This window comes from Pelodiscus sinensis, chromosome 1, assembly GCF_049634645.1.
Source record: "Pelodiscus sinensis isolate JC-2024 chromosome 1, ASM4963464v1, whole genome shotgun sequence".
NCBI lineage: Eukaryota > Metazoa > Chordata > Testudines > Trionychidae > Pelodiscus > Pelodiscus sinensis.
Window position 1 is genome coordinate 51,323,842 of NC_134711.1, and position 243,793 is coordinate 51,567,634.

The following is a 243,793-nucleotide window of genomic DNA, read 5'->3' on the forward strand; positions in this document are numbered from 1 at the left end:
GCCAGATGGAGTCCAACTTGGTCCCAGAGCCCAAGCCATGTCCATCACCATTCAGCTGGTGAGCCACCATTTTCCCCCCCATGGCCAGCTGCTTAACAGCTGCAGAAACCCAGTTAGCCACTACAATGGGGATCTGGTGTCACTGCTGAAGATACTGCTTTTATACCCAGTTTAGCAAAGCAATTAAACATATATTTAAGTTTATCCCTATTCAGCGAAGTGCTTAAAAATATGTCCGAAGTTCATCATGTGTTTATCCTCTTTGCTGTTGAGTAATGGTTTTCAGAATCAGGGCTTCACATGACCACACATGATGGAACTATCAGTTTTAGACTTTATGTGAGAAATACAGAATGGGGCTTACTCTAACTGTATAAATAATTTTATTTCAAGCCAAGACACATTTCATTCAGCATGGATGGATCTGTGAGTGTTCTGCAGAGCATTTCTCCACAGAAAACCACTTTGTTGTTTTGGTACAGAAATCTATGTGCTATATCCCCCTGTTGAGAATCAACCAGTCAGTGTGGGACCTGGAGCTGTGTCAAATATTCAATTTGGAAGCTGAAACACTTGAAATCTGCTCCATTTTTAATACTTCAGTGCTTCTGTGAATATGCAGCATTTCGTTCAACATTTATCATGACAGTGAACATTTTTCTGAAGAGCTGAATGAAATATTTTTTGGTACTATCTAGGAGTAAACATTCCAAAGCAACTAAGTGACTTAGGAGCCAAATTCCATTAGTTTTTCCATCAAGACTTAGGCTCCTAAGTCACTTTGAAAAGTCTGCCTCTTGATAGCAGCAGCAATTTAAATGAAGCTATACTTGGTTCACTTTCAAGGTGAGCTGAGTGTTGCATTGTATTTCTTTGAGTTTCCTTGCTAAATGAATCTAAAACATGTTTTAGAAGAGTCAGCAGAAGCCATTTTGATTCATTTTCTCAACTGCAAAACATGCTATCACTGAATCAGTCAGATAAAAGCCTTAGTGGCTGTTGCTTCCCCAGCACTAACTGTTGTAAATACTTTTATAACCATTCTGTGAATCATTCCGCCCCCCCCCCCCCCCCCAGTATTTAACATTTGAATCTCATCTTGCTATAATATTACTCTAGTTTGTAAGGATGCAGTCCCAAGAGAATCTGTTCCATTGTGCTGTATAATTAGAGGCCTAAGTACAAAATCACTGCTGGCATAAGTAGGTTGAGCTCCATCCAAACTTTAGTGTCCACTGAGCCATGACAGCACTTGTTTTATATCAAATGAATGTCAAATCATCCCAAGATACACTAATTTGATGCTCTCAGTAAATTTCTGACTGACTTTTAATCTTGAATGGGTCACTCATATTATCACTTAAGACAGCACTGAATTGGGCTAAGAAGTTTCCATAAGAGCTTCACCAGCTCTGGATTTAATGCAGTCAATACCCTTGTCATATATAAAGGTCTGAAGTACTGGCAGATAAAGACCTCATTGAGAGGAAAAAACTAGTAGCATGCGAGTCTAGTTATACCCCTATTTGCACACTCCATTCAAAAAACCAAGAGAGCTGAATTTTTCTCCTAAAATGGTCAGCAGTAAAATTGTTACCAGTATTGTTACTTCTTAGGCTCCATAGCAATGAGGACTAGTGGAGAGGACACTGGACTGGCACTTTTTCCAGTGCTGTCACTCACCTAGTATGTTATGCTTTTCCTGTCTCATTAGACAGTGAGCAATGTGGACCAGAGGCACGCTGTTACTATGGCCTGCTCTATACTAGAAAATTAAGTTGAATTGACCATGTCATTCAGAGGTGAAAAAAATCTGTATCCTGGATGGTGTAGTTAAGCAAACCTAATTCAGTGCAAGTAGCACTGCAGCTATGCCACTGTAAAATATCAAATACAGACAAGCTTGAGGGGGGCCAATAAATCCAGTACAGATACTACCCATCCTGATCGGATATTTTCTCCTGCCCATAATTCACCTCCCCAAGAGGCAGTGGCTAGGTTGTTGGAAGAATTCTTCTGCTGACCTAATACTGTCTACACTGCGAGTTAGGTTTCATTAATTATGCTGCTCAGAGGTGTATATTTTTGCAGACCCCTGAGTAATCTCGCTGGGTTGACCCAATTTTTTTGGTGTAGACCTGGTACTAAACTGCTATAATACAGGTTTAAAAAGTTGTAAGGGTTTCCTCAGCCTTTTGCACTGCTGTGTGTTTAGAGCAAGCTTTAACCTACAAAAGACACAGAGGAAGTTATTGCACATGGGCCTTACATATACCTATTACAATATGTGGTGTGTCTCATCCCAGGCATCAAATGCCCCAACCACAGCTATGTCTTATCTCACCCTATTCCTATCCTCTTCAATGAGCTCACGCAGAAATGATAAAAGACAAAAACACCCTATCACTCATGGGCGAACACTCTTCACAAAATGACCTCTCTGTCCTCATCCTCAAAGGAAATCTGCACAGGACCTTCAAACAAGGAGTCTGAGAGCTGAAATTCACAACTTTACTATACACTAAAAATCATAGACTCAGTGGAATCAGTGGCTTTATGTCTCTTTACAACAATCTGTAACCCACTAACCCTCCTTTTTCCTATGACTGCAAAGGTGCTAATGGCCCACATCATTGTGAATGGTCCCCTTGCAGCATGTTTTAATGCCTGCGCTTAACCATCTGTTCCACCTTTTGTTTAGGTCTGATACTCTGATTACCCATCAGGCTCTGGAAAGCCAGTTCACAGTGTTTTTTCCATACAAATTTCCACTCAGGGACCTGCTAAATTTTGCCAGAACAGAAGCTGAACTCAGACAGAGGACCCCAGTCCTGGAAGCTGATTGACAGAACAATAATCCACAGCTCCTATTTAAATCCAGCATAGCACCAGGAAGTTGTTCCTACAACTAGAATCCACCTGGCTCTGGCTCCTTTGCTTCTTGGTATCCTGACCCAGCATAACGCTGGTTAGTGATCTGTGGTTTTGCTCTTAAGGCTTCTGATCTTTTACAAACTGATCCTTCCTGTCTTCTAACACCCAACTCTCAGTTTGCCCTCCGGTCTGTCACCAGCTGTTACCTTCAGGTACTTGACTCCTGCTTTGACCACTAGTTCAGACCACCCACCTTTCCCAGGCCTTAAGAGGAGCTCTGTGGATATGTCTACACTGCAGTGTAATCCTGTTCTTGAGTCCATGCTCCTGGCTAACCCCTCTTTCATCTACACTGCAATTGTGCAGACTCAGGACTTAGATTCAGGGTCCCATGACCCTGCAGAGCTAGAGGGTATGAGCTCAAGTCATGCCAGAACACAGAGTCTGAACCCTCCTACTTCATTCAAGTACCAGAAGTCATCCAGAAGAAACTGACAATTTTATGGGGCAATTTCCTTACTCCACTCTATCCCAACAATTTGCAATACACTTTTTTGAAAATGAAGATCACAACTCCCCTGTAAATGAGGTTTACCTGGGTGGTCGACAAATACCTTTGATGTCGACACCCGCACGTCCCGACTATCGCGCTGAGCCGACAAACAGCTGATCAGCTGTTTGTTGGCTCAGCGCGGCAGCCATGTAAATTTAAATGAAGCGGCGATTATTTAAATTGCCGCTTCATTTTACTATGCCGGGTAGCCTAATCTACATGCTTCTGGCGACAGAGGCATGTAGTCTAGACGTACCCAAAATGTGCATCAGTAAGCACATTGTCAAAAAGCATCCTGGGTTTGCAAGGGAGAGTGAACCTTTTGCAAAGCAAGCTGCTTCCTGATAAAGTGCAAGGCAGGCAGTTGAGTTTTCCTACAATAAGCCATGGGGCTAGAGTGGCCACATTGGGGGAGGAGGGGCAGATGGGTGCTAGGGACTCTGGGGTATGGTAACATTGACTTGAGTCTGTGCACTGAACTACCCCTCATCCACAACAGGCCCTGACCCCATAGACTCCAAAGTACTCCGTTAGCAATCATCAGTGGGAGCTGCAGGAGCAATGTCTGCAGGCAAGGATAGGCACATGGAGAGAGCTTCACCTGTTGACATAGACACTGCTGGGGCAACAGGTTTGCAGAAAATGTGGTAATGCACAGAATGCACAGAGCCTGCAACCCTCTCCCATTCAAACTCCCTACTCCCAGCCCCAGCTGCTTAAGTCTCTGGGAGGAAGTTTGGGTGGGGATGGAAGCAGACTCTGGGAGAAAGTTTGCATGTTGGATGCAGGCTCCACACTGGGCACGGGATTGGAGTGCAGGAGGGGAACAGGTTCTACAAGGAAGTTTGAGTGCAGGATGGGGTGAAGGGTCAAACCCTGGTAGGGAATGGGGCTTGGGGCTGAAAAGAGGGTAGGGAATATTATAGGCTTTGGGAGGGATGCAGTATGTGATGGGATTTGGAAGAAGGAGTTGGGGGTGCCATGCTTACCTGGGGCACCCTCCAATGTTTAACATACAACAATCCTGCTAAATTAAATTAACCTTTTTCACAATTGTGTCACATTGTCAACACATGTTCAACTTGTGATCCACTATGATTCCCAGAGCCTTTTCAGAAGCAATCCCAGCCAATGATTGTCAGGAATCAGGGTTTTCAGCAGAGTCTGTCTCTGGGCAATCTAACCAGTGCAACCCACCTAAAGAAGTATCCCTAATTGGCCTCCTTTACGTGACTGGTGGGAAGAGTCAGCAGGCTAGCTTGTAAGCCTAGTAGCAGCAGTTTGGTAGCTACTGAAAGAATTTGCCGACAGCTGTGATAGCTCTTGTCCATGCTTGTTCCCAGGTCTTGCTCCTGCCTTGGCCTTTTCCTTACCCTTGCCTTGCCTCAGTCCCAGTAACCCAGCTCTGACTTTCAGCTCCAGTTTGTGACTTTGGCCATGACCCGTGGCTCTGGCATTTGGCTTCTAACTCTGCTTTTGACCCTTGACTCCATCTCCTGGCTACTGACTCCTGCTCTAACCATGGGGCATCACTGCCCACATCCCAGTTTCTGATCGTTATTCCCCATTTTGTTGTTGCATGTTTGATTTTTCCTTCCTATGTGATGTACATTGCACTTGTCTTTATTGAATTTTATCTTGGGGATTTCAGACCAACTCTCCAATTTGCCAAGGTCATTTTGAATTCTAATCCTATATTCCAATGTGCTTGCAACCCCTCCCAGCCCAGTGTCATCTGTACATTTTACATGCACAGTCACTAATGAAAATATCAACTAGTACCAGACATAGGACTTGCCCCTGTGTGAACACTAAATATGTTCCCCTAGTTTGACAGTGAACCATTGGTAACTATTTTTAATTTTGTTCTTCAACCAGTTGTACACTCCCTCTATAGTAATTTCATCTATAGATTTATCTAGTTTGCTTATAAGGATCAGAATTATGATCTTCAACTCTGCCCTACCTCAAGATTCTCACATCCATGTTGTTTATAAATCTTGTTGATTCTTTCTATGTAACAATCTCCGGAACACACAGTCATCCAGAGTCTCATCATCTTGCCTCTCAATTTCAACAGAATCCCCTTCTCTGTGATCTTTTCCCACTCAGGCCTGTTTAAAATGCTGCTGTCATGATGATTTTCTTGGCTTGTTGCTTTGACAATGTCACTCCTCTCTTTGCATTCCCTCCACTGGCTCCCCTTTTTCCAATGCATCAAAGAAATGTTACTTGTCTTCACTTTCACTTCCCTTTGCCACCTACTGTCATCCAACCCATCATCTCTCATAGGTTGCTGTTGACTTTGACCTCTAAATTGGCCAATACTGCCAGCCATTGTTACCCCACTTGTTACATTTTCAAATAACCACATTTGTGCTTTCTCACACGGTGCTCCTTATGCTTGGTAGGAGCTCACCATAAACATTCTCAAAGCCACCTCCTTGTCCTGCTTAAAACTCTCCTTTCTTGTAATGCCCACAATAAACCTTTATTAGGTTGGAGTGCTGTGATCACTTATCATATTGAAAGACAGTGTCTGGTTGTGCTCCCTAATTTGTTGCACTGTAATATTCTTGTTACCCCTTTTCTTGAATCTGGATTGTAAGCTCTTTGGGAGCAGGGACTCTTTTTTGCTCCACATTTGTATAGTACCTAGCACAGTGAGGTCCAGACCTGTAATTGAGACTGCAATGCACCACTGCAACACAAATCAATAATAATAACAAAGCAACACACTATTTGTGGATAGAGACCTTAGACATTGGTTGAATAGTTTCATTTCTTATCAAATTCTACAAATTTTAGTTCAGACCAATCGACCCAATCCTACACTAGTTCCTCTCATAACTAGATCTACAATTTACTTAACTAACAGAATTACATTTCTTGTAAGCTGTTATATACTGTCGGTGAAAGCTACTCATACTCCTTGTCACAGCTGCAATCATTGTAATTATGTTGTTAGTGCATTAGTTGGCTTCATTCTGGAGCACAGTGTTTGTTCTCAATAGATGTCTTTTGGTTGAAAGGCACCATTTAAGTATGAGTCACCCTTTATTGATGTAATCATTCTTTCTTTATGAACTTAGATAATTAATATAAAGCTTGTTTGTGTGCTGCATGGGCAATCTCACTTTGGCAGGGTATTATTTCCAGCAGAAACCTATTTTCCAAACACTAATTTCATAGGGTTTTTTTTCCCTGCATCTCTCTGCTATGGGTCTTGTTTGTATTTCACTGACATAAAAACATAAGCAGCTCCTTACACTTACACCTGTTTATCTGTCTTTTAGGGACTAGCAAGCAATCTTTGGAATGACCCAAGACAGCCATCATCTCCTCCCTTAACTGCTAAATGTCCATCATGTGCTTTATCTTTGGCCTCATACTTGGCACCTCTTTTTTTATTAATATTTGTTTACCAGTTACTATTGACTGGCCGTATATATTCTGGGTTGATTCAGAGTGGTTATAAATGGCAGCAGTTGTACTGAAGCCTGGAGACTAAGTTTAGAGTCTAAATCATAAACGACCTGAAACTACCTGCCTGAGCCCTGGTCTAGATTAGGGCTTTATTTTGAAATAACTCCCCTTAGATCATATTAATAAATGTAGCATTCTCCCTACCAAACCCATTATTTTCAAATAACAGGCCGCTTATTTTGAAATCTGTATTCCTGCTTTCCTCAGGGAATAACGCTGGTCAGTTTCAGCAGAGGCTGAATCGGGGACATCTGTGGCAGAGCAGGTGGGATGCTGCCAGATTGGTCCGGTAGCGCCGCCCCTCAGCGCTGCGAGACCAACCTGGCAGCACCCCAGCTGCTCTGTCCCAGGCATCCCTGAGTCAGCCACTGCTGAAACTGATCAGCGGCTGACTCCGAGAAGCCCGGGTCAGTTTCAGCAGCAGCTGAATAGGGGTGCCTGGGGCAGAGCAGCTGGGGTGCTGCTGGTTTGGTCCCATAGCACCGCCCCTCGGCGCTGCGGGACCAACCCGGCAGCACTCCATCTGCTCTGCTCCAGACGTCCCCAAGAGCAGCTGGGGTGCTGCCAGGTTGGTCCCACAGCCCCGAGGGGCAGCGCTACGGAACCAACCCGGCAGCACCCCATCTGCTCTGCCCCCAGCTTCCCCGATTCACATGCTGGTCTGTTTCAGCAGCAGCTGAATCAGGAAAGCTGGGCGCAGAGCAGCTCCAATTGTCCAGGCACTTCTGGGTTCCTGATGGTGCTGGACCATCAAGAGTGCCGGAGCATTGGATGCCGGACTAATGGAGTTTTACTGTAGTTATTCTGAAATAGCCTTAGTGTGGGTGCTTCAGTGCTGCTTTTTCAAAATAACTACTCCTCAGAGTAATTTGAATTAATTACTCTCCAGTGCTTCCTGGACTCCCCAGTGTTTCCTTAAGGAAGCACATCCACATTAATGGAGCCTGCGTCACACTAATTTCGAGGCTTCCCCATAGTGGGGAACACTATTTCGATTTTGTTATTTCGCGAGTTATTACATCAATTTTAGTTATTTTGAAAGTTTCCTAGTGAAGACATACCCTAAGAGACACCTCTCCCTGGGCCATACTCCACAGTTGTAATCAGAAGAGATACTCAAGCTAAAATATCTTCATTCATAAAAGAGTTCTCGGGGAGTCTCCAAGAGTCTAGAACTTGTTCCATACTTTGCCCCCAAAATAGCCTGAATTTGATGATATTCCAGGAATGCTACAAAAGTTACTTCTTTGACAGCATTCTGTGAGAAGAATGAAAATACGCACATGCGGTGAGGGGCTTTTCAATTTGTTGGGTTTGTTTTAGTTTAATAATTCATTGGCTGGCTGAGGTAAATAGGTCTTGCCCTGTGATTACTTAATGCTATTGGGGGCAAAGATAACTTGTGTGTATATTAGGGTATGTCTACACTACCCTCCTAGTTCGAACTAGGAGGGTAATGTAGGCATACCGCACTTGCAAATGAAGCCCGGGATTTGAATTTCCCGGGCTTCATTTGCATAAGCGGGGAGCCGCCATTTTTAAAACCCCGCTGGTTCGAACCCCGTGCAGGGCGGCTACATGGGGCTCGAACTAGGTAGTTCGAACTAGGCTTCCTATTCCGAACTACCGGTACACCTCGTTCGGAATAGGAAGCCTAGTTCGAACTACCTAGTTCGAGCCCCGTGTAGCCGCGCTGCACGGGGTTCGAACCAGCGGGGTTTTAAAAATGGCGGCTCCCTGCTTATGCAAATGAAGCCCGGGAAATTCAAATCCCGGGCTTCATTTGCAAGTGTGGTATGCCTACATTACCCCGCTAGTTCGAACTAGCGGGGTAGTGTAGACATACCCTTAGTGTTTAATGCTTCTGGGTAATTAACCCTGTTTGGTAAGTTTAATTAATGCAGGGTACTCAGAGCTTCTGTAGGGGCATTTTTAACTGTGAAATCCATGGATACATACATATATACATCCTGTTGTGATGTCATTGAAATCAATGGAGTTACAGTAGGAAATAAGCTCTGAGACTTGAGGCTATTACACCAGGTGCGCATTTGGTCCAGTGACCTTAGTGATGAAAATACAATTGAACATCTGTATGAATTTATCACTGTACCTCTTCCTTCTTCTCACTCTCCTCTCCTTGTCTGTCTCTCTCGTTGCATCATGTCTGAAATTAGACTGCACTCCCTTAGGGCAATGACCTTGTTTTCATTTGTTCTGTAATGCCTTTAGCATACTTTTGCCAACTGTATATATACCACTCATAAAAAGGGATAAAATGTAGTAGAAAATTGCCTTAAAGTGTGCAGGGAATCTTAATATTGATCTACTGATTTCATTTTTAGGCTGGCATCTGGGTTCAAGCCCTCTAATGCAATTGACATAAGAAAGAAAATAAGCATTGAATGAGTTTCTATGACTTCTCTACTTGGGAAGCAATTGTACATAAGTTACTATTGCCACAGAAGAAGAAAAGAGAGGAAAAGGAATATGGCAGTGTTTGAAAATAATTATTAATAATTCAAATACCAAAATTAACCATTATCAATAAAAGGTATGTTTATCTCTTTTTTGTCTATATCTATGCTAAGAAATAACAAAACTGACACTCCCCATTTCTTTAAGATACTTGAAGCAAATTTTAAAGTTACCCTGATTATCTAGCTGATCTTACAGCCTGATGTCTCACTGCTTTTTCAAACTAAGCAAACCAGGTGATTACACGAGTGATGAATTTATCAAAATGCGGCTCCTCATATAATTTCATTGACAATTCCCACCAGGCTCCTTCTTTTCCATCCATAGAGTTAATGCTCCAATCTGTCCTCTTTCCCTAAGCTTCCACTAAATCTTGTGTGTCTTCCTCTATACCAATACCTTCCTCTATACTCATTCAATGCTTATTTTCTTTCTAAAATCCATCTCTTCCTCTGCCCCTACAGCTAAACCCCCTGGATTTTTCATCTTGTCTCCAATTGATGCAAAATGCTGCTGCTGAAAACTACTACCCTATCCTACAACTTCAGCCATGACATCCAGCTCCTTGGGTAACTCAGTTCACTTTCAAATTCAGACCCTTTGTCCTCACTTTCATGTTTTTATAAAGCTCTTTCCATGATCACATCTCAGATGTCAGACCCTCTGTTTCCTTTTCAGAACCTACTCTTTACTTGCTCCTCTTTCCTTATTGCTAGGGCAGAGTACAAGAGGAGCAAGATAAGTCACTCAGCTGCCGGGTTGAAAACTGAAGAGAGTTCCTGTTGGCTCAGCATAAGTCAGAGTGATGGTGAATGGTGAGTCACTGAAGGGGACAGAGCAGGGGTGCTAATTGGAAGAGCTGAGTAAATCAGCTGGATGAAGGTCAAAGAGCCACAATGCTAATCCATGGTGAATTCAGAAGAGCAATTTTAACTGCAATTTACACATGTATAGGAAGCCGGCGAAGATGACAGGAATGAGGTGGAGAAGTTATGTGTTGCTGCTTTCTAGAGCAAGAGAGTAATCCAGCCATGTGTTAAGGGACTCCAGAAAATGACAGTGCAGGGCTTTACAATAGGAAAGGATGGAATTAGAAAAGGTAGAGCAGAAACTGAAGTAAGGCTTGAGCACTAATTTATGCACAGGCACGCCCAAGAAGGTCATAACTGAACAGGATGGCTATTTCAATATTCACTCCCCTTTTCATTTCATCATTCTATTCTGAAACTGTCTAGATTTTACATTTCAACAGCTCTTTTTTTCTCCTTTTTTCACTAGTGTCCCATGTTTGACAGTTTCTGTAAAGAATTCAAGGAAGAACTATTGGGTCAAATTCTTCTCCTAGTTATATCCATAAAGGGTAACTGAAACCAGAACTTGCCTCATGCTGAGTATCTTCAGAGAACATTGAAGAAAACGCATGTGTTCCAGAGTACTGATGTTTTTTAAAAGAATTAACACATTCCTAACATCTGTCTTGCCATATGTGATTACAAAGCAGTTCAGTCTCTATGTCTGTTTTGCATGGATTGATTTCTAGAGAGATCTTCTGATGAGTCAATTACAATGAAATAATTTCAAGCAATTAATTAATATGGTTAAAAAAATGTTGCCTGCTAATGTAATAAAAATTCTGAGAGGAAGCATTAATTAATAGAGTTAATGTGTGGGTAAACAGAAAATGAAAATATCTCAAGTTCAGCTAATATTCCCTGTTGTATTATTGTGCAAATAAATGGCCTAATAACTATTACAGACAATGAAAGGAGAAATATAAATTAGCTTCAACAGCCTTAAGATCTTGTCAAAGGGAAAAAAAGTAAGGTTAAAAAATTACAGTTTTAGACACCCTGGGTATGTCTACACTACAAGATAAAGTCAAATTAAGATACGCAACTTCAGCTACATTAATTACATAGCTGAAGTTCAAGTACCTTAACTCGACTTTTGACGCTGTCCACACTGCAGGAAGTCAAAGGGCGCTCACTCTCCCTTTGGCTTTCCTTACTCCTCATGGAAGCAGGAATACAGGTGCCTCTCAGTGTGTGTCTTCACTAGACCCATTCATTTGAACCCTGGAAGATCAACAGCAGCAGCTTCAATCTTCTCTGTATTATAGAAATATGCTATGATGAAGACTGAAAGGATGGTTAGTTTTAAATGAAAGCAATACTTGCCAGAAAACCTATGGCCCAGAGGAAAATCGTGACACAATTTAAGAGGAAAGTAAAGTTCAGAATGTTAGAAGTTGGAAAAGATCATTTTGCTATGGGAAATTGATGACAGGGTAAAATGAAAGCCATTTAAGAAATGTGTAATTAATAACAATCATGAGTTTCCATTAATTATACAGCACTTAGTTTCAAGAATAATGTACCTCCATCTAATGAAAGCTATAAATTATCCTTAATCGCACATTTTGGTCTGCATACATTCTTAACATTATCAAATCATGGTACTGTTATAAACTGAAGGCCTATTACATACCACTAGAACTACCGTCCATTTCTTGTGTGATATTGAAATCCCGAAAACTCTACAGAATGCAAATCCAAAACACACACAGATGCTATTCCCACAAATAGAGACAGAGATCCATAGATTTTTATTAAGTAGGGGGCCTCTTTATTTCCCCTCACTGTTCTTTTAGGTGGCCCTCCCTTCATCCTCTCCCTCCACAGGCACCAGTCACCTAACTGTAAGCCACATCTAGGTTTGGGAATGATCATGTAACCAAGAGTATTTAAAACTTGTATTTTTTTCCAAGATGGAGACAGACCATTTTTTGACCTAGGATATAATAAATAGGGTGAAGCTTTGTTTACCTATTATGCATTTTCCCTATTCTGTCCATTTCCCATCACAGTTTAGGAAACACATACACAAACCTTCATTCCCCTCCCTCTCCCCCCCAAATGTTCACTTTTAAAACTTTTAAAACTGCCTTTTAAAAACTGTATTGTCAAATAGACAATAGAAGATCTTGAAGAACAGATGGATCATTTAATAGTTGAGTTCTTTAAAGTCCTTAAGACAAAGAAACAGCCTATTTGAATGCTGTTTGGCCAGGCAGAGGATATTTGCTTTAAGGAACTATCTGTTAATGTATGAGTAATGTCTCTTTAGCTACATTTTTACACTATTTATGCAAACTTTCAAGAAATTGAGAGTGCAATAAAGATTAGTGCATGTTGTAGGTGCTGAAAATAATACATATTTTAATATTTCTTATGATACCTTTTGCACCACAAAAATAGAAGCAGAGGACAAGATATATCCCTGCAGCAACACCAGGACTGTTTTTCTATGCAGGCACCAAGAGCTGTCATGTTTAGTTCCCTGCATCAACTGAGAAACAAAAGTACAGCACTGCATCTAAAGAAGTCCGAAGGAGGGTGTAACTTGTGAAAGGCTTTCATCTGTGTCAAGGGCATAAATTAGGCCAGGAGCAGACCTGGCTCAAGTCATGATGGGGAATACTAGATTTCTGTACCATGCTCACAAAGCATTGCTTTCTCCAGGGACTGGAACCAACAAGTGGTTAGACTTTGAGCTTAATTTTTTTCTCTACTGTGCACTAAGGAAAAACAGAACAAAAATAGGGTTGCACCTACCCTTTATCATTGTTTTATATTGTTGGTGACTTAGGTTTTTTTTGGGGGGGGATAGGTAAATGTGTATTGGAGTCCTCCATCTATGGGGCTATCTTAGTGGAATATCCTTTTTATAGAAAAGTCAAAATGATACCAATGTCTTGGTAGTGCCATATCCGGGTATACAATTCAGCAGTCAGCAGAATTTAGAACATGTGGCTAAGTTAGGATGAGCCATGTAATTACAAATAAGTTAACTAGTTTGTTCTACTCTGTAGCCAATTGCTCATCTCTTTTCCTCACTCCATGCCACAGCATTGCAAGACCCAAGAAAGCACAAGTTTCAATAATTTTTGTTTTATTTTTGCATGAAATATTTCCCAGATTCAATTTATTTGAAAATCTTCTGAGCAGTTCTACCGATAAAGCACCCTTCTCAAAGACTGAAGTATATATCCACATAAGACCTTTTAATTACCTATACATTACAGTACCTATTGATGGAGTTGCCACAAGGACCCCAAATCAATGCTTAGGAGAATGATATTATGACAACTGAAAAAGCCTTATTGGTTCCTAAGGAAGGAGAACATGCCAATCTAAAGAAAATGGCATAAAGGCCACACAACTACTGAAATTGCTCAGATTACACAGCCAGTGAATAGGGATAGTCCTTGCAACAAAACATCACAAAACAGCTGTGATCATGTCATTACCCAGTAGCAATCTCTTAAGCCAAATTAAGCAGCAACCCAGGGCCCTTAGAATTCTCTGTATGGTCCCAGGTGTGCTGAACAATCTCACCCAAGTAATGTCTTGAATAATACTCCCACACTGAGTGTTGGAGTTGCCAGCCATCATCAGCACCTGCCAGTGGGCTTTGCTAACATTCTTTGTTAAAAAAAATCTTTTTCCCAGAGAGCAAGACTGAGAATGGTCCCCTCCCCCACACCCATTCCCAATATTCAACATAAAATCAGTGTAACAATTTAACCTGCCTACATGGATTACACACCTGAAAGCACATTGTGACATAAGGTTTGTACTGTCATAGATAATTTACCTGCCACCAACTGATAATACAGCATTCCCATATACAAAAAAGAAGAGACAGTGACTAGTAGAACATGAGAGAAACTGTAGGTACACAGTGTAAGTCCATTCATGAAACATACAACATTCTTGACCAAACAGTACTTCCTACCAGAGGACAGTGAGGCTGGGTGGAAAAGTTCTTAGCTGGTTGGAGGCATGATTCCCACAGCCATGTTCAGCTCCCCAGACTTAAAGGAGACCGCTCCTTGGCAACCTTTCTTAGATTCTCTGGGAGAGCCAATAGGGAGAGTCAAAAATTGTAGGCCATAATGTGCTGACCCACTAGGAACCCAGCAATGCAGCCTCAGCCACCCCCTTTAAGTGCAAAGAGGAAGGCTGAAACAGCTAATCAATTGCTGAAATCATGTGAAAGTGAAGCAGCAAAGTGGGATCATTAGAGTGACCATATTTCCTTATGCTGAATATGGGACATCTGGTAAAATTACATGTATTCAAGCAAGTTCAGTGACAATCAATCAGACCAATGCAACACAAACATTCAAATTAACATCAGCGGGACTGAGCTAGTGTTAAAAAGAAATACATTGTTGGATTCTTTTTATTTACCTTCTTCTCTTTCAGACTTTAAGGTTTTGAAAGAGGTAGAGATGACACACACTCCTACCCTCACACATCCACAGACACTCCTGTGTACCCTTCTCACATTGGATGGGGTTCGAGTGACAGGCCCAATTGTCCCTGCTTCGGCACTCTCCATCCTCTATGCCTGGCTGGGTCCCTGGGATGAACCCATCCCTCCTGGCATCTGGCCTTATGTCTTTCTGAGGCAACACATGGGGGCACATAGGGTCCCATGCCCATGCCCCCTCCTCTCCAGATTTCTGACAAGGTTCACAAAAGAATGTGGCCAGCAGCAACCTTTCAACGTTGTGTGGAAGGAAAGGGATGGAAGCTGCTTCCAGCCACAGGAGAGGAGGGGGAGGAAAAGATGACCTGGCCCATGCCTTTACAGAGCTCATCATGCCTTTACACCCTCATTCTCCTCGCTCCCATCCCCATGTGGCTGGAAGCAGCTTGTCCCTTCCTGCCCATACAGTGTGGAAAGGCAACTAACATCTCCAAACTGCTGCTAGACACCAACATAACCCAGCCACCTTCCATTCCCCAGCTATAGCATGGGCAGGAAAGAATCAAGTCTTAAGGATTCATTGTACACCAGGGCCTAGGCAGGCTGACTGCAGGGGCTACAGCAAACCTGGCCAGAAAAGAAGAGGAATGTGCCTAGGGGATGGAGAAATCTCACACAGCCTAAGAGTAAGGCTCAAGACAAGGCTGCTATAGACCCTGTAGGTTTGAGGTGGGAACAAGATGGAATCACTCCTCCCCACCCTCCCCATCCTCCCACCCAGAGCTCAGCTGAGGGGCAGAGAGGCTTCCCCATGTCAGTGCTGTGCAGAGCTTTAGCACATGCAGAGCTCAGCTCTTTCTAGCCAGGAACATGAGACAGAGTATCTTGGGCTTTCCCAGGGTTCCAGCCCAGCCAAAGGCAATGGGTGAAGGAAAAAGCCTGCCAGCCAGCTATTGATGGGCTTAGCACTCTGACCAGAGGCTGGTTCTCTGCATAGCACTGGGAGTGGGATGTGTCCTGCCAGGTGGAAATATGGAGGAGCAGTGGGGCTGAAGAGGCAAAGCCGGGAGAAGACAAGGAGAGAAGGCGCATGTCAAGAGTCACAGGGTAGTCAGCAGAGGCAACATGTCACTGGCCACTGCAGCTTGCAGCATTGTAGTCAGTGCTCGCTGTAAATGGGATGGTGGGGGCTAGGCTCTCATGCCCAAGAGCCCACACACAGCATGGGCTGCACTGGTGGACCAGCAGGGGGAGTGGCCAGTCCTACATGCTGCATCTTTGCCCCACCACCAGCCTTGAACTCCCAACCCTATCACTAGCCACTGAACACACTCACTGCAGGTGGGAGGGCAGTTGGAGAGCAGGGATCCAGTCAATAGCAGGACCAGCCAGTTCTGATTGGGGAGGGGCAGAAAATATGTGACAATTCGCCTGTTTTTCAGAAAAAATCAGAACACCTGCAGGAGGGTTTAAATATGGGACAGTCCCTTTAAAAATGAGACATGTGGTCACCCTAGGAATCATGAATGCTGCAGCAATGCACGCAGGTATACACCATACCTGAGTCTCTCTGCCTGGAATTGCTGGCTTGCATAAGACTAAAGTAATGTTTCAATGAGGAAGAATTAAATATCCTAAAGGCAGCATATCAGTTTTACATTGATTCTGCTGAGAGCACAGGCTTCAAGACACATGCCTATGGCAAATTTAAATACACATGACAGAAAAAAAAGGAAGTAATATCTTGTAGAAGCAATTCTAAATTAAATGGCTGTTTTAATTTATTTGTGTGGAATGGCAGAAAAGATTTCCCATTAGAAATCACTGATTTCCACTTCTGAAAATAGGCAAAAGAAAATTATTACCCATGAAGCTGGAGTGAATTATTCAAAAACAAAAGCCATCTCCACAGCCTCATGAGCTTGTGTAATAGCTTAGAATACAAGTGCATTACCCCTGCTGTACACAGTGGTTGAATGGCTGAATTTCTGCCAAAAAATATCTGTCAATTCCCTCAAGGCTTCAGAGTAAGCAAAGAGCTGTTAAGAAATGAACAGGAAAAAAATCTCTCATCCTGTATCATTTCTTAGCATTCTGAACAGTAACAATGAAACATGCTACAGAATGAGATGTTCAGATGAGCTGAAATTGATTCCAACTATCACCATCCACAGCAATTCCTCTCTCTTCACGACAATTCTTTCTTACAGCACCTCCTGCTTTGGCAGGTCTCTTCATGCCTCCATTGCATTTTTTTTCATGTGTGTTATTAGCTACTCTTGTGCATTTTATAGACTTTGCCATTCAGTTTTCAGCTATTTTTTGTTCTACCTAGAATTTTGCGGGTCTCTCTCTCCTTGTCCTTTTAACAAAAAACAGGACTATGTAGCACTTTAAAGACTAACAAGATGGTTTATTAGATGATGAGCTTTCGTGGGCCAGACCCACTTCCTCAGATCAAATAGTGGAAGAAAATTGTCACAGCCATATATACCAAAGGATACAATTAAAAAAATGAACACATATGAAAAGGACAAATCAAATTTCAGAACAGAAGGGGAATGGGGGGGGAGGTAAATGTCTGTGAGCTAATGATATTAGATATTAGATATCATTAATATCTAATGATATTAGAGGTCCTTTTCATATGTGTTCATTTTTTTAATTGTATCCTTTGGTCTATATGGTTGTGACAATTTTCTTCCACTATTTGATCTGAGGAAGTTGGTCTGGCCCACGATAGCTCATCACCTAATAAACCATCTTGTTAGTCTTTAAAGTGCTATATAGTCCTGTTTTTTGTTTCAGCTACATCAGACTAACACAGCTACATTTCTATCATTTGTCCTTTTAGTATCTTTTGTAACAACTGCCATGTTTCTTTTTAATCTTTTCAATGATATGTGCTTCTGTTGTTATAAAGCTCTTTTATTTTGTAATGTATTTTCTAGCATAGCATATCTGTGCTTCCTGGGAAGTGTTTCTGTGAGTCTTATTCAGTGATAAACAATGTTTCTAAGCCATTTGTCGCCACTAGAAATATTCTTCAAGCTTTACAAAATACCCTCACCATGATATCTTTTGTCAAAACAGCTACAGCCCAACCTGATAACTCCTTGTCAATTTTCTCTAGTTTCTACTTCATCTAAACAGGGATCATAAATATAGATATTGACAGGATAATACTGTTCATATAATAGACCCAACTTATACAACTCAAATTTCCTAGTTTTTCCCTTTGCAAAATCTCCAAGCCATTAAATGGCAAAAACCATGGCAAAGTGTTCCTTCATCCTCCTTAGAAAGAAAAAGCTTGTAATATATCTGGGTAAAATCCTGCACTCCTTACTCAAGCAAAACTCTCACTGATTTCAATGGGGCTTTGACTGAATAAGGACAGCAGGATTGGCTATGTTGTTAGATATATAATATAGCACATAGTCAAGTTTTCATGTCAAAAATTCCTATCTGATAGAGAAATGAAAAATGTTGTGCTGCTGCAAGCAATAATTCCATACTATATTAGTTTGCATAACTCATTTGTGCTGCAGGGAACAATGACTGAATGCTGAACGATTCAAACATGGGAATTATTATAGTTACATGTTGAGATCTCTCAGACAATGATATAAGAAGATGGAAAGGGAGAATAGAATATTCTAGCACAATTTGGCACTGAATCCAAGAGATAAAAAGGATTCGATATTATTATGTATTATAGGAATATCTACTGTCAGATTATATTGTATACGATATATAGAATTTCAAACATAGGGATACAACCCTCATGCCTCTGGGCATGCCACTGACTTCATGAGTTAGAAACAAATGTCCTCTATAAGGAGATGATATATAACTGTCTACTAGGATTTCTTCCTCTTCCCTCTGAAGTATCTGGTACTGACATTGATAGAAACAAGATATAGCACTAGATCAGCAGTAGGCAATACATTGGCCCACAGACTGGATGTGGTTTAACAGGGTTAGCCCTGGTGGGTCACCAGACATTTTATTAACAATAGCAACCATAAATACAGACGCCTGCAGATCCCATTGGCTTCGGTTCACCATTCCCAGCCAATAGGAACTGCAAGAAGTTATGTGGGCGGGGCTCTTCCAGATCCCATTGGCCAGGAATGGAGAATCAGGGTTAACGGGAGCTGCGAGTAGCCCGACCTGAAGACCTCAGCATCTGGTCAAACTGCATCTGGCCTGCAGGCCACTTTTACCCACCCCTGCATTAGAGGTACCACTCATGTGATCTAGCAGTTTCTCTGTTTCCATGGAAATAATTTAAATGAGAGAGCAAAGGATAACTTTCTCTACAGAGGAAGGAGGGGAAAAATTCAGGGTTCAGCTAGTCAGACCATGTGGGCAATGTAAACAACTTCACAATGGTGGGAAGGGTAGAGTCCTTCAAAAATGGGGTGGGATACGGGACGTGTGAAGAGAAGAGGAGAAAGGAAGAGTAAAGATAAAATATATCTGAGCCCAAAGGAGCAGGAAGATATTGTCATTTGGGGATGAACTTCAAGCAGACTGTTATGCTGGCAGCTTGCAAAAGACTGATAGGAAAATAGGCTGGGTGGTTCTGAAAGTAAAGCCAAGAGTTGTAAGCATCTTCTTGTGAAATGTAATTGCATAGTCTGTGACCATCCCCATTTCTCCTTGCCAGGTTTGACTAAATAGAATTTCCTCTCATATTCTCTAATAAACCATGCTTCAATTTCAGGAGGTCTTAGACTACTCTTTGAATTTCTTTTAGCCTATTTAGATTTACAGTTTAACCCTCTATGCTTGGCTCTAAAGCAGGGACCTCAAACTCCCAGCCTGCAGGCCATCCCCCAGAGGGACCAGTTGCACCATCTAAACCAGGACTCCCATTGGGCTGAGGGGATCCTGTCCTTTACCGGTCCCCAAGCCCTACCCCTTTCTGCCATCACTCACCCCACATGGCACCCCAGCCTGAGAACACAGCTTTGAGGATCACTGGAGAGGGGTTGGGCTGGCACAGCATGGAGGCAGCAGTCACACCCTCCCCCACACATCACACTCTCTGCAATGGCAAGAGCCATGGGGAAGTGGAGAGAGTGCACCTGCCCAGTTGAGGCTCCTGCTGCCACAGGGAGTGTGGGAGGACAGGCCTGCTGTAACCATGCTGTACCAGCCCCTTTCCACCCCCCCCCCCCCCCCATGATCCCTAAAGCCACATCCCTGGGGACGGGATGCCATGGGGGAGAGGACAGAGTGATGGTGGGTAGGGGCAAGACTTGGGACACACACACCTGGCCTGTTGGGAGTCCTGGCCCAGATTGAGCAATTGCTCCAGGTGGGGATGGTCCACAGGCCAGGAGTTTGAGACCCCCTGTTGAAAGAAAAGTAATGCACAAAGGGATTAGGAATTTCTGTCCCATAAGATGTTTAGAGCCTGGGTCCTAGAACACTAAGCCCTACTTATGGTTTGAACTTGACTTGTGTTTGACAGGAAGTAAGCAAAAGAAACAGCATATTTGTGCATAGTGAAAGTCTAATACAGATTATGTGGCAAGCTACAGTGATTCAGATAAAGGATAACCCAAAATTGGATCTTCATTTGGCCCTTTAGAATTATTGTGCAGTTTTATATTAAATGGGCCAATAGTATGAGTCAAACTGACTTCTCCATTTTATGAACACTGTACACATTAAAACAAGAAAGAAGGCTTGATATGGCAATATGCAAGCTAGACACCCTTCATGTGTTATCTTGGTCTCCTTTACAATCAGATTCTTTTAGGCCTATTTACCACAACTTTACCAAAGTACAGTGGACTCTAAATTTGTGTGATTTATATGTCCAGCAGCCAGAAGAAGGTGTTAATTTAAAGTAGCCCCTGGCCAACTTTAAAGATAAAAAACGCTATATTAGGAACAATGCCAGATCCTATTTATTGGCAGGTAGCCATTCTAGTTATATAATATTTTATAGCCTTATTCTTGGATACACACCTCAAAAAGAATAAATGTTTTCACAGAAGTGAAATTGATCATCTTGCTGTTGTAGTCACAAGATTTCAAATACTGCTTATTGCCAGGATATGATAATTTGAGACTCTTCAGAAATCATGGGTGATGTGAAAGTTTAATGGGAAACCAATGGCTGTAGCTAATTTTGGGTGAGACTGTGGAAATGTCTACACTGGAAGCTAGGAGTGTGGTTACTAGTTCAAATAGACTCATCCACACTAGCTCTGCTCATGTTAGCACCTAAAAAGAGCAGTGTCTGCAGTCGCACAGAGAGTAGCTTGGTCTTGCAGCCTGCGTAAGTTCCAGTAATGGTTATGCAGGACTATATTCAAAGCAGTTTGCCGATGCCATTGTCCATGCTGCTATGGACACATGGAGCAGAACTAGTTTGGTATGTCTACACGTGCTGGGAAACACACCCTGTTACATTCTAGTTACATAATACGTAGGCTGAAGGGAAGCAACCAGACGGCTGAAAATGATATCCTCATCTCTTGCTGAGGGCCAGACCACTCCATGGAGTATCACCTTCCTCCATAAATAATACAATGGATTTGAATGAAACAAAGGCATTGATTTTATTTGTATTTCAAGGTATTTCATTATTCCACTTGAATTCGTGTAACAACAAAGAAATACAAAGTTCAAAATAATGTTAAATATTAAAATAAATCTATGAACAAAATATATTTAATTACCTTAAGGCCAACTGTGAAAGATTTTGGTTTTTGTTTTGTCTTTCACATGCTATTCATTTTCCAGTTATAATCCATCATAGGATTCAAATATCAGAATTTCTAACAGAATTTCTAACTCAACAAAGTGATCCACACCCCCTTTTCAAAATAATAATATTAGTGTTTTCTATATTGTAATAGTTTTACTTTTGTGTAACATTGTGGCATCCTCTGTGCAAATGCTCCTACCCACCACTAGTTTCTTCATAGATTTCAAGGCATTAGTACCTCCCTAACTCTACTCTCAAGGTAGACAAAGGGAGTTTTCCCACTGCCGTTCATTGGAGCAAAGTTAGACTTCATGCTGAGTGCTTTTGAAAATCCCAGGCTAGATGTATTGTTTCCACACATACATCTTTATTTTGCATACACACAAACTCAGGTGTGGAAAATGTCTCTGCAAAAAGGATAAATGAGAGGAAGTCTGCCAGGGCAGGAATAAAAAATCCAGACTTTAACCATTCTAATGAAGGACCATGCTCACAAGATCACATTGAGTCAGAATTTCAGGGTATAGTATTGTCAAAGCAGGTATCCAGGTTCATTCAGAAAGGTGTGTTTTAATGGCTTTATGCTTTCCTCTGAAGCATATAGCAGCAGCAACTTTTCAGGCCTAGAGTATTGGACTAGATAGCCCCTGTTAGTATTGTGTGATGAGGACAATTTATTGTGGATATGCATTGATAGCATTTATGAACACAAACAATTTTATCCCTTTACAAAAGGGACAATTTACAAAAAACAATGTGGTTTTGTACATTTCAGTAATTGACAAACTCAGATTCCTGATTGCTATATCTTATTTCACTAACTGACTGTAGGAGGGAAAAGAGGGAAGGGAGGTCTGCTTGACACATCTGAGCTACTGTTTGACTTTAGAAGCTCATACAAAGCTAAAACTGATCAAAATATTCTCAGCATTTGCAAGTGACTTTGCACTCTGCTTCTGACACAGGGAAACCAGACAAATATTACTATTTTATTAAGGCCAGGTCTAGGGTTCTCCATTAGTGCAGAATACAGCACCAAATACACCCTACTAGAATGCTCACTGTACAAGGTTTATTCCTTGTTAAAACCTTTTCATGTGGCTTGCCCTTCATTGAAAGCAGCTTTTCCATATTCCTCCTGACAAATCAAACATCTCATGTGCTCTCTTTTCTGGAGACCAAATCATCATCCTAACTAGCTGAGCTTCTGCAACTAAGATTTTAAAGCATGAAGCTGGGGAATCCTATTCAATTAGTGATAACGATACAATACAAGCACTGTATATGATGCTTAGAGTAAGGAACTGATACAGGGTCCATGGTCATTGCTTCACTCTGCTACACAAAGGTTTAACTCCATCTCCCCTTCTTCCTCAGCTTGTACAGATTTGCCAGGGAAGGTTGCTAGAGATACAGAAGGAAGAGATTGCTTGGGGGAAGACAGAGCTTGGTTCATTCCCAAGCTGGGGAATTTGTGTCTGTTACTGTTTGGCTTTTGGTAGCACGTCTTCACTAGTATTGATAAGGATTCTCTCCTGCTTAATAGACTTACTGACTGTTGCTGCACTTTGCAGCTGATCAGTCAGTCTAGAAGCACACAGGAACCTTAAAAACACACCATTAACTGAACTATATTTGGGCCAGTTAACAAGGAAACTCCAGTGTTTTATCCCTCTTTAACTAAATGCTACTGTTTCGTCTCAAGGGCCCATGTATTGAAAGTACAGTCATTATTACCATTCAGTTTTTGCTCATTAAACACAAAGGATGGAAATAAATATTGACTGACTCTTAAACAAAACTGAAACTAAACAAAAAGAAGTTCATGCTGTATTCCCATGGCATCTCCAGAGGATAGAGAGGAATAATTTGTTCATATTTAAACACTCAGGAGTGTCAGCATGAATATACTGCACATATGAAGATCTTTGTAGTATAACTCCAGCAGCCTGGTATAAGAAAGTTTACAAATTTTCCTTTCTTTAAGGAAATCTGCCTTATTTCTCAACAGTAATCTGCATTCCTGTCACCATGGGTTTTCATCCTGAAAGCTAAACACAGTCCAACCTAATAATTATTACATTTGCAGACAGCAAGTATTATAATTAAGAGTGAGATACAATTTCCATACATACTGTTGAGGCTGATCACAAGCTTTCAAAACAGATTCCCATAGGACTATGATCTAAGAGTAATAAGGATTTTGTTTGTTTGCTTGTTTCATGAAAATATTGAGCAAATAGATTCAGATCTTTTGGAGTTAATGGAAATGTAGGGATCAAGGAGAAAATGGCATTTCTTTTAGAACTAGCCAATTAGCCCGTCATAAGATGGGATTTTCAGGTCTCTCCTCCACGTCGGTCTTCTCTCCTGAGCCTCTGGTCTCTCGCTCCATCTCTCTCTCTCCTCCTCTCCTACTGCCTCCCCCATCCTCTCATCTCTCCTTCACCTCCTGCCTCTCTCTCCATCGCTCTCTTTCTCTTTTTCCCGTCCTGCCTCTCACTCTCCCTTTCTCTTCTCCTCCTCCTCCTGCCTCTCATTCTCTCTCCTCTCCATCTCTCTCCTTCTCTTCTCCCCTTCCTGCCTCTCACTCTCTCTCTGCTCTCCTCTGTCTCCGTCGAGGATGTACGCTCATGCAGGACCTGCCCCTGGGCGTGCACGTCACCGCCCTGCTCCCCTTCACCTCCTGCCATGAAGGGGGATGGGGTGGTGACATTCACAGCCAGGGGGAAGGGCCTGGAGCCACTGTCACACCGCACATCACCTCTCCACCCCTCTTTGCTTTCCGCTATGGCGCTCAGCTGACTTCTGCGCCGCTCTTCCGGGCCGCCCAGTGGCGCAGAAGTCAGCTGAGTGCCATGGCGGGAGACAAAAGGGGGTGTGAAGTGGCGTGGGGTGGTGACATACATGGCCGGGCCCTGCCCCCTGACTGTGTAGGTCACTGCCCCACCTCCCTTCCCCTCCCACCATGGCACTCGGCTGCCTTCTGCGCCACTCAGCCGGGCCGCCGCGGGGGAGCAAGGGTGCTGCGTGGGGACCACGGTGCCCAAATGGCTGCTTGCGCTGTTTGCTCCCCCACAGCGGCCCAGCTGAGCAGCACAGAAGTCAGCAGAATGCCATGGCAGGAGGCAACAGTGCCCCCCAGAGGCAAGACGTAATGCTACAGTGTTACAGAGTCACAGACATTGGGCTATTTTTCTTTTAGAATGCTGTGCTCATCTAATTCAAATGCCTGACAAAAAGTTAAAACTGGGCTAGTTTCATAGCATCCATCAAAGAAAGAGACATAGTCAAAGCCAGAAGGAAACATCAGCCTAGAATTTAAGTTTAAATATATGTAACCTTTCTGCTGTTATCAGTCCACAAATAGAAGGGCTGGGTTGAGAATCTAGAGGGGTTATTTCAACAATGTGACCAAACTGGCTCGAGACCCAACCCAGTAAACTGGGGAAATTCCAACCTACCCATTAGCTACATCCAGACTGCATCCCTCTGTCGACAGAGGGATGTAAATCAAGCACATCGAAATTGCTAATGAAACCAGGATTTAACTATCCCACACTTCATTAGCATAAACATAGCCACTGCTTTTTTTTAACTGAGTTTTTTTCGAAAAAAAAACCAACCCAGCAGTCTAGTCTGGATCTGTTGACAATAAACCCTTTTTCGATAGATTCTGTAAACCTCATTTTTTGAGGAATACAGGAGCTGTCGAAAAAGGGTTTATTTTTGACAAATCCACATTTAGACTGCCATTTTTTCTAACAAAACTCCATTTAAAAAAAAGCGACAGCCACGTTTATGCTAATGAAGCACAGGATATTTAAATCCCAGCTTCATTAGCAATTTTGACATTCCTAATCTACATCTCTCTGTCGACAGAGAGGTGTAGTCTAGACACACCCACTGGGAACCTTCAGAGGCAATTCTTCCCCTCTTGTAAGCACCGAGCTGGAGATAGTAACACTCTTTTTAGTAACAGTAATCTATCAGGGTATGTCTACACTACCCTCCTAGTTCGAACTAGGAGGGTAATGTAGGCATACCACACTTGCAAATGAAGCCCGGGATTTGAATTTCCCGGGCTTCATTTGCATAAGCGGGGCGCCGCCATTTTTAAAACCCCGCTGGTTTGAACCCCGTGCAGCGCGGCTACACGGGGCACAAACTAGGTAGTTCGAACTAGGCTTCCTAGTTCGAACTACCTAGTTCGTGCCCTGTGTAGCCGCGCTGCACGGGGTTCAAACCAGCGGGGTTTTAAAAATGGTGACTCCCCGCTTATGCAAATGAAGCCCAGGAAATTCAAATCCCGGGCTTCATTTGCAAGTGTGGTATGCCTACATTACCCTCCTAGTTCGAACTAGCGGGGTAGTGTAGACATACCCTCATAAATCTACAGAAACACACATAAACAAAGAAAACCCATAAGCAAGATACCACCTCTAGAGTCTGAGAACTTTATTCCAACTCCCAACTCATATAGTGTGCTTTCCCCCCAATGCGATCACACTACTCACAGCTCTTTACCATCAGTGCTGACCCAGAGTTCTTAGGTACATCATCATGATGTCTCCACACATTGAGCATGTGGCAACGTCACCTACATGCTGCTCCTGACAGCCACCCTGCTGGCCGCTCCTGCCGGCCACTCCCACTGGCCACCTGCCAGCTGCTCCTGCCAGCTAGCTGCTGCTGTTTCTACCAGGCACCCTGCCAGCCACTGCCACTGCTGCTGGCCTTTTTCTGGATTTGGCTCTGGGCCAAACCTGGTGATTTCAGCTCTCAGTGACTCCAGCTCTTGGCCCAAAGCTCAGTCCAGCCAAAAGATTCCAGTATCCACTGAAATAAAAACTTAAAATAATAAAGAGATTCCTTATGGAGTCTGTTTTATTTCAATCATTAGAACAGGTGTGGGGGAGAGAAACAGGTTGAACCAGTCTTACAGCTCACAACTGGAGGGCATGTAACCTGCTGGTTCAGAGCTCTACCCTTCTCCCCAGTTGACTTCACACAGTTTGGCAGAAGAAGCCTTGCCATCCGAGATTCTTTACACTGACAGGCTCTGTCCTTTGAACTGAATTAAACACAGTCTGACTTTTCTGCACTGGGCTTCCACCTCTTTGTCAGCATCTTGCAGCTGGGCTTTTTTCCAGCCAGCAGCACTGAGCCTGGGCAGCAGAGATTGGTCCAACACAATGTAAATCATGGAGGCAGATGACATGCTTTCATGCGGTAGACCCAATGTTTCTGCAATACAGCCATGTAGACTCTCACGGGCCTCTGACACTTGATAACTTCTACTGCAAATAGCTCTCACCCATCCATAGGAATCTCAGCAATTTCCAAGAACTGTGGACACTGTGACAATGCATCCGCATCTACATTGCTTCTCCCCAAGTGGTACTGTGTTCTGAACTCATAGCTGACCAAGGTGGCCACCATGTTAGCATCCAGCTTAGCATGGGTTAACACATACGTCATTTGGTATTGTGCTCCCCTCACAATTTGAGCCTCTCTGGTCTGATCCATCTGCTTTGCAGTAACTGCCCCCCTCGTGATGGCTCTCTGTAATAGTTTTTCCAACCTATTGGAAGGTATGTAGGCTAAAACCTTCCTACCCTTTTGTTGTCTGGTAGGAAGTTACAGTAAATATCCTCTGAGCTTTCTGTGCTCCCAAAGGCATGACTGAAAGCTTCTAGGCAATTGTTCACACTGACCCCCAGGTTACCAAGCTTCAGAGTGCAAATAACATGTAGTGCTGCTGTCTGGATACTCTCTGCTACTCACCTTCTCTTTCATCCTCAGGTACTGCCCACTGCTGTAACATTTCAGTGGTATGTTCCAACCACTGTTCAAACCCCTCTTCTCCTGGTATTGGGAGTGCACCCCAAGAAAATAAACTTAATTTATGGTAGGAACTTGATTCAGATTGTGGTTGAATAACATTTTCCGGTGCTTACCTGAAAGCCTTTGCCCATACATCAGGAGAGGCTGCAGGGGCCGCTGGTTCAAGGAACAGTAATCCGGTCATGTCAGCCACAGTCCTTCCTTCTTTTGCCAAGAAGGCTGTAATCTTCTTTAAAAATTCAACATCTGAACCAGGGGGCATTGGGGATGGGGCCCCGACAACTACTATTTCCCACATGCCCTCAGAAAAAGTCTCTATCTCACTTGAAACTTGCAAAGATTCCATTGGTGCTGGCAGTTCACATAGCACTGTGAAAACCATCTCCTCTTCTCTAGGTCTGCACCCACACACACAGCCCTCCCTCAGAGATGCATTGGCTTTTCTTAATGTGGGTTCAACTGAGCCCTCCTCATAGGCCTCTGGTATTCCTAACACCAGTAAGCAATGTCGAGGGTCAATATTCAGTCCCTTGCACCAATCCTCTAATACACAGGCAGTCATTATGCACACCCTCACTGGTTCACCAATAACAAGACTGTTCTCCGTAAATATACTACTTAAGATATGCTTGCAAGAGGTCCTGGGTTCAAAACCCCAAAGGATCCCCCACTTGTAACTGCCTGGAGGTGAATTTAAACCTGGGATCTCTGGAGCTTAGTGTAGGAGCTTGAGCTATAAAACTATCTGGCTCTCAACTTAGACTGTAGAGCTCACTCATTCTTATCTCTCGCTGTAAGTGGTCTAAGTGCCACTACATGGGACAGTGAACCACACCCACTGGGTGTGTGGATTACACATATAAAGGCATAATATTCATACATATTAAAACAATATCCATTTGTTTTCCCTGTGCTGTCTTAATGCTAGAGTGGCTTACAATATTGAGGGTTCAGTTGTGGCATTATCACAAGCCCATAGTTGCACTAACCCAGTTCACTCCTTGCTCCTTTGGAAAAGTGATCTCTGACAACCCTGTACCCAGAGCAGATTATTTTGTCCTCCAGGCCAGCTCATTCGCACTAGCCAGCACATTAATGTAGGTACAGAATTAAGCCTCCACCCATTTCCTGCCTACTCATCTGTGAGGGAGTGGGATTAGCGAGTGACTTGTAACCTATATTGCAGACAGCACATGAAAGGAAGAAAAGGAGCATCCCACATCCTTTTGGTCACTATGCCAACAAAGCAAAATGGGCCTACCCCTGCTGACAAATTGTGAGTTTCAGCTGGCATTGTTTTTGTTTTAGGGAGGAAAAGAGCATAGAAACATTTGCTTCTAAAATAATGCTAGTCTATAGAAATGTTTGCAACCAAAAGGGAGAATAAGTAGGACTGTGAAGGCTGATTCCCCACTCTGGCACGATGAATGCAGAAGTGCGGGCCCGCAAAAGTACTCCAAAATCTTATCATTCCAGGGTTTGGTATAAAGCCTCCTTCCAAAATCTTAAAAAAACTAGATTTTGGGGATAAAAATCTGTTGCCACCACCCAAGTAATGGTAAGAAAAACCAGGGAAGAGATCACTTGGGAAATCTCAGCCCTAAAGTAAAAACAGGACCCAAAAATTAACCAATACCAGGTTAATAAAAAGGAAAGAACTTTTATTATCACCACAATACTCCTGTTACAAGCATAATGACTAGATTGAAAAGTCACCAATTAATATACTCATGGGGGACTCCCATGGGCCAAAAGCTTAGTTACAAAGGAGAGGAAAATCCATTTTTAAATGCACAGACGTCAGATTCCCATTCCCAAACCATAAAACAATAACACCTAATGAATTTATCTAGACTTTGCCCTACTTACAGATGGTGAAGAGTCTTTTCTTAGAGAGAGACATGTTGTCTGTCCCCCTCAGTATCTGGAGAGTCAACTGCCCAGAGACAAAGGAGGGAAAACCCCAAAATTCCTTTGTCTCAGTTTGAAATCCCTATCTGCATTTCTATTGGCTGACCTGGCTAGGTACAATTAACACCTTAGTTCCCAGGCTGCTGGCCATCCTTCATGACCATGACAAGGACAAATGGTGTGCATGCCAGTTCTGGCAGAATTTCTTGAAGATGTGTAAATACTGGTAGTGATAGATTAAGTTTTGCCTTGATTTACAATATTGTCCTGTATATTAATAGCGTAAATCAAAATTTTATCAGTCTCAAAACTTCATCTCTCAGTGTTTGAAACCCCAATACGTGATGTAGAAATTTTGAACAAAACTTAAAAGTGAGCTTTCCTTTGTAATTATAATCTAAAGATTATGAAGCACTGAAAATCAGAATATAAGTGAGTATTCACTGATGAACTGACTCTATATGAGAAAAAAGATAACATGGATAACTGAAGGAGATAATAATAATTAAGTGGCAAGGAGGAAAGTAGAAATTAAGCAGATTTTTTTAAATGGAGCTGAGATAAGACTTTCAGTCCTTTCTGTCTTCAGTCCAGTCTCACAAACATGGTCTCTTCAGAGTTCCTTCTCAGTAATGAGAAAAGAAATCCCATTCATGTTGATAGCTGTCAGAAAAATTCTACCAAACATCTAAATGGTATATTTGAATTTCTATCTGATCTGTCTTTTCAGTGAGTATCTTGTTTTATATTTACCTGTATGCAGACTTAGGGCATTTGAGGAATTTTATGTGGCACGCCAGATGACTAGATATACTTAAACTACCAAGTGACTCTGAAAATTTTGTTTCTGCTTAATATGAGGAGAACATCAGGCAAAGTATATCTCCAAGTTTTCTGCAGAATAAGAACATAAGACTGGCCATATTGGGTGAGACCAATGATCCATATAGTCTAGCCTTCTGCCTTCTGGCAGTGGCTAGTGACAGGTGATTCAGAGAGAATTAATAGGACAATTATCCAATGATCCATCCCCTGTCATTCAGTTCCAGTTTCTGGCAGTTAAAGGCTTAGGGATACCCAGATCATAGGGTGGCATCCGTCACCATCTGAGCTAATACCCATTGATGAACCTATCCTCCCTGAATTTATCTCATTCTTTTTTTAATCCAGTTATATCTTTGGCCCTCAGATCATCTCCCAGCAAGAATTTCCAGAGGTTGGCTGTACAATGTGTGAAAAAGTACTTCCTTACATTTTTTTTAAACCTATTGTCCATTAATTTAATTGGGTGACCTCTGGCTATTGTGGTTATATGAAGGGGCAAATAACACTACCTTATTTGCTTTCTGTACACGAGTCACAATTGTATAGAGCTCTATCATATCCTCCTTAGTCATCTCATTTCTAAACAGAACAATCCCAGTCTTTTTAATCTCTCCTCATGGAGAAGCTTCCATATCTCTAAACATTTTTGTTGCCCTTCTCTGTACCTCTTCCAACTCTACTGTACCTGTTTTTGAGATGGGATGACCAGAACTGCATGTAATATTCAAGGCATGAGTATGCTATAGATTTAGACAGTGGGATTAAGGTATCTTTCTGTTTTTTTCCCTTTCCAAAGAGTTTCTAACATTCTATTATGTTTTTTCTCTGCTGCTACTGCACACTGAGCAGATGTTTTCAGAGAACTATCCACAATGACTCCAAGATCTCTTTCTTGAGTAGTAACAGCTACTTTAGACTCCATAATTGTGTATATATAGTCAGGATTATGTCTTCAAATGTGCAATACTTTGCATTTATTAGCAGTGAATTTCATCTGCCATTTTGTTGCCCAGTCACCAAGTCCTGTGAGATCCCTATGTAACTCTTCACAGTCAGCTTGGGACTTAATTAATTTTGTATCACCTACAAACTTTTCCATCTCACTATTTACTTTTTTTTTCCAGATCACTTATGAGTATGCTGAACAGCACAGGTCTCAGTACAGATCCTTAGGGGACTCTGCTATTTACTTCTCTTCATTGTGAAAACGTTTCATTTATTCATAGGCTTTGTTTTCTATCTTTTTACCAGTTACTGATCCATGAGAGGATCTTCCCTCTTATCCCAGGACTGCTTACTTTGTTTAAGGATCTTTGCTATGGGATCATGTCAAAGGCCTTCTGAAAGTCCAAGTACACTGTTATCAATTGAACCACTTTTGTCCACTTGCTTGTTGACACCTTACAGAATGCTAATAGATTGATAAAGCATGATTTCCTTTTACAAAATCCTGGTTGACACATAGATGAACATATAGTGTTCATCTATGTGTCTGATAATTCTGATCTTCACTATAGTTTCAACCATTTTGCCTGATACTGAAGCATTACTGGCTTATTATTGACTGGATCACTTTGGGAGCTTTTGTAAAAAATCTGCATTTTATTAGCTAGACTCCTGTCATCTGCCATAGATGCTGTTCAAAGCAATAGGTTAAATAACACAATATCCCATTTGAGTTCCTTCAGAACTCTTGGCTGAATACTACCTGCTTCTACTTTACTATTCATGTTCCTTTTTGTCTCAATGAGCTCTTGTGCAAGTTACACATTTTAAGTACATCACATGTTAAATAAGGTGCTTTTCTCCCACCAAGAAATCAGTCCACTATCTCAAATATGGACTGAATTTATATCTTAAACCTGGGATATATAGAGTACCACCTCCTCCTCTTTACCCAGGGAACATCAGCCCCAAACCCTGGCATTCCTTCTGTCCTTTGGTCACCTCTCTCACCACCCCACCCCACCCGCATCTCTGGACCTCTCATATCACCATTCATAACTTCATACATCCCTTTCCTTCCCTCTTCCTTTGTCCCCTTCTCTTGCTGTCTTTAAGAAATCTAATAAAATCACAATCCTCTTCTTTGTGTCTTTCTTCCTCCATCTCTTGGCTCTCATAGAGGCCTGGATTCATCCAACACTGCCTCTGCAACTGCCTTCTCTTAGGGTGCATCTACACTACACCCTTTCCTCAAAATGCATAGCTTGTTTTGAAGTAATTTCGAAATAGCTCATTTAAATTTGGCGTTGTCTATACAGCATCAAATTCAAAATAAAGTGCAATTCCAAAAAGTCCCTTAGCCCTTGTGGAATGAGGTATACAGGGATGTTGGAATAGCAAGCCCGTTATATTTCGAAATAACGGGAATGCTCAAAAGACATAGAATAGCTATTTTGGGATAGAAATAGCTCAGCAGTATAGACATAGCCATAGGCGTGCGCAGCACATTTCATTAGGGTGTGCACCCAAAGAATTATTTTAAAATGCACTTTGACCCCCCCCCATTAGCCACACCCCTGATCCCTGTTAACCACACCCTCCTGAGCCCCCATTAGCCACGCCCCTGGAGGCAACCCTTTCCGGGAAAGATGGACACATGACCAAAAGTAAAAAGTGTTACATGACCCCCAACCCAAGGACTTTTCCCACCATCCTCCTACCAATAGGGATTAGTTTGGCCCCCCCAATCCTCCCTCATGCAACTATCCTGCAATTGCATTAATCCAATGTGTGTGACATTAATGCAGGGGTGGAGAGGCTGGGGGGGGGGGGAGTGTTCCCTCTAAGAGTTTCCTCCCATGCGCAGAATGAATTTTGTGTTGTGCACCAGTACCGAATTCATACGGCTTGTTTGGATGTGCCATTGTGGCACCCAAGTTATTAATAAATATCTACCTTTCCCCTCTGCTGCCATGTCTCCTCCCCTTGCTTCATCAACTCCCCTGGTGCCTGCTGCCCCCCAACCCCTTACCCTCCTCTGCTGTCCTGACTCCTGCCGTTCTCACTGCCCTCAGCCTTCCTGAGACCTGCCCCCCTCCACCAGCCCTTCTCTCCCCCCTGTGCCTACTCCTCCAGTAGCCCCACTCTGATCATGTGAGGTACCCGTTCTCATCCCTTCATCTAACACCTCCCTCTCCTCTCTCCTCTGGTGCTGGTCCCTCCCTTGCAGGTGTCTGCCCTTCTGCTTCACCCCCAGAATCCCCTGGCACCTACACCTTCCCTTAGCCCTACACCCTCCTGGTGCCTCACTGCCCCTACCCCTACTCCTGCCCCCTTTGCCCTTTTTTACCTGATGCCCATTCCCTCACCACCCTTTGTCCCCATTCCCCTCATGCCCCTGTGCCCTCACACATGACTTGCTCCAACCCCACCTTCCTCATGCCCACCCCTTCTGTCAAGCTTCTCCCAGCACCTCCCACCTCCAATCCCCCTCTCCTTTTCCAGCATCACCCTGTCCCCCCTTCCACTGACACCTCCCTTCCTGCCCTTTTCCTCATTGTCTCCACTTCCCCCCTAGCATTTGTGTCTCCTCTACCCTGTCCCTTTGGTGCCTTCCCCTTTCTTACCCCTCACCCCTCCCCCTCCATACAAGCCCCGTCCACCCCTTCCCCTTTCTTCCTCCTCCACCCTCCCCCACTGCAAAAGCCCCTTCCTCTCCCACCCCTTCCTCTCATTCCCTGCCCCCCTTACCTTCAGCCTTACAGCTTGCCGGGCTGGAGTCAGAGCCAGCCCAAGCTGCAGGGCTGGGGAGGGGCACCCCCGGGGTGCCATGTGGTGCTGTAGGGTGGGGTGGGGATGCCCCCGGGGCACCGCACAGTGCTGCTGGGACAGGCGGAGGCGCTCCCAGGCGCCTCAAGGGTGCTGCGCCATGCTGCTGGGCCGGGTGGGGCCCAGGGTGCAAAAATGGCTCAGGCTAGCTGGCCAGAGACATTAGGGTATGCCTGGGCACACCCGACACACCCCGTGCGCACACCTATGGACATAGTCTTAGAGGTCTCTCCTTCTCTCACACTGTCTACCCTAGGTCCAGCTGTGTTGGCCTTCTCCTCTTCCATTCCTGCCACTTCCTATGTTTTCTCCTCTTTTGAACAGTGCTGCATCTGACCTCTTTCATGTCACTCTCCATGTTTACTGGCATATTCTGATCACAAAACTCTGTCCCATCAGACTTCCTCTCTATTACCGGCTGCTGAATCTCTCTTCACACACTCCCACATTCATTCTCAGAGATTTCAGCCTCACGTTGATGACTCATCCACAGGACCATACCTAGATGTTCTGTGCCCTCCTGCAGGGGAGAGACTGCATTCAGAGCTGAGAGGCCACAGGGAACAGGGCTAGAGCTGAGGGGGGCATGGCAAGGAGGCAGAAGGGCTCAGGGTCATTCCTGTACTCACTGGCACTGGTGGGAAGCGGAGTGATCCAGACCCAGCCTGCTCCACTCTCCTGTCTCCCAGCCACAATGCTCCCCCAACTGTCTGTTGATGCCCTGCTCAAGGTGTCAGTTAATACAAATAATTGTTCTTGTCTCTTCCTGATAGAGTGCTGAAGGTACATCGATATGTACTGCAATCTCATTGGAGCAGACATGATGCAGCAAGCATTCCACCCTTGCCCTCTCCATGTGGTCATGTAGTCAGGAAATGGAAGGGGCAGGCCAGAGCCTTTTCCAGCCATGCTGTTTTGTGCAGTGCAGCAGGGGCCAAGGAGAGCGCCTGGCTGTAGCATCAGAAGGCCCCTTGTGCCTGCTCAGCAGCTTCCAGGGACAGTGGCCGAGTGAGCCAAAGCCCTCCATTCTCCTTCTATGGCATGTTCCAAATCATTCCCCTGTCCTCAGAAGCCAAGCCTGGGTAGAGAGTGAGCTGTTGTTGCTCCCACTCCCCAGCTAGGCTCCGTTCCGCATCCTGCCTGGGCCTAGCTGCCAAGCATGGCAGCCAAATGGTCTGGAAGCAAGGGAGTCAAACCAGCAGGAGGGCCACTGACCAGCAGGAGGGTCAGGGCAGGGAGGAGATATGTGGGGCAGTCACATGTCCTCCCCTTTAGCTAATATTCCCCCAGTAGGGGAAAGCACCAGTTGTCTACACATTGGAGCACTAAGAAGGAACATTGCCACATTTATTTTTAGGGATTTGTGGTCAGATTGTAGTGCAACTGAGTGGACGTAGGGGTACCAATGGAATAGGTGCACTCCAAACACTACTGACAGAAGCTCTTTTTCTATTTGGGCTTACTCCTGTTCAGTCTCACTGGGCTTTGCTGGCATAAACAAGTGGCTGCCCCTGCAAAACAGCGCCACTTAATACTTTATCCAATGGATCACACTGCAGTATCAGTGGCCCTCTTTGCTGGCCCTACAGGACGGGGCAACCGTTATTTATTTCAGTGTGACAAATACTTGCCAGTCTCCCTCAATGTCCTGCCTTCTGAGCTGGCATAGGGGTTCCACTATGCCAGCCAGGTGTGGACAGAAATTAGAAAATGTATCATTCCTATGAAGCACTGTAACTCTTTTGGAAGGGCATGTCTGACTGCCTTGGTCTTCTTGGGATCTGCTTTCAGTCCCTCTGTTGTAAGCAGATGTCCAATGTCTGTTACCTCCAACTGTTGCCTTTTTTTCTGGGTTGAGTTATATATTGTTATCCCAGCATCACTATAGGAAATCTTATCGTTTTCTATCATGGTCTTGTTCTTGTTTCTGTATCATTGCTCCCTTTACCCACAATGAAGGTATCATCTGCAGTTATCTTTATGCACGCTGTCCTTCCAGCACTTGGACAAGTCTTCTCTGGAGTACTTCTGGTGCTGTGTGTATGCTTATGAGTACACATACCCATCTGTAGAGACAAAATGGTGTAGCAGCAGGTATCAGTATGCTGGACTTTTTTTCCAAACCAAAAACTCTTTGTTATATTACATCACCTTCTGACTTTTAACAGTTCTGGCAAAATGCCATACATATTAGGCAGTGGATAGTGGAATCTTTTGAATGCTCAGTGCAGTGACCTTGGGTCTGTGCAAAAGCATAATTTGCTGCTTACCCAGCACTGTATTGACCTCTACACTTGCTAGCATGCCCTGCTGTACAGACCTTTGAGCCCAGATTATATAGCACTGCTGGAATTTTTCTTCCTGGTAAGCACACAGGTTCCACAGGTTGGTCCACACAGGTTGTGTGGGGTTGGCTTCCAGTTGCAGTTGTTCTATGAGGCACCTTTGACAACATGCCCGTATGCTTTTAAAATTGTCTCCATTGTCCAATAGGCTCTCCCTTTATCTTCTTGAACTTCTGATGCTGCACCATGATCAAATCCAGGGCTTGTAAGGCTGCATTCCCCAAGAAGGGACTGTGGTTCTTCATCACCAGAAACTTCAGCTGGTACAGTCTGTTATTTTTGTATTAGTTACTATGGGTCACTTTTTCCTATGAGCTGCATTGTTCTCTCATTCTACATTATTAGATTGTTCCTGCTCTTTGTAAAGGGTTATTCAATTCTAGTTCTTTCTGAGGAATCACATTGCAGGAGGACATACTAATCACTTGAACCACTCAGGCCCTGTCTACACTAGGCAACTATTTCATATTTACTAAGTTTGACTTCTGGGCACCCAATTTTACAAAATCGAAGTTCCGTGTGCTCACTACGGGAAAGAACTGAATGTAGTCCAAGGTCTTGTGCCCACATTAATGGAGCCTGCCTCGGACTCAGAGCCCCAGGAAGCACTCTGGGGAGCTGCAGGAGGCCTACTGGAGGCCAATTAGTTCAAATTAGCAGCACCAGAGCATTGACACTAACGTGATTTCAGACTTATAAGTTCAGGAATAGCGTTACTCCTCAGAAGAAGCAGGACTACAGAGTTCAAATTCTGTGGCCCCTTAATCCAGACTAACAGGCTTGATAATGATGAAGCACCGCTTAGAAAATTGACCTTGGGGGGCTAATTTCGGACTAAGATCCTATTGTAGACCAGGCCTCAGAACATTTCCTTATTAACTTTTTTGCATGCACTGAGTTTGATATTGTACCTTGTTGCTTTCCTATCCTGACAGCGTAAACCCGATGCGCTCCTGGACTTTAGGAGAGGAGCAATCATAACATCACTACCTGACGTTTGACTGAATTTTTCAAGCCCTCAAAATAGTGTGTAGCAGCCAGGGTGTGCGAGGTTGTAATATAGGGGTTGATCCCCTTTTCTTCAGGTTGGTCTTTAGTGAAAAATCTGTGTCACTCTACAGTCATGTTCTGCTGGGCGGAGCAATAGGTGCCCAGGACTGGCGTGAGACTTGAGGTAGAGGTAAGCCTTAGAGTGCTGCATGCCTCTCTAAGGGTATGTCTACACTACAGCGCTAATTCGAACTAACTTAGTTCAAATTAGTTAATTCGAACTAAGCTAATTCGAACTAACGCGTCTAGAACTAAAAACTGGTTCGAATTAGCTTTTTGCTAATTCGAACTAGCAAGTCCACATTGAGTGGATCCTGAACAGGGCTTAAGGATGGCCGGAAGCAGTGCCGGCAGGGCATCAGAGGAGGACTTAGAGCGTGGAGATGCTGTCTCAGGCTAGCCGAGGGCTGCGCTTAAAGGGTCCCAACCCCCACCCCGGACAGCTAAGGGGTGCCCCGCTTGCAAAGCAGTCCTGGCTTGGATTGCCCGGACTACCCACACTGGGCACATCACACCACTCGGCCATCAGCCCGGCTGCACTTGCCGCAGGCTGCCATCTGGGGAGAGGGGGCAATCGGGGGCTACAGGAGAGCTTCCACCCCCAGAAGCCCGCAGAGCCAGCCCAGTCCTCCCCATCGGGGGCTCGTACCCCATTCCTCCCTCACCTCCTTCCACTTACCCTTCCCTAGCCCCCCTTCTTATTGATGTACAAAATAAAGATAACGTTTCTTCCAACATTGACTCTGTCTTTATTGAACAAAACTGGGGGAGACTGGGAAAAGGAGGTGGGAGAGGGGAAGAGAAAGGCTGGGATAGGGGAGGGCAACTAACATGATCAGGGGTTGGGAACAGGTCCCATATGAAGAGAGGCTACAGAGACTGGGACTGTTCAGCTTAGAAAAGAGGAGATGGAGCGGGGACAGGATAGAGGTCTCTAAAAGCAGGGGTTGGGTGGAGAGGGTGCATTCATAAAAGTTCTTCATGAGTTCCCATAAAGAAGGACTAGAGGACACCAAAGGAAAGGAATGGGTAGCAGGCTTCAAACTAGTAAGCGAAAGTTGTTGTTCTTGACAAAGCAAATAGTTAACCTGTGGAACTCCTTGCTGCAGGAGGCTGTGAAGGCTACAACTAGAACAGAGTTGAAAGGGAAGTGAGATCAAGTCATGGAGGTTGAGTCCATGGAGTAGTCTTAGCCAGGGGGTAGGAGTGGTGTCCCTGCCCAAAGTTTGTGGAAGGCTGGAGAGGGATGTCACGAGACAAATGGCTTGGTCACTGTCTTCGGTCCATCCCCTCCAGGGTCCCTAGGGTTGGCCGCTGTCGGCAGACAGGCTATTGGGCTAGATGGACCTTTGGTCTGACCCAGTACGGCCATTGTAAGCTCAGGGCTCAGGGTCGGGGGTCTCAGTTGACCCCCCTGATTTTCATGCACACCTGCTCCTGGGTGGCCAGGCTGGCAGCTCTCCTGCCCTAGATGGCCACTTTCCTGTGCCTAGTGCAGAGGTCGTGGACGAGGTCCACGATGTCCGCACTAGCTCAGGAAGGTGCCCGCCTCTTGCAGTCCAGGGCAAGCTCCCGGGAGCCGCCAGCCTGGTCCCGGGAAGAGGGGGTGGGCTGGGGGACATCGGGTGGGTGGCTCTGTGCCGTGCCAGGTGCAGGGTCTGCTGGCTGGGTGCTGGCAGGCTTGCACCTGGCACGGGCACCGTAGCCAGCCTGTGCCCCTTTAAGGGGTCCGGGGCCGGGAGGGGGGCATAGAGTTTCCCTGGTGTTGGCCAGAGTGGCCACCAGGGAAACCTGGGGAGGGCTAGCCTCCCACTAGTTCGAATTAAGGGGCTACACACCTCTTAATTCGAACTAGCTAGTTCGAACTAGGCTTAATCCTCGTAAAATGAGGTTTTCCTAGTTCGAACTAAGCGCTCTGCTAGTTCGATTCAAATTCGAACTAGCGGAGCGCTAGTGTAGCGGCTATGAATGTTAGTTCGAACTAACGTCTGTTAGTTCGAACTAACATTGTAGTGTAGACATACCCTAAGGTAAAATAATGGTTTTACTTTCCTGTTGTCTCCATGCATGGCTAGCTCTGTACACAGCTTGAATTCTTCCTTCTACCAGGTCTTTCACTGGGGTAGGATTGCATGTGCAAAATCCAGATCTTTTGTAAGGGGGGGAGGAGAATTTCAGACTGAGTTCCATGTCCACACTTCCAGCTGCTGCATTGCAAAGAGCTCACAACTCAGATGGTGCCATCATGTTCTGTTTGCTATGAGTGAAGCTAAATGCAAGTTACATAAAACAAGTGGAACTTTATAAAAGTATGAGGACTGATTTGTCTATGTGGTTGAGTTGCTTCCAGTCTACCTTTCTGTATTCCCTGCTCCCCTGATGTTTCTTGATTTCCAAAAGGGAACATGGGTCCTCTGACTCTAACCCCACCGATCATGATACACAATGGGGGTATGTTTCAGAAGGTGAAGCCACTTTTTTGGAACACTAGTAAATTGTTCAGCAAAGCTGATGGTGGCTAAGCTGCTGCTACTGTAAAAGAGCCACTGAACCGAACATGCCTAATGAAGGTCACACACTGAGGTCAGAGAACTCTCCTGCTGACGATCATGCGTCGTGTTGAGTCCCATTCCAAAATCTAACATTCATTTAGCACAGAGGGATATTTCACATTTGAGTTTGAAATATTTTCCCTTTATTTAACTAGATTTACCAAAAAGACTAATTAATTCTGTATTTTGTCCAAAGCAGTTGATGAAATGCAGGAGAAAATACATTCTCAAGTGTCAAATCATTTTTAGCAAATTCACAATAGCACCCTCCAGATTGCTTAACTAGCTAGTCAGATGGATGGGTTGTCTGGTAATTGGTAAATTATTACTGTGTTTCATGTAATATTGCCTTTATCTGTAAAAACGGACAACATTATTAGAGAGTACGCATTTTCTTCACCACCCTATCTGACTTGACTTCAAGAACTGTAGACCTGCTGTGACTATCCCTTTCAAACAGAAGGTCAATGCAAAGGGAGCTATTTTAATGGAAGGAAATGCTGTATAAACACTTTAAAATTTTGTATCTGCTTAATTAAAAGTTTAGCACAGGCACACAGACTTATTAAACTCATCAGGGGACTAAAAGAAAATCCAGCAGTGATTTTAAGTGCCTGCCTCATTCTGTAGTTTCCAAAAGTGAAAGAAAACCTAGCTATTGAGATATGACTCAGTGGCTATCATGAGACCCTGGGGATCTAATTAGTTCAATATGCACTCCTAGGTCTAATGTTCTCTATGAAAAGAAGCAGAGATGGTTTGTCTGTGAATATAAGGGGTTGCCTACTTGTATTTACACTTCTTTACAGTCAGTAATACCTCTAGGAAAGCCTGATATTACATAAGCAAATTAAATATTTGGTAGAATATTATTATGCAAGTAATAATCATAAGAGTTCATAATATTCCCCAAAATCAAAATAACCATGAAAAACAGCACTTTCATGCTCAAGAGGGAAAAAAAGATCTCTGCAATCTTTAGATAGCTTTGTTATTCATTATACACTTCTTCTATTGCTGTCTTTAGTAATTTACCTACAAAATGAAAGTACATAATATAGTGTATCTAAGCAGTTTCTCTCTCTGGTAAACAATTCTAGTTTGGTTTTACAACTAACATCTAGGAACTTTGTGTCCTTATAATCAATTCATGGAACTAAAATTGCCAGGCTACAGACAGGCATTATGGAATCTGACAGATTGCAGAGTGTTTCGCTCCATCAAAACTAGTTATCAGTCAAACATTTGTTAATAGTAGTGCTGATAGAAATAAAATGTAACGTTTAGAGTATAGGATGTTCTATGTTGCCATTCTGTTCTCTTGTCCCTCCCAATTGCCAGCATAAATAAGGGGAACTATTAGGGTATGTCTACACTACAGAGTTTTGTCAGAAAAACTGTTTTTCCGACAAAACTTGAGGAATATTCACACTGCAATTGCGTTCTTCTGCAAGAAAATCGAAAGAACAGAGGGGGGTTTCCAGCAGTGGTAATCCTCATTCTATGGAGAAGAATCCTTTTTGTGAAAGAGCTCTTTCACAAAAAGGCGTGTGGACAGAGAAGAGAGAGTTCTTTCAGAAGAAGATGGAAGAGGAAAAAGCACAGATGCCCTGGTGGCCATTCCGTCCATTGCAGTCACAGCTTACATGCGAGAGAGCGTCCATTCAGTCTGGATGCTCTCTTTCAAAAAAGCAGATCGCTTTTTCGATGCACTTTTGCCGTGTGGACGCTCTCTTTTAGAAAAAGTTTTTTTGGAAGCTCTCTTCCAAAAAAAGCCTCTTATAAAAGAAGCCTGTAGTCTAGACATAGCCTTAGACTCCAGACTTATAACGTGCTTGCTTGTTATTAACATAAAGCAGACAAGACATACGCATTAAAGTGATCAATACACATGTTTCTATTGACTTGGAAAGAACTGATGAAAATATATATTTATTTAAACTGACGAATGTTTGTGCTTGATAAGAATATTATAAAATGGCCTCATTCTGAGCTGACATCTTCAGATTATACATGGTCTAGGTTCAGTGTAAGTAGCTGCAATGCATAATTCAGTACATTACCCAGCCATTGACCTTTGTTCAACAAATCATCCTGTTAGTGATGATGGATCATTCAGTTTCTGCAGTTCCCATGCTCCATAGCCTCTGTGGCAAAAGTTATTCTTTATTTTCTGAAAAAGCTAATTCTTGCTTGTTGTTCAATTCTGTTAGCTCCTGTACTCAGTTATGAGTTTCTCAAAGAACTCAAAGAAATTTTTAAAATAACCATTATATTTGATAACTTGCTCTATTTGACCCCCTTTGTCATGACTTTCATACGGAGGCAAACATTGCACTTTAGATCTCATTCAGGAGAATAGCCATACTATCCAATTCCTGCTGAAGAAGTACATTGAGTCGCCAATTCTGCTATGTAGGTATAACAATGTTTAAATCCATCTCTATTCAGCAAAACATGTGATGAATTTTCACCATTTAAGCAATAATGGTTATAAATGAGAAACAAACAACATATAAATGACAACCACAAAGATATTTAAAATGATATGCCGATAGAGCCATCCATTGACTAAAGGTTTATTAGAATAAATTCTACACGTTACCTAAAAAGTGAAAATTAATAAAATCCATGTCTCCTCTTCTGGTCCAATGCAAATTAACATTTTTTTCTTAGAGGAAGGGAATGAGGTGGACAGAAACTCTCTCAGAAGAAGTTTGTTTCCATGTTGATTAGGTCTTTCAAATAGGAAGTTGTATAGGTATTATGCTTATACACAGGTGGTTTTCATGCCTGGTTTTTCTGCCTGAAGTGAAACATAAAGGCTTTTTTTTTTAATTCAGTCTCCATGGAGTACAATTTCCAGCAAAAAAATTACCTCCTGCTTGAAAAAAGGATTTCTCACTCAATTTTTATCAAATTCCACCAACACAGATTCCTGTGAGTCAGAGTCTGAAAGCATCACTGAGTCAGAAAGCCAAACTAAGGCCGTGTCCACACTCAGGGGTTCTTTCGAAAAAAGTAGCCTTTTTTCGAAAGAACTTCCCCTGCATCCAGACTCAAGCCGCGTTCTTTCGAAATTATTTCGAAAGAACGCGGCTTTTCTTTCGATGGCGGTAAACCTCGTTTCACGAGGAAGAACGCCTTCCTTCGAAAGTTTTTCTTTCGAAGGAAGGCGTTCTTCAATGTAAAGAGGCTGTCTTCGAAAGAGAGCATCCAGACTCGCTGGGTGCTCTCTTTCGAAAAAGCGGATTTCCGCTATCGAAAGATCCGCCTGCAGTCTAGACGCGCTCTTTCGAAAGAGCCTCTTTCGAAAGATGCTTTCGAAAGAGGCTCTTTCGAAAGAAGCCTGCAGTCTAGACACAGCCTAAAAGAATTTGTTGCTACAGAAAATACTCCCAAAATCCTTATGCTAGGGAATCTCAGGGCTTTCTCATGACATAGCCCAAAAGAGTGATTCTAGATTGGAAGGGGATCCTATTGAGTCAATGGTAGTTCTGATGCCACCACTACATCCCACTCAGAAGAAACCCAGAAAAGGCGGTCAGCTTCAACTATTCTTACACTCCTCCTGAGTGAATCCTTCCTCTAGGGCCTGACCAGTCACTCATGAGGCTTTCAGGGGCCCCTCTCGCTGTTCCCCACCCCCAAAATGAACGCCATGCTGATGCTACCTCCTAGGACAATGGAGGTAGCGTGGGTTTCCAGCGGGCTGGTGGGGAGTTCTGAGAGCTGCTCTTCCTACCCCCGCCAATAGCCAGTGCAGTACCTAAAATGCCAGTCCATCGCATGCTGGGGACTTTGTTCCCCTGCTGCCTTTCTGCACGTGGGGAAGGGGGTGGAGGCCTGGGAATGCACCAGCTTCAGCTGCTCAGGTGGCGTGCGCCGCTGTGGAATGAAGGAGCAATGAGTACGCTGCCCAAGTGGTTTTGTGCTGGTGCGGTCTGGGACTTTCCCTTTCCCCCTCCCCTCCCGCACAGGAAGGCAGCAGGGGAATAAAGTCTCCAGCATGCCGGCTCCAGCTGGTTCGGTCTGGGACCCAGCCTGTTCCCCCTGTTCCCACCCTGTGCAGGAAAGCAGCAGATGCATGATGGACCAGGATTTCAGGTACTGTGCCACTGTTTGGGGGATGGAAGAGCTGCCTGCACACTTCCTGAGCTTTGACACGCAGCTGCAGGATTCCCAGGTACTGGTCCCTGTCCCCTTCCCTCACCCAGACCCCCACAAGTATAGAATCATAGAATCATAGAGCTGGAAGAGACCTCAGGACGTCATCAAGTCCAGCCCCCTACCCAAGGCAGGACCAATACCAATTAAATCAACCCAGCCAGGGCTTTGTCAAGCCAAGACTTAAAAACCTATAAGGATGGAGATTCCACCACCTCCCTAGGTAACCCACTCCAGTACTTCACCATCCTCCTAGTGAAATAGGGTTTCCTAATATCCAACCTAGACCTCTCCCACTGTAACTTGAGACCATTTCTCTTTGTTCTGCCATCCGTCCCTACTCTGAACAGCCTTTCTCCATCCTCTTTGGAACCTCCCTTCAGGAAGTTGAAGGCTGCTCCCACCTCACTCTTCTCTTTTGCCAACAAAATAAGCCCAAATCGCTCAACCTCTCCTCTTAGGTCATGTGTTCCAGCCCCCTAATCATTTTGGTTGCCCTCCACTGGACTCTCGTCAATGTGTTCACATCCTCTCTATAGTGGGGAGTCCAGAACTGGACACAATACTCCAGATGTGAACTCACCAGAACCGAAAAAAGGGGAATAATCACTTATCTGGATCTGCTGGCAATGCTCCTCCTAATGCACCCTATTATGCCATTAGCCCTCTTGGCTACAAGGGCACACTGTTGACTCATATCCAGCTTCTCATCCACTGTAATCCCCAGGTCCTTTCTGCCAAACTGCTACTTAGCCAGTTGGTCCCCAGCCTGTAACAATGCTTGGGATTCTTCCGTCCCAAGTGCAGGACTCTGCACTTGTCCTTGTTGAACCTCATCAGATTTCTTTTGGCCCAATCCTCTAATCTGTCCTGGTCACTCTGGACCCTATCCCTGCCCTCCAGCGTATCTACCTCTTCCCCTAGCTTAGTGTCATCTGCGAACTTGCTGAGGGTGCAATCCATCCCCTCATCCAGGTCACTAATAAAGATGTTGAACAAATCCTTGGGGCACTCCGCTAGAAACTGACCGCCATCCTGACATCAAACCGTTGATCACTACCTGTTGGGCCCAACAGTCTAGCCAGCTTTCTATTCCTCTTACAGTCCATGTATCCAATCCATATTCCCTTAACTTGCTCACAAGAATATTGGGGGAGACCATATCAAAAGCTTTGCTAAAGTCAGGGTATATCACATCCATTGATTTTCCCATATTCACAGAGCCAGTTACCTCATCATAAAGCTAATCAGATTGGTCAGGCATGACTTGCCCTTCGTGAATCCATGTTGACTATTTCTGATCACTTTCCTCTCTTCCAAGTACTCTGCCCCAGCACCCTATCTCCTGCCCCAGCACCCTGTCCTCTGCCCCAGGCCCCTGCTCCTGCACTGACCAGCACCCTGTCCTCTGCCCCATACCCCTACCCCAGAACCCACTGGCACCCTGTTCCCTGCCCCAGCACTCTGTCCTCTGCCCCAGGCCTCTGCCCTTGCACTGACTGGCACTCTGTCCCCTGCCCCAGCAGGCCCCCTATCCCTTCCCCCAGCACCCACAAGCCCCCTGTCCCTTCCCCCAGTACCCTGTCCCCTGCCCCCACCAGCACAGCTGCGGCTAAATTCGTAAGGCTTGAAGGGTTTGGAGGGGTTGTGTTTTTGTATCTCACTTGTGTGGCCCCGACTGACTTTTCTTTGGGTCAGTGACCTCTGACTCAAAACAGGTTCCCTGGCCCTCTCATAAATAAAGACAATATTGAAACCGTTTGTGTTTGACATAATATTTTATTTCAAAATGAATCCTGGCCAACAAGCCCCCAGTTGGGGCCAAGCCCTCATCTGGCCACAGCATCGTAACAATCCTGTACCTACCGCCCGACCCCAAATCTGAGCCTATCATACTGGAACCCCCTGTCCTGAGCCTCTCACATCCCCAAATTCCTGCACCCCCACATCCTCAGTCTTCTGCTACAACACTCTAGCACCATTGCAAATCTGTGCCCTAAGCCCCTCAGACATCACAACCCAAAATCCTGCACTCTCACATCCAAAAGCCTGTGGCTTGCTAAGCACCCCAACCCTCCACCTGAGCCCAGCACTCCCCAGCCTGGAGCCTCTTCCCTGAATCAGCATCCCCTTCTCCACCTCCTCCTGCATCCAAATTCTCTCCCAGAGGTTGCACCTCTCACCTTTTCCCACACCTAAATCCCTCTTTCCCATCCCAGAGCCCGCACCTCCTATCTCAACCCAGTGAAGCTAGACTGCAGGAGTTTTTCCGGCAAACACACTCTTTTGGCAGCCCCTGTATTCCTTATTCCATGAGGAATGTGGGGGCTTCCAAAAGAAGATTTTTTTTCCGACATTTGGCCCAGTCTAGATGTGTAGTGTAGCCATAGCCTGAGAGTGTATAAGGGCCGGGGACAGCAAGTGATAGAAGGGGAACAGAGAGTGCGGGGACTCAAGGAAGGGGTGGGATCTTGGGGAAGGGGTGGGGTAGATCTTGGCTTGTCCTGACATTTAAAAAGTGATCTTGGGTGTAAAAAGGTTTGAGGCCACTGTTTTAGGGCAATGGCCAGGCTGATACAGGGAGGTGTCAAATTTCCTATCTTGCACCAGTTCCAATTAATTTGGCCCTACATCTATTATAGTTGACAGGACATCTAATGTATTATTGAAGACAGAAGGCCAGATTTAAAGGAGTATATGAAAATGGAGGTTTCATGTTGGAAATGTGATAAGAATATAAGAAATCATACAGTATATAAATAAAATATGTTTAATTGGCTTCACTTACAGCATAACTGGCTTAACTCCTGAATAACTTTGGGACCCAGAATTTGTTGAATTTGACAATTATCCTAAATGAGTTTTGAACCTGCTTAATGAAGGCAGTTGTGGCATTCTTTAATGGTTTATGATTGCAATTTAAAGTATCCATTATCTGCTCCAGAACTCAGTTTTTCTTCCCTTACAAGCTAACAGAAATTAATTAGATTGTTTTTGCTCAGTTCTTTTTCACTGAAGTTCCTGCCCATTGCAATTAGTGATAATTTAAAAAGGGAATTAACAAAGGAATATGTCAGAGAGTGAATCTAAAAGGTTTAGGTCATTGATATAGCTAAGCTACCAAAAGTTCTGATACTTGTGTTGACCTTATCTGCGTTTCTTGTCATTCTTTGCCTGTCATCCTTTGCCCCAAAGAGACTTCACCTTTCTACCTCCCCAATGACAGGCTTAAGCACCATTAGCTTGGCAGGCTGTTAGTCAATCACGCCCACACTAAGTGATATTTGATTTATTTCCTCTCTAGTTTACTACAGGACAGGAAAACCACAGAATGCATGAAATTAGATCATAGGAACCAAAAGAAAAAAAATGAATATTCAGGAAGCCCAGGCTGTGTCCAGACTCCATGCCTCCGTCGACGGAGGCATGTAGATTAGCCAGATCGGAAGAGGGAAATGAAGCCGCGATTAAAATAATCGCGGCTTCATTTAAATTTAAATGGCTGCCCCGATCTGCCGATCAGCTGTTTGTCGGCAGATCGGGAGAGTCTGGACGCGATTCCCCGACAAAGAAGCCTTTCTTCATCGACACAGGTAAGCCTCGTGAAACCAGGTTTACCTGTGTCGATGAAGAAAGGCTTCTTTGTCGGGGCATCGCGTCCAGACTCTCCCGATCTGCCGACAAACAGCTGATCGGCAGATCGGGGCAGCCATTTAAATTTAAATGAAGCCGCGATTATTTTAATCGCGGCTTCATTTCCCTCTTCCGATCTGGCTAATCTACATGCCTCCGTCGACGGAGGCATGGAGTCTGGACACAGCCCCAATGAAGATAGGAGTGGTAACGGATCTGTTAGTATATGGTCAGACTCCTGAAAGGCTTTCCTGCGAGTGAAAGATATTTGATTTCCAAAAGTTGTCACTGAAAGTTCGTCATGGGCCTTTTATGTGCTTTTCAGGTTGGTCTACCAGAGCTGAGTCTAATGAATGATAAAGAACCCAGAGGACACCTGATCAATATGCCTTCTATTTATAATACAACTCTTTTAAGATAATTTAAAATTATTATTTAAAATGATTTTTCTCCCCAACATTAATAATATAATAAGTTTATGTCCTTTATTACACAAGTCAACACCTTTTATTTTAAAAGATGGCTCTGGAAGGTTGAGCTAAGTGAGCAATCTGATTGTTCTTAGCATCTGCAGCTGCTTTTAAATATGCACCGAAATGGCACTTAATGAGTGGTTACATATCCTATATAACTGTGACTCTTTACGATGTAGTCACTGTGGATGCAAGCATAAATACAAATACATTTTCTGAATTTGCCAAAGTGGCAGTTAAATTTTAAAGTTGAACTCTAACAAACTAGATTTGCCAAGATGACAAGTGTTTAATTAGGATAGCCCCTTTTTTTCCCAAGTCCAGAGAGCCCTAGAGTACTTAGTTTTAATGTTAGGTTCTTTTCAGGTCAACTTTTACCTTGAACAATGTTATCAAATCAGGACATTTGGCACCCTGAGTCAATCAACTGCTTATTAATCCATCCAGATCCTAATAAGTACACAACCAATATTTCACACATCCACAGTTCTAAGCACCTTAGGCATGCAAGATCAGAGTTTGGATTTTTTTTTAATAACAGCATCCATCAGAGACACACATGGGCCTTGTGCCTCCTCATCTTCCTGTCAGGAAGGATGAAGGATAGTCAAAACCTTCCCTGAGTTTCCTCACAAGTCAAAGCTAGGTTTCCTGAGGACTCCACAGGTGGAGAAGAAGGGTGTGTCAAAAGAAAGTGTGGTTACTTACCATATGGTAAGGCGCTCTTTGAAATATTGTAGTCAGTGGATTCCACTGTTGGCATGTAGGAATGCATCTGCATAATAACTTCTGGTAAATAGTTGTGTTTTATATTTTCAAATGATGAGTCTAGCTCAGATACTGTGGAGCTGACCCATCCAGCTCTTTCTTCAGATTGTCTCTGGAAAATCCCAGCCAGACTGCCTTTCAAGTCACTAGCATGAGTGGACGACCCTCTCCCCTCAGCAGCCACTGGTGAGTTGGGCCTTCCAGGTGTACTGAGGCAAGGCTGACTGAGGCCACCAGCTCTCATTAATTCCTTTTTATTCAGTGTGAGGTCTGAATACCCCATCACACCATGCTGCCATTATAAGGATAATATTATATTAGGGGCTTTATTCCACCAAGTAGTTCCTTAGTATCTGAGCTAGACTCATCATTTGGAAATTATAAAACAGAAATATTTACTAGAAGTTATTATGCAAGTGAATTCTTATTTTAGTCATCCCAGTGAATATCATACTATAATTTCTCCCATCCCTTTTATCAGAGACAAATTTAGAGAGGTAAGTATAAAATACATCTGAATTTACATGGGCAAGCAAGTTTCTGTGAATCTTCAGGATGATTACTGAAGACATTGCAATTTGAAGAGTTTCATGGAAGGCAGCTAATAATAAATGAATCCTCATTTCATCACAGCCACCTGAAGAGGAAAGAATGATGGAAACTAAGGGTTAATATGATAGAGGTCTATAAAATCATGACTAGTGTGGAAAAAGTGAATAAGGAAAACTTAATTACCTATTCCCACAATAACAGAACTAGGGGTCACCAAATGAAATTAACAAGAAGCAGGTTTAAAACAAACAAAAGGAAGTTTTTCTTCATTCAGTTCACATCAACCTGTGGAGCTCCTTGCCAGAGGATGCAGTGAAGGCTTTAACAGCGTTCAAAAAAGAGCTAGATAGATTCATGGAGGTTAGGTCCATCAATGGCTGTTAGCCAAGATGGGTAGAAATGTTATCGCTAGCCTCTGTTTCTCTGGAGGTGGGTGACAGGGAAGGGATCACATGAGGATTACCTGTTGTGATCCCTCCCTCTGGGGCATCTGATATTAGCCAGTGTCAGCACACAGGCTACTGGGCTAGATGGACCTTTGGTCTGACCCAATATGGCCGTTCTTATGTTCTTATATTCTTATGGAGCATACTTCCTTTTCAGAGTCTGAACACAAGAAAATCTCCCACTTGATCCTTCCTATTCATGACAAGATTTAACAATATTCATAAGGAAATGTATAATTATATTTTGTGTCTCAGCATTCAGCGTCTGATTCAGAGTCTCTGCACAGAGCACAGATAATTTATTTTATTTGGAGGCACTACCGTCTCTCTTTTTTCAGTTGTTCTATCTATTACCCAAGATCCACAAACCTGGAAATCCCGGACGCCCCATCATCTCGGGCATTGGCACTCTTACTGAAGGACTGTCTGGCTATGTGGACTCTCTGCTCAGACCCTACGCCACCAGCACTCCCAGTTACCTTCGTGACACTACGGATTTCCTGAGAAAACTACAATGCATAGGTGATCTTCCAGAAAACACCATCCTAGCCACCATGGATGTAGAGTCTGTCTACACAAACATCCCACATGCAGATGGAGTACAAGCTGTCAGGAACAGTATTCCTGATGATGCCACAGCACAACTGGTGGCTGAACTCTGTGAATTTATCCTCACACACAACTATTTCAGATTTGGTGACAACATATACCTCCAGACCAGTGGCACTGCTATGGGCACCCGCATGGCCCCACAATACGCCAACATTTTTATGGCTGACCTGGAACAACGCTTCCTCAGCTCTCGTCCACTTACACCCCTTCTCTACCTACGCTACATCGATGACATCTTCATCATCTGGACCCATGGGAAGGAGACTCTGGAAGAATTTCACCATGATTTCAACAGCTTCCACCCCACCATCAACCTCAGCATGGACCAATCTACACGGGAGGTCCATTTCCTGGACACCACGATACAAATAAGTGACGGTCATATCAATACCACCCTATACAGAAAACCTACCGACCGCTATACTTACCTGCATGCCTCCAGTTTCCATCCCGGACACACCACACGATCCATTGTTTACAGCCAAGCACTGAGGTACAACCGCATATGCTCCAACCCCTCAGACAGAGACCTACACCTACAAGACCTTCAACAAGCATTCTGTAAACTGCGATACCCACACGAGGAAGTGAGGAGACAGATTGAGAGAGCCAGACGTGTACCCAGAAGCCTCCTGCTACGGGACAAGCCCAAGAAAGAAACCAACAGAACACCACTGGCCATCACCTATAGTCCCCAGCTAAAACCTCTCCAACGCATCATTAGTGATCTTCAGCCCATCCTGGACAATGATCCCTCGCTCTCACAGGCCTTGGGAGGTAGGCCGGTCCTTGCCCACAGACAACCCGCCAACCTGAAGCATATTCTCACCAGCAACTACACACCGCACCATAATAACTCGAACTCAGGAACCAATCCTTGCAACAAACCTCGGTGCCAACTCTGCCCACATATATACACCAGCAACACCATCACAGGACCTAACCAGATCAGCCATACTGTCACTGGTACATTCTCCTGCACATCCACCAACGTAATATATGCCATCATGTGCCAACAATGCCCCACTGCTATATACATCGGCCAAACAGGACAGTCCCTACGTAAAAGAATCAATGGACACAAATCTGATATTAGGAATGGCAACATACAAAAACCTGTAGGGGAACACTTCAATCTTCCTGGACACACAATTGCAGATCTAAAAGTAGCCATCCTGCAGCAAAAAAACTTCAGGACCAGACTTCAAAGAGAAACTGCTGAGCTACAGTTCATCTTTAAGTTTGACACAATCAACTCTGGATTAAACAAAGACTGTGAATGGCTTGCTAACTACAAAAGCAGCTTCTATTCTCTTGGAATTCACACCTCCAGATCAGCTGCTAGAAGTGGGCCTCATCCTCATTGATTGGATCCACCTGGTCATCTCCAGCCTGATCCTGGCCTGCATATTTATTCCTGCTTCTGGAAATTTCCACTACATGCATCTGACGAAGTGGGTCTTTGCCCACGAAAGCTTATGCTCCTACACTTCAGTTAGTCTATAAGGTGCCACAGGACTCCTCGTCTCTTTTTTCAGTAGAAAGTGAAAGAATTATAACGCAAAAAAGCAGCATTTATAATGCCATGATATAAAAACAAATGAGCTGACAAAAAAGCAAAGGCCAAAAATAACCAACTACTATATCCTAAATGTTCCACTGCCCACCCCCCACCACACACACACACACACACACATGCCCCAACACACAAAACACACCTTCGAGATCATGGGTCTTACACATGCCTATCACAATATGTGGTAAACCTCATCCACTGCACTGAATGCCCAGGAACAACTGAAACCAGATAATCACTATGCTCTCAAATGAACTCATTCAGGAAAATGATGAAAGACGAAAATACCATATCACCTCTGGGTGAATACTTTCACAAAGTGATCACTCTCTATGTGATCTATCAGACCTTATCCTTGAAGGAAACCTGAACAACACTTTCAAAAGATGAGCCTAAGAGCTTAAATCCATAACTTTGCTGGATACCAAAATTCATGGACTAAATTAGAAACATTGGATTTATGGCTTATCACAAGACTCTCTAATCCACTAACAACTTCTCACTCCCATTCCAGCTGCTTTTCCCGTTTATGACGAAAGGAGTATCAATGGATCACTTGACTTTGAATGGCCCCCTAAAATATGTATTAACTACTTATGCTAAACAATCTGTTCCACTGTGTTTTTAGTCGTGACCCTGAATACATCCACACAGCACGGCTTAATAACTGGAAATAAGTTACCGTATTTTCCAGTGTATAAGATGACTTTTGATGTTAAAAAACATCCCCCCAAAATCGGGGGTCGTCTTATACGCCGGTATGCGGCTTTGCAAAGCCTCGGGGGAAGCCGGCGGCGGGTCAGCGCAGGTACGCCTGGGCTGCCCCGCCACTGGCTTCCCCCGAGGCTTTGCAAAGCCGCGGAGGGGCTCCGGCGGCAGGGCAGCCCAGGCGCGCCAGGGCTGTCCTGCTGCCAGGGCTTCCTCAGAGGCTTTGCTCCTGGTGTCCCTGGTCTGCTGGAGACGGTCTCCAGCAGACCAGAGGCACCGGGAGCAAAGCCGAAGCAGCGGCGGGGTGCCGCGCTTCTGAGGCTTTGCTCTGGCAAAGCCTCAGAGTCGGGGGACCCCACCGCTGCTGCGGCTTTGCTCCCGGTGCCTCTGGTCTGCTGGGGACCATCTCCAGCAGACCAGGGACACCGGGAGCAAAGGAGGCGGAGGGGCGCTGGGGTATAAGACGAAACCCTATCTTTTAACTAAAAAATTAGGGGGTCGTCTTATACGCCCAGTCGCCTTATACGCCGGAAAATAAGGTATTCAAATTGAGCGACATCAATTGCGTAGCTTAGTTTAAAATAGCTTATTTCAAAATTGGGAGCGTCTACACAGCACTTATTTCAAAATAGGGCACTCTACCTCTGATATACCTTACTTCTTGTACAATGAGGGTTACAGGAGTCGGAGGAAGAAGTCCTCCAGCTTGATAGTATGTAGATATTATTTTGAAATAACTGACTGCTGTATAGATGTGGACTAAGTTATTTTGAAATAATGCTAGTTATTTCGAAATAATGCTGCTGTGTAGATGTCCCAGAATCCCAACCCTGCAAAAGAGCTCTGTGTAGCTCAGAAGTTTGTCTCTCTTTCTCACCAACAGAAATTGGTCCAATAAAACAATTACTTCCCACACTTTGTCTAAGTTTTTTCTTCTTTTTTTAGCATGCAAGCCTGTGGTCTGTACTGTGAAGACATTTTGTATGTTGCTAGTTTTGCTATACAAAGCTGTATGGAAAGGGAGCTACATGAGTGACAGAAGAGTTTGCCCTCTACTTTGGTCTTTGATTAGAGTCACTACTTGATACAGTATTGCTCCCTTGGAACTTGTCACCGTTGTTAGACTAAGATTCCCAAAAGAAGGAGTTGTTCTGCATGCTGTTGATCCCCTCAGTTCCAAGACTGATATGTGTCTAAATAAAACAAGTGACACTTTGAATATATGAGATTCTGCATCACTGATTGCTCCTCCACTAAGAAACTAACCTACAAGACGCCAGATGTCTCTATTGTTTGTCAGAGATGGACCTCATAGGAGAACTGGCCATTGATGTCAGCAGTAGGTGTCACTTTATGCTAACCGTTTTGAAAAATGTGATTCAATTGTCATTGTTTTCATATTCCACATCACAGCAGCAGCATCCACATATTTCATGTCACCGAATTTTGAAAGAAAAGGGCTTTAAAAGCAACCCTTTATTTCCATAGCTTGAATGGGCAGAAAAGAAGTCTGATTCAGCTACTTCTAAAGATCTGTTATTCTCGAGATAATTTACAAATTCTTCTTGCAGTAGAAGAAGCTATAAGCACATGTACAATAACAGAAATTCAGTAGAGTCCAGATTTTTACCTTCAGTTTTAAACTCCAATTTACCATCCTCCATCGCCACACAAATCTCATCAGACTATTCAAGCCTTTTTGCATAGTTTTACAATGACACATATTCTTTCTCTGCATAGATATAATTTTCCACAAGTTTCCACAGAATCATAACTGCAAGGCATTGCTCTGAAGAACACATTCAAACGTTCTCTTCCTAATTCTTATATTTACATAGATCTCTAAGCTGATAATATAAACAGCTGCAATCATTGTTTTTCTATAAGCTAGCACTTCCTGGGAGCATACTGGTGAATACTAAACTTTGCAAATTAGGAAACTTTTTATCTCGATGTGGCTATTACTGCCATCACTGAAAATGTCCTGGGTCCATCTGATGTGACTGTATCATGAACTGTCCTTCAAAAATATTTTTTTAAACCTTTTAAGTGGGAGTTTATCATTAAGAAAAATATATAGCCATTCTAGATGCTTTTACTCTCGCAAAACATGAAATTCACCATCATTCCTCACTGGGTCAGTAAAGGGCTAACAGGCAATCTTGAAATCTGACAACCACAAATGAAAATTTAGGTATCAGACTTTCATTTCTTTTGACCTGTTTTCATTTAATTTTTTGCTGTCAGCCTCATCCTGCTGTGTTTCCATAGGTGACCTGCCATATATCACTTATTTCAGCGAGGACTGAATAGGCTTTCACTGTTCTGCTGCTGGACGTCCTAGAAAGCAATGTTCTTCATGATAAATTCCAGTCATTTTTGACCCTCAGCTTTCCTTAGAGACCCATATCGACCATATTGATAAGACTTCATATTACCATCTCAGGAGTGTAACAAGGTTAAGATGATTGCTGTCTCAGCAAGATGCTGAGGTTTTTTTGATTCATGCCTTTATAACAACAAGGTTGGATTACTGCAATTTGTTGTTGGCAGCTCTCCCAGACTGTTCACTATGTATGTTTCACCTCATACAAATTCAGCAGCCTAAGTGTTCAACAACTAATACCAAAATGTGTTAGCATAATGTGTCACTACCATGAACTTTACAGTGAAGTCCTAAGTTGGAGTGAAAGTGTGTTTAATTCAGGGACTTTTTTTAACCCTATGAATAAGTTTACACTGTTCCATTTTAGAGATGTAATAGTGTAGTCGATTAACCCATTGTCCAATAAGCAAAAATTTATAGGTTAATGCTATAGACTACACACATTTCCCCCACCCTCCATCCCCACCCCCATCAGTAAATATTGTAGCAGGCTGGCCCATGGCCCGGCTCAGTCCTGGCTTGCGATGGGACTGGGACCTACCCCTGCTGTGGCTCTGCATTTAAAGTGTGGCTATGTCTAGACTATAGGGGTTTTCTGGAATACCGGACATATCTCGGAAAAACTCCGCCATGTCCAGGGAACACATCTGCTCTTCTGCTTTTTTTTGAGGAACAGCAAATGAGCTCTTTTGGAAACCCTGTCTTCCTCCTCCAATGAGGAAGAAGGGCTCTTCCAAAAGAGGGGTTTTTTTACGAAATTTGGCCCAGAAAAACATCTTCCAAAAAAACTATCAGAAAAAGGAATGCAAATTGCGGAGCGCAAGATGCATACCTTTTCCCAATAAAGCACCATAGTGTAGACATAGCCTGTATTAGGCACTGGGTAGGCAGGCAGCACAGCTCAGTTCCGGCTTATGCCAGGTCCGAGAACTCGGAACCCACTAAACAGGGGCTACTGCCATTCTGCACTGCTGCATCTGTATCAGAGGCTGCACCACAGGTCAACAGGCAGCTGGTCCATGCAAGGAGCTGGTTTTTAAACTGGGTCCCATCCGGCACCTCATCTTGTTCCTCAGAAGTGGGTTCAGGAGCATGCTGGCTGCCAGCCCTGCCCCTGGGGACTGTAGAATACAGGCAGTCCCCGACTTACGTGGATCCGACTTATGTCGGATCTGCAGTTACAAACGGGGCTCCCCCGGAGGACACGGACTGCGATACCTCGCGGTCCTGCCGCCCGTGTACTCCGGGGCTTTCTCCGCGTCTCCCTGGTCTGCCTCGGGGAAGCCGGCAGCGGAGCAGCCCAGGCGCGCCTGGGCTGCCTCACTGCCCGAGCCCACCCCCTCCCCCCACGGCTTTGCAAAGCCTCGGGGAAGCTGGCAGCGGGACAGCCCAGACGCCCCGCGGCTGTCCCGTTGCTGGCGTCCTCAGAGGCTTTACTCCCCGTCTCCCTGGCAGACCAGGGAGACGGGAAGCAAAGCCACGGAGGACCCAGGTGGCGGGACCGCGGTGCGTCTCAGTCCGCCGCCCACGTCTTCCTGGTCTGCTGGGGTGGCGGGGGGCGCAGCTAGTACGCCCCCCCCCAGCAGATTAGGCTTTTCTCCAGACGCCTGTGGCAGCGCAGCTGGGGTGCTGCCAGTTGGTCCCGCAGCGCCGCTCTGGGCGCTACTGGACCAACCCGGCAGCACCCCAGCTGCTCTGCCCCAGGCGTCCCCAAGTCAGCTTCTGCTGAAACTGACCAGCGCTGACTACAGGAAGCCCGCGGCAGAGTTGCTCTGCCCCGGGCTTCCTGGAATCAGCTGCTGATCAGTTTCAGCAGCAGCTGACTTGGGGACGCCTGGGGTTCTTAAGTTGATTCTGTATGTAAGTCAGAACTGGCGGTCAGTTTCAGCAGCGGCTGAATCTGGACGCCAGTTCCAACTTACATACAGATTCAACTTAAGAACAAACCTACAGTCCCTATCTTGTACGTAACCCGGGGACTGCCTGTAGTCAACTAACTGATAAGAATTCATGAAGTTACTCAACTATTCAATTAACCAATATTTAACATCCCTATTCCATTTAAGAAATGTTAATTGCTTTCATTGTAGAAATTAGACCACTATTTCTATTGCTAAATATTCGGACAATATTTTTGACTTCTTTCACTCAGTCTCTGGAGAACTTCACACCGTGTTCAGCTTGAAGACAATATCATTTCAGTTTAGCTTTGTGAATGTAAATGGCAACAGCTTTCACAGTTTAGTCATCAGAGGGCATCATAATGTCTCATTACATAGTGCAATTTTAGATAAAAAATTACAGAATAGTTAAGACAAGCAATTACCATTCATATCTAGTTAGGTTCATACCAATTATTAATTACAAAGCACCCAAAAATATTTTTTCATCTAAAGATCTGAAGGAACTTTACAAATATATATACTACTCAGAAAAAAAAAACATGTAAGAAGAATGATGAAAGTACAAATTAAACACTCAAAGAAGTTAGGAAATGCCAGAATTAAATTTGCATTGGTAATTTTAATACAGCCCCCCTAATGCATTATGAAACAATCTTTGAGTATATAATCACATATTATTTTTCCCCACAAAACCTTGCCTCATTCAGTATAGCCAGAAAATTTCAGAGCAAGTGGTAAAGTGTCATAAAGTTATAAGCACCTGAAAACTTATACTTACAATGGGATTTATCAGACAACCTTAACAATACATGGTGCTACTTACCCCACCTAAATAGTGTATATTTCTGTATATATTAGTGCAAAATGGTTAATAAGTAACCCAAATGTGTTATTTTAAATACAAAAGGTCTGATTCCTCGTTACATTATACACTTTACATGGAGTAGATAACACTTTGGAACTCAGAAAAGAACTCATTTCCATCTCCAACACATACTGAAAAGAAATACATACCTCAAGCTATGTCTACACTACAGTGTTTCCAAAATAAAACTTCACTTACATCCACACTGCAATCGCGTTCTTTCAAAAAAAAATAGAAAAAACAGAGAGGTTTTCCTGACATTGGTAAACCTCTTTCTACGAGGAAGAAGCCTTTTTCCTAAAGAATTCTTTTGGAAAAAGGTGTGTGTGGACAGGGAAGAGGGAGTTCTTTCAAAAGAAGAGGAAAGAGGGAAAAGCGCAGATGCATAATAATCCGTTTAAATGCAAAATAGTGTCCAATAAGTGTGTACGCTATCTTTCGGAAAAGCAGATCACTTTTTCAATGCGCTTTGGCAGTGTGGACGCTCTCTTTCGGAAGAAGTTTTTTCAGAAGATCTCTTCCAGAAAAGCTTCTTCTGAGAGAACCTGCAGTCTAGATGTAGCTTTACAGTTCTTTTTCTCTAAAGCAAACCCTTCATACTTATCTCCCCATTCTCTTATATGGCTAGCCAGTACATCTGATGCCCATGCAGTCCTTCAGTTGGAAAGTTATTCTCCCTTAACGTTGCTGGAGTTATTGTTAGAGCTGGACAAGGAATATTTTCCCATCTCACAAAGTTTAACAAGATTTCAATTTTGTTTCCCCTTCTACCTCAAAATGAAACCAAGATCTTTCAGAGTTTTCTATGAAAAAAACAAAGTGACAGATATACTCTACAATAGTCAACTGCCTGGAAAGTGGCAGACCCAGGATCAAGTACCTTCTTCCAAGTCAGGAAAATCAGAGACTTGCACTAGGTCTTCCTTCACCCAGGAGAGTGCCCTAGTCACAAGTCTAAAGGCCAATATCAAAAGGATCACTCCATTTTTTTCTTGTCACAGATGCTTCACTTATGAATAATTAACCTGGGATAGAGGATGCACAGGGACTGACTTGAACCTGGATCTTCCACCTCCTATGTGAGTTATAGAGTCAGCATCTTTTGGTCTTCCATTCTCTCTGGCACAATTAATATTAATTTATCCACACAAAGTGGAACAATTCCAACAGTAGAGACTGAGCAGCCTTGCACCCCACCCCAAGTCAGACTCAAAATGAACTTGTTCTTAGGTCTCTCATTAGAAAGCCCTAAGCACTAAGCTCTTAGCTATTCCCTAGGGTGCAATCTGGACTGTAGAGTATCTATGTCCCATCAACTCTCTAACCAGGGATGCCTTTTACGCTGCTTTGCTCTATAAATAGCCACTTCCGGCCAATTCATATTCAGCCCATAGCATGTAAAATCATCCCTAGCTGAATATACCAATGCTATGGCCAGCCGCTCATGAATTACTCACAGGGCAATGCCAACAAATGCCTACTTCCATTGTTGCCTGGGAAGGAGTTTAGTAAAATTTGGATGGGTAAGGCTTGCCAATCTGATCAGAAAAAGATCTAAGTTTGTCCTCTATCCCAGGTTACAGTTCAGTGGAACCACAAAGCTCCCTGTCTTAAGAGTCAACAGGTGACGGGCAGCAACCACACCTTAACTCAGGGAATGAAATAGAAAACAGCTTTATTGATAATGGAATAATGATTATGATCACCACAACAAAAACAACACTAAGAACACAAATCACTTGAATTCCTTCTCAAGATGTCATTAACACAATCAACTTAAAACTTATCTAAGTGTACAAGGAGTAATAATAATAATAATAACAATAATAATTCCTACACACACAAGGATCCCAAGGCTGGATGGAAAAGGGTGGCTTCCCTTCCCCTGGAAGACCTGGGAGCAAGTGTTAGTAAGATTCCTAAAATCAGACTTAAGCAAGATTAAAGAAAGGGAAAATAAGCCGTTACAAAAGAAAGAAATAGAGATAAGTTCTTTGTTTCTCTGACCTTATAAGCAAACGTTTCAAGGTGGACTGTTTCTTATCTATGCGCTGATTTCGCAGCCCTGATCTCCCAAATCAGTAGGCCTAAATACCCCTTTTGGGTGCCAAAGCATTCTGGATACCATCCCTTTTCCATAACTGGGCCTAACACCCCAATATTTCTGAGGATACCATCTTTGATTGGAAGAAACCTTTGGGTATCTTATGAATATTCATTATGGGTGACATGTCTTTTGGACACTGTCGCTATACCACACAGAAAAGGTGGGAAGCTCCATGGAAACTGAGGTCTAAAAGCCTCCATCTGCTTGTGATTGCATAAAGATATTGAAATGTTCATAACTGTCATGTTAGCAGATTTATGCCATAAATTCCGGGTAAGGTTCAAAAAATAAACTTGCACCGACCGCAAACTCTTGCTTCACCCTTTATGGAAAATTACAGACACAGAGCATATAGTTCCCCACTTATATCTTATTGCCATCAGCCGTCTTACAGAACCTGAATTCTGTAGGCCCCTTGCATTACCAGCATATTTAAAATCTATATAAAGGAAAATAAGGATAACATACAAAAACTATTCTATAACTAAAGTGAATATCATTTTAATAGGCCAAAATAAAGCAGATAACAATTAGTAGGCTACACCATCCTTGTTCCTCAGAAATATGCCAGCCTTGTTATTCCGAATGGACTTTCCCGCATAGTTTAATCTAAACACACACAGGTTGAGATGAAACAATAAGAAAAGTTTACTATCTTCCAAAAGACGGATTTTATGTGATTATTTATGATTATAAAAGTAAGGATTGGGTACAAAAGAAAATAAAAGAGTAAATACAAGCTAATAGTAAAGGGTATGTCTACACTAGCCCCCTAGTTCGAACTAGGGTGGCTAATGTAGGCATTTGAAGTTGCAAATGAAGCCAGGATTTAAATATCCTGGGCTTCATTTGCATCTTGCAGGGCACTGCCATTTTTAAATCCCCGTTAGTGCAGACTCCATGCCCGCGGCTACACGCAGCACGGAGTAGATAGTTTGAATTAGGCTTTCTAATTTGAACTACCGTTACTCCTCGTGGAACGAGGTGTATCGGTAGTTCAAATTAGAGAGCCTAATTCGAACTACCTACTCCGTGCCGTGGGTAGCTGCGGACACGGAGTCCGCACTAACAGGGATTTAAAAAATGGCGGCGCCCAGCAAGATGCAAATGAAGCCCAGGATATTTAAATCCCGGGCTTCATTTGCAACTTCAAATGCCTACATTAGCCACCCTAGTTCGAACTAGGGGGCTAGTGTAGACATACCCTAACTGAGCAATCTAACAGAATTCAAAGCAAAGGTTTTCCTCATCATATGCTGCAGTAAATTTCACAGGATGGATCCCCTTTTACCTTGGGACCGTTCCGTCTTAGTTCAGAATCCTTCAGCTCTTCATTGATGTTGTGGTCAAAGAGACGAGTAGAGGAGAAGTGAGATGGAGGCCACTGTCTCTTATTTTTATGCCCTTCTCCCTGGTGGAAGTGAGAGTGGGGTGGCCAGGCAGCCAGAGAATCTCCAGCAGCAGTGGGCTGGGTGGCCCCGACCAGGCAACTCCCCAGCATCATTGGGGAGCTCTGACTGGAGAACCCACCCCCAGTGGCAGTGGGGCTGGATTGACCAGGCGGCCCTAGCCAGAGAATCCCTGGTGGCAGCGAGGCTAGGCAGCAACAGGGAAGATGGCTTCTGAGAGGGGCTGTCAGCGGCCAGGTGGCTCTGGGAACCCAGGAGAACTCTAAAGTCAGCGGGGCCAGCAACAAGATGGAAGCCCCAGCCTTGGGAGACTGGGAGTAGGGCAGCCAGTAGGGGAGCATTGACCTCCCGTGGTCTGACAAACTCCCTGGTCTGAGACCTCTCAGGTGCTAGACCAGGGAGATCCAACTTATAGTATAGACTTACACAAGGGGGCTGCTCTCATTTTGACCAGAAAATCCATTTTATTCCTGAGAAAGCTGCCCCGGTGAAAGTTTTATTAAAACTGGTATGTTTCAGTTTCTACAAATCTTCATTTTCTGATGAAAAACTACTTTCTCAAAAAGCTCCAAGTCAGCTCTAATCACTCTAGTTAATGAGTTAGAATAATATTAAGTTGCATCAAAGACAGAAAATTGATCCTTTCCAGACTTAGATACAACTCAGAACAAAAAGTCATTGGGGAAGATTCATATCTGAGGATTTAAATATTATGTTCTTTCTTTCTCAGCCCAGATTTCAAAAGGTGCAGATATAAGGTTCCAATCTTAACCCACATGTAGTAAAAATCCAAAGTCAGGAAATAAAATCCATATCTAATCCGTATCAGCCACGCATCTCCATTTTTTCTGCATGTACAGTCACAATCTGTTCACAGTTGCAAGAACTATTGTGAAATCAACGGAATTTTACTATAAATGTTCACAGTATCTGATAATAAGTACATTCTATCAAACAGTGTTGTAATCATGAGGCTATAAATTGCTCTTCCAATAATGTACATGCTAAAAGTAAAAGTATTAAAACATTTTTGTTAAAGGGTACATTAAATAGCCTAAAGAAACTATTGGCATCACTTTTAGAAGTTTTCATGGGCCATTATTAAATCACAGCAGAAGAGCCTTAATGACAAGCTTCAGATGGACAATTTATATTTTACTGGAAAGTATCGAATACCTGAAAAAATGCTGAATAATCATAGAAATGACAATAAAACCCCAACTTTGAGCACATATTTCAACAGCCTCAATTTCTCTCCTAATAACAAGACATTTGCTTTCAAGGAAATCTGCTGCTGCAGTTTCTCCAGTTCCAGACAATTTTGATGACTTGTTCAGATATAGCAGTAAAAAACCCAGTGTTGTCATAATTACACATAAAAAGAAATTAAATGCTAACCAGGCTGCTACAGAAGTGCAAGTATGCTGTGCAAGTATTTTCAATTAGTATAATCTCTGAAACTGTCTGGTCCGTATATACATGACTACCTAATATTATAAGATTTTTTTATCTTGTACATAATGATACTATATACAGACAACATCTTATTTAATAAAATTGGCATTTTTCTTTAATAACAGCATCATTTCAAATGTAGCCAAGCAGGAATGGTTTTTAGGATAAAGTATTTGACTGGGCCAACAGAAATGAAGGGGGCAGAGGGAAGGCTGGTGCCACAGCAGGGCCACAGGAAAAAGCCCTAGAAGTTGTCCCTCGAGCCCTGTAACTCCCAAGCTGAGATGTTGGACTCTGGGGGCTTGCTGGCAGGGATATGATAGTTTTAAAAACATATTTTGAAAAAAGTACTGATAGATAAAAAGGATACTTATCTGTTAAGTACCAAGTGCAGAATATTAAAGTGCTGAAGTACAAGTACACAGAGCACCTCAATATACATAAGTACACTGTTACTTACGTACATAGAACACTGCAAAAACCACATGTGAAGTGCAGCTAAGCTCTTGAGTCATTATTTAGGATACCACATGGCAATCTATCTGGACTATAAGAGACCAGTAAAATTTGCTGGGCTTTGGTTCATACAGCTGTTGTCATTTAGGGCCCTAGGGTCTGTTGTAAATATAGAAAAGCCTTCCTTACTGCTTACACCAAAGTCCATTTATTTTGTTTCATTGTTTAAATCACAGAGCAAATGGGCTATGAGACTTGGTAGGGCTCACCACTAAGCCTAATACTTGTATCACAGAGAACTCAGATATATAACAAAATATAACAAAAGTGAATACATGCTGAATAATAAGTATTACTAGAAAATACATGACTAATATAAGTTTTTTCTCCTTTATTTTAAACCGTATTTTCTAGTTATACTCCCTTTAAATAGTTTTTCACACCCTTTTATGTTGTTTCTTCCCAAGAGTGTATATGGCTGTTCAATAGATAGGATGAAATATGTTCCTGAAAGGGAAACAGCACTTATTTGATTTAGCACAGCAATCAGAAAGTTTATGAGCTGAAAACCAATGTTTATAAATAGTAAAATTATAAAGGGTCCAATTTAACTGATCTTTTGCCAACAAAAATAATAATTACGTTGGCTATGCCATTCCTGGGGAAGAGCAACACATTTAACTGATATTTTGCACACACACAAACATACACAAAATGCTGGCTGTGGCATTCCAGAGGAAAAGCAACACCATTTGTAAAAATGTTTAGACCTTAGTGGCAGCAAGCATAAACTAGTCTTTCTTGTTTTTCTATTGACTCAATAGCTGGAGTCATTCCTTAGTGTTACAAAGCAAACAGTGTACAAAATTATTTTGATAAGGTAATTTCATGCTGAATATAGAGCATTAGACTTGATGTAAAATATCATGTGACTCCAGTGCAAACAGGAGTACAGAAGCTGCTTCCATGAGAAATGCTTAAGGAGTTAGGTATTCACTGTAAGCATTGCAGAATCTGATCCTGAATAATATTTACAAGTCACATTGGGCCTCACCATAGAGGGTTTCTATACCAATGAAAAATATCAAAGCAATGCATAGAAGTAATATTAAAATTGAGCCCATTCTATTGACCCACATTGTTTAACTATGTGTAAGTTATATAGAAACAAAATATAAAAAGCTATATAATTTTGGTGGCCTGCAGGTAAACACACGTGTCCCACTTCTCCATCTTGGACATCGTTTTCTGAATTATCACACAAGAAGGGCTGATGTGTATTGAAAAGTCTTAGAAATGGGCTGGCTGACAGTGTTTATAGGCTTGACGTCACAGCAGAGGTACTACCATAAATGACCCCGAAGCATGGTGCATCCATCCTAGTTCCAAGTCAATACTTTAGATGCATATTTATACAAATTATAAAATATATAATTGCCAAAATAAAAGTGAGTTTTGTGCTAAGAGGTGATATGAACCTCACATTGTAGATTCTTTTGCCCAGGCCACTAGCACCCCAACAGTTGATACCAGCTCACGCCTCCATATTTCACTGTGACAATCAAGAGGTGCTGAAACTAGAAGTGCAGAGGGTGCTGTTAAACCCCTTGGCTTTATGTTGATTCCATTATGTATAGACTTTATAGTTTGGTTCAGTGGCTCTCATCACCCCCATGTAAAAATTGTTCCAGCAAACCTGCAACAATACTGCTGTTTTGTCAGGCTAGTGAGCAAAAAGCACTTGACTTCCCTAGAGGAAAGGTTAGAAACCACAGCAAGTCAAGAGTAAAAAAAAAAAAAAAAAGAATGCTGCTGAAAGATGTGTTGTTTGCACATGTCTCTTTCAAATTGCGTGAATCTCACACCTTTGCTTTTAGAACATCACTGACCAGAAGTCTTTGTTGTCAAGGCTGGCTTTAACAAGCCTTATTTTGTGCTGAGACCAAAAACTCAAAATATTATTTCCTTTGACATGTTATAGAATAACACTGCTCTATTAATTCAGCTATGCATACTTTAAAAATTATCCAAGCAGGCTGCCAGCTGAAGATTCGAGCAATGACTATATTTTACTGAAATTCATAGCAATTGCTGCAACTGAAATACTAGCACTGAGCCTTTCAAGCTGCCTCTCTGTCAGGAAGATTATATCATTTCAGTAGTGAGGATGGGATTAGAAGGAGTTTGAGAAAGTGTGATTGTGAGATAAAGCCTAAATTTTGACACACAAAAGGGTTTTTCTACCTCCTGTTGTTTACCCCTATGGAAAATATACTTATCACAGGATTTTCATAAACATTGCTTGAGGGGATGAAATGATTGACAGATGTGGTAACACTGGAAGAAGTCCAGAATGACAGATTAGAGTGAGGGCATTTAAAGCTTTCCTGTGTTCTAATTAACTGATAGTAATGATAGATGTAAGCTCCAGGCAATGACATTGTCACTGCAGGCAAGGACAAAAGTCATCTAATTTATATTAATGTAGGTAAAGTTTAGATCTGCCAGCTGAACATGGTACAGTTGATGCAAACTTTTATCACCCTAATTTCTTTTGATGAATTAAATGATGCAAAACTCTAAGAGATATATCATTTGTTTTACAAATTAATTTATTTAATAGATATTGAAAACCATCCCATCATAAATCTCCCTTGGAAGGAATCAGTTGAGTAAGAAGGAATGAAATTTGATATAACACTGAAGACATTTGGGTATTCAGATGTATAGCTTTGTTAGCATCCTATTCCTCCTAAAGCTGTCATTTGCAATTAAACATTTCAATTACATCTTTTCTGACCTCATTTTCGGAACTTATTATAGACTTTAGCTTTTATCCATAATTTTTAATACTGAAATAAATATCATTACCCTTAAACTTTTCAAAGCCTATAACTTCTGTGGCAAGATGACCATAACCAAGCTCAATATTTCAACTCGCATCTTACAAGAGAATATTATATTGCTCAGACTTTTATTGTATCCATTGTAGCATACCCATTTTTGAAAGAATACAGAACTGACTGAAAGTTCTCTTACAAATTCTTCATGCTCTTTTCAGTGAATATTCTGATTGCACTTGAGTTTATTATTTTCCTGCTTATAATTAGGGATGTTTAATGTAGTTTAATCAACTAAACAACTAGATAGAATTTCCATCATCTAGTCTATTAGTTGATAAGGGGGAAAGCTGCAGCAGGGTTAGCTCCCAGCCCCGGGAGCTAACCCTGCTGCAGTCTGCCTTTTAATACATTTAAAAGGCTCTTAATACATTTAAAAAGCAGAAGCGCAGTGTCTGAGACTGGGCTCTGCTTCCCGGCTAACACCCGGTTCCTGCTACCCCTCTGCCAGGGGCGGCCCATGGCTATAGGCCAATTCGGCCGTCGTCTAGGGCGCTGCCTTCAACGGCGCCTGATGAGGACGTCACAGGGTACACAGGGTACTCGGTGATGACATCACCCCACTGATAGCCGTGCAGGCGGGAGCACCGATCACGCGTTCCAACTGGGACGCCAGCTGCCACAGCCCGCCTCGGGCCGCTCCTGCCCTCTGCCTTCCCTACTCCCTATGGATATGGAGCTGAGGGGAGCCAGCTTTAAAGCACCAGTTCCTGCTCTCTCCCTATCCCCTCTGCCTCTGATAGAGGCAGAAAGGGTGGGAAGAGAAGCAACTAGTCAAGGCACTAGTCGTTTGCATCCCTACTTATAATGTATTGTTCAATATTAGAGTGCATTGTCTATAAACAACCATGAACAATTTTATCAGTGTTTGCTGTCATTTAGCTCTTCCTCCTATAAATATCAATAGATATTGTAACTATAATGCAGATCAGCCTTTATTAATTTCCCTAACCTAAAAATAGGAAATGTTATTTCAATAATTTCTGGTGGATTTCAACAATTTCCACCCCACCATCAGTCTCGCTTGACCAATCCACACAAGTGATCCACTTCATGGACACTACGGTAAAAATAAATGATGGTTATATAAACACCATCCTATATTAGAAACCTACTGACTGCTATTCTTACCTACGTGCCTCCAACTTCCTTCCAGGACACATCACACAATCTGTTGTCCACAGCCTTAAGATACGGCCATATCTGCTCCAATCCCTCAGGCAGAGACAAACACCTACTAGATCTTCATCAAGCATTCTTAAAGCAAAAATATCCACCTGGGGAAGTGAAAAATAGATTGACAGAGCCGAGTACCTAGAAGTAACCTAGTACAGGACAGGCCCAATAAGGAAAATAACAGAATACCATTGGTTATCACCCACAGCCCACAGCTAAAACCCCTCCTGTGCATCATTGACAATCTACAAGCTATCCTAAAAATGATCCCTCACTCTCACAGGCCTTGGTAGACAGACCAGTCCTTGCCTACTGACAGAACCCCCACCTGAAGCAAATACTTACCAGTTGTACCAGTCCTCTCTGGCGGTACCCTATGCCCCCCCTCCTGGGGGGGGCAGTATTGTCGTTTGGATGCCTTCCCTGGAGGCTGCTTGGATGATCCTCCCGCCTCGTCTGCAGCACCTTCAGTGGCACGGGCAGACTACTTCCTCCACCAAGGCCGTGGGGGTGGGGGTAAGAGGGTCCGGACCCCCCCTCACTCACGGGCCCCAGCCCAGGGCCCTAAGGACACGGATCGGTCTGGATCCAGTCTGGCTGACGGGGCATCCTGCTGTAACGCGTCAGCCCACCAACCCTAATGACTTCTGCCCTGGGCTGCTTCCTTACCCCGCCCATGGCTTCTCGCTGCTCTAAGGCTCACCTTTCCTTTGGCGGACAGACTGCCAACGCACAAAAAGGGATCAGCGGACCGGAATCGCCGGCCTCTTAGCACCCTATCTATCCCCCCAGCCGTTCTCGGAGGTTTCTCCCGGTGCTCCCCAAGCCCGGCTACTCTCTCCAACACCCCCGAGTTTATGGCGGCAGCGCTATTAAACGCCGCACCGCTTCCATCCTACCTGATGTCATGGGGACAGAGCTGTCGCATCTCCATGCTAGCTCTCCTCCCCTTTGCGGGTTGCCAAGGCACTCCGGCTTCCTCATGCTGCACCGGCTCCCCACCGCGCTGAGCTCACGGGGCGGGGGAACGCCTCCGAGTCATCCCCACTCCCGTCTCCACGCTCCCAGCCCGCCGCCCGCGGGTTGGCCGGCTCAGCTAGCTGCAGTGCGGCATGGGAGCACGCCGTGCACCGCCGGGCTTCCTCCACCCTGGTGCCAAGCAAAGCCTGCTCGGTGGGAATTGCCATGCGGGGCGATGGTGTCCCGTCACACCAGTAGTCACACGCCATACCACACTACAGAAGCACTTACCCAAGAACCTATCCCTGCAACAAATCCCATTGCCATTTCAGTCCACATATTTGTACAAGTGATACCATCACAGGGCCTAGCCACTTAAAACACGACATCAGGGACTCGTACATCTGCACATCCGCTAACGTGATTTATGCCATCAATTGCCAGCAATGTCCTTCTCCCATGTATATTGGCCAAACTACACAGTGTCTGAGCGAAAGGATAAATGGACACAAATCAGACATGGAGAAAGGTAACATACATAAATCTGTAGGAGAACACTTTAATCTCTCTAGAGATTCCGTAATGGATTTAAAAGTAACACATCCTTCTACAAACAAAGAAAAACAACCCTTTTAAACCAGATTACAAAAGAGAGACAGGAGAACTGCAATTGATTTGAAAATTTAATACAATCAAATTAGGACCGAATAAGGATTCAGATTAGTTATCTCACTACGAAGGCAATTTCCCCGCTCTTGGTATTCACACCTCCCCATCAGCTGCTGTGAATGAGCCACATGCACCCCGAATGAATTGGCCTCAGAAGCATTGGACTTACACTTGATAAGCAACTTGCTTCTTTTGTTATACTAATGCTTATGTATATACCCCTGACCCTGTAATTTCCACTCCAATTCATCTGATGAAGTGGGTTTTATCCATGAAAGCTTATGCCCTAATACAGGTGGTCCCCAACCTTTTGGGGCTTCTGGGTGCCTGGGGATGGAGCCACTCACATGCCGGGCACCCGGGGGTGGGGCTGCATACACACCCGGGGCGGGGCCGCGCATGCGTCCGGGGGCAGGGCCATGCATACGCCACCGGGGGCCGGTGCCGCTTCTGTGCAGCATGCCCAGGGGTGGGGCTGGCCATATGCCACGCACCCGGGGCTAAAACGGCCCAGGCACTGCATGCCTGGGGCCAGTGCCGCTCCTGTGCCACGTAACCAGAGGCAGGGATGCCCATACGCGACGTGCCCAGGAGCTGGCAGCACCCATGCGCCGCGCACCTGGGACCAGCGCTGCTCCTGTGCTGTGTGCTCAGGGTGGGGACGCCCATGTGCTGTGCACCCAGGGGCCGGCACCACCCATATTCCATGCGCCCGGGGTTGGCACAGCCCTTGCGCCATGCACCCGGGGGCGGGGCCGCCCATAAGGTGCGCGCCCAGGGGCCAGCACTGCCCATGCGCCATGTGCCCAGGGGCAGGGCCGGCCCCGATCACTCAGCGGGTGCACAGAAATGGCCCAGTGGGTGCCATGGCACCTGCGGGCACCACGTTGGGGACTACTGCCCTAATAAATTTGTTAGGCCATGTCTGCAATAGGAAACTATTTCAAAATTACTAAATTCGACTTAAGAACTCCCAATTTAACAAATTCGAACTAGCATGTCCTCTCTACGGGGAAGCATCAGAATTAGTCCAAGGCAGGCTCTGTTAATGTGAACATGCTACCTCTGATTTAGAGCCCCAGAAAGCACTCTGGGGAGCTGCAGGAGGCTTCTGGAAGCCAATAAGTTTAAATTAGTGGCACCAGAGCATCTACACTAAGTTATTTCAAAATTATTCTTTTGGAATTAGTCTTACTCCTTATGAAAAGCAGGAATACAGAGTTCAAATTCCACAGCCCGTTATTTTAAAATAAGAGGCATGGTAGTGTGACACAACACGTATTAATTCAAACTTGGAGCGGTTATTTCAGAAGAAGGTCCTAGTGTAAACCAGGGCTTAGTCTCGGAGGCCATGTCTATGCAAGGAAACAATTTCAAAATTACTAAATTCGACTTAAGAACTTCCAATTTAACAAATTCGAACTAGCATGTTCTCACTACAGGGGGGCTTCGAAGTTACTTTGAATTAGTCCAAAATAGCATATCCACATTGAACGGATGCCAAATTGAATGGAGCTGTTGTAAAACAGTGCCAGGCTCAAGGGCTTCATGCTGCGCCTCATGCTGCAGTACTTCCAAAGTGCTGCCTATTGCTCCAGGAGGCCAGAATGAGGACAAGGATGATGAACCCCAGCATGCCCCGCAGGCCCTGCTCGCCCAGGTCCTGATTCTCCTGCTGATGCATATGCCCGTCAATCCCCTGGACAAACTGCAGACAGGACATCTGACTGGGACCCACCATCTCCCTGCAGAAGCATGTTGCTATCGTTCTTTGGAAGCTTGGCATGCCAGACAGCTACTGCTCAGTCAGGAACCAATTTGGTATGGGGAAATCTACAGTCGGAGCTGTGCTTGTGCAGCCTGTCACCTGACCCTGCTTGTTAATATATTAAGTTAGAGAACTCAGAAGAAGTGTCCTCCCTGGGTTCCTCAGAAACCTGGGAGATGTCCTGGGAGGGGGGCACCGGCTCCAAGGCCAGGAGCAGCTCGTGGCTGGTGGGCATGGTCACCTGGTGGGCCTCCTCCTCCTTCTCGTCCTCCTCCGCCACCCTGCATGTCCTGGCCAGAAACTTGGAGACAACAGTGAGGGTGGTGACAGCCTCTTTCAGGACTGCATCCAGCTGTTTGAAGAAGCAGCAGGTGTGCAGAGCTGCCCCAGAGCATCTGCTCTGCTCCCTGGCGCCACTCTTTTATTTTGAGCTAATGTTGATGGGGAGTCCTGCTGTGCCCTTTCTCGGCCAGGCTGGTGTCGATCCTGCTGTAGATGTCAGTGTTGTGCTTCTTGTTGCAGAGATCCTGGAGGTTGGACTGCTTCCCCCACACCTTGATGAGGTTCAGGGTCTCTACACCTGCCCAGGATGGAGATCTCCCAAGTCCCTGGGCAGTAGAGGCCATGGGAGCATCAGAAGTTCTAGCAGCTATCAAAGGGTCTGAAGGAGCATTAAGGGAGCTCATGTCTGCCTTGGGTCCTGGTCTCTTGCACAGGGTCGTACAGCTGACCACATGCGAAAAGCCCTTCTCTTCCCAGGATTTTGAGCACTCCGCAGATGTAGGAGAGCAGTGGAGATGCCTGGCGTGGTCTCCGGAAGCCAATTATTTCAAATTAGTGTCATCGGAGCATTCACATAAACATTATTTCAAAATTACTATTTTGAAATTAGCATTACTCCATGGCTGCATCTGGACTGGCATGATTTTGCGGAAATACTTTTAACGGAAAAGTTTTTCCATTAAAAGTATTTCCGCAAAAGAGCGTCTAGATTGGCAAGGATGCTTTTGCACAAAAAGTGCTTTTGCGCAAAAGCATCCGTGCCCAGTATAGACGCACTTTTGCGTACGAAAGCTCCGATGGCCATTTTAGCCATCGGGCTTTCTTGCGCAAAAAATTAAGGTGCCTGTCTACATGGCCCTCTTGCACAAGTATTCTTGTGCAAGAGAGCTTATCCCTGAGCGGGAGCGTTAAAGTATTTATGCAAGAAGCACTGATTTTGTACATTACAAAGTTAGTGCTCTTGCGCAAATTCAAGCGGCCGCTTTTGTGCAAAATCTTGCCAGTCTAGACACAGCCCATGTGTAAAGCAGGAGTGCAGATTCAATTCCACGGACCATTATTTCAAAATAACAGGCTTGGTAGTGTGGACACACTCCTTATAAATTTGACCTTGGAGTGGTTATTTTGAAATAAAGTCCTAATGTAGACCAGGGCTAAGGTGCCACAGGACTCCCCACAGTTTTTGCAGATACAGACTAACACAGCTACCCCTCTAAGACTAGTTCTAAAGGAATGTCAGTTTGTCAAATGGCTCTTTCTGTTTTATATTTCAGTTTAAGTATTCTTGGCATATTATTTTCAGAAGCAGCTACATGCAATACAACTATAATTTTTTGTAACATAAAATTATTTTAGATTTACCAACTCACTACAGTTTAAGATCATGATCTAAATTTTATTGTCTTGAACATATATCTGCTTCATCTTATCAAATGTTATATCATATTTTTGAGTTCCATCTCCTGTCATATGATCTCAAGCCTACCTGCTAGCCTTATAATCCTTCTGTTGATTAGACAGATTCACCACATTACCCTGATCCTGCCAATACCAGTCCTGTAATCTCTATTTTCTCAGAGGATTAAACCTCTGCCTCTGGTACTCTCTTCTCTATTTTCTAATGCCTTATTCTGAAGCCTTCTCCATCACTGAGATTACGAACAATCTTCCCCTAATATCTATCTACTACCATCGTTCACACTGTAGTCTCTCAAACCTTCTTATAGTTTTAACATTTTATCCCTATAGTCCTAGTGATGATCCCCAGACATTCACAGTAATAGGTTTCTTCCCCTGCCACTATCTTTCACATTTTGTGATTCCACATTTGAATTCTCAGCATTCAACTTCTCATCCCCTCTTTGTTCCTAGTTTAAAGACTAAGTAATCATACAGTCCTTATCTATTGACTGCCAAAACATAGCTACAAAAGTAAATTTCAATGAACTGACAAAAGCAGCAGCAAAAACATCATACATATTAATAAACCCAAAGCAATGTTCTACTAACAACCTATTGTTATTCCTTACATCAAAAGAAGACACAGGATCTGAGATCCAAAAACTGGAAAGGAAAGAAAACTAAAATTGAGCATAAAATGCCAGCTGACAGAAAAAGGTTCAGAGAAATAAGTCAAAACAACCAAGAGAAAAAGCAAAGAAAGCAGTACTCTAAATCATAGAATCATAGAATACTAGAACTGGAAGGGCCCTCAAGAGGTCATCATGTCAAGTTCCCTGCACTCACGGAAAAAGAAAGCATCATCTACATCACCCCTGACAGATGTTTGTCTAACTTGCTTTTAAAAAGCTCTTATGCTGGAGATTCACAGCTACCCAGGGAATTTATTTCAATGCTTAATCACCCTGATAGGAATTTTTTCCTAATGTCCAATCCCTTGCTGCAATTTAAGCCCATTGCTTCTTGTCCTATCCTCAGAGGTTAAGGAGAATAATTTATCTTGTTCCTCCTTGTAACACCCTTTTAGGCACTTGAAAGCTGTTCTTATGTCCCCTCTCTCAGTCTTCTCTTTTCCTGATTAAACAAATCCCACCCTTTCAATCTTCCTTCGTAGGTCATTTTTTCTAGACCTTTAATAATTTTTGTTGCTCTTCTCTAGACCTTCTTCAATTTCTCCACATCCTTCCTGAAATATGATGCCCAGAACTGGACACAATACTCCAGTTGAGAGCTAATGAGCGCTGAGTAGAGTGGAAGAATTACTTCTCAAGTCTTGCTCACAAGACTCCTGTTAATGCATCCCAGAATCATGCTTTCTTTTTTTTTTTTAACAGATTGTGGTCCATTGTGACCCCCAGATACCTTTCTGCAGTACTCCTTCCTAGACAGTGGCTTCCCATTCTGTATGTATTAAATGGATTGTTCCCTCCTAAGGGGAGTACTTTGCATCTGTCATTATTGAATTTCATTCTAATTACCTCAGACCATTTCTCCAGTTTATCCAGATCATTCTGAATTACAATCCTGTCCTCCAAAGCACTTTCAACCCCTCCCAGCTTGGCATCATCTGAAAACTTTATAAGCATACTCTCTATGCCATTATCTAAATTGTTGATGAAGATATCGAACAAAATTGGTACCAAAACTGATCCCTGAGTAACCCCCCTTCCAGCATGACAGTGAATAGTTCTCTCTGAGAACTGTTATCTAACCAGTTATCTGCCCACCATCTAGTAGCTCCCATCTGCATTGTATTTCCTTGGTTTATTGATAAGAAGGTCATGTGAAACTGTATCAAATGCTTTAATATAGTCTAGGTATACCACATCTACCACTTCCTCCTTATTCACAAATCGTGTTATCATATCAAAGAAAGCTATCAGGTTGGTTTGATATGGTTTGATCATTACGAATCAATGCTGACTGTTATTTATCACCTCATAATTTTCAAGCTGTTCACAGATGGAATCCTTAATTATTTGCTCCGTTATCTTTCCTGGCACAAAAGTTAAGTTGACTTTCCTGTGTTGTCCTTATTGCTTTTTTGCAACCTCTCTCATCTTTCACAGCTTTTCAAAGATGATAGCTAATGACTCAGATACTTCCTCAATCAGGTGCTTGAATATTCATTTCATCAGCCCTTGGTGACTTAAAAACATGTAAAATCTCTCAGTAATTTTATCTTGTTCTTTTCCTATTTTGACTTCTGAAGCTACCTCCTTTTCTTCAGCAATCAGTATTGTAGGCATCCAATCACCACCAACCTTCTTGGTGAAAACCAAAACAAGGAAGTCATTAAGCACCTCTGCCATTTCCACATTTTCTGTTATTAACTTTCCCTCTTCATTGAGTAAGTGGCCTACCCCGTCCTTCGTCTTCCTTTTGCTGCTAATGTATTTGTAGATTGTTTTCTTGTTACCCTTTGTGGCTCTGGCTAGATTGAGTTTGCTTTGTGCTTTTTCCTTTCTAATTTTGCCCTACATACTTGTGTTATTTGTTAATATTTATCTTTTGTACTTTAACCTAATTTCCAGTTTTGATAGGAAACATAAATATTCCATGGAGATAAGTGGTTGGTGTTTTCCTGATAAAGGGTAGCAGGATATATGACTTTTATAGGAGGAGTGCTGAGTTATTCTGATGACCAATTTGTTAGCAAGAGTTAAAACCCAGCATAAAGCTGTTGTGTACATTCTGTCGCCTCATTGTGACAGGATATAAGAGGGGGGAGAAAAAGAAAAGAGGGTCCAGTAGGAAACCTTACACGGGCAATAGTCAAGAAGCTGAAATTTACATATTGTCAGTAACTGAGGGTATGTCTACACTAGCCCCCTAGTTCGAACTAGGGAGGCTAATGTAGGCATTCGAAGTTGCAAATGAAGCCCGGGATTTAAACAGCCAGGGCTTTATTTGCATGTTCCTGTCCAGTCGCCATTTTTAAATTCCACTCCTCCGAAGTAACTGCCCACGGCTACACGTGGCAGTGAAACGGTAATTCGAACTAAGTCCTTAATTCGAATTAACTGTTACACCTCATTCTGTGGGCAGTTACTTCAGACTAGTGGAATTTAAAAATGGTGACCGGATGGGAACATGCAATAAAGCCTGGGATATTTAAATCCCGGCTTAATTTGCAACTTCGAATGCCTACATTAGCCTCCCTAGTTCGAACTAGGGGGCTAATGTAGACATACCCTGAGCGACCAGTAAAACCAAAAGCCAGGAAGAGATGTGCCCTCATATAGGTAGAGAGTGTGATAAACTTTAAGTAACTAAAAATCACTTCACAAGAAGTTCTACTGAGTGGTAAACATTTGCAATCTTTTGTACTATTTAGAGTGAATAAATATATCAGTTTGCCCAAATTCTGTTAGACCATATTAGGGGCAGACTGAGAACACTGCCTGTTCCTGAATTAATACCCATACTAAATTTTATAAGAGTGAACTGTAGTTACAGAGCTGTTCATGTAGGACTAAATTCACAAGGAGAAACTTAGACACTGCAATGCACATGTTGCAACATACAATTTATATGTGCCCTGCTGCCTAGTGGAATTCACAACCTCAGGTTAGGCACACTGGCTCCCTATGAGGTGAATAGGGCTAGATTCACAAGAGGAATTAGGTTCTAAACTGTTACTTTAGATATCTAAATCCTAGAATTAGGTCGCACTGATATTCATAAAACCTTTTTGCAGCTGCTGCCAAATTTAAATAGGCACCTAACTTTTTTGTAGTAAGTTTCCTGGAGGCACCTACATTTCTGCCTCAAGGCATCTACACTGCAACCCCAAGTCAGGGGTCTGGACATCTAAGTTTAAGCAATGCATGAACTGAGAAAAGATAGGAGTTCCTCCATCCAAATTGTCCTATGAATCCCATCCAGTAAGTGTAGTCAGCTTGTCTGAAAGGGAGGACTGCTTTCATACCTTTCAGTCCAATAGACAGGATATTCACTTGGATGCAGGAGATCCCCCAGCTTATGTCCCAATCCACCAGGACACTGGAAGGGATTGGAATGAAGATCTGCTACCTCCAAAGTGAATATTCCAACCACTGGACTATTAAGTATCAATGGGCTGGCACCAGTTTTTGTGTGACATTAGGCATGTTCTTAGCACACCTTCTGAACTGGGTGCTGTGGGCGATATAGTTGGGACAGTGCTTAGTGTGTTAATCTTGTCAGGACTTAGGCGTGAGTTAGTGGGGAAGCAGTTTACATTAGACATGAGGCAGCTGTAGTCATGCCCACCAGCAGAAAGGTAAATGTCTTGGGGACTTTAGTAGTAAAAAAATCTGTGCCAATGGCACCTCCAGGATTAGGCAGCAGCTGAGTGAAGTTATGTGAATACTAGTGGCACCTAAATGTTAGATTTAGGGCAAGTCTACATTTACAGTACTGCAGGAATGCGATTGCACTGGTGCAGCTGCACTACTGTAACAATTAGTAAAGACACTACTTATGCTGACAGAAGAGCTTCTGACACTGGTGTAGATACCCTGCTACTTTGAGAAGTGGGAACTATGTCCCACTAATTAACATAGCTCTATCTAGATCTATCCAAGTTTTTAGATGACAAACTTGTTAGGAGGAGAGGTAGACATGCTGGAGGGTAGGGATAGGGTCCAGAGAGATCTAGACAAATTGGAGGATTGGGCTAAAAGAAATTTGATGCGGTTCAACAAGGACAAGTGCAGAGTCCTGCACTTAAGACAAAAGAATCCTGGGACCGACTGGCTAAGTGGCAGTTCTGCAGAAAAGGACCTGGGGATTACAGTAAACAAGGACCTGGAAATGAGTCAACAGTGGGTATGTCTACACTGCCATTCTAGTTCGAACTAGGGTGGCTAATGTAGGCATTTGAACTTGCAAATGATGCCCGGGATTTAAATATTCCGGGCTTCATTTGCATGTTCCCGGGTGCCGCCATTTTTAAATGCCCCATAGTTCGAACTACCTGCCCGCAGCTACACGCAGCATGGACTAGGTAGTTCAAATTAAAGCTCCTAATTCGAATTACCGTTATTCCTCCTGCAAGGAGGTTTAACGGTAATTTGAATTAGGAGCTTTAATTAGAACTACCTAGTCTGTGCCATGTGTAGCCATAGGCAGGTATTTTGAACTACGGGGCATTTAAAAATGGCGGCCCCCGGGAACATGCAAATGAAGCCCAGGATATTTAAATGAATTATGTAACAAGGTGATGTATTCTCCATTCTTAGAGGTTTTTAAGTTCTGGTTTGACAAAGCTCTGGCTAGAATAATTTAGTTTGGGTTGGTCCTACTTTGAGAGGTGAGTTGGACTCAATGACCTCCTGACTCTCTTCTAACCCTACTCTTCTATGATTCAGGTTCAAGGGCGTGAAATTATTAACTTGACATAAATTAGTAGTGTAGACCAAGGATAGTAACAAGAATTTTAGTTATAAGCTGGGGACACATCAGTTGGAAGTAACGGAGGAGGAGAAGGACCTCGGAGTCCTGGTTGATTATAGAATGACTATGAGCTGCCATTGTGACATGGCCGTGAAAAAGGCTAATATGATCTTGGGATGTATTAGGCGAGGTATTTCCAGTAGGGATAAGGAGGTGTTAGGGCCATTATACAAGGCATTCGTGAGACCCCATTTGAAATACTGTGTGAAGTTCTGGTCTCCCATGTTTAAGAAGGATGAATTCAAACTGGAACAGGTACAAAGAAGGGTCACTAGGATGATCCGAGGAATGGAAAACCTGTCTTATGAAAGGAGACTCAAGGAGCTTGGCTTGTTTACTTTAACCAAAAGAAGGCTGAGGGGGGACATGATTGCACTTTTTAAATATATTAGAGGGATAAATACCAGGGAGGGAGAGGAATTATTTAAGTTTAATACCAATGTGGACACAAGAACAAATGGATATAAGCTGGCTAGTAGGAAGTTTAGACTTTTGATTAGATGAAGGTTTCTAACCATTAGAGGAGTGAAGTTCTGGAACGGCCTTCCAAGGGAAGTAGTGGGGGCAAAAGATCTATCTGGTTTCAAGTTTAAACTAGATGGGTTTATGAAGGGGATGGTTTGATGAGATAACATGATCTTAGTAACTAATTGACCATTCATTATCAGTGGGAAATAGGTCAATGGAGGGATGATAGGAGTTACTATAGAGAACTTTCTGGGTGTCTGGCTGATGAGTCTTGCCCACATGCTCAGGGTTTAGCTGATCGCCATATTTGGGGTCGGGAAGGAATTTTCCTCCAGGGTAGATTGGCAGAGACCCTGGAGGTTTTTCGCCTTCCTCTGTAGCATGGGGTACAGATCACAGCTAGAGGATTCTCTGCATCTTGGGGTCTTCAAAGTATTTGAAGGCTTCAATATCTGAGATATAGGTGAGAGGATTATTCTAGGAGGGGTGGGTGAGATTTTGTGGCCTGCACTGTGCAGGGGGTCAGACTAGATGATCATAATGGTCCCTTCTGACCTTAAAGTCTATGAGTCTATGATAGGTCTAAACTTAAAATGCTGTATCAGCAGAACAGCACCAATGCAGCTATACTCCTGGAGCACTTAAGTGAAAATGCTCCAATACCAAGAGAGCTTACCCATTGGCATAATTCAGGGATGAAGAACTTCTGGGTCATGGGCCACACCCAGTTTGTCAGAGTTAGCCACTGGCAGGCTGCCACACACTTTGTCTACCTGAGTGTCCAGTAGGTGTACTTCACAATTCCTGGCCAATGGGAGCTGCAGGAAACAGTGCAGGCCAGGCCATCACTTCCCATTAACCAGGAATGGCAAACCATGACTACTGGGAGTTGCAAGTGACTGTACCTGCAAACACCTAGGTAAACAAAACATCTGGTGGACCAAAAGTGCCTAAACTTGACAAATGGTCTGTGGCCGGCATGTCAGAGGTCCACCACCTCTGACATAGTTAATCTGCATTCCTGAGCGTTGGTAGCTATGTTGATAGTCTCCCATTAACATAGCGCTGTCTCTATGGAGGATTAAGGTGGGTATGTCAGTCTGAGGTATGGATTTTTCACACCCCAATTGATGTAGTTATACTGACTTAACTGTGTAGCGTAGACCTAGGCTAAGTCTCAGGTGCCCCAACGTGCAATTCACCTGTGATTTCTTTCATGCAGGAATCAGATCAGAAAAGACTACTGAGGCATTCACAAGACGATTTATACCTGTTTAAAACTGTACCCCTCAAATCAAATTGGTCATGTTTTTATTTGCTCTACATCAAATTGTATGCTTCTGTCTTTGCTGATGTAAACCCAGCAAACCTTGTTCAATTATCACAAAAGGAAGCACAATCCTTAACTGGTTGGGGAATGTGGGAGGAGTATGCAGAGTAATATGGCTGTATCATGGATATTCAAAAGATTTGCAAGATCACAGAACAGGAAATATTTGTTTAATAGTGGCGCTCCAAAACTATTCATTCATAAGCCCAGAAAATATATTTTCTTTTTCATGGAGAGTCACTAGAACACTCCTATTGTCTCTATTAAAAGTAAATGCCCCCAGGCACTTTGAAACTAAATATTTTTGTATAACACATTATAGGCGAAGTACTACTGTATGTAAAAACAGGCCTCCAGGCAATGGCACATGTCACCTAATTCCCTCTAGTGAATGTAAGTTGGCATCTTACTTTCTGGCAGACAGATAAAACAGGAAGATGATTGCTTTTCAATTCAGTGCTGAAACTGTATAGTGTTTTCTTTTTTTTAAAATACATCCAGTACGTTTGGGTTGTGCTTACAAATGATGTGCTAATGTCATCCATGCTGACCTTATATCAAAAGACATCTGTCTTGAGCTGATCACTAAAAAGGAAAAATGGATGGAAATACCATGCATTGTGTTGTCTGCAGAATTAGGCAGGATTTTGTTTGTTCCAGTCATAAAGTCAGCTACAAAAGAAAGTTTGAGCAAACTGAACAAGCTCAAAAAGGATGATACATATTGAGTCAATCAACAGTCTTCTATCTTCACTTAATCCAGCTCTCACTGATGGATATGCAATACTCTCAGGGTATGTCTACACTACAGCGTTACTTCAAGTTAACTTAATTCGAAATAGTTAATTTGAATTAAGCTAATTCAAAATAATGCATCTATATACAAAAACTATTTTGAAATAGCATTTTGTTATTTTGAAATAGCGCATCCACACTGAGTGGATCCTGAACCAAAGTTAAGGCTGGCCGGAACCAGTGTCGGCAGGGTATCAGATTAGGACTTAGTGTGTGGGGCTGCTGCCTGAGGCTAACTGAGCTCCGTGCTTAAAGGGACCCTACCTCCACCCTGGACAGACAGTTCTCAGGGTTCCCCACTTGCTTGTCTACCACATGGAGCCAGAGCTGCCCCTGGGCACACTGGTGCGTCTTGTGGGGTCGTTGCCATCAGCCTGGCTGCACTTGCTGCAGGCTGCCATCTAGCGGATCCATCAAGGGGCTGTCAGGATCCAGGAGGCCCTGCAGGAAAGCGTCCACCCAGAGGAGCCCTCAGAGCCTCCCCGGTCCTCCCCACTGGGGGCTCATACCCCATATCTCCCTCACGTCCTTCCACTTACCCCTCCCTAGCCCCTCTTCTTGATGCAGAAAACTTGTTCATCTTGGCCTCTGGGGATAGAACAAGAAGCAATGGGCTTAAACTGCAGCAAGGGAGGTTTAGGTTGGACATTAGGAAAAAGTTCCTAACTGTCAGGGTAGTAAACACTGGAATAAATTGCCCAGGGAGGTTGTAGAATCTCCATCTGTGGAGATATTTAAGAGTAGGTTAGATAAATGTCTATCAGGGATAGTCTAGACAGTATTTGGTCCTGCCATGAGGGCAGGGGACTGGACTCAATGATCTCTCGAGGTCCCTTCCAGTCCTAGTATTCTATGATTCTATGTTAAAAAAAGACATGTATGTTAAAAAATAGAAACTGGGTTTATTGAACAAAACTGGGGGGGTGAACCTCTGGGGAGATGGGAAAAAGGAGGTGGGAGAGAGGAAGAGACAGGCTGGGAGAGAGGAGGGGGAACCTGGGAGGAGAGAGCTGCAGGGGGGAAGCAAAGGGGGGGGGGGGAAGCTCAGGGCCCATGGTTGGGGGACCAACTTGATTTTATGCAAACCTGCTTCTGGGTTCACATGTGGCCTTTGGTGGGGAGGCTGGCAGCTATCCTGCCATAGACAGCTGCATTCCTCCGTCTAGTGTGGAGATCACGGACGTTGGGGGCATCCCCCCCAAACCTGAATAAGGTCCATATTCTCCACCCTGGACCAGGAAGATGCCCGCCTTCTCCAGCCCCTGTCAGGCTCCTGGGAGCTGGCAGACTGCTCCTGAGGAGTGGTGGAGGGCTGGCTTCCAGTGGCTTGCTGGCTCATGTTTTGGGACTACTGGGTCAGGGGCCCTGGTGGCCACTGCTGGCTCTGGGCTGGCAGGCTTGGAGCTGGCACAGCACTGTGGCCAGGGTCTACCCCTTTAATGGCTCCGGGGCTGGGGGAGAGAAGAGTAAGTTTTTCTGGTTGTGCCCAGAGTGGCCACTAGGGCTCCCTGGGAAGGGCTGGAGGCCCCCTATTTCGAATTAAGTGTCTACACAGCACTTAATTCGAAATAGCTATTTCGAATTTTGCATTACTCCTTGTAGAATGAGGTTTACCAAATTCGAATTAAACACTCCGCTATTTCAAATTAATTTCAAAATAGCGGTTTGGATGTATAGACGCTATTACAGTTAATTCGAAATAACGATTGTTATTTTGAATTAACTTTGCAGTGTAGACATACCCTCACTGATTTCAAAGGAGAGAGATCAGGCCCAAAATATTGCTCTAGATACAGCAAAGTGATAAGCCATTCAAAGGAAATAAGATATACCTGATGGTTCTTTTGTTTAAAATGCTTTATATACAAACAAAATATAGAAATGAGCTTATGAAATGTCAACAGGACACAAAAGGAATTTTATATTGCATAATGCATGAACAAATTACACCTCTTTGAAAATCAAAGGGCAGTGTGATTTTGTTTTTTTAAAAGACAGTCAGCTCCTGGGCTCAAGTGGCTTTTACTTTTTTATTGAGCTCAAATCTCCTTGAAATGCATTACCAGTTATTTGTCAATTTTACAGGCAAAACACACCACAGGAGAGAAATGAGTTGATTCCACAGAGAGCATGATTGAGATGCTACATTTTAGTCCATTTTACCTATTTGGAATACAGCTGATTGTGCATCAGAGTTTTGCTGTGTGAAGAATTTTCCCTGCTGGGTCTCAGACTGAACACCTTGGACTCCAAAGCAGCAGTTCTGCTGAATCCTGATGGTCATTGTTTTCTATGGGCTTTGGCTTAGCTTCTTAGTGACCACCAGAACCAGACACCCCTAAGGAGAATGGATTATTGTTATCTAGCCTTCTTCCATTACTGAATCCCTACATTTTAGAAATTTGAGGTAAAAATATACTTTATATTTTATTAATTTTGGCACTAACAATTAGAATCAAATGTATATTACTCTATACATATTTATGGCAAGTAGCAATGTGTACATAAGGCAATCTTTCAAGATTGTTCTATAGTGCTCAAAGGAGAGTCATTTATGTTTTATGCCTTATTCCCTTATTATTAATGTTTGCTATTAACGGCTAATTTCACTATTTTAATTTACAAAAAGCTGTTTCCCAAGATATGTCTACAGAATGAGGCCTTGACTATACTTACTGGGAGACTGGGGATTGATCTCCAGGGAATCAATTTAGCGGGTCTAGTAAAGACATGATAAATTGATTGCTGATTATTCTCCCGTCAACTCCTGTACTCCACCAGATCTAGAAGAGTAAGGGGAGTCGATGGGAGAGTTTCTCCAGTCGACCCCCTGCAGTGAGGATACTGCAGTGATTCAAATTAAGTTATGTCAAACTGGACTGAGATGTGTTAGGCATAGAGCAGCCTGCTACTGCTGAGATTTTAAAGGGAGAATGGAAAAAGAAGAATTGTTGATTCATCCATCAATCCCTATCATTCCACACAAACCCCTCTTCAGTTCCTAATAGGGTTTTATTTTGGCTCCCATTGAAATCAATGTCAAAACTGACACTAACTTAAATGGAACAGGAATGTATCAATACTTTACATTTCTTCAGTTGAAATAAATCACAAAAGAGCAGTTTTTTAAAAGATTTCAGCACCCACAAAGGGCCCGATTTTCAAAGAGCTCTTATTTGAGTTAGCTAGATGAAGGGCCGTTCACAAGTGCTTAGCCCCTCTATTGCAATCTCTATTATTCTTAAAGAAGTCTAAAAGTGTAGGAAGCAGGACTGGAAAGGAAAGGAAATAAACTTTTTTCAGAAAAGAGTTTGAACATTCAGTAATTTTCATTCTGCGGGTTTAGAGAAAGATTGAGTTTGCTCTTAGCTCTTTCAGGAGAATGTATAGTCAAAACTGTAAGGCTTCATTTTTTTTCTAATGTTGTTTTTTTCTTCAGCCTTAGTCTACTTTTCCCTTCTGTTCCCCCACACACCCTTTTCCCTCTGTTTCCTTTTCATCTTTGGAAAGCGGGGACAGGCGGGGAGGGGAGGACAAAAGCAAAAAAATATCACGTGAAAAATATAAACTGAAAAATTAAGAAATGAAAAAAATTACCATTTTTCGGTGTTGACAAAAACCAGAACATTGCAAAAAACGAAAGAAACAAAATGCACAAAAATATAATTCTGAAAAAGGCTATAGTTCAACAAAAAATTGAAAATTTTCATCCAGCTGTAGTTCAAAGGAGGAAAAATGCACAAGAAATACAGGATCACTTGCAATTTATTTGCCATATCAGTCCCTATTATATTTATAACCTTGTGAAAAATCAAAAGGGGAAAAGGGAATGACCCTTTAAATCTTAATGACTGTAACATCTTTTCAGAGCACGACAGTTAATGGAAATTACTGTGTGCACTAAATGGGGCACAGGTTCCATAGTTTACAGAACACTTCCTTCAGATTCAAATATCTGTGCCTAGAAAAACAAATGGAAAGAGGATGAAATAAATAAAAACAGCAGGGAAGCAGTGGGCATTAGGCATCTCCTCATAGGCAACCTATATCATAGACAGTAGTGCAGGAAGATATGCAAAATGGCCAAATCAATTACATCTCCCCTTGAACAGATGGATGGAACAGAATGGGATGGTGAATGGGAGGGACCTTGACTCCGTCTGCTCCAATGCACCACAGCTGCACCAGTGTGTTGGGGAATGCACGAAGACCTATGTGTAGAGCCATCACAGTTTATACCGTTTCTTGGAATACTTGGAGAACCAAGAAAAGGAGTTTGATGCCCTGAAACATGGTCTCCCTCCCAGGCTGCTAGAAAGGCAATGCAGCAATGTGAAACTCCTTACTTTGGGGCTTCTGGCAAAGCCACAGTTCATCCCTACAAACAGTAACAATGAAACTAAACTTTGGTGTGTTAAACATTCTTTAGTTGTATGGCCATATCATGGAGATAATCATTTTATTTTCAAGCCACAAATCTGATACACATCCTGGAATACAGTGATTCTCTTTTGAATGGTTTAGCCCTAAAGGACAAAGGTGCTAAGATTTAAAAAAAAAAAAAAAAAAACTGTCTTTCCTAGCTTTGTATAATAGAGGCAGATTTTAAGCACCACAGTACCTTTGAGTTCTGAATCTAAGCATAACCATCAGAAATGAATTTGTGATAAACATTTTCTTTTGAAGTTATCTCAGATTGCTCAACAGCTCTCAGAGGGCTATGCTGACTCAAAGTACTTCACAACCTGACAAATATTATCTCCACCTAAACACACACCACCACCAAAATACCAATTTATCTCAAACCACATCTTTCAGACTGGTTTCCACCCATTTGCAGTAAAGCACCGAGGAACACACAGAATAGAAATAATCCTAAAATAGAATAATCCTAAAATATTTCGGGAAAATTTTTAACCCACATCAATCAAACATGTGCATGTGCAAACATCCTTTATGTAATCTAATGTTTGTTTATGCTCAATTATTTCAAATTAATACTTCTAGCAAACAATGGGACCTTTACATTTGTGGGTACCAAATATTTGCCCATTTAAATGTTAACATTCTTAAAGTGCCCATGCAGTTGCTTGATTTTAGGATATTATTATTGTTTAGATAATATAAATTATAGACTCACCAATTAATGTGATCACATAATAATAAAATTCTTGTCCCTGAATCAGGCTACACAGAATTTGTGAGGTCTTTTACAATGTATTACAAGGACAGTCACAATAAAAACATAATGCAGCCTTAAATATTTTATTGCGATAAATAGAATAGTAATGAACTAGTAATCATATAGTAATTGAATAATTGATCCCTTACAAAAACTGTAATACAGTTCTACAGATGCATGTAGTATTATATACTATCACAGTTTCTCAGTAAACATTATCAAGCCCTTTCTGGATGACTTGATGATAAGAGACAAGGGCCAGCCTCACTTCTTGCATGGCAAGAGAGTCCGATGGTTTAGGTTTCTCAAGTCTTGAGTGGGAGGTGAAGAACTCAGTAGAAGCTATAGCTGAAGCTATAGAAAGACGATAGAAGCTAACTTAGAATTTACTTAGGAACCAACAATGACAAACTAAACAATAAGCAAACTGAACAATGAACACACTTGGGCTACGTCTACACTGGCCCCTTTTCCGGAAGGGGCATGTAAATTTCACCTATCGTAGTAGGGAAATCCGCGGGGGATTTAAATATCCCCCGCGGCATTTAAATAAAAATGTCTGCCGCTTTTTTCCGGCTTTTAAAAAAGCCGGAAAAGAGCGTCTACACTGGCCCCGATCCTCCGGAAAAAGCGCCCTTTTCCGGAGGCTCTTATTCCTACTTCAAAGTAGGAATAAGAGCCTCCGGAAAAGGGCGCTTTTTACGGAGGATCGGGGCCAGTCTAGACGCTCTTTTCCGGCTTTTTTAAAAGCCGGAAAAAAGCGGCGGACATTTTTATTTAAATGCCGCGGGGGATATTTAAATCCCCCGCGCATTTCCCTACTACGACTCATGAAATTTACATGCCCCTTCCGGAAAAGGGGCCAGTGTAGACAAGCCCACTATGTGCTATAGCTCATCATCACCTATCTAGACTAAAGGTCTTGAACATATGTGTGCTAACTTGCTACAGCTCAGCATGCAGGATGTGGCTTTTTAGGCTCTTTGTGTTACTTCAAGAATACTTTAATACAAATTTATGAATTTTTTATAATATAACAAATGATCAAACCCATAAGAAAACATATATATAGGCTAGCCCTACAAGCTACACATGACTCCCAGGTTTGTTTTTTTTACACATGTCCCCCGCCACGTTCGGTATTTTTTGTGAAACTATCTGGCAACCCTAGACATAGCCCCAGTCATTTTGAAAATTGTACTCCTCATCTCTTGATTACATTGCTATTGGAATTAGAATTCTGTTTTTCAGACAAACAAGGTTGGTGCATGAGGAAGACCCAGAATAGGAATTCTTTTAAAGGAAGGATTTTCTAATGCTATTGTGGAAAAAATATCTGTTCCCACTTGAACCTCTAAAACAGGAAAGGGACTTGATAAGTATACTGTTCCATACTACTTTAATTTAAAAAAATATAATTTCAAGAGTCTTCTCATTTCTGAAACTGCAGAAACTGACATTATATAGTATTTCCCATTGATTACCTAATTTAGGGCTAGATTTTCACTAGCCGTAATGATGCTATGAAGCAAATTAAGGATGAATAAAGCCTTCCTAATCAACACCAGAGGCAGCAATATTAGGTCTAACAAGACTATGTGTAGTCCAGGAAGAGCAGTGGCTTCATGATAGACCTGTTTGAAAAATCCAGTTTTTATTCTATGAATTATTTTGAAAGGAAACATTTCAAATTACCATGTTATATGCCTGATATGTCTTCCTTTGAGCTTCTGGAGAAGGATTAAGAATGGTGTGGCCATGGCATTTATTATCCTTTCTGTGTGTTGATCAGCAGAGTTGGCCAAGTGAAAGGGGAAAGTAAACTCTATTTCCAAATGGGGTGATATAAATTTTTCCCTCTCCAGTGGACTAAATCAAATTTCCAGGATTTCATAAGGGCTCACTCTAGCCCTGATTTAGCAGCTATTTTCCAATTTTTAATCTGACCAATGTTTGGCTTGGAAATACCTCAATATTTTATAGTAGGGAAGCATTTCCTGGTCTTGTGAAGAAAACTTCCTGATTTTCTGAAACAGCCAGTGACAGGTAAGCATCGCTTCTTTACTACCATTATAGATGGTTAAGAAGACGGTATAAACCAGTGGGTGTCTTGTCTTCTGGCTGGATTAGGTAATTAGCTACACCTATATGACATATTTTGGCTTTGGTCAGAGCTAAGGTGATTCTGTCATCCAGATCAGATACTTGTGACATTTACCAACTCTTAAACCACTTTTACTCAGGTGGACCTGTTGTTGTTAAATACCACAGTCCTTTTTATGAAATCCTATGGAATTTATATTTTGAGATCATCAGACACAGTCTTAAAGCAATCAAAAAAGTGTCTAGAATCATGCATGTAAGAGTCTCCCTGCTCCCATAAATGGGTAGAAGATGTGTGCTATGGCCATTACAGAAATATACCCTCTTAGGGTATGTCTACACTACAAAGTTAATTCAAACTAACGGACGTTAGTTCGAATTAACTTTGATAGGCGCTACACAAATGCTCCGCTAGTTCGAACTTAATTCCAACTAGCGGAGCGCTTAGTTCGAACTAGGTAAACCTCATTCTACGAGGACTAAGCCTAGTTCGAACTTACTAGTTCGAATTAAGGGCTGTGTAGCCCCTTAATTTGAACTAGTGGGAGGCTAGCCCTCCCCAGCTTTCCCTGGTGACCACTCTGGCCAACACCAGGGACACTCGTATGCCCCCCTCCTGACCCCGGACCCCTTAAAGGGGCACGGGCTGGTTACGATGCCCGTGCCAGGTGCAAGCCTGCTGTAGGGATAACATATTAATGTATTGAAAATGATTCCCCCAAATGGAAGTGACTCCCCATAATTTGTTCCCCACAACTTAGTGTTTAGATTTATTATTAATTCTTCTTATTATTATTATTATTAGTTAAGATTGTTAAATGTTTAGATTTATTATTATTATTGCCCCTTTAGAATATAATGTATTAGCTCATGTAACTTAGAACTGTTAAGAATATAATCCTATGTAGCCAGAAACAGCCCCCCCCGCGCTCCAGGGCATACTCAAGCTTGTGCAAGGGGCTGCTTGAAATTGACATTGCAGAGATACATTGTAACAATGCATTGTCAAGCCACTAACTCTGCTATGGGAGCCAAGCCCTGTAATTGACTAAGGGCATTGTTACTTAATTGACGCCTGTTCTCTTTAAAACATTGTAACTTTACTCAGCACTCAGAGAATGTTTTAAGCAATACCACCCAGAAACTTTTGTAACTACAACTTTTATTATTATACAAAATACTGTATGAATGTATGAGAGAGTGCTTGGACGATGAATGAATGGTTCTCAGAGGTGCCAGCCTGAGAATACAGCAACAAAGGGCTGAAGAAGGCGTCAGGTGCCAGTGCAACCAAAAGGTGTCAAGTGGAGAAACTGGAGGTCCACCCGATGAGATCACTGATGAGCACCTGGCAGCCACCCTGGAGACATCAGCATGATACAGCAATTTCCATAGACTGGCATAGGAAGAAATTCCTATAAGAACTGGACTAAAAAACTATGGAATCAGAGTCCAAGGTTCTGCTGCCAGCCTACCAGGAGCTTCAGATGCGCATCTGATCAGGACTTCGCTCCCCACTACCATCACTTGTGTACAGAGTACCTGGCCAGTATCCTGTCACAAGCAACTTCCAGGCTGGTAACTATACACAGAACATGAATGAATGGATGTATGAATGAATGGTTTATATATATATAAGTGTATAAGGGTTAAGTAGTGTTAGGAATAAGTAGTTAAACAACGTTGTTTGCTTCTATCTTTTCTTTATTTTTTATTATTATCTTTACAATAAATGTGGCTTTCTGCCTTATCCCCCTCATAAGATCCTGCTTGCTTTTATTTGGTACAACATTTTGGTGGAGAATGCGAAAGGGGGAATATTGGTAAGGAGCCCCAGGTATTGTGAACATTAGTGTGCACACAGCTGACTCTACAAAGAGCAGTTCTATTTTTTTTTTCTTTTTCTTTCTTTTTATTTTGGTTAACCAAAGCCTGCTGACCTCCAGAGGGTAGAGGCTTCACAAAAGAGCTCATAGTAAAAAGAAGCTACAATTATTGAAATAATTTAGGCTGTAAATAGAAGCTATGGTTATTCATTGAAATAATCTAGGCTGTGTAAGAAGCTACGATTATTCATTGGAATAATCTAGGCTGTGTAACTAGAAGCTACAATTATTGAAATAATTTAGGCTGTAAATAGAAGCTACGACTATTGAAATAATCTAGGCTGTGTAAGAAGCTACGATTATTCATTGGAATAATCTAGGCTGTGTAACTAGAAGCTACAATTATTAAAATAATTTAGGCTGTAAAAAGAAGCTACGATTATTAATTGATAGTCTAGGCTGTGTCACTCGCTGCAAGGGTTCAGGGGTGATAAAGGAAACTACACAAGTATTAAAGATGTTTAAGAAAAGTCCAGGGAAAGCAGTCTCAGAGGGAGGAATAGAGTTTGAAGGAGCTCTAACCTCACATTTCATAAAAAAATAACACCCTTTAAACAAATCCTTCAGAGATATGGGTACAAGTCCTTGGACAAGCCCTTGAAGATGTTTGTAATATTTTGGACCTAGAGGATAGATTGGCACAGTATATCCTCATGTACAGACCTTCTAATGCTGCCAAAGGATATGCAGCAGCAATTTAACTATTATGGGAGGCATGTAATAACAGTTACCTCCACTTAGCTACCTGCAAAGAAAAAAAAAATCTCTCTCTGCAGAAAAAGCTAAACCCAAAAGAAAAAGAAAAAGAAAAAACCACAGATTCAGTTTGGCTCCTATGAAACCTGTAATGAGGTGTTCCTCAAATTAACTAATTATAAAAATTCAAATAGGAAACTGCAAAATGTAAAAGCCTCTGCTGCAAAAGCAAAAAGGTGGAAATGTCTGTCCCTCAGTACCCAGACACAGCTAGATTCCCTTAAGGATGGGTACTGAGAGTTAAAGTAGCACTCTCAAAGTTTTCAGGAATATGCTTTTAAAAAAAAAGAACCAGGAGGTGTGGGGTTTAGTGAACAAGGCCACCCTCCTTGCTAACCTGGTAATGGGACAAAGCCTGTGTCCATGGAAAAGGGCCATTCAGCAAGAAAAACAGGATCAGGCCCAAACAAGCAGGCAGGCAGGCAAAAGATAAATTAAAGGCCTCGTGGTAAAACTGGGAAAAAGCAGTAAGTACAGGCACTGAAAATCTAAATTCTTAAAATAATACTTACAAGAAGTAATATCTGAAGCAAGGCCAGTTTTCATTTTAAGAAATAAGAAAGTGTTTTAAGAAAGAAAAAAAAAACACAAAAAAAAGTTAACTCTACAGAGTATGGAAGGAATTGAGCAGTTGTGAAAATGCTAAAATGTTATAGGAAAAGAATTCTTGGTTTCTTTGCAGCCATTCTGAAGGAAAAAGGGGCCCCTTTCCAAAAGAGTGTCTGTAAATAATCCAGGCAAATTTAACTAAAAAACTTCAAGAGGGTACTATTGGAAACTTAACTACCCCCAAATGAATAAAAGTGAATGTAATCTTTGTACAGGTATGTAAAAATAGTGTTAGAAATATTCAGAGAATGTATCTGTGTGTAAATATAGTGTAAATAGTAGGTAAGGTTTTTAAGATCCAGAACTCCTGTTTTGTAGGTTAGTAAACTGTTTTGTATGCTTAAAACAAATTGGTTTGTTTTGTTTTCAGTAAAGCCATTTCATACCAAGTTGTTTAATAAAAGTATAGGAAAACTCAGTGAGCATAAAAGAAATAGTTATACCCGATGCAAAAATTAATATGGCTAAATAACATTATAAACAAAGAATGCACATTTTCCTGTGACATGCAATGTATATTGTAGAAGGAGGTAAAAACTGGAAACAAATCAAAATCCTGTGAAGGCTCCAGGAGCCACAACAGGATGTAATTTCCTTTTCAGGTTGCTGTAAGAGAGAGCAGGACTTAAAAGTAAAAACTCAAAACTGTAAAACTCTGGCAAAAGTTATTGTGTCCCTTTTTAAAACAAAGCTACAAACAGCTTTTAATCTAAAAGCAAGCCAGAAAGTGTCTGTGGTGCAAATGCCCTAGCTGGCAGCACAAAAAAAAAAAAAAAATGTTTGCAGGTAAATAGATAGTTTGATTAGCAAACTACCTGAGATCAGAACAAAAAGGATTGGAAAGCATATGGAAAAATTTCAAAATGGTTTTAAACACACTGGTCTCAAAGCTAAGTTGTCTAAATAAAAGGCATGCTATCACAGAATACTTAAACACCTATTGGTAAGATCCACAGGGCTACTTGTTATTTGATGCTAATGTTCATAAGTAACCCTGTAATATGTACATGATTTTCTTTAAAAAAAAAAAAAAGAAAAACCTCTAAAATGTTAAAATAATCATTGGAAACACATCTCACACTTAAAACCCTCCCAGCATTATAGTAATAATGCTTCTTGGCTACTCTCTATTCATAAACCTAACACAGCAGAAACTTACCAACTTAGTCTGCTGTATAAGAGGAAAACTAAAGTACACCTCCTAAATTTAATAATTACACAGTGGGGTAATTCACCCACAAGAAGGGGTACAAACCATTAAAACCTGTTTTGCCTACAAAACAAAAATATTTACCTATAGGAGTAATTGTAAGCAAAGAGACATGAAAGCATATTTGTAAAATAAAAAGAGAAAGTATGTAAATAATAATGCCACCCCCAAAGGGGTAGAAGTATGTTCTTGTTTTGTCTTTCAGAAAATCAGGACAAGCTGGTACCAGCTAAATACCCTACAACACCATGGATGTATTGTTGCAACAAAGATTGTTTTATGTTTTGTGTTTGTCTCATGTCTGTCTGTCTGACTAGCTAGTATACTGTGTTAAAGATAATCTGCACTAGGCAGGAAAGGTTCAATAAGCATTAAACATTTTAACTGCATTTAGAAAAACCCAGTGTAAATGGCTGTAATCTCAGAGGGACTGAGGGTTGTTTCAGAAGAGGCAGAATCAGCCAGGGAATTGGAGCAGTCTGGCAACCAAGTAACTGGGTATGACCAGCTTGCTGGGCAGTCAGTGTGTTTGGGACAGGAGTGTTCCCAGGGGAGGCACACCCAGCCAGGCCTTTTGTCTTTGGAAGAGGGAGTTTTGCATTTAAAACCACAGGGCAATGGGGCAAGACCTATGTGGCCAAGGAAGGCTGCAGATTTTTCAACCTAAAAACCCAAAATTGTCAGCGTACACTTGGGATGGATTTGTTCCTGCTACTTATGCTAACTTTCATAACCACTGTACTGCAGTTACTAAGAATGTAACAATGTTCAATGTGCAGGATTTTGTACCAAAACCCTGGAAATGGTTAAAAAAATGTACCCAAGAGCACATTGTATGTTCAAAAGCCTTGTAACACTGGTATTTTACTGTTAGTACTTGTAATTAGTGTTGAAGCTTCTCACCTGAGAAAGGGGAATTCCAAAATTGGTGTGTGATGTGAAAAGGGAAACTGAGGCACACCACCAATTTTGTTTTCAGGGCTAAATGCAAAGATGCCTACACTATGTGGGATAAGAGCACATACATTCATGCACTGTTAAGTGGGTTTCAGACTGTTGCCCAAGCTGCCCTGGATAAAAATCACTATTTTCTCTCACTCTGGGCAAAGTCACCTAACCTGAATAAAATATATATATATATATATATATATATATATATATATATATATATATATATATATATATATTTGTTACATTTCAATCACAAACACATGTTGCCTCACAATACCTTCTTTTAAACAAGTTAAATAGAAAGTGACACTACGAGTATACCAGATATCGTAGTGTCAAAAGGGGGAGTATGTAGGGATAACATATTAATGTATTGAAAATGATTCCCCCAAATGGAAGTGACTCCCCATAATTTGTTCCCCACAACTTAGTGTTTAGATTTATTATTAATTCTTATTATTATTATTATTATTATTATTAGTTAAGATTGTTAAATGTTTAGATTTATTATTATTATTGCCCCTTTAGAATATAATGTATTAGCTCATGGAACTTAGAACTGTTAAGAATATAATCCTATGTAGCCAGAAACAGCCCCCCCCCCCCCCCCCCCTGCGCTCCAGGGCATACTCAAGCTTGTGCAAGGGGCTGCTTGAAATTGACATTGCAGAGATACATTGTAACAATGCATTGTCAAGCCACTAACTCTGCTATGGGATCCAAGCCCTGTAATTGACTAAGGGCATTGTTACTTAATTGACGCCTGTTCTCTTTAAAACATTGTAACTTTACTCAGCACTCAGAGAATGTTTTAAGCAATACCACCCAGAAACTTTTGTAACTACAACTTTTATTATTATACAAAATACTGTATGAATGTATGAGAGAGTGCTTGGACGATGAATGAATGGTTCTCAGAGGTGCCAGCCTGAGAATACAGCAACAAAGGGCTGAAGAAGGCGTCAGGTGCCAGTGCAACCAAAAGGTGTCAAGTGGAGAAACTGGAGGTCCACCCGATGAGATCACTGATGAGCACCTGGCAGCCACCCTGGAGACATCAGCATGATACAGCAATTTCCATAGACTGGCATAGGAAGAAATTCCTATAAGAACTGGACTAAAAAAGTATGGAATCAGAGTCCAAGGTTCTGCTGCCAGCCTACCAGGAGCTTCAGATGCGCATCTGATCAGGACTTCGCTCCCCACTACCATCACTTGTGTACAGAGTACCTGGCCAGTATCCTGTCACAAGCAACTTCCAGGCTGGTAACTATACACAGAACATGAATGAATGGATGTATGAATGAATGGTTTATATATATATAAGTGTATAAGGATTAAGTAGTGTTAGGAATAAGTAGTTAAACAACGTTGTTTGCTTCTATCTTTTCTTTATTTTTTATTATTATCTTTACAATAAATGTGGCTTAATGCCTTATCCCCCTCATAAGATCCTGCTTGCTTTTATTTGGTACAACACTGCCAGCACCCAGCCAGCAGACCCTGCACCTGGCACGGCTCGAGCCAGCCACCCTATGCTCCCCAGCCCTCCCCCTCTTCCCGGGACCAGGCTGGCGGCTCCCGGGAGCTTGCCCAGGACCGCAAGAGGCGGGCACCCGCCTGGTCTAGTGCAGACATCGTGGACCTCGTCCACGACCTCCGCACTAGGCACAGGAAAGTGGTCGTCTAAGGCAGGAGAGCTGCCAGCCTGGCCACCCAGGAGCAGGTGTGCATGAAAATCAAGGTGGTCCACTGAGACCTCCGACCCTGAGCTTACAATGGCCGTCCTGGGTCAGACCAAAGGTCCATGTAGCCCAGTAGCCTGTCTGACGACAGCGGCCAACCGTAGGGACCCTGGAGGGGATGGACCGAAGACAGTGACCCAGCCATTTGTCTCGTACCATCTCTCTCCAGCCTTCCACAAACTTTGGGCAGGGCCACCACTCCTACCCCCTGGCTAATACCACTCCATGGACCCAACCTCCATGACTTTATCTCACTTCTCTTTAAACTCTGTTCTAGTTGTAGCCTTCACAGCCTCCTGCAGCAAGGAGTTCCACAGGTTGACTCTTTGCTTTGTGAAGAACAACTTTCTGTTACTAGTTTGAAGCCTGCTACCCATTCCTTTCCTTTGGTGTCCTCTAGTCCTTCTATTATGGGAACTAATGAAGAACTTTTCTGTATGCACCCTCTCCACCCCACTCGTGCTTTTATAGACCTCTATCATATCCCCCCTCCATCTCCTCTTTTCTAAGCTGAAAAGTCCCAGTCTGTTTAGCCTCTCTTCATATGGGAACTGTTCCAAACCCCTCATCATTGTAGTTGCCCTCCCCTCTCCCACCCTCTCTCTTCCCCTCTCCCACCTCCTTTTCCCAGTCTCCCCCAGTTTTGTTCAATGAAGAGAGATTCTATTTTTGAACACAATTGTCCTTTATTTTGTACATCAGGAAGGGGGGCTACGGAGGGGTAAGTGGAAGGAGGTGAGGGAGGAATGGGGTACGAGCCCCCGATGGGGAGGACTGGGCTGGCTCTGCGAGCTTCTGGGGGTAGAAGCTCTCCTGCAGCCCCCCAATTTCCCCCACTCCCCAGAGGGCAGCCTGAGGCACGTGCAGCCAGTCTGATGGCCGAGTGCTGTGATGTGCCCAGTGTGGGTACTCCGGGCAATCCAAGCCAGGACTGCTTTGCAAGCGGGGCACCCCTGAGAATTGTCTGCCCGGGGTGGGGGTTGGGTCCCTTTAAGCACAGCCCTCGGCTAGCCTGAGACAGCAGCTCCATGCTCTAACTCCTCATCTGATGCCCTGCCGGCACTGCTTAACCCCGGTTCAGGGTCCACTCTGTGTGGATGTGGCGGGGTCCCGCCCGCCCCGTCCCCTTCTCCCCAGGAACAAAGCGTTAGCCACCAGCCCGGAGGCCTAGTCCGGCGCTCGCAGCAGGCCCAGAGGCCTAGTCCAACACTCGCAGCAGGCCCAGAGGCCTAGTCCAGCCCTGCGGGGTTGGGGTAGGGGGGTCCGGGCCCTCCCTCTCCACCGGACCCCAACCCAGGGCCCTAATGGTGGTGGGTGGTTCCCACCACTGGCTCAGCGGGGGGGTCCTCCCCGAAACATGCCGAGCCCACTGGGGGGGGATTTTCCCGGCCCCTTGCCCTGGTTTGCTTCCTACCCCAATCTGGCGGCCGACGGAGGTCCCACCTGGCGATGCTGGGTTGTCGGCGGCAGCCCCGTCTGCTGGTCCTGTCCCTGGGGCAGCAGCACCGGGGCGTCTTCTGCAGCGGGGCGGGCAGCCCCCCGGCATCGGTGTTGGGGGCGGGCTCGCCCCGGGGCTGGTGGTAGCAACAGCAGCGTTCCCTCTGGCTCTGGATCTGGATCTGGCAGCAGGTCCGGCGGTGGGCCTGCAGCTTGGGCCGGAGCTCCTTCCTCCCCGGCGGTCTGCCCCAACTGAGCAGCCCAGCAGTCTTTTATAGAGAGGCTGCACTTCAAGCATACCCAGTAGGGCTGTGGGGGAGGGGCGTGCTCTACCCAATAAATGGGCTCCCCTTCCTCCTGGTCAGTGCGGGGCAGGTTAGCCCCATCACACACCTCCCCCCTTAAAAGGTTCCTTTCTGGTGGCTCCCCCTCAGGAGCTATGCGCGAAAAAAAATCTGCATTGCCGTGCGCTTTCCCTGGTCTATGTGCCACTTGAAACGAATATGGCTGCAAGGCTAGGTACCAGCGCATGATACGCGCATTGGTGTCTTTCATTGTTTGCAACCACCTTAAAGGGGCGTGATCTGTCACTACCAAAAAAGTACTCCCCAGCAAATAATACCTTAGTGCGTCCACAGCCCATTTCACGGCCAGTGCCTCCCTCTCTATGGTGGAGTACAGGGTTTCCCTAGGGTATAACTTGCGGCTTAAGTACAGTAGAGGGTGTTCTACTCCCTCTACCTCCTGGGATAGCACGGCCCCGAGGCCTACCTCGGAAGCATCCGTCTGTAGGATGAAGGGCCTGGCAAAATCCGGCTGGGCTAATAACGGTCCCCGGATAAGGTGGTCCCTCAAGGTTTGAAACACCCTCTCGCTCGCTGCTGACCACTCTACCCGCCGTGGGTGTTGGTTTCTGGTCAGGTCCGTCAGGGGGGCTGCTATGGTGGAAAAGTTAGGGACAAAGCACCAGTAATATCCCACCAACCCCAGGAACTGCCTCACCTGTCGTTTCGTGGTGGGAGTGGGGTATTCTCGGAGGGCCTGAATTTTGTCTATTACGGGCTTCACCCGTCCCTTCCCCACCGTATACCCCAAGTAGGTTACCTCTTCTTTCCCTAGGTGACACTTGGCCGGGTTCGCTGTTAACCTGGCTTCCCCTAGGGCCCTCAATACCTCCTCTAAGTGGGTTAGATGTTCCTCCCATCCTTCGCTGTACACAATAATATCATCGATGTATGCCGCTGCATACGCATCATGGGGTGCCAAGACTTGATTCATCAGCCGCTGAAATGTGGCAGCGGCTCCATGTAGTCCGAAAGGCATCATCGTGAATTGGTAGAGCCCAAAAGGGGCTGGGAATGCTGTTTTGGCTTTCGTCATCGGTGTCAACGGGATCTGCCAATATCCTTTAGTGAGATCCAGCGTCGAGATATATCTGGCCCTCCCCAGGCATTCTAGTAGTACATCTACCCGGGGCATGGGGTAGGCATCGAACTGGGAGATGGCGTTCACCTTGCGGAAGTCGATGCAAAACCTCACTGAGCCATTGGGCTTGGGGACCAGCACTATGGGGCTCCTCCACTCACTTCGGGATTCTTCCACCACCCCTAGGGCCAACATTTCTTTTAGTTCTTGGCGCACGGTGTCCCACATCTTCCTGGGTAGGGGACGATAATTATCCCGTACTTTCTACCCTGGTTTTGTGGCAATGTGGTGACTAATTAACGGGGTCCTTCCTGGTTTAGCGGACAACACATGCGGGAATCGCGCTATGAGTTCTTGTAGATGTTGCTGTTGTTCCTCCTTCAGGTCTTGCCCGACATCTACCTGGGGGCTCTCCGTCGCGGCTCCCACTTGCGGTCCCAACTCGTCCTCTGGGGGGAAGGGGGTGATCATCATTGCTTCCCTCTCCTTCCAGGCCTTCAGGAGGTTTACATGGTACACTCGTAAATCTTTCCGCCGCCCTGGTAGCCTCACCTCGTAGTCGACTGGCCCGATCTTCCGCACGACTTCGAATGGTCCTTGCCACTTTGCTAATAGCTTGGACTCCGCAGAGGGCAATAAGAGTAACACCCGCTCCCCGGGTTGAAAGGTCCGCACCTTCGCCTTCTGGTTGTAGTGGCGTGCTTGTGTTTCCTGCGCCGACCGTAGGTCCTCCTGGGCTAGCCAGCCCAATTCTTCTAGCCGCTCCTGTAGTTGTAACACATAGTGGATGGTCCCCTGGGCGCGTCTTTCTTGTCCCTCCCAAGTCTCTCTCAGTAGGTCCAGAATTCCCTGCGGTCGTCGGCCATACAATAATTCAAAAGGGGAAAAACCCGTGGAGGCTTGGGGGACCTCCCTTACAGCGAAGAGAAGAGCTGGCAACCACCTGTCCCACTGTCACGGGTCGTCGTCGACGAATTTCCGCAGCATTGACTTCAACGTCCTGTTGAACCGTTCCACCAGCCCATCCGTCTGGGGGTGGTACACGGAGGTTCTCAGGGACTGAATATTCAGTAGGCGACACAACTCCGTTATCAGCCTGGATGTTACATTAGTTCCCTGGTCTGTTAGGATTGTCTTCGGGAGGCCCACCCTGGCGAACACTTTTAAAAGTTCATCGGCAATGGCGCGGCTGTCGTGACCCGGAGGGGAATCGCCTCCGGGTATTGGGTGGCGTAGTCCACAATGACCAGAATGTATTTGTTCTTATTGGCACTTCGCTCCAGCGGCCCGCCCAAATCCAGCCCTATGCGTTCAAAAGGTGTCCCTACCATGGGCAGAGGGACCAACGGGGCTCGGGAGACCCCACCGGGGTTAACACGCTGGCATTCGGGGCATGATGCACAATAGTCCCTCACCGCATGATGTATTCCCGGCCAGAAGAACCACTGGGCTAGTCTGCACAACGTCTTTTCCCAGCCAAGGTGGCCTGCCCAGGGCACATCGTGTGCCAACCGCAACACCGTCGCCCGAAGCCATTGTGGTACCAGCAGCTGGCAGATCTCGGCTTGGGTTTGCGGGTCTTGGGTCAGGCGGTACAACAGGTCACCCCGTATCTCGAACCTCGGGCCTTGGGGTCCCTCTGGTGGGGGCCGGTCCGTCGACTAGGGTCCTCCCGCCTGCTCCCAGGCCCGGCTGAGGGTTGGGTCATTCCTTTGTTCTTCTAGGAAATCTCCATCCAGGGCGAAGGCTGTTTCTTGGGGATCTATGGGGGGGGCGTCAATTCGAGAGGGTCGTGGGGCTCCCCTCCTGGCCCCCCTTGAGGTCCCTTCCCCAGGGTCTTCTTCCGTCAGCAGTTCTGTTAACGCTGCCTGTGGCTGTTCTGGGCCTCCCTCCTCGGGGTCCCCTCGCCTGTAGCCCTGCAGTAGGGTCCAAAAGTAGGGCCAATCCCGCCCTACCACCACGGGGTAAGCCAGTCGGGGGACTACCCCTACGCTGCACATCTCTTTGTGCGCCCCGATCGCTAGCTTCACCTTAGCTGTGGGGTACGTCCTCACCTCCCCGTGAATACACTGCATTCTCACCGGGGGCCCCCATTGCTCTGGATTGCTGACTAGGTCTTCTTCTATCAGCGTCTGTCCACAGCCCGTATCCACCAAGGCTGTGGCCTCCTCCCCTTGCACCTTAACTGGGATGAGTATCTTTGTCCCACCTTCTTTCTGCGGTTGCACCCCAGCCGCTAGTACTTGCCCATAGCTAGAGGCCCTGGGGGTGCCCCTCTCTTTCCCGGGGTCTCCCTGGAGGCTCCCTGGGCGTCCTGTCCCCCTCAGGGCTACTCCGCCAACCCAGTGCCCTTTCAATAGGGCTACCGCCTGTCCTAAAGTCTTGGGCCCCTGTCGCCGGATCCACTCCCGGTCCTCCTTGGGCAAACTCTTCAGGAGCTGCCCAACAGCCTCTCTATTACCTTTCCGGGGGGCCATCTTCCCCTAGGCCCCCTCGAGCACCTGCCTGACTAAATCCTGCCTTTTTTTTCCTAAGCACCCAAAAAAAGAAAACCCCTCTCTGCACCCCCTTTTACTCGGGGGGGGGATGAATGCCCACATTCTCCACCAGTTGTGGCGGGGTCCCGCCCGCCCCGTCCCCTTCTCTCCGGGAACAAAGCGTTAGCCACCAGCCCGGAGGCCTAGTCCGGCGCTCGCAGCAGGCCCAGAGGCCTAGTCCAACACTCACAGCAGGCCCAGAGGCCTAGTCCAACACTCGCAGCAGGCCCAGAGGCCTAGTCCAGCCCTGCGGGGTTGGGGTAGGGGGGGTCCAGGCCCTCCCTCTCCACCGGACCCCAACCCAGGGCCCTAATGGTGGTGGGTGGTTCCCACCACTGGCTCAGCGGGGGGGTCCTCCCCGAAACATGCCAAGCCCACTGGGGGGGATTTTCCCGGCCCCTTGCCCTGGGTTGCTTCCTACCCCAATCTGGCGGCCGACGGAGGTCCCACCTGGCGATGCTGGGTTGTCGGCGGCAGCCCCGTCTGCTGGTCCTATCCCTGGGGCAGCAGCACCGGGGCGTCTTCTGCAGCGGGGCGAGCGGCCCCCCGGCATCGGCGTTGGGGGCGGGCTCGCCCCAGAGCTGGTGGTAGCAAAAGCAGCGTTCCCTCCGGCTCCGGATCTGGCGGCAGGTCCGGCGGTGGGCCTGCAGCTTGGGCCGGAGCTCCTTCCTCCCCGGCGGTCTGCCCCAACTGAGCAGCCCAGCAGTCTTTTATAGAGAGGCTGCACTTCGAGCATGCCCAGTAGAGCTGTGGGGGAGGGGCGTGCTCTACCCAATAAATGGGCTCCCCTTCCTCCTGGTCAGTGCGGGGCAGGTTAGCCCCGTCACAGTGGACATGCTAGTTCGAATTAGCAAAACGCTAATTTGAACTAGTTTTTTAGTCTGGATGCGTTAGTTCGAATTAGCTTAGTTCGAATTAACTAATTTGAACTAAGTTAGTTTGAATTAGCACTGTAGTGTAGACATACCCTTACTTCCTTGTGGTCCTTATTTAACTTTGCTGGGTCAGTGAAAGCACTTGCTAGACTCCCTTATGAAAGATCAGATACCCATGATAGACTATTATTCATAAGGTTAATGACTGATCCCAATTATCCTCTTCACATAGCTCCTTTTGTAACATTGTTCTGGTTCAGTAGGAATTTACTATTCAGACTTCATTCCTATACTTTGTTATTTTCTTAGTTCCCATATTACCAGGTCATCATAATAACACCGATTAACCATCAGTGATAAATCTGTAATAGGACTCATAAAGGAACAGCATTTAGTCCATCATATTATTCAGATGCACTACATAGTTTTATAATAAAAGACTGAAGAAGTTACAAATCATTTAATACATTTCCACTAGGGTATATTAAGAGACACTACGCTAACTCAGCACATTTTAAACACTTTTTATTGGCTCCTGTCTCTCACGTTACCATTTACAGATTAATCGACCTCTGAGGAAATTTTAATCCTCCATAAATTCCTAAAATCTTACTCCTTTTGTTGCTCTTCTTTCTGTATGTAGAAGACCATGTTCTATACAAGGAGAATGGCATGACTGAAATGAAATTGAGTGCCCTGCCACAAATGATTGCACATATACTCGGATTTAAATATAGTTTTCTAACATCTCCTGGAGACAAGGTGAAAGCTAAACCTTTCAGTTAGTATTACTGATCTATGAACTCGTTATGATTAAACTCCACTTTCATGCTATCTCATAAAAAATCTATTAATTCTCTAGTATTTGTGTTTTGGGGGTGAATGACACTGGCTTTCTATGTAAACATTCCTGACAGCCTGAGCTTATAATCAAACCAATCACAAGTTCTCACTGCAACATTAATGTTAGTTGATGTCTATGTAACCCCCTTTTTCCTCCCCGGGTTACTCGGGAGCAGGTCACACTCACAGGTGTGTCTGGGCGCCTGATGGTTTTAACATAAAAGGAGATCCTGAGTACACCAGTGATGATGTTGTTTAGTTGGGGAAACCCTATCCACCCCCTTGCTGCTGTCCCTTGCTCGTAAACAACATACAATGGCAGTGCCTCCATCTGGCTGGCCCTGTAACACACTTACTGGTGTGCCTTGGGAACCTCCAACTTATTCCAACAATAAATTGAATCTAACTCCAGAACAACAATTACAAATCATAAATCATATACATCTAATAGATTGCGTTAGAAGGAACAACCTTTACTTAACTTAAAGAAACAGGATTTAACAAATTAACAGTGAATAACATCAATTAACAAAGTACACAGAAGTAAAAGGAACTTAGCTAGCTGCCATTTGCACTGCCAATATTTATCCCACCCGAGAGTATGCACACCCCTGGACTCAGAGTCCCAGACTCTTGCTTGCGTGGGCATTCTTGAAGAACTGCAGCTGTAATGGAGATTCTCTGTAGGCTGTGTGTATTTGGGTCCAAGCTATGCCGCATCTCTGGTTCACTGGGTTGGCCTCTCTGCCTCTCTTTGAACCCAGAGTTAGTCTGAATCTCTGAGGCCTGTCCCAGGCAGCATTTTCTCAAAGAAAAAAAATTGAGAAAATTCACAGTCTTCTTCTGTGTGCTGGATGCAGGGTAGCTTCTAGCCACAAGTACAACCAAAGGGCCTCCAGAAGCAGCCTGCTAAATCCCTGTTCCAAAGGCTCACTGTCCCAGTCTGTAACTGCAACATAACAGCTACTGAACTGAATCAAACTCCTCCACAACAGCCTGGCTCCCTTTCTGCTCCAAAAACAGAAGGAAGAGTCCACAGACTGCTGAGTCTTCCTTCACACACGAGGAGAGACTCAGAACTCCCAAACAAAAGTCACTTCCTTCCTGGTTTCCTCCAGGGCTCATGGGAATTGTAGTCTCTGGGGCTAGACTGCAGCACACAGGATCTTCCCAGAGAATAAGTAGAGGCACCGTTAGTAAGGGGACTACAGCTACAAAAAGCTTTTTGTTTTTTGGGTCATCTTTACACTGTGCACTACCAATATTTCTGCAATAGATGAGTGGAAATAGAAAACAATGAAAAACTGCTGCCGTTAAGGCAGACAATGTTTTCTGTCAAATATGGCCTGAGTGAGGGACAGAATAAATACTTTATCATGAACAAAACTACAAGATGAAGAACCATATTTAGTAAATTTTGACATTTTGTAACTTTAAAAGCTGCTTAGTCAAAGAAAGACTCCATATACTGTAGCTGCACAATAACAGTACGTCTATATTGCAACACTATTTTGGGATACCAGAGAATCCTGAAATAGCTATCCTGTGTCTTCACAGCAAGACCGTTATTTCAGGCTCGCTATTCCAACATCCCTGTAAATTCAGTCTACGAGGAGTAAGGGACGTTGCAGAATAGCACTTTATTTCAAAATGTAGCACTGTGTAGATAATGCCAAATGACAACATAAACTATTTGTAAAGAGCATTAAAATAAGATACGCAATTTGTGTAGCTCAGATTGTGTATCTTATTTTGAGTTATGGTGCAGGATAGATGCACTCTTAATGTTCATCATGCAGAAAACAATAGAGGGGGCTATTGCTAACTACTTAGAAAAATAATTACAGGGTCTGATTAAAACTTAACTGTACATCAGATATATGGATTTATCCAAGACTTTTATTTTTAACAGAAGTGAAGGTAGGAGAAAAAAAAAGAAATCATCATTTTCCTTGTTTCCTATTAACAGATAAAGCCCAATCCTGCTCTGACCAAAGTCTGTGGTAGTTCTAGGACTCAGTGGGAACCAGATTCAGACTGTGACCCAAGGCACCTTGGCATTGTCAATGTGGGCTGCTCAAGGCCAGGCCAGGCTAAAAAAAATAGCAGAGTCTCCCAAAACTTATGATTAACACTGTAGTTAGATTTAGCAACCAAGCATACAACTATGGTCCTCATCCCCCATATTCTTTATCAAGAAGCTAGAATAAAAAGAAATCATACAGCATTCCAGTCTCTTGCTTCCAATCTGCAAATAGGTCCAGTAAAGTGAGAAGTTACTTAAAACCCTCTTCACTATTACTAAATGTTCTTCTAATCCCCAAAGAACAGCCATGTTACCAGATCAATATCAGTTTGGATCTTACCCAAAGTAGTACACTGCCAGCTATTCCTTTAGTATCTAAAACTAAATATTTATAAAGAAAAAGAAAAGAATCCATATATCAGGTTCTTAGCAACACAGGTGAGTTTGCTGGCTTAAAAAAATCCCTCTGGAACACATCCATAGCTTGGATGAGTCTATCAATCTCTTATTCAAAGCTTTAGTTTATAGAGAAGGTATTCCAGAGCAGAGAAGCGGTACTGAATACAAAATGGAGATGATGCAATTGCTTTTTTCTACCCCTTGCCATATGGCTTGTAGATCCTTTGTCCTAAGCATAAATTCATAGTACATGAGCATGGAAAAATATTTGGAATCCCTGGTCATAGGCATGTCCTTACATCTCCTGCTGACTCAGGGCACGTCTAGATTAAAGAGTTTTTCTGGGAAACCTCTGGGATCCCAGAAAAGCTTTGCTGTGTCCAAGGAATGTGTCTACTTTTCCAAAAAAAAAAAAATGGAAAAGCAGACGTGTTTTTTCAGCATCCCTGTAAATCTCGTTCTACAAGGAAGAAGGGATGTTCCAAAAGAGGCTTTTTTTCCCCAACATTTGGCCCACTGTAGATGGGCCAATTGTCAGAAAAGACTCTTTGGAAGAAAAGCTGAAAAAGATACGCAAATTGTGATTCACAATTTGCATATCTTTTTCGGATAGAACTTTGTAGTCTAGACACAGCCTCATAGGCATAGCCCTAGCTTCTCTCAATGGGTTGATTATACAGCTGATTGTCCTTGATGGGCCATCAAGTAGGCCAGATAATGTTGATGCAACTCTGAGGTTGTCATCCAGAAACACAGCACTGGTTTGAGTACTAACATACCATAACTCACAATACAAAGATTACACATACATACATATAAACAAATTACATATAAACAAGATTATATATACATATAAACAACTTTATCATATTTAGCAAATCATAACTTTTCCATTGATACCTTATATTGCATATCTTGTATAAGAATCACTGCAATTTTCTTATATGGGTATCAATAATATTATAAAGGGTGACCCGTATTCCATACAGAACCACATAGCCCAAAGCCTCTTCCATTGTAATGGAAGGTTTAGGATTAGACTAGTCCAAAAGAAGTAAAATCAGTGAAGAAATGCTTAGCTCTGCCATTAGCATATTTCTCCAGTTCTGATATAAAATAACCCTTCACTTTTAGTTCTTAACATTTCTTAAGTAGACACTCTTAGTCAAAACCATATGGTAGTTTTAACATATAAATAAACGTAGGAATTAAAAGAAGATCATCCAGTATTTTCACTTGTGATTCAAGTAGTATTTGAACTCACTCCCTGGCAAAGTGATAGGTTGATACAACTTCAGTATTAAAAATGGCTTTTTATTTGAAGGTCTCTTTCCCGTTTATCTTGTCAATAGTCTCCTGCAATCTTAAGTTTTTCTCACATATATATATTGACCATACTGGGAGTTCCATAGAACTTTAAAGTAATTTATTGCCTGGCTAGCTGCACTAATAAGAAAAGTGCTACTGGGCCCTCCCACTTTTCTGGGTCCTGGCCCAGGGCCCTAAAGGTAGGGGCAGACGCCGCTACCTGGCTGACGGGGGCTATACCCCAAAACCCATCAACCTCTTGGGCATCCATACCCGCCCTGGGCCACTTCCTACCCATGCTAGAGCCTACCTCCCTTCACTCCATCCTAGAGAAGACGCTTTCTCAGGCTTGGCGACCTCCGTCTCCCTTGGTGTCTGGTGTCCACCTAGTCGTCCCTCAGGGTGGGGAGGCTCTGAGGGAATGTCAGGTAGCTTCTGGTCCCTCCTGTGTCAAGGCCCTATGGGGCCATCCAACATCGGCGGCCCAAGCAGTGAGGAGGCCGGGAAACTCCCATCCTCTGCCTGGTTGAAAGGCATTTCTCCAACCAGCGCACTGCTGTCTCCATGTCTCCCCTTACACTCTCCGCACTGATGGCATTTAAAGCTCCCAGCACACAGCTGGAGCATGCACAGCAGTGGTGCAGGGGAGGGGCCAGACAGTTGCACTCCTCAGCTGCTGCTCCGGCTCAGGGATGGGGCCGCCGCGCCCCCATTCCACAGACACTTCACTCAAAACACTGATGAAGATAAATCATAAAACAAGTTTATTAACTACAGAAAGATAGATTTTAAGTGATTATAAGTGATAGCAAACAGAGCAAAACAGATTACCTAGCAAATAACCAAAGCCTCCTCTCTCCCTACCCCCTGGCAAACTAAGCCTAATATGCTAGATAGATATGAATCAGCAATTTCTCACCATGACTGATGATACAAGCAGTCACCAAGTTTCCATACACAAGCTAAAAATTCCTTTAGCCTGGGATCAACATTTCCCTCCATTCAATCTTCATTCCTCAGATATTTCTTGAAGTTCTCTGTGTGGGGAGTGAAGACAAAAGATGTGATCACTCCCCACTTTATATAGTGTCTGTAGGGCTGGAACCCTTTGGCTGTGACTAGATTACATCCCTCTTTTGACTGAGGCATGTAAATTAGGCACTTCAAAATTGCAAATGAAGCTGGGATTTGAATTTCCCGTGCTTCGTTTGCATAATCACGTAATGGCATTCTTTCGAAAAACCGCTATTTTGAAAGTAAAATCACGGTCTAGACGTGGTTCTTTCGAAAAGGGAAGCTCATTTCAAAAAATGAGGTTTACAGGATCTTTCGAAAAAGCCTTCCCTTTTTGAAAGAACCGCATCTAGACAGCAGTTTTACTTTCAAAATACCACTTTTTCGAAAGAGCGCCATTACGTGATTATGCAAATGAAGCACAGGAAATTCAAATCTCAGCTTCATTTTCAATTTTGAGGTACATAATTTACATCCGTCTGTCGAAAGAGGGATGTAATCTAGACACAACCTTTGTTCCAAGCCAAGTTCCCAGCCCAGTTTGTGGAAAAATACAGGTACAAAAATTGGAGTTTAGAGTCATGTGGTCTAGTCACATGTCCTTGCATGAGTCATAGCAGCCATTATCCATAGGCTGTCTGAAACATTCTCAGGAAAACTCACAAGGTGGTATACAAATTTCTCCTAATGCCTATTGTTTCCCTGGATTGTCCACAGCATGGTAACCAACTGTCTAGACTACATGCATTCAGGTAATTTCATCTTCAGGTACTCTCACTTTCTCACCACTGTTAGATGTGAGCCACATTCACTCTGATTTAATTAGCACTGATATCACACTCCCAGATCTGTATCCCTGCCTTTTTTCTTTTATCTTCAAGCATCTGAGGAAGTGGCTTGTATCTCAAAAAAGATTATACCCTAATACATCTGTTAATCTTTAAAGTGTCTCTTGACTGTGAACAGGGCAGCAGCCAACAGGGGAGTTTGGCTGGGAAACATCCAAGAGGAGCTTAGTTAAGTGTGGCTTTTAAGGGGATGTGTTGTGAGCTGGTGGGGTTAGTATCAAAAGTGTTTGTCTGTGTGTGAGCATTTGTTTGACTGTGTGGTTAGTGGTTTGAAAAGAGAGGCAGTTTGAAAAGAGCGGCAGTTGGAAAGTTTGAAAAGTGTGAATTGGGAGTGCTTTGTTCCAGGTGGGCCTTCAGGGACTGATTGAATTAGAGACAAGATTTTGAGCTGGGCCTACCCAGCATGCTTATAAAAAGGCAGCCAGAGCAAATGCAGAGAGCAGAGAACAGGGCAGCAGCCAACAGGGTAGTTTTGCCTGGGAGCATGCCCTGGGGGGAGCTCCATAGTGTTTGGTGGTCTTTTCCTTACATTTTTTTTCTCTTTCACCCTTCAAGGGGGCATTTAAAAATATCTGAGAGTATGTCTACACTACAAAGTTAATTCGAACTAACAGCCGTTAGTTTGAATTAACTTTCATAGGCGCTACACAGGCAAACAGCTAGTTTGAGCTTAATTCGAAATAGCAGAGTGCTTAATTCAAACTAGGTAAACCTCATTCTACGAGGACTAACACCTAGTTCGAATTAAGTAGTTCGAATTAAGGGCTGTGTAGCCACTTAATTCGAAATAGTGGAAGGCTAGCCTTTCCCAGCTTGCCCTGGTGGTCACTCTGGGCACGACCAGAGAAACTTTTCTGCCCCCCTCCCAGCCCCAGAGTCCTTAAAGGGGCACAGTCTGGCTATGGTGCCTGTGCCAGGTGCAAGCCTGCCAGCACCCAGCCAGCAGACCCTGCACCTGGCACAGCACGAGCCAGCCACCCGATGCCACCCAGCCCTCCTCCTCTTCCCGGGACCAGGCTGGTGGCTCCCAGGAGCCTGCCCGGGGCTGCAAGAGCCGGGCGCCAGTCTGGTCTAGTGCGGAGATCATGGACCTCATCCAGGTTTGGGGGGAGGCCTCCAACGTCCATGACCACTGCAGTAGGCACAGGAAAGTGGCCATCTAGGGTAGGATAGCTGCCAGCCTGGCTACTAAAGGCCATATGCAAACCCAGGAGCAGGTTTGTATGAAAATCAAGGTGGTCCAGTGAGACCCCCGACCCTGAGCCCTAAGCTTAGAACATAAAAACATAAGAACGGCCGTACTGGGTCAGACCAAAGGTCCATCTAGCCCAGTAGCCTGTCTGCCGACAGCAACCAACACCAGCTACCCTGGAGAGGATGAACCGAAGACAATGAGCAAGCCATTTGTCTCGTAACATCCATCTCCAGCCTTCCACAAACAGAGACCAGGGACACCATTCCTACCCCCTGGCTAATAGCACTCCATGGACCCAACCTCCATCACTTTATCTAACTTCTCTTTAAACTCTGTTATAGCTCTAGCCTTCACAGCCTCCTGCAGCAAGGAGTTCCACAGGTTGACTCTTTGCTTTGTGAAGAACTTTCTTTTATTAGTTTGAAGCCTGCTACCCATTCATTTCATTTGGTGTCCTCTAGTCCTTATATTATGGGAACTAATGAAGAACTTTTCTTTATTCACCCTCTCCACACCACTCATGATTTTATAGACCTCTATCATATCCCCCCTCAGTCTCCTCTTTTCTATGCTGAAAAGTCCCAGTCTCTTTAGCCTCTCTTCATATGGGACCTGTTCCAAACCCCTGATCATTTTAGTTGCCCTTTTCGGAACCCTTTCCAAGGCCAAAATATCTTTTCTGGGGTGAGGAGATCACATCTGTACACAGTACTGAAGATATGGCATACCATAGTTTTATACTTCCCCTCCTCCTTCTTCCCCTGGCTTCCCCCTTCCAGCTCCCTCCTCCCAGGATTCCCCCTCCCCTCTCCCATGCTCTCTCTTCCCCTCTCCTACCTCCTTTTCCCAGTCTCCCCAGAGGTTATCCCCCCCCCCCCCACACCGCAGTTTTGTTAAATAAAGAGAGTTTCTATTTTTGAACACGTGTCCTTTATTTTTTATATCAGGAAGGGGGGCTAGGGAGGGGTAAATGGAAGGAGGTGAGGGAGGAATGGGGTACGAGCCCCCGATGGGGAGGACTGGGGTGGCTCTGCGGGCTCCTCAGGGTGGAAGCTCTCCTGCAGCCCCCCGATTTACCCCCCGGAGGGCAGCCTGCGGCAAGTGCAGCTGGGCTGATGGCCAAGTGCTGTGATTCACCGAGTGTGGGCACTCAGGGCACTCCAAGACAGGACTGCTTTGCTGTCCCTCATCAAGGTAGACAAGCAAGCGGGGAACCCTGAGAACTGTCTGTCCGGGGTGGGGGTCGTGTCCCTTTAAGCACAGCCCTTGGCTAGCCTGAGACAGCAGCTCCATACTCTAAGTCCTAACCTGATGCCCTGCTGGCACTGCTTCTGGCCATCCTTAACTTCGGTTCAGAGTCCACTCAATATGGACATGCTAGTTCAAATTAGCAAAATGCTAATTCGAACTAGTTTTTAGGTCTAGATGCACTAGTTTGAATTAGCTTAGTTCGAATTAGTGCTGTAGTGTAGACATACCCTGAGGAATCTCTCTGAAGGAAGGCAGGTATGGATAGTGATAGGTCTGCTGTTGTTACCAGTATAGCATGTGCCATGTTTGTCTTCCTCCCAGAAGATAGAAGGGATTTCATCTGCAATAAGTGCAAGCTGGTTGCCATTTGGAAGAAAAAATTAGAGGACTTGAGCCCAAGTATCAACCCTATGTTCAATCGGAGAAGATGAAGACTTCCTTGATAGAAGGCAGCATTTAATCCTGCAGGCACTGTAGGCTGAAGAGACAGTGAGGGCAGTACAGGACAAGGAAGAAAACTGGCAGCATGTAACCTCTAGGAGAAGACCAACTCAGGTATGCCCCATTCCTGTGGAGGTAAGTAATTGCTTTCAGGCTCTCTGCACAGGCACTACGGTGGAGAATGCTTTGGCAGGGACCTTTCAGGGAAGAAATCACAAGGAGACACCATCTACCGGAAGGCATGGGATGTGTAATCCTAGGGATGGGGGTTCCAAGACCACCACCCTCAAAAGAAGAAGATGGGTGGTGGTGGTCGGGGAGTCCCTCCTAAGAGGGACTGAGTCATCCATCTGCCATCCAGACCTGGAATCTCAAGAAGTGTGCTGCTTACCAGGAGTTCGGATGTGACCAAGAGTCTTCCAAAACTGATCAAACCTTTGGACCACTACCTCTTCCTGCTTCTCTATGTAGAAACTAAAGACACCGCCAAGAATGACCTCGAGCGGGTCACTGCAGATTATGTAGTGCTGGGAAGAAGGATCAAGAAATCTGAAGCACAAGTGGTGTTCTTGTCCATCCTCCCTGTTGAAGGAAAAGGTCTAGGTAAGGATCGTCGTAAATGCATGGTTGCGCAGATAGTCTCGGAGAGAGGTCTTTGGTTTCTTCAACAATGGGACTCTATTCCAGGCACAAGGATTGCTAGGAAGAGATGGGATCCACCTAACCAAGAGAGGAAAGAGCATCTTTGTGGGCAGGCTTGCAAATCTAGTGAGGAGGGCTTTAAACTAAGTTCGTTGGAGGACCGTGACGAAAGCCGTGAGGTAAGTGGGGAAGTTGGATACTTGGAAGAAACACAAGGAGGAATGAGCAACAAAGGAGGACCCCTGATTCAAATGGAGAAGGTAGGGCAATCAACCGGTTATCTAAAGTGCTTGTACATGATTGCAAGAAGCCTGGGGAACAAACGAGAAGAATTAGAAGCCCTGGCCCAGACAAAGAACTATGATTTGATTGGAATAATGGAGACTTGGTGGGAGGACTCACATAACTGGAGCACTGTCATGGAAGGGTATAAACTGTTTAGGAAGAACAGGCAGGCAAGAAAAGGAGGAGGAGTTGCATTGTATGTAAGAGAGCAGTCTGACTGATCAGACCTCCAGTATATAGAGGGAGAAAAGCCTGTTGAGATTCTATGGGTTAAATTTAAAGGTGGAAGCAACAGGGGTGATGTTGTGGTTGGTGTGTGCTATAGACCACCGGATCAGGTAGATGAAGTAGAGGAGGCTTTCTTAGACAAGTAAGAGAAGTCTCCAGATCACAGGCCCTAGTTCTCATGGGAGCCTTTAATCACCTTGACATCTGTTGGGAAGCCAAAACAGCAGTACACAGAAAATCGAGGAAGTTTTTGGAGAATGTTGGGGATAACTTCTTGGTGCAAGTGCTGAAGGAACCGACGGGGGCCATGCGCAGCTTGACCTGCTGCTCACAAACAGGGAGGAACTAGTAGGGGAAGTAGAGGTGGGTGGCAACCTGGGAAGCAGTGATCACGAGATGGTAGATTTCAGGATCCTGACCAAAGGAAGAAAGGAGAGTAATGAAATACACACCCTGACTTCAGAAAAGCAGACTTTGACTCCCTCAGAGACCTGATGGGCAGGATTCCCTGGGTTGTTAACATGAAGGGGAAAGGAGTCCAGGAGAGCTGGCAGTATTTTAAAGAAACCTTATTAAAGGCACAGGAAGAAACGATCCCGGAGCACAGTAAGAAAAGCAAATATAGTAGGCGACCAGATTGGCTTACCAGGGAAATCCTTGGTGAGCTTAAACACAAAAAGGAAGCTAACAAGAAGTGGAAACTAGAAGAGATGACTAGGGAGGAGTATAAATATATTGCTCAAGAATGCAGGGGAGCTATCAGGAAGGCGAAAGCGCAAATGGAATTGCAGCTAACAAGGGATGTGAAGGGTAACAAGAAAGGTTTCTACGGGCATGTTAGCAATAAGAGGGTGATCAGAAAGGGTGTGGGGCCCTTCCTGGATGAGGGAGGTAACCTAGTGACAGACGATGTGTGAAAAGCTGAAGTGTTCAATGCTTTCTTTGCCTCTTCACAGACAAGGTAAACTCCCAGACTACTGCACTGGGCAATGCAGTATGGGAAGGAGGTGGGCAGCCCTTGGTGGAGAAAGAAAAGGTTAAGGACTATTTAGAAAAGCTAGACATACACAAATCCATGGGTCCGGATTTAATGCATGTGAGGATACTGAGGGAGTTGGCAAATGTCACTGCAGAGCCTTTGGCCACTATCTTTGAAAACTCATGGAGATCAGGAGAGATCCCGGATGATTGGAGAAAGGCAAATGTAGTGCCCATCTTTAAAAAAGGTAAGAAGGATAATCCAGGGAACTATAGACCAGTCAGCCTTACTATAGTCCCTTGAAAGATCATGGAGGGGATCCTTAAGGAATCCATTTTGAAGCACTTGGAAGAGGGGAAAGTGATCAGAAATAGTCAAAATGGATTCACAAAGGGCAAGTCGCGCCTGACCAATCTGGTTAGCTTCTATGATGAGGTAATTGACTCTGTGAATATGGGAAAGTCGGTGGATGTGATATACCTTAACTTTAGCAAAACTTTTGATACAGTCTCCCACAATATTCTTGCCAGCAAGTTAAGGAAGTATGGATCGGATAAATGAACTGTAAAACGGATAGAAAGCTGGCTAGACTGTCGGTAGTGATTAATGGCTCGATGTCAGTCAGTTTCTAGCGGAGTGCCCCAATGATCTGTTCTAGGGCCAGTTTTGTTCAACATCTTTCTTAATGACTTGGATGAGGAGCTGCATTGCATCCTCATCGCGTTTGTGGATGATACTAAAATAGGGGGAGAGGTAGATACTTTGGAGGACAGGGATAGGGTCCAGAGTGACCTAGACAGATTAGAGGATTGGGCAACAAAAAATCTGATGAGGTTCAACAAGGACAAGTGCAGAGTCCTGCACTACATGGAAGAATCCCAACCATTGTTACGGGCTGGGGACCGACTGGCTAAGTAGCAGTTCTGCAGAAAAGGACCTGGGGATTACAATGGATGAGAAGCTGGATATGAGTCAACAGTGTGTGCCCTTGTAGCCAAGAAGGCTAATGGCATATTAGGTTGCATTAGGAGGAGCATTGCCAGCAGATCTAGAGAAGTGATTATTCCCCTTTATTCGGCTTTGGTGAGGCCACGTCTGGAGTATTGCATCCAGTTCTGGGCCCCCCACTATAGAAAGGATGTGGACACATTGAAGAGGGTCCAGTGGAGGGTGACCAAAATGATTAGGGGGCTGGAACACGTGACCTATGAGGAGAGGTTGAGCAATTTGGGCTTATTTTGTTGGCAGAAGAGAAGAGTGAAGGGGGAGTTGATAGCAGCCTTCAACTTCCTGAAGGGAGGTTCCAAAGAGGATGGAGAGAGACTGTTCTCAGTAGTGACAGATGGCAGAACAAGGAGCAATGGTCTCAAGCTACAGTGGGAGAGGTCTAGGTTGAATATCAGGAAAAACTATTTCACTAGGTGGTGAAGGGTGGTGAAGTACTAGAATGGGTAACTGAGGAAGGTGGTGGAATCTCCATCCCTAGAGGTTTTTAAGTCTCTGCTTGATAAAGCCCTGGATGGGTTGATTTTGTTGGGATTGGTCCTGCTTTGGGCACAAGGCTGGACTTGATGACCTCCTGAGGTCTCTTCCAGCCCTATGATTCTATGACTCCTTGTTTTGACAACTATATCCATGTCAAGTTCAGTCACTCACAGACCCTTTTGGGACCTGATCCAAAGCACACTGGAGTGGATTTTAGTGGCTTTGGCTCAGACCCTGTATTATACCTGTGCTATATTCTACTGGAACTAGAGGTATAATAATTTTGTAAAATTTCTCCACACGTGTAGAAAAGTGAAAAGTCGCCTTGAAATACAAAGTTCTAAAATTTCTGTGACAGATAATTTTTGTTCAAATCTTGAATAGGCTGATGGAATGTGAACAATTATACAAACATATTGCAGTATTGACAGTTAACACATAACATACAATAAGCATAAAGTCTGCTAATTTGTTGAAGTTACAATATGATAATTAATATTTTACCAGTTCTAATATATATGTGCTCATGACAGCCAGGAACATTGGAAGCAGTATTTGGTACCCTGAAAGAAATATATCTGTAATACATCTATAAAAGACACAAACACAAATCACAACTATAACATTTCCAAGTCCAGTATTTAGTAAATCTACACATATAATCTCTCTAAAATGGACTGGTTTTAATTCCTTCAATATAATGACTATAAATACTATGTGAAATTGATGACATCTTCATCAATAGCCTACACGCTGAAGATAAAAATGTGCTGATTTAGCTCTCTGCTTAAAAATTCTTCTCTCCTTGCTGTTATCTAAAACTTTGATTTGCTTTAAAAATTGCTAAAATTAACTGCAGTATTTCTTTCACATGCACATATCTTCATAATTTACAGTCTATCTCCCTGCTTGAGAGATTAATTTTATAACAGGTCTAGCTTGCCTCGACGGTAAAAATAATCTCACCCTGTTCTATTAAATAAAACAAGATTACATAAGATATTCAGGTAAAATGAAGTAAAAACGTGGCATATGAAGAGGATAATAATATGTGATATCTACATTTATTGATTGAAAGAAAATCACTGTTCCATTTCAAAACTGCAGATGAATTCATTTTCTTATATCTCAAAACCATATTTTTCATGACTACAGTACTTGGTTAAAGCCAATAGTATTATACTTATTAGGATTTTTATGCTGAATATTTCTAAGAATTTAAATCAATTAATTTAATCCAGTACAGGTAATTACAGCACCACTTTGAAAATTCTGCTAATTATTCAGAAGCTAGATTTAGCTACAGCACATTCAGCATCTTATTTTTCTAAGGATTTTTTTAATAAGTTGAAAAAGGAAGATAGCAAACAACAATAATAATGTTTAGTATTTGTGGTGATCAAAGGTAAAAGCTGTAGGGTAAAAATTTCTGAGGTAGGCTATGATATTCTGTTAAGAACCCTATTCTAAATTTGGAGTCTGGGACTGGCACACAAACACAGTACATGATGGTTACCCTCCCCCCCACACACATACCTAGCCCAGGATGGGAGACAGGACAAGACACATTCAGTGGTGCTAGGAACAAATGTGCCATTGTCAAGTACTCCTAATGTCTCTGCTTTAATCCCCAGATGGACCACATCCGTGCAGAGACACCTTCTTGAAGCTGACAGACATATCACCACTTAATACACAGTTGATAATTGATGTCTGCTTTGTTTAAATACTTGTTTTACTGGACATGCTATGTAACTTTATATTATTACTCTTATTTTGCCTCACAATTAGCACCTATCCAGGGGTCCAGGATCTTACTCTCCCCATCACTTTGATCTGCCCATTGAGCATCCTATATAATAAGTTGTAACCTACTGTTTGGCAGTGTTCACTGAGCCTAGCAAGTGTATGTGACACTCTGACAGCACTGTGTGTGTAATAAACTCTCCTGCTTGCTTCACATATGGTGTCCAGATTCTGTTCCTTCAGACCAGGTTTTTAGTCTGTCTGTAATGAAGCTTCAAATTTATTTACAGGTAGTACCTGAGAAGCTTTACTGCTACAGTGATTTTCTTTAGCACAAGGTGTTTGTCAGTTACCATTCCAACAAGCCTAAACGGCTTTCTCTTTCCGAGGGTATGTCTACACTACAGCACTAATTCGAACTAACTTAATTCGAATTAGTTAATTCAAACTAAGCTAATTCGAACTAGTCATCTAGACCTAAAAACTAATTCGAATTAGCATTTTGCTCATTCAAAATACCATGTCCACATTGAGTGGACCCTGAACTGAAGTTAAGGCTGGCCAGAACCAGGACTTAGAGTGTGGAGCTGCTGCCTCAGGCTAGCTGAGGGCTGTGCTTAAAGGGACCCGACCCCCCATCCCGGACAGACAGTTCTCAGGGTTCCCCGCTTGCTTGTCTACCTCGATGAGGGACAGCAAAGCATTTGTGTCTCAGAGTGCTCTACTTGCCCTCACTCGGAGCACCACGTCACTCTGCAACATGGAACCAGACCTGCCCCTGGGGACTCTGCTGCATCTCGTGGACACATTGCCGGCAACCTGGCTGCACTGTCTGCAGGCTGCCATCTGGGAGGACCATCGAGGGGATGTCAGGATCCAGGGGGCCCTGCGGGAGAGCTTCCACCCTGAGGAGCGCTAACAGTCTCCCTGGTCTGCCCCACTGGGGGCTTGTGCCCCATTCCTCCCTCTCCTCCTTCCTCTTCCCTAGCCCCCCCCCTTCCTGGTGTCAAATAAAATACACGTATTTTCAAAAATAACAATTCTCTTTATTCAACACAATTGGGGAGGGGGAATGAAACTGAAGGGAGACTGGGGAAAGGAGACAGGAGAGGGCAGGAGAGAGGGTGGGAGAAGGGACGGGGAAACCTGGGAGGAGGGAGCTGGAAGGGGGAAGCAAGGGGAAGGAGGGGGAGGGGAAACTCAGGGATCAGGGGTGGGGGTCTTGCCGGGCCAACTGCCTCCCAGCACAGCGAGGGAGGGGGCCTCGGCGTCCCTAGGGGGATGGGGTGGAGGGTGTGGAGGTTGAGGTGGGGGGTGTGGACATTGAGGAGGAGGGTGTAGAGGTTGAGGAGGAAGAGGTGGGAGGGGGGGCAGCAGTGGGAGGAGGGACAGTTGTTGGGGGGGCAGCAGGCACAGGACGGGCACAGGGCACCGTGCTCTGCAGCAGGGCCTGCAGGGTAGCGTTTCTGGCTCACTCCTCAGCCAACTGTTCCTGGCGGAGCTGCAGGTCTGGCAACATCTAGGCCTCCACGGTGCGGTTCAGGGCTCACGAGGACCCCAGGTGCTGGTCCCAGTACTCCTGCTCCATGGTGGTGGTCCGGAGCAGGCCGCGGGTGCAGGAGCATGTCCTGGGCGGGATGGTGCGCCCTGCACGAGCAGCTGGTGCATCTGTAGAGAAAGAAGAGAAGTGGTCAGTTCCCCCAGGTCCCCCTTCCCTCCCGCGATGTGAGGGCAACCGTGCCCTGCACCATCAGAGCTGTTGTGTTTGTACAGAGGCCATGGTCAGGATGTCTGGCTCTCCCCAGGACTGGGAGCTGCCCCAAGATCACACCCATGTCCCTGTGCTGTATATAATGTGGCCGGGGAGGGGGGGAGATGTCCTCTGCCTCTGTGTAGAGGGGGCATGTGAATGGAGAGCATCCTGCTGGGTCCCACCCTGGGGTAGGGAGCATGTCAGGTCTCTTCACACACACATGTGCCTATTGGGCCACGGCCCCTGGGTGTCATGCAGCTGGAGCCACCTGCCCAAAGGTGTCATGGCACGTGCTCGCCCGTGCATAGGTGGCTGCATGATCCGTGGGAGGCATGGCCCACGTGCGCAGTTCCTGGTCTCCCTCCCTGACTCCCCCCGGGCAGGAGACAGTGATGGCACTTACCCAGTATGGCCTCCCCGGACGACCCTGACAACTCCAGTGCTGGAACTGCTTGCAGTGGCACCTCCAGTGCGCCCGGATCAGGGCCCTCCGGTCCCAGCTCGCCACCCCCCAGGAGTCGGTCGAGGGCAAGGAAGTAGGGGCAGGTGGCAGCCCCTGCTGCAGCACCGCCCCTGGTGGCCCTGGCATACGCCTGCCGCAGCTGTTTCACTCCCAGGCGCACCTGCTCCTGGGTGCACCTGTGTCCCTTTTGTGCCATGGCGGCCGCTATGCAACTGTAGACGGCCACGTTCCTCCACTTAGTGCAGAGATCATGTAGGTTGGGGGACTGCCCCCAACCTCAATGAGATCCATGACCTCCGCACTAGTCCAGGAGGTGTGCACCGTCTACGGCCCCTGGATGGCCCCTGGGTGCTGGGGGACTGGGCGGGGTACAGCTGGCTGTCACTGGCTCCCTGGCTCACCATGGGGCCACTGGGTCAGGGGCAGAGACTGCTGGCAGGGCTGGCTCTGGCAAGTGCCGTCTGGCCAGAGTCTACCCCTTTAGGGGCCCTGGGGCTGCGGGAGAGGAGAGTTTTCCTGGTTTGGCCCAGAATGGCCACCAGGGGGAACCTGGGAAGGGCTAGCCTCCAACTAGTTCGAATTAAGTGGCTACACAGCCCTTAATTCGAACTACTTAATTCGAACTAGGCGCTAGTCCTCGTAGAATGAGGTTTACCTAGTTCGAATTAAGCGCTCTGCTAGTTCGAATTAAGTTCGAACTAGCGGTTTGCATGTATAGACACTATGAAAGTTAATTCGAACTAACGGCTGTTAGTTCGAATTAACTTTGTAGTGTAGACGTACCCTGAGAGAGTATCATGTACAGTCTCCCATCCTGGGCTAGGTGTGTGTGTGGAAGGGGGGGTAACCATCATGTACTGTGTTTGTGTGCCAGTCCCAGACTCCAAATTTAGAATAGGGGTTCTTAACAGAATATCATAGCTTGCCTCAGAAATTTTTACCCTACAAAAGATTCAAAAGCAGTTTAAGCCCTTAGGAGACTCATTCTAATTAACTTTCAATGAGATAAACTGCAAAGAGCCTAAATAATTTTTTTAAAATGTGAGCATGTAAATCACTTAGGGTCCGTCTAGACTTTTTTTCACTTTCGAAAGAAGATATGCAAGTTCAGCATGAATTTGCATATCTTCTTCCAATTGCTTTTTCAAGAGAGGTTCTTTCAAAAAAGAAAGTTGTCTAGATGCGGTTCTTTTGAGAAAAAAAAACCCCTTTTTTAAAAGAACCGTGTAAACCTAATTTTTTTAGGAACAACGGTTCTTTCGAAAAAGGGTTTTTTTCTCGAAATAACCGCATCTAGACTACTTTCTTTTTCAAAAAAACCTCTTTCAAAAAAGCAATCGGAAGAAGTTCACACCGAATTTGCATATCTTCTTTCAAAAGTGAAAGCAAGTCTAGACATGCCCTTAGGTCCAGATTATACATAGGAACATAAGAATGACCACATGGGGACAAACCACAGATCCATCTAGCCTAGTATCCTGTCTTCCAACAGCAGTCAATGTCAGGTGCCACAGAGGAAATGAACAGAACAGGTAATCATCACTGATTCCCAGGTTCTGAAAAACAGAGGCTAGGGACACCATCTCTGTCCATCCTGGCTAATAGCCATTGATGGAACTATCCTCCATGAATGTATCCAGTTCTTTTTTAACTCTGTTAGGGTATGTCTACACTTGCACCCTCTTTCAAGAGACATGAACCTATTGTATTTCCATAAGGACAATTTTAAATGCCTTTTCCTATATTTCTTTGCAGGTACTGGATTTAGACTTTTCCAAAATAAGATAAGTTTAATACAAACAAAAAAATATGTATTTGGGGAACCAGGGATCTGGACCAGTCCTTTGCACAATTAGCTATACTATTCTTCCTCAAGAGATGCACTGGGAAGTGTGCTCTCCACATTGTAAGGCCAATGAAAAATAAATTGTTTTAATTGCACCTGTAAAAAGTGGAACATTTCAGGCTACTTTCTGCTCCCATTTTAAGCCAATTGCAAAGTTCCTAAAACAAAATTTAAGTATCAGCAAGTCTGAGCAACTGAGGTCTGACTCTATGAGCTACTAAGTGCCTCTAGGTGATGCCTAGACTAGAAGGGAGGATATTAAACTAACGACAAAACAGGAATGGTATTAAGGTGTCAACATAGTATAGATACTCAAATGTGTAAGTCTGTCTCAAAGCAGCATGAATATAATGAACTTGTGTTAAGGGAGGGAGAGAATAAATTATTTAATTTCATATATATCAGTGTTGAGAGCCTGGACCACAAATGGTATGAACTGCCAATGCTCACATATGAGGAAAAATAAAAATTGTTGGTACTGATGAAACCTGGTGGGAAGAATCACATGACTGAAATCTTAAAATCACTGGCTATGACCTAATTAGGAAGGATGAAGTGTGAAAATAAGGAAGAGTAGGCACTCAACAAAGATTTGATTCTTGTTTCCAAGTTATTGGCGATTTAGAGTGTGGGATTTTGACTGCTTAGAGAACACTGATCATACTGCTACAGCATAAAATGGGGTTCTGGTAGCAGTATGTAACAGACCACCAACACAGACTATAATGCAAAGAAAGAAAAACTGTATTATCATGCGGAATTTCAAAGATATGGGATGGCATATGATGGAGGTTTCATGCTTACAATAGTAAAATGTCCTTGGAATAGAATACAGTCCCAGCACATGGACATGCACATACATGATTGATCCTTCATAAGGTTTTTTCCAAAGTTAAACATTATTATGAACAAAGCTGATTGGGATGATAAAAATAAACAGATGGGTGAACAAAAATTAAGAATTATTAAAAATGCTTATCATGATGCCTAAAAAGCAACATTTTTGTTTTAAATGTTACTTCAGTTTAATAAAAACACTCTGGTAAGAGGACATGTAACAGGAGCAATAAAAATCAATATAAAACAATGGAGAAAAGAGGAGGTTGATGGTAATGACTATACATTGGAAATTAAGAGATATACGCAATTGATAAGGGAAGTTAATGATATTAGTGATAACTCTATCACCGAAAGGGTTATGGAAAACTGGGAGGGATTAATTTATGTTATGTAAAACTAATCAAATAGTTTCTGCTCAAACAGCAACTAAAGAGGATATTAAATAGTATCTACTAAAGCCAAACACCCATAAATCAGCAGATCTAGCTAATCTATCCTACATGACCCTGCAGGCGCCTCTGTATTAGACTACTGCATGTTCTGGGAATCATGATAAGGAAATGGAACCAAGGGAGCAGACACCTACACAATTTGTGACTTGTTGTTTTGAGAGACTAACAAATTTCTGAGCAGTTATCTGCCTAGAGTTAACACTGCTCCCAGCAGAAGGAGGGGGAACATCTTTTGACACTGCAACTCCAGGATTCTCTGGATTCTTACTGTTTTTCCTCACGTTATCTTGTTACTATGGTTTCTCCAATCCACAGACACTCCTCATCATGAGAGTACAAATTCTTCCTCTTTGCAACAAGAACATAGGAAGTTCAGTGATGTGAGCTTAATCACACTTCTCACAGAATTTTTTTCCATGAGACAAGGGATACCGGCTTTCTGTTATTTAAGTTTTCATCATTGTGTATCATGATGGGACTACTTGAAAAAATATTTTCTTTACCATAAAAACGTCCATACTGGGTCAGTCCAAAGGTCCATCTGGCTCAGCATTCTGTCTTTTGACAGTGGCTAATGCCAGGTGCTTCAGAGGGATTGAACAAAAGTAATCATCAAGTGATTCATTCTCTTCAGCCATTCCCAGCTTCTTGCAAACAAAGGCTAGGAATACCCTGCCTATCTTGGCTAATAGCCATTGATGAATCTCCATGAACCCTGTTATAGCCTTGGCCTTCTCAACATCCTCTTGTTCTGGATTTTATACTACAGAACCTGATCAAGGAAAGAAAAGAACATTAGTTATAATTTACAAGTATTGCAGAGATTTACACTGCTCAGAGCACATTTCTAAGGAAAACATAACAGTTTGGCAAAGATTTGAGTGAAGGCAATTTGAGGAAGGGGTCAAAGGATGCTTATTAATATTTGATTTCAACCAAAAGCAAGATATGATCACCAGAGAAAAATAACATCAGTAGTTTACTATTTTAGTCTTTCTGCAGAATGTTAGTACAGTCACTTGATTATAGTTTAAAAGGTATGACATTTGGGAAAATATCTGCTCACATTATCATAAAATTAGTCGTTCTAATCTAAAAAGCATATTATTTTAATAGGCAACTAGACAATTATCATCCCTGCTGTGATCAGACATTACAAAATATACACTATGTGAATTGTTATGCTTCATTGATTACATTTTTATTGCGTTTAATGTTAGTTAAATGGTTGTAGACAAAAGCTTGAAAAATTGGTACTGCTTCTTCGCCCATACTCTTAATGAAGGATTACAACTACAGTGTACCCAGTTATTGGATGCATGAAGATTTGTGTATAATTATTATATAGTACTTTCCTTGTACATTTTTAAATGTAATTGATTAAGTTTTTGTACCACCACTCTGAAGAGCACAAAATACAAATAATGAATAAAGCCTAAAATAAATATTTGTTCTTATCAGTGGGTATACCAAGCATTTGTTGTCCTCCGCCAGAGACCATGCTTCATTGTTACACCAACTTTGGGAAATGACTCTTTTAAGAAAAGAGCATCAGAAAGCACGGACCTCCAGGGACTGCCTAGAAAGTCCTCCTAGGGACAGCTGCTTGCAGAATCAGCAAGACTAAATCCTCCAGTGGCTAGAAGGATTGGGAGCTTCCAGAGACCAATCAGGCTCAGGAGACCGGACAAAAATGGCTGACTGCTTCTATTTGTTGGGTGTTCTGGCTGAAGCCAGGAAAGGGAAGGAAGGAATCTGACAATTTGTTTAGGACCCTCTGGATCCTATCCCTATCCACCAGTGTATCTACCTCTCCCTTCTGCTGAGTATCATCCGCAAACTCGCTAGGAGCGCAATCTATCCCATCATCAATGAAAATGTTGAACAAACCAGCCTCAGCACTGACCCCTGGACCACTCTTTATGATACCAACTAGACATCAAGTGGTGAATCATTGGACCCCTCAAATCGACCCCAACACCTTGGCTGCCAGTGGTGTGGCACATTGTGATAAAGGGATGCCGAGCAATGTCACAACTCCTTAGGAATTCGAGAGGATCATGGAAAATGATCGTCCTGTCCACCAGGACTTTAACAATGTCCCTCACGACACCTGAAGTCACATGAGCCCTTTTGGATCCATGCATTTAATCTTCCACAAGGTAATTTCAACCCTGATGAAGCTGGGAAAGCTGAATACAGTTCATAAGAAGTCACAACTAAAAACCACATGAAAGACCCTGTGCAAAAGATCCTTGCCTTTAATCTCCCATGAAGTTCATGAGCAACCCTAAACTGTAACTGCACCAGTCATGACAAATGCAGATACTAGCTGCATGAAGGGAAAACTGACCACTCACAATGTGAGACTATGGGCCATCTGAAACGGACCATTGAACATATAATAACTCAGGCCCTGTGCACAAATATGACAGAGGCATCACCACAATACTCTGCTTTCCCAAATGAATGTATCCGGCTTAACCATCAAAATGTAAAATTATAATTGTTGCTCTACATTTACCTCAGCCATATGAAGAAGCAGCAGCAAAAAGATTCTTGTATTTTAAAATCAGTGCCCTTTAACAGTTAAGAAATGTGTATGCTGCTGTATTTGTATGAAAAACGAGGGACACCTAGTGGCTGACTAAATTAATTATTAGTTTGTATTCTAGAGGGGACATTGAGTAAGTATTCTATCATCAGATTTGAAAAAAAAAGGCATTGAATAAAATCAGTTAGGGTTGAACCCACAAACACATGCCCACATGATCAACTTTAGCCTTATTAGTAGAATTCCTGAAGTATGACAGACTATTCATATGAGTAAAGTTAGCAGACAACTTGGGAAGGTAAGACACCTTGAGGGATGCATTTTCAAACACAGAGATCTAAATTGTGCTAACAAAATGTGTAATTGGAGGCAAAATCAGGAAATAAACATTCAAAAGTTTCATGTGTATGTGCAAAAACACTCTCTGCATGAGGAAGTACCTATATGTATCTTGGTTTTTGTTCATTTCCTCACATTTATTTAGTGGGTGTAACTTTGGTGTCTATATGTCCCTGCACATGAAGGGCAACTCAGAATGATTTGATGAATTTTGTTAGAAATTTTCAAAAAATTGTAAGGACATGGGGCTTAGAAACCTAGGGTTGCTGCTATTTCCCCAATACCCTATGTGACCCTATGTCTGCACAGCAGCATTATTTCGGAATAATGCCACTGAAACAGTTTATTTCGAAATAGTGCATCTACACAACAAATGCCCATCAAAATAGCACTGAGCTATGTCAAAAGAGATCATCTACACTGATTGGAGCCTCAATCACATTGTAAGACCCACGGCGGCACTTCGGGCAAGGCATCAGGACAGCAGTCACTTCCTGTAGCTGCTTCCTGAAGTTATCCAAGGCTCATGCTTAAAAGGATCCCTCTATATAGTCGTGTCTCACACTCCTCTCCTTTGTCTACCTCCTTGACCTTGTGATTCCTCCAGCCCCTGCCTGGCAACTCCCAGAACTGTTAGGCCAGACTGCCTATGCCCTGGTCCCTTCTAACAACGTAGTGATTTCCTTACAGCGATGTGGGATCACAAGATAGTTGAGCTGAGCAAATTGTTACAATTTTTATATAGGCTTTATTGACATACTATCAGGCTTTTTTTTATTATAGTGCACTAGGAATGACCAAGGAATTTTGTGGCACCCAAAATCATTAGTTACTTTTGAAAACTGAGGTCAATATATTCAGAGTTCATTCTGGCTTCAATAGAATAGGTCATATAGTATTTCTGATGTATGCCTAGATGGCTGAACTTATCCCATGGTATCACATTTCAGCATAAGTCATTTTCAACTACAAGTTGGACCTCCCTGGTCCAGTACCCTTGGGACCTGACTGGTCCAGATGAGGGATTTTGCCAGGTCAGGGACGATCATCTTTGGACCACAGGCCCCCCCTAGTCTGGCTGCTGGCCTCCCAGCCAGCTCCCCACCTCCTGCTAGCCCCTCTGCCTTGTTAATCCACTGGGCAGCTCATGGCCTCACCGGGCAGCCCAGCGCTGGGGCACCTGGCAGCTACATGCACCATGCGCTGGAGTTCCTTGGGCAGCCATGCGCTGGGGCTCCCAACCCCATTGGGCAGCCACACATTAGGTCTCCCAACTGCACTGGACAGCCCCACTGTCAGCTCTCTGCAGGCAGCCCACTGCCCTGCCAGCCCTCAGGGATCGTTTACTGCTTTCCCTCCACCGGGACTCTCTGCCAGACCATGGATGTTGCTGGACCAGAGAATCCCAGTTAAGAGAGTTTCATCCTGTAGTTTGTCTGTGAGAGAGCAGTTTGGTTGCAGCCTCCAACCCAGATGGGGAAAATAAGCATGTTCTCTCGAATCTAATTTTGATTTGGGTGGGTAAATCTGTGGGGATTTTTTTTTCTCCAACTCTGATCTCCTGCATCTGTGTGATTCTGGCAAGCAATGGCCTGGCACATTTATTATCTTTGGTAATTTGTTTGGGGACTGATTTACTTTTACATTTATGTCAGGTCAAATGTATAAAAATATCTGTTTTACAAGAGGTAATGCATTTGTTTCATGGATAGCTGAGCATATATGCCATCAGCCGGAGCTTTATAGTGCATTAGTCCCAGACAGGTGCCAGAAAAAAAGTAAATAAGCTGAGTCTACAGCACATTTTAATAGCTACAGTTCTTGTCATTGTACCAAGTAGGTCAAGTGAGATCAGATGCCACACACACTTAAGTAACTAAACAACCATTGGATTTGGCATGTCACATTGCTGAAAGTGGCTGTATCTTTACTTTTGCTTACCATTACATTAATTTTGCATACTTTTTTTTCCTGTATCAATAGGAAAGAGTGAGGTTTGGGAGAACACCTATATTGGTACAATGGACTTTGTTGATTGCCCTGAAAGTTGTCTTTTTAATCTGTCTCCCTTCAGTGACCTCTTGGTCAAGAGACTGGAGCAATGCTGTCATATGTTGGGAAGATGGAGGTGGGTGATTATAAAGGTTTGGTTCAATTGTGGCTGTGGCAGGAGAAAGAAACTCATAAAAATACATGGTATAACACATAAACCATCTCAGTTTGGGTTTATCACAATTCTGTTGGCTTCACTTTAAGTTATCCTAATGAAAGCTAGGTGTCAATGGATAAAGATTGTGGTTTTCCATTCATGCTGATTAATACATGGTCTGATTAGGGATAAAATTGCATGCATTACCTACTTCAATTACTCTCCCATTCCATAAATTAATCAGTGCCAGATTACTAAGAGAGGGCACACATTCCCAGAAAAAAAAACCTGTTTGCGCATATGAGGAGTAGATCCCTCTGCAACTGACTAGTGTTTGCATGCACAGATCCCCATAAGAATACGCAGCTGCAAGTCTGAATACACCAATAGGGAGATCTGCTAGCACGTTGTCAATGTTCGTGCATTTTCAGTGAATTCTGTCCATTAATCCCCTCCATTTTGGACCTAATGTTTTTCAGTGTTATTTTATAAATTAATGTTAATTTTAAAACATACTTATTTTTAAATTAATCCACTGCTGTTTTTAGGTACAAGACTTTCTGATGCTAGTTTTCCATTTGGCAAGGAATGCTGCTTGCAAGTCTGTTAATTGTAAAAGATGCTTTCAGTCTTGACTTCTGCCTACTGCTGCTATCTTCTGCTGTAATTACAATAGATTCTGCTGATACCAAAAAACACAGGGCCAAAGCTTAAGTAGTTTGTTGTTGAAAACAAAGCCAGCAAATGAAATTCTAGTCTGAAAACCTGTATATTAAAGATCCAGTCTCTTTATTCAGGTTAAACTTTTCCCCTGAATTGCTTTACTTAAAAGCTTTTATCTCTCAGGTTACGTCTACACTGCAGCACTATTTCGGGATACCTCTGGTATCCCAGAATAGTTATTCCGTGTCTTTTGAGTGCGCTGGTTATTTTAAAATATAATGGGCTCACTATTCCAACATCCTTGTATACCTCATGCCATGAGGAGTAAGGGACGTTTCAGAATAGTGATTTATTTTGAAATAAGTGCTGTGTAGTCAGCACCAAATTTAGAAATAAGCTATTTCCAAATTAATTCGAAATAAGCTACACAATTCACATAGCTTAAAATGTGTAGCTTATTTCGAGCTCCAGGTGCAGTGTAGATGCGCCCTCAGACTTCCCACTATCTGCTCTTATTCTCATTTTCCTCAACACATACAGACACACTTCTGGTCTTTCTTACTTATGCTCATCCTGTCAATCTGAATTTTAAAAAACCTCCTGAATGGTACATAAATATTTTAGGTGCTTCTGAAGCAACTTTCTTATAGATCCTATTAATGCAGAATGAGGAGGGCATAACACCCATTTTAGGAAATCTTTACCAGCCCTCCATCTATTCCATTACTAGCAGATGTACCTGGCGTTGCTTGGGTCTGTAAATGAAGGACTTTCTTTTTTGGGGAAAATACATGAAAAATATATGTGCTATTTCAATGGTGGTATTTTTCAGAAAGGAAGGAAAGACAGGCTGGAGTGAGCATTCGGGTGTGAGAAGGGGTGAGGGGTTGATGGCTTAGAGCAGAGAGTTGTGGGGGGGCTTAGGGCAGGCGGAAGGGATGCTGAAGTCGAGGCAGGTGGGAGGGGCAGGACTCAGGGCATGGGGCTCAGGATAGGGGGCTGGGAAGTGGGAGAGGTTACCGGGGCCACCCATAATGGTGAGGGTAGCGCTGCTCTCGTGGCGACTCCCCCAGCAGGGCAGGACAGAGCTTCCCTGATAGCAGCCCCTGCCAATTGCCCTCCCCAATAGCCTGCAAGCTGTTTGGGGAGGACCAGGCTCAGAAGGCTGCAATCCCCTCCAGCAGCCTCCCCGCCCCCCCTCCTCACCCCCCCGCATGGTCTGCAGGCTATCTGGAAGAGGTAGCAAGGCTCCAGGAGCTGCCACATCCTGCAGTGCCTCCCCCTCCTCTCACCCCCGTGGTCTGCAGGCTATCTGTGGTGGGTAGAGGCTCCGTGGGCTGCCCCCCTCAGCATCTCTCCCTGCAGATTCTCTGGGGCAGGGTTTCTAGGCTCCTGGGGCTACCCTATCCTGCAGCCACACGCATACAAACAAACACACACAGAGACACCGCGGCCTGCAGGCTGTCTGGGGAGGGCAGGTGTCCTAGGGCTGCTTCTTCCTGCAACTGGCCCTGCAGCCTGCAGGCTGTCTGGGAGAAAGCCAGGCTCTGGGGACTTCCCCCCTCCAGCATCCCTCCCCCTGTGTGGCCTGCAGGCTATCCGGGGAAGAGGCCAGACTGCCTTCTCTTCCGCACCCCCACTGCAATCTGCAGGCCTCCACAACCCTCCCATAGCCAGCAGGCTCTGCAACGGTGAGGAATAGGCTCCAGGTTTGGGGGAGGGGGCTCCTTACCGGTGGGCTGACAGGCAAGATGGCAGAGCTCCAGCCCTGCTGTCCACACTCTTGGAGCTGCAGCTGCCCCCACTGGCCACTCTCATTATCGTATCCCTCTTCTCTGTATCTCTCCCTTTCGCATTCCTGCTCTCTCTGCCCCCTTCCTTTCCATGTTAAGGGAAATAGTCCCTTTCCAGGCACTTCCCTTTTTCCAGGCATAACCAAACCCTGACTTTGGTTTAAGTTAGGATAGGAGGAAGCTGCATACCAGATTTGGTGTTGCTAGGTCTTACTGTTTAGGAAGAGTTCTTGAACAAACAGACAGACAGATGCACACTAAATTAGAGAGAGAAAATTTGTTCTGATGATTCTTGCATGGCTAAAATGGTTAATTCTAGTAAAAAATATAAAAAAGAGATTCCATTGTTATAAAATATGATGTGCTACATTAGCAGAATATATCCCAAGAGTACAAAAAATATAAATCTGTCTTTTAAAGGGTTTGCCCCTGAACTGCTGACGTTATTGGCAAAAATACACCAGATACAGGATTGGACTTTACATGTTTTTAAAAATATAGATGTGTGAATTAGCGAGCAACAGCTTTTTATTTTTATTTTACTTCTCCCTTTAATTTATTGAATTAATTAGCTGTTTTGCCAGAGCAGATGAATCTTTTGAGAAATGCAGCAGTAAATGTTTGCTTACAGCTTAAGTAAATTTATTGCATTACTGTTTCATTGTACTGCAGTGCTAGATAGACATTTAAAATACTGGCACAGATGCGTTGATCAAATTTAATCCTACACATTTCTTTTATTAAAAAGCTCTCTGCAAGAAGCCTAATTTCATTACAATAAAATCAAACATTCTGCTAACTAAGCCAGAAATGTATGCAGAGTAAGTGGCTTGCATCCCAAAAAGTTGTTGAAAATGTGACCTGTTATTTTCCAAAAATTCCAAATATTATTGCAGTAATGTCTGCCTACACTCAAACAACAGACTGAAGCTTGCTGAATGCCAACCACATTAGAAATATAAAGGATTGTATTATAAATGTCATGGACTTCCAGATGTTAACATTGGCTGCTCGCAGACATTTTTACAAATTTCAAACACTTAAGTTTGTTCCAAGAAAACAGGAAATAGCCAAAAAAAAAACACTTTTTGCATTCATCTGGAGATAAAGGCAATATCTGGAAAACTGCCCCCTTTTCTGTTATTTGTGACTACTGTGGTGATGAGAAACAAACCATTTCCATACTTTTATTTTCTTTGTGCTGCAAAAAGACTTACTTTTGATGATCTAAATAGATATATAGCTTGTGCCCTACAGATAAGAGATGTCCTGGATAAAATAAATCTGAATCTAAAGTAAGAAGTCAGCACTTAGATTTCACAGTAATTGGCATAGGCACAGATAAAAATATTTTGGGAAGTATTTTAGGAGCACTACAATTTTCCCTATTCAGGGCACCCAAGGCAAAAAGAAAAAGTTATAAGAATAGTTTCTCCCTGGGGATCATTTTCGTGTCTAGAATTTTAAGTGATTCTAATGTCTAGATTTTCAAGTGATTAGTGACTTTGAGTCCTTCAACCATTTTGCTCCTAGCTTGTGACATTTGCCTGAGCTTCAATTGCTGAGTGCATCTTCTCAAAATCTGGACCTTCTAAAATGTGCTAACTGGAACACCAAAAAATAAATGCCTTCAAAATCCACTAATCACTTTTGAAAAAATTAGATCCAGGAAGAATAACTAAAACAGCCTTAACAATTTTTGAAAGTTCCTTAGAAAATAAGGTATGCAAAAAATTCTTAGTAGACAGGAGAGCTGGTTGCCAAAATCTGCATTGGTAGTTAGCACAATTTTCACTTTATGTCATATACCAAGTTTTGGAATGTTGATTTTTTTGCAGGGTATTACTACAACACTAATTTAAACATAGATTCCTTTATTAAATCCAAAGGTCAAATTGTATTTATACAACTGCTCTAAATGTGTTTAAATAGCCAAACTAATAAGCAATTTACTACACCCAAATACCTCCAAAACATTTCAACACATTTCATCGAGATACTTAAAGATGAAAAAAATTGCTCACAGCAAAATGGAACAGGGTGGCGTTGACGTGCAGTAATAGAGGGACGGACAAAGAGAAGCTGGACAAATGTGACTTACAGACTAAACCAGGGATGCTTAGACCCACATTGGTCAGCTCCAGTATGGTCAGGTTGGTATTAGCAATGATCCCTTTAAGATTATTTTTTAGATCCTTTCAGAAACATGGTTTGTCATTGTCAATTACAGAGGAAACTTTTTGCGCTCCCCAGGCCATAATTGGCCTGGGGCCAGGGGAGCGGCAGGGCCTCCACGGGACAGATCCACCTGCTCGGTGGGCCAGATTTGGCACCAGATGACCTTTTGCACATCCCTGCCATAGAGTCTCACCATCAGGGAAAAGAGCTGAAACAAATTCAAGACATTCAGGTATCTCTCTCAGGATACATTTTTTTCTCTGCTCAGTCCTTGGGAAGATACCTATTAAGTTACTTTGGTCTACATGTCATATTATTAGGTATGTGAGTTGTTAATTAATTCTGTTACTGAAAGAATGAAATCTAGTATAGCATTATCAAGCCTGATCCATCCTCCATGGAAAGAACTAAGAGCTAAGAGCAAAACTCTTCAGCCCCTGCATTAAAGTTCCAGTGAAAACCAAAATAATCCCATCCAGGCTTGGTTGAAAAGTTTTCTCATTTGCAGTGGAATGCCTGTTCAATTAACAGGCATCTTAAGCCATATTTAGAAAAATAATATTTTGAGAATGAACATAAAGGATGTATATGCATTTTCCAGTTATGCTAATTTACTATACTTGCTGCCTGTGAAATTATTTGCATAACATCTTGTTATCTACTTACAACTATAAATGTTAGATCCCTACATCCACATATATTAAACATTGCATATATTTTACTTTTATACTTTAATTTAAAGATCCCAAATGAAGTCTTGTCTTAGCACTTTTCAGTTCACCAGCAGCTTAAGTAGCACAAGATTTTTCCCTCCAATTAAAAAATATGCAAGATCAGACCCAGATGGCTTTGACAGTTTATACAAGCAGGCATTGCTAAATCTTTACTGCATCCCCAGGGATCTAGCCTCTTCCCTATATGCTCCTGTATCTTGTATTAAGTGAGATTTACTTGTGAGCATCCACAAAAGAACTGAGTATATACACAGAATATAAAAAAGTGTGTTTCAGTGTATTCCATGTGTCACCACCTTTAAGATAAATATATTTTCAAAGGTTTATAATATACTCCATGTCCTTAGGACGTAAAGTACATATATTTTTGCCTCCTTTTGAAATGTTCTGGGGAATTTTAGACTCAAACTGCAAGTGGAGAAGAAATTAATTCATATTAACAAAAAAAATCTGTAGGACAGTGAAATAATGAAGCAAAATGACAAAATAAGAGAGCCCAACTCCATCCTTTTTACTCATAATGAATAATACGTTGATTCACAAGGAATCCTATTAAAATCTATGACATAACTGTAAGAGTAAGGTACAACCAAGCAGCAAAAACGGTGTTAGGAGCTGTCCTTAGTAGAATAGATTATACTTCTCTAGAACCTTATAAACAAGATTCTCGGACATTAATTAATTTCACCTCAGAACAGTCCTCTGAGATAGGTACCATAATCCTTGTTTTACTGACAGACACCAGGAACCAAAAGGGAGCGGAACAGAAAATCCTGACTAGGAACTTCTTGCAGACCTTTCCTTCGGTGGATCTGTTTGAGAAAGGACTGCAATTTCTAGCAATAAAATAAAATAAAATTCTAAGTCTTACCTAGAATTCCCCTGATAATACTAGAAGTAGGAAAAGAATTACTTTACTGTAGGTATTGCAAACCACAAAACAGCACTAGATTTTTCCAAGTTTAGCAAGAAGTATTTTCTTCTGGTATAGTACTTACAAAAAAAGGTACTACCCTATAGTGAAAAGGAGATATTTAAGGGTAGATTCAGGTAGGGTATGTCTACACAGCAAAGTTATTTCAAAATAACTTTACTAGCGTCTACACAGCCAAACTGCTATTTTGAAATAGCAGAGCGCTTATTTCAAATTTGGTAAACCTCATTTTACATGAATAACGCCAATTTTGAAATAGCTATTTCGAAATAAGTGCTGTGTAGACACTTATATCGAAATAAGGGGCCTCCAGCGTTTCCAGGGTGCCCTGGTGGCCACTCCAGCCTCAACCAAGAACACTCCTCTCCCTTCCCCCTCCCTGGAGCCCTTAAAGGGGTTGACTCTGGCCACAGTGCCTGTGCCAGCTCCAAGCCTGCCAGCCCAGAGCCAGTAGTCACTGCCCCTGACCCAGTGGTCTCAAAACATGAGCCAGCAAGCCACTGGCAGCTAGCCATCCACGGCACTAGACGGAGGAATGCAGCTGTCTATGGCAGGATAGCTGCCAGCCTGGCCACCAAAGGCCACATGCAAACCCAGGAGTAGGTTTGCATGAAAATCAAGTTGGTCCAGCGAGACCCCCAGCCCTGAGCTTCCCCTCCCCCTTCTTCCTCTTGCTTCCCCCTTCCAGCTCCCTCCTTCCAGGCTTCCCCCTCCCTTCTCCCACCTTCTCTTCTCCCTTCTCCTGCCTCCTTTCCCCAGTCTCACGAGAGTTTCATTCCTACCACCCCTAGTTTTGTTAAATAAAGAGAGTTTGTGTTCATGAAAATACATGTATTTTATTTGACATCAGGAAGGGTGGTTAGGGAGGAGTAAGTGGAAGAACGTGAGGGAGGAATGAGGCACAAGCCCCCAAATGGGGCAGATCTGGGAGGCTCTTAGTGCTCCTCAGGGTGGAAGCTCTCCCGCAGGGCCTCCTGGATACTGACAGCCCCCCGATAGACCTCCTGGATGGCAGCCTGCAGAAAGTGCAGCCAGGCTCACAGCAATGCATCCACGAGAAGCACCAGAATGCCCGAGGCAGCTCTGGCTTCATGTTGCAGAGTGCTGTAGTGTCCTGAGTGAGGGCAATCAGAGCACGCAGAGACAAAATGCTTTGCTGTCCCTTATCAAGGTAGGCAAGCAAGCAGGGAAACCTGGGAACCGGCTGTCCAGAGGGGGTCCCTTTAAGCACAGGCCTCAGATAGCCTCAGGCAGCAGCCACACAACGTAACTCCTCACCTGATGCCCTGCTGGACCTGGTTCCAGCCGGCCTTAAATGCGATTCAGCATCCTCTCAGTGTGGATGTGCTATTTTGAAATAGCAAAATGTTATTTCGAAATGCATTTTGTGTGTAGTTGTGTTATTTTGAAATAACTTATTTCAAATTAACTATTTTGAAATAAGATATTTTGAAATAATGCTGTAGTGTAGACATACCCGTAGATAATAAAATAACCATTGATCTCAAGTTAAGAATATTTCTTCCTTAAAAACATATGATCCTGTGTCATTAATAAAGTGAAGTCCTTTCTTTCACCTGAATAACCATATTTTTGACACTTGCAGAGCTATGAAAGTATTAAACACAGAAATGTTTAACATAGTCTTATAAGAGTTACTTAAAAGGGAAAAATTATTTTGTAAGCTAAAGAAGCAGAGATTAGAGACAGAATGAGAACTTCCTCTTTCAAGCATTACTGTCTTATTACAATAGCATGACAGCAAGGAGAACTGCACTTTAGATAAAAATAAGTTTAATAAAACAATGGTTACCATTTTTCTAGTGCAACAGAATATATAGGATCCGTATTTCTTTTCTTCTTGATGACAGGTAATGAAAAAAATTTCCAACTGTAAGACTTTGATAGCAAACTAAAGACAATTTGGTGCTCTGAATCATCTTTATTTTTAACAATTACCTCACATCTTTTTTAAAAAATTATTTTTCTGATCTATAGGAAAGTGGGACAGAGTTTTCTGAAGCAAACTTTACTGAAGTTTAGTCTTTAAATAAACATACAGAGGGAAATAGTCAAAAGTGCATAAGTGACTTTGGAGAACACATCTCATAGACTTCCCTTTGAAAATCCCACCCTGAATCACCAGACATATTAATTTTCACTGGCGCGTGTATAGACTATGTATTAGAAGATTTACCCAGCATTGCTTGGGTCTTTAATTCAATTAATCTTTGTTTTTTTAATAAAATGTAAATGCTTCATTTAAATAATTGCTCTGGGGTGGGACTGGGGATGAGGGGTTCAGTATGCAGGCTGGCCAGGGAAGAGAGAACATTGTAGCATCTTGGGGCATGGTGAGAAGCACTTCTCCATGGCTGCAGCAGCTTCAGCAGGCATAGCCAGGGAGGGGTGCATGTCTCCTGGCTGGGGTAGGTCTCGGTTCACTTGCCCCTGTGTTCCCCAGCCAGAGTGGGGAATAGAGCAAATTGTGCACTTTGCTGGTTGTTTCCCTTCATCAGGGAGCAAGGGGAATGTTCCTGGAGGAATGGAGAGGGGAAGCTTCAGCCACTCCCACTTTCCCTAAAGACTGCCTGGGGAATGGGAGGCTCATGGCTAGCTCAGTCCCAGACAAGGAGGGGCATGCCCTGAGCCAACTCCTTGCACCTGTCTGGTGATTCTGTCTCTTTTCGATATGTTTTTATGAGAAGCAATCCCATACCATGCACATCCCATTTTCCTGGCACAACAAAACCCATATCTTGCTTTCTGATTACGATAAGAGGAAACTGAATACCGAATTTTGTGGTCCTAGCTCAGACAGAAACATAGACAGACAAACTCTCAAATATATAGTGGATTACACATATAATTTCTTAAATCAATTTTTGGTCTAAGAAATAGCACAGTGCGAGATTACAAGATTCATTTAAATAGACAACTCTTTTCATTGGGTACTCCATGAACAGGCATTCATACAGGTCTCAATTCAGCAGTGCATCACTATTAATCAATGCTGTTAAGCACATGCGTAACTTGAGGCACATGCCCAAACCCTATTGGCTTCAAGGGATGTTAGTACATTTTTGAGGCTTAAGACAAAGAAATTCTATTGTAACAATGTTCAGTGTTGCAATACCTAATTCATCAGTGCCCCAGTGTCTAGTGAAATCTTCAGTCCCAAGCGAGGGGCCCAGGCTCTTCATAGGACACACGGAGGATTGAGATGCCTAAGGATCCACAGAAGCCAGAAAACTGGATGGGGAGCAATCTAAGCTAGCCAGGAGGGAAATGCAGAGGAAAAAGGTGGAACATAAGATCCAGTTTGGGCCAGAGATAGACACCATCCTCTGCTTAGGATCCTCAGCTGTGAATCCACTCCTGGAGTTAAGCACCAAAGCCAGGTAAACCCTGACTTGTGAATAATCAGAAAGAGACAGAGATAAATAGACCCTGGTTCAGAATACCCAACAGTCCAGTATTTAGGATACACACCTGAAGCAGGAACTTGGCCCCAGGTCTCTGACACCTCAAGTGAGTGCCCTAACTACAAGGAAACACTTATGTCTATTCTTTGTTGAAAAAAATCACAATCTGCTCACCCCCCGGCTGTTCTTTGTGTGGGTGATGTGCTGCCCTCCCACACCATCCACTCCCCCTCCATACACACCCCTATCAAGGACCTGCATCTGCTCCTTTGGTTGTATGGTCTGACAGGCATCAGGTTGTAGGGGTGTTTGCCAGCAGGACCCAGTCATGCAGGTATGCTCAAGGCGTGCCTACACAATCAGGGCCCACTGGTGAGATAGACATTTCCTCCTTTTGGACTGAGAATCCTGCTTTAGGGCTGCCAGGGCTTTGACTTGTGCTAGGGCTCCAAGCAGATTGCTAGCTGTGGGTAGCATCAGGCCTTAGGTGGTGTTGTGAATGCTGACTGGCGGAAGCTTAGAAGCTATGGAATTAGGTGCAGATGAGCAGAAGTTTTGAGATTTCTAGTGGTGCCTAAGTGTTGTACTTGGGAGGTCTAAAGAGACAATTAAGTGTCTAAATACCTTTGTGAACCTGAGCCCTGAGCCTTTGTTGAATTGGGATCAGAATCAGATATCCAGTGGGACTACTTATGATTGAAAATTTGAAACTCTCATTCTGTTAATATTCTGCGATATTTATTTCAAGTTTTCTGTTTCCATGAACATGCCTGCCCGCAAAATTGTTTGCTGCAATATTCAGAATAAATAATAAAGTAGTTCAAATACAATCAAAATTGATTCAGTAAAATATGAAAGACTGCCCGGGCTAAGTTTAAGCTTTTTTTTTTTTTTTTTTTTTTTAAACATTAGCCCTGTTGTAGTTGAGATGTCAGCATGGCAATATAGGAAAATTTGAACTACCACTACTTCACATGTCTATCTCAGCAGTAAGCAGCCTACAGAGGTGTTAATCTGGCAACTTTCATGAAGACTAAATTCATCTTTGTTTTATAAGCTTGAAACAGCATTCATCCATAAACAAAAGAAAACCAGCAGTCACAAATAGAACTGATTAATATGAATTCACTAACATCAAGAAGGGGAAAAGCATAAATCAGCACTGGCTGATGATTCTGACACCGCAGGTGTTACAAACACAACATGCATTCCAACTCTAAATGTATGCAGTGAAAAGAACTCAGTAATACAATGCTAATAAGCCCAATCAAATCATCAAGAAAGGAGAACATTCTCATAGAGTAGTTAAAGCAATTCAACACTGATATAAATTCTCTGAATTCATATAGTTCAGCTTCTAAAATATTGTGTAGGTAAGTATATAATACTGTGATGTTATCGGATTACATATGTTTTAGTACTAGTGCTTCTTAAGTCTGTTTAGAGATTCATTTGTCTGATATATGTTTTGTCCACTGCCACATATATAATTTTGTCATAATTACCACCAGTTGGCATCACTGTTTGCAGTATCAGTAAAATTATTGAAAATTAGATCTGGCTGGAAATCTTCCACCTAAATTACTTTGACAGAAAATATAGTTTCCATAAAATTTAAATTTTCCTATGGAAAATTTCAAATTTGCTAAAAAAACTCACTTATCTATTTGGATAATCTAAATTAAATATTTAGTTTTGCATTGAACTGACTGAAAAGTTTGATTTTTGTCAATCAAAATATATTTTTCTAGACAGCTTTATATTCATTTGTGTCCACATGAGCTGCTGCAGAATCTCATGGGAGTTGTATTTTGCGTGGCTCATACCTTATTCTTCTCTGTGGACCAGGCATCCTACCTGGACTACACTACGCATGATGCATCACTGTGTCCCCTTCTGCTGGAAGCAATGTGGTGCACCATGGGAGTCACATGTCCATAATGGGAGATGTAGTCTTCCTAGGGAGTCCAGCTCATAGAAGAAGAGATATGAGACCCCAACTCCAACAACTATGAAATACTGAGGCCACTGAGAAAGACAGATTAATTTGGAACAAAGTCAATGTTTTAATTCAGTTCAAACAACTTAAATATAACATTTCATTCCAGCAATGCTGAAATGTCCCAGTTTCAATAGACATGAAAAAAGCAAAATGTTTGAAATCAAACTTTTCAGAATTTCAATTTTTTTTTCTCCCAAGTCTGCAAGAAAACAAATTTTGAGGCATTTTGGGAAATTTTCTTCAGGACAGGAATGCACAATCTGCTCTATTAAATGCAAATTAAATTCAGTGTCCAGATAGACATGGATTCAATCCTTTTAGATCAAGGTCAAAACACATTGCTATGGTAATGTGTGAAAACCTGTGCTGCCACTGTCTGTGAAGTATCTACTCTCTGGATAAATAAAAGGTTTTAGACTCCAATTTAGCAGTTCTTCATCAGAAATATTTTAAAACGCAAATTTCCAAATTATAATATAATTGACACAAGAAAAGCTTGTGGCAACTGAATAAACAGGTGAGACCTATATTCTGCACTGAAGTTGATTGTCATTTTGAAGGTTATTCCAACCAGAAATACTATTCTAATGCATTCACAAATGGGGATTTATAGTTATTATTCCAGCTATTAGCGATCCTTCATTAGAGAGAGTAGGGTACATACACAGTGGGCTTTATTGAACATGTGTACACAGCATGGGTATGCATACAGCACTAAAACTCTCAAAGTCCTGACTCAACATGTTTTGAGCTTAGCCTAAAACTTGAGAGAGCTTCTGCGGATGATATTCATTTTTCTTGTTCCAAGACCCTTGTCAGTAATTGGAGAAGGAAGTAGCCAACATATTATAGCATTGATTTGTATCAACCAATATCAGCCTGCAAAAAGAAGTGCTTCCACTAATGAGGCAGGCTTCATATATTGATCTCATTTTAAATGATAATACTGGAGTCATTACACACTCATGTTAGCTAAATATTTCTAGAAGCTCATCCCATGGTTAGAAAGTCTTGCCAGCTATTCCAGCACCTCTCTAATTTTAACTTGCTATTTTCATAAATTAACTGCGATCATCATTTGTGACTACCAAAATATGCTAAATTAATATGAATTCCTGATATTTAAACAGATTAATGAATCTTCTTTATAAACACTTTTTTATTAATTTTTAAAGCTGTCTAGAGAACTTTACTGTCTAGATTCTGTCTATTTTATAGGTCTTTTTCTGAGTATTCCCCGGCTGTACACTTCAGCTAGCCTAGCAACCTTAGCCTCTAAAATCTCACAGGTATTATTTAGTCTAGAAATGTGAAGAGGAAGAGAAGATATGAGAAGATATGTAATAAGGATTGGTTTAAAAACCATTTACCTTTTCCGAGAATACAAGAACAAGAGGTACTCAAAATTAAGAATAAAATAAAAGTCATAAAAATGTAATATAATTTAATACAGACTATTCGGCATAGACAAAACAGAAATGCCAATACTTATGCTATTAATTATTTGCACACTTCTATACTGTATAATGAAAAGTGAAGACCCAACTGCAAACAAGTCTGCTGATTGCTCAATAATATAATAATACCAGCTTGTGTAAAATGACAACCATTTTTTCACACTTTCCAAATACCTCATTTGGATGGATCTAGTCTGTAAAAATGGAGGGACAGTTCCTATGTGAGTGTAAATTGTCATAGATCCTTTGACTTCAGTGGTAATTATCCCTGGTAAGTATGTGTCCCGTATTCTCCCTAAAGTCAAGAACTTTCCATTTGTAACATTAAGCTCAATAAATTACATAGGTATAGCAATTTTGAATGGTATTACATATAAAAGGCTGGCATTTTTTTTTATTCTATAGTAATAGCTCTGCATCTTCTTACAACAGTCAAGGATTTCACCCTTTTAGTGTAAATATTATGATGTTTATGTTAATATTGCAGGAACATCCAGTAGGTGTATTACCATGTACTCAGTGCTATTGTTTACAGGTGCTTCCAATTTTCTCTGGAGTATTTAGTAAACTAACTGAAACCAATCAGGTTTTTTTTTAACAAAACAGATTATTACTATTGATCTTCTAAAATGCCCACAGATTACAAAAAAGAGAAGCCACTAGGAAAGAAAAATAATAATTTCAAAATAACAGGGTAATGCTTTTTATTCAAATTTTATCTTTTGGGTCATGTCTACATAGCAGCATTATTTTGGAATAACTTAATTCTGAAATAACATGGTGTGTGTCTACACTACAAGCCTTTATTTGGAAATAATGTCAAGTTGCAGGACTTCTTACTCTGACTCATGGTAACTTTCATTTCACGAGAAGTAAGGGAAGATGGAGGAAGAGTGTAGACAGCACCAAAAGCCAAATTAAGCTATTTTGACTTATGCTACGCAATTGACGTAGCTGAAGTTACGTAGCCTAATTCAGCTTTAGCCCTGCTATGTAGACGTACCCTTAGGCTACATCTACACTGCACATTGTTGCGCAACAAGATATGCGAATGAGGCATGGCGATATTCATTACCACGCATTATTTGCATATCTTCTTGCACAACAATGTGCAGTGTAGACATAGACTTAGTGGCAAGGTTTCATGTGCCAAAAAGAAGAGAAAAAGGAAAAAGCTCATTTACTGAGTACTATGGGTTTTGATCCAAACTCCTTCAGGGAATAGCATGTAGATAATGAAGCATCAGTAATCTAAGTATTTGTGACTTAGAGAAAGTATTGCAGGAAAGAAAGTGGAGAGCTACAATTAACTAGAACAGTGTAATAGGATTTCTTCATTAATGTAAGTAATAATGTACCTTCCTGGTCCCAATTGTGAAAGATGTTTTTGGTAATGCAGTATTTTGCTTCCTTTACATATTATTTCATATTTCAGTGCTGTAGCCTGATTCAACAGGGCACTACATCTTATGTTGAGGAATGGGCTACACTGGTTACTTTAGGCAGAGAAATGTCATTCCAAAACACCCTCCCTGCTTGTATTCTACAGTACTCATCATTCAAAGAGAGGAGAAGTATATTTTATCATTCCATCCAAAAGAATTTTAATCCATATCAATAATTTGGCTGTTTTTTGAGAGTTTTAGAATCTGAGGGTTGTCTGGGAACAGTAATAAATTGCTAAGTCAGTTGAAGGCAGATTTAACACTGCAAAAGTGCTGGCTGCCTAAAAATTAAAGAAAAATAATTCCCCAAAGTGACTGGTTAAAGTAGTAGAGAGAGGGAGAGAGAGATCAATGAGAGTGCAGAGTTAACTTGTATTAACTGAAAAGGAGGGCTTGAGGTTATCCAAAGCTCAATAAACCTTTAATTTAACTTCAAGTAGTTTTGCAATAGGCTTGAAATCCACAGAATTTTGCCTGGTTTTGTCTGCATCCAGTCTTGACCTCTCAATATTGTTCCCTCTTCCTCCAATGGATCCAAGACTTCCCTCTCAACTTAGTCATAACTGTTTTCCACAAGCAAAGATGCTTGCAATCAACACTGAGTATTGTCAAGGAATTCGTAAATAGTCTGGCCTATCTTATCCCTTCATTAATGCAACATCCTTTTATCACAAATCACTTTGAGAGGCACATTTTGATTAAACTTCACTTGGAGTTTTGCATTTATTTCAGCCCAGATGACTAAAAGGAAACTCATAGGATGTTAGGGTATGTCTACACTACCCTCCTAGTTCGAACTAGGAGGGTAATGTAGGCATACCGCACTTGCAAATGAAGCCCGGGATTTGAATTTCCCGGGCTTCATTTGCATAAGCGGGGAGCCGCCATTTTTAAAACCCCGCTGGTTCGAACCCCATGCACCATGGCTACACGGGGCTCGAACTAGGTAGTTCGGACTAGGCTTCCTATTCCAAACTACCGGTACATCTCGTTCCACGAGGTAGCCGCGCTGCACGGGGTTCGAACCAGCGGGGTTTTAAAAATGGCGGCTCCCCGCTTATGCAAATGAAGCCCGGGAAATTCAAATCCCGGGCTTCATTTGCAAGTGCGGTATGCCTACATTACCTCGCTAGTTTGAACTAGCGGGGTAGTGTAGACATACCCTTACAGTGTTAATTTAAGCTGATGGCGAGATTTAGCCTTTGGCCAACAGGACAGTGAAGCACAATAAGGAGGAATTCTTTAAACAAAATCTTAGCAATCATATAAATCCAAGGTAAAATAAAGATGGTAAAACTGTATATCATGATGTAGAAAAGGCAAAAGAATTCAATGCATATTTCTCTTCTACATTCCTATAACACAGCAATAACGGAATACTTTCTATTCCAATAGTAGCTAGGAAGGATGTTAAACAGCAAGTGAATATTTTGAAAATCTGTAGGAAATAATAACTTGAACCAAAAGTATTAAGATAACTGGACAAATAGCTCTCTGAACTATTAATGCTGATTTTTAACACATTTTCAAACATTAAGAAAGTTCCAGAGGACTGGAAAAGCTAATTTTCTGCTAATTTTTTAAAAGGGTAATTGGAACAACTGAGGAAACTTCAAATCAGTTAGTAACATACTGATCCAGTGCAAAAATTATGGAAAAGCTGATATGGGATGCAATCAGTCAAGAATGGAATCATAATCAATAGAGAGTAATGTAATTTTATAGAAAATAGATCTTGTCAAACAATACATTTTTATTTGCTTGAGACCACAAATGTGGTTGATAAAAGTATATCTCTTGAAGAATATACTTACTTTTCTGTAGAGCATTTGACATACTCCCACATTACATTCTGATAAAAAAGGATTATACAAAATCAATGTATCCCATACTAAACTTAACTTGGGTTACAAACAAGTTTACTGATAGACGCAAAAACTGTGATGTAAATGGGGAATTGTCATTGAGCAGGAGTCTCTTGTTGCAGTGATCTGGTTTTGACCCAATGCTTTTAAATGTTCTGTTAATTTTCTTAGTACAGACACAGATCCAGAAACGGTTTCATTTTCTTTGTGATTCCATTTGTAAAAGTAAGGATAGGTGATTATTTTGAATTTCCACACAAAAAATGTGTAAATGTGGACATTCAGCAAATGTTTTGTATTGAAGTTTAATAGGAGCTAATAAACTAGGCATCAAGTTACAAGTTTTAACACCATTCTACTAAGTAAAACTGCCATCTTTTATTATTAGCAATTATATTCTTGTGATAAGGTTTTCAGTGGCAGGGCAGTCTAGTGACTAGATCATTTTAGGGACTATCGGGGGACCTGACACCTCCTTTTCCCTCCACTCCTAGGTCACTCACTCCTCTAAACAGGGGGAAATGGACCTCAGTCCCAGCTGTGAGGTGGTTCAAGACCTGTTGTCCAGAGCAGCTTCCTATGTACATCCTTTATCTTGGGGCATGTCCCTGCTAGTCCAGATGATAAGATTCCATGCCCAAGGAGGTGGAGAGCAAGGTTCTCTCTCTTGTTATGCTCCCTCTGAATTATTCTGGCAATTTAAAGAAACTGGAAACTGCTGAAGTCCCCAGTGGCCACAGAGTAGGCATATATCACCCCATTTCTTGTGTTATTCCGCATCCTGGTCTTGATGTCAGGTATGGCTGTTGAAACCATCCATCATTAAAAGTTGTATCTTTCTTACCAACTTTCTAACTGTGCAGAAGACACTCAGGGAATGTCTACACTACAAAGTTAATTCGAACTAACAGACGTTAGTTCGAATTAACTTTGATAGGCGCTACACTAGCGCTCCGCTAGTTCGAACTTAATTCGAACTAGCGGAGTGCTTAGTTCGAACTAGGTAAACCTCATTCTACAAGGACTAAGCCACTCTGGCCAATACCAGGGAAACTCATATGCCCCCCTCCCGGCCCCGGACCCCTTAAAGGGGCATGGGCTGGCTACGGTGCCCGTGCCAGGTGCAAGCCTGCCAGCACCCAGCTAGCAGATCCTGCACCTGGCACGGCTCGAGCCAGCCACCCGATGCCCCCCAGCCCTCCCCCTCTTCCCGGGATCAGGCTGGCAGCTCCCGGGAGCTTGCCCGGGACTGCAAGAGGCGGGCACCCGCCTGGTCTAGTGTGGATATCGTGGACCTCGTCCACGACCTCCGCACTAGGCACAGGAAAGTGGCCATCTAGGGCAGTAGAGCTGCCAGCCTGGCCACCCAAGAGCAGTTGTGCATGAAAATCAAGGTGGTCCACTGAGACGCCCGACCCTGAGCCCTGAGCTTACAATGGCCGTACTAGGTCAGACCAAAGGTCCATCTAGCCCAGTAGCCTGTCTGCCGACAGCGGCCAACCCTAGGGACCCTGGAGGGGATGAACCGAAGAAAGTGACCAAGCCATTTGTCTCGTGCCATCCCTCTCCAGCCTTCCACAAACTTTGGGCAGGGACACCACTCTTACCCCCTGGCTAATACCACTCCATGGACCCAACCTCCATCACTTTATCTCACTTCTCTTTAAACTCTGTTCTAGTTCTAGCCTGCACAGCCTCCTGCAGCAAGGAGTTCCACAGGTTGACTCTTTGCTTTGTGAAGAACAACTTTCTGTTACTAGTTTGAAGCCTGCTACCCATTCCTTTCCTTTGGTGTCCTCTAGTCCTTCTATTATGGGAACTAATGAAGAACTTTTCTTGATGCACCCTCTACACCCCACTCATGCTTGTATAGACCTCTATCCTATCCCCCCTCAGTCTCCTCTTTTCTAAACTGAAAAGTCCCAGTCTCTTTAGCCTCTCTTCATATGGGACCTCTTCCAAACCTCTGATCATTGTAGTTGCCCTCCCCTCTCCCACCCTCTCTCTTCCCCTCTCCCACCTCCTTTTCCCAGTCTCCCCGAGTTTTATTCAATAAAGAGAGATTCTATTTTTGACCACACGTTTTCTTTATTTTGTACATCAGGAAGGGGGGCTAGGGAAGGGTAAGTGGAAGGAGGTGATGGAGGAATGGGGTATGAGCCCCTGATGGGGAGGACTGGGCTGGCTCTGTGGGCTTCTGGGGGTGGAAGCTCTCCTGCAACCCCCCAATTGCCCCCTCTCCCCAGATGGCAGCCTGCGGCAAGTGCAGCCGGTCTGATGGCCGAGTGCTGTGATGTGCCCAGTGTGAGCACTCAGGGCACTCCAAGCCAGGACTGCTTTGCAAGCGGGGCACCCCTGAGAACTGTCTGTCCAGGGTGGGGGTCGGGTCCCTTTAAGCACAGCCGTCGGCTAGCCTGAGGCAGCAGCTCCACGCTCTAAGTCCTCCTCTGATGCCCTGCCGGCACTGCTTCCAGCCATCCTTAACCCCAGTTCAGGGTCCACTTAATGTGGACATGCTAGTTCGAATTAGCAAAATGCTAATTCGAACTCGTTTTTTAGTCTGGATGCATTAGTTCGAATTAGCTTAGTTCGAATTAACTAATTCGAACTAAGTTAGTTTGAATTAGCGCTGTAGTGTAGACATACCCTCAGTGTGCTAAGAACACCATTCACAGAACATTTACAGAAAGCTCAACATATATGGCTTATTTGTCCTGCTGCTAGATGTCTGACTAAGAAATTTATGTTCCAGAAAACTTCAGCCTCCTCAGAAACTACAAAACAGGTGTGTGCCTTTCCTGAAAATTATCAAATTTGACAAAAGCATTTAGAGGTGATTTGAAATTATAGACAGATTAGCCCAGAAGACAGGGAAAATGGTGAAAATAATTTTCGCACTATCAGGATAATATCACCGTGCAGCTATAAGAATGTGTTTTATACTGGAAGTGTAAGTGTATGGGATGATATGCCATGATCATTTTTTCAAATCAGAAAAAAAATCTTTATCATTAAAGGTTCTCCTAGGCTTTTTTCCCCAGAAACTTAAAATTATTTCTTGCATGGATTCTCCTTGTGAAAATCTTCCCCGTAAATCCTACTGAAATCTTTGGAGGATTTTGCTTAGAAATTGGTGTCCCACTATATATTTCCTAGCAGCAATTTTCTTTGATCTTTCTCTTAAGAAAATTACTCTGAACTTAATATCAAGCAGCTTGATAAACAACTTAACCTCGCTTTGTATTTGTCATTTTCTTGTTTTCAATGAATTGATCATCTAGACATTTTCATTTGTAATGTCTGGGTTCAAAAGCAGATTCCAATTGTATCTTGCCCATTCTCTTGCCAGAAAAATAAATCTGGGGATTCTGGGTTCTGTTGAGTGTTAACTCTAGGGCCTGGTCTGCACTAAAAGGGAAAGTCGACTCGAGATACACAACTCCAGCTACATTAATTGAATAGATGGAGCTAAGTATCTGAAATCACATTTTGACACCATCCACACATGCTCCCATTGATTTTCCTTACTTCTCGTGAGGAGCTGGACTACTGGCACTGATGTGAACACCCTCTCAGTTCGAATTAATGTATCTTCACTAGACCCTCTCATTCAAACCCCAGAAGATCAACTGCAGCAACTTCAATCTTCTCTGTGGCGTAGACAAGCCCTGAGTGTCTTTGAAATTCAAAACAGCAGCCCTGGCTGATGCAATCAGAGCAGGTAAAATTAATAATACTATCAATCAGTTAAGCTACTTTTTATTAGTAAATAATTTGTGAACAGCTCTTGGAGTGTTGTATTAATCTCCTACATAGTTATCTGATAAATATTTTGGATGGATCTGTCAGTAGGTGGACTACTGATAATTAACTGCATTACCTGTTTGCTATTCATTAATTTGATATGGTTGTTCATTTAAGTGACATGGCGCTCTGCTCCCAATCTGAAATGGAGATGAAAAACATTTAAACAAAGAACAGTAAATAAGGGAAAATGTATTCCTGCTATAGAATGTCCTTCTAAACTTCATGGCAGTTTCAGGATTCACAAGCATTTTCACAGTTACTTGGTTGCTGTCACCAATATTTAAGTCTGGTTTAAAGAGTCATAACAAACCAGACTCTACCCCTTTATTCATGTTTGCTATATTTATGCACACCCCTCTCATTCCAGTAAAATTCCTCTTTGGTTCTTCTATTATTGAACTTAAATCTTGAGAAAGTGTTTGGGGGCATTACCAGGTGCATAGACAAAACTATTAAACCAAGTGATACCCTATTCTTAGAAATTTGGTAGAGGAAATTAATGATTTATGCTAAAAGTCAGTTTATTCTGTGGATTTTTAATTAGCCTGATAGTGAATTATTGGTTAATTTGTCTGCATAGTTCTCTAGCATAGTTTCAACCAGGTATTACATAATCAGACATTTTAAGCTCACTTTCTTTTATACCACCTATACTGTGCCAAATCACCTTTTACTGAAAAAAAGTGGTTATTTCGCCTTGAGAGTAAAGTTGTCTTTCCTTTGCTTAAGAAATGTTCCTTAGATCCTGGGGTCATTTACTGACCTATTTTTAACTTGCCATTGAAGTACAAAGCTTTGAAATGGATAGTGGTTCCATAACTGCAAGGATATTTATTAACATTTTCATTATGTGAGACATTTTAAGTCATATTTTCATTCATGTCATGGCACCAAAACAAATCTCATCAAGATTTTAAATGACCATCTTGAAAATGCCATTCCCATTTCTCCTTCACTGCTCATTTTACATGAACTTAGTGTGGCATTTGACTCTATTGACCATACTGTGGAACTGTATAAAGTAATTTGGACATTTAATATCTCTACTTTATGTGGATGATAGAACATGTTTTTAAATAAGTAACTTCTGCTCTTCCATTAGGGTGGCTGAACCAGGTGTCACATAATTAAATTTTGCATTTAATATTATTCAGTGTTCATTTGCTACCTTTGGTGTAGGTCATTTGTCATTGTGACAGTGCATATTTCCCTTTCCCCATGATAATACTACATGAATGTCAGTTAAATAAATCCAAATCATGTTATGCCATGTTTTCAAAGAAAGGGGTAGATTAATATTCAATTTCACCAGTTAAACTCTCAGAAAACCAAAATGCTCATGATTATTTCTCAATATCAGCTCAACATAAATTTTGTTTTGTGATTGACGTACACCACACATCAGACAGGTTCATTAGCTAAAAATCTTATGACTAGTTTGACTCCAAAACATGATCTGAACAGCATGTTTGGCAGATTATTAAGAACACTTATTGCCTTCTGAAAAACATTGTCAGTCTCTAGAAATGTTTATCCTTGTCTGATTTTTGAGAAGCTCATCCTCCAGACAAGACATGCTCACCAACCAGACTGAATTGTAAGCAGCTATACACCTTGTGAAAAAACACCATGCTGACCAAATAGCTTATTATGTTAAAAAAAAGTGCAAATAGTATTCCTTCATCTTATGGCAGCAGCATTCGTGACCTGTAAACAAAATAATTTACTTAAATTCTGGAATTAAGGTCCAATTTCACTACTTTGCCAGTGCTTGTACTCAGATTTAATGTTATAATACATTTCTTCCAAGTTTCTCTACTAATTCCTTTACTATCATCTCTACTTATATGGATACGCATCTTACCTTTCAGTTAATGTTGCTAGTTAATATCAAAGTTCTAATGTATACCAAAGAATGCAACATTTTAAAAATAAAACCATACTCCTTTAAATGAACAATTAAGGGAAGCCAGATACATGTCCTTACATATTCATGCAATATTTTCAATATGTGTATATGAGATGTCCAAAGACAAACTAAAATCTGCCCTGTCAAGCTTCATTTTATAGATTTGATTGCCCCCAATTTGCTCAATGTCATCCATCCATCTTCTAGGTATACTATTCCAACAAGGACTACACACTCTCAAACCAATACTCACCCATCCATTGTTGGTCCGACACACCAAAATCTTGCCTTTTATTCTTAATATACAGAACAGAGATTCCACTATTTCCATTCTAACTGCATCTATGGACAATAGATTACATACTTTTATTTTCTTCATAAATTACAGGTTAATTTTTTTCAAATATCATCTCTCTGCTAGCTTTCAATTAGATTCAACTATATAGAAAGGAGAAGTATTGACATTGTTTATTTAAAAAGACTCTAAACAAATATTAGACTCTAAAGTAAATTTCAAATCAAACTAACTTTTAACAACCTTTTACACAAAAATTAATTTCAATCATTTTCTTCAAACTTTGCACAAAAATCCTCCTTTCCTTCCTGAATAAAATTGGCCCTTTTCTTAACCATTTCCCCAACTCAAAGCTCAAGGCGGGGAAGAGGGGTGAGGAACAACTTTTAAAAAGTATCTTATTGCAATATTAACAATGGAGCCATGACAACTACTTCATAATAAACCAGTGAAAATGTTTTGCAATTCAGCATGATTCCTCCTTCTCTTCAGGAAGGAAGGAAAACCTCCCATCTGAGCACCTTTTCCTCTATAGCATTTTATTCAATTTTTTCATGTCTTGTTGAGCAGTGTGAATATGATGCAAAGATGCCATGTAAAACAGCTGTCACTGCAAAGTATACTGTGAAGCAGATGTCAGGTTAAGCTTGTCTCTTGATGTATCCTTTGTTTTCTCTTCTTTTAAGAAAATCAAAATGGATACACAACAGGCTATAAAATGTTTCCTGTGTAGAATTAAGAAAGCATGTACTGGTAATCTATTAAAGTATTATGCAAGAATCTGATTATCAAAAGGAGAAGAATTTCAAGTGTAATAACAATGGTGTGAGGAAAGACGACAGAGTTTAATATTTCTCTGGAGCTGAATTCCAATTTCTGGGCCACAGTTTGACCTCACTTTGACCAGTATAACTCCAATGACTTCTACAGAGTCACTCCAAATGTAGAACCTGATTCAGCCAACCATGCTTAAATGTTGAATTAGAGTCTTATGCTCTTGCAAATGTAACGAGAGTTAGCTATAATATAGTTCCACCAGATATAATCTAGGTCCACCAGTGTGAGAAGTAATGCCTACATTTTTCTTATGTTTCCTTTCTAGCAAAAATTAGCATTAAACTTTCCAGAGAAAACAAAAAAATCTTATGTCTCCACCTTTATTTAAGAAGATCAGAGCATTACAAATATGTAATACATTTAGTTTTATACTATCCTCCAACATGTTTAGCTTTTTCACTTGGTCTTTTTTCCTTCTTTTGCATCATGTCCCACTGCAGTGGCTGTGACCATCTCCATTTTTCAACGTTAATTGACTATATAAAGGATGCTGCAGCTTATATTAAACAAGGCTCTCTCATTTATGCTCTTTGCCTGAAAGTTCAGCCAGTGTATGACACTATTATGACATGATTTAATGTTATTCCACTCCAGAATGCACATCATTTTTGCAAATGACATTCTAGATATATGCATGTCAGCAGCTAATTTATGATCCTGTGAGGACTTTACACAAATGACACGTGGACATATTCAACGTTTAAATGTTAAATATTTTGTAAGGTTGTTTTCTTAATAGATGCCCTTTTTTAAGAAGCTGCTTCTTTCCCAACATGTGTTTATAAATCCCAAGTCAACTCACTTCCGAGGTAATGCAAACCGCTGTCACATTCTTCAGTGTTTCCTATGTCATTCTGCTTTTGTCCTCCATCCAGAAGTCATGTATTAAAGGACAATATTCTGCAGAATTAGTGCTTGAACATGCCCATGGCAATTCAGAGAGACAGCTCTGATTCTGTGAAGGAATGCCATTTAAAAAGACAGGTTGAGCCTTGATGCCTTAAGGTACCGTCATGTCTATATAGAACCCCAAACCGAAACAGGCTTTTCAAATTTTTTGGATCTTTTCCAAGCTTTCCTTGCCTCCAGTTAGTCTGTGGGCTCTTTCAGTGTGCTGAAAACAAGGATCAAGTCAGACACTGTGATTGTTTTTTCATGGTATTTGCTTTAAATCACAACTCCTCTTTGGGCTTCTGCCACTGTAACCCAAAATATAACTAACTCAGTCCCTCATATCAAATAGGTTATTCCTGCTCTCAGTAAAAATTAAAAGCACATAGGACTGCTGTCATGTCAGTGTAATCAGAAAGACAGGTCAAAACTACTCATTTGACAAACCATGTAACAACTTGAAACCCATGGCAGAGGCATTAGAAAACCAAATTAGTGGCATTAAAGTACATCTGCTATGTCTGACTGACAAGGAAAAGAGAATGTGTTGTACTATTTCTGGGAATCCTGGATCCCTAAATAAATCAGAATTAAATCTCCAGGATGACCTCGTGCTAACTGGACTACAGAGGATGCCAATCACTGGAAGGAATCAAAGAGGGACAACTTTCTTCAGCCTTCAAGCATTGACATAGCTATTACTCTTTCCATCACCACTGCCAGCCTCATGCTGTTCTTCTCGGGGAATTACAAGGCTGTTAATGATTTGTAGCTTTATAATACATAAAACATACCTGCCAATGTCCTCTTCCCAAAATAAATAAATAAGACTACAAATGTACATATTTGCATATCTTTACATAAATTAAGTGTCAACCCATAAGAGACATCTGTCTTTCCCTTTTAAATTTATGTTGTGCAGAACTGCAGCATGCAGCACAAATAACTACCAGTGTTCGCAGGTAATGATTGATTAGTGCAACATTTACATCCAGCAAGTAATAGCACTTTCATTCCATACTTCCATACTTCCAGTTGTGTCCCTCTTTCCGTTTCCATGAAGAAAATCATTAAGATGATAGAGGATGGCACTACCCTCACTTGAACCCCTTATGTATTACTTATTTCCAAAATTGTTAAATGGAGATGCAGAAAGCTAAGCCTTTTTTACCAATTCTTGTCAATTATTATACACAGGAAAATCAGGGATCTGAAGGAAAGAAAGTATTACCATTTTTTCCCTGAAAAGGTGTTTATACTCTGACCATAGGAAACAACTTGAAAAATTCAAAGGCAGCTCCCAAAATGTTCTCAGAGGATGTTTCCAGCAGAAATAGGATGAAAGGAAAGGTGAACATTTAATTTTTAAAGAAGAGAGAGAGCAAGAAAGATATGCTTGCATTTAATTCTGTTTTGTAAGAAAATCTGGGAGAATCTAGATTATGGAAGAAGCCAAAGAAACAAAAGATGGCTGAAATATTTAGTGCCTGGGCTATTTCTTAGCATACACAAATCAGTCACTGATTCATACCTTGCAATGAATCTAACATCAGTAGACACATTTCCTTATCAAAAAAGTCCAAAAACCTATAGACCAAAGAGAAACTCAGATCTGGGAAGCACAAGAATGCAATCTCTCCCATTCCAATTTTTGAGACAGATTCTGGTTTAAACTAAGACCCCTTAATAGTGCTCTGGCAGTGTAAATTAACCTTAAAATGGTTATAAATGTAATTTATTTCTACTTTAAGATTCCTTTATGTTGCTAGACTAGTGTAAAAGGGCCGTCATGTAAATCAGAATCTAACCTTATATCCCTTTCTAACTGAACCCATCCATTTTTCTGAAAGAACAGTAAAATATTGTTAGGAGTAATAGCAATTTCCCTATCTTTGGCAGCAACCTAGGTCAACCATGACTTTTCCTGTTGTATCTTCCTGCTTTCCTGAGCTGACTATCCTCAGTTAGTCTCTCCAAGAACATATGGAAGAACTAAAGAGGCAGATGCATTATTAAATAGAATATTTAAACTGTCTAAAGATCAGTGACAATGTTAGGTAAGAGATTAGAGAAGGAAAGAACTGCCAGTTGGACCTCCCTGGTCCAGCACACTTGGGACCAGACTGGTCCTGAACAAGGGAGTTTGCTGGACCAGGGAGATCAATTCCAGGCCCTCCTGCTCAGCTCTGCTCCCAGTTCCAGTTGCTGCTCTTGGCCCTGGCCTCCCACACTTGCCACGGCCACCTGCTCCACTCAGGCTGCTGGCCCCAGGTGGGCTTCCAGCCCTGCTGCTGCCGATCCCAGCTGGACTGCCAGCCTCAGGCTACCGTCAGCCCCAACCAGATTGCTGGCCCCACTGCAGCCACCAGCCCTGCTGCCTGGTTGTTGCCAGACCCACTGCCTACCTGCGACTGCTGCTGAACCTCCTGCAGCTGCCACCAGACCTGCTACAACTGCTGTCAGATCCAGCAGGGTTGATGACTCCTGGCCACCAGGGCCCTCTGGCACCTGTGGACGTTGCCAGTCCAGAATGTTCCAGTTTTTAGAGGTTCAACCTTTAATACCAAATTTTGAAAATGCTGCTATATTTGGTAGCTATTGCTAGACCTGAGTATAACATATGCATCCCTGTCCTGTCCATCTCACAGAAAACACACAATTCCACTAGCATCTGCTCAGAGCTGGGTGATCTGAAATCACTGTGTAGTGCTCAATGACAGTGACTTTACCGTATGCAGTGTAGTCAGAGCTGTCAGTCCCAGGATATTACCGAGACAAGGTGTGTGAGGTAGTATCTGTTATTACACTGACTTCTGATGGTGCAAGAGACTAATTTTCCAGCCACACAGAGCTCTTCTTCAGTTTGGGGTAAGGTATTCCCAGCATCACAACAAGATAGAACACCTTGGGTGTGTCTAGACTACATGCCTCCGTCGACGGAGGCATGTAGATTAGCCAGATCGGCAGAGGGAAATGAAGCCACGATTAAAATAATCGCGGCTTCATTTAAATTTAAATGGCTGCCCCGCTCTGCCGATCAGCTGTTTGTCGGCAGATCGGGGCAGTCTGGACGCGACGCGCCGACAAAGAAGCCTTTCTTGATCGGCACAGGTATGCCTCGTGAAACCAGGTTTACCTGTGCCGATCAAGAAAGGCTTCTTTGTCGGTGCGTCGCGTCCAGACTGCCCCGATCTGCCGACAAACAGCTGATCGGCAGAGCGGGGCAGCCATTTCAATTTAAATGAAGCCGCGATTATTTTAATCGCGGCTTCATTTCCCTCTGCCGATCTGGCTAATCTACATGCCTCCGTCGACGGAGGCATGTAGTCTAGACACACCCCTTGTTTACCATAAGTAGTAGTTTGAACCTGGACACAGCCTGTTGAACTGCTCCTTACTGATGCCCAGCTGCCCCGTGTAAGGCTTCATGAGCCACGGCTGTAAGATGTAAGCCAGATCACTTAGGATCACTATGAATATTTCCACATCCCCCACTATAATTTTCTGGTCTGGAAAGAACGTGCCAGCCTGCAGCTTTACAAACAGGCCACTGTTCCTGAAGATGCATGCATCATGCACCTTTCTAGACGACTCTGCATTTATGTCTGTGAAATGCCCATGGTAATCCAAAAGCGCCTGAAGTGCCATTGAGAAGCTTCCACACTGCAATGGCAACATACTTCTCTACTGAGAGAGCATATAATTAATAGGAGGAGTGCTGACCAGCACTCGGTGCCTGCGGGGTTAAAATTCAGGATGTTGGCCAGGGGGCCAGGAGCACCAATCAAGATAGAGGGTTGAAATTTGAATTGGATATAAATACCTTGCCTGCTTTCTGTGTGTGGGAGAGAAAAACCAGGTGGTGTGACACACAAAATGATTTAACCCCAAACAGGACTAGCATGCCTCCAAGGAATTCAGGGCATGGAAGTGGGCTGGACCAGAAAAAGATTGGTAGTAAGTAAAGGGAAAAAAGTGAATCTAGTCATAATCAGGGTATTTTATTTGGTTGTTTGGTTTGAACTGCTCTGTGTGAATCTATGCTTCCCCTCTCCCATTTACTATCTAAGCATTGTTCCCAGAGATTTTCCTCTGTGTTTTAATTTGTTTTCCTTAGTTGGTCTATAACATCTAGCAACCAAGTATGCTTTCTCAAGTATATCTTTTGTTTTGTAATAAAAATTACTTTTATTAGGGTGATGATTTGATTCTTGTGTCCTGGAAGGTACAGGATGCATACCCACATGGCTTTGCTCTTTCTGTTGATAGGGAAGCTAACAATGTGGCCATGATATGTCAACAAAGGCTGGAAGAAAAATAGGTTTGGTGAGTTTCACTTTTAGCGACTTTTGCATGTTGACAGCACTTTCATTGCCAAATCTTTCCAGTGCAGACATAGCCAAAGATTGAATGACCATACAAAATGCCACCTTCATATCCCACTCTGTATGTCGGGATCCTGGCACACCATGCCTGTTTGTAAACAAAGACTATCAGAGGGGAGAGCAATAAATTGCACATGGTTTGCCAGGATCAGCCCTCGTGGGCCGCCAGTGCTTTATTTACCTGTGTGTCCACAGGTACAATCCCTGCAGCTCCCTTTAGCTGTGAATCACTGTTCTCAATCAATGGCAGCTGCGGGAAACAGCACAGACCAGGACACCATTTCCCACAACTCCCATTGACCGGGAACAATGATCTGCAGCCAACAGGAGCTGCAAGCAGCCATAGTTGCCAACACAGAGGTAAATAAAGTACTGGCAGCCCACCAGGAGCTAACCTTGGTGAACCACCTCTGTCCTACGGGCCACTTACTACCACCAACCCCTGGTCTATAACATTGTCAGACTAGGAACTTCCATAAACACTAACTTATTAGAAAAAAATGTATTATATTTACATCCTTTTTGTGCTATAATTATTCCATATGATTGGCACTTAAAATTTTCTTAAGTACATGGAAAAACTCTTTTTTTTTAAGTTGCATTGGTACCTTTCCTTGTATCTGTGTTTTTTAATTCAATGTTATAAACGATCTATTTAACTCTGTGGCTACACTAATGAAGGATATCTATTCCATTCCTTAAGCTATGCATGTTCAGAAAAAGCTTTCCTACACATACAACTAAATCTCCAGCACAGAGATCAACCTCTGTCTTTTTCAGAGACCTCTGAGTTTTCTCTTTAACATGGAAAGTTATGGAGGTGGGCCTGACTGCACTGATTTATGCTCAAACAGCTCTGAAGAGAAGCTCAGTCTCTCCAGATTTGCACAACTTTCTTCAACATTGCAAAACCTGAAGGAAAGATTAGACTAGGTAAGGCTCAATTGTAGACTTTCTTTTCCAGTACCCAGGTGTCCTTACATAATGCATAGTGTACCGCTTATATATTAGTGTAAATCAGAATCTAACCTTATATCCCTTTCTAACGACATACTAGTGCAATTAGATCTATGCACTCATTGAAGAATGTGAACAGTTTCAGGAGAACCTTTATTTACCATATCAGAGAATATGTATGTAATTTAAACTACTAAATTTACACACACAATTCAATGGTGACTCCCATAAATTTCCTGCAGTTATAAAATGCTCCCATAAACTAGCACTATTTCTTCTGGATTTACAATTCGGGGATATAAAATGAATAAAATAAAAGAATCCTAATAACATCCAAGCCAATGTTGTTAATGGAAATTAGCACAGGAATCAAGGGGAACATTTTAAACCCGATAATGCATTCTTTATGGATGGCAGTTTGTGAAGTTACATATTTTATTTGCTCCGATATTTTTTACCATTCCTACAGAGGAGATGAAGTTTTACTCTGTTAGGCCCTGATTGTGCCATTTAAAATGTGTGAGTAGAACTGCCGGTTCACCCAGAGCCCGAGTAAAGTCAGTGGGGCTCTGCATGGGCACAGGAGCTCATCTGCAGACTGTCGGATGCAAGGTCGAGGTGGAGGCTACATGCTGTCACTGAAGACAAGATCTACCTGCAGAGTATGTTCTTTTGGGAGGAAACATGGGGGAGGGAAAGCAAGTGGTTAATTATTGATGAACAAAAAGTGATAAAATGCTGATTTATAATTTGAAATATCCTAAAATGGCTGAAGAGTGTTGTCTCAAACACTCCAACAGGGGGTTAAAATTATATAATTACTACAAATAATCCACTGACAAATCTTAAGGTTCCATTTTTCCCATGTTTAAACTACTGATGTATTATCAAGCCAAAAGCCCATCTGCAATCTCTTAACCTCCATAGAAAGATTGAATACTTTGTTGCAGTTACAGAATCTCCTCTCTTCATCACTGGCTGCCCTGCAAAGCTATCTTTTCACCATTAGCACAGTTACCACATCTGAGGTGTCCAGATGCAAACAACATATACACTTGCATCCTCAGATTGCTAAAGCTCTCTTAGGGTATGTCTACACTACCCTCCTAATTCGAACTAGGAGGGTAATGTAGGCATACCGCACTTGCAAATGAAGCCCGGGATTTGAATTTCCCGGGCTTCATTTGCATAAGCCGGGCGCCGCCATTTTTAAATCCCGGCTAATTCGAACCCCATGCCGCGCGGCTACACGCGGCACGGAGTAGCTAGTTCGGATTAGGAAGCCTAGTTCGGAAGCCTAGTTCGGAAGCCTAATCCTAACTAGCTACTCCGTGCCACGTGTAGCCGCGCGGCACGGGGTTCGAACTAGCCGGGATTTAAAAATGGCGGCGCCCGGCTTATGCAACTGAAGCCCGGGAAATTCAAATCCCGGGCTTCATTTGCAAGTGCGGTATGCCTACATTACCCCGCTAGTTCGAACTAGCGGGGTAGTGTAGACATACCCTTAGGCAGCAAAGCCTGACTACTGACTCCAGATGCCCCCAGTTCTGGTTACCTAACTTGACCTACCTTAAGTCTAATTTTCAAAAGGACTGAGCCCTCAAAACTCCAGTTTAAATCACTGGGAATGTGGGTACTCCAAAAGTCTGGAAAGAAGACCTACATGTCTCTGGTTGGGCACCTAAAAATGGAGTCACCCAAAAGTAATGGGCACAGTTGAACATTCTGGCTACAGTGATAGTGTTCCATCAACTGGTCAGCATGCTCACTGTGAGACAAGCATATACTTCCCCAAGGAAGTGAGAAAGTAAATCTCACAGCCAACTCCACAGTAAGACAAACTACAACAGCCTTACAAGTCAGGCCAAGTCTGCTGTAATATTAAACAACTACTCCTGACACTTAGATAGCACCTCCACCCAAAAATCACAAGCCATTACAAAGTGATTATAGAATATACTATAGCGTCACTCTAACATTCACTGGTACATCAAACAGAAGGTTATAATTCATCAAAATCTTGATCTCTGTCTCTTTCAGTTTGGCCAATTTATTTCTCAATCTTATTCATGTGAACAGTCTTTCCTGACATGAGTGATATTACTAATGTCAACAGTCCTGTGCATGGCTAGGAAATAATATCATGCACATTTGCACATCTCCGTCAACAGCAGTTCCACTGTACTGGTGTTAGCAACAGAGGAGTCTAGTGTAGTTGGAGTTTTGGCTGCTGACAGTTTTCAGCACTGGTGATTAAACTGCTCCAGGAATTAGAAGACACGGTGACAGGGGAAAAAAAGGTCAGCAGCTGAAATCTTTACCACGAAAGGGTTCCCAGCTTCAAACTGTGTGGACATTGCAGGATTGAGGCCTAAATGATTAATAATTTTCCAGCATGGCTGTTCTGAAAGTATAATTTTATAATGTTTGGCTGAACAGTTTTTTTAAATTCAAGATACTTTGTGGAAGATAAAGCATATCCTTTTTCCACTGGGCTACACACATTTACCATAATTATCTTTGATATTCAAGGCACTTAATTAGCCACAGGAGGGCTCACCTATTGTTCTCAGCATGCAACAGAAAAATACTGAGAATTTCAAGGAAAACATTTCTTCTTAAGAGAATAGAAAACTACATAGTTCAAGCAAATGTTCCTGGCCTCCTATCACAATCTTTGTGCATACAATGGTTTATGCAAATCCAGCAGAATCTACTTTAAGTTCTTCTGCTGCTACTCAAAAGGAAAAAAATTGTTACATTCTTATATTTTCATTTCTCCACAAATAGGGCACCTGTTAAAACTATTTCTGTGCAATACTTAGGGGTTTAAAAACAGGGAGAATAGTTCTAATGACTAATATACATCAAGGCTATAATTTCGTTTCCCTTATGAATAATGATGGAAAGAGTGCTTTTTGTTTCCACAAAGTTGGTTTGAATACCTAATATGACTGAGTTAAAGGTGTAGGTGAGACATAGGATGTGCCCCTAATCCAGAGTGCTGCTATCAACATCCAAGAAACTCATGTGGTAAGAAAGCTGGAAAGGGTCTGTGGGTTAAGCATATGAAAGGCCTTAGCCTCATTAAAGCATAACTCCCACATGATCTGGATATATGAGCTGCACTCTCATTGACATCTGCCTGACTAAAGATCACAGAATTATTCCATGAATAAGGGTCACCTGTAAATATGCCACTTCTCTGGACTTAGATTTCCAACATGTTTGAAAAGAGAGGAAGGTAAATGTCACTGCTAATGTAGCCCATGTGCTGTTACTGTAACAGTTAATTTACTTACTTAGTTTATATCCCAAGAGGAGCAGTGGGAAGGAGACAGATTTCTTTACTGAATACTCTAAGAATCTGCACAGAGCAGGACAGTGCACCAAGGCCCAGAACCTCAAATGTCTAGGTACCTATTTGCTTCTTTAGTCACCAAAGTTCACTATTTAGGTGCCAATGACATTTTCAAACCCAATGCCCAGCTGCTGCCTAACTCTGTAAGGGCACAGCTACATGATGTGTTAGAAATTCACTGGTCAGACTTACCACTAGAAGGAAAGAAACTGAGCCAAACGACACCGGCCAATATGCTGTGGAGTTCGGTTTCTTTATGGTCACATGCTTTTGCATGTGATTATGGTGTTTTTCCAGACTAATGATTGATTCCCTTTCCTTTTTAATAAAAGTCTTTAGTTATACACAAACGTGGTGCTTTTGAATAAGGAAGTATTGCCTTTTAGGGGCACTCAGAGGTGGAGGGAGGTTTTCCCAGTTTACTGGGCAAGGTCTCGAGCTGGTTCTGTGCTGTATTGATAAGAGGAATACCTAAAAATTGAACTTGGCCCTTGTTGCTACCCAGGCCACCTGGCAGAAGGGTCACACAAGCTTTGTCCAAATTCCAGTGTTCTGTGTAAGAAATGTATGCATTAACGTACATCAGTCTTTTTATTATTATATAACTAAAATTACTGTATGGAAAGTATTTCTGTCTGAAGAATGGAAAAAAGGTCAAGTTTGGAAATATAAGGCAATCTATTGATCAGCAAAAAAGGATAGCGTTTCTAGTCATGAATGCTTTACATTTAAATCATGAAGTGATAAGTGTGTGTGTCTCCTATCTTTAAGATAAGGCATAAATAAACACACTCTGATAGTTGCAAAAAGAGAGCCTTGAAGTTGCTCCCCACTCCCCCATGACACTGATCATCTGCAAGTAAACAACAACACGGGTGTTTTTCCACATACGAGTACTTACTGCAGAAAGAATTCAGGTTGGGATTTTCAGAGGACCTTAGTCATGCAACTCCTGTCAAATTCCGGTACTTAGGTCCTTAAAATCTTTTGAAAATTCCAGCCTTAAGTATAAAGATTGTAATCTAAGTACTCACACTTTACAGCATGAAAATGAAAAGACAATTGAATCCTTAGTAAACATGATGGCTACGTCTACACTGGCATGATTTTCCGAAAATGCTTTTAACGGAAAACTTTTCCGTTAAAAGCATTTTTGGAAAAGCGTGTCTAGATTGGCAGGATGTTTTTCTGCAAAAGCACTTTTTGCAGAAAAGCGTCAATGGCCAATCTAGACGTGGTTTTCTGCAAAAAAAGCCCCGATCGCCATTTTCGTGATCGGGGCTTTTTTGCAGAAAACAGTACAGTGCTGTCTACACTGGCCCTTTTGCGCAAAAGTCTTTCGGAAAAAGACTTTTGCCCAAACGGGAGCAGCATAGTATTTCCGGAAAAGCACTGACAATCTTACATGAGATCGTCAGTGCTTTTCCGGAAATTCAAGCGGCCAGTGTAGACAGCTGGCAAGTTTTTCTGCAAAAGCAGATGATTTTGCGGAAAAACTTGCCAGTCTAGACACAGCCGACCAGTAATATTATTCCTCTTTCATTCCTCAGCTTACTAATTCTATTGTATATTCTTGTAAAGAAACAAACTATTAATGGATTTAGATAAAATTGTCGTAACCTAGGGAGCCAATCAATTGAACAAAAGAATGAACTGTTTACAAATGCAACATAAAGTTCAGAATACAAGATTCTTTGTGATAAGTTCAATTCCCAGCATTTCATTTTTAAGCAAAAGCAAGTGAAACAGTGCAGGTGAACTGTCAAGATTTAATTGTTCCAAAAGCCCCATCATAGAGAAAGAAGAATGCCAAAAATTCACATGATTTATTATCTTCCTACATTTCAGTTTCCAGCAAATGTGCAATCCCAAAGGAATTCTCCACTATTTCCTGACAGTTGCTCAGTGCTGAATTAATACACAAAGTAAAAAAAAAAATGTCAATGTAGAGTATCAGAACTGCTTAATGGAAGTCATGTCAGTTTGTCAGTCCTCTGCATGCTAATTAGACAACGCACTCAAGAAATCTAGGACTTTGGTGCCATATATTAAAGTTGCCAAAAAGTTTTTAAGTTGTGGTCAGATAACATTGGGGAAATGACTAAGGAAATGTCATTGATGTATAAAGCACACTTATTAAGACCATTGCTGGGCTGAGTACAAATGTGTAGTAAAAAAATAAACAGCAATTTCTTCCCCGTAAATCCTTCCCATGATTTTAGCAAAGTTTGGTGGTTTCAGGCAGAACTTTTTTATCCAAGGTCTTTGTATTTACAATTAATTTTAGTAGTCCCAATGGAGAAGCACCTGTAGAAGCCCAAATCTAGAAAGTTGCTGGTCTCATACAATTCTGAATAAGCTGGGTATCCCTTGGGGTGTTAGAAATAATGCTGTAGGTAGAAATATGAACAGCCCTTCACAAATTTTAGGTTATATTATATTAAAACTCAACTAATTAATTTTTTCTAGATTTTGCCTGTCATGGTGGCTAATTTATAGTAACTAGGTTTAGGGGGAAGCCATCTAAATAAAAAGCCACCAGCACATAGACACATTCCCAAACATACTAATTATTGTATTAATTATTCTAAGTTAACAGCCAAACCACAGCTAACACCCCATCTTCTGATGAACAGTTCTACTTTATTATGATTGTGAACAAAAAAAATGACTTGGAGCTGTGGGAAGTGAATACAGCTCCTACCTCCAATGGTCATGTTTATTTCTGTGCTATCTGATGTACTTATAGTTTCCAAGTCTGTCCTTTGGAACAAAATTGTCAGTTAGGAAACAGCTTGGTAGGAAAGGTCCATGACTATTTAGGCTTCTTTCCTTTTTTTCAATTGATAGACAGGAAGTTTGCTGGAAAAGAACCAGTTACATGCTCAGAACATAGCCCCATACCTTTGCCCTCAAGGATAATTTGAGATGATTAAGCTCTGAGTTTGATCTCTGATATACTAATGTAAATCAGGAGTAACTCCTCTAAAGTCAGTGGGTCCAATCTTCAGCCCTGCCCCAGCTACTATGCACCTTTCTGCAACACAAAGCAGTAAAATCCATCTTAAAGGGCATATCATAATGGAACCCACACATGGCAGAGATACCACAACAGGTTGTCCCTTTCCCATTTTTGCTGGTACTTGGAAGGTGGGTAAGAAAAAATGGGCATGGCCAGACTGTCCCTTGGTCCTGGAACTCCCTGGCAGCCAAAAGAGCCCTTGGAGCCACTGACAATTAATTTAAAGTCAGAGCAGCTCTTAAGTTTCTCCAACCTATGCCAGCAACTGGATGGGTCTATGGTTGGCCCAAGAATTCAGAGAGCATACACCTGGCCTAAGTTACTCTTTCTCTCTCCCCCTCTCTTGCCCTGAGCTGGCCTAGAAGAGCTGGGCCAAGGAACCTAGATCTTCAAGTTTTTTCACTCTGTGAAGAGCAGATGTAAAATGCTACGAACAAGTATCCTTCACTCACACTGGAAGTGATATTTTGCCCTCACTATTCATAGGTGAAAGTGTCTATATAGAGTGGAAAGAAAATAAAGTCTAATGAAGTGATATTACAAAGTAATGGAAGATTTAAAAAAAGAGGGTCCAAGGACAGTTCCTTTGAGAGGAAGCAAAGAAGGAGACTGTACAATCCCACTTACTTTCTGAGGCCACTGAGTCCAGGAGATCAGCAGAGCATCAGCAAGCTGCTAATCAAGACATCAAACTTTTTACCAGATTGGGCCCATGTAATTATTTCACTTGTATTGACTTGATAACAGACTACTGCAATCATAAGCTATCTGCTGATTGCTTCAGTGCCAATTCTTTTGCTTCATTGTACAGCAGTCTGAAAAAAATTGCACTGAAACTTTTTTTTTGTTGGTAAAGAAAGAAAAAATTAGGTGTAGACTAAACAGAAGAATTATCCATCTTCCGTAGACAGTTTTAACTCCTAAAGAAAACTCTCAACATGAAAACTTTGCATACAAAAATTTTACAGTCAAAAATCAAATGTATTTGTTTTTTCATGGGAAAAAATGATATTTTCTGTAGTGGAGGCAGGGACATTTTCCAAACAGCTTCATTTCTTCTTTTCGTAGTTTTTATGTGGTAATGGAATACCTAATAAGATTTGAACCAATGTTAATTGTAAGGTCCTGAAGACATGCCTATGAGTCAATGATTAGTGTAACTCCCTTCTAAGCAGTTGGCCTAGTAGGTGGTCAGACACTAGAATGAGGAGTACAGTATAAGAACCTATAAAGTTGAGTATGGAACAGAACAACATATTTTCCAGCTAATACAAAGTGCTGGTTAGTGCCTTCTAAGAGGTGGTGGTGTTAGAACCTTGCTTCCACAAACCATGTTAACACAATGTTAAACATGACCTTACAGTCATGTGTGGACAGTCAGTGTGGACAGGGACAAACCTATGGTTCATGACCAGCTGATGTGAAGTTAGAACACTTTTGTCTACGAGCCTATCTTCACGAGACTTTTGTCCATTTTATCCATGTTATAGACCATTTTTTATTTATCCTGTACTTATTCCTAGCATAAAGAAGAAACAAATGTAGTCTGAATGAAATGTGTGGCATGTCTACATTAGAATTCACAAATGTATTAACTATCACAAGATAACTGGAAATCAATATGAGACACAAAAGTCTGATTAAGACAAGTCCTAAGTCATATTTAGCATCATAGAATACTAGAACTGGAAGGGAGCTCGAAAGGTTACCAAGTCCAGGCCCCTGCCCTCATGATAGGACCAAGCACCATCTAGATCAGTGTTTCTTAAAGTGCGGTGTGCCGTAAGGCAGTTGGAGGTGCGCCGCGGAGAACAGAGATCAAAATAGCCAGCCTTAAAAGGGCAATGCCTGCTCACTTGATAAAAGGCCAAACTGTTTGGGGTTTTTTGCTTAAAACTTCTTTTCCCCGTCTTTTTTTTTTTCCCTCAACAACCTTTCCCTTGGGAATGACTGCTCTTAAAGGTCCTTAGTGTTCCCCATAAAAAAAAATTGTTTGGCGTTCCACGGTCTTAAAAAGTTTAAGAAACACTGATCTAGATTACCCATGATAGATGGATATATCCCTACTTTTAAATATCTCCAGAGATGGATATTTCACAACCTCCCTAAGCAATTTATTCCAGTGTTTAATCACCCTAACACTTTTTCCTAATCTCCCTTGCTGCAATTTAAGCCCATTGCTTCTTGTCCTATCATCAGAGGCCAAGGATAATACTTTTTCTCCCTCCTCTTAGTAGCACCCTTTTAGATACTGCTGTCATGTCCCCTCTCAGACTTTTCTTTTCTAAACTAAACAAACCCAATTCTTTCAGTCTTCCACCATAGGTCATATTTTCTAGATCTTTAATCATTTTTGTTGCTCTTCTCTGGATCTTCTCCAATTTCTCCACATCTTTCTTGAAATGTGTGCCCAGAACTGGACACAAAACTCCAACTGAGGTCTAATAAGTACTTCTTCATAGACTGTTGCATCCCATTCTGTAGGTGTGAAATGGATTGTTCCTTCCTAAGTGGAGTACTTTACATTTGTCCTTATTAAACTTCATCCTATTTACCTCATACCATTTCTCCAGATCATTTTGAATTATGACCCTATCCTCCAAAGTACTTACAACCCTTCCCAACTTGGTATCATCTGCAAACTTAATAAGTGTATTCTCTATGCCATCATCTAAATGGTTGATGGCAATATTGAATAGAACCAGTCCCTGCGAAACCCCACTTGCTATGCTCTTCCAGCATCACTGAGGACCATTAATAACTACTCTGGGAACAACTATCAAGTTATTTATGCATCTACCTTATAGTAGCCCTTTCTAGATTGTATTTCGCTAGTTTATTGATAAGAAGGTCATGTGAGACCATATCAAATTCTTTACTAAAGTCTAGGTATATAACATCCACAAGACTTGTTAGTCTATCAAAAAACAGATTGGTTAAATCAGCTCCTCGATGTTGGGTTCTAACACAACCTAATTTTCAAGTGGGTATCAGTGTAAGTGAGGGTGATATAGAGTTGCACTATCCCAGGAAGAGCTCTTGGATGCTCCTACCTCTCTTCCACCCCTGAAAGAGACTATTGTAGCAGCACATTACTCTCATGCTGATCTGTTGTTCAGGTGAGTCAAGGACATCAGCTGTGCTTACATTGTGTAATGGGAAGTACTGAAGTAGGTCACAGTCTAGCCCAGAATATTTTCTTGTAAACAAAAGAAGTGAATGAGTAAACCATCTCTTTTTCCATGGCCCTATTTTGAGCCTTTAAGCCATTCAAACTCAGTTCTTCAAAACGAAAGTGAAATTATTCACAATGAAGTCAGTGTGTGCATTCTGATAAAGGACTGAAGCATGATCACTCCATTCTTAGATTCAGTAAACCTTGTTTATGAAAGAGAAATTTGCCAGGGACAAAAAGTCCTACATGATAGGAAATGAAATATAATTTCAATTAAATCTTACTACATCACCTGCAATAGATGGTTGCATGCATTAATGGCCAAGCATAAAAGAGAAAATTACATATAATTTGACAGCATAGCCCAACAAAATGTCCATAATTATTAGTACATTTCTGAATAACTTAATGTTCAAAAAGCCAAAGATCAGATGAATCAAATTGTTCACACTGTGTCAGTAGATGATGACTACAAAATTGGAATCATTATCCCAACTCCTACTTAGAAACAGCTATCAGCCAGGAAAGGTGAGGGACATTATCTCTAAAACTATTCTTTCATTTTGAAATGCACCAGCAAGCCCAGCTGTTAAGAACTACAGAGACCAGATTATTGTTATAAAGTCACCAAACAAATGGTTTAGTACCAATTTTCTTGCAGAAATATTACATATAAACATGGGCAAGCTCTGGGATCAAACTAATTCACAAGATTTCAATGTAGATGTTGAAAAAAATCTCAATATGATTGTCTTGAGCAGGACATTTATATAAAATACAAATTTTGTAAATTACATGTAAATGAGAGTTCAGCAGGAAATAAATTTGGTGTATTTCTATATTCTCTGAAAACACATATTCTAGTATCTTACACCAAGGTCTGCACCAAGCCAAAATAATTGACCTATGGAAAACTAGAAATCACCTCTCAAATCATTTGGGGCAAAATTCTTTTATTGAAGCTGTATGGTAGAACGCAACACTGTGGCAGAAGAGGGTGTTATGTCAAAATCTGCCATGCAGGCCTCAAATAATTTTGTCCCCAATGAAGTTATCCTAAAGTTTTGCTAGTTAATTATTTGTTACTGTTATTTCTATGTTACCAAAAAGGTCAGAAGAGACTAAGTTGTCTAGTGTAACCCACACATTTTACTGAACTTCTCCCTACATCATTTTCACTGATGTCTTATGTAAACTTAAACATCTACAGTCATGGTAGTGTAACCACAGCACTTATGATTTAGAACTCTCTCTTAATGTACTGTTTTAACATTTGCTCCTTTAACTGCCACTGGTGCTGTCAGTCTGGATAGGGAGGATACATTCTTTACAGTGTTGTATCATTCTCCTCGTGTCCCACTGATGAGTGGTCAAAACATCATGAGAAATTCCTCTCTCGCATAGATTTGCAATGTATTGCACTGATCTCATTTCCACATAAATGGTCTATATTCATTTATCATGCACCCATCTCCTAACCCAGGATTTTCCCTAATATTTCAACCCCCAGAGCAGATCCAAACAGCTGACTCCTTTTTCAAATCAACTTAGAGAAATATTTCCTTCTTCACTTTAAATGTGGGATTTCCAATTGAAAAATTGTTGTTTGAGATACAAATCATTTAAGGGTCAGTATCCTGCTATCCTCCAGGCTTAGACGCTGCATTCTATTGGAATGGAAGCTTCCCAGTTAACCAATGTGACACAAACCAAGTTTCCAAGATACAGGTTGAAACTCTCTTAACTGGGATTGTCTGGTCCAGCACATCCATGATCCAGCATAGTCCTGGTGGAGGGCCAGTGCAATGGATACCAGTGGGGCTGGCAGGGCAGTGGGCTGCCCACAGGTAGCTGATAGTGAGATTGGGCATAACCTAATGTATTGGTATAGTGACCAAGAGCAGTAAATTAAGTTTACCTGAGTGGCAAGGCAGGCTGGAGAGCCTAAAGGTGAATATTTGACTCCATGGATTGAGTGTGAGCCAGATTCCCAGCTCCAGTTGGCCACCCAACCCTTTCTCCACCCTCATGGGTGTAGGTCTAGCTTGGCGTAAATCACTTGCCTAATTTTTAGTGGACAAAATTGATGATGAATGGAAAGTAAAATTGTAAATACGGGCTTGGCAAACAGTATTCTGGAGTCAGAATGTCTGTGCTAGCTAAATTAAACAGTAAACCTTGAGGCTACACACTATTGTCAAGAGAAACCTAGAATAATGATCAGATTCCATGTGAACTGCATGCTCTGTCCACACACTGTTCAGGGGCTGGCACCTGCAAAATAACCAAGCTAATACAAAAATGTGGGGTGTAATGTATAGAAAATATAATGGAATGTGTAAATGTATATAAAGGAAGAGATAAGCCATATAATTATGGGTGTGCGACATGCCCCATACTTACCACCTATGGTTGAGTCTGATCAACTAAGGAGTAGCTTTGCTTTGCACCAAATAAAGGAAACCTAAGTGATATAATCTAGAGTAGAATTGAATATTTTGGATCCCAGAGCACTACATGAAGTTTGCTCCCAGAACTGGAGAAGGACTTCTAGATAAGCCAAGTGGAAGAGATCTCAGAAGAAATCCCAACACTGGGCTTCAGCTCTAGCCCATCTTACACCTTCAAAAGTGCTAACTATACAACTATTTTTAGAGTGTTATCATGAGGCCTGCTAAATTCCATCAATCCAGACTAGGAGGTTTCCACCTTCTCAAACCGCAGTGCTGTAAAGGCGTATCCATAATAGTAACAGTCACCTGGCTTCACAGGAGAAAGGATACAAAAGAGTGCTATGCAAGCAATTAAACACTTCTAGATTCCTTTTGCATTCCGTGTTCAAAAATATGAAAAATATGTGATAGCACAGCAGGTATAAAGATTTTACTATCTTCTTGTGATTTGAGCTGCATAAATAATAACACCATCCCAGCCACATGCCAATAAAAATCACACCATCATATCCTTCTTATAGATACAGTAATGTGCATTTCTGCCAATAAAACCCACCATTTAGTATTCCAATAGTACAGGAGCTAAACATTTAGCACTTTTTTGTATCACCTTTGCATGGATACCGTAGTTCTGCATATTACGTATGCTGTTCTGTCTCTTTCCTCTATATATCCATGAATAAGTAAATCCGAATCCTCTTCTGCAATTACATTTTAAATTTAAAAATGTATGTTACTGTATCATTTTAAATAGAGTATTACCACAATAGTGTTTTTTTTTTACTTGTTATGCATAACTGTATAGTGATTCATAAGGACTATCAAGGCTACAGCTGTTCATCTCATATTCACTAAAATTCCCCTTTTAATTCTAGCTCTGTCTTCACCTTTAGTCAATTGAATACTGCAGTTCCTGCGAATGTTACATTCAAATAACTTTCTGATCTGGACAAAAAAGGCTGTTGCAATTGAAAGTTGGAAGGAGGAGGTCAGGTACTCAGCAGACTTCAATAGAGCTACAGCAACTTACACTGCCTCCGAATTTGTAATACGTAACACACATTATTTCTCAGGAGAAAGTCTCATGGGAATTCTTGCTTATCTGGCAGTTTCAACTGAATCAAGAGTGTATGGCAGGATGGGTCCCTCATTATAACTCTATTTTACTTCATTTGTGTAATTTTTGCAAAAGCTTCCTCAACAAAGGTGTAATAAATTTTCAACACATTTTGTCTTTTGATACTAGTGAAATTTTGCATTAGGAGTGAACTACCATTATATCTGGCAAAGTGACATCAGTACTGTACTAGTTATAGGGCTGGTCTATACTGGGGGAAAGTAGATCTAACAATGCAAATTGTGTAGTTTATTAGCATAACAAGACAAGAGTCATGCTGCAGTAGGTGGATGGAAGAAACTTTCCTGCCAACTTCCTTTACTCATCTCGTTCTGGTAGAATGCCAGATTTGACATCCAAGCAGTCAGCAGTTGATTTAGCAGGACTTCACTAGACCCAGTAAATCAACCCCCCAGTGGATTGATTGCCACAGCATTGATCCTGACTGTAGTAGAGCCAAACCCTAAGTAATAGGTCAAGTGCTAAAGGCAGTATATGATACAGAATATACTGCACCAAACTCTGTCACTTCCCCCACTGAAGTCAAACCAGTGCACTACAAAAGATTTACAACCTTGGGATATGAATCAAAGAAGGGTTATTATAATGTCAAATTGAAGAAGCTGAACAGAAAGATGAAGGAGAGTTTTGATGTTTCTGAAACAGCAACTCAAAGTGTTATTGAAGTCAATAGATTGCATGGGTGTGAGAAAGAATAGGGTGTGAGACAAATAGTATTATGTGCATAGTACTAATAATATTTATCCTATGTAACTATGCATTATATTGAGAGTTAATTGTGGTTTTACATATAGGTGGCTACTAGACTATATGTAGTTCTTTGTAATTCAAACTAGTAACCCAGTTTTTTTCCTTGTACTTTGTTCAAATATATTGTGTAATCTATGATAGCCCAAATTTTTCATAGACGCAGCAATACAATCTTCATAGTTGTTTCATACACTATCTCGGGAAATCCTTGTTTAGTCTCTAACCTGGCCTCTTTCTGTTTCTTGACCTCTTTTCCAGATAAAAACAAGAAAGATTGTTTTAACAGGAGAGCAAAAGCAATGTCGATGAAAGAAAAATTCTTTTAAGAAGCATCTGTTACTTATTTCACTTTACAATCTCATCTCATCACAAACCTATACATATTGTGTTACTTATGCACATTAGAGAACTTTCTAAAAGGGACTAATCTGCACACTTCAGTACAATGGGATTTACCTCAACAAATTCTAGCATTGGGAGCAAAAGTATAGTTGGTAAATCATAGTATAGCCAAAGAGATCATTTGATTTTCTTGTTCGTTTTTTAAAATCTGCTCTTTTACAAGAATAGACTTTTAGTATTTTTTACTGTCATTTTAATAATTGATTGTATGCAGTATTTCAAAGGAGAAAAGGATTTGTGCACCCTTTCAAAGTCCCTTATTAATTGCCTACAAAATTGACATAAATTAATGGCAAAGAGAAGGCAAATTCGTATATAAAAATTTATTTCAGACCGAACACATTTCAATCAATTTGTGGCTCTATTTGGAGAATACGCTAAGCTGATTTTGCAACCATCTGCACTGCTCAAATTCAGGCTCATTTTCATTAGAAAACAAACTACCAGCATTAGTGCTTTTTGTTCCATTATCTCTGAAGTATTAAAAATCAGTGCACTAAAAAGAAAAAGAGATTTACAACCTTGGGACATGAATCAAATAAGGGTTATTACAATGTCAAATGGAAGGAGCTTAGCAGATAGATGAAGGTGGGTTTTGATGTTTCTGACACAGCATCTGAAATGTTGTTTATCAGAATAAAAGAAGCAGCCTAAAGAAAAAAAATACAAAGATTTCCAACTTCAAGTCACAGTCATTAGTGGCAATTTTACATTCTTTTTGTTATGTTAGGGCATTGTGTCAGCCAATGGAAAACTGATGAACAAAAAAACTTGTCACCTGGAAGATTGGGAAAATGAGTTCTTCTCACACTGTCCATTCAAAGGTTGAGGTTCACTTCCTGAACTCAATAGAAAGTGACACTTAATTTGGAAGTTTCTGGTTTTAGGAACCCAAGAGAATAAAATTGTCTTGGTAACATCAGACATGCAATTGAGGTTCAGTCAAGGTGGAATTCACTTTGTTGACTGTCATGAGCAGCTTAGGTCTTTGACACTGACTGCAATTTAAATTTTTTGTGTTTTGCAGTTAGTATCCATCTAAGACCTCTGTCTCAAAATAATGTTTAGTGTTAGGCTAATTGACCTGAAAGCATCATTCCAGGGTTTTGGAAAAATAAACAAAAGCACAGCAAATAAATATCTAAAGTTTTATTTGTTGCAACTACATTGTCTATAATAATATTTGGAGTTTCATATGATTCTAGTATAAAACAGGTGGAACCCACAGTATTATTCTAAATGGTTTACAAAATGCATCAGCAACAGTGAATTTATAGTATAATGTGGGTTGCACAAAGTTATAGTTCCATTTGTCAGGCAGTACAGTAGTGATGTAGAAACGAACATGCCCTACAATAATACCACCTTTTAAAGAAAGAAATTATATTGCCTTGCAACATACAACATCAATCCCTTCCTAATCATTTCCAAAGTCTTGTAAACCCGTCGGGTGTGTCTAGACTGGCAAGATTTTGTGCAAAAGTGGCTGCTTTTGAGCAAACACTTGCCAGCTGTCTAAACTGGCCACTTGAATTTGCGCAAGAGCACTGACTTGGTAATGTACAAAATCAGTGCTTCTTGCGCAAATACTTTCACGCTCCCGCTCAGGAAAAGGCCCTCTTGCGCAAGAATACTTGCTCAAGAGGGCCAGTGTAGACAGGGAAGAACTGTTTTGCGCAAAAAAGCCCCGATGGCCAAAATGGCAATCGGGGCTTTCTTGCGCAAAATCGCATCTAGACTGGCCACGGATGCTTTTGCGCAAAAGCACTTTTTGCGCAAAAGCTTCCGTGCCAATCTAGACGCGCTTTTGCGGAAATACTTTTAACAGAAAAACTTTTCCGTTAAAAGTATTTCTGCAAAATCATGCCAGTCTAGACGCAGCCGACGACTTCAGTGGAGTTATAATTGCTTACTCAAAAACTGATTCTGGCCCTATGTATCTTTCATCTTGTACCCTTTTGTTCTGGCTATGGACTGTAGAAAATGAAATATTAACACTTCCAAACAGCATTGCTCTTACTGTGACTTGTAGCCCATTTTCAAAAGATGGCCTTTAAGCTCAACTGTATGTAATGGCATGTGTGGTAGCTTGCATGTGCTAATACCACTTTTGCATATACAAATGGTTATGTGCAGGCACAAAACAAGGTAGTAACGCACCTGAATATTCGCTTTGCCACATACAAATAGATGGTTTGTATATCTGCAATTTGGTGAACACAGGCACAAAGTATGTGGTAGCAAATACTGAAACTGTCTAAAACTTTGACCTCAGATTTCTTCACGCTATACTTACATTACTTTTTTTTCTATAATGATTTTTGGAGTAGAGCTTTAACATTGGAGATATCACAACCATAAATGGAACATGGACACTGATGGCTTTAGAAAGGTGCCACCAATGGATTTTCAGAAGCAATCCAGAGGGAGGGACATACGACGGACTACCAAAATCTATATTACAACAGCACATAAACTTTGCAAATGATTTTTGAAATTCAGAATATAGAAATCATTGTTATTTATCGCTCTGTCAGGAGCCTCATGTTGAACCCAAACCTGCTAGGTTCTCATGCCACATCCTTAGCTGCTGTGCCGCACCACTCCATTACCTCTGACTAACAGCCACAGGGTATGTCTACACTACCACCCTAATGTGGAACGAGGTGTACCGGTAGTTCGAATTAGAAAGCCTAATTCGAACTACCTACTCCGTGCCGTGTGTAGCCGCGGGCACGGAGTCCACACTAACGGGGATTTAAAAATGGCGGAGTCTGGCAAGATGCAAATGAAGCCCGGGATATTTAAATCCCAGGCTTCATTTGCAACTTCGAATGACTACATTAACCACCCTAGTTCAAACTAGGGTGGTAGTGTAGACATACCCTTAGAGCTGAAGGCCTACTAGAGGCCTGATTGGATGGCCGGGCAGCTTTTTCACTGAGTGTTTGGACTGTAAATCCCCAACAGGAAGACGAAGCTATCTGAGCTACAGACCAGCATCTAGACTGACTGGTTGCTTTGCCTTATCCAGCCTTGTGTCCCCACTTCCGCACCTGATAGGATAGTGCAGCTTCACACCACTTCACCTCCTCAACCCACTGACCTGGCCCCTTGGATTGTATCTTCCAGCTACTGACCCATGTGAAATGAGAGTTCCACTATTGCCCTGGTTTGCCACAGAGACAAACTGACCTGCCAGCTATCTGACCACCAGCTTGCACTTGGCTATTGGTCAGGACTGCCCCCTTGCCTGCTTCAGCCACCAGGCATTACAATATCACAGTAGCACCTACAGGCCTCAGTGAGGGATTGGAGCTCCATTGTGTTAGGTACTATACTTACAATGAAAAAAGTAGATGCAGCTTACACTCTTAGCATGTGAGTTGAGACAAGTAAATAAAACCAACCAGAGGATGTAAGGCAAGATAACAGTAAAATCAACTGTGTAATAAATAGCAGGGATTTTTCCCAAACTTTGACCCACAGTTTAGCTAGCTCCTGTAACTAGTGTTGTTACATTCTGTATCTAAACAAGGGCACATAAGCCTGCACGCTAGATCTTCACACAAACTCATCTGCTGTATGTTTTATGGTAACAATTTAGTATCAGATACATTGCCTCTCTCAGGGACTATATCCTCTCCTTGCTGGGAAAATGAACTCAATCTAATTGTTTTTCCTCCCATTTCTAATTATTATTAGATTTTTTTTTTAAATCTGTGACCTATTAAGATGTAACAGCCCTTGAGAGGAAACTGATATATATATTTAGTTATAGTACATACTGCATGATAGGATTGCATTATCAGCCCTACTAAAACAAACTTTATCATTAGATTTAAACTATTTACTATTTTAATTGGCTCTAGCGACCCTGCAGGAACCATTGGTTCCATTTATAGTGCAAGCTTCAACAGGATGCTAACTTCCTCCAAATCAGAGCCAACACCTCCAAATTGGAGGACCAGTCCCTGCTCTATAAGGAAAGGTTACAGAAATGAAATCTGGGTTATTGTAGTCATTTAAGAATCCATTTCACACAAGGATATATGGAAAGCACAATTCAATAAACAGAAGTTTTAGATGAAAGACACATTCCACCATACCTGCATACTCAAACTTGTAATAGGATATGTTGGGAAATCTTTCTTTTAATCATATTTCTTTGCTCTTGTGCAGTTATCAGCTTTCTGGTCCAGGTTAATTTTAACTTTAGCAGAATGCAATGCGTTAATTACGACATGAGGACTACCGAGAATTATACAAAATTAGCTTTTAGCCAGCAAGTCATTTTTCAGTGGGCTTTGTCAAGAGTGGGCACAGCCAAAGGAAGGCAGATGTCCTTTTCTTTGAAGATATCTTAGAACTCACTATGAAGAAGGAGCGTCAAACTTCAGTAGGGGTACAATGAGTCATGGGATTGTTAGCTTAAGTCTTCCCTTAAATTGCAAAAATAAGTAAATAAAATAAGATCCCTTTCTGATTTTGTGCAGCACCCATCCCACTTCAGTGATACCAGAAACAAGATAAGAATGCAGTCATGACTGTATCTAAGCATTTCAGGTGTAGCGAGTGCTATAGTATCTAGAAGCCAGGCACATAAGAATCATATAAACATGATCCAAGGAGTAGGACAACTGTTTCTTATGAAACAACTGCCCTAACTAGTTATTTGAGGATGTCTACCCAAAGAAGGTGGTCTTGAATACTTTTTTGTATTCCCACTTAGTCTGCTGTCTTCTCTTGTGGAATTCCACTGCTCCAACCATTGAACCAACTAGACCCCTCTCAGTTTTTGACAAAGGTCAGTAGTGGGAGGATTTCGACTAGCACCAGTTCTGTTCAACTTGTTCATAACGCATTTGGGAAAAGGGTAAACATTGAGATGACAACATTTATGGATGCCACAAAATTATTCAAGATAGTTAAATTTAAAGCCAACTCCAAAGTTGCAAAGGTATCTCACAAACTGGGTGTCTGGGCAATAAAATAGCAGATGAAATTCCATGCAGACAAATGCAAAGTGATGCTCACTGGAAGGCATAAACTCAACTATACATATAAAAACGATAAGGTCTAAATTAGTTATTACTCCTCAAAAAGACTTGAGTCATTGTGGATAGTTCTCTCAAAATATTTGCTCAATGTGCAATGACAGTCAGAAAAGCTAACAACGTATTAGGAATGGGATAAGACATAAAATATCATACTGCCTCTATCTAAATCCATGGTACACCCACACCTTGAATACTGCATGTAATACTGATTACCCATTTTAAGAAATAAGAAAAAGTACAAAGAAAGGAAACAAATTATTAGGGGTCTGGAACAGCTTTCTTATGGGAGGAGATTAAAGAGAAACAAATAAGGAGATAAAAGTGTATAAAATCATGAATGGTGTAGAGGCAGCAGACTTAAAAGCTAACTTTTTCACACAGTATACAGTCAGGCTATGTCTAGACTGCAAACTTCTTTCAAAAGAAGCTTTTTTGGAAGAGATCTTTCAAAAAAGCTTCTTTCAAAAGAGAGCATCCACACTGCACAAGCACATCGATCTGCTTTTTCAAAAGAGAGCATCCACACTCATTGGACACTCTCTTGCATTAAAAGGCCACCCAAAACTACTTCAGCCAGGGCAGTAGATCAGCAGTTACTTCCTAAGGCTATCTGAGATGTGTGCTTAAAGGGGCCCCCTTGGACAACCGTTTCTCAGGTTCTGCCATGGGTTTGCCTACCTCTCTGACGGACAGCAAAGCTTTAGCAGTGCATACTCTGGTTGCCCATCTTTGTTGGATGCCACAGCATTTTTTTCTCTTTTTGCCATGGAGCTGGAGCTGTCCCTGGGCAGGCGATGGCCCCACACTGCCATGCTGCAGCTTCTGCAGCACTTTCAGCAGACTATCATGATAGTCCTGCCCCCAGCACAAATCCGAGCTCAGCATTGAGAACTTCTGCCTGGATGCAGGAGCAATGCCCTTGCCACCAGACCCCACATCGAGAGGCGATTTTGGAGTCTGCACACCAGTTCCAACCGGTGGGACCACCTCATGATGGAGCGGTGGGACGACCTGCAGTGTCTCAGCAACTTCTGCATATGGAAGGTCACTTTCCTTGAGCTGTGTACCTGACTCACCCCTGCCCTCAAGCGACAAGACACCCACTTGCAGCCTGCCCTCCGCCTCGAGAAGAGGGTTGCAATTGCCGTGTGGAAGCTCGCCATCCCCGACAGCTACCGCTTGGTGGGACACCAGTTTGGCATGGGATAGTCCACCATCAGGGTCATCTTTATGAGGGTAAGGCACTCTCGGGGTACACTCCCTGCAAGGGGGGCTTGAAAAGGGGACCCTTGGGAAAGGGGACCGGGAATGGGGGGTGGAGTGGGGGTGGGGCCTAGGCCCATCCCCAGGTGGGGAGAGGTTGTGCCATCCCACCCTCACATACCCCTGCTGTTGGGGGGGCACCCTCATAGGAGGTGGCTTCTGGGGTCTTTGGGGGGGAGAAGAGGGGACAGGCACCTCCCAAGGGCTCAGGCACCTCTTCTCATTCTCTGTTTTATGTGTTTCTATGTCTCCTTCTGCAGGTGGTGAAGGCCATCAACTCCATCCTGCTGTGCAGGATCATCCACCTGAGAGACCTGGACCCCATCATGGCCGGATTTTGTGCCCTTGGATTCCCGAACTGTGGAGGAGCGATCGATGGGACCCACATCCTGATATGTGCACCACAGCATCAAGCCGCCCAACATATAACAGAAAGGGCTCCTTCTCCATGGTGCTGCAGGCCCTGGTCGACCACCAGGGAGTTTTCAGACATTTTTGTAGGGTGGTTGGGCGAGGCACACAATGCCTGCATATTTAGCAACTCTAGCCTCTACTGCAGGCTGCAGGCTGGAACATTCTTCCCCCAGCAGGACTTTGCGGTTGGGGATCTGCAGATGCCGATTTGCATCATGGGCGATGCGGCCTACCCACTGATGTCGTGGCTCATGAAGCCCTACACTGGCCACCTGGACCCAAGCAAGGAACAATTTAACGTGCACCTAAACTGGGCTCGCATGCGGGTGGACTGCGCCTTCGGGTGCCTCAAGGCCTGGTTCAGGTGCCTGATGACTCATCTCAACATGGGGAAGCGCAACATCCCTGAGGTGGTCTCTGTGTGTTGCGTGCTCCACAACGTTGTGGAGAGCAAAGGGGAGGCCTTCCTCCTGGGGTGGGGGACACAGGCTGGTGGCAAAGGGATGCTATTTGAGCAGTCATGGACAGCTGCCATCCGCCAGGCCCATCAGGGCTGTGCATCTGGGAGGCCCTGAGGGAGAGGTTCTCTGAAGGAGCCCAGTAACTCTTCCCAGGGCCTCCCCAATGGGGGCTTGTGCCCTGTCCCACCACAATTCCTCCTTACTCCCATTCTCTGTACAATTAATAAAGACACCTTTCAAAATAAACTTTGTTTTTTGTTATTTATAATCAAAGTCCCTGGAGTGCAGGGGGGCTGAGAACCTGTGGGGGGGAGGGACAGAGAGATTGAGAATGTGGAGGGGGGCTCAGGGCTGGGAGTGGTGCATGGAGTGACTGTAAGTGCTGCCTCGGGTCTGGGGACCTCGGTGGACTCGGGGTTGGGTGGGGCCTGGGACAATAGGTGGTTGGGCAGGAGGGGGGGCTGCAGTGGGCTCAGGGATGGCAGGGGGAGCAGGAGTGAGGAGCGATGGGTGGGGAGTGGGGAGAGCAGGAACAGGGACAGGACCCAGGTATGCCATCACCTCCCAGATGGTGGCACACGTTTTCGCCCTGCCGCACCAGCTGGTCCCACATGTGATTGTACCACTTGGCGTCATTGCGGACCTTTTGGGCGAGTGCTTGCTGCATGTCTCGCAGGACTGTGATGTGCTGTTGCAAGAGGTCGTGGTGGACCCTCCAGTGCTTGCAGCTCCCGCGGCTTTCGTTGGCTGCCTGAGCTGGTGTAGATCACCCCTCAGTGATGGTTGGTCCGACTGTGGAGGACAAGAGGGAGAGGAGGTCAGTCATCCATGCAGACACCGTCCCTGAGGCCGTGCCCTCCTCTGTGAGCAGCAAGCAACTGTCCTTGGAACAAGGGACAGCGATGTCCCGAGAGCAAACCCACATGTGGCCTGCACAGCAGGCCCCACCTCACAAGGGGCCCAGAGATGCCATGGGGACCACCCTGTTCACTTCCCTCCCTCCCCTGCATAGACAAGCAGGCCAGGGAAGTGTCTGGCCAGAGTGAGCTCCCATCAGCGGGAGAGGGGCCTGGAGTGGCCTGGCCCTCCCTGGGGCCCGCACACACAGCTGTACCTGGCAGCGCTGTCTGCGGGAGCGGGTGGTGCCTTGTGCGTGCAAGCATGGCCATGTGCTACGTGTGACACTCGTAGGTCTGTGGGAAGTCGTGTGTGCGCTCTTGTGCCCAGTCTGCTACCGGCAGTGCCTGGTGGGGGGAGGACATCCCTCCCAGGGGTCGGACATGTGTGGGGCTTCCCCCATGTGTGCTCCAGGACTGGCTCCTGAGATGACATGTTCTACACTGCCACTGCATGTGCATGTCAGCTGCATGCTGTCCAGGCCAAGTATGTCCAGCAACAAACGCACCCCATTCCCTGTGCTCCCACCTCCCCTGCCCTGTGTGTTTGTGCCAACCTGACAGCACTCACCTGATATTCCCTCCCCAGCATCAGATGATGCCTGGGAGATGTCTAGGGCCTGGGGTAAGGATGACAACACAGCTGCTGTCCTCCTCGTCCTGCAGCTGCTGTCGCTCCTCGTCCTCCTCCTCCAGGAGCTCTGGCTGGGTGACCACGGGTGTCTTGAGGCCTGAGTCTACCGCAATGGCTGGGGACAGGGCTTGCCCACCCCCCAGAATCTGGTGGAGCTCTTTGTAATAGGGGCAGGAGTGGGGTCCTGCACTGGAGCGGAAGCTGCGCTCTCTGGCCTGTGTGTAGCCTTGCAGCAGCTCCTTGACCTTGCTCCTCACTTGGTCAAGGCTGCAGGAGTGGTGTCCTTTCTGGCTAAGAGCCTCAGCCATCTGGTCATAAATATCTGCATTTCTGTGGCACAACTGAAGTTCCTGGAGAGACATCTTGCTCCAGAGCTCCAGGAGGGCCCGGATCTCAGCCCCCAAGTAGGATGGTGCCCAGCATTTGGTGCCCCTGGGTGGGTCCTGGGACCTCTGGAGCTGCTCCCTGGAAGGGCCAGGGGGATTTCAGGGGATTGTGGCTGTGCCTTGGCTCATTCTTGGTGTGGCAGGGAGAGCCACGTGGTCAGGGTGCTACTCTGAGGCCGGCTTTCTATCACAAGGCTTGCCTCGGGTGCCTGCAGCTTTAAGACCTGGCTGGAGACAGGAACAATAGAGCTGAGATTAGTGTGGATGGAGTATCCACTGGGGCACCTGTGCTTTTTCCTGGAGGCCTCTTTTTTCAAAATAACTGTCTCTTCTGTGTCCACACATGCCTTGGTGTTCTTCCTTGTAGAATGAGGTTTACCGATGCCGGAAATTCCCCCCCGCGTTCTTTCAATTTTCTTTCGAAAGAACGCGATTGCAGTGTGGACATAGGTGACTTTTTTGGGGAAAATGGCTGTTTTTCTGAAAAAAAATGGTAGTCTAGATGCACCCTTAATGTCTGGGACTAGTTGCCATGGGATGTTGTGATGGCCAAAAGTATAACTGTATAAAAATGAAAGAAGTTTCATTGATGGAGGATATGTCCATCAATGGTTATTACTCCAGATGTCCAAGAATGCAACCCCATGCTCTGGAGCTATGTCTACACTGCCCCTTCTTGTGCAAAAAAATATGCAAATGAGGCAAAGTGTGGAATATGACTACGCTCCTTTGCATAATTATTTAGGCTCTGTTTTTGCACAAAAAAACCCTCTTGCGCAAGAGCTGTTCTTCCTTTTTTTCCATGAAGAACGGCTCTTGCGCAAGAGGGGTTTTGTGCAAAAAGAAGCTCGGTAGATGGCTCCTTTTTTGCGCAAGAGTCTCTTGTGCAAAAACGGAACCTCATTAATTATGCAAATGAGGCACGGTGATAGTCCACCCTTTGCCTAATTTGCATTTTTTTTGCGCAATAGGGGGCAGTGTAGACATAGCCTGGGTTTCCCTCGGACTGCTAGAAGCTGGTACTGAACAATAGGGGATGTATCACACAATACATTTCCCTGTTCAGAGGATATGAACAGAAGCATCTAGCACCCTCAAAAGACTGGATACTGTGCTAGATGGACCATTGATGTGCCCCATTATGGCTGTTTTTGTGTTAAATTAAGCCCTTTTCTGATTCTTTTTATTGGTAACCAAAGACACTGCAGGAGTTTGTTGCTGTTTGTTTTACAGAGCAGGGATTGAAGCTCCAATCTGGGGAGGTTTGATTTTATTTTGGAGCGTGTCAGTACCCTGTTGAGGCTTGTAACAATCTGCTTCCCTTGGTGAAAATGTTTTATCTCTCGGGTGGCACGTCTCCTCACTGACCTTTATCACAGCCTGTGCCTAGCAGGCCCAATTGAGCACTAAGCTTGTTAGGCCCTAACCTTCAACAGTCTTAAAAATTCAGACCCAGACCTTGTATTTGACCAAGCATCAAATGGGGCAAATAGTGCTGAAACTGTTGTCATGGAGACTCATCTGTCTTTATTGCTTAGGAGCCGAGCTTCTGCATGTTGTACACTCATAGTTTCTGCATGGAGTCATCTTCGTCCACAAGTATAGCTGCAGTTATCTATCTTGGAGGTAACAAAAATGACAATCACAAATAGTGAGGTCCACATTGAAGAGGGAGATGCACTTTCCTGGTCAGTGGATTATGGGAGAAGGAATTTGTTGCCATTGTAAGATGTTACATTGAAGTAGGAACGGGTATAAGCATTCCACAAAGACAACTTACCCACATACCCTGGGCAGTACATGGCCCAGGACAGCACATCAGCATTTGTGGTTTGCACAAGTTTAGCTACAACAGCATAGTTACACCAGTGAAAATGTCCTTTATGTAAACAGAACCTTAGATAACAAATGAAACATACAAGCACCAATTAGGCACATAAGGGAAACACAAAGGTGTGCAGCAATTTGGGTAGGTGGTGTTTTGTTTTAGTCATACAGAAGAATTTTTTTCAGGCTATATAATTAGTCCTACATACAGCTTAAGATTTATTTCTGTTAATGTTAATCCTTTTATTTTAAAAGGAGCATATGTACTTTTGGTGGCCCCCCAAAATAACTTTAGGTCCCTTCAATACTGCCCCTGTTTCTGTAGAGGAAATTAATGTCTATGACTGTTTTCAACTCAGGTTTTCAAGGTTTCATAAGGTTTGCACAAGCTGTGGGTGCTAGCCCTAAAGACTGTTCCTGCCTCAATCCAGTCACCTCCTCCCATGTCTGCCAGCAAACTGCCCTCGGGATCTCAACATGAGGGGCAGAAGGAGAAGACAGCAGCTGGAGACTCACCATTACTCCTTTCCAGTGCAGCAGTATACCAAAGAACACATGGAGTAGGTAGGAGCTGCTGCCCAACTACTCCATGGATTGCAAGTTCCCATTCTGCACAGACATTACAAACAACCCAGCAGAAGGCAAATGCTGCAGCAGCCACTGTGGATGGTAGTCTGAACCGCAGTCCAGCCTATGCAACTCAGGCTGCCATGAGCACCATCCAACCACTGATGCCAAAACCGCAGCACCAGTTCCAGCTCAGCCTGAAACCCTCAGCAGGCAGGGAACATCTTGTCTGCAATATTGTTGTAGCCACATCAATCCCAGGATATTTGGTGGGTGAGGTAATGTATTTCCCAGCTTCTGTGGGCAAGGGAAACAAGCTTTCCTACAGCTCTTCTCTGGGTCTGGGAACATCTTTAATGATCATGAGGCAAGTATATCACATCACATTTTACCAGAGAAGAATAAGGAAGGACTCTGCCACCTTTCCCTTTGTCTTTTCTTGCTTCTTTTGCTCTGTGTAATCATAGCTTTCTGTGTAAGTACAGAAAAGGGAAGGTTTTTTACTAATTCCATCTTTTCTCAGTACCTGTATAAAAATACACATGATGTAAAAAAAGTCACCATGAAATTATTTCCACATAAAAATCTAGTAGGCATTTCACTGCTTGTTGCTGCATTATGTTCCCTCCATGAAATCCCTTATGCTAAAGGATTTCATAATAGTTCCTTTAGTAATAAGCCCTTTTCACAAATTGTAATACGCTGTCTCCATCCAGTGGTGAATTTATAAAATGCCTTCCGAGGTTTCAGTTTTTCAGAATAAACTTTTAAAAAACAACAAAAAGTCTGGTAGCACTTTAAAGACTAAAAAACATGTAGATAGTATCATGCGCTTTTGTGGGCACAGCCCACTTCTTCAGATGACTGGAGTGTTGGTTGTGCAGAACCAAAAATAAATAGGGAAGGGGGGGGAGTGGAAAACTATGGTAGGAGGGTGGTGGGGAAGGGCAATCCGAGCAGTATGTTACAGGCAAAACTGATAGTCTATAAGCACCTAAAGACTGGATAGTTAAAAGAAGCAGATAAGAAACATTAGGTAGCAATTAGAGAGGAAGAGTACTAACACCAGTTTCTACACAGACAAAGAATCATTAGCAACTTCATTGTTTGGTTGGTTGATAATGTCCCAGCCATCTAGTATCTCGATTCAGACCACTGGCACAAGAATTAAACTTGGGTATGAATTGTAGTTCCAACCCTTCCCTATGTATTTGGCTTGTGGAATTGGTCTGTAACAAAACAGCAACTTAAAGATCTCTTAATGAGTGACCAGGCAGATTAAAGTGTTTACCAACACGTTTCTGTATGTTCCCTTTACATCTGACTTGTGTCCACTGGTTCTTTCCCATTGTATTGTAATTTTCAGCAGACAGTTGTATACACGGAGAAATATTTCAGGTTTATATCTTGTACTGATACTCAGCTTCAGCAAGAGAGTTGTAAACTAATTCACTATCAGTTACTGGTACCTAATCATACAAATTCCACATATTATAAATTAGTATTATTTTGCATTATAGCTGGAACAGTGGCAATTTCACCAATTACTATTGCATAAGCATTTCAATTCTAATCTTTCAGCATCTCCATATTCAGTCCCTATAACTTTCATCATTCAGACTGACATTTTCCTGCCTTAGTCTCTGTCCCAAAAGGATTTTCCCCTCTTTAAAAATTGCACAAAAAGGATTCACCTGTCAAGGAGTACTGGGAGAGCTTAAAAAATTTTCTCCCATTATAAAAAGATACATCATGACCTTTAAAACACACACGAATAGCTTTTTATGTACTATTGCTGTTTATTTCTGGTAGCACTCACAATGTGCGCAAATTTTAGTAATCAGAAAAAAGCGGCAAATTCCCTGCCCCTGGAATAATTGTTTGAGAAGCCTCTGAATTTCAACCATTCCTGGCCCCACCCACAGTTTTTTGAAAACAATATTTGGAGTAGAGGTAGGCTGTATTGCAAAAACAACTGGACTCTGACTCCTTTAGTGTACATCTTGACTCTGGCAAGGACTCATCCTGTTGTAAAACTAGACATATCTAAACTAGTTGATATACTCCCAGGAAGATGTCTGCCGACTCCCCCAGGGTACATGTACCCCCAGTTGAGAACCACTGGTTTATTGCACACAGAGGGTATGTCTACACTACAAAGTTAATTTGAATTAACGGATGTTAGTTCGAATTAACTTTGATAGGCGCTACACTAGTGCTCCGCTAGTTCGAACTTAATTCGAACTAGCGGAGCGCTTAGTTCGAACTAGGTAAACCTCATTGTACGAGGACTAAGCCTAGTTCGAACTTACTAGTTCATATTAAGGGGTGTGTAGCCCCTTAATTCGAACTAGTGGGAGGTTAGCCCTCCCCAGCTTTCCCTGGTGGCTACTCTGGCCAACACCAGGGGAACTCGTATGCCCCCCTCCCTGCCCCGGACCTCTTAAAGAGGCACGGGCTGGCTACGATGCCCGTGCCAGGTACAAGCCTGCCAGCACCCAGCTAGCAGACCCTGCACCTGGCACGGCTCGAGCCAGCCACCCGATGCCTCCCAGCCCTCCCCCTCTTCCCGGGACCAGTCTGGTGGCTCCTGGGAGCTTGCTTGGGACCGCAAGAGGCGGGCACCCGCCTGGCCTAGTGCGGACATCGTGGACCTCGTCCACAACCTCCGCATTAGGCACAGGAAAGTGGCCGTCTAGGGCAGGAGAGCTGCCAGCCTGGCAACCCAGGAACATGTGTGCATGAAAATCAAGGTGGTCCACTGAGAACCCCGACCCTGAGCCCTGAGCTTACAATGGCCGTACTGGGTCAGACCAAAGGTCCATCTAGCCCAGTAGCCTGTCTGCCGACAGCGGCCAACCCTAGGGACCCTGGAGGGGATGGACCGAAGACAGTGACCAAGCCATTTGTCTCGTGCCATCCCTCTCCAGCCTTCCACAAACTTTGGGCAGGGACACCACTCCTACCCCCTGGCTAATACCACTCCATGGACCCAACCTCCATCATTTTATCTCACTTCTCTTTAAAATCTGTTCTAGTTCTAGCCTTCACAGCCTCCTGCAGCAAGGAGTTCCACAGGTTGACTCTTTGCTTTGTGAAGAACAACTTTCTGTTACTAGTTTGAAGCCTGCTACCCATTCCTTTCCTTTGGTGTTCTCTAGACCTTCTATTATGGGAACTAAAGAAGAACTTTTCTTGATGCACCCTCTACACCCCACTCATGCTTTTATAGACCTCTATCCTATCCCCCCTCAGTCTCCTCTTTTCTAAACTGAAAAGTCCCAGTCTCTTTAGCCTCTCTTCATATGGGACCTCTTCCAAACCTCTGATCATTGTAGTTGCCCTCCCCTCTCCCACCCTCTCTCTTCCCCTCTCCCACCTCCTTTTCTCAGTCTCCCCGAGTTTTGTTCAATAAAGAGAGATTCTATTTTTGACCACACGTTTTCTTTATTTTGTACATCAGGAAGGGGGGCTAGGGAAGGGTAAGTGGAAGGAGGTGAGGGAGGAATGGGGTACGAGCCCCCGATGGGGAGGACTGGGCTGGCTCTGCGGGCTTCTGGGGGTGGAAGCTCTCCTGCAGCCCCCCAATTGCCCCCTATCCCCAGATGGCAGCCTGCGGCAAGTGCAGCCGGTCTGATGGCCAAGTGCTGTGATGTGCCCAGTGTGGGCACTCAGGGCACTCCAAGCCAGGACTGGTTTGCAAGCAGGGCACCCCTGAGAACTGTCTGTCCGGGGTGGGGGTCAGGACCCTTTAAGCACAGCCCTCGGCTAGCCTGAGGCAGCAGCTCTACGCTCTAAGTCCTCATCTGATGCCCTGCCGGCACTGCTTCCGGCCATCCTTAACCCCGGTTCAGGGTCCACTTAATGTGGGCATGCTAGTTCGAATTAGCAAAACGCTAATTCAAACTAGTTTTTTAGTCTGGATCCGTTAGTTCGAATTAGCTTAGTTCGAATTAACTAATTCGAACTAAGTTAGTTCGAATTAGCGCTGTAGTGTAGACATACCCAGATAGTTTTTAAAAGCTGCGCTCTGATTTTCTTGACTTGCTGGCCCGTATGTACTTTTTTAGGTTTGCCCAAGAGCTCATCCAATACCACATGATTTTCCAATTTAATCTCTCACGGAGCTCTGCCTGGCAAACTCCACTATTTAATTCTCTTCCTCATCCAGAATCCTATGTTGAGGGGGTTTTTTAAACCTACATTTTCAGAGTTCAGTAGGCATAATTTGCATGAGGTGTAGCTACAGTGACAGTAATTGCACATGTTTATTATGCAATGCAGCTCTGAAAATTTGGAGCGCAAATATTCAATAGAGCAGGTAATTATTTGATTTGAGAATTTACAATTTTATTCTGATAGATTGTCTTATCAAATGGCTCTAACCTCAGTGGATAACACACATTAGTTAACTATTTCTGCTTTCAACTTAATTGGTGAGATAGCTGACAATGTTGGATTTAAAATATCATTATTTGGCTGCTGAGTTAACACCCCATTGAGATGAACAGAGAAGTTCGCAGTTTATACCTTCCTAATAGTCATGTCTCAATCTATCTACATTGATCATCTCGTATCCACAGAGCTCGACAATCAGAAGGGCTAGAAATAATTTTATTTTTAAAGTAAAACTGTAATCCCACTGTAGACTGTACATCACACATATTTCTAGTGGCACACGGCTCACATAACTAGTCTCCTCTGTAAGGAGAACAAGATGATGGCCATCTCTTGTTTTTTGTTCTTGCCATGATATGAAAAAAACACCTGATTAACAGTGGCGTTCAAATAGTCATGTTCCATATCTATAAACATAGGCCTAGCTATATGTACATACTGCTGCTCTGGTAGGTTTCTAAACGTGGAACTATTATAGGGATCAGACTATTTGAAGATACTACCCAGTTACTAAACTCTACATCACTCCACCTGAACCCAGGAGTACTATAATTTTCTGTAATAACCCAAGGGCCTGGTGAACCAGTTGGAAAAAATAGCAAGTGACACAAAACCTTATCATAACTCAAGTCAATTTTTTGACGTTTAGGTGTTCAATTACTTCTGTTTGGAGGGGGTGTTTTTTTAGTGTGCAGTTGTTTTGCTCAAGGAATAAAAAGGGACGCATAAAACATTTGGTGAGCAAGCTTGCTTGTATGAGATTTTCTGACCCATTCTGCAGACTCAGGAGAGTGGATTACAAATTCAAGCCAAAGAAACTGAACTGTTTGCATTTCCCTAAGCACTATCTAAAAGTATTTGTTTTTAGCTTTAGGGCATGCTACTCCAACTTGTCCATTCCTACGCATTACTGAACACATGAATTCATTCCAATCATGTGATCTTCCACTGTGCTGCCTAAGTATTCTTCTCCAACTCCCATATCCCCAGAGAATTGCTGAAGTGTGCAGTGAAACCTTGAGTACAGACTAAAAAGGATCAGATGTGAAAATTAACATCAAGAACACTGGTAATTTTACATCAAAAATATTTATTAAACAAAAGTTTGCCAAAGCTCCAGAAATGAACAGCAACTAAGCAGCAGCTCACTTTTTAAATGTACAGTAAGTGCAAATTGCAGGAAGTTAGATTGTATGTTTCAGCTCTCCTATCTTCTTAGTCTACACAGTATCATCCTATTTCTCAGTCCCTTTAATCATAACGACAGTAGAATTTTATGCAAAACACTAAAGCACTCAGCACCTTCATTACAGATAAAATACTGACATTGGTAAATTGCCATGCATAAAATCAAACATTGCAAGGGTATATTGCTGTACTAAGGAGCTGGTGTAAACCTTCAACTTTATTTCCTGGTTCAGTCACCTGATCCAGCTACAGATGACAAAGATCAATACTTCCATCACATGACAGAAGTCAATCTCTATTGCCTCTGCAACCAGTTATGTTTTAAAGCAGGTTAAATACAACTTGGTAATATTCCAAGTTTTCAAAATAGAAAAGTGTTTGAAGTTTAGCAGATATGAAGGAGAAACTTTTTTCCCCCTAAGATGTGGACTGATTACTGGAACAAGTTGGTGTAGGCATCACCATTGACATCTCTAACATAGCTGTTTGCTTCTTTCGTCAGCGAGGAGAAGTAACAGGCCAGACAAGGAGCATTTAAGCTCTCAGCTGCTTTATCAAACAGCAGTAAGACACAGAGTTCTTTTGGAAATAGTTTATTTTCAGGTATGTTGAGGAGGGAGTGGAATTTGAGCAAATAGCAAGTTTTACCTTGAGGGTTTGTAATGGAGCACTTTACTCACCCCTGGGTAGTACTCCTTTTTGACAATTCTGGGGGTCAGCTCTCGGTAGTTCAGCACTTGCTTTTTTATCTGCAACTGTTGCTGCTTATGAAGTTGCACTATGGCTATGGTGACCATATTTTCTGAACCAATAATTAGGGACATGTTAGCCACACGCCAACTCCTGTTAGCAGCACCCCCTTATCCGCATTAGACATGTTCCCTGCCACAAGAAGTCCCACCCCTGGAGGTAGTATTCCCAAGATCAAGATGGACACATGAACAGAAGCAAATTGTGTCATGTGACCCCATCCATAAGAACTCCGCCCACCATCCTCTCTACCAATAGGGATGGGTTTGGCCCCCAGAGGATCCCACCCATGCAACTATCCTGCAATTGCATTAACTCAACTTGCATTGCATTAACTCTGGGGGAGAGGCTGGGGGAAGTATTCCCTCTAAGATTTTTCTCCCATGAGCAAGGTGAGTTTTGCCTTGTGCACTAGTATTGAGTCTATATGGGCTTGTTCAGATATGTGCCAGTGTGGCACTCAAGTTATTAATAAATATCATAAACTCTCCCTTTTCCCCTCTGCTGCCATGTCTCCCAGCTTCCCCTAACCCCATCTGCTGACCCTACCCCTCACCCTCCTATTCTGTCCCGACTCCTGCCTTTCTCACTGCCCCCCCACCTCCTTGACCTCTGCACCTGCCCTTCTCTTCCCCACTGTGCCCACCCCTCTTCAAGCCCCACTCTGATCATCTGTAGCTAGCCCTCCCCATCCCCTCTCCTAACACCTCCCTCTACTCACCTGCCCTGCCTCTGTCCTCTGGTGGCCGTCCCTCCGCTCCAGTGTCTGCCCTTCTGCTTCACCCACACACACACACAAACCCTGCACCTTCCTAGTGCCTCCCCCTTCCCTCATTGCCCCTTCCCTCCTTGCCTAATACCCACCCCCTCACCACCTTCTGCCCCAGTTCTCTTCATGCCCTTCAGTGCCCTCACACATGACACGCTCCTTCCCCTGGCTTCCTCATATCCACCCCTCCTTTCACCCCCTCCTCTCCCAGCACTCACTCCTTCCCTCTTCTCTTCCTCCCTTTTACCCCCATTGTCCCTCCCCTCCCCTCTCCCAGCATCACGCTGTCCCCTCCTTTCCCCCACCCCCACTGACACTTTCCCTCCTCTCCCCTCTCCTGCCCCTTTCTTCTCTTGCCCTGTCCTCCTTCCCTCAGCACAAGCCTCTTCCTCTCCTCACCTCCCTTTCCCTTAGTTCTCCCCTTCCTCTTCCCTCACCTTCTGCCTTCCAGTTTGTGGGGCTGGAGTCTGCGGTCCATCCCCAGAAGCCCCCACAGCCCTGGCTCCAGATGCTCCCAGGGCAGGACAACTTGACAGGACTGAAGCCAGGGCTGCCGCTGGTGCTATTTTTAGTGCCACAGTCCAGTTCTTGCAGCAGGCCCTGGCTCCAGCTGGAGTCAAGCAGCAGCTACACAAGGCTCATTCAGGTGAGGCTGCCCAGACTGGAACATGCCTCACACAGCTGCTGCTAAACTCCAGCTGGAGCTGGGACTGCTGGCAGTGCTATTTTTAGTGCCACAGTCCAGTGCCTGAAGGCTGCCTGGCTCCAGTTGGAGTCAAGGAAACACTTTCGAGTTGGTCATGGATCACGTCCCATTACGATGGATGAACTCAGTGAAGAGCTCCAACCCAAAGGTGATGAGATGGTATCTTGCTCTGCAACCCTACCAATTTGATGCAGCCCACCAGCTGGGTAAGGCACACGGGAACGTGCATTTTTCTTCCTGAGCTAAATGCGATAAAGACAATAAGATAGGGACTGAACTAGTGGAGGGGGTGTGTGATGGGGCCGCCTGGGCAGCCCGCATGGCAACTACGCCAGGCCTGGCCCCGATATTACTGAGCCTGTTCCCTCAGCTGCCAGCAATTCTCTGGAGGATGTTCTGGCACCCCACTCGCCAAGCATACCATCCCCGGCATGCAGGGGAGAAGTAACAGCGGTGCACCGTATCAACAGGGAACACGCAGGCGCCCCAGCAGCCAGGGACGCCGGCCTATGCTCACACACCGAGGAGCAGGAAGGGGGAGGGGCCGAGATCGGCGGCATGGTTCCCCCTACGTCAGACGTGGCATTGGCAGGATGCTTAAAAGAAGTACCGCCGCCGCGAGAAAAGGGTTGCCCGGCGGAGCAGTCAGAACCAACCGTGAGGAGAGGAGGAAGGTAGGAAGTGGCCCAGGGTGCAGTTTGTGAATAGCCCATGGGTTGGTGCATTACGGGTCTCAACCTCACCAACCGGACCAGCAAACCGAATCCTGGTCCTTAGGGCCCTGGGCTGGGGCTTGAAGAGGGGGTGTGCCCGAGCCCTCCTACCTTTCCCAGTGGCTCCCCAGCCGAGAAGGGCTTAGTCGTATTGTGACTTAGCGGGAAACTGCCGCCGTACTAGACTCTTCCGGCGGGTCAGTGGCCTCACAGGCGGTGAGGACACTTGAGGACACCCTGGGAGAGCAGAGGGATGGTGGGCAGAGGAAAGACCTCTACGGGTGGACCCTGCCCACACAGTTGCACTTCCCCATTCTTTGCAGCTTCACTGGTCAATGGGTCCACCTTGCCTAATTAAACTCTTTGGCTGTGTCTACACTGGCATGAATTTCCGGAAATGCTTCAAACGGAACAGTTTTCCGTTATAAGTATTTCCGGAAAAAGAGCGTCTACACTGGCAGGCTGCTTTTCCGGAAAAGCCCTTTTTCCGGAAAAGCGTCTGTGGCCAAGGTAGACGCGCTTTTCCGGAAAAAAGCCCCGATCGTCATTTTCGCGATCGGGGCTTTTTTCCGGAAAAGACTTCTGTGCTGTCTACACTGGCCCTTTTCTGGAACAGTTTTCCGGAAAAAAGACTTTTGCCCGAGCGGGAACAGCATAGTTTTTCCGGAAAAGCAGCTGATTTCTTACAGTAAATCGTCACTGCTTTTCCGAAAATTCAAGGGGCCAGTGTAGACAACTCACAGCTTATTCCGGAAAAGCACCTGCTTTTCTGGAATAAGTGGCCCAGTGTAAGCACAGCATTTGGGAGAGAGTGCAAACTATCATAGAGTTTAGTCCTAGGTGGAGCTGTACCCAAACTCCCAGTGGCTTGATACAAGGCTGTCAAGCCTGCAGCAGACAGGGCTCTCAAATTATAGATGTTTATGTTCCTGGAAAGAAAGGGGGGGGGAAGACACCTCCAGCACTAAGAGGCTGGCATTGAGCACAGTGGCTGTCCTTTAGCAAGGTAAGCACTTGCTGAGGAGAAAGGTGCAATTCCTGAGCAACCAGATAGGACTTTTGGCAGTTTGGAAGTGTCTGCAAGATGCAGGAGGAGATCCCAGGTAGCAAATAGATCCCATGGAAGCTTGATGGAAGCAAACCGGCTCTGAGACTCTACTACTATTTAAATTTGGGCTGCACTAAGCTGAACATTGTTTCTTTTTGCTTAGGCACAACCCCAAGAGACACTGACAAGGGCAGTACACACACACGCCAGAACTTTCTCAAGGCTCCAGCCCACAAAAAGGTGATAAATACAATACTAAAGCGATGTTTGCTGGTTGTGCTGCAGAGCCACATGCTTTTGTGTGTGAACTGCTGACTGTTGACCAAGTGGTATATGAAAATACCTTGAGCCTCCTAGATGAAACATTTCTGAACTCAGTGGGTATTTGACCTCTCTCAGAGGACAGAGGGTATGTCTAGACTAAATCCCTCTGTCGCCAGAGGGATGTAAATTAGACATACCAACATCGCAAATGAAGCGGGGATTTAAATCTCCCACGCTTCATTTGAATAAAAATGGCTGCCGTGTTTTGCTGAGTCAGCAATTTGTCGGCAAACAGCTACTGTCAAGATGGGGATAGGGCGACAAAGAAAGCCTTTGTCGGCCTATCCCTTATGCCTCATAAAACGAGGTTTACAGGATCAGGCGACAAAGGCTTTCTTTGTCGCCCGATCCCCATCTTGACAGCTGCTTTTTGCCGACAAATTGCTGACTCAGCAAAATGTGGTGGCCATTTTTATTCAAATGAAGTGTGGGAGATTTAAATCCCCACTTCATTTGCAATGTCAATATGTCTAATTTACATCCCTCTGCTGACAGAGGGATGTAGTCTAGCCATACCCAAGGGTATTAGACCTTTTTATCATCCCTGGCCCAAATAAAATCAAAGAATTATAGAATACTAAGACTGGAAGGGACCTCGAGAGGTCATCGAGTCCAGTCCCCTGCCCTCATGGCAGGACCAACTACTGGCTAGACCATCCCTGATAGACATTTATCTAACCTACTCTTAAATATCTCCAGAGATGGAGATTCCACAACCTCCCTGGGCAATTTATTCCAGTGTTTGACCACCCTGACAGTTAGGAATTTTTTCCTAATGTCCAACCTAAACCTCCCTTGCTGCAGCTTAAGCCCTTTGCTTCTTGTTCTATCCTCAGAGGCCAAGATGAACAAGTTTTCTCCCTCCTCCTCATGATACCCTTTTAGATACCTGAAAACTGCTATCATGTCCCCCCTCAATCTTCTCTTTTCCAAACTAAACAAACCCTATTCTTTGAGCCTTCCTTCATACGTCATGTTCTCTAGACCTTTAATCATTCTTATTGCTCTTCGCTGGACTCTCTCCAATTTCTCGCTTCCCATTCTGTATGTGTGAAACTGATTGTTCCTTCCTAAGTGGAGCACTTTGCATTTGTCTTTATTAAACTTCATCCTGTTTACCTCAGACCATTTCTCCAATTTGTCCAGATCATTTTGAATTATGACCCTATCCTGCAAAGCAGTCGCAACCCCTCCCAGCTTGGTACCATCTGCAAACTTAATAAGTGTACTTTCTATGGCAATATCTAAATCATTGATGAAGATATTGAACAGAGCCAGTCCCAAAACAGACCCCCGTGGAACCCCACTTGTTATACCTTTCCAGCAGGATTGTGAACCAGTAGTAACTACTCTCTGAGTTCGGTTATCCAGCCAGTTATGCACCCACCTTATAGTAGCCCCATCTAAGTTGTATTTGCCTAGTTAAGATACAACTTGACTTAGATAAAAATATCATGCAAGACCGTATCAAATGCCTTACTAAAGTCTAGGTATACCACATCCACCACTTTTCCCTTATCCACAAAACTCATTATCCTATCAAAGAAAGCTATCAGATTGGTTTGACATGATTTGTTCTTTACAAATCCATGCTGGCTGTTCCCTATCACCTTACTACCTTCCAAGTGTTTGCAGATGATTTCCTTAATTATTTGCTCCATTATCTTCCCTGGCACAGAAGTTAAACTAACTGCTCTGTAGTTTCCTGGGTTGTTCTTGTTTCGCTTTTTCTAGATGGGCACTATATTTTCCCTTTTCCAGTCTTCTGGAATCTCTCCTGTCTCCCATGATTTTTCAAAGATGATAGCGAGAGGCTCGGATACCTCCTCTATCAGCTCCTTAAGTATTCTAGGAGGCATTTCATCAGGCTCTGGTGACTTGCAGGCATCTAACTTTTCTATGTGATTTTTAACTTGTTATTTTTTTTATTTTATCTTCTAAACCTACCCCTTCCCACTAGCATTCACTATGTTAGACATTCCTTCACACTTCTTGGTGAAGACCGAAACAAAGATATCATTAAGCAACTCTGCCATTTCCAAGTTTCCTGTTACTGTTTCACCCTCCTCACTGAGCAGTGGGCCTACCCTGTCCTTGGTCTTCCTCTTGCTTCTAATGTATTTATAAAAAGTCTTCTTGTTTCCCTTTATTCCAGTAGCTAGTTTGAGCTCATTCTGTTCCTTTGCATTTCTAATCTTGCCCCTGCATTCCTGTGTTGTTTGCCTATATTCATTCTTTGTAATTTGTCCTAGCTTCCATTTTTATATGACTCCTTTTATATATTTAGATCATGCAAGATCTCATGGTTAAGCCAAGGTGGTCTTTTGCCATATTTTCTATCTTTCCTATGCAGCTTATTGAATCAGTGAACTGGGACTCAGAAATGAAAAGCAGTTGCTTTCCAGCAATTTTTTTTTTCTGACCAGTACTACACTGGGGAATGGTGATTTGTCTACTGCTTTATCTTCACCCTACATGGATGGGTCATAGCAGATTCCTTCCTCTTCCTGCCTAATGGGAAAGCTCTATTTACCATTGCATTAACTCCTCCACAAACACACACATGCTCAGTCTATGTTATTTACTGCCTACTCTTCCCACCCCATGAAGAGGTGTACTCATTACCTTGTACAATCAGGATCTCAGGAGGGAAAGTCTAATTTTGAAATATCAGAGGGGTAGCCGTGTTAGTCTGGATTTGCAAAAGCGACAAGGAGTCCTGTAGCACCTTATAGACTAACAGATGTATTGGAGCAGAAGTGGGTCTGACGAAGTGGGTCATCTGACGAAGTGGGTCTTTGTCCACGAAAGCTTATGCTCCAATACATCTGTTAGTCTATAAGGGTATGTCTACACTACAACGTTAATTCAAACTAAGCTAATTCGAACTAACGGATCCAGACTAAAAAACTAGTTCGAATTAGCGTTTTGCTAATTCGAACTAGCATGTCCACATTAAGTGGACCCTGAACCGGAGTTAAGGATGGCCGGAAGCAGTGCCGGCAGGGCATCAGAGAAGGACTTTGAGCATGGAGATGCTGTCTCAGGCTAGCCGAGGGCTGTGCTTAAAGGGTCCCGATCCCCACCCCGGACAGACAGTTCTCAGGGGTGCCCCGCTTGCAAAGCAGTCCTGGCTTGGATTGCCCGGACTACCCACATTGGGCACATCACACTACTCGGCCATCAGCCCGGCTGCACTTGCCGCAGGCTGTCATCTGGAGAGAGGGGGCAAGTGGGAGCTGCAGGAGAGCTTCGAACCCCAGAAGCCCGCAGAGCCAGCCCAGTCCTCCCCATCGGGGGCTCGTGTCCCATTCCTCCCTCACCTTCTTCCACTTACCCTTCCCTAGCCCCTCTTCTTGATGTACAAAATAAAGATAACATGTCTTCCAAAATGGAATCTGTCTTTATTGAACACAACCGGGAGAAACTGGGAAAAGGAGGTGAGAGAGGGGAGGGCAACTAAAATGATCAGGGGTTGGGAACAGGTCCAATATGAAGAGAGGCTAAAGAGACTGGGACTTTTCAGCTTAGAAAAGAGGAGACAGAGGGGGGACACGATAGAGGTCTCTAAAAGCATGAGTGGGGTGGAGAGGGTGCATACAGAAAAGTTCTTCATTAGTTCCCATAAAAAAGGACTAGAGGACACCAAAGGAAAGGAATGGGTAGCAGGCTTCAAACTAGTAACAGAAAGTTGTTCTTCACAAAGCAAAGAGTCAACCTGTGGAACTCCTTGCTACAGGAGGCTCTGAAGGCTACAACTAGAACAGAGTTTAAAGGGAAGTGAGATAAAGTCATGGAGGTTGGGTCCATGGAGTGGTATTAGCCAGGGGGTAGGAGTGGTGTCCCTGCCCAAAGTTTGTGGAAGGCTGGAGAGGGATGGCACGAGACAAATGGCTTGGTCACTGTCTTCGGTCCATCCCCTCCAGGGTCCCTAGGGTTGGCCGCTGTCGGCAGACAGGCTACTGGGCTAGATGGACCTTTGGTCTGACCCAGGACGGCCATTGTAAGCTCAGGGCTCAGGGTCAGGGGTCTCAGTGGACCCCCTTGATTCTCTTGCACACCTGCTCCTGGGTGGCCAGGCTGGCAGCTCTCCTGCCCTAGCCGGCCGCTTTCCTGTGCCTAGTGTGGAGATCGTGGACAAGGTCCATGATGTCTGCACTAGCCCAGGCGGGTGCCCGCCTCTTGCGGTCCCAGGCAAGCTCCCGGGAGCCACCAGCCTGGTCCTGGGAAGAGGGGGTGGGCTGGGGGGCATCGGGTGGCTGGCTCGAGCCGTGCCAGGTGCAGGGTCTGCTGGCTGGGTGCTGGCAGGCTTGCACCTGGCACGGGCACCGTAGCCAGCCCGTGCCCCTTTAAAGGGTCCGGGTCCGGGGCCGGGAGGGGGGCAGACGAGTTTCCCTGGTGTTGGCCAGAGGGGCCACCAGGGAAAGCTGGGGAGGGCTAGCCTCCCACTAGTTCGAATTAAGGGGCTACACACCCCTTAATTCGAACTAGCTAGTTCGAACTAGGCTTAATCCTCATAAAATGAGGTTTTCCTAGTTCGAACTAAGTGCTCCGCTAGTTCGATTTAAATTCGAACTAACGGAGTGCTAGTGTAGCGCCTATTAAAGTTAATTCGAACTAACGCCTGTTAGTTCAAATTAACTTTGTAGTATAGACATACCCTAAGGTGCTACAGGACTCCTTGTCGCTTTTTCTAATTCTGAAGACTATCCAACCAACTCGCTGTAACCACCTAGCATGAAAGGTCAATGACCAAAGAGAATCCTGAATCATCTGTGCCTCTTGTGTATACATGAGACTTTTTCATCCACAAATTTGCCTTTTCAACACTAATGTAATTATATTGCCAGAAGGGAACAGTACTATATGCATATAATTAAAATTGCTGGAGGCATATGAAAGCACCTTAATGACTAACACACTGATTAGCTAAAGAAGCTTGTAGAGCATCTTAACCACTCACCTCTTCAAATTAACTGAAGTAACTCCATAGAAGTAAAAGTTCATTGACCAAAATCACTCAGTCAAGATGGTCAGGCGGGCAGAATAATGTACTGTAATAAAAACCAATATTCTTTCTTAGTGAGGGACTAATTTTACATGACAAAAAATGGAAATCAAAGCACATCCACTATTTAAAAAAACATTTTTCCTGACTTTGAATAACTATGTATGTGTTTTCTACTTATGGCAAATAAACTGTAATAAGAACAGGAATGGAGAAGGGGATCTAAGGCTAAAAGAGAAATATTTTGAAACTGTGCATTTTCTTAAATTACCTCTGTAATGTTTATTCTGATTTTATTGCTTCTCTGTTTTACCACAGATTTTATAGAATGCATGTGAAGTGACTAGGACTAGAAATCTAGATTCTAGAAAGCTCACTGATATGTGCACAGAGTAATAAAAAATGGGAAAAAAACCAGGAGCAAGTTAATCACTTTAGTGAGGAGTAAGGTGAAACTAACCTATGCAAAAAAATATTTTACTTTGGAAAGCTGCAGTGCTGAAAGAGACCTTGTGATGATAGTGGACAGCAAATCAGACCTGAGCTTATATGAAAAGGCTGCAAAAAAAGATTAATAGAATTTTGGTGCATGACATCTCAACACAAAGAGCAAATAATCCAGCTCTGTTCAGAATGCACCTGAAGTAATGCTTTCACTTTTAGGTGACAAGAATATTGAGTGAAAGACTTAACAAATTGGAGGGAGATCAGAGAAGAGCAACAGAAATTATCCATAAGTGGAAGAAAGATTAAAAAACCAAGACGTGTCTAATTTGTCTAAAGGAGTGCACTGTTTGGCAATTTTTTGAACAAAGTAAACAAAGGAGCAAAGTTACTTAGCATAATACAGAGAGATATAACTGTGAGGCAAAATGAATTCCAGTGCCCTGTAACATTATTAATTTAGTACAGCCATTGGCAAACTTTTTGAGCTGAGTCCCTCCCTTTGAGTTACAATTTTTGGTTGAATCCCCCAATCCAAACACACATAGACATATGCAAAAGTTAGCTTAATAGCCTACTCATAAACCTAACAGAGACATTTTCTCAACTTTTATCACATTACCCCTTAAAGCTTCAAATACACAGACACTTACCAGTGGCACAGCCATGGCTTCCTCAGCAGCAGACTGCTCCTACTTTGCAGTCAAGCTGCACAGCTAAGAGCAGGACCAATACCAGCTCCCCCTCCCCCCCACTTCTGGTTTTCAGGGTGAGGGAAGACATATGCAATGGATTCTGGATAGACAGAGCCCAAGATGGCTGCAGAGTCTGACAGGAGTGAAAATAAGTATAGCCCCTGTGAATTTTGTCTTGCACCTCCTGACTGGTTGCTTGACTTTGGCTTGAGAGAGGAGCCAGGCAGCCTTCCAGTGTAAGCTCCTATATTAAACTCCCACCATATCCTATTACACTTTTAACCCCATCTCTTATCTCTCCTTTCTGCTTGTGGACAGATTCCAGTTACAGACTAACTCGGCTGCCCCCCTGAAGCTTTTGTAACACACAAGCTACGTCTAGACTGGCATGATTTTGTGGAAATACTTTTAACGGAAAAGTTTTTCTGTTAAAAGTATTTCCGCAAAAGAGCGTCTAGATTGGTCCCGGAGTTATCGTAACAACAATGCGCTTTTGCGCAAAAGCGCGTCTACATTGGCGAGACGCTTTTGCGCAAAAGCAGAATCCCGGAATATTTTGAAGAGGGCAAAAGGGCACCAGCCCTTTCCGGGGGCGGGGGCTGGAGCTCCTTTGAGATATGTGCTTAAAGGGATCTCCCCGGACAGCCGTTTCTCTCCTGCTGCGTGCTATAGGACCTCGTGCAGAGATTGACAGTGGTAGCAGTTTTGGTGGTTGCCCTCTGCCTTTTTGGACACCACCGCCTTTTGCCTTTTAGTGCCTTTGCCTGGTTTTTTTTTCATCTTGCTTGTTTTGTCTACCATGGAGCCAGCAGTGGCCATGTGCCTGCTCTGGCCCTTTCTGGCAATTTTGGAGTGCCTGCAGCTGGTGCTCCAGGCTGGTGCCCTCCTCTTCCAGGACCTGGAGGCGCAGGTCGCTTTGGACTCCCTCACCACAGAGAGGCCACTGTGGAGACTGGACACCAGTACGGACTGGTGGGACCGGCTGGTCCTGGGGCAATGGGATTACCAGCAATGGCTCCGGAACTTCTGCATGCAGACATTCCTAGAGCTATGTGCCTGGCTTGCCCCTGCACTAGAGAGAGCCACCACTCGGCTGCATGCACCCATCCCTGTCGACAAGAGGGTCGCCATCGCGCTATGGAAGCTGGCCACCCTGAACAGATACCGATCAGTGGCACACCAGTTCCGGGTGGGCAGATCCACCGTCGGTGATGGAACTGTCATTCATGCTAAACTTCTACACTCACCGCGGGGGGGGCTCAACAAAGACACCAACTACCTTACCCATTACAAATATAGCTTCTACAATTATCACCTCTAATACCATTAGCTCACAGACATCTACCTTTCCCCACCTCTAATATCATTAACTCACAGATATTTACCTCCCTTCCCGCCCCCCGCATCCTCCTTCTGTTCTGAAATGTGATTTGTCCTTTTCATATGTGTTCCTTTTTTTTTTAATTGTATCCTTTGGTATATATGGTTGTGACTATTTTCTTCCACTATTTGATCTGAGGAAGTGGATCTGGCCCACGAAAGCTCATCATCTAATAAACCATCTTGCTAGTCTTTAAAGTGCTACATAGTCCTGTATTTTGTTCCAAATAAATCCATCTTACTCTGTAAAAATTTTACACAAGGAAAGCTCATGAGGCTGTTCATCCTTTTTAATCAATGAAAGAGATACACACACTGGTCATTCCCCCAAAGGTAACAATTATTTATGCTGGGCCTGATAGTAAACAAAAGTGTTTTTCTTAAGTACAAACAGTAGGATTTAAGTGGTTGCAAGTGAAAACAGACAGATCAAAGTAAGTTACTATGTTAGGGTATGTCTACACTACAAAGTTAGTTCGAACTAACGGACGTTAGTTCGAACTCCCTTTAATAGGTGCTACACTAGCGCTCCGCTAGTTCGAATTTGAATCGAACTAGCGGAGCGCTTAGTTCGAACTAGGTAAACCTCATTTTACGAGGACTAACGCCTAGTTCGAACTAACTAGTTCGAACTAAGGGCTGTGTAGCCCTTTAGTTCGAACTAGTGGGAGGCTAGCCCTCCTCAGGTTTCCCTGGTGGCCACTCTGGCCAACACCAGGGAAACTCTATGCCCCCCTCCCTGCCCCGGACCCCTTAAAGGGGCTCGGGCTGGCTACGGTGCCCGTGCCAGGTGCAAGCCTGCCAGCACCCAGCTAGCAGACCCTGCACCTGGCACGGCACAGAGCCACCCACCCGATGCCCCCCAGCCCACCCCCTCTTGCCGGGACCAGGCTGGCGGCTCCCGGGAGCTTGCCCTGGACCGCAAGAGGCGGGCACCTTCCTGGGCTAGTGCGGACATCGTGGACCTCGTCCACGATCTCCGCACTAGGCACAGGAAAGTGGCCGGCTAGGGCAGGATAGCTGCCAGCCTGGCCACCCAGGAGCAGGTGTGCATGAAAATCAAGGGGGTCCACTGAGACCCCCGACCCTGAGCCCTGAGCTTACAATGGCCGTCCTGGGTCAGACCAAAGGTCCATCTAGCCCAGGAGCCTGTCTGCCGACAGCGGCCAACCCTAGGGACCCTGGAGGGGATGGACCGAAGACAGTGACCAAGCCATTTGTCTCGTGCCATCCCTCTCCAGCCTTCCACAAACTTTGGGCAGGGACACCACTCCTACCCCCTGGCTAATACCATTCCATGGACCCAACCTCCATGACTTTATCTCACTTCCCTTTAAACTCTGTTCTAGTTGTAGCCTTCAGAGCCTCCTGCAGCAAGGAGTTCCGCAGGTTAACTATTTGCTTTGGGAAGAAGAACAACTTTCTCTTACTAGTTTGAAGCCTGCTACCCATTCCTTTCCTTTGGTGTCCTCTAGTCCTTCTTTATGGGAACTCAGGAAGAACTTTTCTGAATGCACTCTCTCCACCCAACCCCTGCTTTTAGAGACCTCTATCCTCTCCCCCCTCCGTCTCCTCTTTTCTAAGCTGAACAGTCCCAGTCTCTGTAGCCTTTCTTCATCTGGGACCTGTTCCCAACCCCTGATCATGTTAGTTGCCCTCCCTTCTCCCAGCCTTTCTCTTCCCCTCTCCCACCTCCTTTTCCCAGTCTCCCCCAGTTTTTTTCAATAAAGACAGAGTTAATGATGGAAGAAACGTTATCTTTATTTTGTACATCAATAAGAAGGGGGGCTAGGGAAGGGTAAGTGGAAGGAGGTGAGGGAGGAATGGGGTACGAGCCCCCGATGGGGAGGACTGGGCTGGCTCTGCGGGCTTCTGGGGGTGGAAGCTCTCCTGCAGCCCCCCAATTACCCCCTCTCCCCAGATGGCAGCCTGCGGCAAGTGCAGCCGGGCTGATGGCCGAGTGGTGTGATGTGCCCAGTGTGGGTACTCCGGGCACTCCAAGCCAGAACTTCTTTGCAAGCAGGGCACCCCTTAGAACTGTCTGTCCGGGGTGGGGGTCGGGACCCTTTAAGCGCAGCCCTCAGCTAGCCTGAGACAGCATCTCCATGCTCTAAGTCCTCCTCTTATGCCCTGCCGGCACTGCTTCCGGCCATCCTTAAGCCCTGTTCAGAGTCCACTCAATGTGGACTTGCTAGTTCGAATTAGCAAAACGCTAATTCGAACTAGTTTTTAGTTCTAGACGCGTTAGTTCGAATTAGCTTAGTTCGAATTAACTAATTCGAACTAAGTTAGTTCGAACTAGCGCTGTAGTGTAGACGTACCCCTAGAATGAAAAGAAAATGCATGGCTAGTTCTAATTCACTAAAAAACTTATTGCAAGCAGATTCTTACTCTAAATAGCTGTTCTTGTCCTTGGCATAATCTTCAGATAGAAACTTTTTTATTCTGACCTAGATCCCCAGCCCTTTCTTTCTTTTCAGGGTTTTCCAGTCCAGTCAAAGACTAAGAGCTGATAGCTTCCCCTCACTTACATAGTCTTTTCCCCAGGGCAGGAATCTTTTGTTCTACAGTCCCCCTTCCGTGAAAAAATTCCTGGGTCAAAATGGAATCCCAGTACCAGGTGGTATGGTCACATGTAATACTAGTCCAATCACTTTTGGACTTAAAGGACAAACAAAGCTGGTCACAAGCTGTTAAGGGGATCACCAAGTCATTAAGACTTGGGGGGTGGAGTGCTAGTAATGGCTGTTAGTAGTACATTTAAAACTACAAATAGTCTCATAGTTCATATTTCTAACTTCTCATACAAGAATGATACATGCACCAAAATAGAAAGTACAGATCCAACAAATTGTATCATTAACATTGAGAGGTTACAAGAGGCATTTTGTCCAAAGTATCTCCAAGTTGTGTATATTTATATTCATAAGTCAATTTTCATAAAGCACGTGGCGGTGTCATTAGCCGATTTTTAGTGGATTGTTTATGCTCCAATTTAGCTTCATAAAACTTTACACATAATTTGTGGGAGGCTTTGCTCCCTAAGACATAGCAATATTTACAAGAATCTAAACATTTGCTAATATTTTATATTCACTAAAAGGATTGCTATTATTTGATTCATGTAGGGAAACAAGTCTAAAAAGGCAATCTTATAATAAGACAATGTGGGTGAGGTAATATCTTGTATTGGACCAATTTGTTCTGGTGAGAAGACAAGCTTTCTAGCTACACAGAGTTCTTTTTCACCAACAGAAGTTGGTCCAATAAAAAGGTATTGTTTCACCTGCCTTGTCTCTCAAATATCTTGGTACTGACATAGCTACCACACTATACAATCGTATAATGGTCCTTTTAGTCATTATTTCAAACAAGCTGTACTTTGCAGGCATTTTTCTTTAATTTTTTGATAAGTCAAGGGTAACAGTCCTTTAAGTAATTCAGGTGAAAGAAAGTTCTCAGTGAATATCAAGAAAATAATCTAAATGGATTTCCCAAGGAAAGCACCTTCCCTAGGAAGAACAAGAAAAATAGTGGGAAGTCTTATTCTAGATATGTTTATTGTAATTTGAATCAGAACAAAACTTTCAAAAACATTCTACAAGGAACAAACCTGCATTTGCAGAAGGATGTATAAGATGACTAATAGGTTTCTCAATGCCTAATTTCTTTGTTTGTTCACCTCAGGAATACAGCATTGTGTTTTAAATTAAATGCAGTCACTATGGAATGTTTTGGTTTGCTTTGTGTAGCTAAGAATGCAATTACTACTATGCAGAACAGTATTTCTGTGAACCTCTGGATTTTCCCACCTGGATCACAAGTAATTAGATTTATCCCATTGTTTGAATAGCCTCTGTTATACTTACAAGGCATGACAGCTACTATTTTACAGTACTTAAATCCTGTGAGGTGACAGACAGCCACCTAGTGGAAATAACAATTATAGGCATAAGTAGCATATACCTGTATCTGCATGATTCCTTCATTGCCTACTTAAGGTAGTGATGTAGTGATTTCAGATTTACTCTCCTTGGCAAGATGAGGTTTTAGGACAAATTTATGTTGATTACTGGCTTTTCACATTCTTTAGGGAATGCCCCTCCTCTCTCAAATGGGCACTCTGTTACCTTACCATCTCAGTTCTTTTCGGACCAAAGCCTGGTGTGACTAAATCAATCCACAGATGTGAAAATCACCATCAGTATCTTCTTTAGCAGAAATTTATGCATGGGAGAGGCAAATTTTACATTATCATCAATGTTGAAATTCAGACATAATGCCTGTCTCACCTCCCATGGACATGGTGGAATATTCTGGAAGCCTTGATGATTCTGCCTCATATTTTAAATGGTTTCATACAATGTACATATCTTGTACCAATACAAAAATCCATCAAATATACCACATAACAGGTACCTAGTTTGTTTCATGTGGGAACATGAGTGCAATGAGAAGCAAGAAGGATCTTGTGGGTAGGACCAGAGCTAGATTTCCAGTTAGGCACACTAGCCGTAAGGGTGCTGACATTCTAGGGACAATTTGCTAAGTATGTGATTTTCTAGCCCAACTGGGTTATTTTTAGCTGTCAGTCCTAGGAGGTTTTAGCAGTTTCAAGGTGTCGTGTTTGGGGCTAATTTGCTGACCTGCTGCCGCTGGTTACACTGCTCAGTTCTTGGAAAGAGGGGAGCCTCCTGATCTGCCCCACCCCTGCCAAGAAGTCCCACACACTGCTTGCCTCGTGTTGTGCCTCTTAAAGGTGACATTTGTAGCATGTGCAAAATTGTTGTCCCAGGGAGGGAAAATTCTTTTTTCTACTAAAAATGTGCTGCAGTTCTGCTTTCCCCCACAAGAAGCCAATTGTAATGCCGGAACAGCCTGACCTGGTGAGGCTACCTGGTCTGGCAGGTGCTGGCAAACGGCCAGCAGGAAGATAATGGTAATGGGTGCATTTTTTCCTTAAGAGAGAAGTCTCATCAGCCTTCTTGGAGCCAGGGTGGGAAACAGAGCAGGCCACACAGGACTGCTGGGAGGTCACAGGCCCACATGGGGATGCAGGAGAAGGGGATCTGGGCAAGGACACATGGAAGGGAAAGAAGGGCATTGAAGATACTGTACCTAGAGCATGTAAAGTATAAATCCAACCATAACTTAGAGACCTGACTAGGCCTCAGATTTCTTGTATAATCATTGGCAACTCCCTTGCCTGAGTTTTCCCAAACAGAAACATTACTTACCTACTTCACAGGAGTGCTAGGGGACTAAGTTAATTAATCTAAACTTCAACAGATGTGAAAAAGTTCTTGCCGATGTCCTTACAAAATGTTACATGGCAGCTTAAAGGGGTGTTTTGGCCCTTGGCTCCATTCTTTTCAGGACTAGAAAAGAGGGACTTTCCATCTTAGAAAAGAGGAGACTAAGGGGTGGTATGATCGAGGTGTATAAAATCATGACAGGTATGGAGAAAGTGAATAAGGAAAAGTTATTTACTTGTTCCCATAACATCAGAAGTAGGGGGTCACCAAATTAAATTAATAGGAAGCAGGTTTAAAATAAACAAAAGGAAGTTTTTCTTCATGAAGTGTACAGTCAACCAGTGGAACTCCTTGCCAGAGCATGTTGTGAAGACCAGAACTTTAACAGGGTTCAAAAAAGAGCTGTCCACTAATGCGGACTTTGTGCCCCGCGGCTACATGCGGCACGGACTATGTAGTTCGGATTAGGCTTCCATGAGGAGTAACGGTAGTTCGGAATAGGAAGCCTAATCCAAACTACCTAGTCCTTGCCGCGTGTAGCCGCGGGGCACGGAGTCCGCACTAGCGGACATTTAAAAATGGCGGCGCCCGGCAATATGCAAATGAAGCCCGGGAAATTCAAATCCCGGGCTTCATTTGCAACTCCGGTTGCCTACATTACCACCCTAGTTCGAACTAGGGTGGTAGTGTAGACATACCCTATGTCAGGATAGGTAGGAATGGTGTCCGTCACTTCTGTTTGTAAGAGACTGGAAATAGATGATAATAGAGGGATTACATGATGATTACCTGTTCTGTTCACTCCCTCTGGGACGTCCGGCGTTGGCCACTGTTGGAAGATACTGGGCTAGATGGACCTTTGGTCTGACCCATTATGACCCTTCTTATGTTCTTGTGTCACAGCTATGAATTCAGTTGTGGTTAATGCTGGACCGAGAGAGTAGAAGGAGGGAGGAAGTTACTAGGATTGCACTGAAGATGTTGCTACTATTTTGAAAGATTTCACTGGTTTGTGCAATGGGGAATACTGACTGCACTAGTACTCACTCCTAGGCAAGTGGAAACATTTCAAGTGAAGTCACTGTTAAATGGAGGGGAAAGGGAGAGTGAAGACAGAGTAGAGCATAAGATAACAGAGAGGGAAAGAGATAGAGGGGAGAGCATGGGAGACAAAGTCTGTTTCTTACATTCATTAGCAGACATCCTGCTGGAATAAATGCCTGCAGAAGCTTTTATTCCTGTCCCCTTTTTCGAAAGGGGTAAAGAAATGAGAATGAAGATTGTACACACATTAGACATGTCCAATTGCTGAAATTTGATGTATTTGCATGAATAATTGTTTCATGTATTCGTACAGAAATATCAAAATGTGTAGGTTAGGTTGACCCCACTGGCACTCTCTGACGGGTTTCCTTTAGCATAGTTGGAGCTGTAAGTCTCATTAACTCTAATGTGGACCAGCCACTAGAGAGGGACAAAGACCCATATTAATCTAGGCTGTCACAAGCACAATGTAAATGTTTACGCTAAGAACCAACTGTATCAAAGTAATTATTTGGATTTCATGATGAATATGGCCTGTTGGGAGAATTGATTCAGGATATTAACATAGCTAGAAGTTGTGAGCATATTTGTCCCTTCTTTTGGAAACCCCCCCATTCCTCGTGTTTGCCAGAAAATCTCCTGCAGTCTAGCCGTATCCTCACTGGGTTGAGACAGGATATGCGGGCTCTGGGGTGGGAATGAGGGATCTGGGTGTGTGAAGAGGTGAGAGGTACAAGCTCTGGGAGGGAATTTGGATGCAGGAGGATGTGGAGAAGGGGATGCTGACTCAGGGAGGGGGCTCCAAGCTGGAGAGTGTTGGGGTCAGGTGGAGCACTGGGGTGCTGAGCAAGCCACAGGCTTGTGGATGTGAGAGTGCAGGAGTTTGGATTGGGGTGTGTGAGGGGCTCAGGGCATGGAGGTTGGGAGATGATGGCCTCAGGACACAGATTTGCAGTGTGTGAATGGTGCAAAACTGTTATGGCAGAAGACTGAGGATTTGGGAGTGCAGGAATTTGGGGATGTGAGAGGCTCGGGACAGGGGGTTCCAGTGTATGATAGGCTCAGATTTGGGGTTGGGGTGGAGAGTACAGGAGTGTTATGATGCTGTGGCCAGATGAGGGTTTGGCCCCAATTGAGGGATTGATGGCCAGGCTTCATTTTTAAATAAAATATTATGTCAAACACAAAAGATTTCAGCATTGTCTTTATTTATGAAAGGGCCGGGGAACCTGTTTTGAGTCAGAGGTCACTGGCGCACAGAAAAGTCAGTCGGGGCCACACAAGTGAGATACAAAAACACAACCCCTCCAAACTTCTCAAACCTCACGAATGTGGCCCCACCTGTGCTGGTGGGAGCAGGGGACAGGGTGCTGTGGCAGGGGACAGGATGCTTGAGGGTGCCAAGGCAGGGGACAGAGTGCCAGTGGATGCTGGGGCAGGGTGTCAATGGGTGCCGGGGCAGGGAGCAGGGTGCCAGTCGGTGCTGGGGCAGGGGACAGGGTACTTCTGTGGGTCTGGGCAGGGGAAGGGGACAGGGGCAAGTACCTGGGGATCCTGCAGCTGTGCACCAAGGCCCAGGAAGTGTGCGGGCTGCTCCCCTATCCTCCAAACAGCGGTGTGGTAACTGAAACACTGGTCTGTCGCGCGCCTGCTGCCTTCCTGCATGGGGGGAGGGGGAGTCCTAGACTGCGCCAGCTCCAACTGCTCGGGCAGCGCACACCTTGCTCCTCCGCTTCCCGCGGCAGCATGTGCTGCCTGAGCAGTTGGAGCTGGTGCAGTCCCGGACTCCCACTCCCTCGCCCCCTTACTTTCTCCACGTGCAGGAAGGCAGCAGGGAAACAAAATACCCAGCACGCGACGGACCAGCATTTTAGGTACCGTGCTGGCTGTTTGGGGGAGGAAAGAGCAGACCGCGCACTTCTGGAACCTGGCATACAACTGCAGAATACCCCCCCACGCCACAGGAAGCCCACGCTACCTCCATTATCCCTGGAGGTAGTGTCAGTGTGGCATTCATCTTGGGGGTGGGAAGCAGCGAGGGGGTCCCCCAAAAGCCTCGCGATCAACTGGTCGAGCCCCCAGGATCAACAAGTCAATCACGATCAATGGGTTGGTGACCATGGATTAACACAGCACCTTAAACTTGAAATAAGATATGCAATTTGCGCTACACAAATTTCTACTCAGCACCAAATTTCAAAGTAGTGTGCTATTTCAAGCGACCCCTTAACCTTTGTGCAACGAGGTTTAGTGGGATGGTGAAATAGCTCGCCTGTAATTGTGAAAAATATTTTGTGTAGATGCGGGGTAGCTATTTTGGGATATCTCTGGTATCCCAAAATAGCCATGCAGTATAGACGTATCCTTAGGCATTTACACAGCGCAGGGGTTCTGAGGACCTCACTGGCACGTAGATGTTGGACTTAGGTGGATGTATCCCACACTGATTTTCAGTTCTGCAAGGTTTGGGTTCCCAATTTGAAACACCTTAAAAGGGGACACCTGCAGGAGGCATATGAAATGCACGTTCTGAAAATCAGACTGTTTCTAGGTGTCTCAAGTTGAGCACACTAACACTAAGGCCCTTAAAATCACTAGTGACTTTGGAATTTTACTCCAGGTCTCTTAGCTCCCAACCCCTTCTTCAATCCATCTCACCATTGTTGCCTTACTTTGGAAGCAAAACCACACATTCCATTGGGCTTTTTTAAAAATCACTATTTTTACCATGCAACTCCAATTTTGAGTTTCCTAGATTTCAGGTTTTTTATTTATTTAATATTCATCAAGATTCTTCTAAGGTCTTCCAATTTCATTCATTTATAACCTTAACTCCAGATTAAAGATTTTGTCTGGCAATTTATTTTTAGATGGTTGGTCTTCCAGGTAAAAGAGCCGCATCAGAGGAAAGAAAATATCTATAAAAGGGGAAGAAATTGAAACATAAAAACCCTGAGCAGCACATTAAAAGCATGAAAAGGATATTAATTTATTCCATCTCTGTGTTTCTTTGGAAAATTAATTTTAGAATCAAAACAACTGGTTTAAGTGGTATGGAAAAACTACACTGTATAGATGAAAAAAAATACAAAGACTGAAATTTTATCTTCTCAGCTGTGCCTAAGCTTTATAGCACATTACTTTCACCGATCTCAGTTCTACCCAAACACACCCTTGGGTGCATCAAGCATGGAGTTACAGCCCTAACTTATAACTTTGAATCAGACATACCATTGTAGTGACTGACAGTCAGTTCATCTCACAGCTGTTCATTGACCTACGCAAAATGGATTGGTCTCAGTTCAGTTCCTAGAAGACAGGTTCCCACATTCCAGAAGTCCCAGCACAGCTGGCACCCTTGCTGGCAGTGCAGCTAAAGAAGTCAAAGCCTGACTGTAACTAGAGACAGCTAACCTCATGCCCCATGCTGCAAAGGAAGGCAGTTTTGTCCATGCAAACCCCCAAGGTCTCTGCAAATCTGACCTATTAGTCAGACCATGAATACTTTGGCAAAACCCACCAATCAAACACCTGGGAAAGAATTCTTTGTGGTAAGTCTGAGATGAACACACTTCTTCTAGACCAGACATGAGGCAACTTCATCAGTAATTCCCCACCCGGGTCCAATAAGGTCAATCAATGTAGGCTTCCAGCTCGAAGCTGTCACCTCTCCACTGGAAACCTGCAGGTCATTCCCTCCTGACTGGGGAAATGTTAAAGCTGCACAGGCTCCTGCCTACACTGTGATAGTATCAGCCAGCCAGCCTGCCCAAACAGGCCAGTGTCTGAACTCCACTTTCTCTCCAAACTGACTATGAACAGTGTACATTCCAGCACTTATAAGCTGTCACACAGCTCTTTCGAAGAAGCACATTGCAGAGGGTGGGGGCACTTGTGCATGCCACTATGAGGTGGGGCAAATGGGAAGGCAGACTTAGAACAGCTTCTGGAATGTAACTGAGGATGCTTAGTACAAACCAAGCAGCAAATTGAGGGGAGGAGAGGGACCTGTCTGCTTCCCTCCCCTCCACATACACACACACATCACCCCTTTCCAGGAACTACTAAGGCACTTGAAAACTCTAATTTTTTGGCACATAACTTAGCAATTAGCTGACAGGAGCACTGTATCTAGGTCCTATAAAATTATTAATTCTACTCCATGTTCTGTCATCTTGTGACATGTCACTTAAGGGACACTGGCTAGGCATACATTTTTAATGTGCATTCTTCCTTACTAACTCTGTAAAGAGAAAGAGCCACTGTCAGGACTCCTGGGCTCCATCTAAACTCTGGAAGAGGACTGGGGTCTAGAGAGTTACAGCAGGGGGCAGACACATTTGGGTTCTATATAAGAACATCAGACTAGCCATACTGGGTTAGACTGATGGTCCATCTGGCCCAGTATCCAGTCTTCCAACAGTGGCCAATGCCAGGTGCTTCAAAAGGAATGAACAGAAGAGGCAATCATCAAGTGATCTATCTCCTGTCATCCATTCCCAGCTTCTGGCAAGCAAAGGCTAAAGGCACCATTCCTGCTCATCCTGACTAGTAGTCATTGATGGACCTATCCTTTTTAAACTTACTTTGTTCTTATTGGAACCCTGTTCTAGTTTGGGCCTTTCAACTATCTCCTGGCAATGAGTTTCACAGGTTGACCATTAAGAAATAATGTCTTTTGTTTGTTTTAAATCTGCTGCCTATCAATTTAATTGGTAACCTTGTGTTGTTAGTGAAGAAGCAAACAACATTTATTTATTCAGTGTTTCCACACCATTCATAACCTTCTAGACCTCTAACATATCCCCAACCTTTTAGTCATTTATTTTCCAATATGAAAATTCCCAGTCTTTTTAATCTCTCCTTATATGGAAGCTGTTCCTTACCCCTAATCATTTCTGTAGTCATTCTCTATACCTTTTCCAAATCGAATATATATCTTTTTTTTTAGATGAGGTGACCCAGATCTGCATACAGCATTCAAAATGTGGGCATACTATGACTTTCTACAGAGGCAATATGATATTTTTTCATGTGCATTACTTTGCATTTATCAACATTGAATTCCATATACCATTGTGTTGCCCAGTCACCCAATTATGTGAGATTCCTTTGTAATACTTTGCAGACAGCTTTGGAATTAACTCTTTTAAGTAATAATTGTGTATCATCTGCAAATTTTGTCACCTCATCATTTACCCCTTTCTCAAGATCATTTATGAATCAGTTGAACAGCACTTGGTCTCAATACAGACCCCCTGAAACGCATCACTATTTATTCCTACCCTTTGTTTCCTATCTTTTTTTAGTGGAGTACCTCGCAAAGTTTTCATAACCATCTAATAATCCTTTAATTACGTGAATGACAAACCTTTTGTTATCTTAATCACCCTACTTCCCTCCATTTATAAACAAACTCCCTACCCCAAAGGCAAAGATGGGAACAGTACAAACTCTGTTGTGTTTAAAAGCTGCCTCGGGGGCTAAGGCATACACTTTAAACAAAATTCAGGTATGAAATTCAAGAGTTCAAACTTCAGCCCCCTTCAGGGAGCTAGAGACCTCTCCCCCCCCCCCCCCCCCCACGTCTTTTAAATGGCACTCATAATTATATATGTAGCCCAAGGTCCAGTGTGCTTCAACAGCAGCCCTGGGAACTACAAGTTGTGGACTACAAACTGCAGCATGTTGGGAGAACTTCCTGCTAGGATGTGCGCTCTGTCCCCAGCAGGAACTGAGCAGGGACTGACTAGAAGCAGCATACAGGGTGCATGCAGAGAGGAGGGGCTGCTGAACTGTGATCCTGTTCTATATTTTTTTACAGGTAGGACCAAAAATAGCTATAGAGCACTCTGAGAGGAGTTTAAGTGATACAAAGGGAGAACATGGACTTGTTGTTGTGGGGCTTCGTTACTGTGGGAGTTGGAACATGTTGTAAGGGGGCTGTGTTGTGTGCTGCAATCTCTGCCCCCAGCAGGGTCTCCGCAGGGACTGTGCTAGAAGCAGCATGCTAGCTGCATGCAGAGAGGAGGAACTCCTGAACTGTGATCCTGTTCTCTGTTTTTTACAGAATAAAGCCTGTCCCTGGTGGTTTGTCTGAGTGTGTCTGGTCTGAGGGGCACACCCATTAATACACAATGCAGAGCACACCAAGGACCCTCAGGCCTAACCTCCCATAGTTGTGTAAGAAGTCACACGGCTTCCCTATGCTGAATAACCTCACACTGGGCTAGTGAACAGGAGGGGTTACATATATAAATGATACATTTATTGCAATGGACCCTAAAGATACCTTATTAAATTAAGTTTAAGTATCTCAATTTAAGGATTCAAACATCAAGGGGGGCTACAAGCCCTTCTAACCACCCAATAAATGGCACCCCTGGTAAGAGACTCTACAGCCATGCTAAAACCCTAGCTTTAGCCTTGGTCTCTGGCAGCTATCAATCCTTCAAAGCCCATAGCTTGATTTGCACTGTAGTTAGACCTTCTTAGCTGTCTCAGATTCAGAACCAGAAAGTAAGCCTGGAAGTTCAGCTCTATCTACAGCTCAGGCCTTTGATCTACCAGTCTCCCCTTTGAATGACTAGATCAGTAGCTCCCAACTTGTGGTCCGTGGACCCCAGGGGGTCCACAAGGTCACTGCAGGGGATCTGTGGAAAGTTTTTAAAAGTAAGGATCAGGCCACTGTGGCGGGCCTGATGTTTATTTTTTTCCCCTTTTCTTCTCCCTCTGCCCCCGGAGCTTGGGGGGTGGGGAGCAGCAGCTGTGCATGCCAGGACACAGCTTGCTTTTAATCGTGTTCTCCAGAAGCTAAGGGAGTGTAGGAAAAATGCTTGCATGCCTCTCACACCTGGCTGGTGCATGAGAGGCATGCACTGGATGCAAGCACTTTCCCTTCACTCCCTTAGCATCAGGGTGTGACAGACCAGGCCGTATCTGGGCACAGCTGAGGGCGTCCGCTCAGGGCGAATTGCTCAAATCCGGGGCTCCTTACAGCCCCCAGACTGGTGACCTCTCCAAACAGGCCACAAACCAGTCCCACAGAGCGCTTCAGCAGCCTGCCTGAAGCATCACGAGCAAAACCCCTCCAACACCCCAGCAGTATCCGTGCCCCTGATGGCTCCAGGCCTCATACACAGGTGGGGGGTCCTAGCACCCAATCCCACCTACCCCGAACAAGTTCTGTCCGGTTCCAAGAAACCAGCCACAGATCCCCGGTCAATTTACCCTCTGGACCTTACTCACAAATCACGCTGGGCCAATCCTTTAGCATCTAACATCTAAAAGTTTATTATTACAAGAAAGAAAAGCATGAGAGTAAGGTTGTTAAAGAATAGTACGTTACATGCACCGAATCTCCCAGTTCTCGATGCAGGCTGTAGCAGAGATGTTACAGCTGCTGGTTTAAAAGTCCTTGTTGCACATCCTAGAATCAGGATGGGTTCACAGGTCTTTCCAGCTCTTCGATCCCTGCAATACTGCCTCTGGGATGAAGTGCTGAGCTGAGAACCAAGATGGAGACCACCACATGGCCTCTTTATACCTCCTTCCTGGTCTCTTCTTGGCTACAGCAGGTCACCTGGTCCCTGGCTTATTCCTGTGTTCACTGCTGGTAGAATTTAGGTATGAGTCACCACTCATTCTTTAGGTGTGTCCTTGGCCCATTGAGTGCCATTGTCCCACAAGGCCTCACTGATTAGCATGTCCATAGGCCGAGCTCTGCCCACTGCTCAACCACATGCAGAGAAATATTCAGTATCTACACAGATTCCTAACTACACACACAGACATTATACAATCATATGACTAGTGTACATAGGATCAGCAGACAGTAAGCTTCTATTCAATACCTCACATGGCCCCTTCTATACCATTCTTGGGGCCAACACCCCCAGCTACGGGTGCATCAGTGATCTGGCTGCTCTCCTCAAGACCCAGTAATGTGACACAGGGGAACAGGATCAAAAGCAAGCCGCGTCCTAGCAAGCATGGCTTCTGCCCCCGCCATGACCCCCACATATTCTTCCCCCCACGCTCCTAAACAGCAGAATGTCAGGGACAGGACATCTCAGCAAGGATATCCACCAACAGCAAGAGACGATGAAGCTACGAAATAACCTTTTTTCAACATATGTGCCTTTCCACACTGCATGAGTTTTTGCTGGAAATCAATGCAATTACAGTTGGTGGAACCAGCATTAGCTTCTGCTGAGCTTTCAGAGCAGGTAAGTACAGCACAGACTGCAGGCTACAGAGCCTGGGGGATCTGTTTCCACAAATAATTGCATTTTTAGGAAAGAAGCTAGAAGAACATTATGATGGTGTCAGGGGACATCTTCATTTGCCCTTCCTTCCCTCCCAAAACAAAGGTGCTGGAACAATTTGTATAGTGGTGGTGTTGGTACGTAACTCCAGCTGCATAGAATAAATAGCTGGAGTTGGCTTATCTTAAGCTGAGCTTGGCAACATCCTCACAGTGGGAAGCTGACAGAAGCAAATGCTCCCATCAGCTTCCCTTAGTCCTCATAGGAGTACCACCACAGGCTTGCAGGGGTGCCCTCTGAGTTCAATTTAGTGAGTTTTAATTAATTCGCTAAACCAATTCCAGAAAATTGTTTGTGACAGCAGTGATCTTCCTTTCAGGCTATGTCTAGACTGCAGAGTTTTTCTAGGATACGAGAGGTATCCTGGAAAAACTCTGCCGTGTCCAGGGAACATGTCTGCTTTTTTGGAAGTTTCCGAAAAAGTGGGTGCGTTCTTTTGGTATCCCTGCATTCCTCATTTTATGAGGAATAAGGGATGTTCCGAAAGATGATTTTTTTCTGACATTTGGTCCCATGTAGATGGGCCAAATGTCAGAAAAGCCTCTTCTGAAAAAACTATCAGAAAAAGCTGAAAAAACCCCTGCAGTGTAGATATAGCCTTAGTGTGGACAAAACCTGAGTGGTTTCTAGTCACATGATCCTTTTAATCTAGGAGGAGTAAACCACACACACTCTAGGCAAGCACACTAAGGAAACTCTGAAGTGGGGGTGGGGGAACACCTGATTTCCCCCACTACTCTCCTATACTCTTTTCTTATAAACCATTTCAATCTGGCTTTCAGAAAGAATTTTCTTTAAAAAAATGCAGCTATGAAACGGATATGTTCCCATAAATTCAATTGGATAGAAGCCTATGTTTGTGGTACCTTCATCTCTACTAACTATATTTCAAGAGTAAAAACTGAAAGGAAATGAGACTTTGTGAATAAAGCTCTAGCTCAATAGTTCCCAACCTTTTCGAGCATACGGATCCCTTTCTATTAAAATTTCACAGACCCCCCTTCCCTGGGGGAGAAAAAAAAAAGAAAAGGAAAGAAAAAGAAAAGGTGATGGGCCTGATCCTTATTTTTAAACTTTCCACAGACCCCCTGGAGTACTGCCGCAAATCACCAGGGATCCATGGACTAAAGGTTGGGAACCAGTGCTCTAGCTTTACAGACAAGTTTAAAGCTCAGCCATTTCAGTTCATCAATAAAAATGTCCTTTTTTAAAAATAAGCACAAAAAAGTCAGTGTTCACGCTCAGAACACAAATGAAGAGACAGATCAAGCATAAAAGCTTCAACCCTAAGTGAGAACTGGAGAAACTTCTGAGTAACTGAAGTCAGCAACTTAGTTATATCAGGACTTGCAGTTACAGAGCATGCCACAACACAACTGCTATAATTAAATAGGAAAAGAACATGCTAGAGCTCTGAATAAGCAAGCAGCATGTTTTGTAAGTTTCTGTTCTGAAAGGCATTGGCCTGACAGGAGCCTTTCTGAGGAAGAAGCATAGGTAGACCTGCCTGAACTGATTCAGTAACAAGCCTGAACAATTTACATATGTAAGTTTAAATTTAATGTCCCTTCCATACAAACCACCCCCACAGATCCATCAGTCCTCTCTTTCCAATAGTCTACCAATTCTTTCCTCCCTCTTTTAGTTATTTTCCCTATCAGCTCTCATCCCTCCCTCCAGTTGTGTGCCCACCCCATCAGTCTGTTAGTTCCCTTTTGGTGTCTCCCCCCCCCCCCCCCAGATCCCAAGCAGTGTCATGCTGCTCCTGCTCTGCCTTGGAGCTGCCCTCCTAGGACCCTCCTGCTTGCTGTGCAGGGGAGGAGCGCTGACGTCAGGGTGTCCCTCCTCTCCCCTCACCCTGCTTCTGTACCCTATCACCACATAGAGAGAAGGGGATGGAAGGAGCTTGGCAATGCAAATCTCTGTCACTCTCACACATTATGGCTATATCTACACTTGCACCCTCTTTTGAGAGGGATGCAAATGAAGACATTCAAAATTGCAAATGAAGCCAGGATTTAAATATCCCACATTTCATCTGCATATTCACGTTATGGCACTATTTCAAAATAACAGACGCTGTTAAGACACAGTTATTTCGAGAAAAAAGCCTTCTCTCGAAATAACTGGTAAACCTTATTGTATGAGGAATAAGGTTTATTTCAAGAGAAAGGTTTTCTCTCAAAATAACCGCATCTTAACAGTGTCTGTTATTTCGAAGTAGCACCATAATGCGAATATGCAAATGAAGTGCAGGGTATTTAAATCTCAGCTTAAAGGCATTCGAAATTGCAAATTATTTGCATCCCTCTCTCAAAAGAGAGTGCAAGCGTAGACATACCGTGTGTGTGTGTGTGTGTGTGTGTCTCACAAACACATACTGTCCTTCACTCATCTCCTGACTCAACACATACGTGGGGGGTTGTTACTTCTTTTACTGCTTGCAAAATGTGTTGTTTTTGACTGGTCTGTGCATTTTCATAATTTTCATTTCTCTCTTACGCTTAAATTTAATTATTTGAGAAGTGAGCTCTAAAATGCATAGCCTGTCATGGCTGGAGTCATTATTCCTATGGTAACTGCTGCTCCTGGAAGTGGCTGGCATGTCTCTGAAGTCCCTGATAAAGGCAGAGCAGAGGGTCTCCACATACTGTCCTTGCCTGCAGAGACCACACTCCTGCAGCGCCCATTGATCAGTAATGGGGAACCATGGCCAGTAGAAGCTGTGGGCTCAGTGCCTGTAGATGAGGAGCAGTACATGGTGCCATGGAGCCATTGCTGTACATGCCAGCTGCTTTCAGGGTGGTGCAGGGCCAGGGCAGGAGTAAACCTGCCTTAACTCCACTGCTCCACCACCCAGAAACAGTCTCAGTTAAACGGTGCCCAGCCAGAGCCACATGCAATTAATAACTTCCTTCAGCTTGCACTTTGAAACCCCTCTTGGACCCCAGTCCCCCAGCCTGGTGAAAGTGAGTGAGGATGGGGGACAAAAAGGAGATGGAGTGAGCAGAGTAAGGCCTCAGGAAGGGGTGATCAGGAGACCACTGCCTTAGAGCAGGATTTATAAGTTATTAGTCTTTCAACTTACAAAGACTCTTTTATATCTTCCCATCTTTCTTACTAAGATGCTCTTCACCTGGATGAATTTTAGCAGTCTCCATCAGTGATTCTCAAACTGTGGGTCAACCCCATTTTAATGGGGTCACCAGGGCTGATATTGGACATGCTGGACCCCGGGGCAAAAGCCCCAGTCCTTGTTGGCAGAGCTCAGGGTTACAGACCAAGCTCTTGAGTTTCGGCTTTGTCCCCACCCAGGACAGTGGTGTTCAGGTATGCTCAGAGTTCAGTCCCCTCTCCTGGGGTCATGCAGTAACTTTTTTTTGTCAGAAGAGGTCGTGGTGCAACGAAGCTTGAGAACCATTGGTCAGAATCATTAATGAGCATTCAGGGATATACAGACTGAATATATTATGCTGGCATGCCTTTGCTTTTCCCTTCCAAGGGAAAAAAGTTTTTCCCAAACAGTACTAAGCTGTTTGCAGTCTTTATACTGTGGGACAAAATAGTTTACAAAATGCACTCAAGTTGTAAATATTCGTTTATTTGCATACCCATGTTTGATGAACAGGTATTATTTTTGCTTAAGTTTATCCATAGGATTAATATCATATGGAGTAGGTTATGAAAAAAGTGCAGAAATTTTCATGAGCTACACATTAAAGTACACAACAGAAATTAAAATCTACTTGCATAAAAAACAAAAGCACATTTATCTCTACCATAATATTGCACATTCTGATAAGGTTTCACAAATTACTGGCTTTTCATAAAGACAGAATATGAGGTATTAGTCAATTTATAAATAAAGTAGACAAAGAATGAAAGAGAAAGCACATAAAACAACAAAAATCCTTTCTAAAGCTTATAGGCAAGTGAAATTTAACAAAAAGATTATACTGACAGTCACGGGAAGTTTAGCAGGACAAGTGAGGATGTAGCTGAGGAACAGAAGGTGAGAACTGAAGGGCAAAATCACTTCCTCGTAATAGGACTTTAGGACACCGCAACTTACAGAAGACTGCACTCAATTTGCTTGATCTACAGGAAAAGTAAGTTTTCATATACACTAAGTTAAATGTATTTTTGAACATTAGTTGTTACAATTGACAATTCTCAGTTGTGGGTGGTGGCCATCTTACTAAAAAGATACAGTCTGGTATAGTGGATGCATGGAAATCCAGACAGTCCTATAACAATACTCAAAGAAAACCTTTAAGGATTGACAGATATCTATTAAGCTGATGCTCAAATACTGAGGGTTGACTTGTGGACTTCATAGCTGACAGTATAACAAGTGACAAATTTAGCATGTCATCACTAAAGCAGACTCAATTGCCAAATGCGATTAAAACAAATATCACAAGAAGTCTAACTTTCCATTTTGCTGTTTTATTCCCTTCGAGAAGAGTTCACCTTTCAAGCTGTGAAGCTGACACATTTCATTCTTTTAAATGAAAGAATCTGCAATGTGAAGTTTGTAGCTCTATTTATACAAAAGTGTACTTGTTTGACCTACAAGTCACATCAGGCAGAGGGATCTAATTTTATTTAGTTTTAGATTCTCATATTTAGTTTCTAGGCTCCAGGACATTATCTACAAAGACTTACACATGTACGCAACTTTACATACATAAGTAATTCCACTGGAGTCAACATATGCTGAGAGTTATGCTCATGCTAAAGTCTTTACAGGCTTGAGATCAATTTCAAGACATTTAATATTTTTTTTAATTTCCAAACTCTGGGACATAGTTCCTTATATGGTACATTACACTATTTTACAGATGTTCTATGTTCACATTTCTAGAACTGCTCATGCAAGTTAAAAGGCAGATTAACTAAATTTGCACTGCTGTAATGTGTACAAGTTATACATAGTTCCCATAACTTAGTCTACAGCAGCTGAATACTGCAAGTTCAATCTATAAAAATAAAACTTCCTATTTTTTTTTTAAATTAAGTGCAAACACTTCACAATAAGGGAGTTTAACTCACCTGTAGCCATACATGCATCAGTAACTCAAACATCCTGCCAGGAGTATAAACAAAAGTCACATTAAGACTCCTCATATGTTAAAGATTGAAATACATTTCAATTTAGTAAAAATTTATCTTGTTTTATCATACAGGGTTTATTTCCTCTCTCTCGGCCTTTCTAGACAGATGAGGTATTCATCTCCCATTTTGCTGCATGCTGTTTCAACTGCAAAAATTAGTTTAATTAGAACTTTACTGCAATTAAGTGAAATATTTTAATAGTTTCAGACAGTTCCATATTAGCACTAATGAAGAAAACCATCAAGGTGATGAAACAGGAAGAGAAAATATGGAAGAAAAAGGAAGTGTTATTGTCCAGAACAGTCTGTGTATGTAGTAACCATGTTTCCTCGGCGCTGAGTGACAGTCCTACAATGCTTGCTAGATCCATGGAATCTGCTGTCAGTTCGCACAGTGTGCTGGTGTGCACTGTCGAAACCACTGAATGAAAACATTTTTTCCATATCTTCAAACACATCATCAAACAGTCCACCTCCAAAGGAGAAATCTTGGAAAGAACGTCTTTGTCTGCTGTGAGCCTCCCGATGACTCCGGAAGTGATTTTCAAAATGCTTCTTTGATCGCGGGTTTTGCTTTTGACCAAAAAAGTCAAAATCTTTGAACAAGTCATCAAAGTTGAAATTAAATGATTGTTGAAATGGGCTTCCATTATTTCCTTGTCCTCCACCATAGCCAAACTGGTCATATTCTTTTCGTTTATTCTCATCCGATAATGTTTCATAAGCTGTTGAAGTATTGCAATGAGAAATTAGGTCAGAATTTCACATATAGTCAGATTTAAATTTTCCTGTCAAAAAACACATTTACTTTCTTCCTCAAACTGCAAGCACATCAGCAATCAGAAACTGTGAAAGTGATACTTTATACATGTACTGAAATTAAGCCACAACTTTACTAAATGTTCAAAATAAGCTCAGGTATGCTCATTCAAGTAAACAGATAAAATGTGTTCTCTAATTTTATTCCTATAGACTACATACTATTTAAATAAATTAATATTTTTACAGTCAGGCACTAAAAACTGCAGTAGTTAAATATTTTCTTTCAAATGGCAGTGAAATAGGCAGAATATTAGAAGATATGGCAAGCCAAGCTTTTTCTCCTCCTTTTAAACTGTTTAACACATTCCTCTCCAGAAACCCTCATTCTGTGATGGGTTTCAAATACACTTTCCATTTAATAGTTTTCAAATCAGTGGGAACAAACTTTGTTGCAGATGTATTGCAACTTAGGAATGCTAAAGAGGTAACCAGTTAATCTAGCCACAGGCGGATGTGGAGGGGGGGGGGAGGGGCGCTGCTCCAGCTTAGCTGGGCTTGCTGCATCATGCTGAGCACTGCTCAGATTGAACCTCTCTAGTCTGGCACGCTTGACACCTGACTGGTGCCAAACAACAGAATTTGCCCAACGGCAGGTGGTCAATATTGTGTAGCATCATTACTAACACTTCCACTGCTTTCTGGGCTCTTAAAAGACATTTAGGGGTAAATTAGAGCTACAATTCAGCACAGAACACCAAGAGTCAGGACTGGTGGCTGTAAACAAACTTTATGGGTCAGCAGGAAACTTCACCACACACAATGTAAGTGGACATCTGGCTATCAAAAATCATGTGGAATCACGGATGTTGCCAGACCAGAGAGTGAAAGACTAGAGAGATTCAACCTGTATTTCTTCACAACAAAATACTGTACTTTAATGTGTGCCATGCCTAGTTAGGATATCTTCAACCATATTTCTGTTCCTCTATTTGTTAGTTTTTTTAAAGCACTTTCAAATACTCTATACAAAGAAAATTCTAATTCTGTTAAAAGGAAGTGTGACTTGGGCCATTACAATGCATTGTTTTATCATGGTGACATTCAGTCCTGTACACAAAACAAATAATCAACAGTAGCATCAACAAAATATCGAAGGAGGAGCTGCAATTACATTTTATGGTTTTATATATTAATACTGAAAAGGTTACATTTATGACACACATACTTAACACCCCCTTAAATACTTGTATAATGTACATTACCTTCTGCAATTTCTCTGAATTTTGCTTCTGCACCAGGACTCTTATTTTTGTCTGGGTGGTACTTCATGGCCAGTTTGTGAAATGCCTTTTTGATCTGGCGGTCAGATGCATTTTTTGGAACTCCTAAAATGTCATAGTAGTTTTCTGTAGCCAATATCAATTCAGTTATCATTAAAATGCAGAGCGCAAAGGTGAAGACAGACTGTGTGGTAGCCATTTTTGAAGCACCTAGAAAGACAGAAAAATACTTGAATACAAATTATTGCAATTTTTTGCTATGGCATTATACAGGAACTTAAGACAACTCAATTGCATCTATTCTGATGCAAACTGGTAAATCTATAATGTTTAAACATAGAAACCATGCAGCAATAAAAGATGGAAGTGTTTAATTTTCACAGGAAAATCTCCCTTTTGCAGAGTTTTCAGTATGTAGTATAGGGATGTTAAGTACTGGGTAACTGACTAATCGAATAGTTGATGCATTTTGCATCAACTATTCGATTACTCAATAGGGCATCTCCACCTTTGAAGTGTAACAGCACTACACTTCAAAGGTGAAAGCGTCACATGGAGCCCAGGGTCAGCTGGAGTCCCCAGCTAACCCTGAGCTCCACACAGCGCTGCCGTTTTGAAGTACCTCCTGTTCCTGCCCCCTACTGCCTCTATCTGATAGAGGCAGCAAAGGGGAAGGAGGGAAATGACTAGTCAACTATTCAACAAGCATTTACTTATCAGATAGTCGACTAGTCCTTCATATTCCTAATGCAGTATGATGATGCAGTTTTAACTCTCTCCACATCTAGCTGTCACTTGCAACACAGTTTCTTCTTATGTTCACACATACACTTGCCTCATCCACCCCAAAGTCCTGGTCCTAATATCTGGGCTTCACTAACTAGCCATTTTCACTGCAAGGCCCAGTATCTGCTTTCTGTACTTTGTCCAAAAGTTACATATACCAGATAACGAGCAGCAGCATTTGAAAGAAACTGAAATGAGCTGTACTGTACTAAAGCTAGGTTGTGAAACATTAAGTAGAAAGCTCAGGAACACACAGAGCTGCTTCAAGAGTCTAGTGCCAACCTCCAATAAAGAGGAAAGAGTCTACAAGAATGCAGCAAGAGACTACGTGCCACAGAATCCTATTACAAAGTACAGGTTTCTCCTTTCTTGGTGAATGAAAACACAGGATGGCCATGGTGTTCATTAAATTTTAATTGCAGTTTTGATGACTTAAAAATCTACAACATAATTGATACAAAAAAGTTAGAATCAGTATAGAATCAGTATCGCTGAAAGTTGAATGTGTAAGCCTCCCACATACCAATAAGAGAATTAAGTGCTTGAAATTCACTCTGGGTTGAAAGCTTTCCACAAGATCCAAGACAGTTATAGAACACAAGATCATAGACTAGCACTGGGGAACTTTCAAGCATGGCATTTTTGAAAATTAAAATAGTTGATCAATTTATCAGATAGCTGAGAATTGTACAATTTATAAGAGATAATGATAAAAACTTTGGATTAAAAAACACATGAGTGCCAGGTTAAGGAAAAGTTGATCAATAAATCTGTACACGACACACATCCGTCATTTAAAAAGAAAAACTTGATGTTAAGCAGACAGTACCAATTACAAGCCAGGCACATACTATATTCAATTAGTCAATATACTAAGAATCTTTTCTAGAAGAAACTTTACTATCTAATACTTGGAAGCTGCTTTTTATTGCAAGGAACATTCAAGATACGTAGTGGGCATGTAAAATGCCCAAAAGATAATTTTGGACATCACCCAACCTGCAGAATGCCAGGGGATTGTACGACGCATACTACAAAAATAATATAATCTCAGTACAGGATTAGTTGAAAAAACAGATAGTCATTCCCAAGGGAACTAATGTGACTAACTCAGTCAGAGGAACACTTTAAATGTTTCCTGCCTGTTTACCCTTCATAGGTATGGACCTCTGGTTTTTCATCTCAGGCCCATAAAACAGAAATTATTTTCTTGAGCACAATCACTTCAGTTAACCCCAGTTTGCAACTACAGTCTATAACCCTGACAACATCTTGAACCCCAAGCTTCCTATACTGTTTGGCTACGTCTACACTGCAGGCTTTTTGCGCAAGAACTCTTGCGCAAAAGGTCTTCCACAAGAGCACGTCCACACTGCCATGTGCCTTTGCGCAAGAGCATCCATGGCAGTGTGGACGCTCTCTTGTGCAAGAAAGCTCTGATGGCCATTTTAGCCATATGGGTTTCTTGCGCACGAAATTCATGTTGCCTGTCTACACTGCCCTCTTGTGGAAGAGCTCTTGCACAAGAGGGCTTATTCCTTGTGGGAAAAATGAATTATCTTCCGGAAGAAGACCTTCTTTTCCGACGCTGTACTGTAAATTTACTTGCGCAAGAACGCGCATGCAGTGTAGACACCTAGCAAGTTTTTGCGCAAAAAAAGCCTGCAGTGTAGACTTAATCTCCATGTACAACTTTAAGACCACCACCACTATATTGCTCAGATAAAATCCTTTCTCCTCCCTCCCCTACACTTACACCTCAGTTTCTGGCTGCATATGTGATAAGTGAAGCAGTGTTGTACACCTGCTGGCTTTGGGAAAGCTGATTTTGTTTTATAAGTCTGTTGAAGAAGAAATTTTAGTGATACAGGTGTTAAGAGGTGATTGGGCAAACAGTTTTAGTGGATCTGGCCCATCTCTAAATACTTCCACTGGCTTCTTATTCATTGTAGTATCCTTTTCAACCCCACCACCCACCCACCCACTTATTTTGAGAGAATGGAACAGACTGTGCTCACCAGCTGGCCCCAGGCTGCACGTGGCATTTCAAAGCAACAGTGCCATGGGGAGCCCGGGATCTGGCCCCAGACTCCACGAGGTGCTGCCGCTTTGAAGTACCCCCTCTTCTTCCCCCCCACTTGCTGCCTCTTTCTGTGAGCTAGTCCTTCACATTCCTACCAGAAATCACTTCTGCAGCTCCCGTAAACTGCTGTGAACTACCTACCCTCTTGCTTTACCCATGCCTCTGAATCTTTTCACTCCACATAAGCTTCTCAACTTCTATTACTTGTATGCTAGTATTACCACCAGATGAATTAATTTCAATTATTTTGCACTACTCTTTCCCTCAGAATGGTTTTATACTACATTTTGCTGTATATAATTTGTATATAAATACAGTACTGAAATGCTACCATATTTTAAAAGAAAGCCCAGTTCACATTAAATTGATTATTCTTCAAATTGTTTTAGACAAAGCTCCTGAAAACATTTCTAACAAGACAAACTTTATACAAAGATCAGCGTGTTTCAACATGCCTGTGCTATTCAAACCAATTTTATTTACACAAAATCAATGTTGAAAATAGCAAATGTTTAAAAGTATTTTAATTGACAAAAAAAAGATCACAAAAGATTATCAAATCTTGTATATTAGCTCTATTAATAGCTGAACGTATGTTTTCTTTAATATGAATTAGCTAACCTGGAATTATGTCACAGATATATCTTTATTAAGCTGCTGTTAGTATCAGTACCTTTATCATAATAACCATTAAAAAACCCACTTGTTACTATTTATATTCTACATACCTTTCCTTTCTTTCAGTTTGGAAACTGAAAGACAGATAAGTTTCACTTTTCGATTCTCACGTACTAGTGATCAAAATGCTATCATGTCTGGCTGAAAACATTACGTAGGAGTGTTGAGTACAGTTTTAAGAATTTCTAGTGTTACCTTTAAAATATTTTTTCTTTTAAAAACCCTTAAGGGACTGAAGGGACATGGAGAACAAACTCTCTTGTACGGTTTATAAAAAAAAATGTGTGATTTTGAACAAGATTTAACAAGAGAACATGGCTTTTTACCGGGGCTCAACAAACAATTAGGGAACTTAAGGACAGTGTTTAAATCCTTGTTGAATGGTAAATATTTCAGCAACAGCATTATTCTGGTTATAACTTTTAATTGTATTTTCTTTCAAACAGGCAAAAGAACATTCAGTGTTAATTTTCAATCTATAGTTAAATGTTTGCCCAACATTTCTATCATCTTCCTATGAACGTTTATCCATTTCAAGACAACCAAATACAGTAGTACAAATTCCTTAGCCCACCCCCTTTCAAGTAAGTGAATTGGGGGTTTGTAACAAATAGACTCATGGATACGTAAGGCTCGAAGAAACCTCAAGAAGTCTTCAACTTCAACACCCTACTTAGCTAAAGCAGGCCAAACAAATGTAACCATCCCTGGTTGGCATTTGTCAAACCCACTCTTAAACACCTCCGAAGATGGCAATTCCACAACCGCCTTTGGAAATCTAGCACAGAACTTATCTACCTTTAGAAGTAAGAAAATCTCTCTCATTATAACTTAAATCTCACTTGCTACAGATTGAACCTGTTACTTCTTGCCCTACCTGCAGGGGATATGGAGCACAAACCCTCTCTTATGGCTTATAAAGCACTATGTATATAATAGAAATGTTTGAAGAACAGTGCCAGTTACATGCAATTTTAATGCACAAAACAAGTGGAAGAGGAGCTTGACTTTGAGACAGCTCTTACAACCACTAACTGTAGAAGGCTAGAGAAGTTTAAAAACAAAGCTCAATTACAAGAGCATAAAAGGTCTCTTATATAACTCTACCAAGACACTAAGAGCTATACCATAGATTGTGAACATGGAATCAGAGTTTGAGAATGAGATCTTTCCTTCTCTTTAGGGATCACTCTTTTGAAAACTGAAACAAAAGGGAAAGGAATGTAGCAGGTTTAACCCAACTCCAGCAACACAAAACCATTCTATTTTAAGACTTCAATTAATTATAACTGGAAGTTAGTAGGAACAGAATCAATCTCTGAGAGAACTTTTACTGTAGCTAGTATAAAGACCTTACAAATGGAAAAGGCTCTCACTCAACTGTGGTTGCACAGGAAGTTTAAATATAACAGTCTTGCATCTTAATAGTCTCTCCCATGTCCCAGTTCACTATGCTGAGGAGTAAGCTAGAATCCTCTTCAGCCATGCCATTAAGAGGAACCCTAAAGACAACTGTAGTTATACTTGGTCTTTTAATTGCTGATTCCCAACCATAACTTTTATAAAAATAAAATTATGGGGTCTACTATTATCCTGGATAATTCATCACGGAGACAAATGAATAAAGACCGGGAGGGAGGGATATGGCCTTTGCATCAGCCCAAGCTTTTTCACGGCCCTCCCAGCCAAACGAAACCGCGTTCTACTGAACAGCCACGATCGTGTCTAGTCAAAAGGTTAACGCGGTAACCAAACGCCCGGGCGGAGGTGCAGCCCCGCACAGCGATGCAGACGCCCCCGCGCAGAGGGGCGCTCAGCACTTCACACGCCCTCCTCCCGGGGAGAGGCACAAGGCAAGAGAACCCGAGACTGGAGAGACTCGAAACAAACCAGCCCGCCCCAAGGCGCGGAGACATCACAATACCCCACGATCTACCTCCCCCCCCCGGCCCCTCCTACCGTCATACCCCCTCCCCCAACTCCGACCCCCACCCTCAATACAGCTCCCTTCCCCCAACACCAGCCCCTCTGGCCCCAGCGCGCCCCGCGGCAGACGCAGGGGCCCTGTGCCCGCCACTCACCTACGGCAGCCCCGCGCGCCCTTCTGCTCTGGGCGGACTAACGCGGCCGTAACTCAAGACAAGAGAGACTCCTACACGAAACGCTCCACCATTGGCTGCGCGCTCTCACGTGACACCACCGCTTTAGCGCACGTGGAAGGCTGTTGTTACCGCTCGCGAGCCGCATCACTTCCGGTGGAGGGGCGGGCTCGGGCGCCTGGAAGCGGAAGCGGGGCTGCGGCCGGGGCGAGCGCTGAGCGGCTGCCTCGAGCGCTGTGCCTCGGTCTGGGGCGATCCCCGCGCCCCGTTGCCCGCGTGGATGGTTCCTTCCCCGGGCGGGGACCTCCAGCGCCCGCTATGCCCCGATACTGCGCCGCGTCCTGCTGCAAGAACCGGGGGGGCCAGAGCGCCAGGGACCAGCGCAAGCTGAGCTTCTACCCGTGAGTGCCGGGTGGGGGTGGGGGCGGCCCGGAGGCGGGAGGGGACGCTGCGCCGGAGAGAGCAGCGCCAGGGCCCGGTCGCACCCCGTCCTGTGGAGCCCGGCTGGGTCCGTCGCACCGGGAGCGGGGCCTCTCCTTTGCCTGTCCCGCCGGGCGCCCTCGCTCAGCCGGCTCCTCGCCCTCCCCCGGGCCTGGTCAGCGTCCGTGTCTCGCTAGCAGCAGGTAGGAACGTTAAGCGGAGACTGAGCGTTGCGGAAAGCAGCTGCGGAGTGGAAGGGGGCTCGGGGAGCGGGCTGTGTCGGGGGGAGCCCAAGGAGCCTGGGGATCTGGGTGCCCACTGGGATTAAGGAATCCCGTGGGCGCTGCAAAAAGGCTCCAGGTTAGCCACGTCTTCAGCAGGTGCTTCTGCTGAGCTGTGCCAGCCCCTCCCAACCCCACCAGACCTCTACGGTCCCTTTCACGTCCAAAGGATCCCTTGGGACCATTTATACTTTACACTGAACGTAAAGTTGGGGTTTGAGTGTGTATTGTACTTGGCTATATGGCACAAGGAAAGAAATATTTAGGAGATGGGACTGCTAATCTTTTTGGCGTCTTGTGGCTTTTTATTGTTGTTGAGAAATGTAAACAAGTTGGACTGAATGCTAATGCTATTGTATGTGGAAAAGAATGGGGTTTTTTAAGTGATTGCTTTGATAACTGATTCTATGTAAAAATGTTGTTCTGTGAACCAACTTACTAGACAACTTACTAGGAAACCAACATACTAGACAAGTTTTGTGGCTTGGCTTACATAGAGATTAACAAAAATATATAGAGGTGGGTTGTGCCCAAGAAAGCTCATGCTACCATCTATGTTTTTTGTTAGTCTCTAAAGTGCTACAAGACTATTAAGTTTTTCCAGTTACAGACTAGCACGGCTACCCCTCTGAAACTTCAGAAATATGTAGTGTCATGCTCATTGTTTTTGTTTAACTCTCTACATTGTTTCCCATGGGCTATGTCTGTCATTCTGTATAAGAATATTTTTTTAAACGGCTATTAAAATCTTACCAATGTTTGTGCTCTCTTTCTTCTCATTTAATTTGAATAATAAAAATTACCACAGTCAGTTTCCTTTTGTTAACTTTCAGTCTTTCACTTTCTAGATCTTGTGGACCAATCAGTGTTGTTTTATTTTTTTTACAAGGTTAGGAACATGTTTGGGGGAGCCAAAGACAGAAAAAAGGGGGTTTTATATATTTTACAGAATTTCTAGCAGGTGTACATGGCGTTGTTTGGGTCTTTAATTGAAATAATTTTTACAATTAAATGAAAATGTACATGCTTTATTTCAATTGTAAAAATGAAAGCTAGAGTGAGGGTTGGGAGGGGGTAAGAAGAGGCAGGGGTGGGTGACTTAAGGCATGGGGGAGGGGGCTTCAGTGCAGGGAGTGGGGGCCTTAGTGCAGTGGAATGGAGGTGAGAGTGCAGCTCAAGGCAGGTGGGAGGTGCAGGACTCAGGGTAGAGAGCCAGGAGGGAAAGGGGGGTTACAGAAGCCATGAATGGCAGCAAGGGCAGCACTGCTCCACCCGCCGCTCCTACCAGGAGGCTAAAGCAGTCGTCTACAGCCAGTATATCCTCCCAATGGGCAGGGTTGTACTCTCCAAGAAGCAGCTCAACCTGGGAGGGGGAGATGAGGCTCTGCATGCTTGTTGGGTGCATGTTGTGGCTCTCTGGGCTGGTCCTGGTCTCCACCTTTCCCCCTCCAGCCTGCAACTGTTCCAGGAGGGGCCTTGCTTGGGGGCAGTGGCCCTGCTATCTTGCAGCTTGTTTTGAGGCTGGCAGTCTGCAGGCTGGCCCCAACCTCCCCCTGCTCCACCCCCACCCGGCAGCTGGTCAGTGGGATGGGGACAGTGCTTCAGGGGCTAACCCTGGCCTCCAGCAGCTTCCTGCATCCTCTTTGGGGGACTGAGCAGACTCCATGAGCTGCCCCTGGCCTTCAGAGACCCCCCCCACATTCTGCAGGCTGGGGGGGGGAAGGCTCCAGGGGTGGCCCCTGACCTCCAGCAGTTCCCTCTCCCTGCAGATTGTTGGGAAGGGAGGAACCCCTAGCCTGCATTTTCTCTGGGAGGGCCTTGCTTGGCACAGTGGGCCCCTCCATCCTGCAGCCTGTTGGGGGTGTGGGCAAAGCTCTATAGGCTGGTCCCAGCCTCCACTTGCCCCCCAACCCTGCAGCTGGCCTGGGGGGATAGTACTTCAGGGGGTGCCTCCAGAAGACCCCCCCCCCATGTGTCCTGCAGGCTTTGGAGGGGAGAGGAGGAAGCTTTGAGGGCTGACCTCGGGCAGATCATCCACAGGCTGTTTGGGGGTGGGAGGCAGGCTCCAGGGGTTGTCCCTGACCTCCAGCAACCCACCCCCCGCCACGGCCTGTAGGCTGTCTGAGGGAAGTCCCAGACTCTGCACAGAGCGGGAGTGAGGGACAGGCTTTGGGTTTGGGGCAGGTGGGCTCCTTGGCTAGTGGCAGGCAAGATGAAGGAGCCCATCTCTGCTGGCCATTTTTTGTGCTGCAGCTACACCTAGTGGCCACTCTCAGTATCGCGTCCCTCCTCTCTCTGCCCCTCCCTTTCTGGTCCCTCCACTTTCTGCCTCCTCCCTTTCCATGTTATCAAAAACAATCCCATTCCTGGCATGTCCTGTTTTCCAGGCACAGCCAAACCTGACCTCGGTTTAAGTTAGGTAAGAGGAAGCTCCATACCAAATATGGCAGTAGGGATGTTAAATTTCAGTTAACTAATCAATAGTCTATGGGATTTCCATCAACTATTCGATTAGTCTATAGAACTTCCGTGTCCCACCTTTGAAGTGCACAAAAGTCCTCGCTAGGGCTCTTGTACATTTCAAAGTGGAAGCGCCTCATGGAGCCTGGGGATGGTGGGGGACTTCCCGCTGACTCAGGGCTCCATGTGGTGTATCAGCTTTTGAAATGTATGAGAGCCCCACTGGGGCCTCTTGTACATTTCAAAGTTGGCTGCTGCTGCGCTCCTGCCCCCTCTCATGGAGCAGGAGGGAACCGGCTTTTAAGCCAGCTTCCCCCAGCGCACTCTCCTCTTCTCCCCCCCCATCCCTCCTTGCTGCCTCTCTCCGATTAGTCGCTTACATCCCTATTTGACGATCCTAGCTCTTATGATTTAGGAGAAGTTCTTGAACAGGTGGACTCATAGAAAGATGCACTCTAAAATATATCTATAAATTTTTGAACCTATACTAGTAAAAGGGCTTTTTGAACTTAAAAAAAACTCCAAAACCCAGGAACATGCTCAAATAAATTAAGAGAAATATAATTTAAACAATTAAAATGAAATGGGATCCAATCATTTGAAAATTGTTTATTAAAAGAAAATAAGTAGCATATCCTCTTACTTTTCTACTGAAGTAGTTATTCCCAGAGATATCAGTGCAAACCACTGAGCAAAGGGTTCCAGGATCAGTCCATGTTAAAAGGTTTTTAACATCTGTGGAATTCTTGCCATTGAGTTCAGAAGAGACATGAAGGTAATTCCAGGCCCCTCTCTCTATATACATTTTTTTTTTCTTGTGGAACAAGAGTGACATTACCTGTCACTCTGCATCCGCAGCTACTCCCTCCAACCTCAGCTGCATGGCCTCCCCCTCCTTCATGTTCCATGGAGTGGCCAGCCATGCAGCCTCCCCTCCCTCATGTGTGGGGGAGATGCAAGCCATGTTCGTGGGGGCCGGGCCACGGCTTTGGCCCGACCCAGCCACCTAAAGGCTGTGGGGAGAGAGCTGGGCCTGGCTGCAGCCTGGCCTTCCCTGGTGGCCAGGGGGAGAGCCAGGATTGATGAGCGTAGTGAGCAGGGGGCCCAGACCCTTTGTTAATGAGATATATGTTTCATGGTTAGTGGAATTAAACCTTGTGTTTCATGGTAGAAACCTAGAAATGATTCTTGTGTAAGGGAAGACTTAAGAGTGGGGTGCAGAGATTTTATTTGAAAAGCATATGTAACTGATTTTGTTCGAATCTTTTAAACCAGGTTTCCACTTCATGATAAAGAAAGACTTGAGAAATGGTTACGGAATATGAAACGTGACACGTGGACTCCCAGTAAGCACCAACTCCTCTGCAGTGACCATTTTACTCCTGACTCCCTTGATGTGCGATGGGGAATTCGATATTTGAAACATACTGCAATACCAACTATTTTCTCTTTGCCTGATAACCAGGTAATGTGTCCCTTTCTTGCATAGTATAGAACTGTGTTGGCTGGATATTAGTACAGTATATTTTTTCAAAATTATACGTACAAAGTTACACTTATAAAATGTTTCTTTTGTAACTTCAGATTTTGAAATGCAAACACCTGATTCTTCATTTGAAGGTTTACAGTAATAAGCGATGGATACAAAAAGCAAGTGGAAAATTCCGCTATGCAAAAGGAGAAGAGCATGTTTGGCTTAGAATATGAGAAACAAACCAGTTTATCAAAGAGAGGCCATTTGGTGCTTCTATTGTATGTGTCATTGATTTATATGAAGAATTACAAACCTGAAATTGTTTTACAAAACTATATTACACAGATTTAGACTAATACTTGAATATATTTGCATACCATCAGAGAAATGTAGTTAGAAATAAATACATAGATTGTTTGCAAATTACTGGTTTAATCTTAAAGCAATACTTGAAAAATAGTGATTATAAAAAATGGAACACATTAGACAATGAGGAAACTTTTGTGCATTATTTGTACGGTAGTTAAAATGTGTCATTTCTCCTTTAGGAGAAAGGCCTTTCTCAGCACAAGTCACAAGAGGTAAAAACAGAGGATGGGGAAGAAATCAGTGTGCGTGTAGAGTCAAATAATATATCTGCATCATTTGAACCTTGTTCGCCAAAGAAAAATCTCGTAATTGCGGAAAATCTAGATGAAAGAACAGAGGCAATTTGCTTATCAACACTGAGCAAACCTCCACAAAAGAGAGTGCCATTTCAGAACACAGAAAACTTGCAAGCAGGCACCATAATTCTTGATTCATCTGAGCAGCATATTCAACAAACACCTGTTTTAATGGCAGAAACTGTCCACAACATAGACGCAAGTAATGTTCACACATCTGTAGAGAATCTTCTAAGTTGTACAGCTACAGTTTTGCAAGTAACAGACCCTGAATTCCTGGATTCATCCTTAAAATTTAAACATGTGGGTGGACCAGTTACTGACCATCCAGCTGAGAATCCTGATTCCCATATTGCAGTCTGCTCTGTGGAAGTACAGCCAAGTGAAAACACAGTTTTCTTCAGTACAATTACACGAACTATTGAACAGTTTAATGAAAATGAAGAATCTGTCATTGCTATCATTGTACCTGCTGAGTGTGCTGAAGAGCCTTCAATGGTAAGTAGTTCTTTCATGCCTATTAAACAGGAGTTCATAGACATGGAAGAAGTAGAAATTGAAAAATCTGCATATATAAACAATTGTGGTGAAACGGAAGTATTACAAACTGAGCATTCATATTGCAGACAAGACATAGACAGGGATCACCTCTGGCAAAAAATTGCAAAGCTACATTCCAAGATAACACTCCTTGAAAAACAGGAAAGAAAAACTTTAGGTAGGCTCAAATCCCTGGAAGCACTTATTGGACAACTAAAACAGGAAAACCTGCTTTCTGAAGAAAAGCTCAAGATTGTAGAAAATTGTTTCACAACATTTGAAGTGACTATGATACAATAAAATCTTTAAAATGGGTGTTTTAACATGGCGCTTTCAGTCTCTATGATTCTCCTTTATATATGATACCTGGTTTATTTTCATGGTTTATACCACATTCATAACACAAAAATGCTATATAACGGGTGTTCTTGGAAAAAGTTGTATCCTTCTACCAAAGCCCACTGATAAAATATTGCCCATAAACATGAATTATAAATGAGCAAAATAAAGTAACTTTTTAAATAAAATATAAATAGGAGGAACTTTTCCAGATTCAAGTTTCTTTAGAATTTATAAGCTTTACAGTTCAGCAGCACAGTACAAACTGATTGGAAGTCACAGCTGCGTGTGGGGGGGACACCATTTTATAATCAATTTGTCCCAGTTCACTCTCCATTAAGTAAGAATAGTTTCAAGTTACTGCTTCTTAAAGTGGGAGGGATAATATACATTGTATATTGAGTTCATGGTTGCTCTTTATATCCTCGTTTTAGCATTCATTCTAATAGCTTTTTGTACAGGTTGATCTTAATTAAAATTGTTTATACAATAAAACAAAGTTGCCCTCCCTTCTTCAATAAGAACATTATTTTTAATTGAACATTGGGGACAACATAGTACAGCTCTTAATTTTGAGGATACTAAAGTACACACAACACAAATTGAATAATGGCTTCTGTCCTAGTAAAAGACAAAGTTTTAGATCTTCAGTAAAACAGATGTCGTCTACTCAAAATGCTTTCAACCCAATATCATCCAGTTCTGCTACAGTTGTCACACTGCCTAGTACCTTAGCTGTACTTTGAACAAAACCAGACTACATGCAGAGCAGATAGAATGGCAGAATGTAGCTTATGATCCTGTTATACCTTAGGGTTGGTCTGCGCTATACATTGACTTAAAGCAACCTGCATTGACCTAATTCTGTAAATGTCAACAATACAATGTTGCTCCTGCTGATGTAAGTAACTTCCTACATGAACCTAATAACTCTTCCTTCATAAGAGGCATAGAGAGGACATAATGTAAATGTGAGTCACTACAGTAATTACTGTGGTGACTGTATTTCAACCTAACTTAGGCCTAGTAGGGCTTTGTCTACACAACTTAATTTTGTAATGTAGATAAAGGCCTTACTTTTGAAGGAATTGATGCTAGTCCAATCGACACAGTGGGGTGTCAATTTAGTAGGTTTAGTGAAGATCTCTGAATTGGGGTGGGGAACCTGTGGGCCAGGATCTCCCCCTGACTTAATTTGATTAGGCCCATAGTAAGTCTCTGCGCTGTGGGTCAGAAACATGGAGTCTTGGTGCCCACCCCTCGTTGGAGCGTGAATTTTGGCTTGCCCTTATGTGAGAGTGGGAGGGGCAGGGGGAGAAGCCCCAAGCCCTAAGCCCTGGTGCCCTAGCATGCATGGAGATACATGTAAGTGAAGGTTAGGGGCACTTTCTTCCCATCTTGTGTGCATATAAGTAATAGAGATAGGAGGTTGTTTTCTTTCTACTTGTGTGTGGCCCCGACTCCTTCCCCACCCCCCAGTGGGGTAGTGACCCTGACCCAAAAAAGTGTCCCCACCCCTAACCTAAATCGATTGCTGAGCACACTGCTCAACTGATACTCAACTGGAACAAGATGATTAAGGTAAGTCAACGGGAGAGGATCTGCCACTGATGCAGCACAATGTGTGCACTGTAGTAAGGCAGCATAAGCTATGTTGACTCCAGCTATGCTAATCACATAGCAGTAGTGTGAAATTGGCTTACCTTAGTACTGCGTACAAGGCCTGAGAAAACGTAAAACTAAACCATTAAATGACCTGTACGCTATTTGCCTGTGCCCTTCTTGTCTTTTTATTTAGCTAAGCATCAGAACTTTTGGCAATCATACATGGCTGCCTCGTTGTTGCTTAAATGTGTATTGCAAGGGATATTATATGCCTAACGAAACTATTGATATGGCCATGAAGATGCGTGAATGAAGTTGGGTGGAGGAAGTGACTCTTAAGTCATATTTTAATTATATGTCTATAGACATGACTGTGAGAAGAGAATACTCAGATCATGTAGGAGGGAAGCTTCCATGGGATAAGCACTATATTATGCCAGGTTCTGCACATGTGCTTCACAGCCTTTTCAGACCACTGTACAAACCAAGCATTGTATACAGTAATTACTTGTTTAACACGTGCCCGCTTACCACGTTTTTGCAAAGCACAATTTTTGGGGGGAACATTTTTCAAATAACATGACTGTCCCTGAAATAACATGAAAATAATCAAGTGGCAGACTACTTTGCATGGCGTTATACATGGGTGAAACTCATGATACGCATGAGCGGATGAATACACGTGGTCACAGCTCTTCTCCACTGACTCCCATGTTTATGTTTGTGTTTTAACAAACCGCGGCTAGTTATCTTGTGTTGCTAGAAAACTAATGTTGATGTTGATGACCCAGTACCAACAAAAAATTGAGTTTGTCACCACTACCTGCAACGCAACCCCCACCTTTTCCATTATTTTTAATGAGGAAAATTGATCTCACATAGCACGTCTTCACTTAGCACGAACATTTTCAAAAACGCATCTATAGTGTTAAATGAAGAATTACTGTATTAGAGTATATCTACACTTGCACCCTCTTCAGAAGGATGCAAATAAAGCTGGGATTTAAATATCGCGTGCTTCATTTGCATATTTGCATTATGGCGCTATTTCGAAATAACAGACGCTATTAAGATGAGGTTATTTCGAGAGAACAGTTCTCTTGAAATACCTGCGTCGTAGCAGCGTCTGTTATTTCTAAATAGTGCATACCGTTAATATGCAAATGAAGCATGGGATATTTAAATCCCAGCTTCATTTGCATCCTTCTGAAGATGATGCAAGTGTAGCCATACCTTTAGGATTTATAGAGCTGAATGGGTGGTGACCAGTAGTGGTATGACCCAGTACCACCAACGGATCCTTCTCATTAATGCAGAGGAGGAGTCTTTCAAAAGTACCAAGACTAATACCAGTGGTTGTGATCAAATTCCTACACCAGTAAAAGCATCTTTTGATAACTACTTATGGATAAGTTACATGTCTAGAATGAACATGCCACAATGGGGTCGTGATGCCTGATTATTCAAGTACTGGGTGTAACTTTCCCTCTCTTTCTCCCCCCCCCCAGCCCTCAAAAAGCCTGCAAAACTGGTTATTTTTTATTTGGGGTGGAGCAGAGTAAAAGGGAAATGTTTGGGTGTGATCACAGGACCATAATAGGCACAGTTGAGGTGAACTTATGAAATGTAGGTCACTAGCCCTTGTTCCTCATTCCTCAGATAATGAAGAAATAATCCCATGTACAACTGAAACTCCACCAGGATCACTTCAGGTAGGAGCAGATTAATGATACAAGATTCTATCTTTTTGCTTAAAAAGATGACAAGCGCTAATTGGATCTTAGACTCATGAATTAGCTTTCATGATGTTTTATAGTAGGTCAAGTACTGTAAAGTCAATCCATTATTGTATAAGAAGTATTTAGCATTTTAATCTGATATTCTTTTGTACAGAGTTAAGTGTGATTTTTCATTAAAGTACTTTTCAACCTTGAGAGTTCAGTGCTTATGCTAACATGAAGTTTACACTATTTTTAGTTGAACGTTAGAGACAACATAGTATGTTTCTTAATTTTCAAGATATTAAACTGCACACAACACAATTTGAATAATGGCTTCTGTACTAGTAAAAGACAGTTTTAGACCTTCAGTAAAACAGAAGATAGCAAATGTTTTGGGGTAGGTATGATCTTTTTGTGGGGTTTGTACAGCACCTAGCACAACAGCATCCTAGTCTGAGTAGAGCTTCTAGCAAAACAGTAATGCATGGATTTGTGAACTCCTATTTTTTAAAAAAAATGAGATCTGTACCAGATCTTACCATTTTAATTTCTTTACTTTTGATGTTAGGATCATTTGGACTAGCTCCTTTCCCTTTTTTACCATATTGCTCCCTATCCTAAAAGCTATTATTTCAATTGTTAAATTGCTTCTCTAAACCTTGTTCTATTGTGATGTTTCACACAGTTAATGTGCAAGAAGTTGCCCATTATTGTTTTATTGGACTTTACATCTCTTCTCTTGTTCCCAAGTGCGTTCTTAGTATAGTTTTCCTGATCTGGAGCTCAGTAGTGTAATCCTGGGTGGCCCTCTTCCCCTCAGACTTCTATCTTACTAAATTCTGTGGAATTTTTCACATACAGTATTACCCCCTGACAATTCCAGTTGGTCCTTTCTGAAACTGTGAGCTTAAGCTTTCTTCTTATCAATCTAATCTTAGCTTCTAGAGGTGCATCTACACAGTGGGACTTAACTCGAAATAAGCTGAAAATTGTTACGTCAATTGCATAGCTTATTTTGAAATTGGGAGCACTCTTCCTCCAATTTTCCTTACTTCTTGTACAATGAGTGTTACAGGAGTCGGAGTAAGAAATCTTCCAGATTGACAGTATTTCAACATTATTTTGAAATAACATTGCTGTGTAGATGTACCCTAGGACTTCTATATCTTTTCAAATCGCTGTCTCAGCACTCAGATACCTTGAGAGCTGCCACCAAACTGGGTGGGGTTGCGACTTCTTTGGAGGATAGGGACATAATTCAAAATGACCTTAGCAAGTTAGAGAAATGGTCAGCGGTAAACAGGATGAGGTTTAATAAAGAGAAATGCAAAGTGCTCCACTTAGGAAGGAACAATCAGTTCCATACATATAAGATGGGAAGCGACTGTTTAGGAAGGAGCATGGCGGAAAGGGATTTAGGGGTCATAGTGGACCACAAGTTGAATATGAGTCAACAGTGTGATGCTGTTGCAAAAAAAGCAAATATGATTCTAGGTTGTATCAACAGGTGTGTTGTAAGCAAAACTCATGAAGTCATTCTGCTGCTCTACTCTGCACTAGTTAGGCCTCAGCTGGAGTACTGTGTCCAGTTCTGGGCGCCACATTTCAAGAAAGATGTGGAGAAATTGGAAAGGGTACAGAGAAGAGCGACAAGAATGATTAAAGGTTTAGAGAACATGACCTATGAAGCCAGGCTTCATGAACTGGGCTTGTTTAGTTTGGAAAAAAGAAGATTAAGGGGGGACATGATAGCGGTTTTCAAATATCTAAAAGGGTGTCACAAGAAGGAAGGAGAAAATTTGTTCCTCTTGGTTTCTGAGGACAGGACAAGGAGTAATGGGCTTAAAGTGCAGCAGGGGAGGTTTAGATTGGACATTAGGAAAAAATTCCTAACTGTCAGAGTGGTCAAATATTGGAATAAATTGCCAAGGAAGGTGGTGGAATCTCCCTCTCTGGAGATATTTAAGAACAGGTTAGATAGACATCTGTCAGGGATGGTGTAGACGGAGCTTGGTCCTGCCTTGAGGGCGGGGGGCTGGACTCGATGACCTCTTGAGGTCCCTTCCAGTTCTATGATTCTATGACCTTGTTCCAAACAATCCTTATTGTCAGATTGTATACTGTCAGTTGATTCAATTGCTTATCACTTGAAGTTCAGACCGTCTGTTATAGATCAGTAAATTGTTGAAATGGATTCTTCCACAGGTTGCCCTGCAAAATAGTTGATTCAAACTGTGAGGTAGGCAACATGGAATCTGATGAAGGACACTCCATGCTCTTTTCCTCCACTTGACTGAAGTGAAAACTGTTTGTCCTTTCCTGAATATTGGGCTGAAAATAAAATATACATTCCTTTCTCTAAAGACCAGTTAAACAGCTCCCACAACTGACCTGGTTTGCACACGTTTCATCATAATTACAGCATATCTTCATAACTCTTAATGCACATTGTGTATGTAACCCAGAAGCACTTTGGACTATTGACAAGGGAGGACGAAGTCCACTCTACAGCCTTAGCAAAGAGACGGTTTGCTTTCAACTCCTACGGTAGAGGCATGTGGTTTTAGCCTGTAAGGCTATGTCTAGACGACATCCCTCTTTCAAAAGAGGGATGTAAATTAGACATACTGAAATTGCAAATGAAGCCGGGATTTGAATTTCCCACGCTTCATTTGCATAATTTCATTACAGCGTTTTTTTTAATAATGCTATTTCGAAAGTGAAAGCACTGTCTAGACGCGGTTCTTTCAAAAAGAAAAGCCTTTTTCAAAGGATCCTGTACTCCTCAAAAATGAGGTTTACAGGCTCTTTCAAAAAAGGCTTCTCGAAAGAATCATGTCTAGACTGTGGTTTCACTTTCGAAATAGCATTTTTCAAGAAAAGGCGGTGACACAATTATGCAAATGAAGCACAGGAAATTCAAATCCCAGCTTCATTTGCAATTTTCATATGTCTAATTTACATCCCTCTTTCGAAAGAGGGATGTAAATTAGACATAATTTAGACGTACCCTAAGCTTGCAAGTTCAAGCCTACCCTGCTGGCAACCCAGGTCCATCAGCTTTACTAGTGGGGACTCATCCAAGCTGGGAGGTCTCAAAATCTCAAGACACACTTCCTCAGCTGAGGAAATATGTATAATGGACGTTCTTTGCTTTTTTACAAATGCACAGGGCTCAACAAACCGCTGATTCTACTCGCCCATGGCAAGTAGATTTCAGCCGGTCGCTCCATGTGCCCCATTCACTAGCGCTGCATGGTGCGGGGCTGGCAAGTAGCACTCACAAGCCCTGCAAATGCATATCAGAACTTGAACATAGGCTCATTGTGGGTACACTTCTCTCTGTGCTGATTACCTGCTAACTTTGTGACCTTCTATAGCTATTTCATTTGCACTTCCACAGTCTCACTTGCTTCTTCTAAAACAGGAAATTATTTTGCACTTTTATTAATTTTCCCAATATCAGTCTTCTTCCTTTTTCTTCCTCACTAGACTCAAATAATTGACTTCCCTATATATCAGACTATTTAGCATGGTATTGATGGTTGTTTTTCTGATATATTTTGCACAGATACATAATTAGGCACTAGCATCAAGTTAGCCCCAAAATACCTAAGACTTCTCATTTGTAAAAATGGGGTAACTATGGGTACAGAATGTAAAATAGAATTTAAAAATTCTACTTTTCCTGTGTGGGACACTTGGAGTAAAATTTACAAAAGCACAAACAATTTGAGTCTGTCTCACTGTCTTTCAATGGAATTTAGGTCCTTAAGTCATTCCTTGGTGCCTCTGAAACATTTACTCTTCATAAATAGAACCAATGTCTTATATTGACAGTAGATGGAGCTACTGGATCACATTGTAAAAGAAACAGTCACAAACTGGATTATCCTTTTCTTTTGTCTTTTGAAATTTAAGTATGCAAATTACGTTTTATAGATTATTTTCTTGTATTTCTAAATGTTTTTGATATATAGTAGTTAGTCTGAATAAAGTAGTAAGAGCTAGAGCTACAGACTAGAAGGAATAAATCTAGATTCTCAGCATGGAAGTGATATTAAATGAAATTCTGTAGCCAGATGGTCTCTTTCTGCACAAGACAATGGAGGATACATTTCTTGTCTTTATTTGGACCTTTTGTTTGTTTGACCTGGATCAGTGTGATTTTGGTTTGAATCCCATGCAAAGCTTAGCACTGCTTATCTGCATATTGATCAGTGCAGTTGTGTGTCTGTAAGCTCACACTTATCAAGCATGTCATCTTTCCTCACTGCTCATCTGAAAAGGATCAAAACAGATTCAAGTTCTGTAGCTGTTCATATGACTTAGTCTCGCTTCCAAATTTTGTGCACCAAATTCCACTTAAGGCATGTAGAGTTTGGAATGACTTGGGACAGGATTTGAATGTCCATGTGTGATGACAAAATTTGGTCCTGTTTGCTCAAGTAATTCTCTCTCGGTATATTCCAATGGATACTAGATAGAAATACAATAGATTGAGAGAGCTTAGCGATATCTGTGAAGTATCTCAAGAGTATTATTTTCAACGTTATCATTGAGTGAATAAGAAATGTGGTAACAGAGGAGAGAAAGGATACAATCATTGAGCTGTAGCCCTTTAAGCTGACTTCAGTGGCATAAAGAGGGTGTCTCAGCATTCCCTGGGCGCCTTTGAATGCCTAGGGAGTTCTACCATGGCAACACCTGCCATATTAACTCTACACCAACGACCCCTTGTAGAAGGCATTGTTTGAGTGCTTCTAGACTCCAGTTTTTACTGGTTGCCTTAACTGTCCTTCAGAACCATAAGCAACAGGGTGCAAGATATGGTAGCCCTGAGGCTGCTCTAACTTGTGTTAATGACACAGCGAGCACCTAGCACAATATGGTCCTGCTCCATGACACAAGCTCTTTGGTATGATCACAAAACAATAAGCTGACCTAAGAATAAAAGGTTGCTTTTGCCACTTACCTTTGGATCTTAGGCTAACGGAACTTGGTTGTACATGAAAATTGAGGGCAGGATGCTTAAATGATCAAAATCTCTACTAGCTAGAGGAGGAGAGGGGACATACATTAAATAGACCAGGTATGTCCCTAACGGGGAATAGAATTCAAAGGTATAATGGTGGTGACCTCCCCTCATATACTGCACCCAGAACAAGAAAGGATAATCTGGCCCACTCCTTGGAACTGATTGGGTGAGAGCATGCTGCAGTTCGTTTTAGGGAGACTCATTGGGAACAATAAAAACTCCAATTAGATTTTTAATTAAAAATATATATTAAAAGCTGACACTTAGCTGCTAGTACTGTTAAAAACATGAGCTCAGCCACTAGCTATATTTGAATTGACTAATTTTCATAGCATTAAAATGTATAATTCATTGTAGTGAGATCACACCCATGAATTAAATAGGATTTTTGCATAGCACAGCTGTGTCAATTACAACCATGAATTAACTTTTTAAATTCTCATTTGTGTAATATAAAAGGTATGCCTGTAAAAATGCAAATACTTTTGAAGGACTTCACATACTTTATTCTGTCATCAGCTTCTTCAGAGGAGTTTATAGCCTTGTCCACAGTTTTCCTAGCTTCCAAGAAAATAAGACAAAAATTAGTCTTCTATCTAGACTGGACAAATTCCTTGTTGGGAAAGAATTGTATGGTTGCTGATTCACTTCTTCTTCCTTTGTTTTATTGACAAAGAATGTTCCAAACAGAAACATGGCTTGTCTTTCTAGTATGTCCAACCTCATTGCAGGGCTCCAACAAAGCTTCTTTCTATTCAAAATACTCAACCCAACTACTTCTGTGTCAGTTGATTAACTCAGACACTACTTTCAACTAATATACTTCTCCCTTATGCACAGCCGATGCATTCAAATGCTGTGGTGAGAACAGAATTTAGCTCATCATTAAAAATATCATAATTCCACATGTCCTTGGTGATGGGGTTCTGCATGCTGGAAAAGAGTTGCCTTTCATCTGTCAGTCTCTCAGGCCTGGCCTATGCTAAAGAGAAGAGTTGACTTAAAATACTTCCACTCCAGCTACATAATTAATGTAGCTGGTGTAGTGTAGTATTGTATCCAAAATTGCATTCTGGTGCCATCCACACAACAGGAAGTCAATGGAGCAGGATTATTAGTGCTGACAGGAGTGCTATCTCAGTTCAAATTAGTGGATCTTCACTAGACCAGCGAATCTGAACCTCGGAAGCTCGACTGTAGTAATATTTATCTTCTTCGTAGTGTAGACAAGCCCTCAAATTTTTTACTCTTAAACAGGGAATACTTGGCACAATGTCAAATTGAACTGGCGTAGACAGGTTCTGTGGCCTATGATGTGCTGGAAGTCAGAGGATCATGATGGTCCCTTTACACCATAGTGGCTATGAAGAGAGATGGAGATCCTGACACTTTTTGCATGAGTTTGGTTCATATTGTGATGTGTTGGAAATCACTGTTTGCAGTTCTGTAGAACTGTAATCAGTATTGATTACATCAGCTTAAAAATGAGACCATGTTAGGAAGTTATGCTTTTGCTATATACAACTAACAAAATAATGGCCTTCATGCAGTATTCAAACAGTGCCTGTGAATTAATGCTTTCAAATGGAATTACTATTGATGCCTGTTCAGTAGTTCAGGTTTCTGCAATTTTCTCCAGAGACAAAGCACAGCCAAATAGCATTCAGAACACTGCAGAGGCATTAAGAATTAATTGCTTTTTCACTTTGCACTGGAAACAGGTAGCTCTCAAGGGGCATGGCTAGGTGAGAATGGTGAGCAAGAGTAATACCACAAGCCTCTGTAAGCCTTTGTACTGTAAAGCAACCTTGGTTTTATTATCCTAATATACAATATTCTGTGTTGTATATGATCCCTGCTCTCCTGAATTCCAGTCTTAACCACAAGTCTATCTTGCCTCCTTATCTTCAACTGCAATGGAGTTGTCTGAGTGCAGATGTGAGTCAGGAGAAAGCTCAGGGGGGTGGGTTTAGATGTAGCCAGTGCCTAGGGTATTAAGTCATAGTGCCAAATGAAAGCATATCTGCTGTTTTACAGGCAGCCAGTGTACAAAATACAAGATGGCATAATGTAGTCATAGTTTTTTGAAAAATCTGCAGGAACTGATAGGCTGATTACAGCCCTACTAAGAGACATTCCAGTAATCAATAATCAGATAACAAAGATGCTAATAGGTGTGGCAAGATCTCTCTAGATAAGAAGTAAGGATAGCCTGCTTAAACTGCACATTTGGAAAAATCTCATACCATGCCCAACACTTGGCTTTGTATGGGAAGGGCATGACTGAAACCCATAAGAGTGGAAGCTTTAGTCCTTTTCAGATAGTCTCCACAGTAAAAAGGAACACGCAAGATTGATAATTATACACTTTTCTCTGTGCCCTGGAGAGAGACCATCAGAAGGAGGGCTAGCAATGTTGCTATAGTTTAAGCTCTCTTGGATTTTCTGGTGGAGTAGGACTGCTTTCAGTTGTAAATGGAGCCTCCACTGTATGCTACCAAGGAGATGTGCCAAGTCACCACTGGTCATTCCCCCACTTTGGCCAGCGGGGGGGAGGGGGTGAGGAATAAGAGGGTAGTAAATTATTTTTGTAGGTTCTTAAAATATGTAATGTTTGAAGCTGTGAAGGAGTTAGACATTCCAGTATTATTAAAGGAAAACTAGGACATTCATTTGAATCAATGGAAGTGGAACCAAGTCACCCTGGCTACGTCTACACTGGCCCCTTTTCCGGAAGG

At 43.2% G+C, this 243,793-nt stretch overlaps 2 protein-coding genes and 1 long non-coding RNA gene across 5 annotated transcripts; 1 reads left to right on the top strand and 2 right to left on the bottom strand.

Annotated features, from left to right (window-relative positions):
• Positions 1–119,507: 119,507 nt before the first annotated feature.
• Positions 119,508–197,811, bottom strand: LOC102461070 (uncharacterized). Of its 2 annotated transcripts, XR_012900741.1 has the most exons (6): positions 197,660–197,811; positions 196,518–196,608; positions 150,419–150,571; positions 148,738–148,826; positions 146,649–146,712; positions 119,508–122,002 (listed from the first exon to the last, which is right to left on the bottom strand). It is a non-coding gene; the product is annotated as an uncharacterized LOC102461070 (long non-coding RNA). The 2 variants fall into 2 exon arrangements; XR_012900740.1 differs by lacking the exon at positions 150,419–150,571.
• Positions 197,812–217,287: 19,476 nt separating this feature from the next.
• Positions 217,288–226,626, bottom strand: DNAJB9 (DnaJ heat shock protein family (Hsp40) member B9). The gene is made up of 3 exons (XM_075929840.1): positions 226,495–226,626; positions 220,849–221,076; positions 217,288–219,549 (listed from the first exon to the last, which is right to left on the bottom strand). The coding sequence occupies exons 2-3, from the start codon at positions 221,063–221,065 to the stop codon at positions 219,113–219,115; spliced, it is 654 nt and encodes a 217-aa protein (XP_075785955.1). The 5' UTR covers positions 221,066–221,076; positions 226,495–226,626; the 3' UTR covers positions 217,288–219,112.
• A 49-nt stretch (positions 226,627–226,675) lies between these two features.
• Positions 226,676–232,679, top strand: THAP5 (THAP domain containing 5). 2 transcript variants are annotated; one of them, XM_075929824.1, is made up of 3 exons: positions 226,676–226,913; positions 230,949–231,138; positions 231,696–232,679. In XM_075929824.1, exons 1-3 carry the CDS (start codon positions 226,831–226,833, stop codon positions 232,650–232,652), a joined length of 1,230 nt encoding a protein of 409 aa, XP_075785939.1. In that variant the 5' UTR covers positions 226,676–226,830; the 3' UTR covers positions 232,653–232,679. The 2 variants fall into 2 exon arrangements, with proteins under 2 accessions (XP_075785939.1, XP_075785942.1); XM_075929827.1 differs by lacking the exon at positions 226,676–226,913 and adding an exon at positions 226,939–227,135.
• The last annotated feature ends 11,114 nt before the right edge of the window (positions 232,680–243,793 follow it).

Excerpts from the sequence above, each read along its gene's own strand:
- THAP5 (XM_075929824.1), top strand. The coding sequence starts at position 226,831 with ATGCCCCGATACTGCGCCGCGTCCTGCTGCAAGAACCGGGGGGGCCAG. Across the intron at positions 226,914-230,948 it reads CGCAAGCTGAGCTTCTACCC|GTTTCCACTTCATGATAAAG; the intron begins GTGAGTGCCGGG and ends CTTTTAAACCAG. Across the intron at positions 231,139-231,695 it reads TCTCTTTGCCTGATAACCAG|GAGAAAGGCCTTTCTCAGCA; the intron begins GTAATGTGTCCC and ends TTTCTCCTTTAG.
- DNAJB9 (XM_075929840.1), bottom strand. The coding sequence starts at position 221,065 with ATGGCTACCACACAGTCTGTCTTCACCTTTGCGCTCTGCATTTTAATG. Across the intron at positions 219,550-220,848 it reads ATTCAGAGAAATTGCAGAAG|CTTATGAAACATTATCGGAT; the intron begins GTAATGTACATT and ends ATACTTCAACAG.